The following is a 234,850-nucleotide window of genomic DNA, read 5'->3' as shown; positions in this document are numbered from 1 at the left end:
GGGGCCAAGCGTTTGCCAGCACTGTTTGGGTGCACGCTGTGGGTGCACTTCACTCGAAATAAACACAGTAACTAGATATTGCGTATTAATAGTATATATATTTTAGTGCTTGTATCAGTTCATTATAACGTGCAAGAAAATGTAAGCTCTTTTGGTGTTTGCTAAGCTGTCCCATAAGAGTGTAAAGGGTAACATGAAAAGGTGAAGTAATAGCTAGTAAGTGTGTTACTATAGCAATATATATTATTTTATCTTAATCCTTTATATGGCACTCACTGAAATACTTAAAATTCAAAATTTAAGCCATAAAAACACTTTAAGTTAAAAAAAAAAACAGGAGTGAAGATGTGACACTGAGAAAATACTTTATAATTCACTTGAAATGCAATTTATCAGCCTTTATTGCCTGGAGATGTTAGGAATGACAATTACTGATCCAGAAAGGTTTGTGTAAAATGTTAAATTGTATTGGACTGTTTAGTCATTGACATCTGTAACTGCTATAAAAGCTTAAATAAATGCACGTTTTAAGGGATTTACATCTCGTGTGGGTGTAAGCAAGTGAAACTTTACAAGAGAAATTTATAATCATATATCGTTGGTTTATGATCTGTTTTGTATGTATAATCATATATTGTACAAGGGATATGTTGTAATTATTTTTATATGTATATTTTGCAATTATACATTTATGTTTTTATATGTATATTTATACATTAAAAATATTTTAGTTAAAATTTATAATCTTAAAATTTATATCTTCTTAACAAACAGTCCGAGTAACTCTTTCCTGAAATTGTTATATACTTTGTATATTTTTCAGCTTATCTATGGCCACCAGTCTCTTATCTGATATTACTATTCCTCTTCTATCCATGTTTTACTCATTCTTTTTATCCATGTTTTTATTCTCGTCATTATTCAACCATTTTAACTTGTTTTTACTATTCTCACTGACTATTGCAATGAACACTGCACTTTAATTTTCTAGTGTAATTACTACTGACCATGTTTGTCGCCGACCTTTTGCAAATGTAACTGTTTATGTTGTCTGGTGTTTTTTATGTATATTGTGCCCTTAGCCAGTAGCACCGCTGTCTAAGACAAATTTCCTGAATGGGACAATAAAGTCTATCTATCTATCTATCTATCTATCTATCTATCTATCTATCTATCTATCTATCTATCTATCTATCTATCTACGAGGAATCTCAGAAGAACTCAGAAGAAGAGGTGAGATTAAATGAGTATGTATTTCTTTCTACCCCTTCTTGAACATCTAGACTGAATGTCAGTGATCTCTATTTGCATTATGCGTTTTAAAATGTGTAATGCTACTATCTTTATTCCCTGTCTGTCAGCTGTTGTTGTGATCACCTCCCTTTTTTGTTAAGATATACTTCAGTTTCTGTCCCTCAAGAGGAGGACAAAATGGCGTCTAAGGTCTTGCTTTATGAAGAAAACAAGGTTCTTGTTTAAGGCTGGTTACATACTAGTCCTCTGGTTCCCAACCTGGGGCCCGAGCCAGAGAGCTCAGGAGGATGTAGTTTCCTTCTGCTCTGAGGATGTTGAAATCTATCTTCCATCAGCATTATCCTACCTGGTGGTGCAGGGGTTAGCGCCGTTGCCTCGCAGCAAGAAGGTCCCTGGTTTCCTTCCTGGTCAGGGCCTTTTGGTGCGGAGTTTGCATGTTCTCCCAGTGCATGTGTGGGTCCTACCTGGGTACTTCGGCTTCTCCCCACTACCAAAGACATGCTCGTTAGGTTAATTGGTGACTCTAGATTGGCTGTAGGTGTGAGAGTACCTGGTTGCCCCCCCCCCCCCCAATTCAGCTATAAGGCTTTCCATAAGATTTTTGAACATTTTTGTGGGAATTTGTGCCCATTCATTCTGTAGAGCATTTATGAGGTCAGGTACTGAAGTTGGATGAGAAGAGGAAGAAGAATGGAGGTTGGGGCTTTGTGTGGGCCAGTTCTTCCACACCAGACTCATCAAACCATGTCTTTATGGTCCTTACTTTGTGCACTGGGGCACAGTCATGTTGAAAAAGAAGAGGGCCATCCTCAAACTGTTGCCACAAAGTTGGAAGCATAGCGTTGTCCAAAATGTCTTGGCTTACCTAAGCATTAAGATGAAAGACAGCCCCATACCATTATCTCTCCTCCACCAAACTTGACTGTTGGCAGAATGCAGTCAGGCAGGTAGCATTCTTTGAGAATCCTTCAAACCCAAACTCACCCATCTGACAAAGTATAATTAGTCACCCCACAGAACATGTCTCCACTGCCCCACAGTCCAGTGTCAGAGTGCTTTACACCACTCCATCCATCACTTGGCATCGGACTTGGTGATGTGAGGCTTGCATGCAGCTGTTTGGCCATGGAAACCCATTCATGAAGCTCCGGCTGGACATATTTTGTGCTTACATCAATGCCAGTGGAAGTTCAGAATTCTTCAGCTATGGAATCAGCAGAGTGTTGGCAACTCTTACACATTATGCAGCTTTGTAGCTGAGTTGCTGTTGTTCCTAAACGCTTCCATTTTCTAAAAATATCACTGACAACTGACTGAATATCCAGCACAAACCATCTTATTGAAAAGGTGGTATCCATCCCAGTACCATCCTTGTAGTCACTGAGCTCTTCAGAACAATCCGTTTAGTATAACAAATGTTTGCAAAAGGAGACTGCATGGCTAGGATCTTGTTTTTTTTCACCTGTGGCAAGGGCTCTGATTGATACACATGAATTCAGTAATTAACAGGTGTGGTCAAATACTTTTGTCCATATAGTGTATCCGTGAATGTCCAATTGGAGCTACTGTACTATCTAAAGCCATATTTAAAGATATTTCCCCTGTATTTGGGATTTTCAGCTATATTAACACTAACAGTAACATTCTTTGTGGATTCTTTGTTGTGCTGCTGCCTTTATGTAAATGACCAAATCCCACATACACATAACATTTCTTATACATTTCATATCTGATAAATAATTTTTTAAAGGGAACTGATGTCAAACTAAAATATCAAAGATCCCTGAAAAAGATGCAACTTTATTTGTTTCATCTCATCTTGAATAACTGGATGACTGAAAAACACGACTGACTGCCTTTGTGTTGCTCATTATGTAAACCACACCAGTCTTTAGGTCCTAATCATATTCATTACAGTTTTCCATACATAGCATTTGGCAGACACAAACCCCATCTGTGAGCTTCAGCATGCCTGTCTCTTTGTGTGTGCATGTCCATCTGTGAGTGCAGATAATGATATCAGAGCACACCAACTTGTGAGCGTGTTTATGTGCACACAGAGCTCGTGCCTTTACATATTTGCAGATGTGCATGTTTGTAACCACATGCAAAATTTGTGCCAGCATGTATATATGATGGTTGACTGTGTTTATGTGCAGGTGGAGGGGGGTTGGATTCATAGCTACTTGTTATTCATGAAGGCGGCTGCTGCAGTGTGCAGCAGAGTGCAGCAGTGTGAGGGAGATTCCCAGTGGAGCCTCTCTCTGGTCACACTGCCTGTCTGGGACTCCATCAGAGGATCACAGCTGAACTGAAAACACCTTCACCGGGCATTTAGCTGCTCTGCTTTCAATTCCTTTGTGATTCATTACCAGAATTCAGGGGTGGTTTTAGACATATAGGGCAAAGACCAATATGAAGCCCTTCACCACTCAGGTAAAAGCAACCGTAATGAGTAAACAAAATATTAATAGCACCTTTTTAGAGACAAAGCCAGAGAACGACAGTTCATGCGTCTTAGAACTGTGATCCTCAGCTGGTGGGACCCATTACAATATCACAGGAGATCTCACAGAAACTAAGTCACAAATGTGACTTCAGGAGAAAAATGAACATGGAGGATTGATTGAAATCTTCAGCTGGCTGTCCTGGTGTGCATTACAGTAACAGGTACTGAAGCATAATGCTTGTTTGGCACTTTGCTGCATCAGCTTTTACCCTGAACTGCTCTGGTCTCCAGATGGCCATCATCCAGGCCTGTTACAGGCCCATGCCCCATCTCTTCAGGTATCCCTCCAGCTGACCCCTCTATGATGCACGCAGATGTCCTCCAATCTAGGTGGAGACTTAAACTACCAGCTGATATCAGGCCTGCCCAAGTAATTAGTTGGGCCTAAACAAATGGGCCCTCCCCAGCTGCAATTTATTGATGATATTGATGCATGTGTGTTGGATTAGTAGCATTGAAGCTAGCATCCTAGCAAACTTCATTCAAGCTGTTATTGGGTTATATTGTTTGACTTGCCACTTTATTCAGACCCCTTTTAATCAATTTCTTTACCATCTTTACCACTTTTTGCCACATTTCACCTATTTTGGCAGCTTTTTGCATATTGTTTCATATTTTTTTGACCCATTTTGGTATTCATTTGCCATAATTTTTTCTTGCCCATTTATGCCTTTCTTAACCAATTGTTGACACTTTTTTCTGATTTTTGTCTCATTTAATCAAACATGTTTTTGCCACTTTTTGGCTATTTTAACCCATTTAATTTTTTTTTTAAACTTTTTAGCCACTTTTCACCTTTTTTGCCAACTTTTGCCCTACTTTGCCTTGTTAAGCCAATTTTTGCTTTTTGTGTCTTGTAACCTATCTTTTGTCTATTTTTGCCACTTTTATCACTTTTCCACAGCTTTTCACCACTTTTCTGTCTTTTTGCCTCTCTTACCCCAGTTTCTTTCTGCTCTAACTCCATTTTTACCACTTTTAACCAATTTCTGCCATTTTTAAACTGCTTTTCACAATCTTTTCCCCACCTATTATTGCTCCTTTTTGTCTTTGTGGGAAAACTTTCATGGATGTTATCCCATTTTTGTTATCCATTTTTGCCACTTTTAACCCTTTTATACCCCCCCCCCCCCCCCCCCCACCACCACCACCACCACCACCATTTTCGCCCCTTTTGTCCCTCTGGGCCCATTTTATCCCATTTATGTCCATTTTAATCCATTTTTGCCACTTTTGAACTGCTTTACACCATTTTGCCCCTTACTGCCTTTCTCAGCCCATTTTTGCTGCTATCCCATATTTGCAACTTTTGGCTGTTTTAACCCATTTTAATCAATTTTTAAAAAACATTTTAGCCACTTTTCACCGTTTTTTTGCCAACTTTTCCCCTTCTTTGCCTTGCTTAGCCTATTTTTGCTCTTTGTCTCTTGTAACCATATTATTATTATTTCCATTTTAACCAATATTTGCCACTTTTGAACTGCTTTTCACCGTTTTGCCCCTTTTCCCCTTTTTTGCTGCCATCCCATTTTTGCAACTTTTAAGCCATTTTTTCCCACTCTCTATAACCCCTTTCACTGCTTTTTCCAGCCAACATTTGCTACTTTAAACTAAATTTTGCACATTTTCAGCTTTTTTTGCTTCTTGTTGCAATTGATAAATTAATTTTCCCTTAAGGTTTCTACTCTGGCATCCAGATTTTTGTGCACATCATACCTAGCTGAAGTCTGTCATTACTTTGCAGTGGTTTAGTTCAGTGTGTCTGTTCACATTTTAACATTATTGATTTTACAGTTTTGAAAAAAGCTATATTGTAAAACAGCATAAATAAATAAAATGCGTTTTTGTCACTTCAATGAAAGTGGCTATTATTCAGTTTAAATATGAAATATGGTTATAACAGATTAACGTTACTGTGGATCATGATTTTTCTGACCCTCCATGGGCCCCCCTCCTTTTGGCTGGGCCCAAGATGGCCCCATGGGTGGCCTTGGCTCCAATAACCCATAATTCTTTTCAGCCCAGACTGAAATTAAAGATGCTGCAGGTGACAGAAAATTAACAGATTCTGCAGCTCTGCTGAGCTGCTCTTAGACAAACAGACTTTTGGCGACATCCTCAGGAGTTTTCACACTTTAACTTACTTAAACAAATAGAGCCAAGGCTTCAAATTTGCAAACAATCCCCTGTAATTGTTCACAGATTAACAGTGAATACTGCTTGTGTTGAGGTGTAAAATTCCTTCTCTCTCATTCTTACAAATTTGTGCACCAGGTCATCTTGGGAGTCTTTGTTTATTCACTACAAACATCAAGCACAGTGACTGAAATGACTTCAGCTGGCGAAGCACCAACAATTCACTCAAGTTAATTTGTGCAGGCGTGTTTTATTGCCTCAGTGTGCACTCACTGGGTTTCATTGTCCTTATATTTAATTCTCCTGCCAAGATTCTGTTTGTGTTCAGTCTAAACTCACCTGAAGGAAAACAGAAGCTTTATTATTTTTATTAACAAGATTTATTTTGGGGCTTTTGCATCTTTACTTGATTGGATAGTGGGAAGAGTAGGAAATAGTAGAGAGAGGGGGAAAATGGGGAAAGGAGCCACAGGTTGGACTTCAACCTATAAAACTAGGGCTGTCAAGATTAATTTCATTAATCGAGATTAGCGAAGTCTACAGTTGGAGCTCAACAGACTTTGCACATTGTTGGACAAATTTAATTTGTGCTTCTCTGAATCAAAAAGACTGATCAAATTCAACCATACGTGCATACATCTACGATAGTTGTTTTAAAAAGTAATTCAAAGGGGTGGGTTTAAAAATAATTGTATTTCCTTGTACTCTTTAACAGCTTTTCTCCCTTGCTTTGTTCTCAGGGTGGAGCCAGAGTCCTTGCAGTCCACTGGTTGAAAAAGAGATTTTATCATCTGTCATGCAACAGCAGCCATAATGCACAAACACAAAAATGTGCCAGGTTTTATACTGAGCTTTAAAAACAGCACAGATTCTGTCTTCAGAATGGCAAATGTTAGACATTATAAGTACAACCCCAATTCCAAAAGGCGCTCTTGACAATAGAAATAGAGAAAATGCAATTATTGTCAGACCTCATAAACTCATATTTTATTCACAATAGAAAATAAACAACTTATCAGATGTTCAAACTGAGATATTTTACCATTTCATGAAAAATGCTAGCTCATTTTGAATTTAATGGCAGCAACAGATTTAAAAAAGTAGGAACAGGGCTACAAATAGCTGGAAAAGTAAGTACACAGCCAAACCTGCATACTTAAAATAACACTGTCAGAGTTAATACTAACACTTTCACAGTGTATACAAGGGTCTACACCACAGAGTGTTGATTTAACTCTTTTTGGAGAGTTAATACCTTAAGACTAATAAAGTGTCATTAATGACTCTTTTCAGAGTTAAAAATCAACTCTTCTTAACACTAACCAGTGTTACTGTTGCTCAACAATTATTTTCAGTGTTAGAAATGCACTCTCTCAGTGTAACATTTGTAAAGAATGGAAGAGTTCCTTAAATTTTCAGTGTAAATGTAATAGTTATCACAATTTACCATCTGATGTGGCGTAAATGTTGCAAAGTCAGGGATCCCCTGATAAGGACGTGGGCATAAGGCTCTTGTTGAAAACCATCTATCAACATGAGTTGACTCAGTATCCTTGTTGCAGACAACACCTGACTGCATGAGGGACTCAATGGACAATGTCACTCCTGGTGCAGACGTGTCTAACATCAAAAACAACGATAATCCACCAAAAGCATGAGCAAATGAATCCCAGCAGTGATAAATGTACAACAGGCAACATCTAAACACACATAAATATAAATAAATACATCTAACAACACCTAAAACACATCTAATCACACAATGCATGATGGGAAAACTCTGCAACCCAGATTTGAAGTGAGAGTCTGTAGTGCTTGGATCAACTGACTCTGTATAGAGTTAAACTAACACTGAATGCATTAACACTGTCAACTAACTCAAACACTGAAGACCATTTCACTCAGAATGGAATTAAATTAACATGTAGGGGCTTAAAATCAACTCTGAAATGTTTAACACAGATTTCAACACTCCAGGTTTTGCTGTGTAGTTAAATCCATCCATTTCATCCATCCATTCAGGCTTGGGTTGCAGTGGCAGCAGAAAAAGCAAGTCAACTCAGATGTCCCCCTACCCATCAGTGTTTTTTTTAGTTCTTTCTGAGGGTTTCTCCTGCCAGCTGGATGTTCCAGGGGAACCTCCAAAACGAGGCAGACAGGAGGCATCCTGATCAGATGCCTGAACCACCTAAACTAGCTCTTTTTCGATTTGAAGGAGCAGATCCCTACAGGTGTCCGAGCTCCTCGCCCTATCTCTAAGACACCCTCCCCTTAGGACTTCATTTTAAGCCCAAAGGGATTCTGAAAAACTGTTCAATGACTCATGAGGGGAAAGCAGTGCTTGGCTCAGGCTGTTATCAGCAGGAGTGGAGTGGAGAACTGCTGGGGGACTGGGGACATTGTTGAGCAGTGAAAGGAACGCTTTGAGGACACCCTTAACCCGTCTAACATGTTCTCTGAGGAGGAGACAGTTTGAAAAGCCAGGGGAAAGTTTGTCTATGTCACTGGCGGCAGTGGCTGAAGCGGCCAAAAAGCTCCCCAGTGGCACGGCGCCAGCTGTAGATGAGATCCAAACTGAGATGCTGAATGCTTTGGACGTTGTTGGGCTGTCATGGTTGACACCCCTCTACAATGTCACATGGCAGTCTGGGACAGTGCCTGTGGAGTGGCAGATGGGTGGTGGTTCCAATATTTAAGAAAAGGGGACCGGAGGGTGTGCCTGAATTATCAGAGTAAGTGGTGGCATTTTGCAACTAATTAGGTTAATTAACAACAGGTCAGTAGAATGACTGGGTATAAAAGGAGCATTTAGAGAAGCAGAGTCCCTCAGAAGTAAAGATGGGCAGAGGTTCACCAATCTGCAAAAAAAAGTGCATCTAAAAATTGTACTTTGAACAAATTCAGAAAACTGTTCCTCAATGTAAAATTGCTTAGAATTTCAATATCCTGTCAGCCAACACAATTCACCATGCCATCCACAATTGCATGTTAAAGCTGTATCATGCAAAGAAGAAGCCATATAGGAGCGCTATTCAGAATTACTGCCATCCTCTCTAGGCCAAATCTCATTTTAAATGGACTGAGGCAAAATGGAAAACTGTTCTGTGGTCAGATGAGTCAAAATTTGAAATTCTTTTTGGAAACTATGGATGTCGTGTCCTACAGGCTAAAGAGGAGAGAGACTATCCAGCTTTATTCTAACACAGTTCTAAAGCCTGCAGCTCCGATGGTATGGGGTTGCATTAGTGCCTATGGTGTGAACAGCTTACACATCTGGAAAAACACCATCAATGCTGAAGAGTAGATTGAGGCTTTAGACCAACCTATGCTCCTGTCTCTCTCAGGGAAGGCCTTGACTATTTCAGAAAGACAATGCTAAACGACATACAGTGCAACAATAGATTTGAAAAAAAAAACTTGATTCTAGTCTGAATCTTCTCAAATCATTACCAAAATCATTTTTTATGTTTCTGCAATGGTTGATACACCAATATGTAGAAGCTCTTTAACCCAAATGATATTTTTAATGCTAAAATAGAGTTATTAATGTTATCCATGAATTTTCAAATGTACTGATTTACAAAAAAACTGAAAAAATAGTACAGCACATTAATATTTCTTGATTAATATGTCAAATTATAGTTATTTACTTGCATTCCTTGCAACCAAAAAGGTGAATTCAGTTTGAAATTCCTCATTCCTGTTCAAAATGGTAAAACATGGAGAACTGACTGAAAATGAAAGAGTCCGCATTAAAGCACTTCATGATGCTGGATGGTCTCTGAGACAAATATGAGAGGTGGTCTACTAAATTTGTTAAGCACTGTATATTTCTAATATTTCAACCTAACAAGCATGTTTTTGGTGGTGGGAGGAACTTGGAGTACCCAGAAAGAACCCTCACATGCATGGGGAGAACATGCAAACTCCACACAGAAAGGCCCTGACCAGGAAGGGTCAACAGCTCTAACCCCTGGGCCACCCTGCAGCCCCAGTCTAAAGCCCTGTAAAAACTAAACCATGAAACTTAAAACCAGTTCATATTTTAGACCATACATCTTAATGTTTCTACTGAAATCACAACCAGGATGGCAAGTATGATAACTGTCATGGTTTATTAAACTGTCAGCACAATCAACAGCGAGTCAGGGTTGCTGCACATTCTCAAAATCAGTCTGACACATTCAAGACCTTTTTATGGTTCAGACAAAGACATTTTAACATAACCTTTGTACCGCAGTGCAAATGACAATCATCATACAAAAATATGTTCCTAATGCCAAAGGAAGACAAGATGATCCAAAAAAAGGAAGAATAAAAATTAAAATAATGCTCTGTTATCTCTCAGCCATCTCAGTTCTACATCAATGTTTTTCAGTTGAAATATCTTTTGAAATTCAAGCCCCTGTAAAGTTAAAATTAGACCTAAGATCAACCCAGTGACTAATTTAAGCAAATAACACAGAAAAATGTCTAATAGCAAGCAATCATATTTTCTATCAATGCTTTTTCTGTGATTCTTAAATCAAGCAACTTGAGTTTGTTACTGAATCTTGAAACAAGATCTATTTTGATGAGACTGTGGGTGAGAGAACTAATAGCTTATTTTAACAGTTATTTACTTAATTTAAGGACTTCCTGACTAATTGAGACAAAAAAGATATTATCATACTTGGTTTAAGATTATACTTTAAAGTGACAAACTTAAAATACAAAATTAACTTTTAAAACAAGATAAATCATCTAACACTTCTTAATCTAAGTTTTTAAATCTTGGTAAGCACTAAATAATTTGCAATGTACAACATCCATCACAATAGAAGAGTCCGGGTGCTGAACTAGCCTGCCTGCAGTCCAGACCTTTCCCCAATACAGAACATTTAGAGCATAATAAAATGAAAATTCCTGCAAAGAAGACCCAGGACTATTGAGTTGCTGGAATCCTTCATCAGATAAGAATGGGACAACATTCCTCCCCTAAAACTCAAGCAACTGCTCTCCTCACTTCCTTGATGTTTACAGACTGTTGTTAGAAGAAGAGGGGATGCTACACATTGGTAGACATGGCCCTGTCCCTACCTTTCTGAGATGTGTTGCTGCCATTAAATTCAAAATGGGCTGCTGTTTTTAATGAAATGGAAAAATGTACTTTAATGTTATTATGTTCTACTGTGAATAAAATACGGGTTGATGAGATTTGACAATCACTGAATTCTGTTTTTACTTACCTTGTACACAGTGCCCCAATTCTTTTGGAATAGAGGTTGCATAGGATACTATAGCTGCTTTTCAAGAATGCTATTTTATTGTACGTGATAGTAGGATAAGATATAGTCATTGTGCTTTTCTGCCTGTAGTTTCAGTTTCTTACTCCACCACAGAGACTCGTGTCTGCTATTTATATTTTCTTTTACTTGTTCCTCTTTTCTTCTTTGTATTTCCTCTCTCCTCGTCTCTCTTATTGTCCCTAGCTGTGTTACTTCAGCATCTTTACTCTTCTCCCTCTCCGTTTCTCTTCTCATCCTCCCTGCTCTCCGTCCATCTTTTCTTTTTTTTTTCTCCCCCTCTCTTTTATTCCACCCTGGAGGTCGCTCCAGGCGAACTGCTTTCTACATGCTTCACACACAAACTTCTATACTGTCCTTAAGATCCCTACACTCTGCACATGCACAAACACACACCTCAGCACACACAAGCAAAAGCTCACAAGCATGCAATCCTCCACGGAGCCACAAACACACACATAAAGCTTCTCTCTCTTGTGCTCCTTCGGTTCCTCTGCCTCATTCTCTCCTTGACTGACTCTCTCTCTGCTGCGCTCCTTTACAGCCCAGCAGGCCTCAGAGGAACTCGGTGCACACTATAAATCCAACCTGAAAGAAGGAGACCAGACATGTCAGCTGCTTTTTGAATGATATGTTCACTCACAAAAGAGATGGATTAACTGCTGCGAGATACAAATAAAGAGATTATCATGAATGGAGTCATTTCAATACATGGAAATCAACTGTCAATCTGTAAAGTTGCTTCAGCTGTTTGGCCAAATAATTCATGCAGTTCTGCAAATTTACAACAGACAGATTTGTAATGTGGATGCTGACGTCATCAAGCACTGGCAGGTCTTTAAACAGAGTATGCAAATCTGCCACCAGGGGGCACTCAGTCAAAACAACAACAAAGATGACAAGTGGAGAGCTGCACTGCTCTTTCTGCCAGTGTCCACTGTTAACTTCTGGTTTTGACTCAAGGATTCCAACAAAAACTGCACTCCATTATTTACTGACCAGTAGACCAACATTTTAGTTTCATTGCATTTGCCACTTTTAGAATTTTTTTACTGGTTAAAGGTAGAGTTGTTCCTATTCTGATACCAGTATACATCTGCTGCTTAATGGATCGATACACCAATCCGAGATCGTTTGGGTCAACTTTATATTTTGCGCTTTTTGGCCATGCAAAAGGTTAACACTATAAACCAGATATCAATTCTTCTTCGCTGCTGGAAAACACTGTATGGATGAGCTACAGTTTCTGGAGCAGCGAAGAAGAACCAAAGGACCCACTGCAGCAGCAAAGAATGGCATCTGCGTGACATTTTTTCTCTAAATGTGATCGTTAAAATGCCTTCCAGAGTGGCACTGTCAAGAAGTGACATAGTTTATAAAAAGTTAAATAACTTTTGAACCATAAATCATTGCCTCTTACTTGTTTTTCCTTGTGCCTTTGAATCCCTTGTGGCAGCATTTTTAGCAAGCCTGGAACTCGCGTGACTTTTCAGGACTCTCAGGATTAAATCCAGGCTATTCCATGTTCATTTCTGCTGGGAAACTGACCTTTTTAATTGAGGGGACTTATATGTGCCTTCTGGGGATGTTGGACCCAGCCTCAAGTGGACACTAGAGGAACTGCAGTTTTTTGCACATCTGTATTAGTTTTAATTTCTAAACATCAGATACTGCTGCATGGTTTCACTGAACATTCCAGATGTATGGAAGCCCCAAGTGGACATATACATGCTTTATTTCACTTCATTTATCACAGGATCAGACAATTTAGACTTTCCTTAAGGCATACTTATTGATCTCATTATCTCGGGATAACACTTTTTTCACATAATGATGAGTAAATTTTATAAGAGCTCAAAAAACTAACTCATTATGGTAATTATATATTTTTTTCTAGATTCTTTTTCGGGTTTCCTTGCTTTCATTTAGAAAGGAAAGCTGAGGAGACAGGAAACACAGGGAGAAAGAGTTGGCGGGAGACGTGCACCAAACAGCACTGAGACCATGAGTCAACCCCACGATCAGCACGCCAAAGACCACAGCCTCCGCACATTGGCGTCTGTTCCACACATCGGGCCAAACTGAAACAAAAGGGGCAACAATTTGGGATTTTATAGAAAATCTGTATATATTTTTGCCTTTTTTATGGCTACAGTTTTGAACCAGTAGTCCCAAGAAGTGTTCTGAGAGGCATCAAGGACAAATCGAGCAATGGTGTGGCGTACAAATCAACACAGACACACATGCCACCAATTATAATAGTAAGATATTCTGAGATAACAAGAAAAAAAGTTGAGATCTTACGAAAGTGACAAAAAATATAAATGCATTATTGAGGGAAAACAGAGTAAAGTGGTTTGTAGATGTAAAGCTGCACCTTTTAGAACAGACACAAATGTGTCGCCTTCTCTGGTGCAGTTGTCTGAGTAAAAAACAGGTGCAACTGAAACTGAAAAAAAGTATACAGGTGTCTCATTTGAGATTATACCCATTTAGTTGTAAGGTAGCAATTCATAAGCAGTATCATCTATGTTATTAACTTAGTGGGGTGAATAGACAAAAGTAATTATTGCAGATGCTTCAAAACTCAAGATTTTAAGAGGACAAATACATTTTTAAATTAAATAAGTGTTTATATCTCATGATAAGAATACAGATCAGATGTGATCTGGACAAAAGAACTTAAAATAACTTATTAATGAGGGAAATGAAGGAAAATAAACTTTCGATGCATGTTTTCCTAGGTCTCCGTACAAATATTTATACTAATCTGTTTTAACAGTAGTAACTTTAGCCTCGTGGATGCCAGTTTAGCTCAGTGGGTAAGTAGGTGCCCACATACAGAGACAACAGTCCTCAAATTCCCAGTCTTTGTGCTGTTTGGTGTATGTCTTCCCCCACCATCTTTCCCATGTTTCCTCCCTTTAGCTACCTGATCCAAATAAAGGCAACCCCCCCCCCCCCCCCCCCCCAAAAAAAAATCTAATAAAACAAAACAGAACATAAACCTAATTTCCCTAACATTTCTGAGGTAGTGTAAATGCCATGCCACCTTAGTTGTTATTTATTGCATTTTCTCTTGTTGTAGTACTGTCACAAACAATCTTCATGGTGAGGTGAAGACCTGTCTTTCTCCTGAGAGAGTTTACAACACAGAACACAAGATAAATCAGGAAACAAATGTGAATCTCAGGGCATTATTTCATGATCTTGAGATCCAGTAAACCTGCACCTGCATATCAGTCACTTTAACTTTGGCATCCATAAGCTTATCTACTTCAGCTCTGAAGCACCTTGGTCCTTGAAAACATACAGTGCTCATAAATAGTATTCACCCCCTTGGATGTTTTACTCTTTAATGGTTTTATGAATCAATCATGGTCAATAGAATTTTGCTTTATTGACAAAATATGTTAAATGTCAAAGTTAAAACAGATTTCTAAGAAATGCCAATAGAAGATCACCTGGGTGAAGTGGATGTGTCTCAAGTGAAGTGTAAAGACTCCTGTGTCTCGGGAGACTGAGCTTTTGCAGTAGCTGCCCCAAAACTGTGGAATAGCTTACCCTTTCATGTAAGATCTGCTCAAACTCCAGAACATTTTAAATCATTGTTAAAAATCTGTTGTCCTTGGCTTTCAATTCAGGATGAGATTATTTTATCCCAACAGATTTTAGATTTTACTGTTACATTTACATTACTGTATAATGTTCTATTTTGATTAATTTTACTATTTAATAGTGATGTATTCTTGTTTCATGTTTTGCTTTTATACTGTGAAACACTTCGGTCAACCATGGTTGTTTTAAATGTGATATATAAAGAAAGTTGAAGTGAACTGAATTGGAAAGTCCAGTCACTGCTTAATCAGAACTCCTGGCTACCATTACACCATGAAGTCAAAAGAATACTCCAAGCAACTCGGAGGAAAGCTTATTGAAAGGTTTAAGTCAGGGGATGGATACAAAAACGTTTCCAAGGCACTGAACATCCCCAAGAGTTCAGTTAAATCCATCGTCAAGAAAATAGAAGGAATAAAACACACGTGTAAATCTGCCGAGATCAGACCATCCTCACAAACTGAGTGACTGTGAAAGAAGACTAGTGAGAGAGGCCACCAAGACACCTATGACTACTCTGAAGGAGTTACAAATTTCAACAGCTGAGATGGGGGAGACTCTGCAAACAACAACTGTTGCCTGGGTTCTTCACCGGTCAAAGCTTTATGGGAAAGTGGTAAAGAGGAAGCCACTGTTGAAGAAAACTCAGGTTAAATTTGGACTAGAGTTCACCAAAAGGCATGTAAAAGACTCTGTGGTCAAGTGGTTAAAGGTTCTTTGGTCTGATGAGACAAAAATGGTGCTTTTTGACCAACAGACAAGATGCTATGTTTATCCAAACACTGCACGTCACCACAAAAACACCATTCCCACTGTGAAGTACGTTGGTGGCAGCATCGTGCTGCAGGGGTGCTTCTCGGCAGCTAGACCTGGGAGAGATATGTTATGTCAGCATTTAAAAGAAGATATTCTTGTAAAGGACTTTAATTCTTGTGATAAACAATCTTATAGTTTGGATCATAACATACTGTTGAGGATTTACTTTCTTGTATTACATTTTGAATATTGATTCTTTTCCTTCTGTCTATTATTCTTTTTTTTCATCATGTTTTACCCTATGTGCTCACAGAGATGTCATACATATTTTCATTGCACTGATTCTGAAACATAAGCACCATTTTTATTTTACAGTACTGGAGTACAGCTAAGCGATATGGAACAAAATCCATGTCTCTATCTTTTAGACCTCAATACTCTCTTCTGTAGTGAAATAACAAAAACAAAGTTAGTTCTAAGTCAAATCTACATGGGCTGCAAGCCAAACGTCACAACAGGCACTTCAATTAATAACACACAATGTCAACATGTGAATGAAAAATGACAAAATAAAAAAATTCATTGTGATGAAAAAGTCCCTTAAATAAAATGAAAATCCCCCATTCAGATTCAGCATTTCCAATAGGTCAATTTGTGGTTAATAAGCTTATTAGTGCTGTGGTTCTTCTTGTAAATCAATGTAACAACTCAGTCAGTAGGTAAGGGAGGCAGAATTAGAACTATATTTAAAAACAAAATAGTGTGAGGACTAACAAAAGTAAACCCTGTGGTGAAACTTGGAAGAGATACAATTCGAAAAATTTAATGAGTTGTATTTTTGATAAAGTAGTTCCGACGGTTTAGTTGAGCGGAGTGACATAGCTGTGCTGAGGCCTGCGAATGCCTGAGGATCCATCCCGCGGAGGGACACCAATATGGATGTGGGCTGTGCTGCGGCTCAGTGTTCCACCGTTCCTTCATGTTGAGAGAAAAGATACTGACGCTCGCGCGGGTGGAGACTGCTACACATTTAAATCCCCCGGGTCGGTTTTTCAGCGATTAACCACCTTTAACTTTTCCTTTTTTATTTTCTTTGTAGTGTCGGATTCTTCAGAGCTGTTTTAATGTCGTAAATGGCAGGTCTGTAAGGGCGTCGTTGTTGGGAAGTTTTGTTAGAGGGGGGGTTTTGACCAGCAGCGCGGGGCCATGGCAGTCGAGGCTCGGCCGGAGCTGGTCGGGAAGCGGTTCCTCTGTGTCAGCGGGGACGAGCCGCCTCAAATCGGCGACACTGGTCGGTGGCCGTGGAGGTCTGGGGTCATACGAGCTGTAAACCATCGTGACAGCGACAATCCCGACTTGACGGTAAGAAACCAGCTGGTTGTGTCCTCTTCTCTGGTCTGTTACATGCAAAGCAAACGGTAAAAATCTCTGTGGTTCGTTGGTGGCTAGCCAGCGAGGCAGAGCAGCGAGCTACCAGGAGGACATTAGTCTGTGGCTTTTCCATGGTTATTAAGACTGTTTTGACCACTGAATATACCGCTTATATTCATGTCTGTTTCAACAATAGACCAGTTATTGTTAAGAGTGTAAGTTTGACTAGTTATCTGGGCACTTAGTAGGCAAGTTAATTGGAGGCAGACTACCAGCAGGGGGGTTTGGAAAGCAAACAGCCAACGTTGGTGCAGAAAAGACCCGTAGTCTTCTTATTTACACCTACCTATCTCAGTATCTACAGGGTGTATCACACAGACACCTCTATGGTTTCATGTGGGGTTGTCTAGAATATTTAAGCCTCCCATGTTGGGGCTGGGCAATATCAATAAAAATCCTACCTCAGTACTTTTTAGCTGATGCCCATACACAGTGTACGTCTCATTGACTGAATGGCAATAAACGAAACATATTTTGGTATTTTTAAGCCATGTGGCGATACACAATAGGCTTTTCTTAGCATTCTAGAAAAAGAATGGCAATATAAGATGCATATATCCCTATTAGAAGCTGCCTGTCAAACACCATACACATATTTTTTGCTGAATAGGGATATACAACACATTTATGTTCATATTTTAAGTGGCAATACATTATATATCACAATAAATTGCTATACACAAGACAAATCTTAATATTTTCTAAGCTGAAGAGTGATATATAATTGGTATCTCAATATTTCTGAGCTGAAAGGCAACACACAATATACAGTAGCTATATCTCAGTTTTAAGCTGTCAGTACACCATACTTATATCCCAGTATTTTTTTAAAGTAAACATTCATGCACAATATGTCCCAATATTTCTGAAGCTGAATGGCTTACATGGTACACATCTTCATGTTTCTTAGCTTAATGACAATACACTATGTACTTTTTGATATTTTTTCATCTGAATGGCAATAAACAATATACAGGTCAGTCAATACTGTTTTTAAGGCTGGTACTATTATTAGTAGCTCATGACACTGATAACAGATATTCAGAACTCATATACATTTGTTACAATGTACAACATGCGCTTAATGTGCAAAAGTACATTTGCATGATCAAAAAAATGAAAGAAATAGGAGGTGATGCCAAACGCTTGTTGTGTCAGTGATACCCAGTCATATTGCATTGTTGATGAGACTGTCAAGAGTGAAAACAAAGCCAGAGGGGAAGACAAGTGTTGCAGTGGTACCAAAGTAGCACACTTTTTGATTAAATAACTTGATCAACAATCTGTAAAAATACATGCTTATACAGATGATCGGCCAAATGCCAAACATCGGCCTCAAACATTGGTCAGACTTAGAATTGGTCTACCACTAACACGATATACATGTTTGTTTTTAGGTGCATGTCAAAACACCGTACATATATCAATGTATTTTCAGCTGAATGGCGATACTGCAAGTAAATCTTGATCTTATAAGCTGAATGGGCATGCACAACATGTATCTCTATTTTTTTATGGCTGGTAATACACCATACATATATCATGGTATATTTTTTTACTATCCGGCAATATATCTTACAAAATTCTTACTTTTTTGTACCTAAATGGTGATATATATATATATATATTGCATAGCTTTATTTTTTTTTTTAAATCTTAATGAGTATACTGTGTAAATATCTTGGTATATTTCAGCCAAGCCTTAATACACCATGATCATCTTGAAATTTTTGCACTGATTGGCAAAACACAAAATATAAATCTCTATTTTTAAAGCATGTAAAGTAATACAGTATACTTAAATCACATCAATTGTTAGGGTGAATGGCAATACTCAGTATATATTTTTAATTCTTTAAGATAAATAGCAATACAGAGTATATATATCTCAATTTTCAAACTGATTGGTAACACGACATATTGATATGATATTCTCATAGCTGTCTGGCAATATATGTTACACATTCCTCACTACTTTGGAGCTAAATGATAATAAAATGCTTATCTTTTAATTTTCTTTTGATGATGGTGTTTACATGAGATCTACATCTCAATATTTTTTAAAGAAAAAACAGTTATACGCTATGTTTATCATGATAGTTTATAAGCTGAATGGTTACACACAGTATATATGTCTCCTTTTTTAAGCTGTCTGGCAATACATCGCACATATATTATGATTTTTTTCATGAATGCAGCTGTTATGTAATTTATGCTTCATTTTCATTAGCCAAAAAGCTGAACAGCAAAACAAGAAATGACAAAAATGGTTCTGTGCAAGTCTACATAGGTCAATGCTAAATATCACACAGCTGATTTGATACCAGCCAGCAGCACTATGTCAGCAATTACATGAAGAAATGACCTAGAAATAAACTATTGATTAAAAGAAGGTAAATATGATAAGATCCTCTTATTCAGACAAAGCATCTCAAATGGATTACTGTCTGGTCGATGATCATCCTCTGAGCATTAAACCTAGCATGGATTTTTCTTTCCAGACTAACATAAACTTCATGTAAATGAGCAATATTGGCTTACCCTTGAGCTCTCTGAAAATATATCAATGTAATTTAGCAACTCCACATATTGCCCAGCCCTAATGTGAAGACAGAACCCATCTCCTTATACTATCTGCACCGTGTGTCTTCTAGCAGCAGAGCTTTCTAATGTAGAGTTTTACTGTCAAATCATCAATTCACCACCGTGTTAACACCTGGAGTATGTTACGATGTTGTCCTCTGAGCGCTGCGTTTGGAAAAGCATGTGTAGGAATGTGAGTGCAGAGCTGCTAAATGCTTTAATCTGCTGTATACTGCACATCAGCTGATGGAGGTGATGTTAGTTTGTGAGATTTACCCTGCGTTACAGCCTTTAGGTTGAGATAATCCCTATTACCTCGTGCTTATTGCTCACAATCCATGTTATTTAAGCGTTATGGTCGAGCCCCGTCTGCCTGTATTTTTGTGGCAGCAACCTCTCAGACTTGGATAAGGACGCAGGAATGCAGGGGACTTGTAAAAACATAAAACTGGCTTGGCGTAACAATGGGGCAGTTTGTCTTTGTGTAAAAATATCGTCTGTCACTTGAAAACAACTCCATGTTGCATGTCACTGTTGGGGCTTTCAGAAGCAGACATGTTTCCTGCTTTAGGTGCAATTGTTACATTAATACAGCTAGCAGACAGGCAAGGGTGGATAAAAATCTTGGCAATATATTGGCCTGCATTTTCCCCTCCTTAAAAAAGAGCTATTTTCATAATGGGGTAACTTGCCAAAGGCAGCAAACAATGAAATATTTGCCCTGACAAGCCCTTGGCTGGCACACACAGAGCACTGTCTGACTGTACACTGTGCCTGCTCCCCGTATTCTTTTGTTCACACAATCCTTCTATCTGTCTATGCAGATAGCTGGCCAAACCCCTGCTCAGGTCTGATGGGATTATTGCTATGACTTTGTGTGTGTAATATGTGCTATTTCACAAAGTCATCAGATACATCTCAGACTATTATCCTAGGGTCATCAGTGTTGGAAACACACAGGATGTGTGGTTTAATTGAAATTCATTGGTAGCAGTTCTCTTTTTTTCCATTGTATTTGTGTATTTAAGAATGAATATAGGACAGCGCATGCCATGTTATTGACAAGACAAGATGAGTCTTTGTTGTTTAGATAAAGCATCTATGCTGCCTTTTATTCTGCATTTCACTTGTGCATTCACATCAAGTTGCCTCTATTTTTCTTGTGGCTGCAGCGTGTTTAATTGCATGCACTCATTTATATCACACAAAAACAAACATGTTCCCAGCCCTCTAATTCTCTGGTAGAATTGGTCCCCGCGTGTGATGTGATTTAGGCAGTGAGTAGTGCTCTGGTTTAATGCCATACAATAGGGCACAGTCTCATTAGCAAGGGGCTTAACTAGCTGAGTGAATACAGTGGAGAGGGATTGGAGATTAGATTAGAAGAAGTGTGTCAAGCCAAGCTGTCAGGCCTTTGTCAAGTGTCTGTGGTCAGACAGGCCAGTAGTGTATGAGTATACTGGGTTAGCAACGGCTCACTGGGGCTTAATGGTGCATAGCTTTACATCTGAGGTTGTTTGTGATGCAATCTGATCAACAATGACTGTAAACTGATAAACATATCAGTCTGAAACTACCAGCCATGAAGCTTCAAATACATTTCATTGGACCAAATCAGAGAGGTGATGGCTTTTAACAATTGCTACATAAACAGTATTACACCAAGCTGTAATAGATAATTGACTGATATGTAGATTAACCAGTAGCTGGATTATCTTATCATAGGGATTTTTGGATTTCAGTTTAAGAAACTGTAGGATTAATGAGGAATTTATTGTTTGAATTTTTTTTATATATGTTGGAGGAAAAAAACAGCTGATTAAAGATGTAATGCAGTTTTCAGCTCAAACCATTTGGAGTGTCATTATGTGAGTGCTGCTAAGCCTGACACAGGGCTGCTGAGTTATGGCAAAAAATCACAGTTATTTTGACTGAGATTAAGAGCACTGTCTGAGTTTCTAAAAATGCAGTGAAAAGATATTCTCACCGATTTTATGACATCTGCATCTGTGTGTGCCATGGTGGCATGAGGGGCAACCACCACCATGTAACAAAGTCTGCAAGTTATTTTGTATTGTTGCAGGTCTGACTTCTGGAGATAGTGATGTCAGCAGGACTGAGGTTGTTTGACCTTTTTGTTAACCAGCGACTGCTGTTCTGTTACCTTCTTTAGCTCTCTCACTTTTCAAACTACCAGGAGTCTGTGCCAGGGCTCCCTCTGCTCCTTACTTAAATCAAAGTGAGAGCTGTTTCAGTAGGAGGAGCAGAACATTTACTGCATTGTGAGGTGAATAATGAACCAGTGTGTTGACAATATTGTGTTATCATTCTTCACTAGTCCCAGCTGTTGTTTAAGACAAATGAAGCTTTCACTCTGCAGTACAAAATCACTATTGGGTAAGCTGAAGACAGACATGAGACGTGGATTTGAACCCATGACTGCTGCAATGAGGAACAGGGCATAACGGCTTGAAATGCACCATAGCTTTGACATGAGAATTAAAAATACCCAAATTGAGCTTTTTTTAATATCACATTTTGATCCAAAACATCTCTGAATGTAGAAACATTAAAATGACATATCCTTACTCTCCAATGGTGATTCAACCAAACAGCTCGTTTCTAAATTTTGAGATAATGTTATGCAAATTTTTAAAAGCAGAGTAGGTGTTTTAATAGTTAATCTGAAATAGACATGTAGGACCAACATTGGCATTTCTGCATATTATGATTCCTTCTCTTGGACTCCCTTCAAATGCCTGATTTCTCTTCAACAGAATTATGCAAACAACAATCTCCTGCAGCCAGATCAAGGACGCCTACAGCCGCCCTCTCATTATACCACATTTTACACTACAGAACATTACTGTGAGAGATGGAAGTCTTAACTTTCTTATGCAGAGATAATGATGGATCCAACTGTTGTATTTACTATAAATTCATGTAGATCGAGGTTTTGCAATAAGGTATCCTGCAAAGATATGTACAGCTTTATTGACTAACCTTGATAGAATGAATATATTGGCAATGATGGTTTGAAATTTGATCTGCTGAATTCTGACAGTCTGTTCTTTTATTTTTCATATTTGAATGCAGCTTATTTAACCTCTTAGACCTGTTGTCGTGCCAACAGTTGTCGCAAGTAGTCCTGTTTTGTTAACTGTATATATTTAAGCTGGATGTTACAGCAGCTGTGCATCCACTTGGGATTTTATTGTTTGAGTGCTCTCCACCCAATAAACCTGACAGGACTTTATATCAGCTTGGATCTTAAAGAAGACAGATCCTTTTCTTTATTGGGTCTTGGCTTAGAAACAAATGAAGACACTGTGATTAAAACTGCATTAATGGCACTGTAAATTCCTTTGCAGTGACCCAGTATAGGTCTGAAACAAAAAAGAGAATACACATGAAAGAGGAGTTTGACGGCAGAGACTGATAGATGAACATTAAAGCTGAGCTGAGGATATATGCGGCAGTAAGCGAAATACAGAAAAGGCATTTTAATAGCCTTGCAGACACTTGGCGTTTGGTGATACAAGCTAAAAGAAAAAGCTGGGCAGCAGAAGCACATTAGGCATAAAACTGCCCCACTCATCTGGATTCATAGTGAATGGGAGAAGCAGGGCAGCCAGGTCACTGCCTATAGGAGCCTTTGTTTTCCATTACAGTCCACTGCATGTGTGTCTGTGCGTGTTTGTACAGTAGCAGTGCTGCTAGTTTGTTTTTAGGTCTGTGGCCCGAGGTTCATCTCTGTGTGGCTAATCAGCAGAAAACGACAGGCCATGACCGTGGAAGAACCTTCCACATACAGAGTCCATGCGTGGTTGTTGCAGGGCTGCAGTTCAGCCAGCTTGCAAACATTTCTAAGCTGTGTGTTTGGTTATGAATAGAAGCATTGTTCAGAGTCTAAACACAAACCAGAGACAGAGAATAACCACAGCAGAGATGCTTTAGATGCTAAATTACAGAATAATGTACATGAGAGCATAGATGTGGCTGCACATTTTTACCAGTCTGCATCACACAGTGGTCTTTTACTAGGTTGTGTAAATGTTAGTTTGCTCTCTGGAAGTCTTTCACATTTGGATTTACAAGTAATGAGCATAGTCTTTTGTAAGGGTTGAGAATGAGCTAATTCCTTGCAATTAATAGAGCATAAATGGATTTATTTATAGCATTATCATTTGGAGTTGTTTTCTTGTGGCGCCTTGCTGTTTTTTTTTTTTTGGATAAGGCTGGCCTTAACAGTTCAAAACTTGCACAATTTTGGAAATGTGGGATTCCACAGACAAAGGACAGTATAAAACGGGTTGTCATCTTACAACTCTCTAAACCACCAGACCAGTGGTTCTTAAATGGGGGGGTCAGGATCCAGTAGAAGGTCACGGAGCTGTTTTTAGTGGATCATGAATGTGTGTAGCCTTGCCTAGCAGATGGATACGCCTGTTTCCTTGTTGTTTTACTGGTGAATTCATCTTGACAGTGATAGGACCAATCAGCATCGAGCGGCAGTGCTTTCAGGCATGGCAGAGTTGTGATGTAAACAAGCAGCAGCAAGAGGCCGGTGCAATTATGGCAGAAGAACAATGAACAGCAGTGAGTTGTTTCCTTTTCAGAAATGACAAAAGTCGAGTACTAACATGTCTATAGTCGCCATGTTTCGCGTTATTCCTCTGTAGCTGCACAAGGGCATCTTGATAGCGGCTACATCACGTTTTGTTGCTCTGATTGGCCCATAAGGATGTGACAGACAGAACTTCATCCAATCACATTCCGAGCTTTTTTCAAAGCCTCTTTCTTTTTCCAGACGTTTCCTACTGAAGCTTTCCCAGATGGATGTGTGAAACACATCCTTCTGGCGTGTCAGGTTAGAACATGTGCCAAGGAAGAACAATGTGGCAAAGAGTCTAAGATGTATAGAAGTCCAAAACATGTATATATTTTATTAAGTTTTCCTGTGAATAAAGTTAATCCTTATTTTACCCAAAGAGTTAAAAAAAGATATTCATGTCCTTTACTTTTGATAACAAAGTTTCTTCCCAAGATAATGAAGTAATTCCTTTGAAAACATGTTCAGTCTGTCAGTATTTGGTTTAATCTCAGGTCCAAACTGCAAAGTTTCACATCAAATAAGTTTGATGCTGAAATTTTTCAAACATTCGGGTCATGATTTCTCACAGTGAGGGAGTGGTGGGTTCTGATGTCCAGCCAGTTGAGAACCATTGCACCTGACGACTCAGGAAGGCTGTGAGATCACATGACTGCCATCTGTGGTAACAGTTTCTCTCAAACAAGATCTCACAGAAACTTGCATGATCAAAAATGATGGTTGAAGAAAAACCAAACATGGAGGAGGGTCGAAATTCTCAGCTGGCTGCTATTTTTTGCCATTATACTTGTGGCAAAAATGAATATGAATATTGTTGAAATCCTGGCTGAGATAAAAGTATAATTAGGTCTATGTTTGTGAGGTGGAAAAGTTTGTAACATCCAGTGATGGCTGGTTTGCTGTCATTGGTTGTCGTTGGTTTTCTGCCAGAGCCATTCCGACTTAATATTGTTTTATTTTTATGATTTCAGGTCAAGTTGGCTCTGACACAACAGAAAGCAGTAAGAAATTGTTTTGACACCACACGCTTTAGGATTATTTGGCCAAATAATTGTTTGCAATGTGCCATGACTCAGGACATTTCCCTCTGATCATCAGGGCGGCTCATCTGACCTAAAGTTGGGGGGTTGACATGCAGCAAAGGGCCATGGTTGGATTCTCACCCTTGGCTGTTGTGAAAAGGACTGCACGACAAAACAGCGTGGCCATCTTGCACCCCCTTTTACAGCACAATTTAAGCCACATTAAAACAAATACAAAAGTGATTAGTTCCAAAATAGGCCTTAATGCTTGCCCATGCACCTGTTCTTGGATAACATTTTTGTATTCAGCATTACAGTTGTATGATTTTTAGGTTTTTGAAAAGGCAATCAGATGTGTCTTGACAATATTTCATCTATATTGCTCAATGTATGTATTTAAAGAACTGATGTGATATGGTACTAAAAGTCTACTTTACCGGACGCTGGTTTAGCTCAATTGGTAGAGAAGGTGCCCATAAACAGAGGCTGTAGTCCTCAATGCACTGGCTGTGGGATTTCTTAGTCTCGTCGTTGTTTGGTGCACGTTCCTCCCCCACTCTCTCTTCCAATATTTCTTGTCTCCTCAGCTGCCCTTTCAAAATAAGGTAAAAAGCCTAAAATTTTTTTTGTAAAAACCCGGCTTTTCCTCCAGTCATAAAGATAAGTTATCGAATGTTTGGTATAGTGATTGATACTGAAGTCTCCTGGCTCTGTTTTCAGTGTATGAGAATATGTTTGTCTATTTATCTTGTACTGTCAGCTATGACAGGGTCATATTTACACGTTAAAGTCATAATGGATGGACTGAATGTACATGGAGCTTTTCTCTTACTGTGTAACCCTGAGGCGTGTTTTAATGTGTGTAAATATTACATTGTTCACAGTACAGTCTGTGCCCCGGTCTACAGGTAGCACTAATTCCACTACCACTCATGTTGTGGCATGTTGTCTTTTGGCATTTCAAAGTAACTGCAATTTCAGCACAATCAAGGATTTCAAAGTAGACTGGTGTCATAATGAGTCTTTATTTACCTCCATGGTATTTGCACAGTAAGCTACAGTGCTGCTATGTGTCATCCAGGTTATGTGGTGTTTGGGCAGCGCAGTAACTGGATACACAGAGTGTTAGCGGTTTGTTTTCTGGTGCCTAAGGAAACAAAATGTAATCTGAAGCCAGGATGGGCTGGCTGGATTGCTGGCTGGATGAACCCTTCCCCCACCTCTCTTAAAATACACACACACACACAGAGTGCACTAGAGCTTCTCTACATCACAGTGCTACATACGGCAGCCATAAAGTCTCCTATAGGCTCGGAGGCTGGGAGATAACCCTGGGAATACATTAGGCTCTACTACTGAACAGCTGCCGCGCTTTGTGTAGGACTGTGTCAGAACTCAGAGATGTATTGTACTCCGCTGCTATCCTTGTGGTCATGAAGTGGTTGAATTTGTACTTTAGATGTATTAAATGCCATCTTGATGCTTAGAAAACAGAAAACAAGGAACCATTTAAATAAAGAGAGCTAAAATTACTCACTGATAAGATATCACATCGATCAATGACTTGATCTCTATTCTAGACAGGTTTAGGTCCATGTCTGCTTTTTTCCAACATGTAAAGCAAGACGCTATGGCATCTTTGAACTGAAAGCTATCCTGCTGGTCACATGCTATGTGTACAGCTTATGGCTTTATCATTGCTGATTAACAGAGCTGGGAACACACCTGTTAACATCCATTAATCATTAGATTTTGGCTTTGCTTTTTTACATTTGTTTTTTATTGTGAACATTTTTTGAAAAATGATAACTAAATGTTCAGCTTCCATTGGATTCACTTTTCATTAATGTAGTTTTTTAACAAGAGGATATGGCCGTCTGTTTTTAGAAAGCTTATTGAATAACCAGCCAAATTGCCCGTTTCTTGCCTCGGAGGGCTTTTATTGTGAACTGCTGCTTGACCTAAGTGAAGTTATTTACCTCAGGAGCTCCACTGGTAATGTGTAGATTCCCATTTATCTTTGTGGAAGTTAATCTAGATGACTTGTGGTCCATTATGGTGCAATATGTTTTATTGTTCCTTTGGTTAAGCCACTGCAGGCCCTTCCTGTAAAGTAAAATAAGTCCACCGCTGCTCTTTCGTGTCTCATTTGACTTTAAAACCATCACAGAGTGCTCAGTGGAAACCTCAAAAGTCATCTGCACGTTGTTTTATCAAACATACATATTTTTACTGTTCTGTAATTTCCTTTTTAATCCATAACAAGTTCCTCTTTGCACGGTTAAGTTTGTCATTATCTTTAACCCTCAGGATGCCTGCTAACCTTAGACAGTTCAAAGTGAGCAGAAACAGTTTAAAATGATAAATTAAGCAATTAAGAACAGAAATTCTGAGATGAATCACAGTTTAAACATTTAGCTGTTTGACAGCCCTAGTTTACAGTGAGTCTTTACTGGTTTTAGTTGTGGGGACCTGTTTCAATACAGCAGAAATGTTTTATTGGAATTTTATGATCAAGCGAGAACAGTAGAGCTTCTAATAATGAGTCAAATGCCTGTTGTTCGTTGACGAATGTGTAGGTTGTGTTGGCTGTGTTATTCGGATCTTGAAAAGGTGGGAGTCATAAGAATCATAGCTTCTAAGTGATGTATAGCTTGTTGAACATGAACTAGGGTTGTGTAAATTATTTTATATGGAGGAGAAATGCACTGAAAGTCTAGGGGACAGCTGTTGGACTTTCAGTAGGTTTTAATGTTGATTTTTTCTTCTGTTAATTTTAAACAGATTTGCTGCCATTGAAGTTAAACATTATGTGAAAGTGCAAAAATACATTTTTGATTAACTTTGTGTGTGTCTGCTGGTAAATTTCTTGAGTAATCAGTGAATTTCTTTGTTCCTAGAAAGTGTAAGAATTGAGAATGATGCTACTCTCAAATAGTTGATTTGAATAAATATTGAGACACATTGGTTATATATGCATTTAACAGTATAGAATCGGAGAGCTTTATTTTTATAACCCTGACATTTATGTGAATTATCAATAACATTGATGAATGTTATATTTTTCAGCTTAATTATTTAATCTTTGCAGCTCATCTCCCAGCCTCTTATGATAAAGGGATTTTACCATACATAGTCGTGTGAAAAATCAATTGTAATGATGTTTGTTTACCACAGATAATCTTCGCTTAGACAGTCCGACATTTTATTTTCTTACTACACCAAGCTGCACTCGAGTCATACCCAGAAGTACAGCCAGAATGATTTTGGTAAAGTACTGAGAGAGAGAGAGCAGCCCAGACAGACTGTGAGTGTGTCCTGAATAGTAGATGAGTGAACCTCAGCCTGTCTGACTGCAGTTATCTCCATCACACCATCACAGGCTGGGCTCAGACTACAGGAGTTTACAGGAGATTTATCCCTGATTCATCCCTCCCAACAAGTTGAAAAGAAATCTGGTCCGGGATTGATGTTCGACCCACGTTATCTGGTAATGTGGAGATGTAACCGCGGCAGTCTTCAAAAACTCCTATAGCCTGCAGCCACATGAGTGTCTTCTCGATGATTTCAGACAAGCTTGATAATGAGGATTAAAATCTGGATTATTCCACTAGTACCATCTGAGACATGAGGGAGACATGTACAGGTGGGAAGACCTGCTGATGGGTTGCCATGCAACATAAATTTTAGCCTTTGAGGCCTCCGCTAGTGCGCTGTTGACAGATTAACACTGACAAACAAAATCTCACCTCTAGTTCTTGCTGAAAAGCTGGACCTCTTTAACCACATTTCCCCAACTATTTTCACATCCTGAGTTGTTGAGAGACTTCTGCTTTTTTGTTTTCTCTCTTTAAAGCATTACTACAGCAGGTTATTGCAACATGTAGGTGTAAGGTTTGTTTACATCCGCTGCCCTTTGAGATCACTGGAGGGCACGTGAGCTGGTGTGTCTCCTCCACATCGTAATCATATCCTGAAGTGAGTGATGTGCTAATATTTTTAGATCTTGTCGGCATGTTTTAGATTAAAGAGTACAGCTGTACAGTTTCTCCAGATCTACATAATGTTGTCAAGACTTTTGAATCCACTTCTCCTTCTGTCGATCTTACAAAGACAGACAGTATGTCCTAATAGCATGCAACTCAAGCAAGGGAGCGTCAGAGACTTAATTAGCTTGACACCACACCAGTGAGGGCCTTCAACCTCCTTTTTGCAGACTTTGCATTTTTTCTGTGTACAATCGCTGTATTTGATAGATAGATGGATAGATAGATAGATGGATAGATACTTTATTAATCCCCAGGGAAATTCAAGCAATTGAAGCAGAAATTGTATCCTGGCAGGTTTTGTCATATCGGAAAAAATGGCATTGTTCTCCAAAGAATCTGACCTATTATATTGTAAAACTGTTGAATTACACCCTTATTTTTTCTGTTGGATATTCCTAACAGCCAGTGAGTGCTTTGCAGTGCCTTTTTAGCCCTTTATGCCTTTTTTGGAGAGCCAGAAATCGAGGAGAGAAAGTGGGGGATAATGTGTGGGAAAAGAGCCATAGGTCAACTGTTAACCTAGGCCACCAGCTTTGGAGACAACAGCCTCTGTACGTGGGGCATGCAAATGAACAACTAGACCACCGGTGTCCAGCTATTTTCCTTTCTTTGGCTCCTTTAGACATAGAGGGGAAACATGGAATGAGGGTGACTGACAAGGCAGAGGGAGCGTCCTACATTTTCTTGATTTTCTCTCACACAAAGGGCGTAGGCTTGTTTTTACTAAATGGAGACGGTGGTTCATTCCTGTTGTCCATATTGGCTCACAGTTGTCAAAAGCAAAGCACAACACTTCCATCTCTCCACATGCAAAATAAAAGATTATAAGGGAAATAAAAATCCACAGAAAAGGGAGGGAAATATTGGAAAGGTGCTTTGTCCAAACTGCATGATTTGAGGCTTACATGCTGAAAGAACAATCTGGTTTTAAAGCCCACTGTTTAGACGACAAGATTCAAACTGACATTTTCCATCTAGAATGCTCACGTTTCGCATTTCTTCGGCATTTGGAGGGAAAAGCCTCAGATAGAGACTTCAGCCTTCAACAAGCACACTAATAACTATCTCCTAAAACCCCAAGATGACTCTACTAGGGTTCAACGCAGTGTGTGTGTTTCTATAAATGTCAAGCTGCTCTGAAAGAGCCATGTCACTCCAAGTGGTGTCTTAGAGCCAAGAGTGTGTTGTATATTTTTGTGCACTGCTGTCAGGGAATACTGGCTTGGCCTTCTAACTCGACTCTTTTACCAAAGAATGTGAGGGAAGCTATTTCGGTTTAGTCAGTAATGAGGAGGTTGTGTTTTTTCACTTTAGAGCAGCCCCTGCATGGACCAGGCTACTTTGGCTCGTGTAGTTTTTAGGGTTGGAACAATGTGTCCTTGCATTAATTCAGTTTTATTATGATTTTTGGGTGTTGACCTGATTTAAATTCAGAAGTTAAGTGATGAAAATATTGGGATTCAAATGTAGTGGTCATTGCTTTCTTTATTCAATCAATCAGCAGGAGAGAGAGAATATCTTGAGTAGCATTTTTAATCACAGCGGTCTGAGTCAACCAGTCGATCATTGATTTTATAGTGTTTGGTTTTCTTTCTATCTCGTCCTGCTGCATCTAGTATATGATAGGTTGATTCGAACAGTGACTTCAGCTTCTTTTTTGTTCAGTAAATCCTCTAGAATAGTTGAATAAGGACCCGTGTCCACATCTGCTGTTTTTTTTTTTTTGCTTCAACTTTTTGTAATACACAGCTATTTTTCCAGTGTTTTTGGTGCTAAGCATCATAAGTAGAAGAAGCCCTTTGTGTCTGCTGTTTGTTTCACAACAGTCTCAGTTGCACACAGTTCAACATTTCGAGCAGCACTGCACTTGTCAGTGTCACTTCTCTCTCACTGGCCAGTCAAAATCAAGAAGATTCCTTTGTGTTGTTCTCAAGTTTTCTTGGTGATATTTCCCTGAATAAAAGACATATAAAGTCCACAGAGGTACTTAAAAACGTTAAAGATGCTACAGAGGAAAGCAGAAGTCAACTTTCGTAATTTAGCAATAACAGATGCTGATGGGAAACACTCTGAAACTGAGGTTGCAAATGCTGCCAGCACTAACAGTGCAGGCTGTGTACACAATCCCTGAACGCCAAACAAATTCTGAATGCTCTGATAAAGACGCTGGTTGCAGTGGTTTACCCTACCCGTAACTCCCTTCATGAGGAACAGCTCTGCTAAGATGAATGGACTTCTGCATGCTAACTGTAGCTAACACCAAGTCCTGAGCATCAGATGTCCCATCACATTGCACAGCATCTCATGTCTGCTGTCCACACTGCATCCATTGATAATCTAATTCTCTGTCATGTAAATTTCAGGTTTTCCTTGGTAATGAAGCCGTCCCCTCTAAATGGGAGTGTGCTGTGTGGGTGCTTTGTATCCAGTGTTAGTTTCATCGACTAAAACTATGACTTAAAATGTTGGTCGACAGCCTTTTTTTCCATGACAAAAACTAGACTAAAACTAACAAAAATAGATCTCTGAAGACTAGAACTGACAAAAACTAAGGTGAGTTTTTGTAAAGATGACTAAAACTAGGCTAAAATGTAATGTCGTTTTCGGCGGACATTCAAAATCTGTGATATTTCTTCACAGTGGGTAAATCTTTCTTAAACAATGCGTCTGTATCTATTCTGCCTCTCAGCTGTAGAAAGCAGGGACCCCAGGTTTGGCAGTGTGCAGAAAACACGCTACCATGATTTGGTCCCAGATTTAGGCAAGAAAGTAAATGGTTGGACTAAAAGAAAAGACCAAAATGTGAGGACTTTTTATGGACTAAAATTAGACTAAAATGTTTTGAGTTTTCGTCGAGTAAAACTAGACTAAAACTAGAAAGGATAAAAATGACAAAATTGCGACTAAAACTAAAATACATTTAAAGACTAAAACTAAGACTGAAATTAATAATAGCTGCCAAAATAACACCGTTTGTATCAATGAGTGTCTTGTTTTGCCACTGTGTTGATACAAGTCAGGGCACAACTTTCAATCCTAGCTGTGGATATTATCAGTGTAAAACTATCTTCACTCTGTTGCAAGCTAACAAGATCTGTTGAGTGAGATAAAAAACAGAAGAAAATATTTACATTCCCTCCTGATGCCTTGTCATCGCCCTCTTCCTTGTTCCACGCCCATCTCAGCATGAGTGACAGAGGAAACTAAAAACAGGGTGACGGGAGAAAAACAACTGCATTTCTTGCTTGCTGTCAGGATACAACAGTAGAAATCAGTGTAATCAGGCTGATTAGGACATGGTGTAACACTAGCAAGCCTACATTAGTAGGCTAACATAAGCTCTCAGCAACAGGCCATTTACCAACATGAGTCAAATACCCACAGTTCACTGGAATGGCTGATGTGTAGGTTTTTCCTTAAGAGACTGGGCATTTATTAGGCTTGGTTATCAGTCTTGGTGATGTAGTTGAGGCGCCTATTTTCTGGAAGAATAAATCTTTCCTTTTTTGCTGGTTCAGTCAGTGACTGATGGAGACGACACTCTGTTAGAACTTTACCGGTTACCTAAAAGACGGTGAGCTTTGGAGAAACAAGGCAATCACTGGCTGAGATTTTTATCCTTTGACTGCTCATGTCATTTGTTTATCTACGATGTAACGTCATGATTTTCAGCTCCAGTAAAATATGATTTAAAATCAGTTAGGATTATGATACTTTAGTGTTCCTCCATCACTTGTACTTTGAGGAGAAGTGTACTGCAGTTTCTTTTCTGCTCATCCACGACAGCGATACAGACTTTCACCTCCCCCACCCCTGCCCCCCACCCCTCAGGTAAACTGTGATTGTTTCAAGTTCCCATGTTGTGGTAGAAAGCAGGGGCCGAAGGAATGTAGCCTCACCTGTCTGCATGATGTGTCTGTCTGCCTCTGTCTGTCCTCGCTGACACCAGTTGACCCTGTAATGTAATTCACTTAATCTTGTCATCAACTAATTCATTACATTAGCATGGTTGCTCTGTGCCAGTGGGACACTACGAGGAGATGAATGACAATAGGCCTGCTTACAAGCTCCAGCTGAATTTCAAACAGGGTCTCTGTTGTCCTCAAGAACAGTTTGTTCTCTCAGGGCAACAAAAAAGAAGCAGAATCAAATAAATATCTGAGGTAAAGCTCATGATTAGTACCATGAATTACATAGTTGAGATGAATGCCAGTGTCCTCAGGCTGTGTGCATGTGTTACTTCTACTGTAAACACTTTGATGACTGGCTCAGCTCAGTTGCAGCTACTGAAGTCCCTCAGTTTAAACCCCGTTCTGTCATGTTCCCCTTGTGACTGCCCCGTCTTGTTTTATGGGATCCTGTTCTCCCAGTCCTGACCTGTTCTCTCATTTCCTGTCAGCCCCTGGTTTCTCTCTTTTCTCTCAGTCCCTGTTTAAATGCATTGTTTTTCAACTGTGTTATGTGTATTGCAAGGCAATGTAAACACAATTCAGTGGTACTGTAAGGTTGTCAACGTTTTTGATCCCCTTTTCAGTACCATGCACATTAAATGATAGAATCACCATTACTTTTACATTTGTTAGAAACCAAAGTGGTAAGTTATGAAAGAAAAAAAACAGATACACAAGGCAAAGAGGGAGTGCTGCTAGTTACAGTGGTGATACAGAGAAATAAGATGCTATTTTCTGACTGTTTCACTATGAGTGTGCTCTTTAGAACTCGAGAGCTGCTCACACAATCAACTCTGAAATTTTCCTTCATTTTGCCAGTCAGTCAGTGGGGGTGATACTTGGGGGTTTGCGGTTAAATTTTAGGGTAAATTCAGGGTGAAAATCTCTGCTTTTTGCATGTACACATGCAGCTCACCCTGGTATTTTAAGGAACTTTTCAGGACTTAGCTATTTATACAAGTGTGAATAGGACTTTTGAAATCCATTGACACATCTGCCCAAATGTGCAGGAAGATGCAAGATTTTGTTTGCCTCCTCCTTCAAGCATCTCAAAAAGATGCACACATCAACAGCGATGTCTGTTTCGGACATACAGAGCAGAGCAACCGTTAGAGTGAGGTGTCCTTGAAGGTTTTTCTTGACCTACAGACTTTTGATAGTAAGCCTCACATCACTACATACATTCTGATACCCAAAAATACAGGTATGTCAAATTTTGGTTTGTGTTCAGTTGCTCTTTAGTGAGTGATTGGATATCAAAATGACTAAATCATCCACTTTTGGGTGTCCAGGAGGTCATTTGTTGTGGCTCTGGTACCCAAACCAATATTGATATCATTTGATATCATCTGAAATTCTAATTCTTGTTTCATGATGACTACAACTGCTACTTTTTCTGTGTTTAAATGTGCCAGACTGTTTCAGCTGTTTCCGGAGTTAAAGGTTTGATTCAAGGTTCTTTATTCACAAGGAATTAAAGGGAGCATTGTTTATTCTTATTAAGAAACATCACAAATCAGGCAGATCTCTGTTCTAGCTTCTACTGGCCTGTATCACTTTGATTTGTTGAGGTGAATAGGTGGACTACTACAATCTGCACTGGAGAAAAGGTGAATTATGTTGCCTTTGGAAGGAAATTAGATATAAAATATTTTAATAATGAATCAAGTTGTGTTTGAAGCAAAAAATGTAAGATTTTCTTCCTGATGCAGCTTTTTTAAATGTGTTTAGTTTGCTGCTTTATTGCTCATTTAAGGAGCTATGTTTGTTTTCTGTGGACTGTCTGTTAAAAGGCCATATTTGGTGAACATTTTTCACCAGCATATGATTGATTAAATGTTGAAATACTCAGATTAAGTGATCATTCATTAAAGCCAATAATAGATCCGTGTAATTTAGTGATCAATCTGTGCACTGCATAACCTGAGGATTTTTATGCATTCCATTCCATCTGTTCATGGATTTTATTTTGCAGAAGCAACAAAATCATACAAGTATCCCTATCCATCATTAAGAGGAGGAATAGCTGCACGCTGGTTGCATGTCTGATTAATTAAACATGGCAAAAATTCATGTCTGTTACCAGAAATGTCCTGGTTTTCCTGTAGAAACATCCACAGTAAAGCAATAGGTGAACAGATTAGCAGATTTTCACATATATACTTCTCTTCCGTTTGCTGTTTTTCATTTGGCTTCAATTCTTTGCAGCACTCAGAAGGTCTGAAGCACAAACAGGCATATTCAGCCTTGCCTTGTGCTGTTGGTGCATGACTCACTGGCTGGCTTTCTGATATTACAGACAGAGAGAGAGAGAGAGAGATGGAAGGAAAGAGAGAGCGAGAGAAAAATGAAGGAGAGATGGGCAGATGAAGGGAGCAGAGAAAGAGAGAGATGTTTCAGAGAGCTGGAGTGAAAGAGAGAGTGAATGTTATTTGAAAAATGAAGAGACGGAGGGAGAGAGGGAGCGAGAGCTGTGTACTCTCATTAGTCATTTGGTTTTCCAGCCAGCTCGGCTCTCTGGCAGAGCGAGAGAACGAGGGAAAGAGCAGAGGAGGAGGGAAAGAGAACGACGGAGAGAGAGAGAGAGAGAGAGAAAATGGGAATGTGAGAGAGACAGAGAGAGAGAGGGGTTTCTTTCTCCTCTGTCTGGCCTCTCTCCCATAGCAACAGCGGCTTAGCCACGTGAACGCCAGTTCCTTTGAGTTCACCCACTGCACAGAACTTAACTCCTTCAGCTCCAGATTAGAGATGAACACAGCAGGCACAGAAGAGAGGAGTGCTGCAGATAGAATAAACACACAGAACAATAACCATCCATCTGTCTATAGCAGGCTCAACTAGAATATTTCAATATCAATATTAGAACATAATACATTCATTCAGGTAGGTAGAGACCGGAAAACTACGCTGCATAGAACATCATTTTTCAGTCCCATATTCTAAATTAATGTTTTATTTAGCAGTTTTCTATACTTTCTGCACATTGGGAAATTGTCTTCACTGGCACTTGATCTAGATTGTGTCTGAAAGCCTTTGGATTGATACCACTGCAGCATAAGGTACTGCAAACACTGTATAACCATTATACACAGTGAAGATTGGAACAAGATTAAAAGGTATGGAAATAAGACTGTCAGAATATTCAGTGTTTTCCATAAGATGTGTTTCAATGGATACAGTCTCTTTTATTTTAGTGAATGATGGCATCGAAAAAACACTGAAGCTTTAAAAGCGACACCCATTTCATGGATAATAGAACGTCTCTGCACAGAAACCTTGCCAGTGTTTTGTTTAATTTAGAGAGTGTGTGCAGGAGATGGCTGCTGGTAATTAAGAACAAAAAATTGTCCAATATTGAAATCCTATGACTCATATTTGTGTTGCTGTGATCTCTAAAAACTATCTAACATTTTATCTTTACTAGAATAGTGTTGAAGTTTAGAATTTTTCTGTTGTTAAACCCCAAATATCCTTATTGTTCTTTATACTTTGGAGAATGCAGCCACAGTGATGCATTTAAAGCCATTCTTGCGTTCGTTTTTAGTTAACTCCTTTTGGGGCAGGAAGTTTGGGAAAGCCATACCTGGCTGGACTTGAACGCTGCATACGTTACATACGTTGAATACGATTCCTACACTCTCCAAAAAATGATTGTTACCACGTTTTACCTGGTGTAGTGGTGATCAATATCACACATACTCAGCCCTACAGACCTCCTAGCGTCACCTAGCCAGATGAAGGGAGACCAGAGCATAGAGGGTACCTGTACTGAGCTAAGAAAGTAGCTGAGCTCTGTCTCTTTTATGTTAGCCGTGGTTGCTGGCTCTTGTTTGAGTGCCACTTTCCTTTCCTCCATCCATAGTCACCATTTAATCCACGCTTAAATATCCAACAGGGCCCAAATGATGAGTCATTTGGGAGCTAAACAACCAGCCCTACTGAGCTGAGCCAAATGACCTGGTTCTCTAATAAGGGATAGATTTCCCGTCACAACGAGTGAGACTGGAGGTTGGTGAGGAAACACTGGAAAGATTAGGGATTAATGTGCTAAAAGATGGCAAAACTGTGCTGAACTGAACCAGAACACTTTTAAAAGCATTTTTTATTCTTTGCCTGAATATCTCACTACTTTAGAGTAACAAAAGTAGCTTAAGAATTAAGAAAGTTTATGTTGTCATACTTTGAATTTTGTGAGAAGCCCCTGGATGTGTCCTTAACTGTCCAGAATTTTTTAGCATGATTTGGGAGTGTGCTGTCCATACTAAACCAACCTGTAATGCATTTCAGCTCCCAGGTTACCCAATGACAGATCTTTCCAGCCAGCCAACACGCTTTGAAATAAGACTGGCAATACTTAACGTTTTAAATGTTAAAATAACATTTAAATAGCTATTTACAGGGCTACAGCCTTAATATTTAGTCATTTTTGTTTTGCCCAAACTGAATCTAAACTTTCCCCTCAAGATGTTGCTTCTTATTTATTTGCCTAAATCACTGATCATCAACTGGCGGTCTGGGGGCCAGATCAGGACCCCCAAAGCATCTTGTCTGGCCCCATAAAAATCATTAAATTCAGAAAAGGAAGAAAAGAAGATGCTGTGGTTTTAAGAGTATCCTTTGGCTTTAAATGTCTGCAGCTGTTAAATCCATCCCATGAACAATTAACATTGAAATAGTTTTAGAATGACTTAACATTTGATCTGTTTTTACAGAAATTCACTGTCATAATTAGTAGATATTTAAAAAAGGATTAAGGTTGGCAGAAGTGCTGCAAAAATGACCAGATAAAGTGGTGAAAAGGGGATAGAGAATGTGGCACAAATTCACAGAAATTGGCAGAAAAAGTGGTGAAAAGAGGTTAAAATGCGGCAAAAATGGTAAAAGAGGAAAAAAGGGGCGAAAGGTATCAAAAATTGGTTACAAATGACAAAAAATAGTGCAAAAAAGGTAATAAAAAGGGGTAAAAAAGTGGCAAAAATTGAAGAATAGTGTCAAAAATGGATAATAGAGTGGTACAAAGGAGATAAAACATGCAGGAAAAGTGGTTTAAGTAGGTTAAAGAATGGCAAGAATTGGGTTAAAGAGGCAACATGTATCACAAATGGGTTAAAAATGGCAAAAATTGCATTAAAGTTGTAAAGGTTGTTGAAAAAATGTAATGAAAGTGGCAAAAATGGATACAAGTGGCACAAAGTGGATAAAACATGCAGGAAAAGTTGTTCAAAGGGGTTCAAATCTTGCAAAAAATTTAGGTTAAAGAGGCAAAAAAGCACAAAAAGTATCAAAAAGGGGCTAGAAGTGTAAAAAAAATGTGTTAATACTGGTGCTAAATCCCAACTGTGGAGGGCCCATTCTCTGGGATTTTTTAGGCTCCCAGCCAGTTCTGTTGTCAGGCCTGTCTCCTTGTGGCCTGCTGCATGACAGATAATAGGGATGGATCTCGTTGGTGATGCCTAAAAATGTCCTTGTTTTGAAAGAAAATACAAATACTACTACAATAATATTTCAATCAGACCAAAATATTTATTTAATTTTTGTTTATGTGATAGTCCGGCCCCCAGAGTTTCTGTTGAGACTAAATCTAGCCCTTGTGCAAATGTACTTGATGATGATGATGATGCCTTTGCAATGGTAACATTTAAACAATTTAAGCATCACAGAGAGCCAAATATAACTGCTATCAAACTGTATGTGGTATCAGCCCAGTGACATTTATGATGGTAAAATGAATGGAATGGCCTCCTTCTGCCATGGATTATCACCCACTATGGATTAATTTTAGTCATAACATGTTTCCATGTACAGCCATGCAACAATTATTTGTGGATCTTGGATGTATTTCAACTTTGATCCTAATCCTTATGCTCCAGGAGAACATACAGAAAAACAGACAAAATGAACAAAGAGTATGCACAGAAGGCTCTGTCTGTATCCATATGTGTATTAAACTTAAAGGATAAATGTCCTTTAAATCAGTCTGGTTTGTTTTGGTCTTGCTCTCATACTGAATATTTACTTAAAATGTGTATATTGATGATGAAATGTAAGTTTCTGGTTTATTAAAGACGCTAGTAAAACAACACCGAACATAAAGGTGTCACAGCAGGAATGTTAAATAGGTTTGCAACCATTTGAAACTGTATTCTTAAATGCTGAAGTCCCTGCTGTATAAAGTTTGGTGATTGCACATAGCTCTATCTCCATCCTCTGCGTGCTATCTCTGCCTCTGTCATCAACAGAGAGAAGAAGAAATTTTCAGAAGAATTAAAAATCTATTTACATAGAGAGGACATGGAGAACAGTGAAATGAATCCTCTGTTTGGTGTAATAGGAAACAGTGGAATAATTGTTGACTGGAGCTTGCGTGGGACCAAATTGGTTTCTGTGGGTTTCCTGACTCCACTGCTCAACTTCTCTCCATCAATGAAATGCAAACAGTCAAATCCAATAAAAGATGTTAAACTTAGAAACGCAGCCTTTTTTCCAAATGTATAAAGCTACTTAGTGCTTGAAAACAAAGTACTTATACATAATCAGCAACACAAAACGGCTGTTTTGTTGACGCGCTGATACTTTTGATATATTTGGTAAAATGGATCCTAAACATCAAAGTGACCCTCAGTTGGATGTATTGCACATGAAAGTCTGGATAAGTGGTCTAAAAGAGTTCTAGGTTGCAGAGTCTCTTTCCCCATTTCAGAGCAGAGCTGAGCGGGAAAGTGAAAGACTCTCTGTGTTCGTTCTGTTCCCTTTGTTCAACAGCGAGCTAACTCTTTCCAGATGGAGCAGAATTAGCTCTCCTCGCCGCTCATCCCCTCTCCTATTCACACGCATTTACTGACCTTTAGTGTTACCTGAAGGGTTTGGAGAGTTACTGCCCTTCAAATGAAATCATAAAGAATGTATGAAACACATAAATAGCTAATGAAGATGCTGTTTGATAATTGATACATTTACATCTTTAGTGGTTATTGCGTTAAATTTTAGACCATGTTTGACCAGGATTGTGGACCTGGACTGATGCAAATATCACAAATTAGATTAATTATCGAGCCCTTCTGGTGCCAACTACTTTGGGATCAGACTTTTGCTGTTAGCCTGCATCATCTCTTCGTCATTAAACCATAATCCTACATGTAGAGGAAACTTGTGAGACTGTGGCTCAGTAGGTAGAGTCAACCGTCCTGCAATCAGAATGTTGTGGGTTTGATCCCCAGCTCCTGCAATCACATGTTAATGTGTCCTAGGGCAAGACACTTAACCCCAATTTTCTCCCACTTTGTCAGTGGTTTGTAAATGTGAATGAATGCAATTGAATGGGATTAGTTTATACTGATGGCCAACTCTGCCATCAGTGTGTGAATGTAGAGTGAGTGGTGTGAAAGGGTTTGAATGGGTAGGTGTGACCTGTGGTGTAAAAGTTCTCTGAGTAATAATCCTCGGTTTAAGACCAAAAAATGACCAGCAGAGTGACTCGCTGATTTTGTCGACAGTCACCACAGGCTGAGCACTCAGCTACTGTGTTATAGCTAGCAGAGGTGCAAACCTACAGAGCTGCACTGAACTGCATACTGCAGACTTTGCTGTATGCTATAACAATCATCACACACAGGACATTTGAAACCTTTTGTCCCTCAGACAGCAGCTTATATACCGGTGTAACCTGTAATCAGGATTTTATGGGATTTGGAGTTTCACTGTGCTGTGGTGTTGATATTGCTTCCTGCAAAAGCATTGTTTCATGTTTTATGCCATGGTTTGTTCTCTTTGTCTTGGTTTTAGTCTTGATAAATTGGAGTTGTATTTCTATTCAAAGATTTCTGCTATAGTCATAATTGTGATCAAATTTTGAATCTAAAGCACGGTAAGAGATGGGCTGCTGCTAAACAGAGAATATTGCTGTGTTTATTGGTGTTGAAAGCTCATGTTGCCTCAGACCGGGTGTGAGTGGACTCGGTATTTGACGTGTCTCAGCCGGAATGTGAACCACAGTTTAACAAGTTAACTCTTGTTACCTGAGAGAGGAAAAATTCCCTCGCAAAGAGCTTCTCCTCTCATTGTCAGTGATCTGAGTATCTCTTTCACAGTATTTCCTTTTGTTTATGTATCTACTACAGCTGCTGATAATAATGGTTATGATGGTGGATGATATTCTAGATTAGGATTGTATTTTCAGAGTCCATGACAATATCTGCATCCTTCTGGTGATAAAAACAAAACAGAAGCCGAGATGTTACACAACCCAGAAGCTGCATTTTCCCCTTTAATGGGTTACTTTAATTATTATGTATCACTTCACCAATAGACGAGATGACAGACTTGTCAGCTCACGTGCAATTCCTCAATGGTAATCATACCTTCACACATTTTATCTGGTCCTCTATCATTATTAAGCCACGTGTAGTTTTCTTAAAGTATCATTAGTCACCTGCATGTTCTCACATGGATATTATTGTAGCTAATTGTTATCGCTACAAGGCATGCAGTCACTCTATTAAGTTATCTGACTAAGCAGTTAATGTCAACGCTTGCTGCTTACTTTCCCCAAAAGGCTGGCTTGGAAAAATATTTTAGGCACCTGTTTTCCAAAGCCTTGAAACTATCCAAAAAAAAAAACAAAAAACTCTGAAACACTGTCTCTGTTTCACAAATACCTAATGTTTAATTTGTGTCCTTATCACAATTGTATGAAATAGTAGTTTGGGCACTGTTCCATTGTGTTGTTTATTAAGATAACAGAGAGAGACACAGTGTTATCAAAGCCTTATCTACTAGACTGGCTCATTTTTATTTGTCTCACGATAAAATTTGATCACAGTTATCCTGAAAAGACTTGTATTTAAAAAAACTAAAATAAATGTCCTGAAACCAATTACAAGAAATTCTCCCAAAATATTACCAACAAACTTATGCAATTTGAGACCATGTTTAAGAGTTTGCTTGCTATTTTTAAAGGATTTATTTTTCTCCAATGCACTTTTCTCATGAAACAGTCAATTTCAGAAAAGGTTCGGTATTTTAATGGCTGTTAGAGACTGGGTGCATGTTTGCGGCGTGTGTCCGCTATGGCTCACGCCATCATCGCTTTCATACCAAGCCTCACTGCTGTAACAGCCTGTATTTCTTTACAGGTTTGCCTTCATAATGCTCCTTATAAGCAACTTGATTCATTGTGTAACTGAGCCAAGAAACAAAACAAAAAAAGCATTCTGTACAAACAAGGTGAGTTTCTCAACAGCCTTTTACTTTGAAAAGTACTAACCCAAAGGGTTATCACAGTAATGTTACTCCGGCATTTATATTCCTTGTTACATATTCAATCAATGTGGAAACAGAAAGCTCCGGCAACAGTTGGAGCTTGGAGAACAACTTTGCTGACATCATGGTTATCAAGAAACCACGCAGACATATTCTATTGATGTAGACATACATATCTGCTAAGAGAAGGTATATACAGCTTTCTATTTTCATTTTACTCTTCATGAGAGTTGTGCATGGTTTGTAGAAAAAAGAGACTTGGCACTTACACAGGCAAGCTGAAGGCCCTGACTTGTTAACATCCACACTGAAATGGAAAATAAGCTGTGGTGCAGCTGAGACGTGGCCGCCATGCACCCAGAGTACTAGTTTTTTGTTAAAGATTACACATTTAACACAAATAAAAAATCAGTCAGGGTTTTCATCAGTACATACTTCAGTAAACTAACCTGTCCATCATGTTTAAGGACTTGGTGGTTCTTTCAGTTCATCAGTTAGTATTGTTATTGTCACATGTGTCATCTTTCACCTGCACAGCTTGTCCAACAAGCAGCCAGGCAGTCATTCAGGCCTGCAGCCATGCTTCCCTCCCTCCTGTCAGTCTGTCCAGCAGAGTGCCTCTCCTCAGCTCTCCACTTTGTCCTCAGATATCATTTATACCAAAGAGGACTGCCACATGTGGACTCCAAATGTCCTAGAAGTATCTGTACTCAGACAGATGGCCCGGTTTGTCTCTGATGGTGTTGTAGAGAGAGAGAGGGAAAATAAGAGTCTCCAACGTGACACACCTTGAAACGAAAGTGTGCTGGGAGTGTCTTTGAATGCTCGCACACTCTCTCACATTATGCTCGTCGATGTAGTGAGGCTGAAGTAGTGAAGTCCTGCAGCGTAATGAGCCTTGTGAATGGAGAGAGAGAAGCGCTGTGGCGGCCTCATTTACATGCTGTGATTTCACATGAGGTGACTCCAACCTCTGCAGGAAAATGTCTGTCAGGAGAACTCCATTAAACAAGTTAAACTTCAGGCTTGGTTTTTCTTAATTGGATTTAAATGACTGAATTAATCCATTAATATTCAAGAAGGGGTTTTAGCTGGAACTTACTGCTCAGACTCTCCAGTGTGTGGCTGTCAAGCTGTTTCTACTCCTGGTTGTTAATTTAGAGTTTGCATCATAGCCTATTCCTATTTTATGAATTAGACGACGCTGATTCGGTCACTAATAGAGTTAAAATGACACAGTGTACTCTGCAATGAACATGTGCTCTTGGTGTGTGGTGGTTTGTGTGTCCTGTGGTGGATGTAGTGGTGTGTGAAGTCCAAAGTTTGTGTTGACATTACAGGAGAACATTTCTTAGAGCTTCCACCACTGCTTAACTTCCTGTGAAATGGCAAGAAGAGGCTGCATGGATGTTGATGTCCTGTCCTGTCTGTGTTGTTGTAATGTTTTTATGATAAGAGATGCACTGATACATCGATATCAGTCATATTGATCCTGTTGACAAACATCTGTCAATGGCAAATAACAAGACAAGAATGGATATTGTAGCCAGTCATGTCCTATCAAGTTAATGCAGGCGTCTGGTGAACCCACCAGCTCATTCAAAGAAGTGTTTTTCATCAAGAAAGTTAGCTGTTGTTTTTATTGATTTCACAGGAGAGAAGATATTGGCATAGAATTCACTTGATGATGTGTGTTTACTAATTAGCAAGCAACTGTTGTCATTTTCATTGATGAATTTCCCACACTGAGAGAAACACTAGGAATGTACAATATTATTTGCATGACATCTGTATTAGCAGATATTGGCTTGAAAAGTTAATTACTGGTATGAAGAAGATACAAAGATTTCTGCTGATATTCTCAAACAATAGTTATCTTCTTCTAGTAGCTGTAAATGTGTCTATATTGGTTATAAATATTGTCTGTTGTAGGGCTAAACATTTAGCCTAACAATTTAGCTCACCAGCCACAGTCACTAGTAGACTACCAAAGTTACAACTCACTCTGAATTTTGACTAGTCTCACTTTTCTTGTTAGTAATGAAAATAATGTTATATATGATTAAGGTTGACTGTGGCACGGGTGAAATAGCTCTGTAATGTAAATGAACTCTGTACTTCCAGCTTTTAAGTATTTTTTTTGTCTCTTGAGAAAACACAGATTGATTAGTAACATTGTTGGTGAAATATAAAGTGGACACAAATCCATCACGTTGTATTTTTTTTTGGGGGGGGGGGGGGTTACCTCTTTTCAGAATTTAGTTTTCAGTCACCCAAAATTCAATTTATGAACAGCCGAAATGCAACAAAAGCTTATCACTTTTGGTTGAAAATGTGCAAATGTGGCTAAAGTGCATGGAAATTCCAGTTGTACAAGCCTCTCCATTTTCAAGATGGCGAAAAACACAGCAAAATGGAGCTCTTGGGTCTTAAAAGCAGATGTTTTTTTTTTTTTTTTACAACTTGGAGTATGTATAGCCACTGAAATGTCATACAAGAGGAAATAATGTTTTCCTATTTGACTCCAGCATGTCTCTCTTAGCCCTGTTTCCATGTTTAACCAGGAAAAATTACTTTCCATTTTTGTGTCTTTCCAGTGTCTATGGGTTTTTCATGGTATGTGCATAATTTACCACAAAAAACACGACTTTATTCAAGCTGAGACACACTAACACAATCAAATAAGAAGGTGTACTCAGCATTATGTTTACATTAGTCCATCTGAGTTGCTGTGCTGTGCCGTCTCTGCAGGGCTGCACATGCCAACCACTGAGACGTGAGTGCAGCCTTGACAGAGACCAGCTAGCCAGAGATGTAACTTGAGATTGTTGGTTGGGAATCTAGGGCAAGGTTCCTTCTGCACACATGTGTCAGTGTTTGTGCATGCATGCATTTGAGAGCATACAGTCTAAGTACGGGCGTGTATATTTGGAGCAGAATTGTGTATGCATGATGAAACATGGTGTGTTTTTGTGTGTGCAGAATCTAACTTGGTTTTGTGAATGCTTGCTCTCTGTGCGTGTGAGTGTGCCAGACAGTGCAGCAGATGAAGGCAGGGAGGGGTGTTTTGCTGCTGGCTGCATTGATTGGTTCCATACAGACTGAAACTTGACCTTCACAGCAGATGTCTGTATGGCTGCCAAAGACATGCAGGCACACACAGACAGAGTATAACTCTACCTTCTTATGTAGCTCTGGTTTACAGTGTCTTTCACTCCATATATTCATCTGTGTTTCCCTGTGTGACCATCATGGACTCTCCTAATCCTTAACATGATCACTGAGGATTATTATGTGACATCAAAGTTGATAAGCTTCCATCCAACACAGCACACACATTTCACAAATCACTCATGATCGGCTGACAGAGAAAAATGAAGCATGAAGGGGAGAGTGCCGGTCTCTCCAGAGGGCCCCCTGGCTCTGTAGCTGCTGGTGTTTTTAGAGAAAGAGCGCTGAGGCTTTCAAACATTCATGGAGACAGTTCTCCTGCTCCCAGCACCGCAGTCAGAGTTACATTAAGGCCAGTGGAGCACAGTGTGTCACCTTGCTGTAGTATTTCACAGTTCTCAGACAGCTTTAGCATGATGGAGAGAGAGAGACGCTTTTCAAAATGTATGCATGCTTGTTTCTGAGGTTAAAAAATAAAGAACAACCAGTCTGTGATAACAATGAATTTAAACTAGAGGTGTAAGCTACAAAGTTAATGCATAACATTCTTTTTAATCTCATCAATCACATGCAATTTTGTCCTCCAGGCATACAATACAGCTACCCTAGTAGGGCAGCAGCTGGATACCACTTTGCTTAGTGTATTCCTGCTCTCAGTGTAGGTGTTCTCATTGCATTTCTGCAACTGCACCATAATGAAGCAATGCTTTCTTTACACCTTGCAACTATGAATGCATGTTATTATCAGCACGATATTGTTATCTGAAGGTATTAGCTTTATAGGTAGTGATTGGTATCTCTGTAGATATTAACACTGATACGTCTGCTTTAAATATCTGCCTTTATTGGCTGTAACTAATGGTTGGATGTATGAATACCTTTGTGCAGTTTTTGGGAGGACCAACAGACCTTCATCAGCTGAAATCTTTTCTTTATACGTCCTCATTCCTTAAACTTTGCAACATTCATATCATTACTGTGACAACTTAACTTTAGGGGCCCCTGTCAGTCAGTTCACAGTGTGTTGCATGATGTTGGGTTTTTGCAGAAACCCAATATGCCATAATTTACAAATTAATTTGATAAAATACCAATATCAAAACCAATATCTGATTGTATTCAGACCGAAAACTTCAGATCTGTGGTGCAGATGACCTAGTGGGTAGGTCAGACCCCATGTACTTGGGGGCCTGGATTCACTTCCAGCCTGTGACTCCTTTCCCGCATGTCTTGGAGAAAAACATGCGGGAAAGGTCCAAACAAATCCACCTGTAAACCAACTTAATACTGCAAAATTACAAGGAAATCACAGCGTAATGGTGTGAAGATGGTTTTCAAAATGTGGCTAATGTTCGCAGTGCTAGTGAAGTTGACCTCCGATCATTTTTGTAGATTAACATCCATATTCCTTAGTTTGATATCGTCTCTCTGCTTTGGTTGTGTATGTATATGATGTCTGTTGGTCCTGCCTCACACTCCGTAAACGTATTTATACATGCAGTTGATGTTCAAAGCCTATATAGGCTGATATTTAGATTTGAAATATCAGTTGGAAATATCAGCATAAAGATTCATATCTGCTGATACTCATGATTAACTTTTTAAGCTTCTATCTGCAGATTTCGATGTTATGCCAGTAATACTGTCCACCCCTGGCGCAGTGGAAGCTCCACTCACCCAACACTGCACTCCCCTGGCTCTGCTGATCCCTTTTTCAGCTCTTTTATATGCCTCCGCTTCCTCTGACGACAGCACAGAGGAGGGAAACACTCCATCCCCACATTACGCCCCACATTCACTGGGTACGCCTATTCGTGCCCAGTGAAAGCAGGGCCGTAAATGTCACGTTTTAAACAACACTGTGAACTGGGCTAGTGATAGAAAACAAGGACACAGTGTCTGATGTCATTTTAAAAGCCTCCCAGATGGCTCAGTGAGGAAGTCAAAGATATTCTGCACCTTCAGTTTATTACTTTTTTCCCCTCATGGCTATTTTGATTTACTGTTCTATCTATAGCTCGTTCCTTTTTTTCCTTTGGTTGATCCAATGTCATTACTTTTACTCCATCAGATGTTTCTTGTTTTATTTTGGAATAAAACCCGGGTTTTCATTTGAACAGTAAGCTGAAAATGTGGATAAAACATCTGCGTCATGTGATCTTGGCCTTTGGAGAGTGTTCTGGTTTGTGTTTGTGGTCCATGTAGTCCTGACCAATGGGATGCATTTACTAGGATTTCCGTTATCAGTTTTCTGAATATATCCCGCTGGCTGCACCGGAAGCCCCCAAATATTGGCTTTCACCCCTGCAGGCTAAATCTTCGTCAGAATAAAGCCGATTGGTTCAGAGATTACTACTGTTAATGCTTGCAGTACTACTGTTATTGCTTCAATTCAGGGACACAGCCAGGACTGCTTACATCTAACAGGCCCATCCTCCCTCTGCAATATGAGGAAGCCACTGTTAAAGTCTATGAAATCATCCCAACACATTCTCTAAATATGTAAGGCAGGTTTGAGCATTTAACATTTATTCATATGCTTGTTTTGCATTTCTATAAAGTGATTTCTCAGTGAAGTCAGGCTTAAATTGCTGTGAACTCTTTTTTAAAATTCTGTCGCATTTCCAGAAATTGGATCTTTGATAAGATACTTGAACAAATCAAAACATACCATTATATTTGTTCATACCACCCCATCAAACACAGAAGTCCTAGGCACTAAATATATTGGGATATTTCTTGATAAAGAGACAAATATCGCAAACAGTTTTCCTCCCATGACCTCAATGACATAAATATGTTGGAAATTTTTCAGCATTGGGAAATTTTCCATTGGAATTTTTCAATTTGACAGTGTTATGCTTCTGTCTCCTGGGTAATACTTTGATTGCATGCTACAGAATATTATCAAAGCAGGAAAAATTTAAAGCACCCCAAAATTCATGACTTGGTGCCCTCACTGGAGTCTAAAACATTTCTCTAGTATGACTATAATCCAGCAGCCCTCATCTGTGACTGACATTATGTTATGAGCAAATATTTGTACATTCTGCTGCCACACAGCCACGACTCCATACATCATCACTGCTGCTTTTGACTTCTGCTACCCCATGAAATCCAGACTGATTCAGCTGAAATCATTGGGACGATGGAGCGGAGAACACGTACCCATTCACTCCTCCCACCACAGTGTGCAGACTGATTGAGCCTCTCGAGCTCTACTGAAAGCCTTGACTAGTTTTTACTGTTTTGGTTTATTTATGTCTATTTTCAAAGGGAGACACTTGAATGAAGTCCAGGCTATTTGCATTTGCAGGCCATTGACTGTGATGTTTTATAGAAGTGAGTGAGAGAGATTATAGTTCTTAAGCAAACACAATCACACTAACACTCCCTTTACCCTGATATCAGTGATGATGAAACTCATAGTGAACACTGTTTGCATGCCGTGCAGCACTCTGTTTGAGCTCTCAGTCAACATGCAACCCAATCACCTACTTTCTTATCAGCTGTTTCAGTTTGGACTGGGTCATAATTCAGTATTGCAAATCATACCTTACAGTGCAGTGCAAATGTGATAATATAATGTTACTCTGCATTTTTGCCATATAATGACTTTCATGTTGACTATGTTTATGCACAGTTCTTTATATCCAACCAGCACAACTCCTGTCCACATCGGGTCTTCTACAAGTGTGTTCATTCCATTGTTTCACATTACTTTGTCTCAACAGACCACCAGTGATGCAATGTGACTGTTTTTACCTCAACACACGGTTTCCATTTTCCTTTGTCTGGCTTGTGTTGACATGGATAAGGAACAAGGAGTGAAGGTGATAACAAGATGCTGAGGGTGCAGGAAGATTTTCTTGATTTTCTTTCACTTTTCTCATTCAGCAGCTTCTTTTCAACATGGAGAAAGTGATGAAGTCACCATGTCCATAGCCATGATTAAAATGTTGTGCTCTGACTTGTGTTAACATGGCGGCAAAACCATTCAAAGAACTACATTTCTGGGTCCCAGTTAAAAACTTTAACATATGCAGTGTGGACACAAGCCTCTGATGCTGTAAATGCAACGTAATGTATGACGTTTACATACTGCTAGAACATGCTATTAAAATAGCAATGAAATAGTCTCATTTAACATAAAGAAAAGAGATCTGCTGTCACTTTTTCTGGTATGCCATTTTCTTCATTTAGTCAAATACTGCATTTATGGAGTTGATGCAGGACAAGTATAGAATTCAAGCCACATAATGCTATTTGTCTTTGTGTTCTTAGCTTGTTCTTGACAGATAGTGATGTTTTAGTCATGCATCTTTGTCTCATGCACTGATTGCATTTGGCTTATTTTCTTGTTTGCACTGAATCTAAATTTATTATAATGGCTGTTGATGTATTTGAAGAAATGTCCACCAATATTTGTGGGCTGATACTGATAACCAGTATCAGCCCACCAATAACTGATGTTGTGTCAGTGGCACTCAGGCTTCAGTGCTGGCTGTTACTCATGTGAGGTCTGAAGAAACTAGAGAAACTAGGAGAGACAGGAACGGGAAAATGGAGCCAGAGGGCCAAAGAAGAAACTTTTTGATTACAAGTTTATTTGGGATTGGGAATTAAAATGCTGATATGGATTGTGGCCAAATTGCTGAATATCAGCCTCAGTAATTGGCTAGGCTGGTAACTGGTCGGTCCCTAACTTAGAGGGGACAACTTCTTCACCTTTGACCTTCAGCCAAACCATCAATAAAGTATTTGCAGAGCCTTCCCTCGCTGAAGTATGTGCTCTGCATTGTCTTTCAGTATGTTTACTTACAGAGTTAAGTTTAGCTGCAGTTATAGCTGAATTAGGCATTTCAAATGGACTACTGTCCCTTTTCTTGCATGCACAGCAAGAGAATTGATTTATTGACCTAAGTATGTTCACTGCTGGTGATAATGTACCTGCTCAGCTAGTGAATACAAAAAGTCATGTTGAACTTGGTTACAAGTTAGTAAGCAGACTTTATGCTTTTCTTATGGTGCAAATGAGATGAGCCCCATACTCCGAGCTTACAGGGATATCTGAAGACCAGCATCTGTTGTGCTTAGCATTTATGCTGTATGAATTCGAGTCGAAGCTCAGTGTGGAGGCTGTGGAGCATGTGCACAGCACCTAAACCATTTTGGGTCTGACTGAGGTGCATACACTTCAAAAGAAAAAAAGATCCCCGACTGTATTGTCTATGTGTTTGTCCCAACTTTAAGAAATTCAGTTTAGTACAATTGTAGTTGGACTTGCATGTTAACATGGCATGCCTTTGAAAAGTCCTGTTGTAGTCCCACTAACACAATAAAAAGACTTTTTTTGTAACTGCGTGTAAACATGCTATCAAGTTAAAGAAAGACTTGATTTAATAAGCTGCTGAGTTTTCGTTGAGTAGAACAACACACTGTAAATTACCTTAATGCTACTGTCAATCATTGTCTTTAAAGTTATAGTAGTTCAAGCCTTCATTGAGGTGAATATTGTATTCATTGTGTGGACTGGGGTTGTGTTGAGGTCTTTATTGAGCAGTGAAGTAGTGAGGTCAGTGACCTGTACTTTGACTTAGCTGCTGCTTTATAACCTGCTGAAGAGAAGAGAGGAGCAGCATGAATCAGTGTTGACTTTTGCCTTTGTTATGTGAATGAGGATCCTGTACAGATGGATTTAGTGGGTGGAGAGAGCCAGAAGGCATATACACACACAGACACACAGACAGGAGAGGAGGGATTTACCAGTGCAGTCTGTTATCTCCACATGATTCTGGGCAGAGTACACTGCCTGGCTGCTGCTGCTGCTAGGGAGGACCCATTACTATTATCTGTCTGTGTTTATCTGCATGTGTGCACTTTGAATACAGATGTATCTGTTAGGAGAGTGACACTGTTGAGTTAGTTTATAACTTGATTGCTTCCGTTGATGCGAGAGGTGGCTCACATGGTTCTAGTATTTTACTAGATGAAGGAAATCTGATAACCATAGACAGAGATCGTGGTTCAATATTCTAAACACTCGTATTGGCATTTGTCCTGATTTTTACAATTGTTGCATCTTATACATAATATATACAACATTCATAGTTAAGGCAAAACAACACAATGGATTCTTCATGCTGTGCTCCCTCTCGTCATTGCAGAAATACACTATTCACTGTGAGAAGCTGGGGCTTATAACAAACTGTGAACTCCAAAATTTAGCCATGCTTATGGACATCTCAAGTGTTGAAACTCCAATCAGATTTAGTTGAAGAATAGCTTCTTTGTCTCATATTCTCATACTGTTGGTATAGGTATCAAAGCCAAAACTCTGGTATTAAATAGACCTAAATTATGTACAGATATGATGGAATGATTGAAGTTTTTTTGGACATGAATATGGAGCTCACTGAACGTGCACAGTGCTGTTTTCCCAGCTGGTTCATAAACTTAATATTGTAGTAAAATCACAGATTTTTAAAAAATGATTGGATTAAGTTTTATGGCAGTAAGATTTGTCCATTCATATTCCTGCCAGACTTGCCCTTCCATTCACACAGACATTGCCTTTTCTCTTTCACAACAGCCTAAACGAAATAATGGCACAACATTCCCACCTTTAAACAGGCTGTGTCAAAGAGGCTTAAGTGTTTCTGCTGGTCAAAGTTGAATCAAAGTGAACTCTGGCCTGCAGGTCGGCTGGAAACCTCACATGTTCAATTCTGTCAATTGTTACGGGCAAGTAAGGTTATCAGAATTTCCAATGCTTAAGTACCTTTAGATACCACTTCAGTAAACAAGACAGTCGCCATTGAAAAGGACAACCTTTAATTTAAAAAAACCCTACAGATCAGCAATATATGTATTTTTTTTAAGATTTATTTTTGGGCTTTTCATGCCTTTATTTGATTGGAGGAGGACAGTGGATAGAGCTGGAAACAGGGGAGAGTGGGGAGAGACATGCTGCAAAGAGCCATGGGCCCGGTTCGAACCTGGGCCGCCCGCGTACATGGGTAGTGCTGTAGACCGCTAGGCCATCTGCGCGCCCCTCAGCAATATTTTTTAACCAAAAGCTGCCACAAGCAAAAGAGAACAACTTGTACTTTTACATTCACAATGTTTGCCAATGTATTGGTGCATTTTTAGACTGTGTGCAGGAATTGGCTTGCAATTTTATGGGATTTATAAACAAGAAATTGCTCAGCATTGGTGGCCACTGACTTATATTTTTGTTGCTGTTGCACTGACAGATTGTAAACAGGCATTTATAATGACATGGGCATAAACATGAATGATTCATGGTTTGACTAAGACTAAAAAATAAAAATGCTTGTGAAAAGGTTTTTTGGAATGGGTGTGTAAAGAATGATTTTATCTTTTGTCACTGGATGTGACTTAAAAAGGGTTTTTAACAGAGATTGCCAACTGCCCAGCCTTCTTTATGCATCATAAAATAAAGATACATGACTATCAGTGTAAAGGAAATGGCATATTAAGAGAGAATGAGTTGTAATGATTGATAATTAAGACATATTTATGGGACTAACTCATGAGCATCCTTTTGTAAAGACTGCTTCTTTTAGATGGTTATTACTCTGCATATTACCATTTCTGTTGTTTGTGTACACATGAGAAAAGGCTCATGAAAGTGAATAATATGCATGTGAGAATGTGCGTGAGTGCTCCATTTTGGAGTCGTCAGTCTGTGTATGTGTGTGCCCGCTGCGTTCGAGCCAGGAAACATGCAATTTGAAACGGTGGGATGGTGGAATTTCTAGCCCACATGCTGTAGCAGGAGACGGAGACACGTGAGCCGGTTGACCTCAAACCATCTCTGTGAGAGAGAGAGCGAGAGAGAGAGAGAGAGAGGGGAGGGGGAGCATTAAACAGAGGAAGAGAGGGGGCAGGGGAGAAGAAGAGGAGGCAGAGAAAATAAGAGGAAGATACCTTTTAAAGGAAAGTGAGGCAGAGGAGGAGAAATTACAGAGACAACAGAATGGGGGAAAGGAAAAACACAAGGAAACAGAACCTGCAGAGATAAAAGAAAAAGCCTGTGTGTGATGTTACGTGTCCTGTAAATTAATGACTGCTGCTGCTTCCTCACAGCGAGGCGTCAACATCATCAGGGTTGTCTTTCCTAAAAGGACACAGATACATCAGATAGGGCTCTCACACATACTCCAGAATACTTCCAGACATGTTCTGGGAGAACTGCATGTGCCTTTAACCCTCACGTTAACCACCTTTGTTTTTCTGACTGAGAAATCAGACATGCTCGACTTTCAGGAGCTTATGATGCAATCTTGATTGTTGTTCATTATCACACAAAACAATTGATAGTTGGGCCGGATAGACTAAATTGGCTATATTTTCACTGACCTTTGCATAGGAGTAATTTATACCTCCTTTGCTGATATGTATATGAATATGGGCAGTGCCTGTTATCTGTATTCTGCAACACTTGATCTGTATCTCTGCACAGCCCCTAGAAGCTTACAGATGCAGAGACTGTGCAGACCAAACATTGCAGTACCTCCAAAAACCATGTTCTGTCAGACCACCAAAAGACAATGAAGAAGAATACTTTGGAAAAATGGTGGATTGTTTTGTGTAAAAAAATGTGGGAGTTGGTTTAGAACTATAAACATATGATGTTAGCTCGATCAGACACATGGACAGAAAAGTACAACTGAAGAGCTTGGTCCAGACTGGACAGGAAATGAATGTCAGTTGGACCGCAGTGAAAGATAAGTGGAGGTTTGAGTGAAACCATTCACTGCTGTGGATGAATTATTGGTGGATGTAAATTTAGCATCCAGCCTGTAAAGGTGTATGTGACTGTCTGGATCATGACACTTGTATCGTTTAAAACACTAAGACCTATATTTACACATAAAGACCCTTAAGACCTTCCCTAGCGCATCTCATTGTGATAATTACAAGCATTTAGGTACACGTTTCAGCAACCAACTCCTGAAGATTTCAGCAGCAGCCTGTCTGATCTTTCCAAGAAATTTTAAGGAGCACAAATATAAAAAAGGTCCAGAAAGGGAGAGGTGGAGGTTGACTGAGTCTGCTTTCAATTAACATGCTCAGCAATCCTGCTGTGTTTGTCTCTTGGCTTTCACACATGAACATGTGACCAGAGAGTGTGTGTTCATGTGTGTGAGAGAGAGCACGCCTCTGAGCATGTCTGCACACAGTTGGAGTGCTATTCTGTGTTGTAGTGCAGTGCTCCTTTTAGCTGCTGGTGATCATGTCTCTTTATCAGACTAGAGGATAAGATAAAGGGCACACGTTTCCGTCATGTATAACAAACATGATTTTAAACAAAAACCCTATTAAGATGTGAGCAGAGTCAGGCATGTTGGTGTCAGACTGCTGGCTTAGTTTCTGCAGAGTCATTACCTCTCAGACAAAGATGACACACATTTTTATTTTAATGATCCCTGTCTCACTATTTAAGCTCAAGCCCTGTAGTTTGTAATCATCAAACCAGCAACAGACTGCTTGACATTTCTTGATGCTCACAACTTTAAAACATAAGAGATTGACAACTCTTATTGAAAATGTCATCTATCATTTTTGGAGTATTTAGATTTCCCCTGATATTGCACACAGACATTAATGCACAATTTTAAATGATTTTCTTTCATGCTGATAAAAACACAAAACGACAGAGAAATGACCCAAAACAAAAAGGTTTTATTTTTTTTATTAATGAAATTGTACAGAAGCAAACACTTTTAAATTATATGATTAAATCAAACTGTGAGGGTGGTTTATGGACGTGGTTTCTTTACTATCAGAGATGGAATGATTGCTGATACACATATGAATGTTCAAATACATTTTTTTCAGATTGCTAATAATGATGCTGGTGTTTTTTTTAATCACTTTTTTTGTTGTGAGACCCCAAAATACTGACATTTTCTTTCATTTTGACTAGAAAAGATCAGAATATGTCTCACAGGTCACTTCTTCTGCTTGATAATAAAGTTTCCACATCTAAATCAGCCATTAAGTCAACTAGAATGCAGTAATAATTTGATATTACACCCCAAAATAATTCTGCTCCTGATGTCTGTTCTTGCCACAGTAGTGTTCACCACATGTTGATAGCTCTTAGGTGGACAACCCAGGTATGGTAAAAGACTCCAAAGTATATTTGCTGACTTTTTTTTCTTTAAAGTTTGTTTTTGCCTGTGAGAGAGATATCCAGCAGTACATCCTCCTGTAAAAGCACTGATTGAGGTGTGATGTTTCATGATGAAATTTAAGCCTCAAATGCGTTTGTTTCGATGTTTTTCTGCAGCTGCTTGCAGCTGATATCATCCTCTGCTCCTGACCTCTAGGATGATGGTTGCTACATCAGCAACAAGAACATGCAGCTCTGCTGCTTTGATTGCAGAATAGTCAGTACAATTTAAAAAAGTCACTGATGTCATATAAGAATCTTTATTCAGTGTAATGTTTTGAATAGGGATGTAATGTGTGGTCATCTTGTGGTACTTCGGTAACAAGTCAACATTCGTGAACCTTCATAGTCCACCACTGAAAACAGCTGTAGGTCTTTTCAGATATATTAATCAATACACCTTGTTATCTGTCAAGCCCTCGTGCTGTTGTGGTTTAGTTGGATTGTGAACGCTTCCTAAACAGTCTTTTGCCCTGTCCAGATTCTGCTCCTCGAATCTTTGTGCATCTTTTTTAGGGTGATGATTCACCAAGTGGGTCCTCATGTTACTCGTATTCCCCATCATGTGTGTCACCGCAGTCTGGCAGTGTCTGCATATTGTTTTTGTTTCTGTCACCTTTTCTCCTTTCTCATTTCCTGACAGTGGGAAACCAAAATGCTTCCACATGTCCGATTTTAAAGTCGCTGCAGCCTCCACAATTTAAGTCGCTCAGGTCTCCCCTCTCCCTCCCCACTTGTATCATCAAATATTTTCGCAATGCCAAGTGGAGGGCAAAGGATGATGGGAACTGTAGTTCCCACATCACTTCATTCTGCATACCTAAAAACATCACTTTTTGTCATGAAGACCTAGTGCTTGAAACTGCCGCATGTCGATGACAACATGGAGGCAATTCTGTCACTGTGATATTAGGATATTAATAATACCATTACATCTCTGGTTTTGAATGAATAAATAATAAATTAACACATAGAAAGAGGCTGGACGAGGTGAACATCTTCTCTGGCAAATACAGCGTCATTCTGTTGGAAACACTGTTGCTTTTATTTGCTGATGTGCTGAGATTCTGTGGTTAAATTAATGCATCCGTGCAACCTGTAAAGCTGGTGCGACACACATTTCCTGGACTTTTACATGGCCTAAATTTTACTTTTTCAAAATTTAAAACAAGATTTAAAGATAGATAGTAAATGCCATGCCCAAACCATTATTGCAATGCCCTTATAATGCCAAACCTGAGTGCTTTATGTCTGCAGGCATGTTTGAATTATTCTGTGATCACTTAGTCATCAATTATTAGCATGAAAGAGTTCATGAATAAAGCCAGTGAGTGCACATCTTTTGAATCAGACCTTCACAGAAAGAAACACATTGGTATATGGGCACAATGTGAACGAAAGCTTCAATTATTTTGGGTTTTGTCTAATTTCAGGTTAAAAAAGAACAATGCAAACATTAATCTCCACTCCATCTCGAGGAAAAAGCTTGATGTAAAATGTCTGAGATGGACTTTTCATGCAATAATGTCTCCAGTAAGTTTTAGTCAGAATGAGGCTCAAAGGTTACAATAGTTGACTGCAGAGATAGACCAGCGTTTCCCCTGACACAGCAGAATATGTGTCCTGCTGCTCGGCTGGATCAATGTCAAACACACACACATGCACAGACTCACACTGACTTTGTTGATGTTTGCGTCAAATAGTTTTGGGTTGAGTCACTCTCTCTCTCCGTTTCTCCCACTCTCACTGTGTGATTTTCTTTTGTACTCGGTTCTAGTCCCCTTTCAATCATGTACAGTTCTTAAACTAAAAGTGCAGACAGGAAAGACCATGAAAAGTCTGACATGTTTGTGAGAATACAAAGAAAACTTGTTGAGATGTGATCGCTCTTCTCTTTGGTTTTGGCTGCACAGAGGCAGCAGTAAACAGGTCTTGTAATAGCACAGCCATTCTTATATTTTTGGGTGCTGTGAGGTTTGAGTTGTATGTGCTGTGTAATTAAGCAGAAACTAAATTTAAACCAGACTGTGATTTAGATTTAACAAGCCAACAAACTTAGAGCTGCAGCCTCTAGACGTCACATATACAGGCGTTATTCTTAGACACACTTACATGTGTTTGTCTGCCTGTTTCTTCTGTTGAGAGATAAACTGTGAAATAGAAAGGCCAGGAGAAAACCTCTCAGGCCAAATGCTGCTCAAAGACTTGTTTGTTTTTTAAAGAGACATATTCACTCACACAGAGTTGGCCTGCTGGACGATGCGTGACATGTGGTCATAATGATGCAGAATTATGAAAAGCTGTTTTCCATGATGTCACTTTATGTCCTTGACATGGACTTTAAGAAGCTCAGGCTGGAGCTGTCACTCTTTTCTCTGCAGCTTTCTTTCCATCCATCACCACCGACATGTTTATAACTAAAGTTAGAGTAAAAGATGGAGGAATAGCACCGAGAAAGGAAGCAGTTTATAGGACAAGGGCTGGAGACATGTGAGCAGCAGCAGTGTGACAACATAGCAGTTTATGTCAGATCCATCACTGCAGAGGTCAGCCAGACTGCTCTGTATCCTGTCTGGTCTCACATGACTGTTTTCCGGAAGAAAACAAATGATGTCAGCCTCGACTCGCAGCAGTTACTCATCATAAATAACAAATTACAGGCCCTGTTGTCCACGCTGGCTGCTAATGTGCAGTTAAATGTTGCTTATGCCTACATGTGCAGGATGCAAACTTTAGATCAAGGGATTTGAGTTTCAGATGGCCTCTGTCAGCCTGACGAGGAGCACCGCTGCTTAGGCTGGGAGAAAAAGTTCTAAAACACACTCCAGAACCGACATACAGATACCACAGGAGATAGCTGGGAATCACTAAACATAGGAGATCATTTAAATTGATGAACTGAAAACTGGATTATGATTTATGTTTTTTAAATGGCTAGTTAAGCGAGTTGATGTTAGCTTCTCTACCCTTTAGTTGTGTCACTAAACATTGTTGCTTTCTTCTTCTTTTGTTATTTAAAAGCGATGTGTGACAACTTTTAGATGCACTACAACTGCTGTCTGGTCAAGTACCACTAGAAACCTGGGCCTGTAAAGACTAAGTTCTGTATTTTTCTCCAAAAGTAATGTTTAAACTTATCAATGCTTTAGATTGAGGAAATAAAAGATTTGTGGGATTGACAGAGTAAAATTTAATAAGTGGAACTTCAAGCTGAAAGATGGTTAAATACGATGTGTTCAGGTCAGCTTAGAAACTGCGGTGATGTAAATAAATGCCATGATGTGTACAAATGTCACATCAAGAAAACGAAAATTCATTTTTTGACTAAAGCTTTAATAAACACAGCTGTGAGTTTGAGGAATATGTTTGTATTTGAGGTATATGAAATAGATAAAACAGACTGAATCCTAACTTTTAACTCCAGCCCTACTCAGCTTATACCACTCTGTTAAAACTGCACTGTCATCACTTTGTCTTTCTGCCAAACAAGACAATGTACCAATAGTGGTATCAATAAGGACTTGGATTGATCACTTGGTAAGAATCAATGATCTCCATTCCTAGGTGCTTGGAGAAAAAAATATTTTTCATTGCGATAGTAGTCGTATGAAATCATGCACATCTTGAAAAAATTATTGCCTAACCCAAACAGGATCTTAGATTGTGATCTTACATGGATTTGAAAAAGAAACATGCAAACATGGTCAGCAAATAAAGCTCTTTTCTTGCTGCTAGCATTGCTTGAAAGTTTAGGATGAGGTGTGAACTTCTAAACATCAATGCAGCAGGCACAAAATAAAGGTGTATCTTGAAGATAGTTGTGTATGGGGCCTCTCCACTATGACTTGTGGCTGTGCCAGTCCAAAACAAGCCGTGCTGATTTACTGCTCTGTCGCTCTGGGGCAAGGCCCAAGCGTGCCTATCCCGCACCGTCGTGACATCACAGCACTTCGTCATTATTTGGGCTCACCTCGCGGGTGTGTTCGAGTAGCAACCTCTGCACCAAAATTTGAAATATCTGCTGGATTACCAGTACAAGAATAATATAAACTTTGAAGTAGAAACCATTGCCAACTCTTGAACAAAACAGGGTTTACCTAAGGCAAGCTCTTAAATGTCATTGACTCAAAATGCCACTTCATCAGCTTTGGAAACGGGTAGCTTGGTAGAGGTTGAAAAGCAAATCCCCTGCTGTGCTGGGCTGCTGTGACGAGTCAAACCAAGTAGAGCCAAGCTATTTAATGTAATAGAAAATCTGCAGTAGATCCATGTCTTGGCTTTCTATCAAATGATTGGATGTTTGACTGATGTATCGATCCGGATTGAGGTACACCCCTTTTAATTTGAAGTTGTGTTCTTAAACCTTCGGTTCTTGCAGCATTTGAAAATATGTGCTAGTGAAAGTATCAAACTGTCAACCTTGGCACACTATCCTCTTTTTACAGATCATTTCCAAGCAGGAATGTTAGGCCCTCCTTCTGCCTCACAACTGTATTTGAAAGATACCAAAGTACAAGAGGTGGCATTGTTGTGATTGAATCTTCAGCAGAGGTAGTAACAGTGCCAGCGGCTATGTCTTTGATAGCAGTGAAACCAGCGGGTCGGGACAGGTTTCTATTCATTCGTTACTGAGAATGTGTTTTCCTTTTGAATGTCAGAGTTCATTCTGTGCATCAGGAAACTTGTTTTGGTGAAATGGGATATCTGCACTGCTGGTAAGTTTTACCATTATATATACATTGAAACAAAAAGGCCCCACTGGTTTGGATTTTTCACAAGAATTTGTTGAACTTGGCAGGGATGGGCTCTGCAGTGCTGCTGGACCGTGAGAAATAACTGTGCGTTCCTTTATATTTGACATTCATGTGATACTTATCCTCAAAGACCCACAGCATTATATTTCAATAACAGCAAATCAATAAACTCTGAATACATCCAAAGGGCAGAGTGTTTCTGCAGTGAGACTCGTGATCATTAGCAGGGGTGGCTCAGACTTTGCTGAATCAACCTAACGCCGACTCTCAGTCCTTCTGCAGGCCTCCCTCCCCATCCGTCTGTCTGTCTGTTCTCAGGTTTTTGGATGTGCCTGCTCTGCTGCTGAGGGATATACCGTCCCAGCCAATATTACACAACCCACTGTAGTGCTCAAAGAGTTGGTTGAGGTGTTTACACAGCTCACATTTAGCTTTGTTCTACTCTGTTTTTGTGACAGACTCTTCAGTATTTTGTTTACATCCCCGGTGTTTACTGCCATGAAACCCACAGTGGAGGGAAAGCACTGATTCAGACTACAGACACTCTAGAGCTGCTTAATCTGTCCCCTGTGGATCTCTCTCTGTGTGTGTGGTGCTGCAGCCTGGTTAAACCACTGTACTATTTAGGTCTGCTATTGAACAGATGGTAGCTTGTAACCTACAGCTGTGTGAGCGTGTGTTAGTGAGTGTGTGTTTCTGACAGTGAAGAGGAAACAGTCATCCTAAACAATGAGCAGTTATGAAAATGTTTCCTCTCTCAGGACTCAGTGGGTATCAGAGCATGGAGGGACTCGTGCAGAGACTTAGCACTTCACACAGACTCCATTCAGAGCTTCATTCATGCTTTTAGCCTCTGTTCTTTCACAATACACAGTCACACATATCATACATAACATATAAATAGATCTTAGCCCATAAGAATTAAATTATCAGTGCAAGGGTCTAATGTTTTTTTCACACTTTTAAGGCTATAAAAATCTCACTGCTTTCATTGGGAATGTATTACTGTGTTTTCTCATAGCAATATACTGTAAGATCAAGTGAATTAGAAGCACTTATGATTCCTTGTTTTTCATCTAAATAGCAGGCATCAACCTATACACCAGTGCAACCAATATAACAGTATAATGAGCAGAGAAAAGCGCTATCATGATGGCTTATGTAGCTGCCACTATTGCACACAATGTGAAATCAATCAAATTCACTCCCATTCATTTTGTATTTGAGCAGCTTCAACCTGCTGTGATTCATAGCAACCAGACCAGACCTGCAAGGGTTGGCACCACTTTTTATCATCTTTCCCCAATCATATGTTTATAATCCTGCATTTAAAGACAACAAGGGTATTCTGACAAGTACAGTTCTTCTCAATTAAGAGCAATTTGTGACCAGCAAAAGTGGGCACAAAGACTCGCCTGACTTTGGCCATCAACTTGACAAAAATCATCTGGGGTTAAAAGCTCAGTGGTGTTACAGCCAGCAGAAGTGCAAACTCTCAAGGGTTAAAAACAAATGATACTTTAAGATCTTCAGAGGAACACAGAAACTGCATGTTTCTTTTCCTCCAAAGTACAACTCTTGATTACATCATCAGCTGATATTGATGTGCTGCTGTCAAAATTGTCATCAACAAAGAAAAACAAAGAATAGTTTGATTCCAGAGGGACATCAGCTCATATATTTTATGGTAATTCAATATACTGTTCAGCAGCTATTAGAAATCAACTAATTAGCTGTCACCCCCTCTGGGAGAGACATAATTGTTTATGGTGTTATATGATATGGAAGGAAAAACAAATAAATGCTTGAGATATGAAGCTTGAAAGGTGAAGTTAGTTGATCTGCTGTATCCTCACCAGACCTCAATAAACTTCTGCTGAACTTGTGATGCTATTTGTTGTCATGATCACTTTTGTGATATGTTTGTGCATATCCAACACAAAAGTAAGTTTCTCAAATTGTTATACACTCTAACACCTTTTAAATAGTACTATACTTACATGTTTTCTAGATCCATTGTATTAAGATGTACAGGCATTTTCAAAAGTAGGGATGCACAGACGCATCAATTTAACATAGCTATCAGCCAATATTGCCTGTTTTGACAAACTTCAGTGGGCATGAACTCATGTACACATCAATTGACTCCTGGCATTTAGCACAACTAACAGCAAGCAGAAGTAAAGGTATTTTCCCTGATTTTCACAATCAGTGCATCTCAATTAAAAAAACAATGTTTTTTCAAAATATAGGTGCATAGTAGAGCGAGGACTCTTTCAATGTATTTTTTCAATCTAGACATGTATGCCTGCAATAATTGGTATTTAAAAACAGGAAATTACTCATTATTGGATGCCTGAGACCTCTGTTTTGCACATTATGGTATCAAAGTATCAACATTGTTTTGATTAACTAGTGTCATGACAAGTTTAATAGTCTATCTTGACAACTTCTATGCGAACTTGAGGAATGGTTGTGTTGTATAGGAAGAAGAAGCTAAACTTAGCTTATAAAATAAGCAAATTCATGTTTAGAGAATTATTTCTTTGTTGGATAGTCTGTTTATGTCCCTTTTAAATGGTGCCACATTTGTAAGGACCATGCATTTGTTGGATGAGCAGCAGAGCTGAGTATGTGGGTTGTGCCCATGAAAAATTGGCCAATGCCATCCTGCCATTGACTCTTGTTAGGGGGATTGGGTGATTTAAGTCTGAAGAAACTAGATGTATGCTGGCATTTTCAAAATGTATTCATTTAACAATCTGGAGCCTCAGTAGTATGTGGAAGAACCATACACAGCCACAACTGCCCCCACAAATGCTGTTTGATCAGTGGGATGCCATCCCACAGCAGAGAGCGACCTGGTGACCGGCAGGACGAGGAGATGCCAGGCTGTTGTGGAATCTACCAAACACAAATGTCCTTACTTTTTATGCTAAGTTTAGAAAGTACATGGAATACTTCCAGGAGGGGCCAAAAAAAGATTCATAAGAGTTTTCTATTCTGTTAAGACGGCAGACATTAACTGGTCCTTCTCTGTAAGTAAAACATGCAGCTGTGGTCATGTATATTGTATGTAACGCATTCCACCGGTAGTGCTGCAGGACTGTTGAGGGCAGCTGCCAATAAAACACACCGCAGAGATAGAGAGGGACGGAGAGTGTGGCTGCTTACATAACTGTTGTTGTTACAAAGGACTTTGGTTAGCCTCTCTGTCTGAGCTCTCCCTACAGTCATGTATGAGTGCAGCGACACTGTGACATGGTTTCATCAGGTTAATCATCCATTATGGTGCTAAAGAATGGATCTGAGGTTTTGTGTATGTTGTGTATATCCTAATGTTTTTGTTTGCATATTAGAATTTGTTGCTGGTTTTACTCATACAATATGCCACACTTCATGTGGTCTACTTGGCTCTGTATGTTGTTGTTATCGAGTCAGCGGTCTGACCTGATGTACTTCATAGATGCTGATAATCATACCACTACAATAACTTTATAAAGATCTCTGTTGACTGATAGCTTCAGCTGAATGTGACAGCTTGTCTTTATATATGAAAGGGGCGGTTAATTTCAGCAGTCACTGAGGTATGTGTTGTTAATTCAAAACAGCATGAACTGGTTTTACAGAGGTGAAGTGTAGGATCAAAATAAGTTGAAAGGTCATGTTGAAGCTTAAACTCACTCATTTAATAGTGTCAGCATTTAGGTTGTATATTACTCTTTAAAGTGAAAGTCTACTTAGACCCAGGTTTTTTTAAAGACTTGTTTTAATTTCACACATAGAGTTAAAGGATCACTCATTTAAGTACATGTTAGTGGTACATTCCTCTTTCCCTTTCAAGGTGCTCCATTTCCACCTTTGAGATCAGCCTCATCAGGTCGACATTTAACATCTTTGCTGTGCTTTGATTAAATGTAAAAAAAAGTTAATCACCACAGGAAGCTTTAAACAGCCCTCTCACAATGCTTGCTCATGGTTTGTGCCTCTTTGATTTCAAATGAGCACCTTCTCATCCAGCCATTCTCTTTGGTGTGGGTGTGTCCATACGAGTACAGCTGTACGCTTCCATGACTGGGTGGAGAAACCAGGTGAGCAGCAGGTATTTCTCTATTAACTGTCAATGTGATGCCACATGAGCGCAGATTCTAAACAAACGGTCAGATTTCTGTGACAGAACCTGACACTGTGCTGTTGTTTCATGCTTGATTTTACTGCATATGCAGTTGGTTTTGATTTATTTCAAAGAACCAATTAGAAGCTGTGTTATTCATTAAACTCAATGCAAGGCCTGAATAAATGTTCAACAGCATAACACAAATTAATTCAATACATTTTTCTCAACATTTAGAGGCCAGGTTAATTTAAACTGCACCCACTGTAGATATTTCTATAGTTGTAAATACAGAAATATTTCCTTTTCAACCAGGATGATTCACAAACTCCCTTCACAGACACACCTTTGAGTCTTCACCCACCGTTTGAAACGTGAGACAGTATGCAGGCTGAAATAGCTCAGCTAATTGACTCATTAGAATGCCACAACAAATGCTGTTTTCTGTCCTAGATGTGCAAACACAATGAGTCTTTGCTCTGCATGCATCAAAAGGAACAGATGCTCCAATAAATAGATTTTTGCATATGCAGGAGAGAGAGAGAGAGAAATATGCAGGAGAGACTGATTGACAGGCAGAAAGTGTACCCCAGTAGATGTTTTCATCCTTTTCTTCATGGAAACAGGAATAATTGGCTGTGTTTGACATCTGTTTTATATGTCAAGTATATCTATTTAATGGCATTGACAGGATGTATGTGCAGCACTTACAGTGGGGTCACTGGGTTCATAGACTTAAGATGTGATCTAGCTGGCATGCCTCCATTATCAGACTTGTTAAATTCAAACACACACATTCATATAGCACAGATATGTGCACATGTGTGCACAGTTTGTTAATCTGTGCACACAACTGGACACATTTTGCAGCTATAATAGCTTAGAACTCTTCATATGTCCTCTCTGTCTAACAGTCTAAGGAGAACCTGCTGACCTGCGGTCATATTGACTTGCTCTCTAGTCTGTATCGACTGTCACTCGGCTTGTTGTAAGTGGTGGTTATAGGCCCAGCAGACTGAATATACTGAGCCTATTCTACTTCATTTATTATTCATGTGCAAGAGGTTTGTTAATGCCTGTAGGTCACCTACATATGATTTCTGCAATGTTGGAGAAAGCAGTGTGGAGTCTGTCTTTTAATCCTGGACCGTATGCACTTTTGGAGCTAAAATAGAGCTCAGCAATCTGGTTTCAGAGGTAAATATTCTATTCATTTTCTCCACAGTAGATCAGATAACTAGCTGTACCGTCATAACTCTCCACGGCAGAAATACTAAGCACTACCTGCATGTGAATCGACATCATATGCTCCTTGTAGAAGAAAACGTGGTTAATCTGCAAAAAGAACTACGCTAACCACAATCCTTGAGTGTTAGTGATGTCTCTGTTGGTGGAGCCCACTTCTACCATCAATAAGAGGTGCCTATTTTTTGCTAACCTGACATGCCAGATATACCGATTCATATGGCCATTGAATGGGATAAATTTTCAATCCATCAGGGCAACACCCCACAGGTAGTTTAGGAAAGGATGAACTTTTTAACAAATCTGGGAGGATGATTGGACAGAGGTTCTCTCCTCCACTTTCAATATGGGGCAGAGCAACAAACAAAACACATGGTGTAGAAGGCATGCACACCCCATAGTGCAAACTTGACAGGCAGTGATTGTCATGTTAGTACACAATCAGTGGAGCCAGTTGGTAAATTACACTTTTGCTGAAGCGGGCCAGGAGAAAAGCAAAAACGCAGTCTAATCTTAGAATATGTTTCAGTGCATTTCTTTGCTCTGCTTTAAATGAAGAAATATTGTCCCATTCTGACAAAACTGCCACTATAGCTGCATCCATTTGGTCACGATTGTTTACAGGCTTGCACTCGCTTCTGCTAAATCACACCTGCATCGACAACCTCATTTGCCTCAAATGATTAATTTAGCCGGCCATTCTCTGATGGGATCAAGCATTTCGGTTGGATTCACCTGATTACATTAATGAAATCAAGTGTATTCATCAGCTTTGCAAGGTTTGCTTGGTTTTGTTGGAAAACCTACCTTTGCAATGATCAAAGACAGAGTGAAGGATTGTGGGATGTGTAGTTCCCTCATTGCACATAAAAATTATGCATTGAGTTTTTTTTTTTATTTTTGCCCTTTTTTCCATTTTTCCTTGAATTTTTGCCAGCATAAAGCTAGCTGGTTGGCTTTGTTTAGGGACTGAAAAAACATGAATATAAGTATTTAAGGATTATAGGGAAGTTAACCTGCAGAAACCAGAGCTGTTGAACAGTTGGTGACTTTGTTGATCATGAAATTACTCTTCAATATTTAATATTTTGATAAAAACAAAATATTACTAATGTATGCCTTTTAAATAATGAATTTGAATCATGTTTTACTGTCTGTCTTCTCTCTCATACCTTGATTTTGACTTATTTTTTTGTGCAAAGACAAGAAGTAGAAAGCTGTAAAACAGCAGCACTCCTGCTGTCTTGGAACTGTGATATCATTCAAAAGCAACATAAAAACAGTAAATGCTCCAAAATACAGTGGATAAGTTGTGCAGGTGTACAGGTTTGTGCATGAACCCAAACATCCTCGGGTGTAAAATGACACACAGCGTGCAGTGAATACAGTTAATGCTTAAGTGTTATCACACTCAACCCTGGATAAGAGCTTCATCTTAATTACAACACCATTAGTGGGGTTTCAGTTTGTTTTCAGAGACATCTGAGACTTTAAATGTTTAATCACTAATGCAATGACGGCTTCTATGTGAAATAGGAAATCACAAACACACAAACAGCGCTCTGAACCCTCCTCTTTAAGTCTGATTTAGGTCTGAATAAGGCAGCAGTCTATATATGTGGTGTTTGTGTGTGTGAACAGAAATATGACCTTGTTTCTCATTGAACATTGTGAGTGATTGATTAGAGAGACAGCGGGAACAGAGAGGGAAAACTGATGTGGTGTCTGCTCGCTGTTAGCTCAGTGTGTTTGAGACATTCAGCTCTGAATACTCAACCAGATGTTGTTCTGAGCTCAGATCCAAGCCATGAATGTGCTTCACATTACACACCCTCATTCTTCCACACGCCTGGATCTCTACAATGTTTTTGCTAAAACGGAGGAGGCTTAGCTGAATAAAGAACAATCCATAGTCTGGGTTTCATGTAACAGTTTTAATTGAAAGGCACGGAGAGTTTATTTCTGCAGCAACTTTAAGCGCAGGTCAAATTAAAATGCCTTTACATGGGCAGAAATCTTCTATCTTCCTCTTATAATACCATTTATTTGGTGTACAGTCAGGCAGTATATATGTTAAGTAGTTTGAAAAAGCTTTTTTTGTTACTCAAACTGATTTTATTCATGTGTTACACTCACATGAGTGCATCAAGAAACTGTTAGATCACATACGAGGTTAATCTTTCTTAATTAAGTTTTGCATAGGCATGTTTTTGTGTATTGTTGTGGTATCTGTCCTTTTAAAAACAGGTTTTAAATGCAGCTGATGCATCAACGGTACAAATGTAGACACGTGTGAATTAGGTTTATTGACAGTGTCAGTCTGACTTCGTGCCAGCCAGAATTAAAAGTGTATTATGCCTTTAAGTGTTGCAGTTGACAGTCATTAGATAGATCCCAGTACATGGACTCATGAATTAGTTTGTTTTGATTCTGTCTTGTGTAATCCAGCAGTTAAGCTGAACTTTAATGGTAGATGGATTGGTGTGTCTGTGGTTGTATCTCTGCCTGTCCCTGCTTGTCTCTGGCTGGATTCAAACCGATAGTTATCTGAAGGAAAGGCCTGGGAGGCATGCACTTCAAACACACTCAATCAGCTGCAGACATAGAGGTTAAACAACAGGGGCAGATTGTAAAAATAATTAAGTTAATGGATCAACCAATACAAACATAAACACAAAAACAGACTTTGTCTAGTGGTTGAGAAGCAAACCAACATCCTGGCTGGGGGTTGTTTTTGCAGGTTGCAGAAGCAAATGCAACTCTTAACACAATTCTGGCCTGTTTGTCTACTGGCACTACTAAAACTAGAATGAAGTGCCCAAAATATATCCATGCTTATGGTTAGATAACTGTAACTGCATAGCTCTGAGGAGGTCATATGAACAGTGGTTGTTATTAGATCAGAATTTTAGACTTACATTCAATACTAGAACAAAGTAGAGTGGTACTGCTATCTGTTCTGATACAGTTGTTATAAAGATATAAGTCTTGTTTATTTTTACTCATCACTTTTTACAGGCAAACTCCTGCCAATGTTTAGACAGCTTGTTGGAGTTTGCCGTCCATCTTTGGTAGAATCTTGTCTCTGCATTGCACTTTTAAGCTTTGCCAATTTTCATAGGAACTATCAGTAAAAAACCCAGAGGTATCCATCTGTTCTTTTTCATGTATCTGAGTTGGGGTCACAGGGAGACATCCTTCTCCCGAGGTTGTTTTCCAATCTCTGCTGGGGAATTTGGGGGTCCTTCCTGTGAGGCCTGCTCCCAGTTAGACTAGCCTGGAAGACCTCCAAAGGGGGGTGGCCAGGAAGCATCCTGATCAGATGTCTGAACCATTTCAAATGACTTATTTTGACATGAAAAATCAGCAGTGGGGTTGCTCTGAGCTCCTCACCTTATACCTATAGGATTAGAGACCCCCTCCTGTGGAATCTCACCCTGATGGTCATTAACCAAAGCGTATGATCAAGCTCTGCCTTCAGGTTCAGCTCCCTTATCACCACGACAGTGAAGTTAATAAAAAGAGGTCGTTTTTTTTAAGTGTCAAAAGATTTGGACAAACTTGCCAAAATCCAAGCCTCAGAGTTTTTTTTATGTTGGTGTTCTTGTGGTTAAAAAGCACTTTCAAACTCCTGGATGTTATCAAGCGCAGATAGTTGAGGCATATTATCTGGCTCTGTTAAAATCAAGCAGATGCCTCTACATACCCTGTCTTATAGGTAGAAAATCCTCAGTCCTCACAAGTAAACAAGTAGGTCTCAACTTAAGGCTCCCTTGACTAGCTAGTTCTGTAGCTCTGCCTATCCCAGGGTGTCAAATGTCACCTCAAATTTCTAAGAACTGAAGGGGCTTGTTTTAGGAATTCCTCGACAGCTGAGCAAAACCCCCGTCGGCTGATAAAGACCATGTGGTGTGATTTAAAGCTCTGTTTCCTAAGCTAGGAATTAACTTTGCACGAGATCACAAACAGTAAACTTTAATCTTTACGGCCTTGATACTGTATCATAAACTACAACTCATTTCCATTGACAATACTCCGACCTCTGAGCACTTTTCTCCCAGAGCTACTTAACCCCACACACTGACTGCTCACTCAGTAGTGATGTGTGTGTGTGATGGGAGTAATAACAGGCTTGTGTCTACAAACAATAACTCTGTACAAAGTGAAGCGATCGGCCAAAGGAAACCAAAGAGCTAAAGAGAAGAAAAAGATGAAAGAGAGAGGTAACAGACAATTAAATTTTCCCGAGTGCCTCCAGCTGTGTGTCTCGTGCAGTCAGACAGAAGTTACTGTTTCTGTGTGTCCTGAGCCGGTTTATTCACGGTAATTAACGCCACTAGAATAACAGCCTGTGGAAACAAGTCGTCCTGCTCTCCTGGGTGTGTGAGGAGTCAGGTTTCAGAAAGGTAACACTGGAATCCTTCCACACCCCGAGCACGTTGGGGACTAGTTAGAGAAGAGTGTTTTCACCTAAATTAGACATCAACAACACAAAAATATCAACTCTTCCTCTGTACAAGACTTCTTTATATTGACAGGGCTGAGCAGTGTTGTCAATTTATCAGTATGCAATATTTTAAGACAGAAGGCTTTATTTTGAAATGAGATATTGGCCAAGACAGTTATGCTTAGTTTATGTTGATTTAAAAAACAAACAAACTAGATGCCAGTTCTCATGCTCAGGTTAAAGGTTGTTTACAGGCACCAGTTTGGCTCTGTTGGTGGAGTAGGTGGCCATGTATGGGGGGATTGATGGTGGTACCGCCATGTTTCCTGTCTTTCTTCAGCTGCCCTGTCAAAGTAAAAGCAAAAAGCCCCAAAACTGATAAAAAATGTAAGATTGTTTTCAGTAAGAATCATAACAGATAATGTTTATTAACTACTAGATAATGAAATGTTTTTTTACTAGAATTAATACCACTAATTAAATCCTAATATTTGATATGACAGCTGGCTAAATTGAACTCCTAAACACCAAGTGTTATGTAACTTACTGTTTTTAATTTAAAAAATTAGAAGCAAGCTGTTGTACACTGCCTTCATTGCACAGATACTTTGGCAAGATTTGGAAAAGTCTTAGACTTGCAAAGGGCAAGGGGTTCCTGTGCTTCCTGCTAGTTTCTGCAATTTCAACTGGGCTCTCTCTTTTAGTGAGAAAAAATTCATTTGAACACACAATATAATTGGCATGATATCAGCAGATAAATGAAAAAGTCATAGCTGTATTGGCGTGTATGAAAATTTCTACCAATATTTACTCCAGGTGAACTATCAGCCTGGCTAATGCAAGTAAATTAGTTGGCATTTAGCAGATTATTGGTATCTGCCTTTTATCTACTTTGGCCAAAATCAATCAATTAGAAAATGTTCCACTTTGGCTCCACTGCTGTAGGTGTGTCTTTTCCCCCTGGCTTTGTTTTCCCTCACCTAATGTCCCACCCACAACACTATCTGACAGGCTTGATGTCACACAACTACCAGCCAGTCAACACAGAGGCCTGGGTGGCACTGACACAGGGAATGTGCAGCACCTTCATGTTTACTGCTGCTACTGTGTTGTTCTGTGCTATGAGTCAAGTAAACAGAGCAGGTGCTAGATTGTTTATTGTCTTAAATGTTTAAACATGCAGTTTTACTTTTGCTGCATTAAGAACATTTTGTTTAACATGACAAATGCATATTAGTTTCAAAAACACAGAAAACACACACTGAAAAAACAATATTTATAGCCATTGTATCAATATTACAGCACTATATATCATTTATTGGCCTTAAATATTAACAGACCATCAGGTATAGGTGGTTGCCAAAGGCAAGAAAGCATTAATCAGTGTTGAGTGTCTAGGGCTTGCTTTTTTGCCATGATGTTAAGGTTTAATATTGTTGGAGTGTTTTCTAGAATCAAATCAAATTTAATTATTCTGGTATTGTGGCAGTCTTTTTTTTTCTTTGTTAAACCATCTCTTCTGCTTTCCTCATGGTTGCATTCAGATTTCAGATAGTACTACTGATCAGATTCCAGTTGGTTATGTGTATAAAAATGTACAAATAAAAGAGCTCCTTTTGATGTTCTCAGTGAAACTTCGAGAGAAACCAGAGGAAAGATGTCAGAGGCGTGGAGGGAAGCTCAGGAATCCTGGTCTTCAGGAATGTTGCAGACTCTGCAAATATTTAAGCATGGAGCTGGCAGGTTTCCCTTAAAACTGCAGGCCTGTTAGGACAAGAGTACAGACAAGAGTACATTTTACCATTTTTCTAATAGTTTAGAACCAAAGAATAACTCTGAGGAGGATTATATGTTTAGAAATGGGCTTCCTCAACAAAGTTGAGATCTGTGTTTCAATCTGTATTGTCTGCTTTTTAATTCTTACACTTTAGAGGCCATAAAAATCCAGTGAGCATGCCAGATGTTTTAATGTCAGTGTTAAAATCTTTTATATTTTTATTCATAGCACCCTGATACAGCCAACTATTCATCTTAGTAACTTTTCTCTCTCTGGTTCTTTAGTGTCTCCCTATGATAATTTCTTTCCTTTTTTGCAGTTTCATGTGTCATGTTGGTGAAAGAAATAGTAGTCTTCTCTTTGTGATTGGAGTCGTGTTTGGGTAGGAAGGGGGATGTAGAGCATCAGTGTAGTCCGGTGGGGGTGAGTGCTAGCCCCTGTCAGGGCACCTCTGCCTGGCTTTGTTTCCCCCACCCTCTTGCTAAGACTGTCTGTTGAAGTTTGTGGTGCTGTTTGGGCTGTGACGGCCATGTTGTAGGATAGGAAATGTAGCCATGTTGGCTTGGTGGGCATTCAGAGTTAGCATGAAGGGGAGTGGCTCTGGGATGCAGGAGGTCACAGTTCAGCCCCCTGGAGGTGTCGTGAGATTAATAAGATGAAACACAGATGAAAGGATTCCCACTTGACAACCTTGGTGAAGTGTTGGCTTCTGGTTGCCCATCTTTGCAACACTGAGTAATCTAAAACCATAGCCAAATTCCATATATGTTTTCTGCTTACATCCTAAAGAAAACCAACTTTCACTGGCATGTACAGGACTGTGCAGAAGTTTTAGGCATGTTTGGGCCAAAATTTGAGGCTGAAGTAAGGTGTGTAATGGCGAGTACGCCCACCTGAGGGCCCCATTGGGCAGGAAGAAGGATTGACACAACCCAGGTCATGCTCTGGATGTCTTTGTTCGTTACCAAGGGCATGGGAAGATAATTTGATGAAAACGAAACAGAAACCACAGCTTTAGGGCGGAGTTATGGGTAGATGTGGGTAAATACAGCCCAGGGTACTGTTAGGGTGGGTAGGAGGGTTGCCACAACCCCCTGGTTGTTATGTGTATGTTCTAAGCACCTGAAAACTGTTGGTGGTTGCTGGGAGTATTACCAGGGGTGCAAAGGCCCGGACAAAAAAAATGCTGTTAAGCTCAACCTTGGCTGCTGAACGACATGTCAAATGTGTCGACACTGACTCTGGCCACCCTCCCTCCTCTCTTCAGCCCGGGGTTGTGGAACATCAGGACCTGTGAAGAACTGTTAGCACTCCACATGCCTTAAACTTCTGCACAGTACTGTATATGACTCAGTCAGACCCAAACAGGATATTCTGCTCATGTTCCACAGTCTCTGTGCGAGGCTTTTACATGGAAGTCAAACAGCAAAGGCTTTGCAAAGTAGAAGTCTACCTTCAGATGTGATAAGCTGGAGGATATCAGGCATCATATTTGTGCCAAAAGTAAAAAGCTATTTATGCTTCCTTTACCCATGAAAACAGATCCGTGCATTACCACATACTCACACACCTGTGATGTTGTGGACGTTAAAAAAATAAATCCACTAGAGGTCCTACATGGACCTCCATGACCCCTTTTTTACTGCCCTGTCCAACACCCCAGGTTTACTGGTGGCATTGCGGTGCCTGGTCCATATCTGTAAGTTTGGAGGAAAAGTGCAGAAATATGGAAGAAATGAACTCAGAGTATGGACAGAAAGCTCTGTCTTTGTCTGTGTATGTATGAATATGGTATATAAATGAGCCTTAGAGCAATAAAGTCTGTACAAAATGTACAGAGCTATGAAGTTGTCCATATTTACAGTCCAACCAGTTTGCAGCTTGATAACTTGATATCAAAGATAATGGGAAGGTTTCCAATCAGAGATAGCTGTGAGGGGGCTTACTGCCTACTGTGGAGTCAGACCACTTAAACATAAATTGATCCTTCCTCAGTGCTTATTCTCTTGGACAGAGACAGTCAAATGAAATGGTTTAATCAAGCTATAATATGACTCCACTTAACTGTACATTTAAACGTATTGAATAAGAAGTGTTTTTTAAACCATTGCTGTCTGTGGTCTGGGTTAGGGCATCATACGGGTTAATGCTGAGTTATTTTAGTTTTTCAGGGGTTATTGGTTGTGGTTACGGTTAAAAGATTTCATTAAAACTCTGCAGTGAAAATGGTTTTAAAACTCACTGCCGGGGGTTGCTCTTTTCATATGTTTTCCATGTGTCTCAATTATAGCAGGGCTTTCTGTATTTCTAGTCTACTAATCAGAAAAATAACAGTCTTGGTAACATGAATTCAAAGCATACTGTTATTTGAATGAAGCTTGTGTTGTTTAGAGAGCACGGCAGAGTTTGCACAGAGCTACATGAGCTCAGAGAGAGCAGCTCATGAAGGTGTGAGTCATGCTGTCATAGTCATGATGACAACTGTGCTGGTGGAGGTGTGAAGTGGTTTATATGTAGAGAAAGAGGAATCTAAGGTCATCCTCAGGCTCCTCCCTTCCTCCCCCCATGCCTCCCCCTCCCTCCCTTGTACCAGGCTGTTCCTCCGTAATAGCCTGAGATGTCAGAGACCATTTGTCTTCTGCATCGCACATGCGCCACACACACTGGCTCTTGTAGCTCTGCAGACCCGGTGCAGACCTACTTCTGCATGCTAGCTGAAATAGAGGTCTTCTTTGTTCAATACATCAACCCCAGAGCTGGCTGTGTATGTGTAACTCTTTTCTGTTCCCCATACTCTGTGTCGTGTAAAAACATTCAAGAAGATTTGTTTTTTCCCCCTCTCTCTTTCCTACTTCATTTATTTTGTCTTAAATGTGCAGCAAGAATTAAAGCCAAGCCTTGCTCTTATTTCCCATGTTGGCCTGACACAACACTGAGCAGTATTCATGTCATGGTAATCTGACTAGCCTTGGCATGTTTGTGTGCGGTAGTGTGCGTGATAGTGTGGTTGTTATTATTCATGTATAATGTAGGCCTTGTTTACTCGACTATTTCAGCAAAAAATTGGTAACCTTTAGTTGTGCTTGGCTGTGTATTTACTTGACAGTGGCTTTTTTTGGCCTTAAAATACAAACTTTGGGAAATGGCAACTTCTCCGTCCTCTGATAACAGGGAGTTTACACTCATGGCCTTGACTTCTGAACCAGTTCATGTAGTTTTGTTGCCTAAGAACAGGTTTTTGCTCATCACAGATCCTCCTCAAGTTTCTTTTTAGTGCCGTTATTAAATAGATGATCTTATAAAAAATAGATAGTTGTATATTGTCACTGCATTGTAAAAATGCAACAAAATTGTGTTTGGTAGTCTCCTCTGTAGCAGCAGACACAGTGGTCCAAGCGGTGGTTAGAAAACTGCAGCTTCACGTCATCCATCCTACTGGTGAGGGAGTAGACATCTGGGAGAAAGATGCTCAGTACAACAGGTTTGTGTGGGGCTGCTCTTAGCCTAGCCTGCAGCCCGGCTTGTTTGCCTCACTCTCGTCTTCTCACACAATGCTGCCTTCTTCCCACTGGCTGTAGGTGTCGTGCTGCTCCATGTCCTCCTTTCAGTCTCAGAGCGCCCCGTTCTCTGGATAATCTCTATCAGTAAAGATGTAAACTCTGAGGACGCTGTCAGTTCTGGTGTAAGTGTAGGGCTTGTTTTGCTGCTAGCGATGAGAGCGCTGGGCCGCTGTGTTCGTATGCGCCGCCCCATGCTACCTCAGTAGGTAGCATTCAGTAGTCTCCTGTTGATCAGGCAGTGTTCTGTTGCAGTTACTGGCAGTTGTTAACTTTTAAGCTAGCCAGGAGTTGTAGTTGAGACTGAGGTCTTCTTTTCACCTTTTGGGTTTTTCTTGATGGAAATTTCCTGTTCTTTTTCTCAAAGGTGTCCTGAACCATCCATCTTCTTTGTTTTCACAGGTTTTAACATATGTTGTCAACTTAGTTATATATATACTTAGTTAGACTAATGATTGATAAGACTCAAAATTAACCAGCATAAGAGTAATGATGCTACTCATTAGTTATACACTTGGATTAACATTAATAAGTACAACTGTGCAATATTGCACGCTCATATTTACAGCCAGGGAAATGTGCAATCTGAGATGACTCTGCTTGCTTGCTTTTTACAACTTGTTAGACACTAATAATGTGAGCAATGAATGGCACTCAGCCCTCCCTCAGTGTGCTTTGGGAATGGCTGTTTATCATGTATGTGAGATGAGCTGCAGTGAGCCTCACCCAGGAAGTTCCAACCTGATAGTTAACCCTTTTGCCTTAGAAAGGACCTGCAGTAATCGTTACTGTTAAATAGTGATACTTTCAGTACAGTGCCTAAGTATTGCTCTATGAATTGGATTGGCACCCAAGAATTGTGATCGAATCAATTATCCCATATACACGAGTCTGCCCTGAACTGGACTAAACATTCTGAGCATTACAATCCTCCACAGCTCCTCTGCCAAGAGAGTTGAACTGCACTCAAACTGTCTGTAATCTTAACGATGATCTTGAAACGATGCATACAGTGGTGAAGTCACAGGTGGAGCAGGAATGCAGAGGAATAGACGTGCAGCATTCAGGAGAGCTGTTTGTTTAACCTTGGACTTCGGGGACAGCTGCTTGGACCAGTGACAGGGTGAAGATGTCAGGACCTGAGTCAGCTGCCCCGCACAGACCCTCAGCACCCATCCAGAGTGCACTCAGGGCCAGCAGCCTTACATGCAGTCATGCTGCTCAGTGCAGCAAACACATCAGAGAGGGAGGGCGTGTAGGGTTGGTGGTCTGCAGGGATACGGCATACTGAGGAGAAAGTTGCATACTGAACTGAACATCCTGTTCTGAACAGCTGAGCAGAATGCACATTCAGATGAAATGGCACAATCCTCTGCAGGCTTCTGAAAATGACGGGGTCCTGCTGTTTGACAAAGGAACACAATGTTAAATCCTGTTAAGGACTTCCAGCCGTGTGTCCAGATTTCCTAAAATAGAACAAAGCTGCATGCAGAATTTTATGAAGCATTCACCAGTGTTTAGTAGAAAAACATCCAGCAGTCCAGTTTGTAGTTTTAAAAGTCACCAGTCGGCTGTTTCATCGAGTACAAAATCGATTGATTGCTAACACACACATTGCATGCACAGTGGCAGGCAGGCGTGCAAGCTGGAGAAGGCAGGAGGGATTTTCCCATACTGCCTCTGCAGCGACTGCCCTAGATTCCAGAAAACGATTGTCTCGATGCAACTCAGCTATTATTAGAGCTGTATTACCAGGAGAGATGGATGAGAGGAGGGAGGAAGGAGAAATGCAGAGGGGAAGAAAAGTTGCTGAGAGAAAACAAAAGCACGTCTTGTTTTTCTTCCACTTTGTGTCCTTGACTTCTGCTGAATATTCAACATTCGGTCTCTTTGGTTTTCATCAGATGTAAGCATCTAGCTCTCTGTAATATTCAAGATTCCACAATAGGGTACATACAGGCTCTTGATTAGATTCAGTTTTTTCATCAGTGTGATCAATGTTACCTCCTTTTCCAGTCTGAATTTTAATTCTGGCTCAACCACCCGCCAGCACTGCTTGTTCTCTGTCTGTTCCATGTATTTTTAAACTCAATGAACTGCCTTTAGTAGGGCTGTTTTATGTTGGTAAGTCATTATGTTGATAAGTAGTTGCCTAACATTGCAGCAACGACAGGGTCAATGTTGAATACAGGATCCCTTTTTTTATTGATGGCAATGATGGTAGAAAACCAGTACCTTCAAATGTTCTAATGTAACAAAAAATACTATTATTCTTTAACTTTGCATGTTCTTTATCCAAGGGCTGACACCCTTCAGTCCATTGGTTGTTTCATTGGTAGATGAGCAATCGTTTAGTCAGACAACTAGAAAACAGGAGTTGACTGTTGCAAACGAGGCATTAACATGGAGAAATAAGACATTTTCTGATTGATTCACAGCAGTTAAGGTCCAAAAAGCTCAAAAGGGCAACTCATAAACATGCAGGATTTTGTTTGTATTGAAGTGTTTCTGCTTTGGCCTCTGTTACAGCTTCTAACTGTGCAGCCTGTTGGACTCACAGGCTGGCAAATATGTTAATGGGGCACTTTATTATGATTGAAACGCATGCTAACATTAATGACCATTATAGAAAGATAGAGAGCAGAGAAGGAAGACAGTGATGTCTCCTGGTCCTTAAAAATATTTCTTTTAAGTACTGACTTGCAGACTAACTTTGCATGCAGTCTGACGTCTCATGTTGTCAACATGTTGTTGCCATTATAAGATGAGGCAAAAGCAATTATCAGAAGTTTCTTTGGATATAACTCAAAATTGTCATTGTGCTGTGATCAATGTAGGCAGCTGAATATAGGCAGGTGCTGAATGTCTCTGAGTCAGCCTTTATTTCAGAGCTACATGATGAGGTTAACATTTTGTAATGCTGCAAAAGCTTATGTTTATCACCTTGCCCCCCATGTCGCCTCTCTGACATTCATTGTGAAGGCAGAACATCACAGGGGATGTGATTATCACAGCTTTAAACGGTGTATGTGTATTCGGAGCTCCAGCTGTGTCGTGTGCCTTTGTGCTTTACAACACCATAACAACGCTGATTTACAGACAGGGATGCCAAAAGTTACACTGCTCTGTAATCAATGTGGATGTCATAAGGCGTAAAGATGGTAGAGCTTCATTACAGCTCTGTTGGCTGATAAGTCTACTCTTGCAGTGATGACACAGTCAGACTTGTACAGTTAATGCAAAGTGATAATTCTCCTTGCTTTTGGTGGAATAATTTTAAGCAGAACCCAGCATATGTATGCATGCCATCAGTAACCAACACACCTGCCCTAGTCACTTGGAAATGATGGACAGACAGCATTAAAGTCTGGACCTGACAAACAAATTGGATTTGGCTGCAGTCTAAGTCTGTAAGTCAGTCAGAGGGTCGCAGGTTCAAACAAAGAGGAATCAGTGGATTACTGTTCTCCATGCTGCTTCCTACAACTCTCTGTTTATATTGTAGGTAACCTTGTGAAGCTTTCTGGCTTTTATTTCCACTGATATTACTCATTTTTCAGAGTTCAGACTCAAATAACAGTAGATTACAGTCTGATTTACACATCAGTCCTAACATTAGGAACATTTGTGCATTCTAAGAAGTCCCGTGCTACTTCTTGACAGTAAAGTCTACTTTTAAAAGCCTCAATCCTGATACATCCCTTGCCCCAACCACTTAGTCCTACCCTAAATGTTTTACATGCTGTCATCTAGGGGTAGGGTGCCCCAGTTCTTGCAGGAAGGTACAGGTTGGGTGAATTGCTAAGACTTCCTGGCCCGTCATACTGGGATTTTCCAGAAGCACACTCCTAGGAAATTTCCCAGGAGGTCTTTTGAATCATTTTCAAGGTCAGGAATTTACGACAACAGTGTAATATCATAGTTTAATGTTGTTTCAATGCATTATGGTCCTTTTTCCCAACAAGCATTTCAAAATTGCTCATATAGAAAAGCCATATATTGTCACCATTTCTGTTTACATAAATACTATTGACAACTGCTGATGATGTGCCAGGAGCATGATTGGTCATCTCATTTAGCTGGAGAAGATTGGACCATTGCCCCTTGTTACTCAATTTCAAAAAGAAAGGGGCACAAGGTGAAATCAAGGAGTAGGGGTAAAAGTTGGACATGGAACTGAGCCATAATGCTGTGGCTGATAAGCATCTTTCTCCACAGTGCTATAGAGCTCTTTTGTTGTCCCTCTATTTAAACACATCAGTAAGCCACACTGTGGCTCTGGCTGCAGTGTTTCTGCATCATTAACATCCAGATGTTAGCTTTTTTGGCATGTAATCCCATGTAACAGTGCTCTGCTTCCCAAAGTACATGCATGTGATGTGTATTCATCCACTGTGGAAAATAGTCCAATCTCAAAATAACATCTCCTGCATTTGTGCACTGACAACAATACTTTTTATGATTAATGTAGACTTCTGAGTGAATATCTTTTTTAACAAGTGTGGGGCACCTACATTTAGTTTATTTGCAGTGGAAAATCCATTTAATCATTGATGAACTTTGCTGAAAATGTAGTTTAGTCCTTTCTACTGGTTTAATTCACTCTTTAATCTTCTTCACATCTGTTTGCTCTGTTGACCTTGATTCATGCCTTCCACACGTTGGGCTAATGACCTGTGCTAGCTAAATAAACATGTTTCCGGACCATTAGAAGATGTGGAAGCACATGAAAGAAGAAATACATTCCCTCCTGGTTCAGAAGTCGGCATTTTTCCTCGTATTGGGTCGACAACAACACAGAGCTATTTTTGGATGTGCCTTTTCCTTCCCTCTCTTCCTCTCACCTCTCCCTCCCTCCTCTCTCGTGGGCCCACACATCCTTCGTATAGAGGAGATGAAGGAGGCATAAGGAGGCATGGGGGGGGGGGGCTGGGTCACATCACTGCGCTCAGGGCTGTTTACTTTTCCTCTCTCGCTCACTCTCCATCTTTTTGTCATTCTATCTCCTTTTCTGTCTCCTTCCTCTCTACTTCTTCTAGCTACTTTTCCTTATTTCCACACACGCCTCCAAACTGTGTCGCTGTCGCCGTCTGCTCCTGTCTGCTCTGGTTCCCATGTGGGTTTGTCAGGAAGAGAGAGAGAGAGGAGAGGAAGAGATGACCTTGTAGAAGAGGGGATGTCTCTTCATGCTGTCATTGGCTATTACTTCAGCTCATCTGCTCTCTTATTCTGTCGCTCTCCTCCACATTATTTGCACCCCAGTGAAGCTCCACAACAGAGCCACTCTTCTCCCTCCGTGGCCCGTCTGCCGGTCTCTGTTGTGTTGAAGCATTAGTCCGGTCACAGTGGAAGCTCATCTGCTCTGCAGTCTTGTTAAACTGCAGTTTATTAGTTTGGTGACTTAACAGGAGCATGATGCATGTTTTCCTGACCTCAGCTGTGTTTGTCTGTGTGGTTTCGATCTAAAGCTGTTCCTTGCGGACTTTGGCACTCAGTGATGTTGATGCTCTTTAGAGTCTTGTAATGTTTTTCTTATATCAACAGTTGGCTTTGAGTCTTGCAGAGATACATTATATATTGCACAGAGCAGAGGTGTCTAAAGAAGAAAACTTTGAGTTTTGGTACAATTCTGGTAAATGTTAACAATTCAGCAATTAAGATGTGGCCGTCTGGGCAGCCAAAACTGGCTGTAGTATTTTAATTATTCACTTACTTCTAACCTGCAAAATATAAATCGGACCGGAGCTTTTTTGACCTAACAATCTACAAACAGAATAGAAGCTGTCAGCCCTACAAGTGAGTCCAAATATTAGTCTGTTTCCCCTCGTTTTCATCTGTTTCACTGACAGCAGTGTTTTGTACCAGTTTGCCACTCCGCCCAACTGAGCAGTCATGCCATGCACTGATACTGACGACAGTGCATACTCTCTATTTGTTCTTATCCAACACACCTATGTATGAACTGTCATGTTAGTGTTTTCTTATTATTTTAGCTAACATGTCGAAGTCAAATTTAACAACCTCTGAGCAAACAAAGCCTAAGGGTGCCCAGACCCCAGGTTGGCAAACAATGGTGTTAACAAATGTGCTATTTCCTGTCTGCATTGGCTGCCTAGAAGCCTGTGAACATCCATGTGGCATGCTATTGCAAGAAGAGCTTTTAGTAAATCTATATTGCAGATAGTGCTTACAAATTGACCCTTCAATCAGAATAAAAGTGTATCAGTGCTTATCTAATGATTTGTCCACTCAAGTTCCCCTTACCAAGATTGCTATGGCCAAATAACCCAGCCAGAGGCCTTAGGACAGTCGTCCATGAACTGGTGATGGATCGATCTACCCCCCAGATACTGATTCTGACCTTGCTTTAACTTAACCACGTCTGGTCTGGTCTTTCTCTGACAGGGAAAAAGCGTATCAGCTTGAAGCTTTGTAAGATAGATCTACCTGATGACAGAAATGAAATCTGGATAGTCCATCAGCTTTGGCAGCATTAGCTTGCTCCAACTTTGTATATCAACCTTGAATAAATAGATTTGAACAGAAATTATCACAACAATCTGTGTTCAGATATTATCACTCACACACTACTGCCAACACAAACCCTGGTTAAAGCTATGCACACATTTGTTGTCCGTGCCTTTTTCGTGTTGCTTGTGTTGTCTCTGATAAAGCATTTCTTTGATGCCAGGTGAAATTAAGTCTCTGGTGTGTGATCTGGTGACGTTTGTAGCCTGTAGACCCACACTGTTTGGTAATGTCATAGCTAACGCTATCTGCAGTGAAGCTTGTAGCTTTTAAATCCTTGAACCCTGCAGATGAATGCTCTAATATGATCTTTTAGGGGCCAGGTAAGGCACCTTTAGACATTTTAACATGCTGGCATTAGTAACGTGGTTCTACTTGTTTCATCTCTTTAACCCAATGCAATGCCACAAAAGTTACATTTTGCTTCCCTTGCCCTGTCCTTGCCTACGGGCTGAGCATAAATTGCTTGCATTTGTAAAGATTTGTGGCTTACCAAGATTTATAATCATCTAAATACTTAGCCTTTGTTGTCAGCTTCCTACATGTCTGTGCAGAGGTGTCGGCTTGTTTCTAGCTTCTTTAATCGCTCTGGAACAATCAGAAAATAACATGAATCTCTCTGTATCACTGCTCTGTTTTAGCCACAGGACACTGGCACTGAATATCAGTTGATCGCCCATTGTTATGCACTCTCTCTCTCAACTCAAAGCATCTTTTGGTGGAAAATATGAATTTATATCAATTTTTTTTCTTGAAAACTGTCTATTGAACTTAAAAAAAAAAGAAAATTGACCAGTATGGATTGGTCCCAAGAATTGGCCCATTGTCACAGATCCATTGAATCTTAATGGGACTGATTTCTCAGACTAGGATTTGAGCAACACATCCCTAACCTTTACTAGATAACAAAGTTGCTATCTTGGTTGCCTAAATGGTATGCTGTATGTTTGCAGCAGCCTCACAACATATGACTGTACATTCTCTTACAGAAAAGTTATCATCTCCTTACTAACACTTTAAATGTGTTGGGTTTTTGGTGTCAAGAAGCAGCCCTGCTTTGCAAAATTGTCCATCCATTTCCCTAGAAGCAGTGTCAAGTAGAGAGGAAACATTGCCTGTGAACACACACGCTCTCTGTGTGTTTTGAATGAGGAGGAAACATCATACGTCTTTGCCCAGAGCAGCAATACTTGAATTTCTGTTTTGCATGATGAGATTTCTTCTTCTCTGCTAGCTCTGTTCCTGCACCGTGACATTCTCTCTCTCCCTCTCTCTCTCTCGTCTGTCTGACTGTCGGACTCTGTCTTGCTTGTTGGTAATTGCAAGGGGAAGCGTGCCAGCCGCCCGGCGACTCAGAAGCTGCCTTATATATTCATGTACCTCTGGGGGACCATCTCTCCATCATCATGTGCGTCTCTCTCCCTCTCTCCCCCACTGATTGATATTCTGTAGCAGTAGAAAGAAGCAGCAGCAGCAGCAGCATCATTTGCTCCGTTGTCAGGGAAGGGGCGCCTTGGTTACAGCGTTGTCAACCAGGTTGCTGTTGTTGTAGGTTAGTCACTCAGTTTCCAGACAGCTTGACACCCCTCTTTATGTTAAATCCATTCATCTTCGATCTTTCTGCCCAAATCCTTTTTCTTAACTTTTATTTGACATCTTCCTCCTCGCTGTGCTCTCATCTTCATCCCCCCTTTGTTCTTCACCTCAGATTCCCTCTATTGCTTCTCGTCCTTTCCCTTTGTTTTGTTTCATCCTCCCTTTTTAACCGTTTCATGTCCTCCGTGCTTCATTTTCTGCTGTCAGCTCATGCAGATGCTCTCCTCTTCATCACTGTCTCTGCCTCTCTTTGTCTGTTTCCTCCCCCATGCCACTTCGTCCATGTCTTTTTATCATCTTATTGCTTTTTCTAATTTATGGCGCAGGGATTGCCTTTGTCATTTCAGCCTTCCCCTTTTCTCCCTCTTTTTACGATGATCAAATGATGCTCTAATTATCAGCATGTCCACATTTTTCCAGTTTTCGGATCCTCTTTCTTCTCTTCTTTTGTGCTTTTTCTTTTTGTGTGTCCTTCCACCACTGTCCTTGGTTTAAAAAAAAAACCCTGATTATATAATTTTTTAAAGACTTGCTCAATTTTTAACTTTCCATCCTCCTCACTCGTCCTTTCTTTTTAATGTATCTTCTGTTGCGTAATTACTTCTGTATTCTGTTGTCTTCCCTCCTCCTCATTATCCTTTGACACTGTTTCTTCGCTCTTACCAATCTGTTTGCTGAAACGACTCCCTCTTTTCGGTTATTGCTTTCTTGCCCCGTGACCCCGTCTGCCTTTCTTAAAGCTAAAGGATCGTACATTGATGTTTGCTTCAGGCTGTTATGATATACGTGGGCTTTGAGGCTGCCTTTCAACAACTACTTACACACAAAGCAGCCACAAGCATCGTTCTCTGAATACTAAACATCCACATCTTTTAAACTCCACACTCGTGTTTGTAGCACGGGCTGTCTGTTCTAGATGTGCTGTCTCCTGGGGGATGAAGATGCATAGTGTTTAACCACAACAGTCCTACTCTACATCCCTCTCATCCTCTCTCATTATATTTTAAACTGTGACATTTAAGCCTGAACACTGTGTTTTCATGCTTTTGAAACTATGGAGGTGCCCTTACATAGTAACCATCTGAGCTACTTTTCAACAGATAAAATATTGCTGCAAAGATCTGGTGATTTGGTAAGGTCATTTGGTGATTTTTGTAAGCATTTGCAGGGTTTGCTGCCTTGTCAATCTTTATAATTGTAGTCTCAAAGTTTGAATTCCAACAGCCTGGAGCTTTGAGCTTTTTAAGAAGTTTTTTTGGTCTTGAAAGGAAAAAATCAGTGAATAGTCAGAATGCAGCATTTGTCCACAGTCCAGTATATACAGCGGTTTTTGGTGACAACACTAAAAGCAAGATGTTTTTGCTTTGGGTTTGTAAGAGTTAGGGGATAGTCTCAGACTTACCATAGTGTTAGTTTCATGGCAGAAAAGATGTTTTCGCTCTTCTCCCGGTCTGCTTCAGCATACGTTTGTGATCATTACAGGTGGGGTTTGCCAGTGCATCCAATGGCTGCTGCAGCAGTTAAATCAGACCTGGACCACCTTTATTTTTAAAACGAGAGCAAAGAGCCACACCAAAGGCTTGTCTTGGCAGAGAAGATGTTTTTGCATGTCTCCCGACTAAGGGTGTTCCTAAGCGTTTATTTCCCTATTTGTCTAACTGTCTTAAATTTAATGTAGCCGACTAGTCTAAAGATGATGGAGAGGAGAAAATCCCTAAAAAGCAGTCAAATTCCTCACAGGGTCATTGCGTTAGCGGGTGTGACATGAGCCTGATAGACTCTATAGAGTGTGGCTAACATTACAAGCTAGTGCTGTCAGCCTTCATTTTTCTTTGCAGATCAATATTGAGCTTTGATGTGTGGCCTCTTCTCACTTCAGGTGACAGTTATAGGTGAGTTCAACCCTCGACCGCCTACTTACCACTTTATTTCCATTTATTACTTTAAAAAACAGTCATACCGTGCTGTTCCTACTACACACTAACTGCTAAATCACCACTGAGCTTTTCATGTTACATCCCTGAAGTGCCAGACAGGATGGCAGTGGCCTTTAATTGAAGGTACAGCGGCCTCTAGTGGTGGGAGGTTCATTACAGTTTAAAAGAGCATTATAGACCAGGATTTCAAGCCTGTGTTTATAAAAAATGAGAGCTAAGTAGTTTAACCAACTCATAAACTCTGCTGTGGATATTTTGATAAACGAATTTAACCATTTTAGCAATTAACCCCACGCATCCTTAGTCAGACTGGGCTTGACATCAGTTTTTTCACCAAGAAGCTCTGCCATTAACGACCTACAGCAGTGGTAGCCTTTTAGCTCAAGAGAAGACATGCATGCAATGTCATTTTGTCTTGTTGCTCTGATTGGCCTGCCATGAACGTGACTGACAGCACATTCCTCCTATTACTTTCCGAGAATTTTTTGAAAAGTCTTGCCCTATCTTTGGGAGCTTTCCCAGATGAATGTGAAATATATCCATACAAAAGAGATTGAAACAGTCTATCTGGAGTGTCAGGCTCTGCTCCTGCATCACATGTTAGTTGGGACTATATCTGTAGTTATTTGAGTACTGTTTATCAGAGTCTGTTCGGATAAGTCGACATCACCCCAAATTTCCATAAACAGCGTGCGCACTGCGCACCGAAGCGCCGTGGGTTTGCTCCGACCAAAAGGCGAGCGACCTCGCCCACTGTAAGCGAGTCTAGAGCGCCGCGCCGCGCCGCGGCCCTGATCATCAGGAAGAGATCACGGAAGAACTGCGAGTTCACGCAGGAATAGCATGTCAACAGCGGACTATTTTACCTTTTGGGGTTAATTTATCATCCTTTCTGGTATAAGTCCATGGTATTATTGCTTCCTCCATTAAGTGAGTACATTAGGAAGTCAAAAGGTTCATGTTTGCTTGAAGGATCTGTGGTTTTATGCAAAATTCTTTGGCTAAATATCCCCAAAACTTAACTTTTCCTCGTCAAAGGTGCCACTGTAGCTCAGTGACCCACTGACCTCTCGGTGACCCTTTGCTCTCGCTTCAGGATGAGACATAATGTTGATAAAGTGATGATTTGCGGTCAGGAGTCAGTGTATTGTATTTTATTTTGAAAGAACTGGATGTTCTACTCTTGTGACTTCCATGGTTGGTGCTTTCTGAACAACGGTGAATTTACGAGGTTTGGCAGCGGCCGGTGCTGAAATAGACCTGCAGCGTATTCGAAACGAAGCGGAGGGGCGCTCCAGGCACACGCCGCTGCCGGTCTGAAGCGCCGGCTATGGAAATGCTCTGATAGACTAGAGAGGGAGCGAAGTGCTCCGCAGTTCGATTCGCCGGCGTTCCGCAGCGCGCCGCGGCGCGCACGCTGTATATGGAAATTCGGGGTCAGGCTGTAGGATAATGTTGTTAACATTAGATTGCTGATTGCTGTCTGTTACCTGTTTTCAAACTCAGACACAAGAAGGGAGAAAGAAAAAGGCTGGTTTCAGTGAATGTGGTGAATGTGTGTATAGAAGTGGCTTATTGGGGCTTTCATTTCACTAAAAATCTACTCAGGGATTTCTTGGCAGTTCATTTTTTTAACATCACAGTTATACATTTTTGATGAAAGATTGAAATTGACATTGGCTGGTTTCACCTCAACAGTAGCACATGAGAGATGAGAGGTTTCCAGGCTGCTACTATACAGTGGTGTACAAAGCGAGAGAGCCATACAAAATCAAAGAAAATAAAAGTGTGCGATTCAGATGTGCAAACTAAACCATGGGTGCCGTACTGAACAATTCAGTGTTATATTGAGAAATGTTGTACTCTGGGGAAATAGTCAGAAATTTGGGGAAGACAGAGTGGGAAATAGCATGCAGGGAAGGAGTCACAGATCTGACTTGAGCCCAGACTGCCTGCTTCAGTCAAGAACAACAGCCTCTGTCCATGGGGCTTGTAGACATAACCGTTAGGCTACCAGTACGCTCAGAAACAGTTTTTTCTATCATTTGGTTTGTGCTTACGTTGAATCAAAGTTAAAATTGTGGCATTATGACAACCCTAGTTTGACGTAACATTTCCTCCAGCAGGACGCACCCTGTTTCTGTTCACTAAAATAGGAGTTGTGCTCATAAAATCCCACCAGTTGTAATACTTGTTGAGTGTGTGTGTTTGGTGTGAGTGTGGTTTGTGTGGCAGTAGGGGAGGGGGATACGGGGCGGGGGTAAAGGGGATAAAGGAGTCTTTTTATCCTGGCTAGTCTGCATGTTTTCTGTGCAGTCAAGCTCAATAAATCAGATTACAGTTTGTGGAGGATAGAGTTTAGTGTGTGCGTGTGGACATGCCTTAAAGCTGGGAAAAGTCGGATTGTCAGACAGACGGAGAGATGACAGACGAGAAGACTCAGCTCACTGCTTGAAAACTTGATAAAGATGTCATTAAAGAGCAGAGCTGGGCTGCTCTGCAGGATGACTGTATTGTTACAAGGTCACTCTAAATAAATTAAAACAAAAAAGACATGAAAAAACTTTAAGCAGTGTTTGTATTTGTCCTGAACCATCATTGTTTGATGCATAGGGTCACATGACATTCACATCTGATCGGAGAAAAAAGACAGTCACTCATGGTGGTAATCACACCTCAGTACAGGCGGTTGTAATGTTCATAAGGTACCGTTTAAAACTTTTAACAACCAACTTATGAAGCAGAGGAGGCAGACAAAACAAAATACACTGAGGGTCAAAGAATGTACTGGGATTGGTCCTAACACTTCACATTGAGGGGTTAGGGTGTACCGATTTTTGTTGTGGCAGAGGGTGAGGGTGAACTGTTAGGGCTACATGGCCTTTCTATTAGAGACTTTCTAGTGGCACACTCCAAACTGAGTGTTACAGGAAATCTGCCAGAGTGCTGTGTGAATTATTGGCAAGATGGCTGCTGAAGAAGTGCACAAGTGTCAGTTGTTTCTCTGTAAGTAGAGTTAGGGTAAGTGATAACCATCTAAGATGATGATTTACTGGTATTGAAATGTGTCATGGTCTTTTTACTTCTGAATAAACATGTTAAAAAAATGACTGAAGAAGAATATAGTAAGATGACACAGCAGTGCTACAAGATTCCTGTCTTTGACTTTGTGGGGTAATTTTGTAAAGCTTGGCATCCATTAGGATTGGGCACTATCCTGATTATAATACCCTCATACCCAGTGGAGTTGTTCAGGGTATATGTAGGTGAATAGTCTGTTTAAGGTGTACCCACATCAAAATCCTCTCTCCTAGGGCAGCACGGGCAACAAAAGAGTAGACGCAGTGCACAAGTGCCCTAGGGTTGGGTCTCATCTGGGTTTTTTCACACACTTTTGCTAAATTGAGACTTTTTAAATGCTGTTGGCGCCTAAACAGTGCTTGGTTCAGTACTTTTAAGAGAAAAAAGTGAGTTAAGAGCTGGTGGGTGAATGAAAGCTAGCTACATATCATAAAAGATTCCTAGAAATATCTGAAAGAGATGCCAATAGACCATATAGTACCACCATTTAGTATAGCAGGTGTTAACCTCTTTATGTAAGAGGCCCAAACAAAGTTCATCAAAGACAAACAATGAAATAAATGTGTCAATCAGTGTGACTGTGTCATCGGTAGTCAAACGCAATTATTGTCACATTTTTCTTTCCTTTAATTTGGAGTGGCAGCATACCAAAAGGAAGCACCGAAATCTGTGTTTTGATTCAGTGTGATGAGTATCAGATGTGTTGGTAACAATTCCTTGTTTCAAGGAGATTTTGGTTCACATCCCTACACTGCATGGCGTTGTAATGCATTACTCCCAGCATTGGAATAGTTATCTTAAAATACATCATCATGTCTGTGGACTAGTGGTGACTGTAAAATCTCTTCTTCTGTGGCTGTTTGTTTCATAAGGATCCTTACTTTCTGGAGCATCAGATGTTGAGTGGCAGAATGCAAATACTAAAGGCCCATTTAAGGTGAATTCAAACATGCAGTATGGTTATCCTTTGCAGGATGGGCTGCCTAAAAATCATTAGAACACTGCCGATACTTTCCCAAAATGTTCCTGTGGCATATGGAATTACTGCCATTGGGCTGCGAACAGTTGAATTCTAATCACAGTCATGATTTTGGCCTTCACAAAATTTAAGAAACAAGATTGATGGCAGTTATTTGCATGTAAAATGCTTTCTCAATGCTGTAATTGTTTGGCTTAAATATTAGGTACCATTTAATAGATTTTTATTCAGATAAGAATGAAAAATGAACACTGGCCTTTTTTAAAAATGTACTTTTTTTGCATAGTTTTGCTGGAGTATCCTGTGGATCATTGCTGGGTCATATTTGGCCAATCAGTCGGGGCAGATTTGAGCCAGAAATGCATGCAACAGATAGCAGGTTGTATATGTTTTAAAATAAACTTTAAACAATAAAAAAAGTCCTTAAAATCAATATATTGTTTTGATTGATATCTGCGATTTTAATGGTGAAATTAATTATAATAACAATTTGAGCAAAAATCATGCAGCCCCACTGCTACGTAATGAAACCCCCATTACTCCTGCTAAGTCTTGTTATAATGTCCCATGACATGCAACATAATCTAGTTTGTGGTCCTTCTCTGATGTATGAGTGGCAGAAAATGGCTGCCTTCACTCTTCCTGAACAATTAAATGCATATAATTCAATTCACCATATTTTTTACATTGTATTTTCAAATGAGGAGATGTTCTTTGTCACTATGCACCATCATTTTGTTTTGTTTTCCTCTGTTTTATGTTGAATATGGTACAAGCTGTGCCATCTATCACAGGTAGTTCTAGCTAACACAAGATGGAACAGACTGTGTCACTACTGTTGTGTCAGAATAAATTAGAGAAACAAAGACCTGTGGGATTTTGTGTTGTTTTTTTCTGATTTAACAAAATTTGGACTGAACAATGACCTCTAGTAACTGTTAAATTCCTCGAAAACACATCATGTATTAGGATTTTTATGACTGGAAATCCCAATTCAGAGAAAGCACACAGTTGTAAGTTTTAAACACACCCTTTAGCGGCACAAAGAATATCTTAATAATGCCATCTTTGTCCTCCTGGTGTGTAAATATAGCCACAGAGCAGCTTCTGTTCTCTCTCCTCTCTACTCTGTATTCTGTATGGGTATGTGCTTTTTTTTCTGGCGCTCTGTTTAAAAGGCAGATTTCGCTCCTCTCCCTGCATTAGTCGTTTGCTTTCATGCCTCGTGCTCATTGGCTGCCAGCGGCCTCTGGTGCAGCCAGCCAGAAAGCTGCTCTGTAGACGTTAGTGATGGGCAGATTATACAGCGTTGCTGCACCATGCACTATACACATATATCCACATTTCCTCATATATATGTATATAGGGTCCATGAACTTTGAGAAACCTTCATCATGCACATGCAGTCAGTTCTTAATATGCTCTGACATCCTCAATAACACTTGCTCCTCTGTGTGTCTGCTGGCTACATGTCAGCTGTTGTTCTCTGTACCACACTCAAAATGTTCAAACCTAGAAGTGGTAGACAGCTGCTTCTAGTACTGACTCTGTGGTTTCAGTCAAACTTTTAACCTTTCAGTTCACACCACTCAAAGCCTCTCTATACGCCCCTCTTCCTAAGTGCAAACAACAAATCGGTAGGTAAAACTTAAATTAAAGATTGAATACTCTGAGCAGAGTCTGAGCTTGGAAAAGTTACTATAGGGAATAGAAGATGATCATAACAGAGGCTATGATGGGTACGTTAGATCCTGGGTCTGTTTATCATTATGTGTAGCAGCAGAGTAAACAATACGAGGAGCTGCAGCTCTAATGAGTTGGTGGCGGCACAGAAGCATCCGTGGACACCTACTCCTCTCAGATGGAGAGGCAGTTTAAAAGTTGGTAAATAAATTGGGGTCAAACCTAGGAGCAATGCTTCTGTCTGGGCTTCTTTGTAAATAGAAAGCAATAAGGTTAGCTCTGTTAAATGCTGCATTTGTTGAAGAATCTTAACAGAGCTAAACTCAATCAAAAGCAGCACAGCACAACAAAAGCAAAATGAATGTATTAAATGATCGTGATAAGGGATGCACCGGTGTATGGGTTGAACATCAACAAAACTCAGTCCTGTTTATGTGCATGCTGCAGATAATGCATTATCTCCTTTGTAAACTGTCAGACAGCTTCTTAAATCATCACGACAACACCGGGGAAGACTTTAAACCTTAGTATGTGAGACTTAAAAAAAAAAAAGACCCCTCCACTTTCTGTCACAATCCATCCTTACTTCACTCATGGAGTGTGAGCACCTGGTTTGTGCACGACCATTATAGTGTGAGCACAGGAATCGTGCTTCTAGCGATTCAGATGCATATGAGCTGACATTTTGCAACAACTGCTGGAGTCACCTTAAAATTGCACAGTGCATGCCCAGCTTAAGTTGTAGGTAATTCTCTTAGCTATGCCAGGGTTACTCCTATCATTCTGGGGGCCTTAACCGGGGTCCATTTGGTGCCTTTGATCAGCTTCTAAATAATTCCTCCGCACTCATACAAACAAACACAGTGGCATCATGTTGTACTGAAGGACTCTACTGGGAGGGCAGCATGGTTCTCTTGTCGGGGTCAATGTCTTTAATTATTGCTGTGAGCAGCTATTGGAACAGTGGTGCACAGCCTGCAGTGATAGTGACAGAGGTGATACTGATGCTATCAGCTGCTAGTACAGCATCTGCTCTCCTTTGTTCTCCCCGGCTCTGTTTCTGATAGAAGCCCACTGATTCAGAGCGGCCAAGGCTCACTGCTGCCTCCTGTTACTATAGCAACAGACTCACCAGACACTGAGTTTTCCCATTCCTATCATGTGTATGTTTTTCTTTACTGTGGACTCTGTGTACTTAGTATACACAGGATGGTCTGTGTACGCATTATTGTGTAGTTAAGGTGATGAAACATACAGGATTGTGAGAAACTTTGTCATAAAGATGATAAACTTCAGACACAAGATAGTCAGAAAAAGAGGCATTTTAACAGTTTAAGTGAACATCTAAACAAAATAATGAATGATTAGACATTAGATGAATTATATTTTCATGCCATACCCTCAGCTCTTACTCTGTTTACTCTGTTTGTTTGTGTTTTGACGTACAAGCGTACATCCCCTCTCTGTGTGGAGTAATCAGCTCATGCAGACACATCACACTTGTAGCAGTACCCAATACTTTGATTTCACCTCATCATTTCTGCAGTGTTTACGCCATGTTTAACATCTCTCCTCTCATGATTAAACAAGAATCACTGAGAAGAGTCAGCACAAACAAAGGCCCTCATACACATACATGCTTTCAGCACTGGCTCTGTTGTTTATCTTTCAGAGAGCGACAACACCACACTCAGCCTTGCATTTGTGTATTAATAGCTCTTAAAGCTCAGCTATGGCTCCCGTGCATACAAGGAATACACAAACACGTGCACACGCAGACACAGTGACTGACACAACAGGTTTAGCAGGAATGTCTCACTCTCCCTGTTGACATGCCTCCATGTGCGCTAAACAAAGGGGAGAGTGACATCAGTGGAGACAGCTGAAGGCATGCTTCATACGGAGTAATAATGAGGGTATTCAAGTCTTCATAATTAATTCAGATAGATCAGATACAATTAGGACTTTTGGATTTTGAGAGTCTCCTCTGCATGTAAATAAGCTGCTCACAGGTGTGTAACCATTCCCGGTATTTCCCTAACCTTTTATCTAGGTGTTTAATGTGTTTCAGGGTCGTAAAGAGACATTTAGCCTTGAGATATTCAAATTGATTCAGTGGCAGCATGATGTTTAGTGTCCACATTAGGGATGCATGGGTTTTGCCTATATCCAGTGTTTTGGTAATGTCAAATTCGTTTTAACTGATGTATGAATGTACTTCAGTCCTTTAAACATCACTTACATTTTAAAGGGGGGGATAAAGAAAAAGGACCTCATCTGATATTGATCTGTTTCTCCTGCCTTAAATCTCCACTAAGTTATTCATATCTATCCAGTATTTAAAGCCAGTATGGGTGGATATTCAGAGCTGTTATAATTTGTAAACACTGGCAGAAATTTTTATATTTTCAGATACTGATAATAACATTTTAAGCTAATATCTGCTGTTAATAATATTATGTTGAGAATTTCATGCATCCTTACTTCTTGTCTGTCAATTTACGCCACGTTTCAGTCTTGCAGGATGTTGAGAGAGCATGGCGCAGCAGGAGCTCCTGCACACTCAAACAGTTCAAGTCCACACATAGGTGCATATTTTTTTAAACTGGGGGTTTGGGTGCATTTGCTGTTTTAGAAAATTGAAAGCACACAGTTTGTAAAACTCTTTAAAATTCTCTTTATGTGTAGATAGGGGACACTGAGTTTAGGGCTTGTAATGTCCTACTGTGTGCTGGTTTCTCTTTTGTTTGATGTCACTGGTGTGAGACCCGTCGTTTCCATTAAAACAGCTGACATAGCCAAAGTTATGCTGAATGGACTACAGAGGTCACAGCTGCTCTGTACAAACCCTACCACTGACATCAGTGGGTTAAAATTGAAAATGTCATTGCAGAGAATCCACATGACACAGTTGTCGTTGCTGTCTGTGAGTGAGCTGATTTGCCTGCATAGTGAAGGACAGACTATTGTTGTTATTATTGTTGCCTTTTACGACATTTAACTGTTTTTGTGTTTTCATGATGAACATGTTTGTGAGCGTGAACAGAATAATTTTGAAAACAAAAGATAAATTTCAGATTTCATGTATACAAGGCCACAGTAAGACATGCAGTCCCACACAGTGATTCGCTCACTGTTGGCTACGGTGATCCTTTTTTTTTTTTTTTTTTTTTTGCCTCTGTTGTACCTTGTTTCTACCCTCAAACCCCCATTGTATCTCCATGACATTCATAATGAAGGTGAATTGTAACAGGTTTATTAACATTACAGCTTGAACCGTCACTGTGAGTGATGCTTGTACTCAGAGTGGTAGTCTTGTCCACAGTAGGGAGCAGAAGGCGTGGGTAGAGGGACATGGTAGGAGTTTATAGAGAGCTAAATACATTTATATTAGAGTGGACATTACAGTGGTAGTTTAGTTTTTCAGAAGAGGCTTATTTTTGTCTGTAATGAATTATAAAACAGATTTGTTCACTGGTGACTTCACATTGTCAGATAATCATGACAAAACATAATTAACTATTAAGCTTTGATTGATTTTATGAATAGAAACTTCCAGCGTGATATAAAGTCCTCAACAATGATGAACACAGAAGAGTATCAATAATTATTATCCAGTCATATCATATCTGAGGAGTCGAGTAGACTCAATCATTATATCTGAAGTTACCATACTGTTAGAAAATTTAAATCCTTATTTCTATTGTTTAAGTTTGTTTAAGGCAGGGGTGTCAAACTAAAGGCCCAGGGGCCAAATCTGGCCCATGGTGCAGTTTTACCCGGCCTGGAAGATCATATTATATTTTAATAAGAACTGGCCCGTAGGTCTGAGGTCTGCAGATTTCTCCAGTATAGAAATGAAAATGTAACCTTGAAGATTTAAAATATCCTTTAAGTCATAAAAATTTGAAAAAGTAAAGAGTAAAAATATTGAGAAAGTAAGGAATGAGGGAGGGACATGATTTTTTTTATTTAATATTTTCAATTTGCATCTTAAAATTATGACTTAAACTTAGGATTTTGACTTTTTATCTCATATTGTGAACTTTTAGATTCAAATTTTAAATTTCAGTTCAAATTTTTGAAATTTCAAGATCATAATTTCAAATTTAATCTCATGCTTGTCTTTTTAAACTCCTAATTTTGACTTTTAATTCCATATTTTGACTTTTTAAACTCATGATTTAGAATTTTATCTCATATTTTGACCTTTTATAGTCACAATCTTGAATTTTAAGTCATATGTCAACCTTTTAAACTCTAAATTCTGTTTTTCTATCTCATATTTTGACCTTTTTAACTCCTAACTTTGATTTTTAATCCCATATTTCAACCTTTTAACCTCAATATTTTGAATTTTATCTCATATTTTGAATTTAAACACATAGTTTTGGATTTTATCTAATATTTGACATATAAACTCATGAATTTTCCTTTCTATCTCATATATTTGCCTTTTGAAAACATTATTTTTGACTTTTGTTTTTGTGTTCTGACCTTTTGAAATAATAGTTTACATTTTACCTCAGATTTTTAGCCTTTAAACTTATCATTTTGACTCTAAAAAAATATCTCGGATTCAGTTATCATCAGTTTTCCCCCTTTGGTTAATTACCTGTGAATTTAACGTTGACAGTTTACGGTTGAAATTTAAATAACAAAAATGTTTTCCCTGTTGGGCCCTCAGGTTGGACCTAAACTCGGATATCGGCCCCCGCTGTGATTGAGTTTGACACCCCTGGTTTAAGGGAATGGCTAGGATTCTGTTTGTAACAGTATATCTGCATTTAGATGTAACTACTTCACATGTATTCCCCTGGTATGTAGTCATCATGTTAAGGCATGTTTTGTACTGATATAGAGGCTCATCAGATTGGATTTTTACCTCCATTAGGCGAGTAGTGAGGGCTTATTTTAGCCCATTAGAGCACCTGATAGACATACATTTCATAAATGAAGTATTTCATGCCTTTATTTTGAAGGGGCAGGAGGTTGTCTTGTAATAACAGGCCACCACCCTAAATGAATGGTAGGGGAAACCCTGCATTCCCTCCCTGTGTTTTTACAATCAAAGGTGATTGTTGGATAGTATACGTTGTTCCACAGCGGGGTGTAAGGGGCTGGTTAGAAGCAGTGATAATGACTACTTCTGTGTTTGTTGTCTGTGTTGTGTGTTTTCTGCACTGGCCCACTCAGCTCTGCACTATAATTTCCTGTCCATAACCGGCCTGTTGTTGGCCCGAGGCCTTTGGGCAACAGTTGGTGTTTGATGGAGTTTTATTTGGCCTGTGCTGACGGACAGAATGGTCATCATGTGATGCATGAATATCTGGGTTTGTGTTGTTTGTTGTTTCTTCTGCTGTTAATGAAACAGTAGCTTTCTTCTTTACATCAGCTCTGAGAATCAAAGGGGCGCCGTTTTGATGATGCACTCGATTGCTTGAGATTATACAATGTAGGCGGATATAGATCTTTTGCTTTTTTTATTTTTTTTCTAGGGGTCATAATGATATGTGAAGAACACAAGCCTTGATTTTGGCACCACATAAGACTGGATCAATAATGGCGGCGGAACATAAAAGATGGATGGAGGCAGTAATAAACAGACTGCAGTAACAGTAAACAAAGGGGGACAGACGGAGGTAGCTGCCCTCAGTGTGTGCTGGCTGCTGGGACTGATCACTCAGTCGATGCAGCAGTGCATTATGGGAGGCAGAGGGGGAGGGCGGGAGGCTGTATGAGGAGAGATGCACTCGTTGATCCCACTTCCTCTCTGCCTATGGAGGCAAGAAGTGGGGGAGGGGTGAGTGGTATAGAAGGACGGATAAGGGAACATGATGAAACGAGGAGATGAGCAGAGAGAGGCTGATGTATTCACACACAGACACGCGTTCATGCAGTCAAAGGACGACACACACAGCAGTCATATCATATTTATGGGGCAAACAGAACGGCTCCGAGTCTCACCCATGAATGTTCATATACCTCGACATTTGTACTGTCTGATCAAACGGAATTTAGTACCGACTTCAAACAGCAGCTGCTGCTTTTACTCATGAGCTTGTACACTTTCAGAATTATAGATCACAAAGTCCTAAAGTTTGTCTCTTAAACTGTTTGCTTTAATGTGCAGCATGTCTGTTTTAGATGCAGTATGGCTTAAGTATCTGCCACAAAAGGAGACCAAGCATATCAGGATCAACCATGAGATCCATCTCCTGTCTTTGCTTTTCAACAGCGAGACAAAAATTAATAAGATTCAACCTTCAATTCAACCTTACAATTCATCTACGTTGGTGAAAAACAAACCCACTTGGTCCGAAGAGCAACTTGCAGGTTTTTTTTTTTTTTTACATCAATACTAAAGCCTTGGTTTCATGACAGAAAAAGGTGCAATTTTTGGCAAAAAGCTCATAATTTACACTATTGAGTGATATTTTGTCACCAAAAGGACTTGTGTTTTCTGAGACTGACTTCGTGTTAGCTTGTTGTGAGTCTAAGGAGTCATTTTGTACCAGTATGTTGTGCCAGTTGTCTTAATTTTAATGTTACTTGTTGTTAAGATGGTCCGATGTTGTGCTTGAACAAGCTGCAAAACTTCTAGCTTGACAAGACGGGAAGTCCACTGTGTCCTTGACAGGAAAAAGAATGAAAGTAGCTCTTTGCTCTGTATTTTTAACGGGTGAAGAGATGTTAGGTGGTTTCTGCATCTGCGGGGTGGGAGAGTAGTGTCTTCACCCACCAAACGTGATTGTTTTTGTTCAGTGTGGTGTAGATTCGCTCAACTTACCAGCCTGGCAGTGCCCTAGTACTCTGCTCAGGAGGGGACTGTAGCTGTGAGTCGTGGTTACTCCCTATTTGCTTGTTTGTTTGCTGGTATATCAATAAAAGGAAAATGCAACTTTTTCAGTGGAAGCACACTTAGTGAATAAACGATGACACATCTGTGTGAACATGCTTCAGTAGCCACTCAAAGATGGTAGAACTTTTCCAAGAGCACATTGGTCTGGAAAAAGTTGTTCCAAACACATTCCTTCCAGTCCTTCCTTTTGTTTCTCCCTTAAATTGTCTAGAGTCATGAGTGGATGATACACTGGAAACACAAATTTGCTCTTTCTTTTCTGAATTAAAAAGATATGTATATCAATTTGGATAAGACCCCACTTGTGTGATGCTGTACCAAGCATCTGACTGACTAATGCAACTAAACAAGCCCTAAAACATACCAACGGAGTCACAACAAATCCTAGACAACAAAACAGGTAGTAGGAAGAGTAATGTTGTTGTTGTGCTTACCTATCTTGTTGTAAAATGTGGTTATTATCATAAAAAACTGTAATCATTCACAAATTCCCCTGGTGTTTTTTTTTACCTTGTTTGAAATAGAGTGGAAATGTCTGAAGGACAGGAGAGCATGTGGTTGATTAAAGTCACTCTAGAGTCAAAAGCCGGCAGCTGCTTTCTCTGACGTTTATATTATGTGTTTAAAAACAGGTGTGTAATGTAGGTCATGGTGTTAAAGGGTGCTGCTACCTTTGCCGTGTAAAACGCTCATGTAGAAATGTTACATTCCAACATTCAGGTCCAACCCTGGACTGAAACCAGACCGCACTGCCTGTTGTTTTGGTCTGTTCTGTTCTGTTGTTGAACGTGTCTCTCTGTTTGCTCTGCAGGTTTACGTGGAGTTTGACGACCAGGAGTGGGAGAAGAGAGAGTGGGTGAAGGTCTATGAGGATTTCCAGCTGTTTCTACTGGAGCACCAGCTGGTCTGGGCCAAGAGGAAGGAGGGAGCAGGGGGAGGAGGAGGAGGAGGGTCGGGAGGAGGAGCAGGAGGCCTGTCGCAGGGACCCAAGGCCAAACACATACAGTGGCCTGCACTGGTAAGAGCTTTGTTTTCTATTTATAGAGCAGACACCGTAATAGAAGGAGTGAGCCATATGATCACGCTGCCCACACACTGACCGCAGTGCCGACTTCTCTTCATCTCAGCCCAAACCCTCCTGCTGCGTTCTAACGTGTATTTATTTCTCTTTGTGAGTGATCGCCCTGCCGTGTGTCACTGCTTTGTCATGGTCTCCCTCGGTTGTTTAGTCTGTTTGAAACAGACTTTGGACTCCTTAAGTGTGTTGGACTGTCTTTGCTAGGCGTCATTTCCAGTTGTGGGAAATGTTCTTTTCTGTTTTGTCATTTGACTGACTCGTCTCCTTCACATCACATCTGGAGTGGAAGTTTGTGACTCACTTCTCTTCAAATCAGATAAAAGCTCGGTGGTATGTCGAGGTTTTAAGATATGCTGATACAATTTGAAGTGAGATACATGGTGAGAAGTTCTGATTTACTTGATGTAGTTTATGTTGATGTTGATTCAAAAATAAAAGATGCCAACAAAGATTTACAGTGAGAACCCTTAACATTGTTGACCACAGGATAATCAAATTGACTGTTTTGGTTGTCTTTTGCTCAGTGTGGGTTTGACTTAGAACTGGATTTATTTTTATTTATTTATTTATTTATTTACTGGGAAAATTATTGATAAATGCTTATCTTGTCTTCTTACACATACACATACCCATACCAGACCTTGCAAATGCACCTTGCAAAAACATTGCAGACACTGTACTTATTATCATTTTACAACATGTTTGCCTCATCATTTAAGGAGGATGTTGAGGCTGGCTGCAGAAGCATGCATAAGGATGACATAAATGAGAATGACTAAAGTAAAGCAGATGGCAAACTATGCTTTGCTAAATTGTCAAGAGGAGGAGTGAAACATCTAAAGAAAATAATGCAAACTTTTGAAATAATTTAAATATTTTTGAAGGTTTTATCAATAATTCATGTATGTACTTCGTTTTGGTGAGTACCAATCGACCAAAAAAAAAAAAAAAAAAAAAAAAAAAGAGAGATATAATATTAAGTCAGTATCCCCAAGATCTTGTTTCAGTTGAGTGACTCATTGCGCCAACTATTTTGACACAAAGGTGTGTTGCAAAGTAAAGATGCACTGATTGGGAAAACTAGGGTCAGCACTGATGTTTAAAATAACAATCCAACCCAGTCTGATTTTGTTTTTTTAAGATTTCTTTTGGTGTAAAACTTCCGGTGTGACATTTTCTCTCATGTTTGACAATGAAACAAATCAGAGTTTGACTTTTTCTGCCTGGAAAAAAATCCCTTCTTTGAGTCAGAAATTACAATTCCCAGATTGCAGATTAAATGAATTGGATAAAACAGAGAAACACTGGCTGGTTATTTTCCTGCCCCATTGTCTGATCGCTGATGTTTCTTTGTAGGATCAATATCAGAAAATACCATCAATAAAGGGAAGTGTTGGTGCATCCCTTTCAAGATGCACTTGATATCATAACAGTGCATGTTTCTGAATTTTATACTGGTACATGTTTTGCAGTAGTGTTCAGGACACAGCCAACTTTTGGATGGAGAAAAAGTATCAGAAATGTTCAAGGTTCTTTATTAGTACCCAAAAGGGTAAAGCATTCCCCCAGACAAAAGTGACAACAGTAATTCACAATTCAAGACACAAACCAAAAAAATACATTAAAAACTGACATTAAAATGTTGAAACAAACACTGATGATTGAATCCGAGTCATGATAAAATGCTCTTGACGACATCCATTCTAAAATAATTCTCCAAAAGTAGTATTGTTTAGAAGTGCAATAGCTGCAGGTACAAAAGTGTTCCTGTAGCGTTTAGTTCTCCCTTTAGGAGCAAAAAGCGTCGACCAGATTGAAGAAGTTAAAACTCTGAATTTAAAGGATGAGAACAGTCATGGAGAACAGAGCTGGCTTTACGCTGCAGCTGTGAGGAATAAAGATCTGATAGGCTGAGTTATTGCTCACCTAAAAGCTTGCTTGTCCACTTCACGATTTGATAAAGAGAATTTTTTGTTTTTAAAGGACAAGTTACCAAACCATGAAACAAGGGAAAATGTGTAAGATAAACTACATTTATGGACCTAATGTTTAGATATTGAACTTTATTGATACATCCCAATATGAAGTAACTCAGGTTGTTTGTTTACTTCCTTGCACCAAAGAGATGAAATGTTCATCTTAGTTAGTGGACTGTATTGTTAAAATTTACCAGCTTTTTATTAGAGAAACAATACTTAAACTTGATCAGAATAGTCAGTGAGAAGTATTTGTCCTATAAACTCTTACCTCTCCTGTTTAATCTTCCCTGGACAGACTAACAGCTGAAAATAGCTATGAACCAATATAAAACCACAGATAGAAACTGAACAGTTGTAGAGTTATTCTCATCATGTGACGAAATAACTAAATTATACAGTAATTTAACTGCGCTCTGTTCTTGGAAGGATTAAATGGTCTATCCAAACCACCCTACCTTTGAACTTGTACATCAATGCAGAACTTCACCTGAGCTTACCTGTTTGAGCTGCAGGAACTTATCTTGGAATCAGAGAACCGTTTAAGTTACTTAGATACTTTACCTACATTCTCTCTGGACGAACCATTGCTTAAGGTCTTTAGCAGCTCAGCCGTAGTTACTTTACACACTAGTTGTAAACATAAACCTTACCGCTGTCGTACATTTGAGTACAGTCTCAGTGTCTGGACAAAGCAGCAGAGGTCACAAATGACATTCTGATAAAAGAATGACATCTTCTTTAATGTTGATGCTGTTTGACATGGTAAAGGCACAGAAAGGATTGTGCAGAATGAACATTTCGTTCAACAGTCTGTGTAATGTTAAGACGATGGGTAAGAATGTAACTTGATGGAAAAATGTTCAACTGAGCTGCTTTTGTTGGGAGTGCTTTACCTAAATCCATATAAATCCAAAACCCAACAGAGATATGAAAGAAGCTTTGTTTTGTCCAATTTCTGTGGCATCTGTAACACAGATCTCGTCTCAGATATATACATGTATGTATATGAAATTTTCTCAAGGACGCTTACTTAGTGTGATGTTCTTGGAAACAGTCTTTTGTGTAAATATAATCCATAGCGAACAAGAGTGAATTTGCTTGTTTCAAAGTTACAGTACAGTCCAATATTTAATCATGTAAATTTAGTTTATTATACACACTTTTAAAAAATTGTTTCATCTTAAAGTTGGCTGTTTGTTGTACAGCGTTGCAGCCAGTATACCAGTCTAAAGTTAGGATTGCAAGTACAGGCGTCACTAAGGATGCATCGTATCAGCCAATATCGACCTACAAGCTGATATTAGACATCAGCAAATAACATGGCATCAACGGATGTCAGTAGCCCATGTTTATCTGCTGTGTCCAGTTCATTAATGCTGGCATCTAGTAAACCTAGAAATTATGAAAAAAACCCGTAGGTATCGACCCTGAGTTTCACAGCCTATGCATTTTAGCTGCCACCATCTCACACAGATCATGGCATTGCAGGAAGCCTGATTCTGGTGCAAACCAGACAGGGAGCATCACCTTTTAATAACTTCTCTCTGTCCATAGTCATGCATGTAAAGAAAGCAGGAGCTTAATAGCTACTTAATCAAACGTATTAATTAGTGGTGTGACTGGAAAAGACCTAGTTGGTGACAAGTGAGGTTAGTTGCTTAATTCTAACAAAAATGACAGCAGGCTGTGGGTCTGTACTTCACAACTATCACTGTAAAGCTAAAGAGCTAAACTGCAAGTTGTGGACTTTGCTGAACAGTAAAAATGGTCATTCAGGGGGCTAGTTTAACATTTTTTTCCCTCATGAAGACCTTCAAGAGTGTGTCTTCTATCGGGTTGGATATAAGCACACTGTGTGGCCTTCATTTTTTGAGTAATGTTTCATTACTTCCCCTCTGTGCCCGAGCAGTTTCAGGCTACAATATTTCAACAGATTTAGCTTTACATGTGTAATGAACTTTCTTGGATTGTCTGACAGGATATAAAAAAATGATAAGAAAATAATGGACAGAGGTCTAACTTTTGTAACCGTAGCTTTGGCTTTATTAGAGCAATGAGCTGGATTACATTAATGTCGGCTGCTTTGCAACAGATATGGTGACTCTCAAGGGACATTTCACTCAATATGTTGTCGTTACGATACCATAGTGGAGAGGATAAGCCTGCTAATAACAAAACTGTTGACTGGAGTTGTGCTCCAGTTATGTTTTCAAAGCTGATTGCTTTTATCAAGTTGGAGTAAAAGCCGCAACGACAGCCAGCAACAGCTTCAAAAGTGCAGGAAAGGAAAGCGCAGCATTTCCACAAAGTGGATCCAGACTTTAAGCATGGAATCTTGTGTTGCTAGTTTTCCAGACCAAAAACAAGTACTTACATTTGAGTACTCACTTGTACCAAACTCAGATATGAATGCAAAATTATCCTGAATTAGTTTATTTTAAATTTTGTGTTATCATTCGATGTTCTTGATCCCTCTCCTGGACAATTTATCAGTGCATAGTTTTTATTCTCCTCTTCAAACATGCAGACAATAGGTTATTTGCAGACGATGTCATGTAGCAGCGGAGAACTCCACATGGGGGGCAAGACGTGAAATCTGCATAGAAAAATGCTATCAAAATAGCCATGTTTAGATCTGTTTACAACTATGCCAAGCGTTCAAATGTTAAAATATTAACATCCTTAATTTTTAAGCTACCTTTCTAAATATTCAGTCATATAAAAAAAACAACAACTGAGAAACAGGAGCAGGTACAGATTAAAAAGCCTCCTTATCATCTGTTTCCACAAGGAGTTAAGTTTGATTCAGTACACTTTTGTACACTTATGGGGACGATGATTTGGATGATAATGCAGTATACAGGCCCATTTAGAGCTGTTAACTTTCCTCCGTTCCTATTCATTCCCGATGACTGTTCCTTACTTCCTGACCTCCATGGGTCATTCAGGATTTGGGATTACCTTATATACCCACATAATGAGTAACTAACATAATGCTTTGAAATGATATGGAGTACAGTTTCTGCAGTTATTAATGAGTATGACCGCAAGTACTTAGACTTGGTATCAGCAAATATACTGATAATGGTGTCTGTGCATCCCTAGCTGTTTTATCTGTAAGTTGTGTGTTGTAGTGTGTGTAGGATTTGATTTGGATTGTCTCATTTATGCATCAGAGCTCTGTGTTGATGTTTTCTTTGTATTATAGGGCTAATGACCTCAGGTACATTATCATTCCTCCTATATATACTGTTTTGACTTATTTGCGGACTTTATGGTAAAAGTGTAGGTGTAGAATGAGAAAAAATGCAATCCTGAATGTCTGTTTTTTGGTTAATTCTTGATGGAAGTTCTCCAGAGTTGGGTCTGAATATTCTAAAGTGATAATTCAAGCAAAGTAGAGGCTGAGAACAGATGTGGATGTCTGGAAATAGCTGAAATTGCCACCTTGTTATGCCTCATTTATGTTCTGAATGTCTGTGATTATCAGTGAATTCTGAAGCTGGTTTACCCTTTGTCTCTTTTGTCACACTCACATGCTTTGGTGTGGAGGCAGTGCGGTTGCTGTGGTGTTTTTGTTGCTGTCTGTGTGACACACATGTGAGGTGACGGGGTTGTGGGTGTCGGCCTGCTCGTGCTTGCCCGCTGTGGATGTGTGTTTGTGGTATATTTAGTCTGTCGGGGCCGATTGTTTCTGTGTCTGTCCCTGACTTGAAGGATTGGGTTTGTTTGACATTGACAGCGTTTGGTTTCAGACTGTCTGCCAGTGTGTGCATGGAAATGTGATGCACTGTTTTGATTATGTAACAGCAGAGTGCACAGCGCCATCTGGCACATGTTTGGGAGATAAGAGTTCAAAGACTTCACACAAACGCTCACACAGTTTTTCCTGCTTGTTTTTCTCTCTGTCTGACTCCTCCTCTCATTTTTCCCCTACTCATTCGTCATATCACTGCCCTTCTGCTGCTATCGTCATGGCAACAACGTCAGAATCGAGCAGACACACATACAGATGAAGCTGTGAGCCTTCAAAGAGTGAATCACTGATTTATTTTATAAATGAAACCTTCAGCAACGTTTCCAGAGTTAAAGAAGACAACAGAATGATCAAACTGGTAGAGTTTAGGTCTGGCATTCAGCACAAATAGAGATTTATAAGGTTTTTAATATTATTGGATGTATTTTTCATAGTAAGCAGCATCTTTAATCTGAAGTTGAAATACCAAAGCTGCATGGTTTTTTTACTGGTCCTCTGTTATGTTGCTAGTATTATGGTGAAGTTTAGGTCTATTTTGTCATCATTATTAGTGCTTTTACTTTACACATACAAGTCCCCATAAAGAGGGATAAATGTGAGAGCTTTCTGGGGTCCTGCCAAAGGGGAGGCCCATGGAGGTCAGCAAAATCATGATCTATTATAAGTTTAATCTGTGATTACCCTTTTTTACATTTAACTGGAATAGTAAAACTTATCAAAGCAACAAAAACTGAATTTTGTTTATTGATGCTGTGGTAAAATATAGCCCTTTTCAAAATATAAACCCCCTCTCCTAAGCAGAATTACCTTTTTGGTTAATGTTAACAGTTTGGATGGGCACAGTGAACCCACCACTCGGAAAATAATGTTGGACTTCATAGCTATGCCATGATGTGCAAAAATGGAAGGATACCAGAAAATAAAGTGGAAGGAACTGGGGGACATGTAAGGGAAAAATAATTAAGTAATTGCAAAAGTTGTTTGTAAGTGGCCTAAATGGGTTGGAATTGGCAAAATTGGCAGGATTAGGGGTTAAAAGCCACAAAATATTGAATGAAAGTGGCAAAAAGGGGCAAAGGGTGTCATAAATGGGATAAAAGAGGCAAAAAAGGTTAGATAAAGTAATGAAAAGGGGTTAAAGAGTGGGAAAGTGTGTAAGGAGCAAAATATTGTAGAAATGGGTTAACAGTGGCAAAATGGTTGTAAAAATTGTCAGGATGAAGTAGTGGCTAGGGGTTAAAGGTGATAAAAAGAGGGTAGAAAATGCAAAAATGGCCAGGTAAAGAAGTGGGGTTAAAAAGTAGCAAAAAAGGGCAAAAACTGTTGAAGACTGGCTAAAATGTTGCAAAAATTGCCGGATAAAGTAGTGAAATAGGGTTAACAGCTGGCAAAAACTGGCAAAAAGGGTTCAAAGTGGCAGTAATGTTGCAAAAATTGCTGGATTAAAAAAGTATAAAGAGGGCAAAAACTGGCAAAAGGATTGAAAGTCACAAAAATGTTGCAAGAATGGCTGGATATAGTAGTGAAATGGGGTTAAGTGCTGGTAAAAACTGGCAAAAGGAGTTAAAAGTGGCAATAATGGGTTAAGACTGGCAAAAATGTTGCAAAAATGGCTGGTTAAAACGGTGAGGAGGGAAAAAATGGAAAAAGGATTAAAAGTCACAATAATGTTGCAGTAATAGCTGCCTATAATAGTGAAAAGGGGTTAAATGCTGGTGAAACTGGCAAAAGGGGTTAAAAGTGACAAAAATGCTGAAAACATGGCTGGATATAGTAGTGAAACTAAAGTGACTGTTGGCCAGGTTACTAGCATCAGTGCTACTGATAAAACACACATGCTATAATATCATCAATAAATCACAACTGGGGAGGGTCTATGCCTTTTTTGGGGGTTTTCAGGGGCCCAGCTATCTCTGTGTACGGGCCGGGGTTCGTACATGTAGTTTGAAAACTGAACTTAAGGTTTTAACACCAGCAGAAGATATTCTTAACTGTGAGCAACAGAAATGAAGAGGACAAAGTGGTTCACTGTAGTTTTAGCCAGTTTGGATGTTCTAACAGAAAGCAGTGTAACTAATAATCTAACTAATAAGGCTGCTTAAGCTAACTAATGTTGCATTTGCTTTGGACATGGTTTTCCCAGTTCAGTTAATATGACCTTTTAATAATAATGATAATATGAACTTTATTTATATTGCACTTTTCAAAACAGAGTTACAACGTGCTTCACAGCATTTAAAACAGGCATACAGTAAGATTACGACACCAGAGTTAGAGCCTTTTTTCTAATAGGGAGCACAGGCTCAGAGTCAGTTCAGTGGAGAGCAGTACAGAGAATGTGCAGCAACAGTTTGACTTTGTCATTTTTACATTGTGTACCTGAGCTTTTGCTCAAGCATGAACACCTATTCTGTGCAGAAGCCCACTTCCTCCAACTGTGCTAGGGCCAAAGAAGTGTACCGTGCCTCAGCATGGTACAAAGCACTCACAGTAGTCGATCATGCGTGGGCACACAACCTGGTATGAGTGATATCTGCTTGTTATCAGATCACCCTGGATAAATACTAATACAGGGCCTAAGACATAGAGAGGAGAGAGGAACTAGCCAAGGTCACAGTGCACGCTTGTGCTAGATCTTCTTTGGCTGAATTCCTGTTGTGTGGCACAGTGTCCTATTTACACAACACTGGACAGCTCAATATGGAGAGATAATCCCCATGTTTGACTCTGAGTTGTTTTGAATGGAAAGTAGATATTAGAAAGTAACTCCCAACCTTTAAGTTAATATCAGGGAGTATATCTGTGCAAAAGAATAAACAAAACAGCTTTTTCTTCATTCCTTTTTTATTCTGTGAATTTTGAAGGTCTCCACATTCAAACTGAAGTGAGTGAGAATGTTAACGTGCTGCATCTTTTAAGTGTGTGATGTCCCCAGGGTTTGTATTGTTCTTGAAACTTGGACTCTGATCTCTGCTGTTGAGTTTGTGTGTTGCAACCTTCACCTAGAAACAGTAACACTGATTGGCCCTTTGACAGGCCGAGCCAGCAGACTGCTATTACATAACTAAACTTCTGTAACCACCACACACCAACACAAGCATGCAGCGTCTTACCTCCTTTCATTCACTCTTCTGCTTTTATTCCTTTTCCCTCTCTGTGTTGCACCTTTATTTAGTTCAGGCTGTAGACATACAGGTCAGTTTATGTTGACAATGTTAATTAATAGTGGTTTATTCTGCACTATGACAGTGTAGTAGCTTGTGTTCTGCCTGTCACAGGGTAATTTTATGCAACTCTAAGCATTCAAAGAGTTTTGATTTAAAACTTTATAGTTGCAAATTGCTGTCAGATAAGTTAACTTCAAAAGCTTCTTTTAATTTCATACCGAATTAGAACAGTCAAGAAACCAGGGTTATGTTTATTTCCCATTTGAGGAGGGGGATTGCCATTTAAATAGGTCAGTGGATAGAGAAAGAAGGAAAAATGTGGGAAAAAGCCACAAGCCAAATTTAACTCTGTACACAGGCTGTGCAGAGACAGCCACCAAGCTACTGGCACCCTTAATACCAGATAATTTTAAACATCACTGTGATAAGATAAAGAAAATCATGCAATGTTTTGATACCACAACAACAAAGAATAGAAATCCACAGGACAACAGGATATTTGTTGAGACTGGAGAGTGGAACTAAAGCCAGAGGGAAAGACACACTTTGCAGTGGAACCAAAGATGTTTACCTTTTGTATGATTAGTTTAATAATATATTGGTAAAATAAAATGCTGATGCTGATAATCAGGCTGTTAATTGGTTGAACAGTTATTTAGACAGTATCCTCTCCTCTGCTCTCTATCTCTATAGGAGATGTAAATGTCTTAATGATATGCCAAAATGAATGAAAAAGCATCAGTATTAGGCAAAATGTGAAGTTAAGTGGCCCACTGCTTCTTTCTATGCTCCTGTTTTGAACACTTTGTCCTTATTTTTCCATTTTTGTGTTGCTATTTTACAGACATAAAAAAGACAAAATGGTATTAAATGTAAAGCAGTTTTGTAGCTGAAATACCAGCTCTTAAACTGAGCTGAGACGAACAGTCCGGATCTCTAAAAAGAGCCACAATTCCCATCACTGTGAGTGAGGCAGAATAGACTTAAGTAAAGCTGGGCTAGCAGAATACAGCAGATGACATTTGATGACAGGATGCTCTTTCTTTGGCAGTATGGGTAATGGCCACACAACCAGTTCAGACCTATTGAAGGTATCCCAGACCACCTTCCTCTACAGTCAGAGCTTTTGGATATCAAATCATTTTCAATACACATTGAGAATTACCACTATCATATTTAGACAGTGCTTCCTCCTCTGCTCTCTGAATGTACGATACATAAACATGACTTTTTCATCTTTATGATTCACCAAAATGACTTTAAACTTAAATGTCATAGTTGTCAACGTGTAAATAGGATTTAAATAACATGTCTCTTTCATTCACTGCAGCTTTTGTTAAATACATAGCTGAAGATCTGTAGTTTTTGAGCTCTGATACTATGAGAAACCACTGAGTGCAATAAAAAAGATTGTGCAATTGAAAAGATGTGATATTGAAATGTATCAAAGTATTGTGAAATTTTGACGATCTTAGGCCAGAAAACATGCTTGTTTTTTTGTCCGCTGTTCTACTTCTCATTAAATAATTTCAGGTCCGTAAGCAGAATTAAAAGGTCATAAATTCCTTGTTCAATGCTGATTTCAGACATGAACCATGCTGTAGTGCATCTGTGAGGCCAGGTTTGTAGTCAGTCCCTGTAGTGAGTGCGGGGAATCCCACGCCGAGGCGAGTGTCGTTATGTCAGCTCTCCTCCTTTAATAGCAAATTAGCTGTGAAGAACAAAGACGCAGCTGAGCAGCCTGATCACAGCAGAAGGAAACACACAGAGAGAATTACAGAGAGGAAGGACTGAGGGAGGTGAGGGCTGGCTCTGCTGGCCCCTGGTCCACTGAGCTACGATTGATCACCGGTGCTACACACAGCAGTAGTAAGAATATTAATAGAACACATAGAGCCTGTAGTACTGACAGCTGCAGGAGGATTCAGTAATTTAATAACCAGTATTAAACTGGAAGAGATCCAGATGAAGTATTAGCTATCATATGAAGAATTTACCATGCAGCTTTGTTGAATACTTCATTCTGATTGGTCAATAATGACATTCTGGCATTGCTGGTCTCCGCTGTGAATAACTAGCTGTTGCTATGGATAGATTTGTAATGGAAAAGATCAGGAGGACCTCATCCATCAACAGATAAATTCATAGTATTGGATGCATATGAATGGGATTGGCAAATACTGATGGCCAGTTCTTCATGGAAATCTCTGCTATCAGTGTGTGAATGTGGAGCAGGAGGAGTAAAAGAGTGTGAGTTTTAGTTGTAAGATGACTAGAAAAGCTCTATTCAAGCTCAAGTCCATTTATCATTGACCTCTTTATAAATGGTTTGCAGCCTGTTGTCAGTCTCAACTTAACAATCAAGGCATGATATCAACAAGGCTGGTTTATACTTGTGTCACATCAATTCAGTAGTAATCTATGCTGTCATGAGCACTACATACTTGTGCAGTGGTTTGTTTCTTCTGTGTTAAGGACAAAGGACATACGTAGTCCTGTAGGATTGTGTCCTGACATGTTATTGAAAGTTCTCCTTGTCAAAAATTGACTGGTTAATAAAAGCATTGGGGCACAAAACTCCATGTTATAATTGATTTTTAACTGTTCCTGCAGCACCATTTGCACAGTTTCAGAAACTCTTATCCTGACAGATATATTAAGATTTAAAATGATAGTAATAAAATGTGAAGGTATGGTGCAGTTAAGGAGCGAGGTGTTTGTGCAGGAGACACCCTCCTGTGTGTGTTAGTGTAATGAAAGGTGGTGTCAGGTGATGTAAGGCTGCAGTGTCATTTATCTCTCCTATGGGATAACCTCAGCTCTGTTTACTAATGGAAACAGCCCATTTCATCACACAACACCCACACCGACACAGAAACAGGCAAACACACTAAAGCACATAGATGTTTTTGACCTTTAGCTTTTAGACAACACTCATCTGTTAGAGTGTGGCAGCTCGGCCCCAGCTGTCCCGTGTGCTGATGCAGGCATCTTTTAATAGAAAGAGAGATGACAGGCAGTCAATGGAAGGTGTAGTGTAAATTAGAGCGTGTGCTATGTTTGCACGTTCATATATATATAGTTATACCTGAGTGTGTGAGACAGATGATCCTTGTTGTGATCGGAGCTGTTGCTTTTACGGCAGCAGTCACTGGAGACAGACCCTGCCTCAGGCTGGGTTGGGTCTGTTGTGTTGTAAAGTTCCTGGTGACCCCACCCCGCTGACACGAGGCTCATAACTCACCAAGACAGCCAGAGAGCTGACCCCCTCCTCTATCCTCCTAAAGCACAAACACACACTCACATACACACATTTGAGTTCAGTTTAACTCTTTCGGGTTTGATTTTCATTGGACTGTGAGGCTGGTGCAACATAGACTAGCGTACAACTGATTAGGGTTGTCATAATTCCTGATATTTCAATACTTTTTTGATACTGTATGATTTAAGTCAATACAGTCGCTTTTATATGAAGTGTAGAATACAGAGAAGTGAAGAACAACAGGTCTTCAGCCATGTTTTATGCAAATCTGCCACAGTCAAAAGAAGGAAGAGGTGTTTTTCTGAATGGGAAGTGATTTTCCAAGGCGAGTAATTTCTAATGTGGTCAAACGCAGATTAGAATTGCATTGAGCTGACTCATCTAAACTTAAGAAAACACTGTAAACAGTCAAAACTGAATACTTCTTTTTCTTACATCTTTTGCTGCAACACTCTCATAATGCCAACATTTTCTGTCATGTTTGACCATAAAAACACCCTACATGTTGACTTTTGCCCACTGAAAAATCTGAAACTGGCATCAGTTCACCGTTGGTTACATTTGTGTTAAAGGGCATTATGACTGCATAGTAGCAGCCTTTAGGAGCTATATGGGTTACTAGTGGTGGCTGTGTTAAAGTTAACACAAAGCATTTGACCAGAATTGTAGGGCTGAAATGAGTAAAAACATGAAGGAGTAGGATAGCCCAGTGGTTCTCAACCTTGGGGTCGGGACCCCCTTGGGGGTTGCCAAACACTAAGAGGGGTCTCCAGATTCCCTAGAAAAAAATACGAGCATTTTTTGAGTTCCACTGTTGCCCCTTTACACCAATTTTGCCACATTTTAACCAGTGTTCATCATTTTTTTCTGACAAATTTTAACACATTTTTGCCTTTTAACACTTATTTTGCAATTTTAAACCCTTTCCACCACTTTTTTTCTGACTATTTTTGCCACTTCTAAACCAATTCTTGCCACGTAACAAAAAATGTTGCCTCTATGTTGACCCACTATTAACCGCATTTTACCACTTTTCATGCCCAATTTTTCCCATTTTAACCACATTTCACTATCTGATATGCCAATTTTTGACAGTTTGACCAATTTCTGCCAATGTCTGCCTATTTTGTCTTTCTCAGTGAGCACTATTTTGCCAGTTTATATTGATTTTTCTTCCAATTTCACCAGATTTCCACCCACTTTTGCCAATTTAAAGCCTTTTCAGCCACTTTTTAATTCCCTTCAACCACAATTTATTCCCATTGTTGCCGCTGTAACCCATTTTTGCCTTTTTTCTGTTATTTTTTGCCATTTTCATATAATTTTTGCCACTTCTAACCCATTTCTGCTACTTTTAAGATCGAATTTCACCACCTTTTCCACCATTTTTTTTGCCAATATTTACCCATTTTTTTCCAATGTTTCACCCATTTTAATTATTTTTTGCCAATGCACAACCCCCTTAAAAACAAACTACTCGCTGTGTAGTCACGTGATAACTAGCCAGGTGTCTCAAGGCATGTAGCCTGCTGGAAACCCAAGCTAAGAAGCACTAGTCATGTGACATCATCCCATCCAGTCTGCTAAAACTCAACCAACTGTGCAATGTGAGCAGCAGATTTATTTTCTACTTTTTATACAACAGCTGCTGAAGACTACTGAAACTCCTCCAGGAACTACATGGTGCCAGATCCATGCAGCCTATCCGATGGCCACATCTGGCCTATGTTTTTGAAACACAAGAACATCAGTTTTATTTCAACTGATGTGTATTTTGATTTTAGTTGTTTCAAAAAATAACCAAAATTATTCATCTCTGAATGTTCCTTTGAGTTCGTTTTAAAATTATGCAAATATTAACAGAGCAAACAGAGTTGGGGCTGTTCATTAATCGTAATCAAGGTAAAAAGCCCCATTAATTGTGATTTATATTTTTGCCATAATCATCCAGCCCTATGTTTGAATGTTAAGTGATCTAAACGTGTCCTCCTTGTAACAGAGCATGTCATTTCTTTCATGACATGCTGATCTTTGCAATGAAAATACCAAATGTTAGTGCCACATAGGAAATCAGGAGCTGCTACTGTAAGCTGCTGTTCTGTTGCTGTATCTCATTCATGTTTTGTGCTGCTGTAGTTGTAATGGACCACGATCATTCTCAGCCATCAGCTGCATGTTCTGTCGCCTAGCTCTTTCTGTTCATCTGAGTGCATTTGGGTCCATTTTGGTCCATTAATTTGATTTAGAGCCCCCCTGGTGGGAAAATGCATACAAGCTTGTATTGTTTTAAAACACGCAGTACTGAGAAGTGTCTAAATTTTGACCTTATTTGACATGTGTGAATGATTGTTGTCCTGTTGTACTGCTAAAGCATCCTTTAAACTCATTTTTGGTTTCTCTCTTTTGCCTGTCAGATTTGCCATTGATTAAACACACAGTCACATTTTCCCATTTTACAAACCAACAGAGAATAATCTTTCAATGATTAGGTACTGATCTTTAGGAATCTGCTGCAGTCAAATGAGGCTGACAAATGCAAACCACACAAACTGGTCTGTTTGTGTGTGTGCGTGCTTTCTGCTGAGCGCAGAGAAAATTGACCTTTAACTGACATTTGTGTGCACGAGTCTGGGTGTGTGTGTGTGTTAACAGAAGCATGTCAAGTCATGCTTTGGTCATATGTTTACAAGGCGTACACATCACATGATGCAACACACGCTCAGATACCAGACACGGATCATAATCAAAACATTAAAGGAATGAATGAATTAAGAGGGAATAAAGTAGGGTAATAATAACACATTTTTGTCTCTGTTAAACACAACAAATGCAGCTTTAAGTGCTTTACAATAGGAAACAAAAATAGACTGACACACTAATGATAAGCTAGAGAGTTACACTCTGTTGATGATTACAGTGCAGATAAGCTGAAATAAAACAAATCCATGTCATGACTGTCAGTGCAAGTCCAAGGCTAAAGTGATAGAAGACGTAGATAAGGATTTAGTGACACAGATCTGATTAAATCCACAAGCTGAACACACTCAGGCTGTCCTCACTGTGCTTTCCTCTCATATTGTTTTAGTCTTAATAAACAAAGAAGCCTTCACTCTTCTAAAATCAGTCCACTCACTGTGTGGATGTTTGTATCTGTGAAGAGGAAAGTCCTCCGAGTGTGCTTCCTGTCTGCCAGCAGACTGATAAGGTGTTTAGAGAGGCTGGATTTGTTGTTGCTTCATTTTACTGTCTTCCTCTCTCATTGATGTAAACGCTGCGACTGTGGATGTTGGAACATTTTATAGATTATATTTATTCAAATGTTACAGTCACTTAGTTTGACTTGACTAATGACTAACAGTTATAATTTGCCAAATACTGTCCTGTTGATCTGATTCCTTCTTTTTCTGCCTCCATAAATATGACAGGGAAACTGAAGTATCCTGCACTGCTCTGAAATGTTATGGAAATAAAGACAAATAATGGTACATTTATTGCTTTAGTTCCTACAATGCAGAGAGCAACAATATGACCAAAACAGCTCATCGAAGATTCAATCTCCAACATCCCAAGTCCTGATTCCAGAAACAAGAAATCTCCCAAAAGTTAGACCTTCTCTCTTTTGACATTACTCACACCTTAGCAAACAGCCAATTGATTGTGACCTTGCAAAACCAGTAACCTGACACGCCAGATGGATTTTTCCGTGTTTCTCACTGGCGAATCCATCTTGTAAAGCTCCCATCTGAACAGTTTGGGCCTGCTTAGAAAGTGACAGGACCAATCAGCGATGAGGGGCAGTACTTTTGGGCGGGGCGGAGTTGTGACATATGCAGCAACAAGAGGCCGATGCAATTACAGCGGAAGACATTAGCGTGGATGCTGCTGAAGCGCCAGTTTTATCAGAACTTGACATTTCTTCATTAAAAGAAGAACAAAGAACAGCAGTGAGTTGTTTTCTTTTCCAAAATGACTGAAGTCTACAGCCGCCATGGTGCAGTTCTCTATGGAGTTAACTCCTCGGTAGCGGCTACATCACGTGTTTTGTTGCTCTGATTGGCCCGTAAAGATGTGCATCCAATCATCCTCCAATTTTTTTTTTTTTCAAAGGCTCTGCTCTTTCCCAAATGCTGTTTATGAGAGGTTTACCAGATGGATGTATGAAATAAATCCATCTGGCATGTCAGGTTAATCACTTCCTGTTTTGTGCTGTTTCTAATACTGATAGGGCTTCAGGTAAACTGTTTATTTTCCATCATGTTTTGATCATGCAACTTTACTTTTTCCACATTAAGTACATTTGTACATCTTAATAAACACATATCGGTTCCATTTATCAGTTATCAGTCCCATGAAGTACTAAATATTGTTAGCGGCCATGAAAAACCAATATCGGGTGCCCCCTAGCTCTGCCCTTACCAAACAACACCTATGGACTGTTGCCTATTGAGTGTGTCTGTCTAAAAAGCTGACATTCAAATAGCGAAAACATGACCAATTAAAAAAAAAAAAAAGCTCTCAAAAATAAACAAAATTAATTTTAAATCCATTGGAATCTTGACTACATGTGTAGCTGAGAAGTAGTGCCCTGAGTAAATCAAGCAGTTTTTTTTTTCTTTGACACAGTTTAATCTACAAACCTTTGAATGAACTATCCAGTAAGTGTGTTAGTTACCATGGGCAGATCTAATTTAGAGATTCTCAGAGCAAACAGAGGTTGGCCCTATAAAGCTTGGCTTTTGGGAGCTGTAAGTAAAGCAGCTGCCAACTGAAATAAACCTTTGACTCACTTTAACAATGAAGTTAAGAGAAAATATTTGCCTGAAAATATTTTAATGACAAAACTCTTAAACAATGCTTCTGAAAATGCTGATAACTGAAATTTGAGACTTGTTGTTTATTGAAATAAGCCACTTATATGGGTCTACACTGCAAACACAAAAAGAGTAGTTGAGGCTTTGTATTGATAATTTGAATTTGATTCAAGTAAGGATATCCTTGGCTGGGTACGATATTGATCTAAAATTCAAACAGCGGTCATTCAGGTCTTTGGATTTGGCTTATACATAACAGAATAACCACCCAAAGTAAAATCATTAAAGTCATAGTCCATACATAACCTCCTGCTTGTTTTTCTGTTTTCTTGCTGCTTCTCTAAAACATAAAAATGATGCCTCCAACACTCACAAACAAGGTCACCTCAATCCGCTTGCTGTAGCCAGAAGGTACCGATAAATTCAACAAAAACACCTCAGCTTCATCTTAAACTATAGATCCTTCCTGCCTCACTGACTTTATTAGCCACCTTTCTCTCTTCATCTCTCACACTATGACTCAGGCTCTGTCTTCTCTCTCTTGTTTAGGTCTGTGTGTGACATGTGGGCCATGATGACACATCTTCCTTTACACACCACACACACCATGACACCTTTATGTGAGGACAGCTGCTGCTAAAATACAGGATATGATATAACACTCTGATGCAACAGAGGTCTTTATTTTCTGTGCCAACAGGAAGAAGTGAGATCGACTCAGGTCATATAATTCAAGTAATTATGTGGAGTGGAGAAAGTGAGGAAGTCACTTTATCTGTATTTTTACGGGGGTAAAAAAGATATCCTGCATAAAGACAGAAATCATATTGAGCCGTATTTTGGCTGCATTTCTTTAAAATGTTAAAGCTGGAGGTTTTCTCCTGCTTTCTTGTGCTATCAGTCATTTAATGTTGTTTTGGTTATTATAAGCTTGGTGACATTGTTGGCTTACTGAAAATCAAAACAGCAGAGGGAAAGACCTTAGCATATCTGTTAATCCATGTCATATTTCTGAGGATGTTATAAAAACAGTGGCCGAACTTGATTTCTTCTGTTTTTTTTTCTGTGATGGCTGATATTTGCTGACAAATGTTTACACTCCCTTTAATTGATTGTCGGTGTCAATATATGCACATTTTTTCCTTACCCAATTCGAGAGAACATCAAGTCTCTCCTGCTGTGAATTTAATATTTCAATATGCCTTCTGTTAGTGGGAGGGCTAAAGAGCAAATGCAGATATGCAGGTTTTTTTTTTTAACAGGTTCACATTCACCGGGCAAAATGACAAAACGTCATCTTTTAGTTATCTAATGTAACATGTTAGTTCTGCTTTTCAAGCTATCTGCTATTGCTGATTGTATCATAGGTGTAATCTGTTAGCCTATTTTCCTCTCACTTTAGTCAACAAAAAGGAAAAAAGTAAAATCTTGTGCATTGTTTCTGTTTCTCTCCCACCTGTTGGTGTGTTAGCACCTAGTTGCGTACCAGCTAAAGGCAAACACATCTATGTCAGTGTACAATGCACAGCAAGCTGAATGAGCTAGCGAGGTTACATAGAGCAGCGGTCCCCAACCTATTGTGCCACAGACCGGCTTCATGAAAGACAACATTTTCATGGAATGGCCATTAATGTGTGGGGGATATATATGTCAAAATAGAACAAAGGACATATAAGCAAAGTAAAAAAAAAATACAATTCCAACAGTAGTTCTTAATTAATGGACATGTGAGAATTACCCGTTACAACAAACCCGGATTTTAAGTAGGACACCTGGTATTGTCTTTTAAAATGCAGCTTTCTTTTTCTTAGCAGTTTTGACAGTCCTTTGCATTAATCTCCAACAGTGCTTGTTTTTTTAACTATTTTATGTAGCTTGTGGGCTTAATTTTTGGGTGTTGTGACCAAGACAAGCATCTTGACATGTGTCAAGTGATCCAAAGGTAGAAACGGAAGACAATCTGGTCATTTTTCAAAATTAAACATAATTCGGACTCTGATGCTCAATAAAATGGAAATAAAATAATTTATATATTCTTTCTGTGTGACATTACACTGTAGAATTACTCACATCATGTTAAATTTTTTAGAGCAATAAGGACATTATGGTGAAATTTAAGTTCTAAAGCTTGTGTTGTATTATTCCAATTAGTTATGCAGTATTACGCACAGCCTGTCTAAATCTGTTTGTCTCTACCCACTTTGTGGTCAGTTTGTGAGCATATTAAATAGTTGTAAGGACATCACATCCGGGTGCCGATTTAGCTCAGTTGGTAAAGCAGGCATCCATACAGGGGCTAGAGTTCTCAACACACTGCTTGTGTGATTGATTTCTGGTCCTGACTTTGTTTGGTGCATGTCTTGCTCTATCTCTCCACATATTTCTTGTCTCTCTTGAGCTGTTCTGTCATAATAAAGGCAAATAGCCAAAAAAGATTAAAGAAGGAGGTAATCACATCTGTTAATCTGTTACTAGGCTGCAATGTTACAGATTATGGGCAGGCAATGGTGGTGTGTAAGTGCTAGTAGTGGTCAAGCATAAGCGTCCCACAGTAACAGAGTAGTTTGATTAGCATTGGCTGTAGGTGACAGTTGGTTAGGCAGTTTAAAAAAAAAATGGCCAGTTTGATATTAACAGACAGGTCTTGGCAAATTGTGTGATATTATTATTTGTTACTGACAGCATCACTAAAAAATGCAATTGAAATGGGGGTAATAACACATTATGATTAGACTTAAACGACCCTGTCCATCACAAAAGAAAGGCAGCAGGAAACCTCTGCTGATGTGCTTTTTTACTACAAACACATAAATCCATGCTGCTGAAATTTTGTCTTGTAGTAACATGTAGAAGAGCTGATGGGCTCGTAGTGTTTATGCAGTTATTTGTCCTGTTGTTAGGAGGGCCCTCTGTTCAGCCCCCTCCTCACTGACATAGCAGCTTAATGTTACTCTGATCAGAAGGAGTATCTCCTTTGTCTCTCTGCTGTGACTCCAGCGCTGAAGCAGGACGCCAGAATTACACAACAGCAGAGGAAATCATGAAGCAATGCTGTTACATGACTTGTTGGCACACGTGTGTAACATCAGCCATCTCTAGCACAACGCACAGAAGGCCTGCTACTACGACTCATGTGGACACTGACTCTGATAACAGCTGCTATCCTGTATATAGCAGAGCATTTCTTCCTTTTTTGGTGATATTTATTGATTGGTTAATGAACAAAAATATTGAATCTGTTGTTTTAAACTAATGGTTGCTTGTATCTTGTGTTAATGATTAATCGTCATTGTTTAGGTCTTGAATCCGACCGCCTCCTATACCACAGAGACATCCGACTGACAGATATTTATGTAAAGGCGGCAGGCTGCTGGGCCTCTGTGTCTCTGTTAACGTGTATGTTAGCAGGGTTGCATCTGAGATCCAGATATTACATCACCTCTCCATCTCCCACCGAGCCTTGAATATGGTGTGAACTCATTAAAGACGCTCTCTGCAGACTCCCATCAAAGACGCACAGTGAACTCCAGTGACCAGACGGCACTAGAGTAAAAAGAGAGAGAACAAAAGGAGAGAGAGCGTGTGAGCCCCACTGCATCATACCGTCATAGGAAATGAAGGATGAGACGTGGGGTTTAATAAAACATACCTGATGGCACAATTTCCATTTCCCTTTTTCTTGTCAGTTGCTGTGAATGTTTCAGAGTTTTGAGCCCATGTTTTGTCTTTTTGTTCAAACTGTGAGTAGGATTTTAATGGGAGCACATGTTGGAACCACAGTGGAGCATTTCATCTTTAACTACTGTTGAACTGACGTGTGTTAAAGGGTTAATAAGGCTTGTCGTTAATGCCTACATGCAACCGTGACTGTTGACTTATTTACACTGCTGATTAAAGCCGTGATAGTTATGCCCACGAGACATTTCGCCTTCAATGTGAATGTCAGAGGCTTAAAAGGGGAATGACATGATCTCTCTCCACCAGTCACGTAGAGCTCCAGCTGTGCTGTGCTCCCTTGCACTTTTGCAACACAGCTATGCAATGACGGGGACACTGACGTTACACCGTTGCAGAATCAATATGAATTTCTTCAGCTGACAATGGCAAAAAGTTGAATATTTTCAGCTTTTGTTGTTTTAAGGTGATGTTTTAAAGAGAGACAGGTCGTTATCTTTTATGTGTACGCCGCAGCACAATTAGGGCTGAACGATTTGAAAAAATAATCTAATTGCGTTTTCTGTCCCCAATATTGCGATTGCGATTTAATATGTGAATATTCTCCGGTCGATCTTACGTATTTTTTGACAAATTCAACAAATAATTCCATAAATAAGACCATTTATATTGAAAACAATTAAATTATTTCTGAAGCAATTAATACAGAGTAGCATGAATCTAAATATGGGTATAACAAGCTTTAAGCTGTAAAGGGGGCAGCTGGGGTGGGGGAGGTGAAGCTTGCTACCAGCTGATCGTAGCTGGGGTATGACTTTTGTGAACTAACGCTAGGATTCATCAGTTTTATTTAGAATGAGCTATCTATTTTTGCTTATATTGCAAATGTGATGCCACTTGCTTTGTTTAAGGATATTATCATTTTTATGTAACTCATTTTGATTAAGAAAAACATAAAAAAAACACAAAAGAAGGATTTTTGTAAACCATTCTAAAAAAATGACACTTGAGTGTTTGCATAACGTGCATAAAATCTCTGCTTCTGCTGCTGCAAAAAAGATTTATTAAACTGGTATTTTGACACATTTCAAGTTAAAGAAATATTGCATCTTCTGTGGTTTGTAAATTGCAGCAGGCCAAATTGTGATTTAATCTAATATACAATTAATTGCCCAGCCCTAAGCACAATGCACACTGGTGACTTGCTGCTAAGATCCATCTCATAGTAGATATAGTATCGTAATCATTATATCGGTCTACCACCTACCACTAGTTTATGTTGCACAATTGTAATATTATAGACTGTTCAAATGCTATAAAAACATAAACTGAACCCAAATAGGTAAACGATCAAGGTAACAGTCTGTTTTATCTGCTGATTTCTTTGGTATTAATAACAGGGCCTAATCTGTTAGCCAGCTATCATTAATTCCCATTATGTATTATCACTGGGCTAACAAACTAAGATCCTGGTGCATCTGTGAGTAAATAAGTCACGGGCAGTTATTAGAATTTTATTTGAATTGTTGCAAGGAGTATTTTTGTTTGGAATAATTGCCCTCGCTTTCAGAGACAGCAAGCCTGAGGCTGCTTTGGCTCACTTGCTGACAAAACTCTTCATCCAGTCCTATTGCAGTGTTAATAATGATGGTGACGTGACTTGAACACAAAGAAAGTAGTCAGCTGGAATACTTTTAATGACCATCCACTGTCAGAGTTTATGAAAACTCTATTAAATGAGTATCTGCAGGTAAAACACTACACTCCTGTAGGTGGAGAGTTTGGTGTGGTGCTGAAAATTTAAACTAAATGGTGAAACTTCATAATGAACAACTTTATCCAATTTGACAAAATTCAGAGTACCGTAGTGTACAGCTCTAGTAGATGGAGACAGGATGCTGAAATAGCTGACAGGTCACATCATGGTGCGTCTGTCTGCCACCTCTGCAGTGAAGGCAAGTGGTGCAGAGCTGGAATTAAAACTAATGGGACACTCTCCTCACTGACACACACACTAACACACACTTTGATGCTGTGTGCTGGCTGAGTGCCCGTGTGCTGCTACATTATCTGGCAGAGCTCTCCTCTGTCCTAATTTCAGAGAGAGAGAGAGAGGGAGAGACGGTTTGGGGCAGAGAGGGGGGCTGTAATTTCACAGATCTTGTTTATACTGAGAGCTGAAGGTTAGATCTCGTTACTCTGTGTGGATGTGTGGGATGCATTTTTTAGAAATGAATTCCTCAGGAGGTTTTATCTGTAGCTGCTGCCAGCACAGAGGATTTGATGCAAGTATCCCAGAAGTGATGCTATAAATATCCATCCAAAACAAACCCTCCAGTCCTGATGATCTCTGATTCATGAGCACGTGTCACTCGTTTCTCTTCACTTCTTTCTGCTTATTTTCTTGCAGATCATCACAGCACAAATACAGCTGAGATTAACCCTTTCGTCCCAAGGCCTCTTTTCAGTGTTCAAGCTTGAAAACGACACACCCGAATACAACTGAGTATTTCTCTGTAACCACAAAATCTACATGAATAAGCTTGGCATCAATGTAAAGATAACTCTTTACAGATGTCAGCAGTGTAAAAATCTCTGCAGAAGTTACTGGGACTGAGTAAATAAAGACAAAAAATAGCATAACTGATTTTTTTCTGCCTAAAATGTTTACACTTTTAGCATAAAAATCTTCTGTGTGTCTGGCATGAAATGCTGTAAAAGAATTGGGGGTGCCTTGTTTGCAGTAAAGTACAGTGTTTAGAGGAACTGGTTTTGACATCTTTTCATTCTACTGGTTGTGATCTGAGTTGTCTTTTGCAAAGGTAGAAAATGTTGTGCTTGTTAGTTTGTCGTGATATGTGGGTTTCAAACAGTGTATGACAGGACTTGGGTGCTTTCACATTAGGCCCAGTTGATTCAAATCGCACCGCAGCGCGATGCTTCCCCCTCCCCCTTCCCCCCGCTGGCTTGCTTTCACACTAGCAATATCGAACCGTATATATACTCAGTCTGAAACAGCAGGTGGCAGTATGCACGTAGCTGGTTTACAACCCCGCAAAGGAGGATAAAGAAGAAGAAGCTACCATGGCAACCACTGGGGTCATGACATGAGCGAAGACTGCTTTTGTTTTGACCTAGCAAAAAGTCCATCCTGCAGCCATGGATGATTTAAAATCACTTTTAAGATGCCAGCAACTTTGCTCTTCATAGCTGCACATCTAAGGGCAGCTCAGAGGATTAAATGGGCTCATGTTGGGCAGATACAGTGGTTTTTGAGGTGACAAGAGACTTTAATTGCCTTTACACCTCTTCTCACTAACTCGAACTTGTGTTCATCCGTAGGGTGAGTCACAACAGACCGTTTATTGGCTGGATTCTGATTATTTCCGCTTTTTTATTGAGGAAAAATGTGAATTAATTGCCGCCCTGTTGTAAGAAGTTTAGTTTTTACAGGATGTCATATAGCTGATATGACACTCTGTCCCGTATACAAGCGCGGTTGCATTCACATCTCATCCAAACGGTGCCATAGTCCACTTGAATTGCACCTGAGACCACCTCCCCGAGTGGGCCCAGGCCTCGTGTCTGGGTGCGGTTCGTTTGCATTCACACTACCAAAACGAACCGGACTCTGGGCTCAAGTGCACTTGGATCTGGGACCGGGCCCTTAGTGTGAAAGCACCCTGAGACTACCTTTAAAAGGTTTTTCTCAGAGGAGAGCCAGCCCCAGATATGGGGCCTCTAGGGATGAAAGGGTTAAATGATTCATATCTGTCAGTCTAAGGATGTCAAAATACTTTTCAGTATCATGCATTTTAACACTATACAAATTATGTTATTTAGTTGCTTGATAGCTTTAAAAAAAATCAAAAATAGCATGTATAAAATCAGACATTGAGTGAAGGAAAGGCAAAACCCCAAAAAGTTGCCATCCATTTAGAACCTTTTAGACAGTGGGCTGGAGTTTACCTGCAGCTTTCGTTGAAAAAAAAACAAGAATTAAGCTGCCAGTATTTGCTGTCAAGGACACTCTTTTTATTGTTTTTTTTTTTTTTCTTTTTTTGGGGGGGGGGGGGCTCAGATACTGATATTTATTACAGATCAAACTTTAGTTTGAATATTGCTATCAAAGGGGGATGTGTAACTTCTTTCAGAAAGGCACTGACAGTTATGGCTTTTTTATACGAGCTGCAGCGACTCGTATTACAATTATGTGAGCTACTTGACAACCATATTTATAACCACAGTGATACTGTAAGTTCAATGTGTGTGTCTTTTTCATGGATGTTTAAAGAAGACTGGCTTGGAGGTAGAGCAGTTTGACTGACCGATGGAAGACTACAAAGAGTTGAAAGATCTACAGTTAGCTTCAGCTTGTCATTGTATCCTCTGGCAAGATAGTAAAACCTAAGTTGCTCCTTGCTGCTGTGTAGAAGTGATAAGATTGTATCCTGATTGGGCTTGGAGCTTTGCATAGCAGCCTCTGCCACCAGTGTATGACAGTATGTGTTAAAGAGAGGAAGGCCACATGCAGTGGAAAGGGCTATTTGCTGGAAGACTATAAAGGCGCCATATGAGTGGAGTGGGTTTGTACCTAAGGCGACTACTTTAAAATCTGTTAAAATGGAAATTTAAAATATGTGTAATTACCTAACATTAAACAGTCCAAATTAATCACAGTTCATTTAACATAAGATTATGGCGCCTGCAGGTAGACTAGGGCTTCCCTAATGATGGCAGAATCATCATCATGACTATTTTGATTGAAATTAAGATCACATTTTTTAAAAGTGATGCCCACTGTCTTGAACACCAGTTGCTATTGAGAGCATGTTTTTGCAAGCACAAATGCAAAGCTTTTCAAACGAATGACTCCCGTGACTCCTCTGCTTCTCATTTAAATTAAAGTGAGAGCTGATTTGGTAAGAGTGACAGAGATCCAAAAACTACCCGACATGCTGCTCCTATGAGAGCACTACTGCATCATTGTGCCACTTTACTTCCAGGTAGAAGACCATTATGGCAGTATCTGTTAATGATAGTAAAGCTATTCATAATTTGTCAAACTGTGTTGTAATTCTGGTGGCATATGGCGAGGGATCCAACCTCGATCATTTAGCAGGCTAACCATGCACATTCCTGAAGTTGAATCCATGTACCATTTTGGGAGTAAAGCAAGCAAACTCAAATCTGACTAAAATCTAGTTTCCTAGTTGATGAAGTGAGGAGCTGTGCAACAATCATGGCTTCTGTTCACATTTTCTGCTGGGTGACATTGTATTGTTTGGTGGTATCTGGGTCAGAGGAAAGCTGGGTTGATCTCTGTCTGCAAGAGGCTTTTTGGAAAGCTGAAAGAGGACTTTGTCAAGCAGGATCAGCCACGGGGACTAACGTGTATAAACACAGTCTGTGTTTCAGTGTGCAGGAATTTTTGTCCATCCAAAATGAATTTATGTACTCTCTAACATGAGAGAAAATACTCTGTTAGCTTGACATAATGTCTATATGATTAAAAAGCAGAGGCTTTTTACACTATAACAAGAACTCCCTTCAATTGTATACCACACATATATTATTGTTCATTGTTTACAGTTACTATGGTGATAATGTTCTGATGTCTATCAGAGACCTTTGTCTCTCATAAAAGCTTTGGTGTATGGAGTGGTTTAGTATGACAAGTGCAAAAACTACAATTCAATTTCAGCATTTTTACTTCAAGAGAGAGGAACCATGGTTCCTCATCACATTCTTCTCCTTAAAATAGTTTCCTTCTGACGAAATCAATATGACGTACTATCCTGATTGGGTCCCAGTGCTGCAGCCTCTCAGCTGCTCCATTAAACTAAATCAGTGTAACCTTTTATCTTTGCTGGATTTTCCTGAACCTAATCGCAGGAACTGAGGCTGTTCTGCCCATCTGTTTGAAGGTTTTAACCTTTTGGACTCTGAAATTGTCTCAGTTTGGTATTTTTGGTTCTTGTGATGTAATTTCTTTGGAGCATTTTTGAACACTATGAGTTCCTTTAATCTGCACACAGTTTAAGGGTTATGTAAGTGATGCAAATTAAGCCCCTGCATGCAGTATTTTTGAAAATTTAAGATCAATTCAAACAGGATTATGCAAACAACAGGGAGGCTACATTTTGACTGACTTGTGCACATAGTCACAATATTCCATGAGGAATGGATGTTGAACTTGTTACTTGTTACATAATGAAGGGGTTTTTTTTTAACAAATGAATAATGCCATAATAATAATGGATGTAAGGTTTTCTTTTCTCAGGGAAAAGAATTTCCTAACTATGACAGTTTGTTTATGTTTTTATTTTTGGGGGCTACATTTAGATTGTATTAGATCAGTGAAGGGAGATGCATGAACTGTGGGATTATTAAAATTATTCAGTTCAATTCAGTTCAGTTAGCTTTTCTGGTATAGAAAATATCAGTTTCATTGCCAATGCAATGTACAAATTTATAATAATATTTATTACAGTCTGGGTTTAACTTTAAAATCATGGTAAACATGTAGAAATTCTATAATAGATCTTTTTTAATGTGTGAACAGCCCTGTTCAAGGTGGCGTGGTGTTTAAGATTCTTCTACAGCTCACATCATGTGCTGAGACATTTACACACTGTTGCACTTCACTCAGTGGATGTGGTAGCTTCTGTTTGTTCATGCTAGTGAATTATTTTTGTGAATTAACTTGTCTCTGATGCCCTTTTATAAAGGACAGGTGGTTGGAGAGTGCAGCTCTGTTTCCACTTCCTGTTGGCTGCAGCGGGTGCACAGTCTTTCCTCTTTAGGGATCCAACTTTGTCTGTGGCGTCCTCTCTTGATGGCAAGGTTCTGTTCACCAAGTCTGTACATAGTTAAACATTATTTTTCATTAATTCCTCTGTTGCTTGTTACAGGGTAGTCAAAATGTTTATGCTTCTTGTCGATATCCCATGTTTTTAATGCTGTAGTGATCATTACCATGTCAGGCTGAATCATAACATTGTGACTTTTTATCCATCCTTTTAATCCTGTCAAGCTTGAAATGACGATGCTGCACAGGTGGCGTCATCCTCACTAGTATTCCTCTTATTAAGCACCTTTCTTTGTGGTTTTAGTGATAATGTCGTCTTTACAAACAAAGAAGGAAACGTATAACCATGAACAAAGAAGCCTGAGCTTGAGGGATCGAGGAGAGAAAGTAGAAATGTAAGAGTGAGAGTGTAATATCTTTGTCTGAGTTCTTTTTCCTGGCTCAAGTCCTGCTACGTTACCTAGCAACAATGGCCCACTTTGTAAAATGAAAAAACAGGGCACACATACACACAATCACACAAATAGATATCAGTAGGCTGTGCTGGCTGTGTTTGTGATGACAGTAGAACAAAGGAGAGAGAGGGAGAGAGCGTGTTTCATCACATTCAGCTCTCTCCTTTGAAAGCTGTCTCTCTAAACTGTGTCCATCATTGTAATGTAGCTGTTACACAGCTTGCCTCACACTCTGTTGCTGTGGATCTGAATATACAGCACAAGGCTTGGCAAGATAACAAGGCTCAAAGATAGATTTTCAAACATAATATAGGGTAGGACGGTATTGATTATGATTATGATGATTTGAGGAGAAGAAAAAGGATCCAAGGCCCAATAGTCAGAGAAAGAAAGAACCACAGACAGTAACATCTTAATTTGGGAGTATTTATATTATTGGTAAAAACAAATTAGGATGAGTTTGATACTGTGGCTAGACACCCAGTATTGTATGATGTCTTGACTTCATTAATCAAAAATTGCAGTTTATCTCCTGCTCATTGTCTAACTTGCAGGATGGAGCAGTGGCAGAGTCGGTCGTCTCTCAACCACACTGTTTGGTCTCCTGCAGTCACATGTCAACATGTCCTTTGTAAAGACACTGAATTCCACATTGCTCTCCTCACTTCTCTTACTTCCTCATTGCAGATTTCTACTGCTGCATCAGTAGTGTATGAATGGTGTTAGTTAAAAGCAGTGGTTCTCAAATGGTGAGGCTTGAGGCAAGTCTAGTTGTGCCGTGGGGATTTGTACAGTCATGCGTGATTAGTGTGACTGTACAGCTCGAAAAGTTGGGCAACTTCTTAGAAAACTAAAATTTGATGCAGTGTCTCTGGCACTTTCTTACTGCCCCTTTGTTTCATAAGCATGTGTTTTGGTAATTTGGTGTAAAAATGACCAATAACAGGTACAAAAACTTTTGGATTTGCTACAGCAGATTACTTTAATCAACAACTGTGAATAGGGCTGATATGGCTGAAATGTACACATCAACTAAAGACACTGTTAGAGAGTTTAAAGGGGGGATTTGCATGGTTATGAAGAAGTATTCCTTGAGGTTTTGCCTTGACTTTATGTGTGCCTGTGGCAAAAAACGTATAAAAGTAACTCGTTAAAAGCACGATGAGCAGCCAGACGACTAGAAAGGTGCTTTTCAATTCCAAATCAATCTATTAGAGTTAGGGTTAGTGATATTATTTTGCATGATATTGTGCTATTAGCTTAAAAAGTCAACTATTATCAGCAGGTATAAACATTTCTGCCCGTATCCACAACCAACAATCTTGCAAAGCAGTTTGCTGGCTTCCATGTCTGTCATCAGGTGAATTCATCTAGTAAAGCTCCAATGTAAAACTTTTGTGCCATGTCTGAAAACAGATCTGATCAGTCAGTGTTACTTAAAGAGAATGAGGAGGTTGCCACGGGTGGGGTTTTGTTGTACTGGTGGCCAAGAGCAATGGCTACTGGAGGTGTAGTGATAAGCTTGGATGTAGCTATAGTATAGCGGCAGCTTTAGGGAAGTGAAGATGTTTTATCCTTTGATAAGCTTCGCTGTTCGTAAACTACACCAGCTGTAGGCTGTGGAGCTAAGGTTAATGCTGGAGCTGCGCATGCCTACCACCTCATTTTGCCACTTTTGTGACAAAGTGTCTCTCTGATTGGCCTGGAATGAAGGTGACAGAATGTTCATCCAATCACCTCCTGAGAACTTTTTGAAAAGTCCTGCACTTACCAATAAATGTGTATGGGAGCTTTCCCTATCTATTACGTGTAAAATCAATCCATGGCTTTGAAATAATCTGTTTACCATGTCAGGTTGCAACTAATGTATGGGCAAGAAATGCATAATACTAGCTCAGTGTTATAACAAAGATGTCTGCTGAGTGCATAGTTCTTTTCAGAGAGTAATGCAGCTTCTAATACATGAACCTCTCATATATTTGTGAGTATAGAGTTGTCTATCCTGCTTACATTCACAGCTGATGGAGGGGACAAGAGTGATTATCAGACTGAAGTTTTCAGATGACAAGTTAGATGTAATAATTTCCAAAACTCGCAGCATGTTTTTATCTAACAAATAGACTACTTTTGCAATGATAGACTTTAAAAATGAGTTTTCCATTTTATATTTGTCTTCTTGCAACATCAAAAAGCAGCTGCTTGTGATTTGAGGAACCAGCAGACAGCTTGATTCAAGCTGTGACAGCACAGTTCAAATAGCTAGAGCTGTTTCCAGCAAACATGTTGCTCAGTGAACCTTTGTTCTGAACTAGGCTTAAGAGTATTATGATTCTAATAAAACCTCAGTACCAGTAAATGGAAATGTTGCTGATGTTTTTGTAAAAATCGAACAGTGTGTGTTTGGTGTGTAGGACTTCAGTTTTTGTTGACATGGTATCAAAAAGCTTTCAATATGGTTTGATTTTTTCCGACAGTCATATCAAAGTTAATCGGGTATCTTGACAACTATTTCTTATTTCGTACAGAAAAAAAAAATGGAGATATATTCCACACATTGCGATACACCTAGATATTTGAACTGATTTGTGGTTGATCACCCATCTCTAATAAGGACACTGAAACAGTGAATGTCTGGTGCCTTGCTCAAAGGTTTCTCAGCCTATGAGATACAGAACCAGTCGACTGTATGAGATGTAGTTTTTGGTGGAAATTGGGTCAATAAAAATGCCCGCCCCCTCCTTCCTCCCTCTGTCTCTCCCTCTGTCTCTCCCCCTGAGCAGATGGAGCTGGTCTCGTGTAATCTCCTGCCTCCTGTGGATCTGTGTGTGCATGTGTAATTATAGCTTACCTTTATGGCAGCAGTGAGGGCTGCAGAAAAAAAAACATTAGCCTGCCTGCACACAATGAGTTTAGACCTCTTTCTCTGAATAACAAGAGAGCTCTCTGTACTCCTTGTGTAGTCACTGTGGTTCAGACGTCTTTGTTTGCAGATTTCAGAGATGAAGAGAGGTTATCAAACCTCTTAAGCTACTAAAAATCACAGCCTTTGAGTTGTATTTTAACCATAAATGTCCATGAGTGTGAGAGAAAAAGAGCGTACTTAAAAATACACTGGCAATGTTTTGTTACTGAAACATTGCCATTGCTTTTATGCAAGTTAGGCAGTGTTCAGGACTTTGTTTGCAATTTCTGGTGGTTAAAAACAAGAAATTACTAAAGTTTGACTTGTATGCGTCAAATATTAAAATTCAGCTGCTATGACAAATGTTGCAAACTTATTTGCATGTTAGAGTATGTTGATCCAAAACCGAAACATTCTCCATTACTGAAATGATGGTTAGTAGTACTGAAGGTTTGAAGACGCTTTACATCCTCTTGACTTATTTTTAGCTTAAAGCAGCTGCCAGCAAAAAAAAAAGAGAGTGTCTAAGTCTTGAAAATGTAAGGTCATGTTTCAGTACCTTGCCAGTACCTTGCTCCTGTATTTTTTTCCATTTAGCTGTAGTGTGCAGGAGGTTGCCTATGGAACCCGTGGATCTCAACTGGTTGGGTATCAGGACCCACCTTCCTCTCTTCATGAGAAATCGCAACCCAAAGCACATCATGCATTCCATTATCCTGAGTCAGTATGGAAGATTTGGTAATTTCTCTAGGAATTACCCTGTTGCCTTGGTAAAGCCATATTTGTTATCCCAAGAAAAGGCAATAAATAAAGTGAGATCTCAAAAGAATGGGTGTGGCTCCAATGTTTCTTTTACTTATTCATAATACTTTTGGTTTGGTAGTGAATGTCAATTGTGTTGGTTTAGCTTTAAATTAAGATATTTTTCTGTCACTCTGTAATAGACATAAAAAGTTGTCTTGATGCTGAATCTTGAATGGAAACTGCCGTACTGCTGTATGGCTCTGCTGCCTGGATGTAAACAAGCAGTGAACAGATGGCATTAATAGCATCTTATTGTAGCAGCATGAGTTTTGTAGAGAAAAGAGATAAAGTTGTATGACAAAGATGTCAGGTTAAACTTGTTTATTACACTTGACTAAAGTGTAACTGATGCAAACATGTTAATGATAACCTGCTAAGATGATCAAGGGCATGGGGTGCAAGCACAGATTAGCCACACTTAGCAAACTTCTTTTACATCTTATACCCAGAGACACTATATCCTTTGTTAAATCATTTGTTGTCAACTTTGTTTTATTTCTGTTTTCTTAACATTAGACTACTTTAACTGGATTTATAATTAGACACCTGGCAACAAACTAATGCTGCATGATTTGGTATGAATGTGCAATTGCGATTATACTGGACAATATTGCAATTTGTGATTATATACTTGCCTGGTTATCAAGGAAAATGCGCGGAATAATGAGCGTTTTGAAGAGTGTATTTCTCAGCTCAAAACATTCAGATTTAAAGTAGCATAAAAGAAAAAAGCCTGAGGTTTAACAGTACTGCTTTCTAACTAACTTAACATTTTCCAAAAGTTTTTCCTTTTTTGAAGATAAAGGTACTTTGACAAGATACAATAGTGGCATGATTGTAAACTCAAAGGCCTTTTTGCAAGCCTTTCAAATCCTACTTAATACAAAAATAGTTGCAGCCTTTTAAAACCTAATGTAGTTGCACAACCTGACTTTGTGGTTGAGATTGCCATTGTGGTTAGCTTAATTGTGCGGCACTATAACCATCATACATAACTCATATGGCATGCATCTGTGCACACTTAGTCTTTACCCTTTTCACACCCTGTCATATTCTTACAGCAGAGGCTGCCAAGCATTAAACACTCCTAATGTCAGACAGTTTTATTAAATGTTATTTAAATTTCACTCAGTCAGATTTGAAATAATCACCTTGGAAAATCCCTATTAGAGATCAGTGTTCACCAAGGAACATCCTTAATTGTGACAGGTGTTGATATGAATTGATTTCTACTAGATTTATATTTAGGTCATGTTTTTGTGACAGCTCTATAATACTGTACTCTACATCCTCTCATGTGTTGTCCACATAGAGTTATGTGCAGCAGTGGTTGTAGTGTTTGTTGCCTCTGTTAGTAAGTAAACAGGATTTAATAGCAGGTGTATGTTTGTGTCTGTGTGTGAATGGGCATTCAGTGGCTTAAATCCTGCATCAGCGTGGCAGATGGACTGCAGGATAATGATGCACAACTCCATGTACATGCGTGCGATTGACTGTGTGTTTGTGTGTGTACTGTTACAGTAGCAGCAGTGTAAATCTGCTGAGCGATGAACAGATTAATCGGAGCTGGTTTGTGGTCAGCTGATGAGTTCAGAGGTGATGGTTTTAGGGTGTGTGTTTGTGGTTCAACTTAAGGCCAGCCAGCTCTTTTTTAAAAGCACTCTGCTGTGATCTTAACTCTCCTATCACGCTTTTTGTTTGGTATTTACAGTAAGTATTTACAGATTTGTATTTGCAGAGCTACACAAGCAATTTAGTGCTCTTTTGTGTGTGTAAAATGTTACTGATTCCTGTTACAATACCACTGCAACAAAAGTAAGTGTTTTGCACTAGTTAAAGAGTAATTTCTTGGTTTTTATCACCAAAAACTGCAAGCAAACTCCTGCACACTGTCTCAATTAGGGGTTCACAAAATGTTGCACTTTGAGGCAAGTCTAGGTGCTGGGGAATTTAAACAATCATATGATATTACAACAGCTAAAGACTATGTATTGTAGAGACTAATTTGCATGGATATGAGGAGCATACACTGGGAGATTTTGGCTTGATCTTTAATTTATCATCATTCCTTAAACTTTAAAGTGTGTTTTAATGGGTTTAATGTGTCAATTAGTTTATCCTCAACCTTAAAATCATGTGTTTTGAGGACTGAAGTTTTAGGTCTGACTTACATTTAAATATCCATATCGACATTGGCAAAAATTATTTTTTTAACATCAGCATAATTGACATCAGCAAAAAAAAACAATACTGTGTATCCCTAATAAGCAGTGTTTGAATTTAACTTTTTCATCTACCTGCCTCTGTGGATCTGGTGGATCCCAAAATCTACCAGCCACATACATTTTTTACAAGCCACTCTGTTTAACAAACATTATTTATAAGGTATAAGGTGTAGAAAATGGATGCATGGATTGACGATAATAAAGACTTAAAGTTCTCAAGTTATAGGCTATTTAATTAGAGAGAGTTGGTGCATAAATCCCCTAAACTGTTGCTCATTTTAAACCTAGTTTTTCAGCCTATTTATCCTGTATATGACCATGCAAATGTTTGCTGTGCTCCTTACTTGGACACTGTAAAATTCATAGTCATTTTCCTACATTAAGATTGTCAGACTTGCTAAAATAGTAATATTTTGAGCGCAATTTCTGCAGTCTCACAACAAAACCCAGGCTTTGTTTAACTATCTCGGACTTGCAACAAGCAAGAAATTGATTTTGAACAGACGATATGCTAGTTGCAGCGGAGAACTACTCTCATATGTTGCTGAGTCAAACCATCCAAGCACAGAGCTGCCTGTGAAGATTTAGCAGCACCTCTGACACATGGAGGAGAAGGTGAGATTCTTTGGTCGGTGAGCATGTATGTCACCTCGGCCCAGCTTTTAAAGTCAGTAGGAACAAGCAGAGAAAGGGGTTTAATCTATGCCATTTATTTCAACAAAATTACTCTCTTAAGGAGGGCAGACACAGTGCAGTTTCCACCCGACAGTCATGGTGGAAAGACAGCTCATACTGTGCATCTGAATTGCTTACGAGGCACCACCATCAGGCATGATTCATGTGTTAACACTGTATAGTCTGATGGTCGTACATCACCTGAGTGCTCACACTGTATGAGTAGAGTTGGGACGGACTGTGACAGAAATCTGTGGATTTTCCTTCGAAAAAGTCTCACATTCTGAAGTTGAAGTCAAGTCTAGTCATATCCTCTCTCTCTCTCTCCCTCTCCCCATCTATCACACAAATAAATGGCCTTAACTCTCAATATGGCCATATAGTAATAAGTGTCAGCTTGAGGTTTATTACCTTTATTATAGCAGAGGTGGGATTATAAAGTCATTACTGTTGTTGTGATGATTTAAGATGCTGTCTGACAGGTTACACAGGAAAAATGCCTCACAGTTTAGGATTCTGCTTGTGGCTCTGCTCTCACAGTGGGAATGTGTAAATTTATACGACCAAAATATCAAACATGCCAGAAATCCATCCAACCATTCCGGAGCAGCTGGTCGAGCCGCAGACTGAAAGTTGTAGCGACTTCCAAGCGAGTTGTGAAACTCAAAATTTAGGTCTCAATTGTTTGAAATCCACACATTTTAGGCCCGGCTTTAGGTTAGACTACTTATTTAGACTACGTGCCCCAGTGGCTGGCTGGTTGAGCAAATTCAGCCAGAACTGCTCAAAAGTACATGTGGTGCTAATTTCCACCATGCTACTTCAAGATGTCAAATTCAGAAACCTTTTATGACCAGCTTTGAGCAGAGTACACTCAACAAGATAATCATACTAGTTTAGACCTTATCACACTTTTTGACCAAAGTCAACAAAAGCTGAATTATCTGGTGGTGGTTCTGAAAATAATCTATCGATCAATATTACCATTCAGAAATTCCTTTTGTGTTCAGGAACACCGAGGACAGCCAAGCATGCACCCTGTAGATGTCATGTGAAATGGAACAATAGCTAATCAGGAAGAAAGCTGACTTAAGGAGGAAGCACAACAAACACAGCCATGTCAATGGTAGTACATAGAAAGCAGATACATGCCTTACAACATGTCCAGTAAAACATACCACAATCAAACTGACAAGGAGAGTAGCTGGACTAAAACTGCAGGCATCTAACAGCTAGCCACGTTTAGCTTGTTTACTTTTCAGCGGGAGAATTTGAATTTTGAGAGTGGAGAATCTTTTTGTTGGTGAATGAACCTGTTAATGAGTGGTGTGTTGTGGCTGTTACATCATTGCACATCACACACTTTTAAAACAAACTGTTAGATTTATTGTCAGATGTAGCGTCTCTCAGATCTCCTTTTTTGGGTGCTGTATGCATTAGTTTACTAAATAAGAATCCTAGGCTTATTTTGCTATAGTTTTGCTACTTTCAGTTGGTAGTGCTCTGTTTTCTTGAAGCCATACTTTAAGGAATACTTTGATCATTGCCCCAAACAGATGGGTTCAGTGTGACTCTAAGTCCTGTGTGAATCAGCATCTCTTAGATTATGAGTTGTATGTTGTGTTTATTTGCCTTTTCATTCCTGCCACCTTGACTAAGATATATTGGGGCTAAGCTTTGACTGTGTTTCATCCTCTAACACCTCATCACAGCATGGAGACGGATTAGCAGAAAGCAGGAGCTCCAGCGATCAGACGAGTGAAATGTGAAGCTGAATTGAAGCGAGTAGAGAGGACATGAGTGGGAGTGAGACATGTTCGTACAGAGAGGGAGAGAGCTGAGAGGAAGTGAAAGAGAGTGAGTCAGAGAGTGTGTAGTGAGAGAGACGGCCGGCCCTGCCTCCCTCCCTCCTTCCCTCCGTCCCTCCCTCTCTCTCTCCCTCCTTGCGTCAGCAGCAGTTAAAATGTCGGCTGTGTAGCTCGTCCTCTGCTCTGCTTTCTCTCCCTCTTGGCCATCTGTCTTTTCTTACCACAAGAAGAAACCACACTCTCGCTCTCTCTTTGCCTTTTTTTTTTATACCCTCGTCATCCTCTCTGTTCTTTCTCTCTGACTCTCTCCGGATCGCCGGATCAAAGCTAGTTTTGTCAAGTGTTTTTCTTCAGAGCCATTGCTCCTTGGGGTTGCTTGGAGACAAGAGGAGAGAGGTAATGTTACAGTTTTATGTCCTCGGCTTTTATTGGAACCGCTGCCGTGCTTAAAGTAAAACCAGAGTTTGGTTTGATTCGATTCTCAGAGTGAATGGACTCGATTGAAAAGTGTACGGTCATTCTGCCGTCTTAGATGTGCACATGAAAGTGCTAGTTTCTGTTTGTGTGTGGGTGTGTGTAGTAGAGTGTGAAGCTTGTGGCAGCCATAAAGGTGCTGTTAGCATTGTAATCCATCCGCTTCTTCCATAACTCTTTACTTAAGCAGAGTAGAGGTGATAATCTTCAGCACAACTTTGTCGAATCTGGCTTGTAACCATTTGTATTGTGTGCTTTAGAGCAGATTGATCCAGAAAAGGATGTAATACATGATTAGCCCCAAAAAGATTGATATTTAAGACCTCTAAGTCTAAACTAGACCTCTGGGTACAAGTTTTATTCTTCCAGCTGCTTTTTTGTGTGTTCTTTATTCTTTAATGCATCTCTCTGTGTTTTATTTATCTTACCTAAGAATAGTAATATCCTTTAAACCAGCCTCAAAAATTGAAGTTTAGCGTTGCAGGACATCCGAGTGGGTTAAGATGGTAAATCATTTCATGTGAGCTCAAACATGGTGTTAATAATCTTACAGGATTCAGTTTGAATTCACATGCTCCATTGGGGCTGCTAAAATGTGATGCTTTTAGGCCCTGTAAGTACAAAAATAATGTTGTCTTCTTTTAGAAATTGCTGTGAGGTTTTATGAAAGTACCAAAAAATCTTAAAATCTTGACTTAAAATAACTTCTTCAACTCAACAAAGAAGGGAAAGTCTAATTTGCTCAGTTGCAACTTGCATTTTCTGTATCCTTTTGTGTTTCAAAGGGCAGAACACAGGATAGAGTCAGAAATCAGGAAAAGAGAGAGTGGGAAATGACATGCAGGAAAGGAGCCACAGGTTGGAGTTTAACCTGAGCTGCCCACCTTGATGACCAAAGCCTCTGCACATATGGCACACTGGCACCCACCTGGATTAATTTATGCAATTCAGGCGAGGCAAGGCTCAACTTTATCTATAGGGCACCACTCATACAACAAGTGCTCTACAGAGCAGGGCCGATGCAGATTATCAGTACTTCATTGGACTGGTATTTGGAACAGATATGCACTACTGTAACGAGGACCTGTAAGGGTCAAAATTTTGCAATGTTTTTAAGGCGTACATGAAATTCTTCCTATGTTTATCTTTGTTCTGGTGTTGACAGTATAAACAATAAATATTACATGTATTGTCTTATTGTTCTATAATTCAGTGGCATGTGTTTTTTTTCCAACAGTCAACATTTGCATGCACGGTAAATACTTAAATGCAGCGGGTTTCACCAACCAGACATCACAATGACGTTCTAGTGTTCTGCATAGTGTAATTTTTTGGGTTGAGATCACAATAACACTTTCTTGTCTTAAAAAATGTTGAAATCATACAAACCTCTGTGTTCTACAGGAGCATACTTCACTGTTTCACACTCAGGTAGCTCCCTGTAAGTCTACCTCAGACATTTCTAACATTTTTGTCAATAATTTATGCACTCTGGAGAAAATAAATGATAATTTTACTTGCAGACAACACTGTTAAACCCTGTGACTAGAGATAAATATGGCTATTACTTGTGTGATGTCTAGCCAATCATTTAGTGTTGTGGGCAGGACTTTAGGGAGACTGCGGAGGATGAAAACAGAGCCAGATGGAAAGAGACAACTTGCAATAGAGCCAAAGTGTGACACACTTCAGGGCTTGACGCTAACTTTTTCCTAAGGAGCACATGTGCTCCTAAGTTGAAAAAGTTAGGAGCACCAAACCATCTGAACACCTACAACCTCTGCCCGTAAAGGGTGCTGTCATCACAAACAAATGGTGACCAAGAGGAAACGCCGGTGTAGAAGAAGACGGTCTTTTTTCCACATAAAGAATGAAAAAACACTGAATTACGCTGTCTTGGGGTTTCTGCTCTTGCATTGGGGTATTATGAGTAGCCAGCAAGACGGTGAGCTGTCCAACATGTCGTTCTTAACATGAGATGAATAAATAAGCATGGACAACGACGTGTTGCTATGGTTACACAGAGGCCAAGCAAGGCATCTCTCCTCCATGGATCTCTCCTTAGGCTGATTTTTGTGATGCCCACATGTGCCCCTAAATATTTCTTTACAGTTCGCAGACACCTGTTTTTAGGCGTAAATGCGAGTAAAATGCTCGCACTGTCGAGCCCTGCACTTTATAATTTCTTAGATTTATTAGTGATTGTAAAGTAGAATGCTGATACAGATAAGTGGTCAAATACAGAATATCAGCCTGATAATCAGCTAGGCTGATAATTGGTCGACCCTAATTATGAACATGTTAAATATAAAAAACCTGATGATCTAAAACAAAACATTAAATCACAAAACATATCACAATACAACATCAGAGAGCCATTCATATAATTAGTAAGAATCTGTGAGATCAAATCGTCAATTAATTTAATGTCATAAAGAAAGAAACATGGCCATTTGCAAAGTAGATTAAAATATTACATCAGTAGATTAGATTAGAAAATTAATGATTTGATTAAAAGAGTTGTCCAAGAGAAGTTTAAAGTTATGGGAGTGCAGCAGTTTAAATAGAGCTAACAGATGTAGAAAGCCTTAGATTCTCCAGTTTGTTCCACCGCTGAGGAGCGTAGAAACTCGAGGCTAGTGAGTAAGCTTGACACTGAGGACCTGAGGGGTCTGGATGCCTCATAAGGGACTGAAAGAACCAGACAGGTACTGTAGGCTATGTCCATTTAGTGGCTTTACATGAACAGATGGATCATAAAATCTGTCGTTTGGCTCTCAGGAAGTCAGCGTAGAGACATTAGGACTGGTGTTGTGCTCCACTGTCTTGGTTTTGGTGAAGACTCTGGCTGTGGTGTTCTGATGGATTTTTTTTACCAGACCTGTAAAATCAGTAAAAAAATCTGGACTGCTAAAAATAAAAGCAAGAACAAGTTTCTCTGTGTCTTCTTTGAACGTCAATCCTTGGATTCTAGCTTTATTTTAAGATGGTAACAGGCTGATTTCATGTCTGCCTTCTTGTGGCTGTTAAAATGAAGGTCTTTGTCCATTTGTGTTTTAATTTTTGAAAAGTCTGGTATTTGGTGCCCATGACTTCTTCTTCTGTAGCTGTGGTATTGAAATCGGTATTATTTCATTTTTACCTGCATCATACTGAGGTTTTTAAAATCAAAGATTGTGACGAGCCGAGTCTCTGTTACTTTTCATCACTGCTGTCAGCTCTGACAAATCCATCCTGTAACTTGTGTGTTTGATTGTCAAAATCTTCCTTAATTTTTTAATTCTCTGTGTTTTTTAAACAATATAAACTGTTATTTTAATGATCAGCAGTACCAAAAAAATCGATTCCTTCAGCATTGCATTGTTACTTCAGCTGTTTTCAAGCCCAAACATTGCCCGTCTTACTTCAGTTCAGGCAGAGTGAAGGAGTTTTTCTTGCCATTTTTGGTTAAAGACAACAATAACCCAATATTGTGTAGCAGAAACTTGTATTATGTTGCTGTGGGATAGAAACAGATACTGATCCTGTTTGATTTTTACTCTTCTAATATCAAAGTTTAAAATTCTGCTATCATGACAGCCTGTCTTGTATGCTAGTAGCACATTCTAAAATGGAGTTGAGGATGCAGTTCTGCATTCATTCATTATACAAACAGACATTACATTATACATAAGACTCCAGTGATTACTTGTCATAAAGAGGACTATTCAGCCGGGGTTGTATAAGCCCTCCTGCGGCTCTGCAGGACCTTTTTATGAAGACAAAACCAAGCTGATACTATCGCTGTTTTACCTCAGCTCAGGCTCCAAGCTTTAACCGAAAGTCTCACTAACAACTGATGCTGCTGAGTTTGGATGATGGATCACGTACACAGAGGGCTTCATAGAGATCAGATGGTTTTGATAACAGAAAAGGCCCTCTGAAAGCAATACTGGTGTATTTCTATTTTTTAGTTATCAGATTGCACAAATACATTTGAACTTACACTGAAACATTGAACGTTTTTGTTTATCAAAACTTTTGGTTAGCATATGACAAAAGATTAGTACTTTTTTAAAGCTTTAGTCGAATAAGAGGGATGGTACAATTTTCAACCTGTGGCGTTGAAAAGCTTTAAATATTATGACACCCTTTCATTCTTGTTTACCTTATGGGCATTCCAAACTTAAACCCCTTTAATGAGCTTTAGTATACACTCAGAGCTGTATCACTGCCAACATGACATAATTACTGATGAGATGATTACCGTTATGTCACCTCGTCAAGGTTGGTTGGCTGACATAACTCTATATGCATCCTGTGACTCCTGGATGGTCAAAGAAGAAGGCATAGCCAGTTTGATCCAACCAATGTGGCCGACTGTTCTGATTTAGATTTATTGTGTAAGTTTGAATTTTCAGGAGCTTTGAGTTAATCCGTGGAGCTCATTTGCTGGAGCTACCTTGCTCAGTTACTTGACTTTGGCAAGTGTATAGATTAAGCTGTCAGTAAAGAGCGGGAATACCTATTTCTTCTGATGCTTAAATCTTTGGGACTTGAAGTTAAGTCTTTGAAATTACAGGTAAACTAAGATAGCAATTGATTTAAATTCACAGCATGCACATTTCCCTGCCAGGGGACTCTCAATCGAAACAATAACAAAAGATTACATTGAGAGTAGTGAAAAATAATAGCTGTGATTCCTTGTTATATCTCCCCCTCACTTATGCCCCCTGATGAAAATGAACAGACACATATACATTATCAGGGGTTTTGTGTGAGTGTGAATGAGGCTACACAGAAGCCATGGTGTGCTACTTAAATTGGTGCTGGATAAACTGGTGACAGTCCAGGCAGAAGCTCCATAGGTGTGGCTTTTGAATTTAGTAAGGAAAAAAAAGACTTTCTCAGGGCCTGCAGGGACATTAGCGTCATGTAGAAAGTGTTTGTGGAGTCACAAATGAGTTTAAAACAATAGATATTTGGACGGAAAATGGATACTGTTGTGGGCTTCAGTGTGCCAGTGTTTGCTTCACAGCAGGACGGTTCCTGGTCCGAATCCCGTTTGGGCTGGGTCTTTCTACCTGGAGTTTGTTTGTTCTTCCCGTGCATGTGTGGACTTCTTCCCACGCTCCAAGGACATGCTTGTTAGGTTAATTGGTGACTCTAATTTGATTGTAGATGTGAGTGCCAGTGCAGCTACTTGTTTGTCTTTTCATGTCAGCCCTGACTGGTGACTAGTCCACCTTCTCACCCAGTGATGGCAGAGATTCAGCCCCCTGCAACCTTGAATGGAATAAGAAATATAGAAAATAGATGGATGAAAACGCATGACTGTGAAGATTCCCGTTCAAAAAATCAAAACAACAGCAGCACAATCAGAGAAAGTCCTGGTTTGAAGTCAGTTATTTTTGTACACCAGTGTCGTCGTGGTCATGAATCTGATGGACTTGAATGTGTTTGGACTTGCAAGCAACCTGAAATGGACACATACAGTTTGAGGGGACAGACAGGAAGTAGAACTGAGGGACATGCTGACAGTGTTGACTTGTGATGCATGTAAATCTATACACATTCAATTTACATGTACCACTTTATGGCTTTCCCTAACTGTTCTTCAGGTTTTATAAGTCTTGTTGGCTTTATCAGATTAACAAAAGGTTAGCTGGGTTCTTCTTTAGAAACTCTGTTTGGTTCCTCATTAAACCACAGAGTCATCCTGTTTTAACCTACTTTTTTTTTATCAAGATGCAGAATGCAGAATAAGTCTTTTTTTATCATTTAGTCTTCCTCTTTGTAGGACTGAATGACTTTATTATCGATTGTTGAGTATTTCCTCCTTGTTCTCAGTATTTGTTACCTAACTGCTGCTGTCTGAATACCATCCTGTTTTAGAGCAGCCTGTTTGTGTAACTGTTTATAAATCATTTCATGGTTTTCTGCAGAGATCAGTGTGTGGTAACCACTAGTATAAAAGAAAACTAATTCTGGTGTCATTTGATCATCATGACCAGCCAATCAGGTCTTTTTGTTTAAACAGCGTGTGAGAGACAATAGCTGGGCTTTCAGAGCCAGCGTGTGTAGATTACCTGTGTGAGCAGCTGTGTTTTGACAACTCTGATCATTTAACATCAAAGCAATAAGCAGATTAGGACCCAACCAGTCTGTGAGTCTGTGAGTGTTTCTTAGAAAGGATCTGTTTTAGCGTGACCCACTTATGGCTAATCAGAGCAGCACTTCTCTGTAGGGAGTCCTGCAAATCTTTAACCAGTTTGAGCATTTTTTGCCGCATATTAAATAAAATAATATAAAACCACCCAAACGGCCAAATGTTGGAGTGTGTATTCTTTTTAAATAGAGATGATTTTTATGTAACTACATTGTCTGTATTATTATCTGTATATATGTGTTTTATTTGTTGTGTCCACAGCTGACGTTTTAGGGCTGGCAGCATTAATGACCTTATTTTCAGAGCGTTTCGCTCCAGTGTTCATTGTTACCAGGTTACAAAAGTTGACTTCTGCTTTCCTCTGTTCATTGCCTTGGCAATAAGACCTAATAATCATATCACAGTATCTTTTTTAGCCCTGCCCGGTACCAGTATTATACTACAGTGTTACAAAACGAAAAGAGATAATTCTTTTTTCCCCATTTTTCCCCTGAAACAAACCAGTGATGACATGAAGTCATGTCTGAGTTTAAGATCAAGGTTTTTATGAGTCTGTCTGCATTCACATTTTTACATCAGAATTTGTAATTTACCTTTCATTTTTCTTTTGCTAAGGTGTGTCAAGCTGCTACAACATAATTCCTGATGTAGGCATTCATAATAAAAGCAACAACTACAGACTTTTATTGTGAAGGATTTATTAGCGGTATCATGTTTGTCATTTATTCAAAGTAGCCTTAGCAATAGTACAGCGAGTTTACACCACTATAGAGTCTCCAGTTGCTTCTCTGACCTCGTTTATCCCCACAGCCTTCTTCTTTGAATCATGATGGACTTATAACAAGCTAACCATCAGTGTAAACACTTTTTTAAGCAGCTGTTTAAGCCGTTGGAGTATGAGTCGCTGCAGCGCTGAGCTAAAGACAAACCGTCTTGAACCCAGCTCGTATGAAAGCCTCAAACAGGCTGACAGAGATGCTATGCAAAATGAAAACTCGCTTCATGTTGCTGTTATTACAGACAACAAACTTCAGGAGGAGAGAACACACCTTTTACCTTAATACTGGGCTTTACATTAATCAAATAGATACAAATGGGTGACGTTTGCCTTGTTACCTGGCTGTGCTCTTTTCCGCTAAGAATGTCGAGTGCAGAGAATACTGAATTATATTGGCTTTGCATTATAGATAAGTGCAACATATGCCAGCTGGACTGTTTCTTTTTTAACATGGAGAAAAGCCTCTTGAAAATAAGGAAAGTTGCTTTTGTCAGCCTTACTATCTTTATGTGAAATTCATTTATGAAATGAAAACAGTTGTCTACTGTTTTATCGATACACCTTACACAGCATTGCTTTTATTGAACAGGGTCCTTAAAACAAGAAAAAAACAGCAAAAGTGAGCAGAGCTGTGCAGCGCTGGTCGTCATTTGTTGTATTTGTTTTGACCAAGAGCCTCCTAACAGTAGAATTTATACACTGTGCATTTAAAGCTGTAGTAGGTGAGCTAAAAGGATCCAAAAAAATGACTCATGACCATTTTTAAGAGCTTTACTTTAAACTGAGCAGTGATGATGTTGTTGTTAGTCTGAACCTAAAAACACAGATCCAGACAGAGAGGACAGCAGATAAGCACAGATCAAAGCATGAGTCTTTTTAGAATCAAGCTCATGAATAAAACTCAACATGGCTTGTCCGTACTTTAACCCCACACCTAACATCTTATTCACAGTTTGATGCAAGAGTGCGCTTTTCTCTTTTCATAAAAATTTAATCTAATGAGGTCGGCATTCATGAGTCATTTATCCTCTCTCTAAAAAACGGAAAGAGAAAGGTCAAATACAGACAGTGGGTGTGGATTGAAGGCAGGAAGTGAAAGTAATGCATCAGTGTAATGCTGTGGTTTACCAGTGGACTTTACTGCTGCTTCAGGGTAAACTAAAGGATGTCCTCTCTTCCTTCATTAAAAGCTGTTAACAAGCTCCCTGGAACTTCTTTAGATAGATATGAGCTGTATTATTGCAGTAATCTGAAAGTTATAGTGCCATTAGAGAGATGAATGCAGCTTTTGCACCGCTTGTCTTGGTTAGCCATTACTAATATGAACATTAATGTCTATTATCATCTTGCTTTCTTCTAAATCCCAAGACTTCCCTCATGCAGAGTGTCCCTGTCTCCACAGACAAGTTTACAAGAAATGCACTAAAGCAGTGACACTTGAGGCTACCTTGTGCCTCTCTAATTCACCTGCTACGCCTCATGGAGGTGGAATAGTAGGGCAAAGTCGTCAGCCCTGATCCTCCATCAGAGGTAGTATTAGTGGCTTAATGGGGGGAGACAATGGTAATGTATAACACCTGAGCAGGCAGGGCAGGACAGCACTATATGTGCATATCTGAGTGCATAGATGTCTAGGTCTTGCTGCTCGTTCACACTCTAATGCAATGTAACATCACACACTAGGACACTTCTGTTACACTGCAGTGGAATCAATATAAAAGTACAAAGGTGCAGTGATGGCAGAGCTAGAGGTGCTGGGAGACCCTGAGAGGAGCAGCAAAGGTTTAGTATTTGACAGCTTGGGAATGACAGCAGTCTGGGAGGTTAAAGAAGTTGGCCAACCAGGGTAATGCACAAAGCTGCATTTTCATGACACATTAAAAAATGATGAAATTCCAGGGTTGTAGTTACTCCTTAACCCAGTCATACACCTTGGCAGGATGCTTACAAAGACTTGACTGTACTTTTTATTGTGGTACACATCAAAAAAATCAAGAAGTCAAGTCCCACGAGTTGCAAACCTTTGGTTACCATGTGGACATGACCCTTTTAGTTGGTTGTCCTGCTTCATTGGTGATTCTCATGCCTATTGTAATAGACTTTACTTTTTTTGCTTTCACAGAATATTATATTATATATTATATACTAACCCTATCTTTAACCCATTTAGACCTAGGGCTGCCTAAAAAATCCACCTCTAAAAACCAAGTATTATTTTGTAAACAACCTCCAAAAACTCAGAGGGTTTTCTGCACAGAATTTTACTGTTTAGTAAAACCTTTATTTCTTGGCTTCATTAGCAATTAGAGACATGAATTAAAAAAACATTTGAAAGCGTCATCCCTCGGCTTTAACCAAGGATAAATGCCTTTATTCTGACATTTTTGTTGTTCTCTGTGTCTAAAAAATTCCTGTACAGGTTTCACAAGTTGTCACTGCTCAACTTTAAAACTTTGCCATCCATCAGCTTTCCTTCGTGATAGGTAAAGAGCAGAAAAACAAAATTATTCTTTATCCTACCTGCTGTCTACATGTGTAATCTAGCAAATCATGTTGCAGTAAATAGGTTACATGCATTTAAAACAAGATAATCCATACAGCAACATCACATCAGGTATTAAAGGTGTGTACACAGGAATGTTGCTTCAGGTCTAGGTAGGTCAATAAGTACTGTACACCCAGTTTGTAGAGTTTTATGAGACGACAACGACAGCAGAGCGATAGCATCCCCCGTCTCCTTCTCAGGTTGTCCAGCTCTTCTTTTGATGTTTGTTTAGGCTTTGCATTGACGCTCACCCTCTCCCTGGTTCTGTTTGACCTTCATCAGATAATGGCCATGTGTGTGAGTGTATGATAGTGTGTGTTAGTGTGTGGTGTAGCCTCTCTGGGTCACTTAGGGATGCATGAGCTCCATCACCCCCACTTCATCTCATCATTTACATTCTGCTGCACTTTCCTTATCAATTATTAAACATACACATCCACTCACACACACCCACACACACTGAGAGGACAGTGAGTGATGTGCTCATGGAAGCTGGTTCCTCTGAACTGTTCCACATGTCTGTCCTCTGTAGTCGTTACAGCAGCCCTGCAGAGTCTCTATATGAGTGCTGATCTGCCTATATCTCAGTAAACATGTGTTTCTGTAGAGGTCGGCTGCTTTTAATGTCTGTGTTTTGACAGTAACCGAATTTGTCTCTCCTCACGCCTTTCTAGAAAAACGCAGTGACAGAATGCTTTTCCTGCTGTACTGTGGCAGATGTGACCCAATTGTGGTTGAGTGGGATGTGTGGGTGTGGGTGTGTTTGCATCTGTGTGAGTGTGTGTGGGAAAGTCATTTCAGAGGGGAAGGAGGAACTGTCATGTCCTCTCAGTTTTACAGAGAGGAATCAGAGCAGTGCATCGCAGTTGGAGCTGCACTCTGTGTTTAGATGTTGGATTTCTTCAATTCAGCAACGAGATTTTTCTTGTTTACACCATCCAATGACGCATGTCTATGAGTCAGACCATTTGATGAGAGAAACATTAAATCCAGAGGTGATACTGGGATTTAACGCTACTTCAAAGTGAGCATTAAAATCAAGTGAACAACCCTTTCCATGATTAATGTTGTACTAATGGTGGGTTGTAGACTGTATCAATACTACCATGGGTAAAATTTCTGCCTCATAATAGATTTTTGCAACACTGTCATCACTGAAATGAATGCATGCACTTTGTTTAGCACACACACACATCAAAATTGATGCCACCAAGGTGTAGCAGAGTGATATGTGACAGACAACAGCTCAGTCTGAGTCCAGTCATCAACATGTTTGACTTTGACACCCCTTTGTGTCAGCGTGATTAACCAACAGTGAGGTTAAATGTGTGCTCTCTTCTCTCCAAGTTTAATGTGTATAATAGCAGCAACATGAAGTCTTTATTTCAGACTGAGTTGCAAAAAGTCTCTTAGGGCGCTTTTAAAAGGAAGTTTGATTTGGAGCCAGATGCATCTTGCTGTAGATGCTTTCAATAATTTACAAGTGTGGTTGATTTTGGTAAATCTAAATCTATCTCTAAATTTGAGTCTTGGACAGGAAACTCTTGGAAAATACATTTTTAATCATGGCAGTTTTCTAGCTTAAATTAAGCTTAAATAAACAAGCTCTTAGCAAATGAACGCATTTAACTTGGGTGTGACATCGTTCCCAGCTCCGACATCTGACTTCTGAGGTAAATGGAATACAGCTGAAGATCCTGAATAATGACTCAGTGCAGCATTTGGAATTTTAAAGAAAATCTGTGTACATTTATACATATTTTTCATCTCACCAGTTTCAAACCAGTACACCCAAGAAGACTTTTGAGGGGTATCAAGGCAACTTGGAGCAACAGTGTAGCGTGTAAATCAAGACAGGCAGAAACACCACCAGTTCCAGTAGTAAGATAAAGAAAGTAATTCAATGATGTGAGTGTGCGTCATTTGCAGAGCGTCGCTGCCCACCTGTCTGGGGCTTTAACGCAAACCGTGAGGTGCAGTGGTGTTTGGCTTTGACCTAGCTCTGCAGTGATTTGTATAACAGCTTAAACAACTGTTTTAAGGTGTGTTTGACTGATGACTCCCTTGTTTAAGCTCATGATGAATTGAAGAAACAGGCCAAAGATGCAGCTGTGAGCTCTAGTGCTGCATGGTTTGGTAATAATGTGTGATTGTGATTGTACTGGACAATATTGCAATTGCGATTCCAATATAATACATAAATGGTATCATGAGACTTCTTCCTTGGTTATCAAGGAAAATGCAGAGAGTAATGATTGAATGGAAGGCTTCATTTCTCAACTCAAAATGCAAATATTGAGTAGAATTTAAAAAAATACAAAACCTAAAGTTTTTGCAAAACTACTTTTAAAATAACTTGATATTTTTAAAATAGATAAAGGTTTTTCCCTTTTTACCTCTATAAAATGCAATAATGGCACTATTGTAAACTTAAAGGCCTTTCTGCAGACATTTTTGTAAATCTTTAAAGTGCTACTTAATCCAAAAATAATTGCAGCCTTTTATGAGGTTATATAATTGCACAGCCTGACATCTCAATTGCAGCTGTGAATAGATCAGTTGTGCAGCGCTACTATAGCCTGCCAAAGTCTAAAGTAGCCTGCTAAAATTAAAGTCAATCATAAACATGCTATTTCTGACAGGTTCTTCACAATTAAAGTCCACAGTTGTTATTTTGCTTCAGTGTTTTCATTGTGAACTCAAACATCAGGAAATGTGGAGTTGTCTGTAGCAGCTTGACAGCAGGAGAGAAATAAAACTTATAACTACAGGTACAGTTACAAAGAAGTGAACACAGTGAGACTTAAAAAGTCAGTTTTCTGTGATCTTATGCCCATATATGTTTTCAGTATGACTCATTTTAGAAAGAAATGGGTGGTTGAGGTACATGAACATGCATTAAAATACATCATCTCTTTAAATGATCTAATACTGCGATATAATGCTGTTTCTGTAAAGGGCTAAAACTCACAGTACCATGATACTGGCCACATTGGTTAGCCTTATGTTGAGCTGTACGTTGGTCAGCATTTTCAATACTTCAATATTTTTGATACCTAATGTATTAAAACAATCCAATCCAGCATTTGAATGATGCTTTACTTGACTAGTAGAGAAAGCCATCCCACCCTGCCTCTATAATGTGTGTTTACTTTTTTGTTTCTGCTCTTTTGGCTCGGTTTATCAGCAGTGTGTTTCATCAGGCACCCATGTATAGAGGCTACAGTCTTTGACGCACAAGTTGCAGGATGGATTTTGAGCTTGGCACTGTTTGGTGCATCTCGACCCCCACTTTCTCCCTTCGTAGCTCCTGTTTTTTATCAGCTCTCCTTATATAATCCGGGAAAAAAAGCCCAAAAATAGATTGAAAATGACACTTGCTGAATGAGAAATCATTGCTTGTTTGCAGAAGATATTCATTGCGATAAATTTAGGCTTTTATGATGTGTTTTTCATAAAGACTTTTATTCTGCTAACAATAAAATTTACAATTTATTGTGCAGTTTTAGTATGAGTTACTATTACTGAACATCACGGTGAATCATCCTCACTCTGCTGCTTATTCTTCCTTGTTTACAGCAAACCAAACAGAACAAAGACCCGTCTTGTTGAGTGGCGGTCGGTGTGACAGGCTCGGTTTTATCACATCATCCTTTAGCAGATCTTGTCAAGCCTTCAATTTTATCACACTGTCTTCCCCAATAGATGGAGATGAATATAATGGAACATTAAATGACAACGAGGGTGTAAAAGAACATGTGATACGAGTGAAAGCTCCAGAGATATGTTGCTTCATCTTAGGGTCCACTGTGCTTAACCCTCCCATTTGTCTTATAGATGTTTCTGTTTTTAAGACCTGGTCTATACCTAAAGATGTAGGAGTGTAAACAGAGATGAGGATGGATCTATCATGCAGCCTTTATAAAGAGCTTTACCATCCCTTGTGCCCTTAGTGGTTGCCATGGAAACAGCTCTACTTCACATTTGGTGTAGTTATGTGCCGTAACCCTTGTTAAAGCCCAATCATGCATTCATCTGCATGAATAGTGGGAACCTCGACCTCCTCCGATGCTCAGACAGATTCTGTGCACTGTAATATTTACCTTCATTTACTGCCAGGTGTATTAGAGTCATCAGTGTACATGGAAGGTTGATGATATTTGTTTTGTATCAACGTCATTCGACATTTTTCCATTTGCCCTTTCTGTGTCATCTTCTTGTTGAGTAACCAGGTGGGCTGTGCTTTTGGGAACATGAATTATACATAGGCGGTGATTGTAACCACTGCAATATCACTTGTGAACTGCTGTTTTAAAGCTTTGAACTGAGCTACTTTTCCAGTGATATTGCTGTTGTTTGCATGCAGAAGTGAACCTTTAAAGTGGCTTGCATCAGGGTGTCGGAAACTGAAACTTAACCATGACACTAGTTAATTTTCTGTACCTTTTAAATACCACAGCAATGACATTAGTATTCCTAAAACCACAAATGGGGTGCTTTTGGTTTCCATCAACAAATAATCCAAGCAAATTTCTACACATTGTCTAAATTGCTTTACAACCACAGTGGCAATGTTTTGGTCAAAAGTGTCCCCCCCTCTGGTCTCTGTGTGTTGCAACTCTTGCCTCTCTCTGAGATGCCATTGGTTATGAAATTCTCAAGAATAGATTTGTGGAATTTAGATGTTATTCTCTCTTTTTCTTTTGATAGCTTTGGGTTTAACATGTGACAGACAAGTGTACATCAAAAAAATCTTCACCTGTGATTTAATTCAAGAAGTGAAACTTTGATGCTAGATTCATCATTACAAAGTGAAATATTTCAAGACCTTTTTAGTTTTAATGCTGGTTATGCTTACAGCTCAAAAAAAAAAAAAATCCACACTCTCAAAATATTATAATATCAGAAAACATCAATCCAAAAAAGTATTCATAGTACAGGAATGTTGACCTTCTGGAAAATTCTGCTCATTTATGCCCTCAGCAATTGGTTGGAGCTCTTTTTGCACAAATTCCTGCATCTATGCGACATGGAACCAATCAGTCCGTGGCACTGCCGGGGTGTTATGAAGCCAGGGGTGCTCTGGTAGCAGCCTTCAGCTCATCTGTATTGTTGAGTCTAGTGTCTCTCATCTTCCTCTTGGCATACCTCAGAGATTCTCTGTGGGGTCCAGGCCAGACCAGTTGGCAGGCCAATCAAGCACAGTAATACCATGGTCAGTAAACCATTTTCTGGTAGTTTTGGCTTCACTATTGGCAGATGCCAGCTCCTGCTGGAAAAGGAAATCAGAATCTCTTTAAATTTCTTAGCAGATGGAAGCATGAAGTTCATATCTGCCAGTACCAACCATGCACAAGATATCGTGCATCCCTAAGACTTATGAGCACAGAGACAGATTTGCATGCCCACCTTTCACTAAAGTGGAGACAATTGGAGCGTCCAAGTCCAATATCACAGTTATAATTTTTGAAAAAAATGAATGGCATAGTGGTTTAGCTTAAGGCTGGGTTTTGAGTCAGGTGTGCTGGGAGGCTACCAGTATTTAAAAAAAAACATCATACCCTTCTTAATATGATTCAAACTTGGATATGAATGCATTCATCAGTGAAATGTTCTCTTGATGCCACAGAACAGGACAAACATGACATTTATATTATAAAAAGTCCAAATCCTTCAAGAACAATTTGTTTGCTTGTAAAAATGTTTGATATTTTAGAACATTCCCCTTGCATTTTTTCTAAACCTGAGTTGTTTTAATGATTGATGGTTTTGAAAAGTGACAAAATTAGAAAAAAACCTGCAGATTTCCAGTCCTGCTGCAAGGGACAGAGAGCAACTCTACACTGCACAAGTACCAAAACATTGTCAAAATATCTGTTCAATTCAGACCATCTTTAGGACTTTTGTTACATTTCAAGTAATTAAGACAACAAATCACTCAACGTTGAGTGCTTGGGATTTTTATTTCTGTTGCATTATTGTTGGAAAATGAATTGTTAATGTTTGTTTTCACAAGTACAAATAAGATTGAATCTCCAGTATTATGGCGTCTCTAATGCAGTGGAGTATGAAGTGGTACTACTTGCTGAAGGCTGTAATCAGGGTCTACATAGACAGTTACAAATAGAGCTGCACACACATTACCATGGTTTCCTTGCACACACAACATGCTATTACTTCATGTGTGAATGTGATGGGGGGGTCACAGTGGTCATGTTTCTCACCTCTAATCTCTCATCTCTCTATCAGACTGACCTTGTTATGTAACCATAAATCACAGTAGCTTCAACCTTTGCAGCTCTCACACATGCAGTCGCCTGCTGCTCTGGCTGCGTTTATTGTTGACAGATTGACCGGTAATTAGGCACTGAATTAGAAAAGCGATGTCAAGTGGTTGTTTGAAAGCCTTTAAAGACGACCATGGGGAACATAGTTTGACTGCACGACTTTCACTTCTGTCCGCACACATGTAAGGAGGAAATACAGTGTTTGTGTGTGATGTATGTGCAGTAACAGCTGAGCACAGGCCTCAGGCTGACAGACATCACCACAGTACGAGTGAGAAAAAGACAGCATCAAAGTGGAGCGTACTGCCTTTGAACTGTCAGACTTCCTCTACTCATTAATTTATTCATCAGTGCCGAGCTTCTTCTTCTATCCCCGCTCTGTCTCTTCCTCCTCCATTCCTCCCTCCCTCTCTGCCTCTCTTCATCATGTCTCCATTTCTGCTTTTCCTCTCTCTGATCTCCTCCACACAGCCATTCATCTCTCTCTTCCTTCATTCCTCTAATTCCTCTGCCTATACACTCAAACTCCTAACATATACATTATGGTGTGACAATGCTATAATTAGATTCTGTGTGGAAACGAAAAGTATCTCTCTGATGCTGTTTCACTGATCTGTTTGTTGACCGTGTCGTGTCTTTTTCTGTTTTTTTTTTCAGTTGTTTAAGCCGGTGGTGGGGAAGAGCCTGTTGTCACCAGTAACAGCAGTAGAATTCTTGTTGGACCGAAAGCTCGACTTCTTGTCGGACCATTCATCCTTCCAACCTTACCAGGTAACGTAACGTTTAATATTAACAGAGTCTTTGTAAAAAATGCCACTTCTCTTTGCTTTTTGTAGCAATAGCAATAGATGTAGGGATGCCCTGATCTGGTTTCTTTGAGCTTGTCACTGATCACCTATGAGAGAGGTCAGCTAATCACTGATACAATAGCAGTCTATGTAAATTTGTAGTGTACTGTGACCACCTACAGTTGGCAGCTTAACCTTATTAAAGGAGCAAAAAAGCCATCCTTTTTCAGTCAACATACTTCCTTTGTTTAACAGAGAAGAACAAAAAACCTCCCAAGAAACAATGCAACAAGCATCATACAGGAAGGACAACTGAATTAGATTTATTCAAACAGCACAAATATTGCACTGGCTAGCTAATAGTATCATACAACTGAGGAAATTATTTCTATTGCGAAGAAAACTATTTTAAACTTCAAAGTACACTGTTTTTCAAAAAATTTCCAACAGAACTTGTATTTTCTTTCCTTGAATTTAAACACATTATGTGACTTAACCTTCACCTAAAAAAAATGTACTAACTCCACCTTAAGTGGATCATAATTGATGATATCTCAGCTAATGTATTAACAGCTGGGCTGTATAATGATTACAAGTTTTGGTTATGAATAATCCTGGAATTTCCATAGTTGATTGTAATTAATCTCATTTGTTTTGGCCCATTTTGAAATTCCTTTGTTTTCATTTAAACCTGTTCTTGTTTTATGTTGGATATAAAACTGTTTTAAACAAAGGCTAACTGACTTCCTGTTAGGATACAGACCAGCTTTTCAGGTCTCTTAAAGTATATTATGTTGCTAAATTAATTTAGCAAAAAGTAAGTATTTAACAAAGTATAAAAGAGTCTTAAATGCACGCCCATAAGGTCTGAAAGTTTGTTGCTGTTTGCAATTTTTGTATTCTTTGACTCTGACTTGGCTGTTGACCAAAAAGCCAAAGTCAATGGACACCCTCCAGCCAATCAGAATCCAGTATTCACCAAGACTGTAGTGTAATTGCAATTAATTAGTGACAGCCCAAGTTATCAGCTAGCATAAGCTTGCTATAAGGTGTTAATCTGCCAGTTTCAAAGAGGATTTCATTACAGAGTTCAACACTAGATGAAAAGTTTGAGTGATTTTAGCTGCTGCCTTAAGTAGAGGGCTGTGCAGCAGCTTCCCCAGGTGATTGGAGGCGACTCCCAACACTATTTGTGATATTTTTGATCATGCATTTCGATAAATATTGGCCGCTCATAATCAGCTGCTGATCAGTCAGGGTATCCCCGAATAAATGTAATTAGAAAAGGCACATATGTGGAGAAATAAACAGCATATTCAGATATGCTGCGAATTTAAATTCACATGCAAACTTCCCAAATGTATGCAGCAAACACTGCAGAAAGCTGAAACAACTGCATTATCATCAAATGTGCTGCACCAAGTCATAACCACTCTTAAGAGCCACTTTATAAATTCAGAACTTTGATTGAAACCACCATCTGTAAGATTTGATGTAGGAAAACACAAGTTTTCAACCATAAACTATTATCTTTATGTAGGCACTTCAAGCTTTAAGAGTGGAAAGAGACAACTTGGCTTCTTAGCCTAGGGAGAAACAGTTCACATAACTACTTCATCCAACCCTCCATGCAGCAAGGTGTAAAATAGAGGAGAATTTATGTGGTTATCAGGTCAGATGTCTGCTGATAAAGCTGCTGATGAAGCTGCTTTTTACCTGTACCATAGGTTTTAAATTGTGAAAGACCTGCTGTTTGATAAACAAAAGTATTCAAAAAGATGTTTTAAAAACTTGAGATCCTCAGCCATGTTAACCAAAAGCTGCAGTGTGACCAGGATTTGGTGCTGTGTTAGGACTATTTTTAGGAGAAATGTTGGTTTGAAATGAGCTTTTGTGTCGTAACTTTGCTTCTATTTTTTGAGAAGTTAGGACAAAGTGATGATTATCATAGCAGTGTTTTGTCTGGATGTTAAAAAGGTCTCTGTTGGCTAAAACAGAACTATGAATATGTTGTCTTTTGGCACAATCACACATTGTAAGTGGATCTCATGTGCTAATGAAGGATTACTCATTCACAATTAGTTTGAGGCTTGATCCTGCAGCCATGGGGTGCTTCTGGCTCTGGAGAGTATTCAGGCTCGTCCATATGGATGTGACAGTGCCAGGCTTTAATGTGAATATAAAGCCAACACGTGAGTGTGCAGTCTGTCCTCTAAGTGCTTTTACACACGGCTGCTCATTACTGACTCATGAATTACACACTGACTGACACACAGACGCGTGGTGGATACTGTAGTTCACACTGTGGCTGCGTCCTTCTGCTATTGAGCTGTGTATTTGATGAGAGCGAGTGCTGAGAGAGTGTGTATCACTGCAGCTGAGCACAGCTTGGTGTATTGTGCTGGCTGGAACACCGTGTTCCTCTCAGTGTCAACCAGATGGGAAGAGCACTCCGCTCTCTCACCAACAGTCATCGGTTTGTGTTTATGACGACTCTGAATACCACGAGAGAGACGGATATTTTTATTTTTATTTAGTTCACAGCCAATCACAGGTCGCCTCCTCTGTCGCTGTGTCCTCTGATGACTCCAGTCTCTGCGGCTGTCCACTGTGGTCGGCGCTCTGACTTAGTCATCGTCAGCCACCGCAGATGTTCCACCCTCTCTAAACACATGTGATCAACATTGTTGTTTTCTGGTGGCAGCTAACCTTTTATAACAGTCTGAGAGCTTTAACACACCTCTGTCCTGGTTATGTCTCTGAAGCTGGACCATGGACTGTAAATACCAAGTGGAGGTAACCACCTTGACGTCACACGTCGGTTTGTGGACAAATGTTTTGGCCCTCCAGCTGGGTAATTTAGTCAAAGCAATCATTACAATATAACCTTATGTGGATAGTGCTAAGATAAGTATTGCTACACCTATATACCGGTTGAAAAGACAATTTGCATGCTAAATTACCACTATCAACAGTGTAGATGAGCTGAAGAACCTGCATGAATATTGCATTTGACACATGAATGTTCATAAGCTTAAAGAAGCATCCAAAGCAGGATGGAAGGAGCTCATTTTTATGTCCCTTCACATTATCAATACAGAGTGGCTTATACTAGAAATGCTGCTTGGTCAGGGTTTGGCAATTGTGGTAACTAAGAGTTCCAAAATTATTTTATTCTCACTGCCATAGGACAAAAGGGTAAAAATTTGTGGAAGTTCTTATAAGACAGCTATAAAATTTATCAAAATGAACAATTATGCAAAAGTTTCAGCTGATTTTTTTACACCACCAGGAGAACAGGATATCTGCAGCAAGCAGCTGCAGAAAAATGTCAAAGTGGCAACGTAACAAGCTAAATTTTTAACATGAAATATCATTCCTCAAATAGTGCAGTCATGTATAAGCAGGCATCTCTTAGGTGCATGGATGGGGGTTTTATATGTATTTTTAAAAAGCAGAGGAAAAAGCTGTTAAGTGGCTGTAAAAGTACCTGGGTGGCCCACCCAAATATCATTTATGTGTGGGGAGCATGGACTAGACAAATTGCAAGCTTTAAAGTATATTTCACTTGAATGTCTAGCTATTCTAATACCTTTAGTTATGCTTCATAAAAGAGCTTTACAAAAACAATTATGTTTTCTTAAACAGTCAGACAAATATCATTGTCATTATGGGAATACTTTAGATTTCATTCTTTTTTTTTTTTTGCATTTCTTGAAATAACCTAATGGCCACTTTTTTTATATCTAAAATTGACATGAGGGAAAGTTTGAGTGAAATGAGGGGCCATCAGTTGCCCACTCCTGTCCAAGGTCAAAGGAAATGCATATTAAGATAAATGTATATTTCAATTGTGTTTAGTCAGCTAGGCTAAAGTTAGGAAAACACTCTGTAAACAGTCAAATTTAGCTTTTTCAATTTTTTTTTTTTAGATGGGACTGCAGCAGCAGTTGGTTTGCAGATTATGGCTATCTTTAGTGGGGATATCACTGACCACAGAACAGTTTTCCATTAGCCTCAGTCCATTGCAAATGAGCTTGGACCCAGAGGTGATGATATTTCTGGATAGTGTTCACATATTGCCTCTTCTTTGCATTTGTGGTTAGCATGACCAACTGTGCTTACAGACAGTGATTTCTTTTATATTTTAAATGCATTTAGCTAAAGTTAAAACACTCTGAAAATAGTCTAGTTTGTGCACTTTTTATTTTAGATGGGACTGCAGCAGCAGCAGTTGGTTGGCAGAATATAGCTAACTCCATGCTAGCACTGCCATCTTTCAATCATCTTTGCAGGTTAACATCCACATTCCTGCACTGAATATCACTACTCATAACTTTGGTTAAGCTACAACTTCAACCCCACTTTCAAGATCAAAATAATGGCAAACCACGATGTTCCAAATAGAAGCTTTTGGTAATCTCCATCCACTTTTGATCACAATATGTTAAAAATAGTTATGTCAGCAAGGCAGAGTCAAGAACTGGGGCTCCAGTGGCCATGAGTACCATATGACTGTGATTGTTGGGCTGAACTGATAGAAAATGTTAATAAGTAGGTTAGCTGTCTGTTAATGCTGGTGCTGGTTAATCCTCAGCTTGCATGTGCACATGGTTTCCTTTAAATTTAGGCAACTCTAAGCTATTACTCTGTTGCTGTACCTCATGCATGTTTTTGTCATTTTGTTGTTTGTCATGGAGTCTTTTTTAAAAGCTTTGCAGCAGACATGAAGTTTTGTAATTTCACTGCTGTTGATATACTGGTCTGGTACAGGACGCTGTCTGCTTGATCCCCAGTGTCCTGTCCTATTTATCACAGCACACACCGATCTCTCACATACACACACTTGATAACTCTGTCAGTGACAGCATGTTGACTTTATTTGTCTCTCCATGGAGTCTGGCATGACCTGGAGTTTATAAACATGGGCACAGTGATAGAGGGACAGTTGATGATTTAAAGCCGTGGTTTTCTGCTGGTTTTCATCTCAGGACTAAAAACTGCCTCCTTGATTGTCCCAAACTTCCAGAAATGTTCAACCACTTACATTTATTTGATGAGAAACATTACAGTTTGGACCTTTGTTGAAATGAAGCATTGGATTACACTGAGACAAAACAAATGTGAAAACTGTATCATGCCAGTGCAGTGTTCCTCTAAGATGTTAATATTTAACATGGCATGAACGCCTGAAGGTATCCTGTTTATACATGAACACCATCTTTCACACCTCCATGTTAGTCCATGTATTTGGTGCTCATCTCTGCAGCCATTTTATGCCCAATATGCTGCATGTTCCTGCAGAGTACAGCCAACAGTTTGTATGTGAACATTTAATTCCTTTTGACACTTTTAAACCAAGAAGCATTGACTGAAAGTACATTGAAAAAAAACATCATGGCCCACAGATAAACTTTTGGAGATAAACACAGCCTATTATGTAACCTCTGTTCAGACACAGAGCAGAGAAACTTGTACTCTGTAGGGCATTAAAACACAGAATGGTTCACATCCAGAGGAGTTGTTTTAACACACACCACTCTAACGCTGTAAGGAATAACAGTGTGAACTATACCGCAGGCTATATATGGTACTTATATAAATGCATAGACTCCCATTAGCCTTCACATTATAACCATCTATACAGTCTAATGTAATCCAGTGTAAGAGATTACTCTGTTTATGCCATGTACTCTTTAATTTTTAAGTGTAAGTTGATCTTATTAGCAATGTGATGGTTCTACTTCATATTTTTTTGATGCTGTCTTGGCATCGTATTTACAGTGGTTCCTTAAACTACTCAAAATCCCAAAAAGTTGGGACACTGTGTAAAATGTAAAAATGAAAACAGTGCAATGATTTAAAAATCTCACAAACCCTAATTTTATTCACAGTGAATCACAAACAACATATCAGATGTTGAAACTTAGACATTTTACCATTTCATGAAAAATATTATCTCATTTTGAATTTGATGGAAGCAACACATTTCAAAAAAGTAGGGACAGGGCCGTGTTTACCACTGTGTCTTCTTTTAACAAGTCTGCAAATGTCTGGGAAGTGAGGAAACCAGTTGCTGGAGTTTTGGGAGAGGAATTTTGTCCCATTCTTGTCTGATGTTTTCATTCTTGCTACTCAACAGCTCTGGGTTGCCTTTGACAAATTTTACATTTTATGATTTGCGAAGTGCTTTCTATTGGTGAAAGGTCTGGACTACAGGCAGACCAGTTTAGCACCCAGACTCTTCTACTGCAAAGACATGCTGTTGTGAAATATGGTGAAATATGTAAGGCCTTTCCTGAAAGAGACGACGTCTGGATGGTAGAATATGTTGCTCTTAAACCTCTGCTTACTTTTTAGAATTGATAATGTTTTTCCAGATGTATAAGCTGCCCATGCCACAGGCACTAATGCAATCCCATACCATCAGAGATGCAGGATTTTGAACCGTGCCAGGATAACAAGCTGGATGACCCCTCCCTCCTTTAGTCTGTAGGATACAGTGTCCAAGGTTTCCCAAAAGATTCCAGATTTTGATTCATCTGACCACAGAACAGTTTTCTATTTGCCTCAGTTCATTGTAAATGGACTTTGGCCAAGAGAAGGTGACGATGTTTCTGGATTATGTTTACTCATGGTTTCTTTTTTGCATTTGTGGATGGCACAACCAACTGTATTAACAGACAATGATTTGTGGAAGTGTTCCTGAGCCCATGCAGGGATTTCTAGTACAGAATCATACCTGTTTTAATGCAGTGTTGTCTGAGGGCCCGTAGATCATGAGAATCCAATACTGACCTTCAGCCTTGCCTCTTACTCACAGAGATTTTTCCAGATTCTCTGCTGATGATATTGTGGACTGTAGATGATGGAACATTCAAAGCCTTCTTAATTTTTCATTGAAAATTTTTGTGAAGACAGTTTTTAGATGTATTTTTCACAGATCAATGAACCTCTGCCCATCTTTTCTTTTCAGAGATTTGCTCCTTCTATACCCAGCCATGTTGCCTACCTGCCTTAAGTAAACCTAAGTAGCTGCAAAATGCTCCTTCTGCTGCGTTTTCAGCCCCTTGTTGCTCCGTCCCTACGTTTTTCGGGGATGTTGATGCCGTCGAATTCAAAGTGAGCTAACATTTTTAATGAAATAGTAAAACGTCTGTTTCAACTTCTGATATGTTTACATTCTATTGTTAGTCAAATTTGGCTTTATGAGATTTACATGGTGCATTTTGTTTTTCTTTACATTTCACTCAGTGCTCCGGCTTTTTTTGAATTGGGTATTGTGGTTTGCCTTCTAGTTTAATGCATATGAGGGGTAGTCGCAATGTTATGGCTGATTGGTGTTAATGAAAGTGGGTTTTTTCTGGCACAACTTCTCCAAATTCCAACATACATGGAGAATGAAAATAGTCTTCAAGGAAACACAGAGCTCAGGCAAAACTTGTTGTATATAGAACAACTTCATTAGATCAATGGGTTTCGGTTTGTGGCCTTCACCAGGGTCTGCAAGAGTTAAATAGAGTGTTTAAACTCAGCTGCCATGACTCCTCTCTGCTCAGACATCAGAGCAGCAGCTCTCCTTTATGTTTGATCACATGCAGTATCAGTGACATGGCTGGTAGAGCCACTAAACTTCAAACACAAGGGTCAACTTCACTTGGTCTCATGACATTTGAATACACAACAAAAAACTGGAGCTAATTCAGTGTCTGGTGACGCTCATGGACACCGTGTGAATGTGTCAACAAAGATTGAAAAGAACCAAGAGTCTAGAACAAACTAACCTCCTACTTTCTTGATAGTACAGTTCCTCTTAGAAACAACACACTACCCAATCCCTCCTCACTGCCAGACCGCACACATCAGCAGTAAATACGGCCATCTGAAAGTGAAGGAGAGTGGGAGTCTTACTCTGGACTTGGCACCACTGACAGCTGAGAAGCACACAGATTCCTCCATTTTAAATCAGCTCTGCCCACACAGAGCTGCCTATTCTTCTGTAGACCTTTGAACCCTCGGAGCAGTAAAAACAGTCCCACTCTCTCTCTCACACACACTCAGAGCAGTGAAGACGAGGCCACTCCCCTCTCTGTTTTTCCAGTTGGACAGGAAGACCGGAGGGAGGAAGAGGAGGGAGGGCGAGCAGGGGGGAGGGGGCTACAATCTGTTTGGCATAAACTGTACAATGAAGTCAGTGTTTAGTGGGCCAGCCTAGCCTGCTGCTCTAGTGTGTGAGTGTTGTTAGAAAGTTCTGGTGTGTGTGTGTGTGTGGAGGCAGAGGGACAGGAGGAGGAGAATAAAACTGTTAGTGCTGACTCAAGAGTTTGACCACACTACACACACTCTGACACACACAGCTCAGTGACAGTGTGCTGTGGGATCCACAGTTTTGAGCTGGTACCACTTAGTGAGTGCACAACTCTTCTTACTGACTGACCGCTTGGCTGACTGTCCACCAATCAGCACTGAGTACGTTTACATGCAGTCAGAAAAGTTGATTTGTTGGCAGTCTGACTAAAACTGCACTTTAAAATGCATGATAAAATAAAAACAACTTTTTTCAGGAAATTAGTATTACCTGTACGACTCTGATCATTTTGGAGATAACCTTGCGGCAGTGTTTGGTGCATTGTTTTTGCACAAGATAAGCAATTTCTGTAATATACTTGATTTCACTGACATTACTGTCTGAAAACAGTGAAGTGCTGTGTCACAACAGTACATAAATGGATAAATGGAGAAGAAAGGAAGTAAATTCAGTAAAGTCATTTCTGAGCATACACCGAAATAAACTGGAGGCAAAAAAGGGAAAAGGTTGGAAACCACATCCCTAGATTATCAGCATGTGGGATGAGCCTATCAACCGCACAAGATGCCACCGCACTGCACAAGTGGCACCTTTATATTGCCACTTTTTGCCCATTTTAGTTAATTTATGCTACTTTTTGCCCATTTCTGCACTTGATTGCCTGTTTTTTTTGCCACTTCCTTTTGCCTTTGCCAATTTTTTGCCACTTTGTGCCCATTTTGCCCCTTTTTTTGCTCATTTTTGTGACCTTTTTTGCCCATTCTTGACTCTTTTAGCCATTTTTCAACCTTCCAGTAATCTTCAAATGTCTTAGCCACTTTTTGCCTTTTTCTTCAACTTCTTTTTGCAAACCTTTGCCCATATTTGCTGCTTTGTGCCTTTATTTTGTTCCACTTTTGCCCTTTTTGCCGCTTTTAACCCATTTATACCACTTGTAACCCTTTTTTGTCTCTTTTCCCAATTATTTTGTTCTTTTCTGAAAAGAGTTATCTCAGTTTCTTCTGCTACATTTCTGGCATCTGTGCATATTACGACCTTGCTATTAAGTCAGAAATTACTTTCCTAATCATTTAGTTCAGTATGCTCATCCACATTGTTAACATCACCAATTAAAAGTTAATTCTGTTTTAAGGAGAGAGGTTTACATTTTGAAAAAGTTCTATTGTACTACAGCTGGTTAAAATTAAAATACTGTTACCACAGCTTAACTTTAGAACGGACCATGACTTTTCTGGCCTCCATGAGCACCTCTGTTTGGCTGGGCTCCACAAAGCTCTCCTCTTTATCCCCTTTTGTGGGTGACCTTGCCTCGACATGTGCCTTGACATGTTACTTTCTAAGTTACAGACATTGCTGATTTGCAAGGGATTAAAAACACAGACATCCTCCATGATTGTTACAAATGAGAGGTCTACAGGTAATACTAATCCTGTACAAACTGGGCTTTAGTCTGACTTTAGTTGTACCAAATCTTAAAGTTAGACTAAATAATGTGGTTGAAGACACACTTACTCTTGCATGTATGCATCACAGTTAAACCAAAAAAGAAGAGGACCTTCTGAGCATGCTCCACAGCCTCTATGTGCCAGGCTTTGACCTGGAGGATAAACAACATAAATGCAAAGTGTAACATTAGTTGAGTTGTCATTTGTCTTAGTGGATTACCATAAGATATAAAAGGAAGGAAGAGTCAGTCACATGTACCAAGAGTGAATGAAACCAACACTGCTTGGTGTCTGCATTGTATAAAAACATCAGAAATAGTTTGGTACTGAAATGTTGCTGACAGTTTTGTTAAATGAAGGTAAAATACAGGAGTTTGAATGCAATTTTTCATGGAAACATGTCTGAAGCTGTTGTGTTTTTTTCTTAATATTGGTACTTTTCAATACAATCATTAATTCATAATAACAGAGAGTGTATCGCTTCTATTAATAGTGGCAGTATCACTCATTTTTACAGCCTTTAAATCATTATCTGAACATCTCCGTAAGCCGTCACATTGCTCCTCCAGCAACTACAACCCACAAACTTTTGTGTGACAAGAGGGGTTAGGTAATCAGCCCAAACCTCACCAAGAGCAGGATGAGTCATTGAAGAGTTTTTTTTTTTTTCAACAGGAAGCAAAACAAGATGGTTATAGACATTCAGAGCTCTCCTTTTATGTGCTGTATTTTACTCTTAACCCATTTATTGTAAAAGCAAGCAAACTCAAAGAAGCAACCACAAGTTTTCAGTTTATTCCTAAGCTGTGTTTTGTAACTTTTATTAGATATATTTTATATTTGAAAATTTTCATTCAGCCACAGAAGTCTGACTTTGTTTTTCATGGCATCTGCAAAGCGGTAAAGTGTCTATATGATGAGGGGATTTCTGTGAGCAGCAGAAGCCAAGAGTAGAAGGAGTGTAGGCTGAGGGGGGGTGAACAGCTGCCACATACACACACAGACTCACACTCTTTCCTTTAATGCTGTTCAGCTGACAGTCCTCGCTCAGTGAAACTTTATGGCTTAATGCCCTGCAGTGCTCCAAATACAAAGCTTTCTCTCTCTCTCGCTCTCTCTTAGTCATGCTTGCCATTGCTCTCTCTCTCTCTACTCTAGTCTCACTCTCTCCGTCCTCTTCTCCTCCACCCTGCTGTCACATACCTATATATTCATCCAAGTGTCACGTTACTATGACAACACGTCGTGTGCTGACACATACACACATGCTCAGTCAGACACCTGTGGTGTCAGTTCACACCGATGGAGGATGTGGACAGATCATCTTACACGTGACTTCAGGCTGCCAGTCGGTCCTGCTGGAGTTGTCAAGCATTGTCAGCTTTAACATATACCAGACGTGTGTCTCTCACTGCATGGGTCACTGTCAGTGATTGGAATAACAACGTGCAGTTTGAAAAAGAATAAAAGACATCACTTTAACTCGAGATTCACTGACTTGATTTTTCCACCTCTTCTTCTGCTCTCCACCTACAGATGAAGTTTGCATCTTTGTCATCATGTGATACTGGTGTGTGACCTCAGTCATGTGTTACAGCTTTTAACCTTGAGTGAACCACCAGTTAGAATTGTTTCCTTCAGCCCATGCAGATACTAGACTACCTTAAATGAAAGAAAGGTACACTAACCCACTTTTGTACTATCAAACCTGTCTCGAAACAAAGAGGTTTGTGGTTGAGAACATTTTTTTGGTTCATGCACTTTGTGCATTTATGCCTACACATAATACTTAAGAGGAAGGTTGCCAATCTTTTCTCTGTTATGCCAGTGAATGTCCCACTGTTTAAATGGCATGCAACACAATGTATTAGTGCAGTAGCGATAGTATGTAGAAGTTGCCTGCATTACTGTTATTCAAAACATGAAATTACCCAACACTATCCCAATTAAGAACAAAATTATAATACGTTTTAGTATCTCATATTTAAGGCTGCAGTTGTAAATAATTCGATCTGCACGATACTGGAGTTTAGCTGGGAACCGATATGCTGAAATGTCCAAATGCATCTTCGCTGACAGGATACAGTTACAGATAGTCTATAAATGTAGTTTAGACCTTAAGGCCCTTTCACACCAAACGTTTTTTTTTTCCAGTGTGAATAATTGTCATGATATTGTTTCTTTTTAGCATATCGCAAGTCATGCAAGGTAAACTTTTACACTAGTAAAGTCATTTTGCCATGCAAAATTGCAGCTGCTATTTTTCAAACCATTTTTGATTTTTGCAGTTTCCCTCAGAGAGCACACATCTGACCAATCAAAACACAGCTTGTAGCAGATGGTAGAAGAGTTTGTGGCAGACAGAGGAGCAAAACGTTCTCCTCTTTTCTCCTTCTCACATGAATATTTGTCTTCAGCCAGTTATGAGTTATTTTAGTCTTTACTCTGATATTATGTAGCCTGGGGAAGGAGGGAGAGGCGGCAAACAGCCTGCTACAATCTATGTGAACTACAATGTGCTATGCGCACAGTTGGAGCTGTTTACAACCAAATGGGACTCCAGTGAGGTACTGAACAACAAAGTCTCCTCTTACTTCAGACATAAGTCTAGCCACTGCCCTGGACCAATCAGCTCCCTGAAATTACTTCTCTGCTCTCTCCTGTAACCCTGTAAGTGAACCCGCCTCACAGCAAACCTTAAGTGTGCCCTTAATATAATAAGTGTTATAGTTTTATTTATTGAACGAATGAGCTGGCTTCTCTTCCTAGCCACTGTTGCTGAAAAGAGGAAGCAGCGCAGTGAATAAAACGGTGGAATAAAACTGCACTGACCTCCCAAAGGTGCCGTTACACACAGACCGGAGGAGACAGAGTCAGAAACGTCATTTTATCTTCAGCTCTAATGTATCTCACTTTACCAGAGGGTCTGGTAAAACACACTGCAGAAATGTTTTTTTAAGAATGTGCATAATTTAGTTGCAAAATTTCATAGCTTCGGATGTGAGTAGAAAGGTGCGACAAAATTCAATTCAGAATTCAGAATTGTTCACAATTTGTGTATTTTATTTTTGTTGTCCTTGATATTAAACGGCCTTAAAACTTAAAAAAAAAAGCTGGTTGAAAATATTGGCAGAAATTTTTCGTATCTGCTGTTATGATTATTTTTTCAAGCTAATATCTAGTGATGCACCAAAGCGTTGATGGCATATCAGTTATCACAGTGGTAGTCCTGTAAACACCAGGGCAGTGTCAAACATGGAAAATAGACTAATCTCAAGTGCATGCTGTTGTGACAGAAAATTCTAAACTATGACTAAAACCCATAACACCTGCTCTCCCACAGCATTATTTACAGCAGTGATTTTCAACTGATGTAGCTCATAAATATAATTCATGATAAACACACACATACCAGTTCATTGTTGATTAAAATTGTTGTTTTCTTTCTTTCTTTATTTGTTGTTTTCTTAAAGTGTTTTTTCTGGCTGATAATCCAAATTAAAGACCTGTTTCTTGAACAGGTTTTTTTTTCACCAATCAGGACACAGCGTTTTGGCATCAAACTTGGTGATGGAGAACATAACAACCCCAGAAACATTTTAGCTAAAATATCTCAATTGCCCTCTTGTTGGTGGCTATGGTATAGGGACTGATCTCACTTTTAGAGGCTAAAAATGGCATACATTTAAAGAAAATTAAATATTTGAAACAATATGTTAATAGAGTGGTGCACCAATGAGTCTTAGAAAAAAATTTGTCACGACCGCACCACTCTGTAATGCCAGCATTTAAAAGTTTATTTGAAAGTCTGGCCCCAAAGTGTCCATCAAGGAAAAAGCTGTTCCCTTGTACAGATGTAGTTGATGACCCTGGTTAACAATGAAGGCTTTTGATTGTGTTTTTTTCCCCCCAAATATGAGTGTCTGATGAATATAGTCCTGCTCAAGCCTATGCATTTAATTTGTATTAAAATATTTTGAAATTCAAGCAGAAGTTACAGTTTTATTGTTGTAATAAGCTGACTTTAAACAGTATACAAATATGCTAAAAAGCATTATCTTAAACACATTTTATCAAGCTTTTCAATGCCAAATAATATACAGTTCCTTATGGCACGGCAGACTGGAGCAGATTCTGAAACAGTCACCTCTTCATGAGAAATAGGGGATGTGTTTTGAATCGAAAATTCATTTCGAATCAAATCCTGACCCCAGATTGTTATTTGTCTTGAATCCAGAATAAAATGAGCATTGCTTTTACTTCTGAATTTGCAAAAATGATTGTGATGGTAGCTGATAGTGTGCTTTAGTTTCATCTGACTGCATGAAATTGTATGAGAGCGTGCAAAATGTACTCTTTTTGACTGAGAAAGCATGACTTGTTTGTGTTTATTGCGATAAATTCTGACTTTTTTGATGTCTTGATTGTGAATGTTCTCAGGCAATAAAGATAAAATTTCACAGTGCAGCTCTTAGATTAATGCTGTCATTTATTTTCCTTGTCCAGCCAATAAAAGTTAAGATATCTTAGTTTTATCTCATGCATTTTTTCAGCTGGGATGTAAAAATGCAGTACATTTTAAAAAACATTATTTAAAGGGCTTTTATAAAGGCTTTTAGGTGAATACAATGACTGATAGGCCTTTTATAGTTTGTATCTGGTTCTGTGTGTTGGAGCGGTTGCTAGAAATCTGCTTGACCTCTTCTATAATTAACTTTGGACATAGTGTTACATCCACACAGTTCTGGAAATGGACACCAGCCCACAGTTAGAGTGAGTGCCATAGAGTACTCATGACTCTCCATGAATTACACACAACATACTCGCACATTTCCATCCAGTCATTTCAGCAATAATAATGCCATCAGTGCAGAAAGATTAACGACATCAGAAAGTCTCCCACAGTTTGTTCCCTCCTGCCTCAGCCTTAACGTCTCCATGGCAACAAGCATCGTCCCTGACAGGAGGGCTGTTTGAAGCGTTTAACAAGCCATCTGTCTTTGTCTCCCTATATGTGAGTCTGCGTGTGTTTTATTTGTTACATTACTAATTATCCTCACAAGATGTCCTTGTGTCACACTGGTGTGCGTCTGCCTCGGCCCTTTGTTGTGTTCTCAGCAGAGCTCGAACAAGTAGGTATGAGTCATAGAAATACTCTGAGGACGATAATGGAGGCTGTTATCTTTGATAGATTTTAATCAGAAGATATTAAAGTATCTGTATCACTTTTGTAAGGCACACAATAAATCCTATTTACTACTGAAAGAGTTCTCTTCAGACGCCATACTGAAAAGTCTGATCAAAGCCGGAGCAGTGATTGGTTTCACAGCGTTTTTCATGCTTTAAATTCAGCATCACGGCTCAAACCTTACACAACATCTCTGTCATTACTGCTTTTACACAATATTTCACGTCTCTGCTCCGATTCAGTTTTTATCTTCGTCTGATCAAAATTGGCCAATCACTGGTCATAATGACCGTGTTGCCTTGGTAACAAGGTCTCTCTTTGAGTTTATTTTGTCTCAACAGGCCAACGGTAAGCTTTGATTGTAGTTTTACGTGGATGTGTGTGCTTTTTATGTGTCCATGGAGCAAAACGTAGAGAGAGCAGCAAAGTGAAGCTTTATGAGCATGTTTCCACTAATGTCTTTTAATGGAAGGCTATTCTGCTCAAGTTCTGGCAGTATTTTGTTGCATTAAGGACCAGGATAGTCACAATACCAGGTTTTTAAACTTTGATGTGATACCAGGGAAACTCAGACACTCATAAAGGAGTCCAAGGCATCCACTTCATTGAATCTTGATAGAATGTTTCCTTTACTGCCTGGGTGCCAGTTTCCCTCAGTGGAGCAGGCATCTATGTATAGGGGCTGTAGTCCTCAGTGCACTGGTCGCGGGATCGATTCCTGGTCTTGGAGGTGTTTGGTATATGTCTTCCCCACCTTCAATTCTCTATAAATAATATGCTAGGCATTTATTAAAGGGGTGCTGGAATTTATTTGTAGTTTTTGATGCAGTCATAAGCAGTTACATTAGACCAAGGATCAAATTACATGGTTCCTGCTAGTTTATAAAAGGTTTTAAGAAGCCTTGAATTGGATTGTTGAAATTTAAGGCCATAGAATTTCTTAGATAGTCTTAAATTTTACATGGTATTTGAATTTAGACATTTCAGGATGCTTTATCAAACTGATTAAGTCAAATTGTCGCCATATTTAAAAAAAAAATTGTGGATTTGTTTGTTTAGGTGACAGTCAACAGTATTAAAGGGAAAAAAATCTTCTTACAAGCAGTTGTTATGTTGCAGACTTCATAAGGTTGTCCTCCAGGATTGTCCTATATTTTGCCGCTTTCATTGTTCCCTCTTCCTTTACAAGGCCTCCAGGGCTGGCTGCTGAGAAGCATCCCCACAGCATGATACTAGCACCACCGTGCTTCACAGTTGGTCTCATCAGACCAAAGAGCTTTCTTACACATGACCATGGAGTCTTCCACATGCCTATGGGAGAACTCTAGTCAGTTTTAATCTGAGTTTTCTTCAACAGTGTTCTGTTTGTCACTCTCCCATAAAGCTTGACTGGTGAAGAACCCAGGCAACAGTCTCTCCCATCTCAGCTGCTGAAGCTTGTAACTCCTTCAGAGTGGCCTCTCTCACTAGTCTCCTTCTTGCATGATCACTCAGTTTGTGAGGACGGTCTGATCCAGGCAGATTCACTCGTGCTGTATTCCTTCCATTTCTTGATGATGGAGTTAACTGAACTCTGGAGGACGTTCGTGCCTTGGAAATGATTTTTGTATCCATCCCCTGACTTATTCTTTTCAATTATCTTTTCTCAGAGTTGCTTGGAGTGTTCTTTTGTCTTCATGGTGTAATAGTAGCCAGGAATAGTGATAAACTCTGTTGATCCCCATTTCACTAGTTGTGAAACTAATAGCTTCAGTTAGCTGGACCTCTGTTGAATTAGTGTGATTTCTGTGTTTTATTGATTTAACAGAGACAGTAAGTATCAGGATGCTGTCTGATCCTGTTGTGATTTTTGTGTAAAAAAAACTGATTTTAAAATTTATCCCATAGGTAGAAGACTGTGAGACTTCTAAACCATGAAGATGTATGGGAGACGTTTGTGCTGACCTCTGTAGCTCTGCATTCCAGCGTGCTATTTTTAGAGTGTATGCTGGTTTAATTTAGAGCTCAGAAAGTGGAACACTGCAGCAGAAAAGAGAGAGAGACCCACAAAGACACTACTGTATTGTATAGCAGCCATAAAATGCACCGCATCAGTACACCTAGATAAGTGACAGCTTTGTTTTTGAGCCGTGTTTATTTTTTCTTGCCACAGGCTGTTTTTGATCATGCTGACAAAGCCATTTAAGTCGATAAGAAGTGATAAAGAGATGGAGAGAGATAGAGGAGAGATAAAGTTGGTACCTGATTTGGTCTGCTCAAAGACGCTCTGTCTCTGCTTCACTCACACAGCCCTGCATTTCAAGAGGTTTCTCATATCTGGAGCCTGATCTTAGTGTTGATGATATCAGGATCTGCCAAAGAGGCTTCCAAATGAAATATCTTCATCAGGCTGATACAAGTTTCTGTTGGCAAGTCTTTTGATATGATCCACAGACCATTTAGATCATTAAACACCATACACTGCACACACAGGTTGTTTTACCATAAGGGAAAAGGTTGACATCTAAATGTAAGACGCTCATCTAAAAGTATGTTAAGTGATTTAAACATTTTTTTTTATGTAAATACGCCATCAAGAGTAAATACGCTGCATCAACATAGATTTTGATGATCCAAAATAGTCCCTGGGGAGGAACCCTGGCCCAAACAGCAAGGTTCAAACCCCTCAAGGAACTGTCTCGGGATGTGATTGTGCTGCTCAATAAAGGCAAAAATCATAATAATGATTATTTTTATTGATGTAAGATCATGATTTTTACATAATTACTAATTTTACATCGACATCTGCAGGAATTTTAAATGATAAGCCCTCAGTAAATTGTTGTGTTGTCTTGAACAGCAGCCACAGCTTTGTTACATAAACAGTTTAAATTTCATGAATTTCATAAGGACCAACTCTATACAAAACAGGTCAAAGAGAAGTTCCAGCTCCAGATTCACTGAAGCATCCCCACGTGTTTCACTTCTTTTAGGTTATATGCCTCTCCCTTCTTTCTCCAAACATAAGCAACGTCTCTGTGGTCAAAGAGCTCCAGTTTGGTCTCATCTAAACAAAAGACATGCTTTCAGTTTGCAGAATGTTTCTCCAGGTTGTCCTTAGCAGGCTTCAGTCTGGCTTGAAGCTGTCTCTTCTGCAGAAGTGTACTTTTTCTTGGTCTGCAACCTCACAGACCATTCCTGTGCAGGGGTCTTGTGATGGTCTTCTTTCAGACTACGATTCAGAAGTTCCTGGCTCAGTCATTCTCTAGTGTCTTGGCAGCTGTTCTGGGGTCTTTAAACACATCTCTCACTAGTTTCCTCTCCAGAGTCTTTTTCAAATCTTTCTCTTCCTACCTCTGCCAGACTTGTTCTCTACTGTGTGGCTCTGTTTGAATTTCTTGATGATTCTTCTCACTCTCAACTCTTGAAAATGCTGTGAAAAATTTGCAGATCCTTCTCCTGCTTTGTCAGCATCAACAATGCTTTTTCTCAAGTCTGGTTCTGATTTCTTTTGTTTTGTTCATGTTGCTTTCTCCAGTGACAGCTCAAACTCTTACTGAAGTTTTTAAACTGTGTGTGAATGTGAAGATAACCCTCAGTTTTGAAGTGATTTTACACGTTTTGAGCATTACAAAGTCAAAGACATTGCACAATAGTGGTTTGTACTTTGGCTGAGCTAAAAGGTCAGTTCTTAAGGGGGCTAAGAATGTTGTCCTCATGTGTATTTCTCTCTGATTACTTGCAGAGATTGCATATCTAGGGTAGAATGAAGGTGCATAGTGTCCACTAGTTTTTTGGTTATTCTGTAGTTTATTCTTTCCTCTTCAATTGCATTTCTTAATTTTTCAACTTTTTCTACAGACTACTTCTTCCTTTGTTTGCATTTATTATTATTGCTCTTTCACCTATGGGTTTTATTATTGCCTTTTTAAAACTTCAGATTTCTCTGTTTGACCTAACAAAGGATGACTGTTATTATCTGAAAAGCTGTCCCTGTCTTGCCTGCAAAGCACTTTATAAACATCTGTTTTTAGAGTTACTTCCTCTGCGTGCCTAGCTCAAAGAAGTCAACTTTGTCACTATGATGACTGCAGTATTTTGCCTGTCATGCAGTGAATGAACGCAGACAGATTTCTGACCTTATCCAAAGACGTTTTACAACGCCGTTCACTAAATGTTAGTCCTACTTCTGCTGATTACTGCTCAAAAGTACGACCTTCAGAAACACTTACAACCAGACAAAGCTCACTACTAGCAGGGGTGGGGTTTGGCTCTGTATTTCATCCCGACAGAATGCAGAAACTATTTCCCATTGAGCCATAATTCACATGTGCTGCATCACCTTGAAAATGCTCCAAAGTAACCTCTATTAAACTGTGACAACACACAGCCATTCTACTGCTGATGAAACAACAAAACACTCTTATCGTCTTCTTCTTGATGTTTTTCATCATTTTACCCTCTACTAATCCTCCCTGTGATCATCTTTCCATGTGCTAAAATTGTTTCATGTGCAGGGAAAGGCTTACATGGAAAAACATTTGATTTATGTGTTTACATGTTTAGATTTAAATATAGACTTCCACCAGTTACACAACAGAGAGCCTGCTGTTCTTTGGTGAACATAACTCGTCTGTTAGTCTCTCATCTTTTTAGACTTGTTCCTGAAATACATCGTAACAAAGCTGTACTTATATCTACTGATGATTTGTCCATATTACTGATGTATAGCTGTTCTGAATCTTCACATTATCCTTAAATTATCCAGACATTATAAGCAGCTGAAGAAGCATGATTTGCATTTAGGTATTGGACATTTTTTTTCTGAAACACTTCTAAAATGATCCTTAGGACATAACCCCCACTCCTAATTAGGATTATTCCCTAACGACTAATGTCAAACATGATTAAACCCTAATGTAAAGTTTTGTGTTTGATTGACATGACATATGCAAAGAAAATACTCTACTACAAAAATATTGCAAAATTTCTTCAACACAGAATCACAGCATCTGCAGGAAAACAAAGTAAGATAACTTGATTAAATTTGGCTAACATTAGCTGTGCCATAGTCATCTTTGCAGCCTAACATCTACACACCTGTCCTGAATGTGGCTTCATGTTTCTTACACGCCAAGTGATAATATATGTGTTTAAGCTAACACAGCCCACGTACAACTTTATCTCCAGTTTTCTAGAGCTGAATACTGCTGAACTGCTATTCCTGCAAGAGTGGCTAGCTTTCTAGTTTGACATGATATTTGATAGGGATTTGGCCTGAACTGATTAAAAATAATTACAGGGCACAGATCACCTGGGTCACACCTCTTGTATGAAAGCTAGCTTGCTGTTCCGAGCCTGCACTGCATCAGTACACCTGGGTGTGTCATTACCAGCTTTCTCTCTCTGATTTCCTGCGCAGTTAACTATGCTGTCCTCTACAAATAAAGGCAAAATACCAAGAAATACAACTTTAAGAGTGATAATAACTTGTCAGAACAACTTGGAAATTTGGCACCAGCAAGCAAGAGAGCCAACTTCATCATTTACCTAGCTAACTGTGCACATCTCTACCCTAAATCGTCGAGCGGATACTGTTCTTGACCAAGAGATCAGACTGTGGTTGCATTAAAATCAGTGTAGCAATACTGCTGTTCTACTTTTTTCTCTGTTTCAGAAATTCCTCCATGCCCAAGCCATGCAAAAACCTTTTCTCCAACCTACACATGCATGCTCAGTCGGCTTTGTTCTGTCCATCTTACAAGTATAGAGCAGCATACCTAAGAAAATAAGTTTACCTTTAGTCAGATTGTAACATAATTTACCTAAACTCATTTCCAGAGATTGTTTGGTTTGCATCTGGAAAAGATTAAACAGGACTCAGGCCTTTATTGTTTAGTTTTGATCCTTTTAATTACAGAAAAAAACCTGATGGCATCAAATGTTAGATTTGTGTGGGAAAAAAAATCCCTTCCTGTTCAATCTTAGCTGATGTAATGAAACAGTTGTAGGAGGATGTTGTCGCAGCCATTCTGCCAGAGAAGGGTAAAACTCAAACCATGTTGATAGATAATTTAATCCCATGGAAAAAAAAATCAGGTTGGGTAATTTCTTGTTTTTATCAACGAAAGTTGCAAGCAAACTTCTGCACACTGTTTACATTTCTCAAATACATTGGTAGCATTTTGACAGAAAGTGTCACTCCCTTTGCTCTCTGCAGCTTTACATTAGAAACATGTCTATCAGTCATTTTTTAGGGCTTTTTCAGAAAGTCTTCGACATAATTATTACCAAAATTATTGGCTTGAAACCTGGCAATGAAGAAAAAGAGCTCCGTTTCTGCTTTGTTTATTCAAGAGTGTTTCCTCTCTGTGTGTTTTCCAGGATGAGGTGGACAGTCAGAACCCCGTGCTGAGGGACAACCACCAGCTCCATGAAGAAGTAAAGAACTGGCTCAAAGACCAGAAGGTGCAGGAAATTTTTATGCAAGGTAAGCTTACTTTTTTGGTCTAAATCTTTGATTTGTGCCATTAAACACTTTGAACCAGTTATCTGTTAACAACAAGAAAAGAAGAACACGCAGTCAAGTGTTGCAATTCGACCAGAGAAAGAAAAACGTAGGATTGAACGATTGAACTGTTTCCTGTCTCTTTCAGGTCCTTATTCATTGAATGGATACCGCGTGCGTGTGTACAGACAAGACTCGGCCACCCAGTGGTTCACTGGAATCATTACACACCACGACCTCTTCAGTCGAAACATGGTCGTTATGAATGACCAGGTAAATAACTCATAGTACATACTTTCATACAACATTTCCCTCAACTTTCAAACTTTTAAATGAAATTTCTTCTTGTTATGATTTGCAGAAAATGACCCATGATTAAGATAAAGATGCAGTATTTGCCATGCTTCTAATGGTGCAATGCAATTGAGTTAATATTTTGGTTTCAACAACAAAATGCTAATGTTTTAACTTAGACAGGGTTCAAGAAGCCCAATTTGTTTCCAGGAGCCTCTGCGTGCTCTTCACTGCTCTTTCACATTGCTGTTAGGTGAAGTTACGCCAGCTTGGGTTCAAAGTGTAGGCAGCTTGGTTTGTTTGATGACTTGTCAGCACTGAATTTGTTAACACAAAGTCAGTGCATCATTAAGAAGAATTAACTTTGCTTTTGTTAAAACTGAACAGGAAACCTGTTGGTAAAAGTTGAGTAAAGTTTAAAGGTGGCCTGAAAATTCCAGCCCAACCCGAGCCTGTGTGCCTTTCTCTCCAAGCCTGACTCACCTCATCCCGTCCCATCGTCTACATTTTTGGCCTGAGACATATTTAAACCCAACTTTATTTTGCCAGAAAGTTGCCTTCTGTTATTGTAGTTTTATTGTAGTAGAATTAAAGTTTAGACTGCAATGCAGAGTTTTTTTTATGACAGTAATCTGTTCAGATGAGCTCTGAAGGAGCACAACACAAGAACATGTATCACAGACACAGTCAGTCCCATGTTTACGATGAACGGGGCAGTGAGGATGGTGAGTAGACTTGCAGACATAACTGCAAGCTTTTTGGGGATTGTTAGTCCGTTGACAATTTAACGACTGAAGTATTTGCTTCTTTTCCTCCTCCTGTGCATAACTGCACAGAGCTTCTTCTATATGCTACAAAACAAATCTGACAAACCTTCATCTTAGTCGCACATTTGCTACCTATTTTTATGTGACAGTTGTTTGCTTTTATTAAAGTAGGAGCTTGAGCCTGTCATCACTCCCCAACTCTATGAGAACTTGATTGTAGCTTTCTCTGCCATTTGTTCAGCTGCTAGAATCAGGAACCACCCATCTGTTCATTAAAGTACTCCCAAGTTTTTTGCTTAAAATGAGCAGATTATACAGAGAGGGTTTTTGCAAATATTTTGGAGATTATGTAGATGGACAGCTGCCAAATATCTTGTGTCCATCATCACATAAGCATGAAGAAAAAAACACCTTAAAGTAAAGTTAACAAGAAAATTAAAAATTCTAGCTCACCGTTTTGTTGTTCCAGTTGGTAGATGTTTGTTTTGTTGCTAATTATGTTCTTATTTTTATAGAAACATGCATAACAGAAGTTTTTTCGAAGTAAACTTTTCATTCTGTTGAGTCTTTTTTTAATGTTTGAAACTGTTTTTTCTTTACTTAATGTGTTGATTATTTTTCAGGTGCTAGAGCCTCAAAACGTGGATCCGTCTATGATCCAGATGACCTTTCTGGATGACGTTGTTCACTCTTTACTAAAAGGAGAAAATATTGGTATCACATCCAGGCGGAGGTCACGATCGAGCCAGAACAACAACACTGCCCACGTGAGTACATACAAAATCACACATGTGCATTACTGCTTAGAATTTGGGCCTTAAGAAGGTGATCATGTATGAAACTATGCTGTCAAATCTGATTTTATAGCTACTTTAATACATGACAGTATTGGTAGGTAAAATATAATCCTTCTTTTCTGTTCAGTGCAATAAAACCCCAAGAGAATTTGCATGTCCAGTCAGGATGTTTAATTAATGGCACAACTTTATAATAAAGTGCAATGCAAACTCCCTCACTATGTGCTACTTACTGTCGCACAGTATTCTAAGCCAAACTACTTGACAGATTTACATAATCCACAGTTTTTGCTATTAAGCTTTATTCTGACTTTATAATGAATGCTATTAAAAAGGTAGCAAATTAAAATACTCCACCCAAATTACATAGAAGTAAAATTAAAACTCATGATTTTAAAAGCTCTCCCAAAGAAGCTCAAGTACATTAAAAATCTACTCTGTTGTGGTGACTTCTGTTATCACCCTTCTCCACTGGCAGCAGTGATCAAGAACAGTGTTTTAAAGTAGAGGTCCTGTCCCCTGGGGACATCACAGACGACCTCGAGGGGTTTGTTAAAAAACTTTGTGGAAGAGGGGGGAAATATCAATAATTAATACTATAAAACTATGCGCTCTGAAATTATAAATATTCATAACAATGACATCAAGTTAAATGATTTTATGTTATTATTATTAACAGTTAATAGAAAAAAACTAGGAATGCAGTATATTATTAGCATGTTATTAGTAACAGCAGATATTACCTTTAAAAGTTTATCATTGGTATCTAAGATATAAACATTTTTAGTAAATAGCCAAACTTGGCTGTAAATAAAGGCCTGTATCAGCTGTAAATAGCTGTCTTATCAGCTGTAAAAATTGGTCTATATCAGCTGTAAAAATAGACTATATCAGCTGTAAATATCGGCCTATATTAGCTGTAAATATTGGGCTATATCAGCTGTAAAATTAGCCTGTATCAGCTGAAAATATCGGCCTATATGGTTTGTAAAAATTGGCCTATATTAGCTGTAAATATTGGCCTATATGGTTTGTAAAAATTGGCATATATCAGCTGTAAAATTAGCCTATATCAGCTTTAAATAGCGGCCTATATCAGCTGTAAATATTGGCCTATATCAGCTGTAAAAATTTGCTTTTATTAGCTGTAAATATCTGCCTTTATCAGCTGTAAATATTGGCCTATATCAGCTGTAAAAATTGGCCTCTGTCAGCTGTAAATATCAGTCTTTATCAGCTGTAAATATTGGCCTGTATCAGCTGTAAATATCTACCTTCTTCAGTTGTAAATATTATTCTGTAACACCTATAAATATCAGCCTACATCAGTTGTAAATATCAGCCGATACTGGCTGTTGGTATTGTGCATGTGTGTGAATACAATTTTGGAATATTAGGCAGGACCAACAGATCTATTCCAGCTTAAGACTTTTTTTTTTGGTCCTCATTCCTTATACCTCAAAGTTTTTTCTTAGGACGGTCTGAACTACATGTATTCATCAGTATCGATAAAATTACTTTATACATATCAGTATATCAAATATCAACAAAAATCCAGAATCATGCATCCCAAAAAGACATACATGTACAAACACGTTCCATGTTTTTTTTCATTGCCATCCTTACAAACAAGGAATGTAATCAGTTTCGCCAGAGGGGGGTCCCTGAGAGAGATCAGTGTTAAATACATTTGTATGGCAGGGCAAAGATTGCGAACCCTCGACCTAGAAGATAAAATCAGTAGCTGAACAACATTGGTCATGAAGTTGGGACAGTTAAAGGCTGAGGATCATTTATAGTTTAAACTCATTACAGTCATTAAGGAGTCAACTTACATGCAGATGTTACACGTCATAATTATTTGTTTCTGACACACCAGCATGCTGTGTGTTAACACAACCCAGCATTGTTTGTTTTAGTGTTGAAAAGAATGCTGAGGAACTTCATTACTTTGTGGTTGTTATAATGGTTTGTCTGTTTAAAGAAAGCTTTTGATTAGTCTTTGAAATGTTCTCAAATGTCAAGCCACTGTTTTGTTCTGTTTCTGTGCTTTTTCTCTTTCCTTTGTGATTCTGATCTGATTGTCAGCATTGTGTCTGTTGATCTGTTTGTTTCAGGGACATTGGTCAACACATCCTCAGAAAATCCTAAAATATGCAAAAGACAAAATCAGGAATATTATTCATATACAGTGTTCTTTGTTTGCTAAAGACAAGTTATTCAGGCAACACATTATCAGGGATTAACGAGCCGTTTTGGGTTTTCAGATACAAAGTGACTGCAGTTAAGTACATGTCCATCCTATACACTAATGATTTATCTTCAGTGACGAGCTGAAATCAGAACTCATGTCTTCTCTGATAAAAACAACAGCCCATGCATCATTTCTGTGGCTCTCTTACAGTGGCTTGTATCCCTACATGCTTTGGGCAGTGAAGCCGCTGGTAGTAAGTAAGAATGAGGGTAAATTAGCCAAGAGCTAAGAGGCTAGCAGTATCTCTTTAACAGCTTTTCTCCCTAAAATCTTGTGTGGTTTTGCTTGAATTAAAATGACAACTCTATTCGTGGCAACAAGTCACCAAAGAGTAGTGATGTGTCGTTCACAGATGAGCCGGCTCAGAGCTGGTTCCCATTTAAAGGACACTTCCGTCTTTTCTAGGTTTTTTTTTGTTTGTTTGTTTGTTTGTTTTAGAGACAAAAAAGGTAAAATGGTACCAAATGAAGAGCTGATTGGGAACTGAAAAAGCAGCTCTTGATACTGAACTGAGACAAATAATCCAAGTCTCATAAAAAAAGCCAGTCTCTTGTTTACTAACAGAATAATCCAGATCGTGTCAGTTGTCAGTTTCTGTTGTGTCCACACAACCAGGCCAGTCTGAATGAAGGCATCCCAGATCAGCTCCGTATACAGTCCAAGCTATCAGTTATCAAACTGGTTTTCAGTGTGCACTGAGGTGTGTTCACACAAAGCATTCAGGATTAACACTTGGTATCTGAATGCCCAAATCAAATATAAATCCCTGTTAATGGATTGTCTACATGGGATGTTGAGCTTTGGTTTCCATGAACTGTCTTCTGACTGTTTGACCCATGTCTACTGTCTCATGTGTCTGCCTGCTCTCTGTTTATTAAACCAGATATCTTAAAAGCAAAATCAGTTCCTATGTGCTATTTGTTTACTTAACTCACACAGTTAGACAGCACAGAGCTGTACCGCTCACCAGTCTGCTCCTCTCATCAGAACTCCTGTATTTAACCCTTTCTGTTGTTTGGTATAAAATGCATGAGGCCATGATAAGAACTTACTGATGAACCAGTCCATAAACACCCAGCCAGTCTTTCCTGGTCCCCCAGTGATTAACACAATCTCTCCTTGACCCATCCTTTCTTCATTCGATTATTTTTCTCTTGATTGTTCTTTTCTTGTTTTTGACACATTAAAGATGGCGGGAGGGAGACCCGGCGGGACCACTGGCAACACTCAGGTACCCCAACCCCCCCTACCCAACACCCCACCACACCCTGAAAACCCTGAAAACCCGCACTTTCCACAGCAAGCATGAACTAAATAAGGGTATATTTTAGTGTGAATACACAGCCATCAGTCAGGTTGTTTCAACTGGAAGCAGCAGGACATGTTTAATGGCTGAAACATGATCCTGAGAAAAGTGCAGCAGAATAAGATGCTTTTCGTTAAACAAGGATGAGCTGTTTCCTCCCTCTCTTCAAAGTCCAATTAAACCAATAAAAACAGTAATTTCAGCTTGCAGGATACAGAGTTGCTGGCTCAGCAGTGCCTTAATTGGTTCATTTGTTTTTTGTTTTGCAATATACACAAGAACTTTTCTGAGCTTCTAAAACACTGAGTTGCTCAATAACACAAAGGAACCTTGGCAGTGTGCACCCACAGCTCTTTAGTAAGTGTGTATTATGTGCGTTTTATAGTCTTTAAGCTTTTGAGAGAGCAAATCAATCCAATCCACTTTGTTTTAACTGCACATTTCTAAATATATGTCATTTGTAATGCAGATTTTTTTGTGTTTTTGGGTTTATTCTTGGTCTCATGTCTTTATGTTGGAAAGAACAGCAGATAGAGTAGGAAATTAAGGCAAAAGAGTAGGAAATAACAAACAGGAAAGGAATCACAGGCTAAAAAATAAACACAATCAATCAATCTTTATTTGTATAGCACTTTTTATAATGTAGCACAAAGTGCTTTACACACAGCAGAAAATTGAAATAAAAATGCATTGTTATACTCTAGAAACATGCAAGATATAAAAATCCTAGCATAGTTGGCAAAGGGGACCCTCCCTATGTATGAATTAAAAGGTTTATTCTAACTTAAAAATAAATCAGTTTTACAAACTCAGGAGATTAAACAGTAATTAGCTACCTAGTTTGTTCTGCTAAGTTCCACTAGGCTAAATTTTATACACTGCACCTATAGTTCATGCATTTTTAGGAGTATAGTTCATTTGACACACTGTTTGTCAGGGGTTGTAATTCCCACATTAGATCCACATTTTTGTCTTGCTGCTATGTTGATGTATAGTTAGTCTGTGGCATTTTGAATATGGTGGCTTCTGTGGATTGGACCTGTCATGGCAGACCAGACATGTCTTGTTATAATGCCAGAAATAAGTCTATGTACAAGTTAGGAGATATTCCACATGACTTTGTGCAAAAGTTCACAAAATATATTTGATTGATATATTTGATTGAAACTGTTTATTGGTAATCATTAAGTAGACACCGCAACCCCCCAATGGGATAAGGAGTATAGAAAATGGATGGATAGATGGATTAAGTATGACATTTATTATTCTGTGAAAGGAGGTCACAATAACTGGGAAAAGGACATTAGAACAGAAGTTGAAAGGCAATTTCTAAACCACAAAGATTCTGGCATTTCTGTAGTTAATCACAATTTATTTCCCTTTTTAGAAATTCCACTTAAAACAGTTTAGTTCCAGTTTGGTCTTTTGTGCTGTCTTAAATCAGAATTTACTGGTTTCCTGATTGAATACAGACCTGCTTTTATTTCAAAAAAAAAAAAAAAAAAGCAACCTTGGGAAGATTTAAGATCACGGCATGAAGTTACCCATGGAAAAAGGAACTTATTTTGGATTAAGAAGGAAATAAGTGAACAGGAAAACAGTAAATGTTGATATCACCTTGACTAAAGATTAATTTTACATCACTGTGGCTGATGTAGACTCTCCAGCTTAGCCAAAAAGTGTGCTGAAAGGGGCATTAAAGCATGGGATTAAGTACAATTCAACAAAATTAATGCACTAATAAAGAACCTTGATTAATCAGGATTAATGCATGAACTTTGACAGCCCTGTTTTTAACATTTCAGGGCAAAAAAATCTACATATTGTACCTTTACAGTCTTTAGAGAAAACAAAAACATTAAAGGAACTTCACTGAACAGTGAATATAGTTAAGGAAAAACACTGTCTTCAAACAAGTGAAGTTCAAAACTTAATGGACCAATTTAAGAAACTATTTTAAGTTGAAATAAAAACTCTTAAACATATAGAAGCAGGCAGAGCACAGCGGTCTCTGCTTAAACCTATAGATGAAATTTGGAAGTAAAATATGTTAAAGATAATTTCCCCCCGGCCTAAAATCCTGTCTGCGCTGCCATCTTGTGGTTTCTGCTCTCTCTTCCACCTACTTTACAGCACAGACTGTTCACAATACACAGAGTGTTTCATCACAGTTGTGGTCACGAGCGCACGCAGACCACAGCGGTCCCTCCCAGCTGTGACGGTGGGTGTGGACACGAGTGAACAGATCCGCAGAGGTCAGAGCTGCAGTGGTTTTAGTGCTCCTGAACTCAAAGCCCTAAAATCAAGTCTAGTTTGTCATTTTGAAGTCTAAGTTAGCATGCTGCTGTCAACATCACTTTTTATCATCCCTTACTGTCAGGAATGAGTCCAAGATCACCTCCTAGTGAAAAGTTTGATTACAAAGAGTGAGAGTGCAGCTCCTCCTCTCATCAATGATGATCTAATCTCATTTTACCAGACTGTCTCGGCTTTTTGGAGCCACCCATGAAACTTAACTGTCTGTAGGCTCACTGTTTTCTGTTTACCTCGCTGTTATTTCCATTTGGACGGCAGCCAAAGACACAGTTTTCTCATTTAACAGCCCCCGCTTCACAGTGGCTTACAAAAATGTTGATCGTGTTCGAAAATGACTGGTTTGTCCCAGACGAGGTCAGGAACGCGGGACAGCAATTAAACAGAGTGGCATGTTGACCTTGTATGAGCAAGATGCTGAAGAGGCTTCATAATAACTCTCCACACGTCTTGTCAGAGGCAGGCCAAACTTGTGAAACATCACATTATTTTTGTCACACAAGGTCAGCGGCTTCATAAAATCAACCCAACAGCTTTTGTTGTGGGTGACTTCTACTCAGCCTGCTGCAGTATTTATAACAGGGGTGATGGTATAAATACCAAGCTGATTCGTCTTTGCCTAAAGTGACCCAAGTGGTAGGTGCTGACTGGATTTAGAAGTTACAAACAGTTGCATTAGAGTGCAGTAAACTGGGGCAATATTGGCCAATCCCTTTTCTCTTTGAAATCTACCTGCAAAGCTAGTTTCTTTTTCACGGATTCACAGATGGTACAACCTTTTGCTCACCACACACTAGCACCCCCGCAGATACTCTCTGGCAACCTCGCTTAGCCTCTGCCCACAAATTGGCTGAAGGCACTGAGAATAAATGTAGGAAAGCAGCTCTGTGATAAAAACACAAACTGAACTTAAAGCAAAGTGAGTTTCCTTCAAACATGAATTCAGTCCTCACTGTTTACTTGAAGAAAGAATGATCCTCCAAGACAGGAAATATATCATTCATAAACTGTGCTAGTGCCACAAGAACCAGGACAAATTGGATAGTAGTTAAGCAGTGAAATATCTTATTCTGCCCAACTGTTTGCAAACAGCATGACTCTGAATATTGAAAAATTTAATGAATATATCATTTAGAAAAACAGCCACTGCTGCCTGATAGAGCTGTTGAAGTAAAACTGGTTCTGTGAGTGCTTATTTCAAAACCCTGAAACGTTCGAAATGCTTGAGCTAATTTGTGTTCCTTATAGTCCATGCTCAATCTCGAGTCATGGCATTAAAATCAAATCAATAGCATTGTGAATCTAATCAGACAAAAATATATCTTCAACTGGCAGTTTGAACAAACTTTGACCGTCATCCTCCTCCACCCAAAGCAGTCATCCAAACTTTGTAGGTAGTCTTACAGATGTGAAAGCAGAACAGTGTAGGAGAGGAAGGCATGGCACAGAACAATTGTGCCTAACCTGAAATTGCCCCAAAAGTAGCAATAGTGCCAACCATCAAGACTGTTTCCCTAAAGATACACAATTAGTATTGATAATTGAGTCAAAATCCACTAAAAGTTAACAACTACCAACCCTGCTGACTGATGTGAATAAATGTATGTCCCATTCATGTTACCTGCAGCATGCATGTAAAGAGAAACTCACTGAACACATGTTCACATATACATGTTAACAGGCCATAGGAACTCCTTTATATGAATATTTCAAACCAATAAGAATGCAGTATAATGCATTCAAAGTGTTGTGTTGTTTCTGTACAACTGCACATTGGGTTTGAGGTGAAGCTGTGACTCAGAGATCTGAAACATTTCCAACTCTGTAAGAAAGGGATCTGATGGTTAATTAAAAGTCTTAAAGTGCTATTTTATTTATATTTGCCTGTCTGAAGAAGAATTACAGCACATCAACAGAGACTCTGTATCTTCTCTCTGAATGTTTCATCCCCCAGCCAGCCTTATGTCTGAATTGAATCAGGAGATATTTTCTTTCGTTTTGACCTCCAGCACTGAAACCATTTTTCACCTGGCTGTAGGTGAGATCACAAAGTCAATAACCTGGCCTTAAAAAACTTTAGTTCTCTATTTTTAGCCTTAATTTGGGTGACTGAATAAATTTGTGTCACCTTCCAACAACCTTAAAGCTGAGGGTGAGCAGATACATGCTCTTGTTTCAACTCCAATGTGCAAAAAGCAAAGTCAGAAGGACAGAAACATTAACTTCTGACTGTGCTGAAGAACTCAAATGTTCTCATTAGTTTCTGTTAGTCATTGTTTGTGTTATATTGATTTATTAGAGTCCTTTTTCTTAAAACTGGTTGAAACTTAATGGATTTTAAGTATAAGTTCCCTTAACTCAATTATGACTACATCCTGTACTTTAAACAGATGTTCATTAGCATGCAGTCATTTTTAAATAAAGGAATGGATAAATGAATCATGACAGTCTCTTAATGGTCCATAACATTGGAAAAAATAGTCATAATATTATTGCAAAACCCAGGCATTTTAAAAGGAAAAGAACTTTACTGTTTTATGTCCATTACAGTTAAGTGAATTGAACACAGAAACTCCAGATTATTAAGAACACAGAGCTTTAAACATGAAGATATGCCCAAGGAAAGGAACCTGGAGTTAACAAGGGCAGAAAGGAAATCGTTATCGATTTAAAAGACGTTATTATCATGCTATTGTATAAAACGCATTCGTTTTTTCAGAATAAAACAAAGAAACTGACAGGTGGGTGTAGTTAACATCCACTAGAACCATCATTCTGGACCCCTTAAAGACGTTGAAGAGTTCCAAATGAAGTCTCTGTGTGTACATGGTCATAGTAATGTCTAACTGTGAGCTAACGTTTGACTTTTTTTACTCTTACAGAGTCATTACACGCGAGCCCAAGCCAACAGCCCCCGCCCGATAATGTCATCGTCAGGCCCTAACCCAAAAGGCTCCCAGGGGACCCTGGCCTCCCAGCAGCAGAGCCAATCACAGCAAAGCCAGCAAACTGCCAGCCAATCACACAACTCACCCAGCGGCAGTGGGCGGGAGCAGAGGGAACAGCGCAGCTCTCGCTCCTCCAGGAGGAAAGGATCTGATAGCAGCGTTCCAGAGGAGGACAAGGACAGGAGAGAAGAGACCACAGGGAGAGGTGAGGGTGCTTGGCACCTCCTGCCACCACGGGACAGGGCACAAGAATGCACATATCTTTATCATATGGTTCCTCTAGGCATAAACAAAAAAATGGCTTCATCAAGACATCAAAGTTTATAGGATGTGGCTTTGAGAAGCTCAGCTTGGACAGTGCAGTGATCTTCCTAATTATCAAACAGTTTCAGTCTTGTTTTTTATTATTATAAAAAGAATTGTGTAAATGTAAAGGGTTGCTATCCTCATGGAGCAAAAAGAGTTGCATGGAACAAAGCCCCAAGCACCTTATCTTGTAGAACTGACCTCAAGTCCATATCAATCCAAGTCCATCTTATCCCCAGGGCATATTCAAAATAAGTGTGCCATAAATTGTATTCAACATGGAGACCTTGCTTACAAACTTAGTAACACTCATGGAGCAAATCACAGAAAAAAAGAAAATAAATCAAGGATAATTAAACGCCCTGGACACCCACACAAATGTTTAATTTCCCTGATTAGACTTGGACATGTTGAAAAAAGGTTGAGCTTTGGTGAGGATTAGGGGTGTGAAAAGGTCTTGTGCCACACAATTTTGTAAGACTGAAACATGAGATTTCCAATCGAGGTTACAACTTCCTCGCGTGATCAGTAGACGAAATGTACACAGATTCTGACACGGAGATGCCTTGTAAAGAGTTGATTTTGTTACCTTGAATCAAACTTTGCTTCTGTGTTTTTCATCTGACTGTGTCGGAGTATGTCACATGATTATCAGCTGTTGGCTGCATGTAGCATCAGTCAGAAACTTGATGTAAGTAACACACAGTCAGTTGTACCCTGCAGCTACAAGCTTAGCATAATAAACTCTGTTAAAGAATGCTTTCTTCTCTCCAAAAATGGAGATATGGCCTCTAATATACACACACTGTTTGTTGTCTTACTCATGCTGTAAAATTGTCAGAGCTCCTTTGAAAAAAAGAACACAAATCAATGAAAGAAAAGAAATTGGTAGATTAAAGCAAAACATCTTATTGACAAACAGATTTTTTTGTCTTAGTAATGTTGATGCCTGATAGAACATTAGAAATGCTTTCATTAAAACTATGAAGCTTTTGATAATTCAGCCTATTGTTCTGAGCATTTTAAGACTGCCTTCAAGATTCAGAGTTCAGGATTATGTTTCTGCATTTATTGTAGTTTTTGTAGTTGTAGCAGTTAGGTGTGTAACAGTGCACAGAGATCCCGGTTCGGTTCGTACCTCGGTTTTTGGGTCATTGACGGCACTGGTTTAGTTCATCGGTAATTAAAAAGAGCACAATGATTTTGATGGAGGGGGGGCTGGTGGGTCTCCCTGCCCCCCCTGCTGCTCCAGCTACAGGACCCATCTTTTCTTCTTTGAGTGCTTTTTTGAATTACTGCCACCTAGATTGGCAGGTAATTACTGTATAGTTTCAAGTGGTTTGACATATTTGTCATGTGACCATGTGCACTGAAGCATGTTGATTCAGGACAAATAAAAAACACCATTACACCTCTAGTAGCATTGAATATATAGTACACTTTAAGGATAAGGATATAGCATATTATTTGCACTCATGGAGTTGGATTTGAAGGTCTGTTAAAATGAACAGTTTGGGTCATAACTAAACATAAAAAACATGTCTAAATGTCTTAAGTTCAAGAGGATTTATAGATAAAGCATTTCAAATGGGTCTTCATTAATTTGCACTATTTTGACTTTTAATTGAATAAAAGACTAATTTTCCAGTCAAATTTTTAATCAGATTTTTTAACAATGGTGTAAAATCTTGTATTTTCTTTTGAATGAAGTGTCTCATCCCACCCCTAGTGAGAATTTATGATGTAATAACTTCTTAGCACCAATAAAAATGTACACAGGTCAGCAAGTCATGCTAGATATACAGGAAAACTGTCTCTGGTGAGAAACCAGCTTGATTGTCCCGACTAATTTTGGAGTCATTTAATACAGCAGATTACTTCAGCCAACCTCATACCTTAAGGCAACCGCCCCTGATTGAATTACATCTACTGAAGTGCTTTCAGTATCTTTGTTAGAGTCTGATAACACAATTGAAAGAATATCTGTAAGGCAAGACCTTTTTTGTTGAGATAGGATCCTTTTCAACTATCACTTTCTTTAGAATAACAAACTCCATTCAGAAAAACACAGCAGGATTGTGCAGGGTTTAAGTCAAGGATGTGCTGCAGAAGAAGTTGTAGTAGATCTGTGTTTGAGAAACCAGTTTTGACTCTTCTGTCCCCCCTTTTAATTTGTGCAGAATCAAAGTCAAAAGCCAAGCAGGCGCTGAACAAACGCAGGAAGGGCGAGGAAGACGAGAAGAAGGCAGGCCTGAAGAGGCTGAAGACTGACATGACTTCAGACCTGTCTGAGAGCAGCGACTCTGAAAACCCCCACAACAAGAGGATCGCCCACTCGTCCTGCTCCTCATCCTCTTCATCCTCCTCATCGTCCTCTTCCTCCTCCTCTTCCTCGTCGTCGGAGCCGAACTCTGAGAACGAGCTCAAAACTCGCAGCAGTGACGTAAAACCAGGCAGTGTTTCCAAAAAGGAGGAGGACGAGAAGCCGCTGAAGCAGAGCCCAAAAATGAATGATTCCTCTTCTCTCATTGGTCGGCTGTCACCTTGGGCAGAGCTTCAGGCAGCAGAGGACAACAAGAAGGGTGTTGTTAAGGAAACGGCCAAATTGATATCAAAGGAGGAGGAGGAATTAGTTGCGGTAACACAAATCACCCAGTCGCCACGGCAGCAGATGTCTGATTCAGTCCAGGGCAGCATCATGGAGAGCAGCAAGAACACTGTGAAAGGTAAAGAAGCACACCAGCTGTTACATATGAGATCTATGAGTCCTGAGCTCTGACTGACTTTTTTCATTTGCTCTTTAGCATCATCTCTATCCCAGACGCCGTCGCTGTCCAGTCTCCACAGCAGTACTGTGATCGACATCACAGATGACGCTCAGGCGACGGTACACCAGGAGAGCTCAGAGGCTGTGTCAGCTCTGCTTGCCTCTGAGAAGGCCGAGTCCACGTCCCTCTCACCATACCTCCCCCTCAACCCCTCTCCTGTGTCCTCCCCTCCAGTCCCTCCGTCTCCCTGTCCGTCAGAAGGAGGCCGCAGGACGGACAGTGAGCCTCCCATGCAGCAGCAGCAGAGTATCATGGGAGGTGGCATGACAGCAGCCAGGAGTTTAAGCAACAAGATCGAGTTTGCTGCCTCAGAGGTCATCAGGTGAGAAGGCTTCACATTGTGTTTGTCTTTTTCTTATAAACCTGTTCTACAACAGCCCTGGGTAGAGTCAAAAGTAGACTGCTTTCAACACAAGTTACAGTAGAGTTAAGGCTCTGTTAACATTTAAGGTGATGCAACTGCTAAGTAGTTGATACATGGAATGCAAGGGACTTAGGAGATGAAGTATAATGTAAGAATTACAGCTTTTTTGTGTACTTGTAGTTTTTTTAGTACAATTTGAAATCAGTACTTTTACTTTTATTTGAATACAGTGCATTCAGGAAGTATTCAGACCTTCTTCACTTTTTTCAAATTTATGTTACGGCCTGATGCTGCAGTAGAAAAACATTTTTATTCCCACTAATCCACACTCAGTACCCTGTAATGACAGAGTGAAAACAAAACTTAAGAAATATCACATTGACCTAAGTATTCAGACCTTTTGGAAAAACACTGAAATTTTAGGTTGGGTTCCTCCCATTTCTTTGGACCTTTCCTGAGATGTTTCTACACCTTGATTGGAGTCTACCTGTGGTAAATGAAATCAGTTCCGTTGATTCGGGTGTACAGAGTCAGCCTTGCAGCGGCGCAGGAAACATAAACTTTCTGAGAGAAATCACATCATAGATTATTAAAGAAAGTGAGATTAATACTAGGATGACAGTTGGCAAAAAAGAGCAACATGAATCAACAGACCTGTGACAGGGTAGAGTAAATACAGTCGCTTGTCACTAGTTCACCAACAAGGTAAATACTTCATGTTGTCCCTGTCCCTTTTTTCATCTGAATCAGACCCAGCCTGGATTTACACGCAGACTATATAAATGATGCCAGGTCTAGGCACGATTGCAGCGTTGCAACTCAACGTCATATCTTAGGCCTGATTTTGAGTGTCAGGAACAACTAATGGTCTGGTAGTGTGACATAATTAACAACGCATTCATGACCACAACTTTCCAAGACTAGCATGTCAGAAATTTTCTGACGTTGTCATCTAGTAGACACCCTGACCTGATGTCCACAACGTGAATTCTGATGCCTGTTAATAGCAGAGCATGCTCCTTATCTTTGCATCATTTGCATCTCCCTCCAAGGGACTAATGTGTGAATTTAATTTTATTAAAGTTACGTTGTTATATACACATGTGACCTGTGAAGTTGCACAGTTACTGAGACAGCGGTGAACAAGGTTATTATAGTTAACTAAAACTGACTAAATAAGTAAAACTCAAATGTGAAAATCATTCTAGTTAACTGAAACTAAATAAAACCTAAGCTTAACCAAAAAACGAAAACTTACTAAAACTGTATAGTGCGCTTGCAAAACTAACTAAAATAGAATAAAAACAGGGACAAAATATCCTTAGTTTTAGTCTTTGACACAATCGTACTGACTGGCCCCTGCACCCAAGCCTGGGGATAGTAAAATGGCCTGATTTGATTGGTTAAGACTTCACATAGTGGTAGCTGTATGTCTGGAGTTGTATTCAAACATCATCTTTGAATAAATAAATAAATAAATGACAAGTGAAGAGTAGCCTGCTAGAATATGTTTTTGAAAATGTATGATATTCACCAAGCCCTGATATGTATCCAGGAAAAAAAACAACTTAAACTAAAACTAAACTAAAGTAAAATGAAGTATTTTTGCAAAATACAAACTAAATTAAACTATCAAACCAGCAGTAAAAACTTATTAAAATTAACATGGAATTGAACACAGAAAGTCAAAACAAAATAAAAATAAGAACTAATCTTAAACTATTATAACCTTGGTGGTCATGCCGTCAGCATATAATGAGTCTGGATCACTCTTGTAGTGTGGCCAGTCTGTCAGCCGAGATGGGACAAGATTCTTGTTGCATAGTCTGACATGCTGCTGCCGTGAATGACCAAAAAAGGTTGTGTAGTCTGAGTCAGCATTAAAAGCACTTACTGCTGAAATTTAAGAAGCATATAACATGCCTGGCCCTCCACTCCCTCTATGTAGATCCTCTGTGGGATGCCTCAGTTTGAGGGATTGTTTCCCTTCTTGTCACACTGGTGTATGAGTATAGATAAATGCTTAATCAAATAATTATGTTTCTCCTATCCACATGTTGCAGGAACTTTCCAGTTATGTTAAGAACATCTGTCTTCTATCTTTGGTGTTTTCACATTGTTAAAGCCATCTTTATATTTCCTTGATTTTGAAAGCAGCATTGTTATTTTGACCATAGTAATAAGGGAAAAAGAGTAGGGAAAAAGAGCAGCGATTCTCTGGTTGAATGCTTTGATTCAATCATGTTTTTAGTGAATTTGATCATATTTGCTTGTTCAGAAGGACATCAGTGTTTTTAACATTTTTGTTTCCCTTTTTCCCAGGCCTGTCACATCGATAGCTGAGAATGTTGTTCTGGTCGAGAAGGAGAAACCTGTCCCCCCTCATCATCATCTTCATCATCATCATCAGCCGCAGCAGCATCAGCAGCACGCACAACACCAACAACACTATCCCTCTATTCACCCCAGCATTAAGAGCCCGTCTCTCTCTGAAGAGGCGAGAAAACGCCAACAGCAACAACAACAACCTCCCCCTCTTAAGATGAACACAACCCTCCCTCCTGACTTGTCCAAATCCAAAATGAGTGCCAGCCCTAACCCGGCTCAGCTCGACCCTCTGAAACAGAAGCTCCCCCACCCCAACAACTCTCAATGCCACCTCTACCCCAACACAAATCCATCTGATTCTCTCAAGGCTAAGCCCCATCCGGGCCTGCTAGACATCTCAAAACCTAAACCCAACACCTCCCCAGAGGTGTCAAAACATAAAATACCGAGGTATTCGGACACATCCCCGCCTCCTTCTGGGAGTTTGTCCTCAAAAGTAGAGATAGAACCTCCTCGGTCTGGTTTTAAGCCGGTGCCGGTGCGGTCGGACTCTGGGAGCACAAGCAGCACCAAGAGCCCACTGATTATCGACAAGAACGAGACCTTCACTGTTTACAGGGACCCAGCACTGGTCCGCTCAGACGCAGAGAACTCTGCCTCCGCCAACCACGTGGCAGCCTACCTTCACCCCCACCTGCACACCCTCCACTCCCCTTCGCCTCACTCCCCCTGCCTTACCCCTGCATCCCACCCACACGCCGCCTCCCACCTCCTGGCACCCCCTCACACCTCTGCCCTACCTCACCCACACCTGTTACCGCCGGGAGTGCTCCCAGCCATGCCTCCTCCAGGAGCGTCTCTCCTCGGGGGTCACCCTCGACTTGACTCCCCCGGTGGCTTGGGTCACCTCACCCTGCCTCACCCTGCAGCCGCACACCAGCAGCAGTTCTTACAGGTAAGATTCCATCTTATCAATGCTTCTAAAGCTGAAACAGGGAAGATTGATTAAAATCTGGTTTGGAGGGGGGAAGATGTGGGGAGGTCAGATGGGGAATTAAGTTTGTCATGATTCAAAAATTTGAGAATTTAATATGATGCTTGATAATTAAACAATATGATACCTGCATGTATAGTATGGCAATAAAAACAGAAATCATAAGCACCCAATATTGGGTAATTTCTTGTTTATATTACCAGAAATTGCAAGAAAACTCCAATAAACAAATAGTACCAGAAGTATCATCCATCACTGTTTAAAAGATGATACATGCCTCTGGGAATGGATGTTATTGTCTCCCACATTACAGAGAAGCCTGCAGTTAGCATTAACAAGTTTCAAGAAAGGCTTCCTTTTCTGTAATTCTGAAGCAAATTAACATCATTAACAGACATAAACCATTACAGCTCTTTAACTCATTGAGTGCCATTGACGTATATATACGTATAGAGCTAGCACTCAATGAGTTGATATGCTCATACTCTGACAATGTAGTTGGCAGAAGCATACAGAATTATTTAAAGGTTATGCACATTGGAACGACTGCACCACAGTTTTAACTTCCTGTAACAGGAAGTTACAAACTTTGATGTTCCTCTCCCTTCTTTCAAAAATTCAACATGATGGGGATATTTAACGTCATTTTCTCTGCCATCTTACTGGCTCAGTAAGATGGCACTGATATACACACTGATATAGCCACCCAGCTGAGGTAGAAGTTGAACAGCAAAAGTGCAGACTTTGTGGAGCTTCTTTGGTTTTTCTTTTCATGTTTCCTAAAAAGAGCGTGGAAAGAGGAGGTTTCTTTCAGAAAGTGATACCTTTTATAAAAAGGTAACTAATTGCATGACTAACTTTATGTTACTTTTTACACCAAAAAACAAATCCAAGTACTCAAGCAAAACTTGTTACCCCTAACACTGGTGAGTATTAAATTTGCTGAAATAACAAGATCATGATGCACATTCATAGAAATTAAAAAGTCAAGTTTTATCAGATCTGTCCTTCAGAGGGAAATGAAACTACATCTAAATTGTTTTATTATTGACTGGAGTACAGATCCATCACTTTTGATATATTTCAGGTAATGAGGAGTCTGACTGACTTTAAAGACCCTGTGAACTGAAAGTAAAAATGTTTGTCTAAACACACTAGATATGTTGGGATATGGTTACTGTAAACATGTTAAAACACTGAGATCTACATGTAACTGAATTTTGGATCGAGACTGTTGCAAAGTTTTTCACCTCTTTTCTGGCTGGGTTTAATTTGGGCGGGGCCAATATGTGGGCTGGTGATTTCACGAGCCCACAGTAGGGAATGACCCTGCCCCTCTAACACTACAATATAAAATCACAGAGCAGTTCATCTCAGTACAGTCTGTTATTAGCTGATGCCACTGCCTTTATTGAAAGTTAACAGTCAGTTAAATGCTGTTTTTCTGTTCATTGTGAGGTAAATTTGCCAAATCTATCAGCCACAGTGGTCTATGGATCATTTAAAGCATCATAACAGAGATTTGAGCCCGAAAATGAACGTTGTCTCTTCTGAGGTCAACAAAAAGGTCAAGGGACAGGCTAATGGCGTGAGTGCTTTCCTCAATTCAGATTGTAGCATTTTTTTAATCTAAGAGGATTGTATTTCCCCTGAGTGGGCATGGCTTCACATAAGTGTTTATAGAGATAGATAACTTTTCAGTGCCATTGATAGGAAGTGTCATCATCAACTCATATAATGTTTTGTCTGCTTGTGGCTGAATATTTCTGCTGCATACACTTTAATCAGTAAATGATACTAAGACTATAAATATCTGCAACAAGAAACCAGACCACTAAATGTACTGATAATTCACCCCATGCACAGATCTTACACCTACATGAAGAATCTCTAAATACAGAAACTCTTGTTCCTCATGTGCCACACCGTCTAGTCCAAAAGGTGCCAACATCCTGTGCAAACTAGACAGTGCTCTCTCTCTTGTTTGGTTAAAATGTCAACTGCATATATGTAGTTTTTGATTCATTTATTTATATGAATTGATTTTACCAGGAAAATCTCATTAAGATTAAGAATCTAATTTACAAGAGTGCAATTTTAGCAGTTACAGATGTAGAACAATAAACATATAACCACTCCTTACACAGATCAACAGGCCAAAACTTCTACAACCTGATGCATCCTCCCCCAAAACCTTCAATCTACTCTTAAAACAATTAAAGAGACCAGCAACCCCAGACATAAATTTCCCTGCAGCAGATTCCAGTCTGCATGAGCAGCAAATCCAAAACTCCTTTGACCCGATTCAAGAGTTTGGGCACAGAGAGCAAAAGTAAATCTTGTGACTGAGTCACAGAGTCAGGACTGTAGTTTCCAGAACTTTTTCCAGAATGTAAGCAGGTTTAGTATTGTCTCGTAAATAAAGATATTCCAACCAACTCAATCATACAGAATCCAACGATGAATTAAGGACTTTAGATTCGGTATTAACCTCAGCGCTTTCTGGTAAACAATATCCAAAGATTTAAGGCATTGGAAAGATACATACATTTATAAAACATCACCATAATCAATCAGAGCCATGAAAGTGACAGCAACATGTCTTTTTTTGCAGCAAAAGAAAGACGCTTATTTCCAAAGTAAAAGCTTAGACCCAACTTTAACTCCTTTACAAGTTTAGCAAGATCAAGTAAAAGTCAGAGAATCATCAATCAAACAACCAAGGTATTTATAGGAAAACACAGATACACTATCAGAAGCTTTCTCTAAGCGACCAAGAGCCTAATGCTATGCAGGAGCGGAGCAATAAATGACAGTTTCATCCACATATCAATGAATATTTGCATTTGGTTCATTTTGACCAATATACTTGATTTACTGCACTGTTGTTTTAAGGACTCAGTACCTCTCAGTGGCATTGAGAGGTATGAAATGGTTCTTTAAAAATAAAGAACAATGTGCCACTTAAAACACTAGGTATTGTAAAGAAACAATTAGAAAAGTGTGACCAGTAGGGATCTGACTGTTGGATTTTATTTATATCAGAAAATAAACTAAAACTGTCTTTGTTTTCAGGGTCAGGGTCCTCCTCCACCCCCACTACTTGCACAGGCTCACAGTGGGGCAGCAGGACTGGGACTCTACCCCATCATCTGGCAGTACCCTAACGGGACACCATCCTCCTACCCGCCTGGACTCAACCTACCCCCTACAGCTAAGTGGGTCCACCCTGAAAACCCTGTTACCGTGAACTCTGAGGCCACTCTCAGGAGGGTAAGTATTTAAAAACGTCCCAGAGTTTGAGCATTTGGGAGAGTCTTTGTCGAAGTTTCAGTGTTGGATGCATGTTTGTATTGAACAAGGAAAAAGATGGATGGAGAAAGTGGATTTTGCCAGGCAGGAGTACAGGAAATTTTGAGGCTTACTGCCTCTGAAGACTCCCTGTTGGTTATTCACACGTGCATGTCAACATTACAAAAGTAGTAGAAATCTACGAAATGGTGCTATGATAAGAATGTTTAGCGGTATATCACTGTTTAGTATAGTTCTGGTATCAACTTAAAAAAGAGGATTTAAATACACAGTAAAGCAGATACATTACTTGGAGAATGTAAAGTTCCTCATAGGAGTGAGTTTGATATTTGCTACATTTGTGTTTTTATTCATTATGGCATGTTATTCATTCACTGCGAATTAAATGCTTTGGTTTTTAATCATATTAACAGTAAAACTGCTTGTCTGTTTGTGCAGAACACAGCCAGTCCATGGCTCCACCAGACTGCCGGTGCTGCTGGTGACAGTCTGGGTCTGCTGAGCCACGTTCCTGTCCGGCCAGCCAGTGCCGACCCTCACCGCCCCACAGTCAAGATCAACACGCACACAAGCCCTCCACTTTCAAAGGCCAACATGGACATTCATAAGGAGTGAGTACATGAATCACTAACCTCATCTGATCATCAACGTTCAGACTGGTGTATTGACATTTTATGGCTGACTTTTTGTTTGTTTGCATTCTTGTCTTTGCTGATTTTTCACATTTGATTGTACTAGAGAGCTGGCTATAGCCGAATACCTTTTTACTCAGTTTTAGACAGGAAAAATATGGTGAGATCGAGTTCAAGGGAAGTTCAAAAGGGAACATAAATTGTTTCACACATCCAGAACATTAGCCAATGTTCATCCCAGCTGCATATCTGGCAAGCCATCACGGCTGTCCAATGAGGGGATAGTGTTTGGAAAATATCTAAACAACAGGAACACAATGCCCTCTTTTGTTTTTAATGAGCACAGAATCATTTGAACATCACGACCTTTCCTTTTAAAGCCAGATGTAGGCAGAGAGAGAGCTCAGTTAGACTGGCAGCACCAGGTCAGTGAGATGAAGTGGCACTAATCCAATATTAAAGCACTTTAGCAGAATGCTACTCATTCTGCTCTGCTCCGCTCTGCTTATGTAACCACCAGCCATCATGTAGACACAGCTGAATACCCCCCACACACATATACAAGGCCTCAGAGGAAATGTTGCACTTCACTCGTCTCTTAAATTAGCCATTTGTTCATTTAAACCTGCTGAATAGGTACAAAAACCATGATAGCCTGCAGATGGCCTGACCCTGTGCGGCATCTAAAAGTGGTTCGCTTAAACTCAACTGTATCAAATCATTTTATTTTACAGTAGTTTAGTTCTTATTTGCTAGATAATAGAGGCTTTTTATTAGGATGAATATGTAGTATTGTGCTGAAAGTTTCAACCGTGGAAGAAGATTTAAGTTGCCCAGCAGGATTTTTCCAGACCCTGGAATATAAAATATTATTTTTGGTGTTTACCAGAAGCTTGTAAGAGTTTTTCAGAACATTTTTTGATGTTTTAAAGATGTAATACTGAAAAAGAAAAGAAATAAAGAATCACAGTTTGGCAGACACTGCCCACATTGGTACACAGATTGCTATGAAGAACAGATGAGTAAAGATAACTAACAGTAATGCCTAACACAGTACTACAGTCCTTCCCTCCCAGCCTTCAACCTGTCCTCCTAGACACGATGCATAGCCTAGCAGGACCAAATCAAAGTATATTTCTAAGCTGTTGCTAGGATATTACCCAAATGAGGACAAAAGGGTTGCAAGACCTTAAAGATTTTTTTTTTTTGAAACACTGATCAAGAGATTCTTCTAAACAAACTGTTTTATTACAACTGTTTTATCCAAGCACATCTGAAATCAAGTGAGGCCTTGCAAAATTTAATGTGTGACCCATTTTGCTTCGCCTGTGTGCAGAGACATGGATAAGAAAGGCTTTGTGGACCCGATCAGGACGTTGACGTTGGCCCAGCTGAAGCAGGAGCAGTCAGATCGGAGTCGAACCCCCACAGGGAAAGATGTCCATCTACACCGCCTCTACCTGGACCCCCACAGCAAGGCTCGCCTAGCAAATACACAGGTACACTCACAATTATAAGCAAAATGTTAAACTGTAATTGCTGTGTAAGATTTCTGACAAAACATGGAAAAAAGCCATTTTATCCTATTTTCAAGGAGATAATAACGCAAGTATGGAAGCTTCTTTCCTTATCTTTAGAGTAGCATTTCCCAACTCAAAGACTTTATCGTCTGATATTTCTGTCATAAACAGACAATTCTAAGGAGCTTGCTTAGTTTTCAGAGACACTGACATTGCAAGGAATGTATTTGTGTTACCACAAAGTAAAATTAATTAGCACGTTTTTTTTTCTAATGTTGATCTCTTTAAATATACTTTCTGACTCTACAAAGTCTTACCTAGTAATGTTATAAATCCAAGGGCAAAGATTCTGAGTAGAGGGATGACTACATGTCTTCATTTTGTGAGATTTTGACGAGTGTGGACCTTATTTCTACAGGAAAATGTTGTGTCTTGTTATGGTGGTCATGCCCAGTTACACCAAAAAAATGAAGGAGTTCTCTGGCCTTCAGAACTGTTAAAAATATCTAAGATAATTGGAGTGGTCAACTGAAGATATGTATAACATGGTTTTTAGTCATTTTTATTAGACATTTCTGTGTGAAAATTGTATGTATTATACCTTTAAATGTTTTATTCTGACTGTAATCATGCTAAACTGGAGGAGGTCATTATGCAAAATGATCCGCCCCATATATTAAGGTTTGTGGTAAATCTAGTAGCCTGAAAGCGTGTTGTAGGAGTGCAGGAATCTGTTCTTAACACTGTTTTTCATTGTGTTTCCCAGGAGGCAGTGCAGGCAGCAGAGCGAGCCAGTAAATACAAAGAGGAGAATCGTCAGATCCTGAAAGAGAGCATCGAGGTAGCTCCCTTCACCGCTAAGATCCAGCGCTCCAGTGATCCTGTGATTGACAGAGACAGAGAGAGAAGCAGAGACCCAGCATTCCCAGTTCGGATACCAGCCCTTGCCTCCCCAAGCCCCAAAGCTGGCCACGCCCACCCTCACGTCATCCAATCAGAAAAGAGCAACTACTTCACCACACTCTCCAACAGTGTAGTGAATGAGCCTCCAAGACTTTACCCCTCCAAGGAGCTCAGTTCGTACTATGAGAAAGTTTCTGCAGGAACTCCAGGGGTTGTGGCCAGTGTGGGGGCCGCCATGCCAGGCCAGGGGGCCCTGACGTTGGGAAGCTACAGCTCCAAAGCCTCGCTGTCAAAGCCCCCTCCTCTAATCAAGCATCAGCCAGAGGGAGGGGAAGGCTTAGCTGGGAAGATCACAGAGCAGCTGAGTCAGCAGGTGACTCTGGTCCAGCAGCAGCATCAGCACCACACGGGCATGGAGAGGATAGAGCGCCGCAGCCCTGCCATTTCTCCTTCCTCCTCTTCATCCTCCGCTTACTCCTCAGCCCCTAACCACCACCATCACCACCACCACCACCAACAGCAACAGCAGCTCCAGCTCAGGGCAATGCCATCCCTCCACCGAGCGCCCGTCTTCCATCCACCCACCCAGCACGCCCTGGAACGCAAAGAGGCTGCAGAGAGGGAGAGGGAGCGCGAGAAGGAGCGGGAAAGAGAAAGAGAGAGAGCAGGATACGGTGGCCGCCTGTCTCCACCCACACTAACACCTATCCAGCCGGTTAGCTTAGCTGCTTCTGGTAACAAAACATCAGCAGAGCAGCAAAAGCCCCCCACGCTGCTGCCTGAACTCAGGGACATCAAAGGTCATGGAAACATGGCGGCTGTCACCTCTGTGGCCTCAGTTATCAGCGGGGATGTTTCGACAGATGGGTGGAGAGGAGGAGAGATGATTCAGGAAAGAGGCTCATTCTCTGGGGAGAAAGTTGTATCAAGGAGCAAGCCTCAAGCAGCGATGGCATCAGTCATTGTGCGGCCATCAACATCTATGAAGTATGACAGTCTAATTGGTGCTAACAAATCTGGTGCTATGATCCACAAAGAGCTCCCCCAGGGGAGGTTCTACCAATCCAAGCTTCAGGGCGAAGGCTCCAGAGTAGCGGAAAGTGTCAGAGATCCTGGAGCCGGCAGGGTAATCCAGCCCAACTCAAATCTGGATGACGTGTGTCTCCAGTATAAAAAGGCTAATGCACGTGGTTCACAGGGATCTGTGGGAGCTGGAACAATGAACTCAGTGTGCAGGACTGCCATTTCAGGTGCTTCAGCTTTTGGTATGCAGATTAAAAGTGGCACATCCATTCCTGAGCCAGGCTACATGATGTCATCTCGGGGAGACATTTCGACCCACAAAACTGGTGGCTGGGTGCTGAGCCACTCAGGACCAGTAGAGTACCAGGAGGGGTTAGGCTCACGCACCACATCTCCAGGGGGGTCACTGCCTCCCCCGAGTCCAGCAGGGACACCCCAACCCAGCCCAAGCCTCACCCCAACACCAAGCTCCATGTCCAGCTCCAGTCAGCCGTACTCCTCCTCCTTTGTCCACCTGAAGAAGCACAAAGCTGCCTTAGCTGCAGCACAATCTAGGAGTAACTTCTCTCCTGCAGTGTCATCCATCACAACTGCAAATTCCACTGTGGATTTAACTGACAAACCCCCCTCTCACAGCTCACCTCCTCCGCCCTCCTCCAGCCAGGCGTCCTGTTCCTCCATCGACAGCGGTAGCTGCAGCTCAGCAAGCGGGAGCACAACCCCGGGCAAATCCAGCCCCCTGCCTAATGGCCACACCTCCAGCTCATCCTCCTCAAGCAGCGGACAGCCGAGTAACTATCATAAGCTGAAGAAAGCTTGGTTAACCCGGCACTCAGAGGAGGACAGGAACACCAGTGCTACAACCAGCTCAACCAGTTCAAAGACAGAGAAACTGCCCAGCACCACCAGCACCAGCACAAGTAACACCACCTCTATGTCCGACATGATCAAACCCTGCACAGTCAACCTCAGCGCCTCCACCTCCAGCGAAGTGGAAATGAGCAAAGAAAGTGCAAGCAAAGCTGAGAGAGAGAGGCAGCCGGAGGAGAAGTCAGGAGGAGCAGCAGCAGGAGGGGAGGAGAGGAAAGCAGCGCCGCCATCGAGGCGAGGGAACAAACGGGCATACGAGTCCGGCTCAGAGAGCGGGGGAGACGACTCTGACGCTAGTGAGAGCAAGATGGAGGGCAGAGCCAAGCGGCAACCAAAACCCACCTACAAGAAGAAACAGAATGATATGGCTAAGAAGAAAGGAGACAACGATAAGGAAGAGGATGACTTGAAGCCCAACGGCATTTTCAGATCAGCCAGAGAGAAGACTAAACTCAAACTGGCCAGCAGCAGTAAGTTTTATCGAAGGCTGGGCAATTAATCAAAATTCTGATAAAATTGCAATATGTCCTGATTGCAGTATGACTAAAAAATGATGATTCCCCCATTACAATTCACATTGCATTTGCAGCACAAGTAAAAATAATTGCAATTAGATATTTTTGTATAACTGTTCAGCCCTAGTCCTATCAGACACAACCACTGATGCACTGGCAGTCATTCTCTGGTTGTTTTCTTAGGCAGTGAGAATAAACAAGTTAGTCAATTCAACAAATCTCATTGAACCATCTCTTCCACCTCTATAGTGTCTCAGCTCTGAGCCTTCAGAGTCCCAAAGATCATAAATCTTTAAAAGCATCTCTTGTCTGTTTTTTTTTTTTAATTTACAGAGGTTCTTCTTCTCAAAGTTGTTTTTATCCAGTTAACAGTAATATGAGGAAGGAAAATTGTTAAGAAGTATTCTCATTAGGAAAGGAATATTGAATTGACCTTCGGGGATAAATAAAGTTCTTGTATTGTATTGTATTGAATCATGGTAAATTTCTTCAGCTATAGCTACAACTAAAAATGTTCTGTTTTTTTCCATGAAGAAGACTAGTCTTATGCCCTATTCGCCAAGGATTAATATCACCCAGGGACCTCCATTAATTATGATAATCTCACAGGACATCTGTGTTTTTAATCCTGTGCAATTCGAAAATGTCTGTACTGTTCCGTCCATATTTTAGCACACAGAGGTCCACAGGTAATACTAATCCTGTGCGAATTGGCATTTCTAATTTAGGGTGGTTACTATTTTTATTACAGCCTTTGCGGCTTTTCCTGCGCCATTTTCTGATTGAAAAAATAATAAAGGCTGCTTAGAAGATTGCTAGCAAAAGTTACACATGAAGGTCATAAATATTACCTCTCACAGTTAATTTCAGCCTAAATATGGCTTTATTTTACGTAATTTAGTTATTTAACTCTGCTGTCCAAATGTGCATTCATGCACAGCTACGGCACATCTACTCTACATCCTACAGTTTTTCATTGCCAGTACCTGATCTTATATCAGTATTATTTAGCCGTACATTTCATGCATGACACAATTTATGATTTGAAACGTGTCGCTCAACATTCAGTGGTTAGGCTGCAACAGCTGATCTGTTCAGGGAAGGATTTTTGGATGTGAATTATCCCACATTTATAGTGTGAAATAATATCAGCAGCATCAACTGCAATGTTAAAAGGAACAGGAGAGGTTGATTTAACATTAGACGTCTCCATCCTTTATACATTAACAGGAGGGATACTCTATCTTCCTCTGTCTGAGCACAGGTGACTTAATTAACCTTTTTGTGTAATGAAAGAGTTAAATGATTTTTTTCTTTAGTTTAACAGTATATACAGTGCTTAACAAATTTATTAGACCACCTGTCATATTTGTTTCAAAGCCCATCCAGCATCATGTAGTGCTTTAATGCGGACTCTTTCATTTTCAGTGAGCTCTCCACGTTTTACCGTTTTGAGCAGGAATGAGGAATTTCAAACTGAATTCACCCAAATTTGAGCCGGCTCACTGGGCTTCTGTGAGAAGTCAGAAATGAAACAAGCATAACATTCAACCACTAAAACTCATTTTTCTGTTCAGGAATGCAAGTAAATAACTTTAATTTGACATATTAATCAAGAAATAGTAATGTGCTTTACTATTTTCTTTATTTTTGTTATAAATCAGTGAATTTGAAAATTCATGGATAGCAATAATAATTATATTTTAGCATTAAAAATATCATTTGGGTTAAAGAGCTTCTACATATTGGTGTTTTAACCGTTGCAGAAAAATGATTATAATTAAAAAATGATTTTGGTAATTACCAATGCAGTTAATTTAGGGCAGCTGTGGCATAAACCTTACTTTGGTTAGAGTTAGGTTGGTCTGATAAATTTGTTAAGCAATGTATATATAGGACACATTTAGACAATGCCACCTGCAGAGCCTTACGTGCACGACATTGCATATTTTGCATGAACCTTGGAAATAAATATTTACAGTGTTTTTTCATTTCTGCAGCCGTGCTTCACTGTCATATTTTCCTTCAGAAATGTCTGTAAACTTGAGTACATGACAGTTTTTGCTTATCCCATGCGAAATCACCACACCAAACACTGACATCAGGGGGTGATTCACAAATTATCAGAGGTCCACTGGTAATTCTAATCCTGTATGGATAGTACTAGCTAAAAATAGATAACTGGTGATAAAATTGTCATTGAAAAATAAGTGTTATCATCAAGAAGACTAAAACAAAAATAAGAGGTTAGAAGTGGGCTGTTGGACGTGTGCAGAATTTAGTGTTAACTGCATCTTAGTATAAGCAGTCAACCTTTGTAAACATAGAGATATTTTCTGCAATTTTATTTTCCAATGGGGAATTCAGTTACAAACAACTCATTTTCTCCCATATTTCAACTATTACCCCAACTGTGTATTTACAATATTAGATTAAAATAACAAATGCAAATTCATATAATGAAGATGCATTAAGATTAGGGTCAAGGGATCATTGTGTTTTGCATAAGGCATAATACTATTTGCCTTTTTAACTCCCATTTTTATCATCTCCCCTACTCTCAGCAGCAATGTTTTGCCACTCCGATAGACAGGGCATGTTCTGGTGGCAAAAAATGACATCAATGCAAAGCCCCTATTGTCTAAAATGCGTCCCTAAAAATATTTCAACAAGACTCTTTTGGAAACATTTGCTTGTACATATAACTCGAACTTTAACTCCCAGATCTTAAGAAGCTCTCTTTTCTTTCAAATCAAGATTACTCTGTTAATGACTTGCTGTGTTTGTCCCTCATAGACGGCATCCCTCGCTCCGTCCTGAAGGACTGGAGGAAGGTGAAGAAGCTGAAGCAGACAGGCGAGTCTTTCCTGCAGGATGACTCTTGTTCAGAAATCGGACCAAACCTGCAGAAGTGTCGGGAGTGCAGGGTGATCCGCAACAAGAAGGGCGAGGAGCCGGCACATTCCCCCGTCTTCTGTCGCTTCTACTATTTCAGGCGGTAAGGCTCGAATAAACGGTCTCATTTTCTGATGTTTTGCCTCAGTCTGATGTTTGCTTTTTTACTGATAAACATAAGAGGTGCCCCTGACTAAAGACCTATGTAGTGAATCTGATTGGACACATATAGCCATTGCAAAATAATGATTGAAATAACAAACAGGCTTGCACATACCTTGAATTTGAATCGTTTTGAGTTATTTGTAACCCCTTGCTGTTCATGATGAAAAGAAATGTGGATTAAATACCATACGTAAAAGAATTCATTAACATGAACATGATACAAACTTTTTTGGCAGCATCACAAAGTAGCAAGAAAGCATAACAACAATTTGGATTTCATAAAAAAGAAATACACCAGTGTACTTCTAAATAACATAAATAACTGCAGGAAAACTCTGTGAGTATAAAAGGTTTAGTAATTTAGTTTTATGCTGTTGTTTTTCTCTTACTCCGTGTCCTAACAGCATGCAAGGGTCAAACATCATGTTACATTGTGCAGCATCGGATGCTGCAGGGTTGAAATGTAACTTTTTCATCTTCCCACCACAAAGACTTTTTACGAGCCATTCTTTTTTAACAAGCAGAATTATCTGATTAGGTATAATATGATAAATGGCTTATAGTATTCAAATTTGAGGCTATTTAATAAGAGATAGTTGTAACTGTTGCTTATTTTAAACCTTGTTTACAGACCAACTTGTGCATGCAAATATTTGCTGTGCTTCCAGGGGCACTATAGATTCATAGGCATTTTCCTGTATAATGATTATTAGACTATAAAGAATGTAGTATTTAGTGCAAGTTTTCTGCAGTCTCATACCAGATTCAGGCTTTGTTTAAGTGCCTCGGACTTAAAACAAGCAAGACATTGATTCAAACACAACTTAAAGAGATGCACCAGTAGCAAATGAGAACTACTTTCATAGGATGCTGAGTCTAACCATCCCAGCACACAGCAACTTGTAAACATTTGACTGCTCAGCTTTACTAATACATTCAGTGGGTAGCCAAAAAAGGAGTTTAATTTATGCTGTTTACTGTGAAGACATAATGACGTGATAGGAAACTTCTATTTACCCGCCCCAGTGGCTGCTAAGTTCAGCAATTTAACCAGACACTTCTCAAAAACACCTGCATTTGGCTGATGTCAGGTGGTAATTTCTCACCCTGGCAGCACTGCATCTGTTAAATGTTAATTCTCTGCCCTGTGAATTTCAGGCTCTCCTTTCAAAAATGTGACATTTATCTCTTTTACTTTGAACGTGTGGAAACGTAGAAATGCTGTGCTTTGTATTTATGAGCATTTGACAGTGGTTTGCCTCCGTATTGTCAGAGTGTAACATTTCAAACACAGATCTGGATATAATCTATGCACAGCTTTCCACACTTTGTAAAATATGCTAACAAGCTCTAACAGGTATAGAAAGAAAAAAAATCGTCCTGTCAGACACTCCTTGTACCCTTTCATCTTCCTTTTTCCTTGTTCCTTGTCAACACAAGCGAATGTTGTGCTGTGTTGCTTGCACACTGTCAGGATGCTACTATAGGAATCAGTGTAATCAAGCTAATTTTGCTGCTGACAGTTTCTTTAGTCATGTGCAGCTAGGACACTCTGTTAAGCTGCAATGGAAATTCATTTAAAATATGTCACTTACTTTAGAATGGCATTTTTATTTATTTGTAAGTTGATTTTTTTTTTTATCTAGTTTGAATGGAGTGATCCTTGATTTGTATAAATGTGTTTGACTAGGGGATGAGACATCCAATGAGGCTCTTTTGACTAAATAGGCAAATTTTCAGCTATTTTTGGTCACTCCTAGTAATGTATGATATTTCCAACAAGTGCATCCATACATACAACAATGCTCAGCTCCATCCTTTTTTACAAAGGTCTAACAATGCTCAGTGATGCATTTTCTTGCACTTAAATGTGCTGCATCTTTAGATAAAGAGAGCAACATCTTATTTAGGAGGCTGCAGGTCAGGGCAGAATGCCAAGGATGGCGTGAGGACAGCAGGGAGGAAAAAGAGGTCATTTTTCATCACATCCTGTCCCAGCTACAGTAGCACATAGATTATTTATCGTATGGCTGGTGCAGAGCGTGCTGCCCCTGTCTATGTTCTCTAACACACATATTTATTGTAAATGCACATCGAACACAAACGCACATGCACTCTTGAGTTGGATAAGCAGCAGCAGCTGCAGTCTGGGGTCTAACAGGGTAAATCTGTCAAAGAGGATTTTCTGCTCTATAATCTTTTCCTCACTGACTCACTGCAGAACTGCTACTGCTGCAATCTCTCTGCCCCCCCCCCCCCCCCCCCCATCTCTGTATCTCCACTTATAATTGCTTCTCTCCCTCACCTCATCTCACCTCCTCCCTGTCTGGCCCAGTAGACTGCAATTTCATAAACATCCACCTCGGCTGGCAGGGTTTTTTAAGGACACCGTAGACACGATGCTCTCACAGAGATGACTCATACAGTGCTTTAGATATTAAAATGTAAGCACTGCTTTGAAATATAGAGATTTATCAGGGTAGGGACGATGCTTGTGTTAATAATAAAATGTTTGCAGCAGCAAGATGGATGGTTTACACTGTGCCCTGAACTCTATGTGACTTCTAATAGATGAAATCGAAAGTGAAAACTATAAATATGAGCATTTTATCCTGCCTATCCTGTTTCCCTAACAAACCTTTGGTGAAAAAATAGACCAGATATTTTTCTGATGTTAACTCTAAAGGCTTTTCCTGATCCTATTTTTGACGCTGGCTTGAGTTTTACACATTTCAGGCTTTAAATGACTAATAGGTAGAGCCAGTTTGAGGATTACTCGTGTCGATTTCTTTATCCAGCAGCCATAAAACAGACCTCATGGTCTCAACAACATCTCTTCTGCCAAAAGCTCCTGATCAGAGCATTTCATATAAAAGTGCTTGCTTTTGCCTTTAACAGACTCAGGTTTTTTTAACAGCTTTCATAGAGCCTTTGGTTAAGGAGCAAAATGCCTTCTGGAACCAGAAACTACTCTTAAATTATTCTCTTTAAACTGCCAAACCCAGTTTTACCTCACATGAACTCTTCTGCAGTTCTAGTGTTACTGCGTGACTTCAGTATTTTGAGTAGTCTGTTTGGATCCAACAAAATATCAGCATAAAACCACAGCCAGGGCTGATGCTCGGTAATGTTACTGATTGTCTATGCAGCATCATTTCGAAGTCCAACGATGGCAGTTGCCATATTCTCTGTACCAGGTCTGGAAGAGAAGGCCAAAAATGACAGATTGATAACGGATTACTTGAATTGTAAAAATTAACACGTTTTTTTACAACAGAAAAGTAATCTGAGTACCCTAATGAATTACTTTGTATCGCGATACCCCAAACACTGGTAAGGATGTACCTCAATATGTACTTAAGGTGGTTTGAAATCAAATAGCAAAGACTGCATGTGGAAGTGGTCTTGGATGCCTTCATCTGGATTGGACTAGTTGTATAGACACAACACATGCTGGCACACATTAACAGCCCTGTCAACTGATGTGATTTGCACAATTTCATTTTATTTATAAAGTGCCCACCAGGTTTGGTGCTTGTTTAAAGCCCAGGTTATCCTTTTAAATGTTTAGAGGATGTTTAGAGCTTGACTATGCGCCACAGGTTTGATGTTGTACAAGTTTTTTTAAGACAAAAAGTCCAGGCGAGACCCAATGGTTGAAAAAATAGCATAGGTCTCAGCGGGTTAAATTAAAGCTGAACCATCCTGTCCACTATTGACACATCACAACTCCCTCAAAACATGAGTTGTGTTTAAGTTTAACTCTTAAAAGTATGTTTATGACTTAATTAGGGAGAAAAGCTGTTAAAGAGGCCCCATCCATGTACATTTCCATCAGGGGTAGGACCACAGAAAAGATGTGTGGGCTGTAAATTGCAAAAGAGGCGGTCAATTGAGTTCTAATATCAGGTCGTCACTGATGATGTATTGCTAATGCATAGTCCGGACATACTGAAGTGCTGTCACTTGATATCTGAATGCAGAAATGCATCGTTAATGCAGAATATAAACATGACCTTGTTTGGTAAAGGATGCTCCAGTGTAAACTTTGTTAAAGAACATGCTAAAGGGACCAATCAAATTAATCTTCTTTCCATTTAGAGAATTTGGACAGCTCCTTATTTGGCAGACAGTAAAATACTTCTAGGTCTTTTTACTCAGTTAGGGTCCTAACCAGAAAAGACTTTTCAAATGTCCATGCTGTCTTGCAATAACTTTTGGTCAACCAAGCAACAGGCACAGAGGTGAAAATGGGAGCCTGAGATCTCCTGGCAAACAGCAACCTTGCATCAGTCAACTCACTCCTCCCCTAGTTCTGCAAATTTATGCCCCTTACATTGTGTATAAAAAAAAAATATATAAATCGTCATCTTTCAAGGCTGTCAACATTTTTATTTCTGCTGTAAAAATTGGCAATTTAACATGGATGCTAATGAGATTTAAGGGAATTCTGCAGCCTACCTTAAGTGGACACTTAATTTTTGAACACTAGAGTTGTCTTAATCATGCTGAAGCATTTCTAGATTATCCTTTTGTTCTTTGGACATCGCAGTCACAACAAGCTAGCTGTGTCTCCATATTCTACACTAACTGAACAAAAAGCATGCAAACTTTTTTTTTGTCTTTTCCATCCAGGCTTTCTTACAGTAAAAATGGAGTCATCCGGATGGACGGCTTCTCTGCCCCAGACCAGTTTGACGATGAGGCCCTGTCCCTGTGGATCCCTGGAGGGATAGATGAGGGCCACCTGGACCAAACCACAGCCAAGTACATCCTCAGCTTCATTGGAGACAAGTTCTGTCAGATGGTTGTTACCGAGAACACGGCAGCCACCTGGATCAAGAAGGATGGTAGGCTTTCATTAAAAACAGCAGATAATTTGATTAAATCACACTAGCTTTAAATAACACCAGTTTTGTTTGTGTTTCAGCCAAAATGGCGTGGAAGCGAGCGGTGAGGGGAGTTAGGGAGATGTGTGACGCCTGCGAGGCAACGCTCTTTAACATCCACTGGGTCTGTCAGAAGTGTGGCTTCGTTGTCTGCTTGGACTGCTACAAGGCCAAGGAGAGAAGGAGCTCCAAAGGTCAGTTGTGTGTTTGTTTGGACAGTTTGGAGCTGAATGAAAGGCCAGAGAAGCAGTCTATACAGGGAGTCCAACATGTAGTCATGTCACAGAGGAGGTGGATTAAAGGTAGCCTTAAAGGTCAGATAGAGCATCAAGGTTTTTAAGTTCAATAAAGAATCCTTTTTTCTTTTTTTTTCAATGTTTATCACCCTAATTTACCACCTGTTCACATCATAAGAGGATTGGTTTCATTGAAGCACAGCAAAGCACTTTAAAAAGAGGTTACCATCACTTATTGAAAGTATATACTTACTTTTGAATGCACAGAATATAGATTTAATATACTTGATAATTGATCATTGAGTATTGAGTTTTATAGAAGGCTTCAGTTTGATGCATATCTCTGCAGGCTCATTCAGTCCCTGTTTCTATTATAAAAAAAAAAAAAAGTGTATTCTGAACTTTTCCTGTTTGTTTTTGTGATCAGATAAAGAGCTGTACGCCTGGCTGAAGTGTGTCAAAGGTCAACCCCATGATCACAAACACCTGATGCCTACACAGATCATTCCTGGCACAGGTATGGTACCATTCAATGCTCTTTATCTTCCTATTGTAACATTCTTAAACATGAATACATTATACCGCTATGTTGCCAATACAATTGAATTTGAAAATCTTAGGAGCCCAGTTATGAGAAAGTTCTTGTTTCTGATGACTGCTGATTGATTACAGGGCAAACTCCTGCACAGTGTCCAAAATGCACAAACTAGACAATATTTTCCCTTTTGCTAAGCAGAATTTGTGAAGAAATGTGACTGATATCTAGTTTTCATAAAGCTTCAATACTAGATCATTAAAAAAAACTAAGACTGTGTTCTTTTATCACTTGAATTTGAATAACCTTCACTGACAGGGCTGTGCAACTTTGATACAGATTCTGTGTTAAATTCATTGAATTCTTCCTGCTGAAATAACTAAAATCTGCTCCATCTTCTTGGTGTTTCAGTGCTGACAGAGTTGGTGGCATCCATGCACTCTCTCAGAGAAAAACACAAAATCAAATCCCACTGTCCCTGCACCAACAAACAGAACATCCTCAGCAAACTACCAGCCACCAATGGAGTCTCTCAGGTACTGCTGATTAATGCTCAAACTTTATCTTACTGTAGCCCCCTTAGGGGTTCAATTTTAGATACCATGTCAAGCACAGAGGAGCCAAGTCAAATAAAAGTTTATCTACAGTGCATTCAGATCTTCTTCATTTTTTCAGTTTTGTCATGTTGCACCCTGATACTACAGTTGAAAAATGTGTTTTTATTCTACTTAATCTACTCTAAAATACCCAACTATAGTAACTTAAATTGGTTGGACGTGGTTTGGAAAGGCACACATCTCTCTATAGAAGACCTCACAGCTGACAAAACCAAGCCATGAGGTCAAAGGGACTACCTGCAGAGCTTAGAGGCAGGATTCCTGACAGGCATGAGTTTGGCACAACCAGGACTCTCCCAAGAGCTAGTCACCTGGCCAACTGAGCGATCAGAGGAGAAGGGCCTTAGTAAGAGAGGTGTCCAACAACCTCATGGTCAATCTGACTGAGCTCCAGAGGTCCTGTGTGGAGATGTGAGAAAGTTCCAGAGGGACAACCATCACTGCAGTCCTCCACTGATCTGGGCTTTATGACAGAGTAGCTAGATGGAAGCCTCTCCTCTGTTTAAAACACACGAAAGCCCACTTGGCTTTTGATAAAGCTCCAAATGAAAGCCAAGTGTGCTGTCATTATTAATTTCAATGGTAGAACTTTTAATAAATCAGGAGCTTGTCCCTGATTTGAAGGAGTTAGAAGTTAATCACACTTCCATTGAACTTTCATCCTCAAAATTAAACTTGTCACCTTCCCCTCCAGGTTCTGCAGAACGTCCTGAATCACAGTAACAAACTGTCTCTCGTGAAGGCTGAGCCAGGCTCTCAGCAGAACTCTGACCAAGGAGGAACCAAAGCCGAGACCAATGGAGGAGGGGGGAGCAGTCCAGGCAGCGACCCAGGAAGCTCCCCTGTCACCCCACCAGAGTCCCAGTCACCGCTGCACTTCCTGGCCGACCTGGCCGAGCAGAAATCCAGGGAAGAAAAGAAAGGTAAGGGGATGTCATGTTAAATTTAGAATCAGCTCAGTATAACCATCAATCATTGTTACTTTAGTGAGTACTTCTGATCCCTCAGAAAGTCTTTTAGAGTGAAATTTGAGTAAAGAAGGTATTAAAAAGATGGTGATTACTAACCTGTCTCCCCTTTATCATCATCCTCAGAAAACAAAGAGTCAGTGCATCTGGGTAAAAATGTGAAGGAGGATAAAGAGGGGGACAACCTGGAGGTCTTGCAGCAGTGTAAAACCACGTCGCTGGTGGCTAACAGCACAGAGCAGGGCTCCACACTCAGAGATCTGCTCACCACCACTGCAGGGAAGCTGAAGCTGGGCTCTACTGACGCAGGGATTGCCTTTGCACCAGTCTACTCTACTGCTTCACAGGTACGCACACTGACAGGATGCTTGTTGCATTGGTAAAAACCAGAGCAGGGCTAGAAATATCTAGACCAATCTATATCCATCTTTCTATCTGTAGCCTGTGGACTTCTGGGGGTTAAAGGGGTCGGGACATATTTGTATGTGATTGAATCAAAGAGGGGAAAAGCTTGTCAAGTTGCATTTAATTTTTGTATCATTCTGTGAGCCTTGGGCAAGCTACCTAAAACCTCTCTGCAGACTGCAGGTTTGAAAAATCTGCTTTATAGACCGCAAAAACACCCTTTTTTACTCCTCCCCTGGTTAGGCACTGTACTGCAGAGCTTTGTCAAACTGAGAAATAAATCTGGTTTAAATCATACAAAAATAGTATTTTCTTTACTGTCTACAGACTGGAAAAGGCGGGCGCACCATGCCCAACATCCTTGATGACATCATCGCATCAGTAGTGGAGAATAAAATCCCCGCCAGTCGGCAGAACATCACCACCAAACTGTCTATCAAGCAGGAGTCGATGAAGCAGGAGTCAGTGAAGCAGGAGCCCATCACGCAAGGCAGCAACAACAACAACAACAACAGCAGCCCGGCTCCTGCCAGCACTGAGGATGTCAAACCAGACAAGAAGAAGCCAGCGTCTGTTACTGCAGCACCACAAGAAGAATCAGCCAGTCAGTATCCAGATATCCCCCACTGCTGGTTAAACAACAGACGGTTACTGTGGCTCAAAGATCACAGGAACCAGAACAACTGGAAGCTGTTCAGAGAGTGCTGGAAACACGGACAGGTACGTACCAGTCTTTATAACCATCACGTCAACTTGAAATATAAATGTGGGGTACTTCTTGACTCTTGTATTTTGATAAATTAAAAGTAAAAGAACTATTCTTAGAGTAAACAGTAGATAGCTGCAGAATACTAAAGTTTTTTGTTTTTATTTCAGCCTGTGTTGGTGTCAGGGATCCATAAGAGACTAAACATCTCTCTGTGGAAAGCTGACTCCTTTAACCAGGAGTTTGCTGATCACCAAGGAGACCTCCTGAATTGCAAAGACCAGGTGGTGTCCAACTCTGGGATCAAGGAGTTCTGGGATGGATTTGAGGACATCAACAGTGAGTTTCACTGCTTCTGTTTGATCAATCAGAGAGCTGCCGTACATTTTATCACCATAAACACTGCAAGGAATTGGCAACTAACTGAATAAACCTTACTGTTACCAGTCAATTACATTAATTCTAAGTATTTCTATTGATGTAGGCCATTATGCCGGTCAGAAGTTGTGTCTGACCTGTAACACAGCCTCCCCCTGTGGCTGTAGCTTTGCTTAAAGAGACTGCTCTCCTTGGATCCAAAGCACTGCAGTCACATCTTGCAGCCCTATCCAGAAAATGTACAGCAGATTAAGTTGTATGTAGGCTATGGCAGGCTAAACAAACACATTAACAACACTGAAACAATGTGCAAACCACTAGTACAAACCTGCAAGCAGGGACTGAAGACTGACATTAGCTGCCCTCAGCATACCAGTGTTTGGTGTTTTAATTGTGGACTCTGATCCCATGCTTAGAAAATGTGCTCAACTTGAACTTTAGGAGACTTAATCGACAGAAAAACGTGTCATCAGGAACACCTTTAAACTGTGTAATGACCTGCTTTAACTTGAGTCATTCTCCTTGCTCAGAACGGCCCAAATCCAAGGACGGAGAGCCGATGGTGTACAGACTGAAGGACTGGCCCTCTGGAGAGGAGTTTATGGCCCTCATGCCCTCAAGGTTTGCACACTCATCTTTACTCTTGTCTCTTGTCTCATCTGAAGGTTTTAAGTTGCAGAATCACATAGAAAGGCCTCTGCTATATCAAGTTCAACAGATTCAAACATGACTGTGAGCTTAAAGAAGTGCTTTTTTCCAGATATGATGACTTGATGAAGAATCTGCCTCTGCCTGAGTACTCTGATCCCGAGGGAAACCTCAACCTGGCCTCCCACCTGCCCTCGTTCTTTGTCAGACCAGATCTGGGGCCCAGACTGTGCTGTGCCTATGGTAGGTGTCAGTTATGTAACTTCACATGAAAAAACATTCATCAGTTCAGCCCACTTCTCTTTACAAGAAGGACAAAATCTGTGGTATTTCTTTCAATACAGTTAGGTGGAATACACACTTGGCAATTTTGATACACACTAGAGGATTTTCAAATCTTTTGAAAAAAATAGGAAACTCCAGACATGAGAACAGGCTTGATAGATTTTTGACATTTTAATCCTTTTAAACACCCAGGCTTTGTAGTTCAATTAGACCATGAGTCAACAGTGCACTGATCGGAGGTAGGATGCTCCAGAGCAGTTTTGATTTCTGTGACTAAAACTGTGACTAAAAATGTTTTCCAACAGCTTTTTTTTTTGCCATGACAAAAACTAGTCTAAGGTTAGACAAAGATAGATCTGTGATGACTAAAACGGACAAAAAATTATTTACATTTTTGTCAGGATGACTAAAACAAGACTAAAATGTAATTTAGTTTTCATCAGACATTAAAAATCTCTGATATTTCTCCACTGTGGGTAAATCTGCCAAAAACAATGCATCTGTTTCTCTTTTGCCTCTCAGCTGAAGAGAGCAGGGACCCCAGGTTTAACAGAGTGCATAGAACACACTTGCATGAATTGGTACTGGATTTAGGCAAGAGAATAAATTCTTGGACTTTAAGTAAAGACTTTAATGTGAGGACTTTTTATGGACTAAAACTAGACTAAAATATTTTTGAGTTTTCATTGACTAAAAGTAAAAAGGGAAGAAATGACTAAAATGTGACTAAAACTGAAAGAAGTAACCAAAAGACTAAGACTAAAATTCAAAATAGCTGTCAAAATTAACACTGCTCAAGAGTCATTTATATCAGACTTCTTTGATATTTATGATTTAAGATCAGGGAGACCCCAACTTGATCTTATTAAATAATCGTGTTGACACCTCACACTTGAGGATTACTTTGGACAGATAAGTTTTCCACAAGCCTTAAATCAAGACATAACCCAAAATCATTGCAGGTCCAAATGTGGCCCTAAGTCACACTTAAAGTCATTTAGTTCGTGGCCATCATTAAAAAGCAGGTTAAGAAATTGCACTAAAAAAAACATTGAAACAGTATTAAAACCACAAATTCATCCTGTTTGACTCAAACAATAACCGTATTGGTTGCCGAAGTCAGAAAATGTCCGACTCAGAAAGATGCGAGAAACTAACCCAGACTTTTGCAACCACTTATTTAAAACACTGTGATTACCCTTTTTTACTGCAGAACCCAGAGGTCTCTAGGTATTTTTTAAATTAATTTTTTCGGTACTCTTGTGGATTTCCTTGCTCATGTTAATGGCTGCATATGTAAACCGACCACTTATAATTGAAGGAGAAGAAATATGCTGAATATTGGCAATGTATTTGTGCAATTTTGACAGTTTGTAAGAGTTTGCTTGCAATTTTAGGTAATTAAAACAAGAAACGATCTGGTACTGAACCTCTTGAACTTACTGTTCAAGGAGTCCAGTGCTCATTGCTTTATTAGTTGCAGTGGTATCAAATACATGTCAGTTTTGATTTTTATTAGATTTCGAAGTAGTATCAACTTTCAACTTAAACTATTAGAACAACTCCAGTAAATATACCCTCCCTGCACATGTAATATCAAATATATCGTATTTATTTAACATCTCATCTACTTTTGTTTTTGTATTTTCCACTGAAGGTGTAGCTGCGTCTCAGGACCAGGACTTTGGGACTGCCAACCTCCACGTGGAAGTCTCAGATGTGGTCTCTGTTCTGGTTTATGTCGGAGTAGCCAAAGGCAACGGAGTCCTGTCTAAAACTGGTAAGACTGAGTTCATTCTTTAGCTGCAGGGTTTTTTGAGTTTGTGAAGGCAGAGGTGCTTTAGGGACATCTAGATTCTTCTTAACAGTGCAGCTGTCACCACTCAATGTGACTGAACCCATGAGCAATAGCAATGCTCTACGACCTCAGTTCATCTCTGAATTCAAAATATGGACAATAATTTTGATATCTTAAGTCTCACAGCCTTCCTGCAAGTGCTCTGTATTTTTAAAGCACCAGAACATGCATCCAATTTAGTAATTTATTCAGCTTCCACATCTATGTAGGTTATGATTGTAACCAAGGTGTTTATCTAGTGGGAAGTGAAAACTCGTGGAAGGTTTTGGACCTTCTGAAAAACTGAAGAGGTCCCAGATTCTTGCCTTTGCCCGGCTATTTGGTCTTTTTTTTTTGACAGGACAGATAAAGAGAGACAGGAAATGTAAGGGAGTGGGGATGGCATGCATGAAACAGCATCAGGATCAGAAGTCAGTCCTGCTGCCAGTATGACAAGGACTGCAGCCTCTTCCTGACTGACTTTACTAAACCAACTCCCAAATGCACCGAGCTTCTGATCAGAAAAATATGGCTCCTAAAAAACAAATAAAGTTTAAAAACGCTGATTTTGTGTCTTTGTGTTTCTGTGTGTAGGAGTGTTGAAGCGTCTGGAGGAGGAGGATCTTGATGAGGGGGTTCGAAAGAGGCTGAAAGACTCCAGTGAGACACCGGGGGCACTGTGGCACATCTACCTCAACAGAGACATGGACAAAGTGCGAGAGTTCCTGCACAAGGTAGGCACACTGAAAACCACTCTGATTGATACAAATATGTTAATATCAGATCAGGTTTAACACCTTTTACTTTCCAAACACCTCGTCAGGTCTGTAAGGAGCAGGGATTGGATGTTTCAGCTGATCAGGATCCAATCAGAGAGCACGGCTTGTACCTGAGCAGGAAGCAGCGACAGCGGCTGCTTGATGAACATGGAGTTCAGGGCTGGACCGTGGTTCAGTTCCTGGGAGACTCTGTACTGATACCTGCGGGGGCCATGCACCAGGTGGAGGCTGGCAGCTTTGTTTTTGTCTAAAATGACACATTAACTTCAGATTTCACAGAGATGATATTTTTTTTTTTTTTCTTAATTCTTCAATACAAGTTGTTTTGAAACCACACAACATCATTTTTTAATAATTAATAGCAACAACAAGTACAGAGGCTTTAAAATAACAGATCTGTGATCATATTTTTAAACCAAAAGTGCTGTTACCAAAACAAGGAGATCAGCGTAGGTCCAAATTTACTGGTTCTGCAAACACTGACATTAAGGAAGCCTTTTTGTATTTCATAAGTGTGCAAGAGTTTGCATGCATTATTTGGTGATTAAAAACAAGAAACTAACTGGCCACCTTGGACTTATATTTTTATCTCTGTTGTATTAAAACAGATATTAATATTGTTGTTTTCTACTAGTATCATATTTAAGTGTGAATTCTGGTATCTTGAAAACCCTAATATGGTGTTTTCATGCTTTTTAGACCTTAAAATATGATTTTCAGCATCTGTCGTGTTCATGTTTGTTTTCAGACTTCAGGATCAGTAAAATGTGCTCACCTTGTCCCTCTGTTTGGTCTTACAGGTGCAGAACCTCCACAGCTGTGTTCAGGTCATCAACGACTTTGTGTCTCCTGAACACGTGGCCAACTCGTTCCACCTGACTCAGGAGCTGCGGCCAAACAAAGAGGAGGTCAACTATGAAGATAAACTACAGGTGAAACCTATTGTATGGATTAGAAGACTTAACAACAGTAAATTAATGTCAGACAGAAATTTAAAAGGTTTCCCTGAACCACAAAGAAAGGTGCGCAGATGCTCAAGTGGTTAAAGTGCGCACCATGTATGCAGGGGGATTCGAGTCCAGCCTGTGTCCCTTTGCTGCATGTCTCTCCCCACTCTCTCCCCTGTTTCTGAGTCTATCCACTGTCCTGGCATGAAAAGGCCCAAAAATAAATCTTAAAAAAGAAAAAGAAAGGAAAACAAAGGGGTCCACACACTTGAAAAGCTCATGTTTTTTTAGTTTGTTTTTCTTCTTCTTTGGAATCCAGCACCAATTTATTGATCTGTCTTCTTTATTTTTGTATACATAGAGTAATGATAAAACTAAAATATATTGAACTTTAAAAAAAATCAAAATGGAAAAAAAAAAAATTTTCATTACAATTAAGTAAATTTGAAAGTATAAAAGAGAGTGTGCTGGTGTGGCGCAGGGGATGGAGCAGGTGCCCAAAAGCAAAGGCTTTAGCCCCAAAAATAAATAAGCAAATAAAACAAATACAAAAAACAAACAAGGAAAAAATTGTACTGTCAAAATAAAATGTAAAAATGTGACATTAAAAATCTAAAATCACTTTAACAGCACATAGATTGCAGTGAACCTCCTGACACTCCAGTGTGATTGTAAGAACAGACAAAGTATCAGAGTGAATCATCAGAGATGTTCAGTGGACATTTTGTCCTTCTGCTCTGACTCCACTCACACACTCATTCTCCTAAAGACAGGAGCTGTGAAACTCTGAGTCACCGTCTCTTTGAGTGAACTCTATCACACCGTCAGTCTGCAGGGAGGAGTGAAGTAGAGACAAAAAGCTTGGATAGCTCTGCTGAGTTCCAGTCTGGAAACTGTCTGAATGTTTGAACTGATGAATGAATTATGGAAGGATGTCAGGCTGGATCTAGAGAAGAGCATTCATAAAACCAGAATTTTAAACTTCAGTATAAAACAAGTAAAAACCAAAGGGCAGGACTGACACGTAAAAAAGTAGTGTTACTTTGTGGCCAAAATTGACATAATTTTTTACTATTTTTGTGTAAATCCCGACAAAGGACACCTTAAAACAAATTAGTTTACCCAAAAAAACATTCTATGAATTATTGGACCCCAAGTTGGGAACCAAGGCGTTACACCCTCAGGCGGCTCTCAGTCGAATAGAGCCCACTGCTGCTCAGTTCAGTCCTCCGCTGCTGTTTACTTCTTGTTTTGAATTGAGGACTCCGTTCATTTAAAAACATAAAAAACATAAAAAAACATCCATACAGTATATTCACTAAACAGTAAACTAACGTTTTGGTTTCATTGACGAATTTCACATAATAAGGGGGAAAAGCTGTTAAAAGTGGCCTTCTTGGTCTGGGATTTTGCAGTGCAGCTTTGCCCCTTTCCATTTAGAGATTTCTCCAGGATCTCTGAATCTTTTGGTGGTATTCTCAGGATTCCTCCTTTTATACCTAATAATGTTACGATCAGCTGCTGACCAACTAATATGTGGAATGTTCCTGGTGTTTTTGGCATTCTACAGTATTCCTTGTCTTCTCCTTGTCCAGTCCCAACTTTTTTTGTAACATCTTGTGGGCAAAAAATTCAGAAAATGGTTATAGTTGCAAAAAAAGTTGTATCAGGTTGCGCTATGGCTGTATGGAGTGTTGGTTTGAGTGCATAATTGGTGCAAAAATTTTGGAAATGGCATTTATCTCAGGGTTTATGTTTCAGCACACTTTAGTGGCTGCTTCTCACTGCAGCCACAGTGATGTTAAAAAAGCCCACCACTCCTTAATGTCTCAATTTACTTAAAAAAAAAAAGCAGACAGCTCAGAGGAAGTTTTCGTGTTTACTGCCCCCTTATTTCCTTTTAAATCAAGCTCATTTTTCTGTGGTTTGGTTCGCATCGTAATCTTCGATCTATTTAAGTTCCCCATTTGCTTTTGAAATAGAGGCAGCTCTCTATCCAAACAGGAAGTCAATTATTCGTAGTTCAAGACCGTAGAAAAATCAGAAAGGAAATGCAAAAGTGGAATTTCAGTAAAAGTGAATGATTTATTTATGTGTCAACAAAACAAGCACTTAACAACAACATAATATGTCACATTTGCAGATCATTTATTAAAAAAGGAAAAGGCTAAAGCCAGTGGCTTATTTTTGCCCATCTTGCACCAGAAATTGAATGAACCATATAACTGCAATGCAGTGAAAGATAAATGCATGATATTTTGAATTAAAAAGGCCATTGAGGTTAAATTGATTTTTTTTTACATTTTAACCTCATAACAGGAGAAAAGTTATAAAAATGGCAGAAGAGATACCTGCACACAAAACAAAGCCCACAAGCTGAAAAAAAAAACAATCAATGTCTCTGTAATTTAGACTTGAGTGGTCTTAGTCCTGGACTTTTTGTGCCTTTTTTAGTTGAGTCACATTGTTATATGGGTATCTCTACAGATAATAAACCAGTGACTACACATCTCTCTTTGTAAAGTGTAAGCAAAAGGTTACAAAACAGCATTATTGTAATTATTCACAAAGATGAATAAAAACTCTCTCCTCGTTGTCCTTGTCCTCAGGTGAAGAACATCCTGTTCCACTGTGTGAAGGAGGCGGTGAGCTCCCTGAAGAGAGGCAGCTCAGAGGACGACGACGAGGAGGAGAACTCATGACAGCCCCTCGGCCTCCTCTACGCCTTCAGAGAGGGACACGCCTCCCGCCGGCACCTGGCTCACCCCGCAGACTGTGTGAGCTCTCCAGGTGGCACCCAGCGAGGCACACCCACCTATATCACCACCCAGAACCTTCAGTGCCAAGAGGAGAAAAAAACCCTAACCGTGAGGCTCTGCTGAGCTGACGGGGATTAAACCAGATCACCACCATCACCTCATCTTTGTGTTTGACGGACTCACAGCACAAAGAGGACACGGGCAGCCTTAAAACGCCACTACGCTGCAGTCAAAGTGCACTACAAGCCTCCTCCAAACCAAACTCTCATGTAGTCTGACTGAAGGTGCAGCCTGGTGCTCTAAACTACACTTCACAGGTTTGATGGAGACGCTGTAATCTGCTGTGGATTAGAAAGGCCGGGAGGTTTAATCCCCGTCTGCTGGGGCAGCAGCAGCCCCGCTTGGATGGACGATTTCGCCGATCATGACAGCATCACCAGCAGCCAGCAGCATCAGGACCCAAACTGTCATCTCTGCTGTTAAAAAAATGAATAATAAAAAAAAAAAAAAGATGTGAGGGGAAAAATGCAAAAGAAAATCTCTCAGATGTTTGAGCGAGCAAGCGTCGAGCTGTGCCGCTCCCTCGTTTAGTGTTCCTTCTGTAATCTGTCTGTTCTCGTCCTTTCGTTCCACTTCTATCTGTTGCTGTTTGACTTTTCTTTTTCATACTGACGTTGTTTTATTTCCTCTGTGAAGATGTATTTATTTTATAGCTCTATGATATGCGATGTTATTGACAGAAAAAAGCATTAATGTAAATGTGACCTGTACAGTTTCTGTTGTTTTCTTTGCTCTGTGATTTTCAGTTGTTATACGGCTCTACTGTGATGGAGGACACAAACACAAACATAATGCCTGTAACTTTGGGAAATGTCGATGCTCTACAGTCCTCATGCCATACAAACATTTTTGAAAATGAACTGCCAAACTATTGTAAAGACTGTAAAGTTGTATTATGTAAAGAAAGAACAAAATGGCTTCTACTCCTCAGCATTTTATGAAAACAAAAGTATTTGCTGTAAAATGAATACATTTAGAAAAAAAGATGTAATTTATTTAAGAAAAGAATGAATTGTCTTGTTTTTGTTTTGTTAAGATTTACTATGGTGAACTTTTGAAGTTAAAAAAGAAATAATGAAAAAGTTTACTATAATGTGTAAATATATACATATATACATTCACTGAGGTATTTTTTTAAAACATGGCTTGCTTCAATTTCAAATTTTAAAGTGCAAGTGTTACATGCTTTGTACATTGAAGTTCAAAAGGGTTTTACATTTTCCATTAAAATGGATTTATCAAACATCTTAATGCATCCGCTCTCTTTCTTGTTTAAGTCAGTGTTGTGCTGAAGTATAGCAGGACTCAACAGCTTGTTTTTACTATTTAGAAAAATCTGCCTGCACAGATTCACTTATAATCCAAAAATTTAGTTTTTAAAATTTCCTCAAACATTCCTCAACTGAAAAAGCCTGCAGAGTTAAATAGCATTCACTCCCAAACACTCCATGAAATTGCATAAAAGTTGAAGCAAATTCCCCCAAAATTTCAGAGCAAATTCCGTCTAAAATTTCCAATCAAATTGCCCCAAATTTTACAAATAAATTCTTCCAAAATTCCATGGAATAAGATGGAAAATTACCGCACAAATCTCCCCGAAAATCCAAACCAATTTCCTAAAGTTTCCATTAAACTTAATTTCCCAGAACATACAAATACATAACCCAAATTTTCATAAAAATGCCTTAAAATTTTCAAAGGAAATCTCCTCAAAACATCAAATCTAACTCTCCAGTAGTGCAAACATATCCAGGATATTTTTTAGGAAAAAGTCCTAAAAGTTTGAAGCAACCCCCAGGTCAAAATTCAGTCAAATAAAACTTCTCTGAGTTTCGAAAATTAAGCTTCAAAATCATAAAAAATGAGGCAGTAAAATCTGCTCCAGGATGATGTGGGTGTGTCTGTTGAATGAGATGAAGCCACGCCCACTCAGGAGAAAAACTGTCCTCTCAAATAAAAACATGCTACATTCTGAATTGAGGAAAGCTCTCACGCTATTAGCCCTGACCTTTTGTTGATCTATAGACCTGTGGCTGATAGATTTGGCAAATTTACCTCACAATGATCAGAAAAACAGCATTTAACTGACTTAACTTTCAATGAAGGCAGTGACATCAGCTAACAACAGACTGTACTGAATGAACTGCTCTGTGATTTTATATTGTAGCGTTAGAGGGGCGGGGTCATCATGAGCCCTCATATTGGCCCCGCCCACATTAAACCCAGCCAGGAAAGAGGTGAAAAACTTTCTAACAGTCTTAATTCAGAATTCAGTCACATGTAGATCTCAGTGTTTTCACATTTACAGCAACCACATTCAAATTTATCTGGAGTGTTAAGACAAAAACTTTTGATTTCACTTTACAGGGTCTTTAAGGGGATCGTTTTTGAGGACTGGGTTCCAGAAGGGTCAACGGTGAATCAACACTATTAACAACAGGTTCTAGAAAATCTGAGAGAAGAAGTCTGAAGGAGGAGGGCACAGCTTTGGAAAAATGGTTTAATTGTTTATCCAGACAATGCTCCAGCTCCTCTGAGCTCTCAGAGAAGCAGTTTCTGACCCAAAAACAAATCACAGTGATGATCACCCTCCTTATTCACCTGATCTAGCACTCTATGACTCTTTCCTAAGACAAGTCTGTGCTCAAAAGAACATGTCTGGAGTCTGAAGAAGACCTGCTGCACTGCTTTGATCAGTGGAAGACCTACATACAGCGGTGTGTTGATGAAGAAGGGGGAAAAGACAATGAAGTCAATGAAACTGTGATTCAAAATTAGCTTTTTTTTATCAACCAAACCTCGTATAGTTGTAGTAATGATATATGGTAGTACAAATTCACACAGCACACCTGGACTTGTTTTAAGCCACGCCATGCCATTGGAGCAACACTGGTTTGTAGAGAGATTTTAATAATGAGGAAATAATATTTTAAGTAAATATAAATCTGTATCCAAACAGAATTCACCACAGCTGTAAGCTGATGTAATGCATCTTGGCTTGAATTTGACCTTGGAAAAGGTGTATAAACCCTGCATTCAACTAAAAAAGAACTTTTTGTGCATCATGAACTTCACCACAATTATTTTTTATATATATTGAGTCATAATAAACTCATAAACTAAGACTGTAATGCTCAGTAGGAGGGGTTTTTTTTTATATTAAATTTTATCGGGGGAGTCAACGAGCGAGGGGAAACTTTCCAATAGATGGTGCTATTATTCCACTGTGGAAATATGAAATACAGCCACTCCATGAGGAACACCTGTTTAGCTGCTCATTATCAAAAATATTTAAGTTAATCACATCATAGCTGTCTGTCCTCTTGCCTTGGTCACATTTGAAGTTTTAAAACACAGTGTGTCCCCATGACCAGTCTGGTTTTGTCCTAACACGTGACCCAGACTTTGGAGAAACAAGACCTGAACAGGATCAAGTTTTGAGTTTGCTGCTGATTCACACTGATTATCCAACAACAAGAAAACAAGGAAAAAGAGAAAAAATGACAGAGATTAAAGTGCTGGCCTAAGGTTGAAAAGAAACAGGGAGGGAAATTTTATTTTATAAGTAGTTAAAGGCTTGCTATCAGCCTCCAGTAATACAATAACATCATAAACACAGTGCCACGTTGCAAATATCTTTCTCTTTTGTCCAGCATGACATAAAGCTGCTATAATTTCTTTATTTCTGCTTTGGCGTGCAGTTCTCACTCATCACCACAGGGTGGAGCTGTTGTACAGAGATTCAGGGGGGTCTACTTCATTGTGAACCTGTTGATGAGTTTGGGAAACTGGGAAGATATTAATGGCCCATTACTGACAGGGGTCCTAAAAATACTGAAGCACTAGCAAAAGAAAACAATAATGAAAATACTGATTGGACAAGACTTTATTTGTACTGCCTGGACCATTACTCTCAAAACTTTCTTGCAAGCATACAGAAGCTTTGATGCTTGCATATCTATCACTGAGAGCCTCTCTCTAGTGTTTCACTAAAATGTTCAAATGAACTTATTAGGCCACACAAAGAGGCATCCACAAGACATCAGATCAACAAAGTTCCATATTAACCTCCTGAGACCCGAGCTTTAGTTTGGGATGAAAGTTCCTATTAAATTTTTACAGATTCCCAAAACATAAAAAAGACAAATATCCTCAGATTTCAAAGACATAACCATTTCTAAATCCGATAAAACTACCCCACAATATCCTAAAACATGTCTCAAATGTTTCAGTTAAACTTTGTGAAAAAAGCCTGCAGATTAAAATAACATTATCCTCAAAATTCCAGGAAATGTTTGTAAAATTGGAAGCAAATTCCCCCCCAAATTTGGAGCAAATCCCATCCATATTTTCCAATTAAAGTTCCAAATTACAGATAACTCACCCCAAAATTCCGTGGTAAAAAGGTGGGAAATTTTCACACAAATCCCCCAAAACACCACCAAATAATTTCCCCAAATTTAAAAAAAGTAGCTGAAAATTTACAGATAATTCCTAAAAATTGCCAAAAAATTCCTAAAACTAAAATTGAAATTTCAAAGGAAAATTGCTCCTTGTTAAAAAAGGTTAAATAGATTTTTTTTTTAAATGTATGAAACAAATACTTTTCCCATATTACCATCCATTCATCCATTTTCTGTACCGCTTATCCCGTTGGCTGGAGCCTATCCCAGCTGTCATTGGGCGAGAGTTGGGGTACACCTTGGACTGATCGCCAGTCAATCTTAGGGCCCAAATTACCATACATGTATATAAAAATTTCAAATCAAATCCCTCTCAAAAAAATTAAACTAAACCCTCCAAAATTTAAATATATCCCCAATTTTTTAAAGAAAAAATTCTGTAAAGCAATATTTAAAGCAGACTATTTTTATCTTCTATGGATGTAAAGGATGATTATCTGAAAAATTCAAACAATAGAAATGATTACTTTGTTGTATAAAGACCAACATGTAACGTCCTCACGTGTACACGCAGGGTCTCAGGTTTATTCTGCAGGGTTGATTAAGGCTGCTAAAATGGGATCTCAGGTGATATCTTTTATAGGGCACATAGATCCTTGAGTGGACATGCACAACACATGAACACATGAAAAATAAAAAAGCATCAAGAGACAAGGTCAGCGGATGCTGAGGCACATAGTGCGCAGAGGTCACCAACTTTCTGCAGAGTCAATGGCCACAGACCTCCAAACTTCATGTGGCCTTCAGATTAGCTCAAGAACAGTGTGTAGGGGGCTTCATGGGATGGGTTTCCATGGCTGAGCAGCTGCATCCAAGCCAGACATCACCAAATGCAACGCAAAGCGTCAGATGCAGTGGTGTAAAGCATGCCGCCACTGGACTCTAGAACAGTGGAGACGTGTTCTCTGGAGTGACGAATCGCACTTCTCCATCTGGCAATCTGATGGACCAGTCTGAGTTTGGTGGTTGCCAGGAGAACGGTACCTGTCTGACTGCACTGTGCCAAGTGTAAAGTTTGGTGGAGGGGGGATTATGGTGTGGGGTTGTTTTTCAGGAGCTGGGCTTGGCCCCATAGTTCCAGTGAAAGGAACTCTGAATGCTTCAGCATACCAAGAGATTCTGGACAATTCCATGCTCCCAACTTTGTGGGGATATTTTGGGGATGGCCCCTTCCTGTTCCAACATGACTGCACCAGTGCACAAAGCAAGGTCCATAAAGACATGGATGAGAGAGTTTGGTGTGGATGAACTTGACTGGCCTGCACAGAGTCCTGACCTCAACCCGATAGAACACCTTTGGGATGAATTAGAGTGGAGACTGAGAGCCAGGCCTTCTCATCCAACATCAGTGTGTGACCTCACAAATGTGCTTCTGGAAGAATGGTCAAACATTCCCACAAACGCACTCCTAAACCTTGTGGAAATCCTTCCCAGAAGAGTTGAAGCTGTTATAGCTGCAAAGGGTGGACCGAGGTCATATTAAACCCTATGGATTAAGAATGGGATGTCACTTAAGCTCATATGTGAGTCAAGGCAGGTGAGCAAATACTTTTGACAATATCGTGTATGTGAGCTTTGGATCAGACAGTAATAAACGATCCTGAGATTGAAGGTAATGATCCCTGAGCTCTTCTGACAGATGTAGGTCAGAAGATATGGAGAAAGTAGAGCAAGAACAGTCTGTTAGATTAGAATTCATTTATGAGGTCAGACATGGATGTTGAATGAGAAGTTCTGGCTCACAATCTCCATTCCAGCTCCTTCCATAGGTGCTTGTTGGGGTTGGGATCAGGACTCTGTGCAGGCCAGTCAAGTTCTTCCACACCAAATTCATCAGACCATGTCTTTATAGTCCCATAGCTCTGTGCACTGGAGCACAGTCATGCTGGAATAGAAAAGGGCCTTTAACAAACTGTTGCCACAAAATTGGATGCATAGCATTGTCCAAAATAGCTTGGTATCCTGAGGCATTAAGATTGGCCTTCACTGGACCATTATCCCTCCTCCACCAAACTTGACAGTCAGCTCAATGCAGTGAAGTCAATTTCGACTAGTCATTTATAAGATCATCAAAATCTGCAGAAGGAAATATTTTGCGAGAACCAACAATATTTATTTGCAAATCATAAACTTATCACGATGTCAAGATGCGCAATCACATAAAAGGCTGCAATTATTTTTGTATTAATTAGTACTTAAAGGTTAAAAAATGCCCCAGGAAGGTCTTTAAGTTTACGATAGTGCCACTATTGCACTTTGTAGAAGTCCTTTTATTTTCAAAAGGAAAACATTTTATTTTTAAACATCAAGTAATTTTGAAATAAGTACTGTAAAAACTCTAGGCTTTGCATTTTTTTTAATGCTACTTAATATTTACTTGTTTTGAGTCATAAGTGTACCCAGCAAGTACACTCATTATACCATTCATGTATTATATCACAATCACAACTGCAAACTGAAATATTCCACCCGTTTATCCTTTTTTCTTCACCACTTCATCCCTTTCGGGCTCGTAGGGGAGTTGGAACCTATCCCAGCTGTCAATGGGAAAGAGGCGGGGCAAACCCTGGACTGGATGCCGGTCAATCACAGGGCTGACATGCAGAGATTAGCAACCCCAAAATGACGGCCAATTTAAAGTCACCAATTAACCTAATGAGCATGTTTTTGGTGTTGGGAGGAAGTCGAAGTACCCGTCGAGAACCCACGCATGCACAGGGAGAATGTGCAAATTCTGCACAGAGGGGCCCTGATTGGTAAACGAACCAGAGACCTTCTTGCCTTGAAGCAACAGCACTAACCCCTGCAACATGCAGCCCCAAAATGCAATATTGTCCAGTATCATTGCAGTCACTTTATAATCAGTACTGGTTTCCTGCAGCGTCACATTATGCGCCTCACATGCTGTATTCTAGGTGTCCATGTTGTAAATGGATGATCAAGTGATGACTAACGAGTGGACTTCAAGTAAAAAGGGTCATCACACAGCAGAAGAGTCAATGGCAAAATCTTTCTGCATGTCTGTACTCTCTCTGGTTCTCTCTTTGCTCCATATAAGAGTGTTTCTGTGTTGTCATGTTGCGTTTTTAACACTATCCCTCTACATGTAGACTGGGCCTAAATGTCAAGCCTCTGGTCCTGATCATGTGTGCTCAGTTGTATCCGGTTCAAACCAGAACCAGCAGGGATTCATGAACTTTTCCGCTCTTTCATTTATTAGTATTTAGTCTCTTTTTTCTCATTCAACCAGCTGTACCATCAGCTCCAGTCTGACCCCTCGCCGCTGTTTTCCTTTGACTATCTGTGAGTCAAAGTAACGTCACTTAGCGGGCGGTGACAGACACTCGCTCTGCTTTTCTGCCCCATTTCATGTTTTCTCTGTGCCGATGTGTTTGCTTTGAGAAACTGGAGGTCACGTGTGCGTGTCAGAGATAGAGACAGTGCTGACATGACTAATGCTGGGATCAGCGTCCATTCATACGTCCAAAGCTGAACTGGAAACACACATATTATCATCCTGCTGCCCATTATATAAGCTGAGAGTGTGTGAGTGCAGGTTAACTGGAGTACACTGAGGCAGAAGTTCACCACTGAGTTCACTCAGAGGTCACTCCCTCTCTCTCCTCGTTACTCCTCTCCTTTGTTTTCTCTCTCTCTTTTTCCATTTCCTGCTGCTTCCATTTTCATTCCTTTAGTGCTCTTCCTCCTTCTTCCTCTCTCTCTTCTTTCTAATATTTAATATCTTCATTTCTCCTCCTCTGGCACCTATCCTTATCTTTATTCCTCTGTTTAGTTTGCTTGTTTTCAGTCTTGTGTATGTTGATGCCCTCTCGTTCAAAGTACAGCCAGAGGAAGCGTCTTCAGGGTTCAGCTGTAGGTCACCTATAATGTAACTCCACCCACAAACACACAGACTGATTTCACACATGCTCTACTGCATCACTTCCAAAACTTTAGGAAAAATTCAGGACAGCCAGATCCAGGTCTGGAGAACTAGGAAGATCCCTGAAGAAGCGGGCTGGTTTTAGGAACTGTGAGGGCCGGTGTACGCTGAACTCCCTGCAGATTGGTACAAGGAAGCATCATGCTTGGAGAGGCTAGGCTAACAGCACCACATGTGGGTATAGTTTCTCTGCACAATTAAGTAAAGTAAACTAATTAAACTATTTGCATGGGTCATGTATTACCTGTGGACCTCTGATTATTTATGAATCCCCCCCTGACGTCAGTGTTTGGTGTATTCACACGGGATGAGCAAAGTCCCAAACTTACAGACATTTCTGAAGGAAAACATGAGGAAGCTGAATGGCTGCAGCAGTGAAAACAGTGAACTTTTATTTCTAAAATTCATACAGAAAGTGTAAAGGTGTGCACATCTTGTTCTGAAGGTGATGTTTCCTGCATGTTTTCTATACTGACTGCTAACCAGAGTTTATGTTACACAACTTGTGTTTTCATGTTTTTCTCCTTTATACTGTATATATATTCTAACATTTTTAAATGACTAGTAAAATATTTCCTCTAACTCTCCCATTAAACATCGAGGTAGCACAAGTCACCTGTGTATCTGCAGCTGATCAGACAGAGGAAGAGAGAGAAAGTCCAGCATCTATGGAGCTCATTTCCTCCACTTAAAAAGAAAAACTGTGAAAGCAAGGCAGTTGTATATATATGTAAAAAAAAAAAAAAAATCCTTAGTCATTATTATAAAAAAAATCATTATTATGAGACAAAAAGCCACAATTATGAGATTAAAAATCAAAATTATGAGATGAAATGTCAAAATTATGAGCTAAAAAGTTAAAATTATGAGATTAAAAAGTCAATTGTGAGGTAAAAAGTTGAAATTCTGAGATAAAATGTGGAAATTATGAAATAAAATGTTAAAGTTAAAGGTAAAAAGAAAAATTAAAGGATTAAAAGTCATAATTATTAGCTGAAAATCATTATTATTAGATAAAAAGCCACAATTATGAGATTCAAGGTCAAAATTATGAGACAAAATGTCAAAATTATGGGAAAAAAATTAAATTATGAGATACAAAGTCAATGTGAGATTAAAAAGTAGAATAATGAGATAAAATATCAAAATTATGAGCAAAAAAGGGACATTATGAGATAAAAAGTTGAAATTATGAGATAAAACGTGGAAATTATGAAAAAAAGTAAAAATCCTGAGATAAGAAATCAAAATAATGAAAGTTTAAGTGGTGTCAGTGGGCTTCCATAAGCATCGCTCCTGTTCACATATGAGAAAGGGAGAGGTCTTATGTTGAATACGAACCTCTCCTGTTATTTTTAACAGTTTTTATATGGTTGAAGTTGCTGTTGTTCTGTGCTGTATAATTTGGGATCATTATGCATCCACAACAATCCTCCTTGTGCAGCTGACTACTGAACTATTGAATGTTGAGCGACTTACTCAAATCGTAAATTGTGTTATACATGAAATGTACTGGTAAATAGTCCTGATTTAAGATCAGGCACTTACAAAGGGAAACTGTAGGAAGCAGAGCAGAAGCTCTGTGTGCACGAAGAGAGCAGCAATGCTCACATTTAGACAGCTGAGTTTAAAAAAATAAAGTTGAAATTTCACTGCTTTTTCACCGCGTATTTCAGTTTGGTATTGGTGAAACTTCATGCCTTGCTCGATCCACTCCATGCTGAAATTATGCACAGAGCTCCAGCATACAGCAAAAGCAGACGTACTGCAGCGGAGCTGATGGAAGTACCGTCTAAAACTGAAACCTATCTGCTCTGCTGCCGTGACGGAGTGGAGATGGAGTAAACATGATCTGGTGGAATTTAAGGGTGAGGAAAAAATGGGCCATAAAATAAAGCTGGCTTAATCAAATGTAGAGCACTGAATGACTAAATAAGCTCTCTGTATGTTTTGTATCATGCCCCCTCAGGGACAGGCATGAGCATTAGCTACAAATACTGTGGTGTAGGAGAATTGTTCAGTTCTCCATGAATACTGCATCCCTCCCCGCCAAATAAACCAAGAAATGAATAAGCAAATTGTACTGTATAGAGACATCTTTAAAGCATCTTATTTTCCACCTGGAAAGCCTCTGTGTTCGGCACTATTTTGCAATGCGAGCTTCGACTACCGGCGATGTGCTCTTCCGCCTCAGCCTATCTGAACAGCTGTTTGTGTCTGCACACTTCAGCAGAGAGAACAAGTTGCTAAGCTAAAACTAGTTATTTCAGCTCGTTTTACACTTCAACAGCTGATGCAAAGTAACAGAAAGTCACACGATAGGATCAGCCCACTGAACACTAAAGGCACTGACAAACAGAGAAACGTGTGGAGACTGGACCTAAAGAGACTTTCTAAATATATTTGGATCAAGTATAGGATGTGATTGGAGCATCATTTATGTTCATAATTAAAGTTTTAAAAAACAAATGTATTTAAACAGACCAGTGAATGTTAATAGATCAACCCGGCCTCCTCTCTTGGTGTCGCAGCAGCTTTTTTGTTAGAAATATGACTGAACATCTGTCATGTTTTATCACTACATTTAAATCCATAAATTATTAGTATAACAGAAAATGTATTATTTAAATGCATGATCTTAAAAACTGAACGTTTAGACAGCCTTAAATGTTTCCTGTTTTTATATAGAGAATTTCTGAACCTTAATTTATCGTCGTTTGTCAGTGGCTCTTAAATGTGTGACCGGTTTTGTGATTAGCTTGATTTCTGTGACGAGTGTCAGTGAGGCTCGTTGCAGCCGTCAGCGTGTACAAACAGAAGCTGCTTTTCACAGCGAGATTAGGCGTCATAAATCGTTTGTGTGGACAGCAGGCAGCCTGCTGCTCCTCCCCGCCTGACGCTGAGCAGAGACATCGAGAACTGTAGGCTCTCAGGTACCTGCAAACAAGATCAGAACACAGATGGAGACATCGGAGTGACTGGACAGCCGTACAATCATCTCCTTTTAGCACAACTTTATTTTGACATTTCTTAACACAGTTTTTTGTCAGATTCCTTCCAAGCTGAACTCTTTACCAGAAGACAGTAGACGGAGAGCTGACTGGTTTTCTTTTCAATGTCTGCACATTTTTCAGTTAAATGTTTGCATTTTTTCTGAGTTAATATAATGATAATGTTTATTGTGTACGATTTGAGTCAGACAACTTGACAATAACTTCAAGGCCTTGTTGAGGATCCTCAAAGTTCTCCTAACGACTGAGTCCTTCAAACAGGGAGTTTTTAAGGATGCACATACCCAAAATACCCCAAACAGCTTCCTATTGTTTGTCACAGCCCAGGCACAATGCATTCTGGGAACATACAATATAGCAGCAGGCTAACTGGTTTAGCCAGCTAATTGTAGGAATGATGGAAAAAAGAGTCGTCGAGTATCAGAGTTTCTGACCCGGAAAGCCAGCCAAGTTCCAGACTCACTAGAAAATGTCCTGTAAGAGCTTCAGACACGTGGAGAACATCATTAGAAAGGAACAACAGAGAGCTTTCAAACTAGCAAGTGCCAATGATTTACAGTTTAGAAGTAAGCAAGCAATTTACAAAGGGTGTGCCTGCAGCACGGATCCATGCCACATGTTCTCTAAGGGTTAAAACCCTGTAGTATTACACCTCAAAGATTAACGTCTCTTTGACTATGGTGATGTGTCACCTCTTGACCCTCTGACCGACTGCTGACCTGTGGCTTGTGCCACCAATTGTGATGTAATGATGATATGAGATTCAATAATGGATCTGCAGTCTGACTTTGAGAAATTAAGTAGGATGTCAGCCAGACCAGCTTGTTTTTAAAAGTCCAGTTTTAGTCAGACTACCTCAATAACTCTACTTTTTTAGAGCGCCAGAGCTGATATAGACAGAAAACTTTATCACTACACACACCCTCCTCAAAGTTCATCTGCTTTTGGAAAGAAACACCCTTTAATTGGGTCTCTTGGGTGCTAAAATATGTTTGAAAAGCCAGATTTGGATCCTTCTTGGTCCCAGGAGAAAGTTCCGGCAGTGGTTTCTCAGCTGTGATCCAGTTTTGACTTGCTGACAGAAGGCCTGAATGCGTGATCTTTATCTGATATGGAGACACTTTACCAATCGAGTGTTTGAAGTCAGGTTGTAATGACTTGTTCCTTGTGTATTTGTGTTGGTGGGGGAGGAGGGGGATGTGTCGGAGGAGTGGGGGGAGCAGAGGTAACAGGGTAATGGGGCAGTGGGCGTTGGATGTCGGGTGGGGGGTTAAGACGACGTGGAGAGGGTTGGGGTAAGATTGGGGTGAAGGTTTAAGTTGAGGGCAGAGGGGAACGAGAGGAGAGGAGGCGTGTGTGAGGGTTTACATGAAGGGCAGACTGCCTGTGTGCTTCTGTCCTCTGAACGACCCTCTACACTTCTACACTTGAACAAGACGCTCCCGTCATAGCACGAGTGTGTGTGAGCCAGAATGACTACAGGACAGGTGAGAGAGGTGTGCAGTATGGATATAAATGATCAGAAATAAAAGCCTGATAAGGATAAAAACAGCAGAATATCCTGATATGATCCACTGATACAAAAAAGGTTGTCTGATGTCGATTGTTGTTTTGATCTATGCTCATGTTGAGTATGCTTGTTCCATACTAGTCTTACTAGTCGGGGTTAAACTGCTCTGACTGCACATGCCTGCCTCTCTTCATCTGCAAATGTCTTAAGAGCCTCCTGCAAACCATCACTGTCTCTGAGTTTATCCACTACTGGAGATGTTTACACCACTGAGCTCTCAGTTTATGCAGAAAAACACAATCAATAGACTGTTTTACTAATTCATTTGGTGGGATTTATTTCACATCCATAAAGGCATCAGCTCGTAGACGGTGTTTTTGAAGGATAGAACCTTTCAAAATAAAACTCTTGAGAAACTGGATGAATGTTCTGGGACATCTGAGTGCAGTGAATGTGTCTCAAATGATTCTAGTACAAAGACACCTGTGTAAGGAAGGTCCAGTCACTGGTTAATCAGTGCTCATGGCTGCTATTACACTATAAAGATAAAAGAACACTCCAACCAACTCATGTTGTTGAAAAGTATAAGTCAGGGAATGGACACAAAAAAACTTCCAAAGCACTGAACACCCCCCAGAGTTTAGTTAAATCCATCATCAAGAAATGGAAGCAATCTGGGACATGTGTGAATCTGCCTAGATCAGGCCATCCTCACAAACTGAGAGAGTGTGCAAGAGGGAGACTAGTGAGAGAGACCACGAAAACACCTAAGACACTTTTGAAGAACTCTCAGATTAAATGTGAACTAGAGTTCTGCAAAGGGAATTTGGGAGACTCCATGGTCAAGTGGAAAAAAAGTTCTTTGATCTGATGAGACCAAAATGGTGCTTTTTGGCCATTAAAAAAAGATGCACATCATACTGCACATCACAAACACACCATCCCCACTCTGAAGCACAGTAGTGGCAGCATCATGCTGTAGGGATGCTTCTTAGCAGCCAGCCTGTGAAGGCTTTTAAAGGTAGAGGGAAAAAATAATTCAGGAATCCTGGAGGACAATCTTTTTCAGTCTGCAAGAGACCTACGGCTTGGGAGAAGATTTATTTTCCAGCAGGACAATGATCTGAAGCATACAGAGAAAGCTGCACAGAAATGGTTTAAATACAACAAGGTGGATGTTCTGGAGTGGCCATGTCGAAGCCAAGGCCTCAGTCAAATGGAAAGTTTGTAGCTGGACTTAAAAAAGGCCAAATCCCCACGCAACCTGAAAGTGCTTGAGCAGTTTTGCAAAGAAGAAAAGATGAAAATTTCAGTGTACAAGTCTAATTGAGACCTATCCACACAGACTCAGTGCTGTGATTACAGCCACAGGTGACTCTGCTAAACATTGACTTGAAGGGGGTCACTTGCAGTCACTTATTTTGAATTGCATATTTGCATTCAGTTGACATTACTTTGTAGTATTCTGTTAGACACAAGTTTGTCATGGTTTGCCATGACAGAGGTGACTCTATTAAAGATATTTAAAGCATTTTTCTTGATTTAATGACTTAAAACTCATTCCTCAGCTCCAGCCTTTTCCTTTGGTCTGCTGTGCCACTACAGAGCCTCAGTTTACAAAGAAAGAATCAGCATATGGCTAAAGGTTTAAAGGTAATTTATGCACTAAAAAAACTTCCTAAACATCCAGGATTATGTAAGTGGAGTGTCCAGATGAATAAGATGGTTGGAATCCCAATAATCTTGTTGCTAATATTTTAGAAAATAGCTTGATTCTATTGAGAAGTGATTAAAGTGACATCATAGAAGGAAGCAGGAAGATAAAGGATTCGTGTAAATATGGAGTCAGTTTATGATTATTTCTGGCCAGTCCAGGCGCTGGCTCTTAGTCACTCCACAAAGTAAACAATGGCAGCAGTCACATTTATCTACACACAGACACACACACACACACCTGCCGTGCTGGGCGGACAGCCATAGAGCAGACTGCCTGTTTCACGCTTCATAGCGTTTTACCGGAACATTCTGCAGGAATCTGACTCCAACTGGCAACGAGACCAGAAGAGACAGGTGTGTTGGAGTGTGTGGGCGTCACAGTCTGTGTATGAGTGTATGAGACAGAGGATTAGTCACTGAGATGATAGTGATGGGAATCTCGGCGCTTCTGTGTGATTTGACTCTTTTGGCTCAGCTCAGAAATAAGAGTCGGCTCTCAGTTCAGTTCCCTCTTCATTTTATACCAATATAGACTTTATTAAATTAGGCAAAATAAACAGTTTGTGACA

The 234,850-nt window shown here is 39.6% G+C and overlaps 1 protein-coding gene across 2 annotated transcripts; it reads left to right on the top strand.

Moving 5' to 3' along the window:
* Window positions 1-16,547: 16,547 nt before the first annotated feature.
* Window positions 16,548-220,877, top strand: jmjd1cb (jumonji domain containing 1Cb). 2 transcript variants are annotated; one of them, XM_041816362.1, is made up of 31 exons: window positions 16,548-16,920; window positions 99,210-99,416; window positions 152,697-152,810; window positions 174,132-174,237; window positions 174,404-174,528; window positions 175,940-176,083; window positions 179,557-179,598; window positions 184,869-185,139; window positions 187,421-187,966; window positions 188,045-188,390; window positions 190,755-191,715; window positions 194,830-195,027; window positions 195,505-195,677; window positions 197,035-197,197; window positions 197,985-200,484; window positions 203,326-203,527; window positions 208,225-208,439; window positions 208,520-208,672; window positions 209,142-209,231; window positions 209,661-209,785; window positions 210,561-210,789; window positions 210,961-211,181; window positions 211,567-211,959; window positions 212,116-212,284; window positions 212,854-212,944; window positions 213,084-213,214; window positions 214,914-215,036; window positions 215,688-215,827; window positions 215,917-216,093; window positions 216,673-216,804; window positions 219,429-220,877. In XM_041816362.1, exons 1-31 carry the CDS (start codon window positions 16,765-16,767, stop codon window positions 219,519-219,521), a joined length of 8,736 nt encoding a protein of 2,911 aa, XP_041672296.1. In that variant the 5' UTR covers window positions 16,548-16,764; the 3' UTR covers window positions 219,522-220,877. The 2 variants fall into 2 exon arrangements, with proteins under 2 accessions (XP_041672296.1, XP_041672297.1); XM_041816363.1 differs by lacking the exons at window positions 16,548-16,920; window positions 99,210-99,416 and adding an exon at window positions 135,966-136,203.
* The last annotated feature ends 13,973 nt before the right edge of the window (window positions 220,878-234,850 follow it).

The sequence above is a fragment of the Cheilinus undulatus genome, linkage group 20, assembly GCF_018320785.1.
Source record: "Cheilinus undulatus linkage group 20, ASM1832078v1, whole genome shotgun sequence".
Lineage (NCBI taxonomy): Eukaryota > Metazoa > Chordata > Actinopteri > Labriformes > Labridae > Cheilinus > Cheilinus undulatus.
Note: the sequence above shows the minus strand (reverse complement) of the source record. Positions and strands in the feature narration are given on the sequence as shown.

Bases quoted from the DNA above. Each gene is read 5' to 3' on its own strand.
- jmjd1cb (XM_041816362.1), top strand. From the start codon at position 16,765: ATGGCAGTCGAGGCTCGGCCGGAGCTGGTCGGGAAGCGGTTCCTCTGT. The intron at 211,960-212,115 runs GTACGTACCAGT...TTTTTATTTCAG, and splicing joins AGTGCTGGAAACACGGACAG to CCTGTGTTGGTGTCAGGGAT. The intron at 216,805-219,428 runs GTGAAACCTATT...CCTTGTCCTCAG, and splicing joins ACTATGAAGATAAACTACAG to GTGAAGAACATCCTGTTCCA.